This window comes from Lathamus discolor, chromosome 10, assembly GCF_037157495.1.
Source record: "Lathamus discolor isolate bLatDis1 chromosome 10, bLatDis1.hap1, whole genome shotgun sequence".
NCBI classification, from domain to species: domain Eukaryota; kingdom Metazoa; phylum Chordata; class Aves; order Psittaciformes; family Psittacidae; genus Lathamus; species Lathamus discolor.
The window spans coordinates 13,197,012-13,440,804 of NC_088893.1; the positions used below are offsets into that span (position 1 = coordinate 13,197,012).

At 43.9% G+C, this 243,793-nt stretch overlaps 9 protein-coding genes and 2 long non-coding RNA genes across 23 annotated transcripts; 4 read left to right on the plus strand and 7 right to left on the minus strand.

Moving 5' to 3' along the window:
• Nucleotides 1-7,773: 7,773 nt before the first annotated feature.
• Nucleotides 7,774-59,119, plus strand: CLINT1 (clathrin interactor 1). Of its 2 annotated transcripts, none has more exons than XM_065690251.1 (11): nt 7,774-8,010; nt 34,652-34,756; nt 35,418-35,514; nt 37,007-37,115; nt 38,016-38,180; nt 41,560-41,734; nt 46,496-46,733; nt 47,237-47,318; nt 55,669-55,964; nt 56,673-56,877; nt 57,367-59,119. In XM_065690251.1, the coding sequence occupies exons 1-11, from the start codon at nt 7,970-7,972 to the stop codon at nt 57,726-57,728; spliced, it is 1,875 nt and encodes a 624-aa protein (XP_065546323.1). In that variant the 5' UTR covers nt 7,774-7,969; the 3' UTR covers nt 57,729-59,119. The 2 variants fall into 2 exon arrangements, with proteins under 2 accessions (XP_065546323.1, XP_065546324.1); XM_065690252.1 differs by having other exon boundaries at nt 55,669-55,931.
• A 2,422-nt stretch (nt 59,120-61,541) lies between these two features.
• LOC136019736 (uncharacterized) lies at nt 61,542-65,783 on the minus strand. 2 transcript variants are annotated; one of them, XR_010615024.1, is made up of 3 exons: nt 65,482-65,783; nt 62,099-65,311; nt 61,542-61,979 (listed from the first exon to the last, which is right to left on the minus strand). It is a non-coding gene; the product is annotated as an uncharacterized LOC136019736 (long non-coding RNA). The 2 variants fall into 2 exon arrangements; XR_010615023.1 differs by having other exon boundaries at nt 61,542-65,311.
• Nucleotides 65,784-70,747: 4,964 nt separating this feature from the next.
• On the minus strand, nt 70,748-74,924 carry LOC136019760 (uncharacterized). Its single transcript, XR_010615032.1, has 2 exons — nt 74,774-74,924; nt 70,748-73,277 (listed from the first exon to the last, which is right to left on the minus strand). It is a non-coding gene; the product is annotated as an uncharacterized LOC136019760 (long non-coding RNA).
• Nucleotides 74,925-76,262: 1,338 nt separating this feature from the next.
• On the minus strand, nt 76,263-86,597 carry LSM11 (LSM11, U7 small nuclear RNA associated). Of its 2 annotated transcripts, XR_010615031.1 has the most exons (5): nt 86,039-86,597; nt 81,762-81,901; nt 80,913-80,996; nt 78,107-79,507; nt 76,263-76,379 (listed from the first exon to the last, which is right to left on the minus strand). XR_010615031.1 is itself a non-coding variant. In XM_065690298.1 (4 exons), exons 1-4 carry the CDS (start codon nt 86,463-86,465, stop codon nt 79,103-79,105), a joined length of 1,056 nt encoding a protein of 351 aa, XP_065546370.1. In that variant the 5' UTR covers nt 86,466-86,597; the 3' UTR covers nt 76,263-79,102. The 2 variants fall into 2 exon arrangements, 1 of the variants encoding a protein (XP_065546370.1); XM_065690298.1 differs by having other exon boundaries at nt 76,263-79,507.
• Nucleotides 86,598-90,907: 4,310 nt separating this feature from the next.
• On the minus strand, nt 90,908-95,494 carry THG1L (tRNA-histidine guanylyltransferase 1 like). 3 transcript variants are annotated; one of them, XM_065690299.1, is made up of 6 exons: nt 95,255-95,494; nt 94,179-94,355; nt 93,582-93,751; nt 92,809-92,897; nt 92,083-92,190; nt 90,908-91,100 (listed from the first exon to the last, which is right to left on the minus strand). In XM_065690299.1, exons 1-6 carry the CDS (start codon nt 95,449-95,451, stop codon nt 90,939-90,941), a joined length of 903 nt encoding a protein of 300 aa, XP_065546371.1. In that variant the 5' UTR covers nt 95,452-95,494; the 3' UTR covers nt 90,908-90,938. The 3 variants fall into 3 exon arrangements, with proteins under 3 accessions (XP_065546371.1, XP_065546373.1, XP_065546372.1); XM_065690301.1 differs by lacking the exon at nt 95,255-95,494 and having other exon boundaries at nt 93,582-93,656; nt 94,179-94,327; XM_065690300.1 differs by lacking the exon at nt 95,255-95,494 and having other exon boundaries at nt 93,582-93,747; nt 94,179-94,267.
• A 1,269-nt stretch (nt 95,495-96,763) lies between these two features.
• Nucleotides 96,764-104,532, plus strand: SOX30 (SRY-box transcription factor 30). The gene is made up of 5 exons (XM_065690669.1): nt 96,764-96,808; nt 98,010-98,249; nt 99,888-100,078; nt 101,938-102,413; nt 104,160-104,532. The coding sequence occupies exons 2-5, from the start codon at nt 98,012-98,014 to the stop codon at nt 104,530-104,532; spliced, it is 1,278 nt and encodes a 425-aa protein (XP_065546741.1). The 5' UTR covers nt 96,764-96,808; nt 98,010-98,011.
• A 5,382-nt stretch (nt 104,533-109,914) lies between these two features.
• Nucleotides 109,915-142,024, plus strand: ADAM19 (ADAM metallopeptidase domain 19). 3 transcript variants are annotated; one of them, XM_065690597.1, is made up of 23 exons: nt 109,915-110,019; nt 110,236-110,309; nt 113,175-113,245; nt 123,225-123,303; nt 124,166-124,242; nt 125,786-125,978; nt 126,199-126,264; nt 127,634-127,705; nt 128,550-128,716; nt 129,855-129,939; nt 130,178-130,317; nt 131,319-131,496; nt 132,158-132,247; nt 133,488-133,683; nt 133,956-134,064; nt 134,591-134,795; nt 135,313-135,393; nt 135,591-135,699; nt 135,802-135,934; nt 136,162-136,228; nt 136,484-136,678; nt 139,020-139,166; nt 139,591-142,024. In XM_065690597.1, exons 1-23 carry the CDS (start codon nt 109,965-109,967, stop codon nt 139,654-139,656), a joined length of 2,655 nt encoding a protein of 884 aa, XP_065546669.1. In that variant the 5' UTR covers nt 109,915-109,964; the 3' UTR covers nt 139,657-142,024. The 3 variants fall into 3 exon arrangements, with proteins under 3 accessions (XP_065546669.1, XP_065546667.1, XP_065546668.1); XM_065690595.1 differs by lacking the exon at nt 139,591-142,024 and having other exon boundaries at nt 139,020-139,455; XM_065690596.1 differs by lacking the exon at nt 139,591-142,024 and having other exon boundaries at nt 133,488-133,554; nt 139,020-139,455.
• NIPAL4 (NIPA like domain containing 4) lies at nt 141,974-151,880 on the minus strand. Of its 2 annotated transcripts, XM_065690599.1 has the most exons (8): nt 151,676-151,777; nt 149,855-150,094; nt 147,164-147,220; nt 146,027-146,117; nt 144,813-144,973; nt 144,133-144,716; nt 143,659-143,701; nt 141,974-142,912 (listed from the first exon to the last, which is right to left on the minus strand). In XM_065690599.1, exons 1-7 carry the CDS (start codon nt 151,710-151,712, stop codon nt 143,690-143,692), a joined length of 1,182 nt encoding a protein of 393 aa, XP_065546671.1. In that variant the 5' UTR covers nt 151,713-151,777; the 3' UTR covers nt 141,974-142,912; nt 143,659-143,689. The 2 variants fall into 2 exon arrangements, with proteins under 2 accessions (XP_065546671.1, XP_065546670.1); XM_065690598.1 differs by lacking the exons at nt 141,974-142,912; nt 143,659-143,701 and adding an exon at nt 151,793-151,880 and having other exon boundaries at nt 143,739-144,716; nt 151,676-151,762.
• A 5,352-nt stretch (nt 151,881-157,232) lies between these two features.
• CYFIP2 (cytoplasmic FMR1 interacting protein 2) lies at nt 157,233-211,712 on the minus strand. 5 transcript variants are annotated; one of them, XM_065690593.1, is made up of 31 exons: nt 211,602-211,712; nt 204,783-204,923; nt 202,657-202,746; nt 202,500-202,577; nt 199,568-199,669; nt 198,447-198,628; nt 198,059-198,155; nt 197,241-197,369; nt 196,088-196,192; nt 193,029-193,117; nt 190,095-190,212; nt 189,097-189,216; nt 188,365-188,490; nt 187,248-187,414; nt 186,830-186,977; nt 186,368-186,521; nt 185,684-185,840; nt 184,892-184,988; nt 184,278-184,354; nt 183,181-183,289; nt 182,707-182,826; nt 181,823-182,022; nt 181,236-181,323; nt 172,928-173,071; nt 171,310-171,400; nt 170,513-170,643; nt 167,365-167,437; nt 166,757-166,851; nt 162,550-162,788; nt 161,921-162,068; nt 157,233-161,368 (listed from the first exon to the last, which is right to left on the minus strand). In XM_065690593.1, the coding sequence occupies exons 2-31, from the start codon at nt 204,897-204,899 to the stop codon at nt 161,201-161,203; spliced, it is 3,759 nt and encodes a 1,252-aa protein (XP_065546665.1). In that variant the 5' UTR covers nt 204,900-204,923; nt 211,602-211,712; the 3' UTR covers nt 157,233-161,200. The 5 variants fall into 5 exon arrangements, with proteins under 5 accessions (XP_065546665.1, XP_065546662.1, XP_065546664.1 ...); XM_065690590.1 differs by having other exon boundaries at nt 193,029-193,120; XM_065690592.1 differs by lacking the exon at nt 211,602-211,712 and adding an exon at nt 205,330-205,345 and having other exon boundaries at nt 193,029-193,120.
• Nucleotides 178,673-181,203, plus strand: FNDC9 (fibronectin type III domain containing 9). The gene is made up of 2 exons (XM_065690600.1): nt 178,673-178,745; nt 179,736-181,203. Exon 2 carries the CDS (start codon nt 179,743-179,745, stop codon nt 180,394-180,396), a length of 654 nt encoding a protein of 217 aa, XP_065546672.1. The 5' UTR covers nt 178,673-178,745; nt 179,736-179,742; the 3' UTR covers nt 180,397-181,203.
• Nucleotides 211,713-214,449: 2,737 nt separating the features above from the next.
• Nucleotides 214,450-242,803, minus strand: ITK (IL2 inducible T cell kinase). Its single transcript, XM_065690429.1, has 17 exons — nt 242,467-242,803; nt 232,823-232,927; nt 230,861-230,942; nt 229,323-229,451; nt 228,631-228,671; nt 227,711-227,862; nt 227,199-227,264; nt 226,963-227,017; nt 224,602-224,681; nt 223,825-223,961; nt 222,976-223,050; nt 222,102-222,273; nt 221,145-221,361; nt 220,459-220,523; nt 220,250-220,368; nt 217,496-217,653; nt 214,450-216,937 (listed from the first exon to the last, which is right to left on the minus strand). Exons 1-17 carry the CDS (start codon nt 242,635-242,637, stop codon nt 216,866-216,868), a joined length of 1,896 nt encoding a protein of 631 aa, XP_065546501.1. The 5' UTR covers nt 242,638-242,803; the 3' UTR covers nt 214,450-216,865.
• Nucleotides 242,804-243,793: the final 990 nt, after the last annotated feature.

Genomic DNA, 243,793 nt, shown 5'->3' on the forward strand with positions numbered 1-243,793 from the left:
CTGTTTATGTTGTGTGCTTTTTCTTTTTCTTTACACTCTTCCTAATAACAGAACCCTTTATTCAGGTTAGAAGCATTTATACTCTCTTTTTCTGTTCTTGTCTTCTAAACCAGAAAAGAGTTCCCAAGCTGATGAACTCTAATGAACAAGCACCTTGAATCTTAAGGGCTGCTAATACATTCTCTCTCAATTCAGCCCTCAGCCTTTACCCAAAAGTAAGCAGTAAGTTAATGACATAGGGGGGGACAGTAAATAAAAGCCACACCAGTGGGAACAAGAGAGGAATTGAAACTATCGCACATGAAAAAAGCAGGAGAACAACTGGTACAAAATTAACTGGGCCACTGCATTATGGTCTTGTGCAACATACTTGTTTTACTGGGTGGTACGGTGTGTAAGGCAAAATTTAACCTCTGTCTGGCAATTATCCCAGAAGAAGGATGCAGGCAGATGGACATAAGCATCACTTTGTTATCAAAGCTGTCCTCAAGATCAGAGAAAGGGTAGATGGTTGTTTTCACTTACTTTGTTAAGACATAAGAACTGAAGATTCCAAACACAGTAAATTCAATACTGAATGGGCTGCTGACAACCTCATGAAAGAACTCTAGAACTGGAGATGATCAGTCTGTTTAATTGACTGTCTTTTACCTGATGGTTGCCAGTAGAGAATAAACCTGAGAAAAAAATGTAGTAAATGACTGTGGATAAGTTACTCAGTGTTGCAGGACAATGTCCACTTAAAACCCAGTGGATTAAATCTGTTTCTTGTAGACAGCACAAGGAATACATGCTGTTAATTTATGGTATTCTTTTCCATGTGACATTCCTCTCAACTTGACAATAAACCTCATCAGTTTCACCTTTGAGATTGATTTCAGTCTCTCAACTTTCCTTTTAATTCATTAAAACCTCAGTAGCTTTTATGCTGGCGATGGTGCTTGCAGTTTGCTTTTGTAAAATACCAATAGACAACAGCAGCTTTTAAAGCCTTATTTTTAAAGCATTATCTCCTCTCCCACTTTGAGACAGAAAGCCAGTTTCTCTGACTGAAACTGGCTGGATAATTCCAGGCTGGAGAGCCTCAGCCTGCCAGTCTGTCTAAATGTCTCCATCTACTGTGTTTCGATCTACGTCCAACTAAACATTTTGAAAAATGAATTTGAAGACCATCTTGTGAAATGTTGTCATGGCAGTTTTAACTCCCAGCCAGATGAGACTAATTCTTGGCCGTTTGTCCTGGTTTTGAGCAGCAGCAGTCATGACTTTCTTGCCTCCCTATTTTTTGTTTGTTTGCTTGCATCCATGAAAATACATATGTATGACCTTTAAAAGTTGCAGTGATTTCATTAACCATGTTTTATTGGCTTAGCAAAGAGCAGTTGCCCTGGACCGTAGTTTGAAGATTATTTTGATTTGCCATTTCTTTCACCTGCGTAGAGGGCTATTCAGTACTGTCAAGAGGGAAGCATGACTGGAACTCTGTCCTCTCACTGCTCACAGCTGATTGAAAGCCCTGGTAGGCCTTTATCTAATGGGACATGTCTGACATTTGTGATACTAGTTAATATATATGGGAACAGTTAGACCAAAGAGGAACAAAGTTTTCAGTGAGCAATAGAGGAGATCTGTTTTCCTATAGTTTTGTGTCTCATGGTTGGATTCTCCTACATAAGAATGAACAAACTCCCCCAGAAGCAGGGACACTAGTAGCAGTGCTCTCCGAGGGGATTCCTAACTATTCAATTGAACTCCTACTACAGCCTTTCTACTCCTACTACATGCTTTCAGGGGCATTCAAATGGTATCTCTCTCCATATGGCTGTGCATTTTCACAAAACATAACTTCATATCCTCCAGCCTGCCACCCCTGTGTCTTATTTGTTTGAAATGGGCCCAACAGAAATTGCAAGGGGACAGAGAGACACAAATACAGAGACAGCAAGATCTCATATGCTTTGTATCCTTAGGAAACCAGGCAAACAAGACCTTTCTGGCTTGGGATCTGGCACAAAGCTGAGTGACTTGGACTACAGTCAAACTGACAACGTAACAAATGGGAACACTTACGGGCTGCAACCATACCCAAGAATTCTGACCTCACTAGTCTGGCATGTGCTTCTGGTTCAGCCCTGTTCTGCTACCAGTTTTCTAACTCTGGCCACTGTCACAGGAATTTTGGAACTTGAAACACAGACTGCTAACCAAGACAAACCTGTCAGGGGCTGGTGGTTACAAAAAGCAGACAGTGCCCTGTCCTTTTCTCCTCCTTCTGTAGAGTTTAAATGCTAAAGAAAGATGGATTGTTTTTAGTGGACAAAAGAACTTACTGGAACAGCTGCATAATAGCAAACCCAAGCTTTAGATTCTTAGACTATATTGGAGCTGAAACAAAGGATTGAGGAATCTGGAGATCGGTTTCTACAAGAAGAATAAAGATCATGTGTGATTCATCTGAGAGAAGAGAATTCTGAGGATCAGTTCTCAAATACAGATTCCTAAGTTTCCCTTGGAAAGTACCACAGCCACTTAAGGGAGGTGTCTAAGGGCATGGCAGAGATAGCTGTGACATCAGGGCATAATTCAGAGGGGGTTTCCCAATATTTGAAGCAAATACTATGGCTCCAAAGCCTCCCCAAGAAGTGTCAGACAATGCCACATCATCAGCCTGAAGGGAAGCTCAGAACATCTAATACCAGCCTTGGTACTGGAAATCCTCAAACCCCACATTTCCATCCCAATTTGGAGCCATGCACACACTGCCAATTGCTAATGTAGGAGAAATTGAGAAACCAAAAAAACCCCAAGTAGCTCTGTAAAATGTGGAACTAATGCAGACTGCTTCCCTGGAGACATTTGTCTCATAGTTCATTGGTTGATAATTAAGTGGTAGGTAATATTTTGGCAGTGGGAATTCACCCCTTTTTAGACATCAGGGAATCCACAACAAAGAGCAACATTGTGAATGCCCTAGGCACAGGAAAAGCCAGAATTTACTGCCTACTGGACAATAGAGGACCCTGAGAAGAGAGCCTTGACCTTAAATGCTTTCCATTAAAGGTTGAATGCAGCTTGCACTACTTTTTCAGTACCAGTAACAATAAGGTCTCTCATATTCTGTCATTTATTTTCAGGAAACTTGTAAGAATTTTGCATTGATTTATAATTCACTTTGAGAACTAAATACCTCTGCCTCATCCAAGTGAAATGGTTCAAGTATTCCACAAGATTGTGAGGAGACGGAGTAAAATCCACAGTATGCCCATAGTATGAGATCAACCTTCATTTCTTCAGGCTAGAAAAGAAAGCAGAACTAGGGCTGAATGCAGGCTGATGTTAACATTCAACACAACCTTCTTGCAGGGACTTTCTCCAAAACACTGCTAATGTTACCCTGGCAGAAGAAGCTGTCTGAGAGGCAGAGCTGTCCTTGCAGCTTCTGAGAGAAGTCATCACCTTTGCCCAGCACTCCCAGGAGCATGGGCGGTTAGAGTCTCGGCTATAAAGCTTAAAATGGATCATTTTCACTTCTTAAAAAACTTTGAAGAGATTTGCTACCTACATTCCTTTAGCGTGAATCAGACAGGTCGTGGATATGCAAATGATGTTAGTAAATGGGTGTAACACCTCAATGTAAGGGGAAAGAGGGCAGTGTTAGGAGGGACAAAGCCGGAAACAGCATACATCATTGCAGAGGCTCCCTTTCATTCTCCCCACACTTTCCATAGGGTATATTCACTGCCAGTATTCCCTCTTACTTCCTGCCCCTCAAGATGCTGTCCTGATACGAGTGTGATGTGGGGTCAGGTGCCAAGTGGTGGAAGCTTTTAGGCAGTTACACATCCTGGAAGTGACAGGAGGATTTTATCACTTTTACCTGAGGCAGAGTATCTGTGTATCAGTCAGTATCTGTGGCAGAGCAGGAAGCCAGTTTCTGAAACAGCCCACCTAGCACCCTTCTGTTTGTAATATGACATGTTTGTATGGATGAGATGTGCTTCAGAAAGACAAACTTGGATTTGGAGAAGCTGCAATTGTTCAGAAAAACCTGGCATGCAAACCAGCCTACCAACAGACAACATTATTTCAACGTTACTTCTGCCCTATTGACTAACTCTTAGAACAAACAGACTTTACGAAATTCAGACCTCAGCTGTCTAAGAGGGTAAAAAGTGGAGCTTTATGAAATCATGAAAACAAATCCTGCTTTAAATTTTGTCTCAGTCTGTGCCATTGCCTCCCTGCCCCGCCACAATGTGATTTGACGTTCCTTTTTCTTCCCTACATTTTAATTGTAGATTAACCACTGACTGGGACATCTCTCTACTGTGCATTAATATGGTTGATATTAACAACCATATTGCTCTCCAGTCTCCAGGCATTTGGAATGTGCAAGACTTTTTGTGCACCAAATGGCCCATATTAACTTCTGGAATAGCCAGGTGCAAACTCCATTGCAGTGTTCAAATTAGCTCAATTTCTGTAACTGCTTCTCCTGTAATTGATGACTCAAATGATAATAAAGTACAGTTCCTCTGCATGATATATGTTATAACTACAACCTGTTATGTTGAATATTGCATTGCTTTGAAACTGCATTACCCTCTGCCTACACTGATCAGATCTTTCTTTTAAAGGAACTACTTATGAACCAGAAAGTGTCTTCACATCATTCAGAAATTATACATATGCTCATGCACTTTATCAGTGGCTGACAGAATGGGGATGGCAAAATTACTGTCAGTCATGTTGCATTCAATGTCACATAAAGACCTGCTTTTTACTATACCTTAAAATTGACAATAAATGCCAGTCATCTCTCCTTGCCCCATTACTGCATCCAGACATAGTTAGTAATGCTTAAAAGATATGCACCTTCTTAACTGCTTTTAAATTCCAGCTTCATTCTCTTTCTCCTCCTATGCCTCCTTGCTCTTTACTATTCTTCTATTGAAGTGTATGATTACAGTGACTGCTATTTCTTTTTTTTTTCCACACAGAAACAACAATTTGTGAACAACAAACAAACAAATCAACCAAATCCTGAGGGCTTATTGCCCCCTGACTGTTTCAGTTCAAATGTCATCCCTCATGGGAAAACAGGGAGGAATGGGTGGATCTGACTTGGGTGTGTGTACCCTGAGGTGTGTCTAGAGTCTGGACTCTGGAAACTGCCTCTTGCAGTCCATCATGAGGTGGCAGGTCTGTTCCAGCACGCCGAGCTCTGGGAGCTGCTTGCAGCTGCTCAAGGAAACCAGCACTAGCAAGAACATCAATTTCATTGCACCACTGTAGAATCTGGGGAACTTGCAGTTCATCAGGAATTTGATTTTGATCCAATGTGGACTGAAGCCAAATTTAAAAATAACAACATGTCTAGCAAACGAAAGAAGTTGTGTTTCTGCCAGCTCCAATTATAATACTTCATATTATTTCTTCTTTAAACAGAGATTATAAATGTTGTCTTCTGCTCCTGAAGCCTGATGTCCTCAATTTATTTGCAGAGAAAAACAAAGAATGGATATCAAAGAGCAAGAGTCCTCACCCAGCTTGCTTTGATGGTGTTACAATATGAAATTAAGAATCTCCCTCCTTCCAGTCCACAGTGGAAAGAAAAATGTCAATGTGACCCACACTTGTGGGGGCTGCAAAATTGGTGTTGAGTTCAGTTAAACACCAACACCAATAACCACAGATGTTGTGCTGCAGATTAAAGTATTATCTCGGTTTTCAGTAGCGTTCAAAAAGGCAAACTGTGTTCAGAACTCTTATGAAGGGAACTGAGAAAAAAACATAAAACACCACTAGGTTGTTCAGTGTCTTCCCTACTGCACAGTGCTGGTTCTTCCTCTTCAATTTCAAAAGCCATACAGTAGAATTGAAAAGGTATGGCATATTTCTGAATAAGCAGACACCAAGTACAAGGCATTGTGTTAGGCACAGTGAAGAAAACAGTGTAGTGAGAAATCCACAGATTTCTAAATGTGCAACTGACAAGGAAAGGAGCAATAGGGAGTTGTTATATACTAACTCTTGTAATACTCGAACCAGCAATGCTATTAAGCAGATGATTTAAAGCACACAAAAGGAGCCATTTTTTCACACAGTAGTTCTAACACCGAAGTCATTGCCACAAGATGCTGTATAAGCTAACCTAAAGCAGTCAGTTTTATTCATAAAACAAAAGTCTATCCAGTGCTCCTTAGCAGAAAGCTTTAGCACCAGTACTCCAGAACTAAGCCTTTAAGCCACAAAAAAATGAAAATGGGAAAGATGTACCTGGGTATTGATCCATCCACATTCACCAGTTCTTACATTCTTTACACAAATATCTAATACTTCCTACTGTTAATGAGAGGACACTGGATTAGATGATCTGTTCAGGATGTTCTTATATTCGATTTCACTGAGACGTTCAGGAGACTGAAACAATGGAAGTACCTATGTAAAATGATATAATGGGGTGTCAGAAAATGGGCAGGTGATCAGCTGTTTAGCTTTCCTGAATAATTCAGAGAACCACCAGCTTTTAAGAGATGACTGTTACTCAGCCAGCAAGTGCAGTTGCAACCTGTCATTCTCAAGCCTTGTCTTGCTTGCTCTGACTAAACAATTAAAAGGCAAAAAGTTTTACAAATATATGTTGACTTTGAGTAAAAGATTGCAGAAGGAGATTGTCTTTAGCCTGTGTATGTTTATTTATGACACAAGCACACAAGAAATATACACTGAGAATATATTATGGACTAACCAGGTATTCTATTCACATCCTGTCACATGCAAAGAAATAGCCAAAATGCCACTTCTCTTGAGAAGAAATCATGACTCACATCAAAAGCAAGTTGATAGAGAACAAAATGTACGTAATGAAACTGTCAATCCTGATTAGACAATCACTTCACTGACTTCACGGGTTTTATTATACCCAAGGAGCTGTGATTCAGTACCCTGCACAGGCAATATTTAAAGATGGTCTTGCAATGCTTGTTGACAAGTATGTTAAAACAGTTAATGTTCTCCAGAGGCAGCTTTAATGGATGTGATTGTTCCTTGGCTTTTTGTCAATAGACCTGGTCTTTCTCGAGAGGTGGAGGCAAGGTTCTTGCATGTGCTGCCAGAATGGACTGTGCTACCTTAGCACACAGGCTGCACCCTTTCATCCGCTTCCATGGGTAGCATTTCTTGACGAAATCCAGGTCTTGGCTTGCAGGAAGGATCCAGAAATTCCACTCAAAATTCACTGTTGTCCATACACCTTGATCAGGCAGGTGTGTGTAAACAGGCATACAGACAGAATGCTGCTCTTAAATGAGTGCACCTGATAAAAGCAGGGTATAAAACCATATTCCAGTCAGACATGAGCTTTGTTTTGTACTTTAATCAGGTATTTGCATAGCCTTTCCTCCCTCCTGTGCCTGGCTTGCCTGTGGGTCAAGAAGCTCACCATGAGCTAGATGCTGCAGCAGTGTGAGGGTGGATTGGAGCTGGGCTGCACCAGCACCCCAAACTGAGGGCTCAAAGCCCTGGTTCCACCGCTTTGTGATGATGTCTATGGAGCCCTCACGTCACGGCCAGGCCAGGCAGGGCCAAGCGAAACCCATCCCGCTGCTCTCCCACCCTTCAGGGAAGAAGACCGCACTACAACTCCCAGCAGGCATTGCGCGCAGCGGCGGTGCTCTCCCTCGGAGACTAATATTCCCAGCAGCCTCCGCGCCCGCCTCCAGCACGCTTTGCGGGTGGACTTGGCCTCCTCGGCGGGAAGACTACATCTCCCAGCAGGCCCCGCGGCCACGGCATCCTCCATTTCCGGGATCAGCGCCGCGTCCCTCGGTTGGCGGAGGCGGCGGCTGCCCGGAGCGGGCCTGGCTGGGCGGCGCGGAGGCTGTCCGGAGTGTGAGGAGCGGGACCTGCTGGGGCCGGCGGCGGCGGAGGGCGGCGAGGCCGGGGAGGTCTCCAGAGGGTTGGCGCCATGCTGAATATGTGGAAAGTGCGGGAGTTGGTGGACAAGGCGTGAGTACGGCGGGGCGCGGGCGGGCGGGAGGGAGGCGCGGGGGGCCGGGGGCGGCTCGGTCGTGGCCCCTCAGCCGGGCCCGTGCTCCCCCCGCCCCGTTCACAACATGGCCGCTGCCCCTCCCCCTGCTGAGGTGGCCGCTTCACACCCGCTCCGTGCAGAGCTGACCCACGCGCCCCGGCCCTGCTCCCTGGGGGTCTGCCTGGTGTGGCCCCCGGCTCGTCTTCGCTGCGCGGCTTTGGCCGCTCCGACAGGCAGGGGCTGCTTTACAGGCAGTCTGTGGCCTTGCCATTATGGCTGGCAGCTTTCCCGCCTCTCCTGGGCTCATCTGGGCCCTTCCAGCTCTTTGCGAGCTGTGGTTCTTCTCTGGGTACCCCTCGCTTTTCCAGAGTCCCGGGTAGCGTCTGTCTTTTTTGGTACATGAGCCCTTACAACCAGCCTCTACTGGCCATGGCCCCTAGGCCCCTTAGGAACACAAGCCTCTCAAAGAAGGAAGGGAGGAGAGCCACCTGTACAGCAGTACATTTTCAGAGTGCTTCCAAAGTCGCCACATGCTCTCTTAAGCAATTTTCCTTCTCCTTAATGACAGGTCCCTACCCCTATTGCCATTGACACCCCTGGGCCTTCATGGTAGAAGACTGAAATGCCCTATCCCACCCCTTAAGTGTTTAAATAGCTCAGATATTTGCAAGTTTATTTGCTTGACTGAAACCTCCTCCCACCGCAGACTTGGTTGCAGTTTTGGTTATTATGATCACTGTGTTGCAGCTTGAGAATGTGATGTTACTGTTGCATTTCTTGGCCACTCCTTTATTTTTTGGCATGAGAAAAAACTTGATATGGTGGAGAACTTGACAAAGATTGTTTTGTCTCCTTAAATAACAAATCTTTAGGGGCAAACTTGGAGCACTTTTCCACGAATTGTGGCCTACTTAGAGGAATATCTGGCTGAAAGTCTGTTGACTGGTGTATATGAGATGAGATGACGTGTAGTAATAGCCTTAGAAGTCAAAGGGCAAGTCTTTCAAAACTTGAGGTTCCATTTTAAGTGTTCTTTAATTTTGTTTCCCCAAGCAGTTCTTAAACTGACCTGCTTTATATGTAGGCTTAAAAACAGCAAACTGAAGAGTAATGGCAGCTTATTTATGATAATAGATCATTTTGCTTATGGTGCTGTATACCAGACCAAGACTTTTCTAGGCTAAGAATCAGATTACATTTAAAAACCACTGTGAATTAGACTTCTCCTGAGAAGGTTGCTTATTTTTTACTGCTTCTTGCATGCAAAGTCAGCCCTTGCTAAAGCAGTTTTAATAATGTGACAAATGAAGTGCATAGTAGGATAACACAAATAAACCTGTCTTGAGTTCCAGCACCTAAAAGGGCATTTTCAGAGATACCAGATTTTCTAAGCTTTGCTTGTGTACTTTCATTTGTGTGGGATTAATGATCACTATAACATTATAACACTGTCACTGTTTTTTAAAATTTAAAATGTCACTGTTTTTTAAAATTTTTAAAATACTTTTAAGGATATTTCACATGCTACTAAGCCAAACAGTACATCAAAATCTGGTTTGGAAAAAAACCCACATTTTTGTTCCAAAACAGGTGCAAGTGGACATTTCAAATAATAGAAAATGTTTTTTGAATAAACTTTAGTTTCTGAGAGTAGCATTATCCAAATAAAGCAGATTGTGTATTAAAAAAAAAAGGGGGGGATAGGAGGAAAGTGGAGCCTGCAGAGTAAATAGTATTTAGAGACATCAAAATCAATAGTCCCATTGTGTGTGGTGCAGATTTGTCATAATGTCTTCTGTCTTAAGGCCATGACTGACAAAATCCTCCCCAGAAGAGGCTAAGTGATATTATCTGCCTCATAAATAACTGCTGATGCTGTGGCAGGAACATACTGAACTTTAACAAGAAACTCTCTTTCCTTAATAAAGAAACATGATTATATGGGGATTTTGGAAATGTGCAAATAGCTTGAAATTTTGCTAGCTTGGACTTTGCTAGCTTTGTAGTGGTTGTTAGCTCTGCATCTTAGTTCCATATTCAGCTAATACTTATTATCTTAGAATCTGAACTTACTCAGCTGGGGTTTTACCCTTATTTGGGCCTCAGGTGGCTGAGAGCTTGGTTAGGTCAGAGATGTGTCAAGGTGGAGAAGTTCTGTTCAAGAATTATCAGGTTTTTCGGTGTGAAAATCCAGTAAGCAATGATACACAGTAAAACTACTATTAATTTATTTTTCTATGTTTGTGGGTTACTTTAACAGCAGAGAACCCAAGTAAAAATAGTAACCTATTAGAAGTCTTCAGAGTTTTAGAACTTAGTAAGTTAACTGCAAAATACACAGTTTGTGTTTAGTACTGCTGAAGTATTTGGTATTTGTTTTCTGCAGCATGATAGAAATTGAACAATCAAGTTCATTAGCTCAGTTCGGCTTCATAATTCTTTTCACACTAGAATCATAGAATCACCTCTTTGTATCGCAGAATTTTGTAGTAACTCAGAAGTATGTATCTGCATGTTTTACGAGTAAGAAAGTTATATTCTTTTTATACTGATAGGTGGTTCTATTATATGTGAAAGTCGGGAAGACTGTGTGATAGCATTACTAGATTTAGACTGTTTTAAGATGTGACAAGATACTTTGTGTCTTGCTCTCCCTTTTGTTAACCTCCCTGTTCTTAGTTTCTAATACAACTTCCCCCTGCCCCCTTATTTTAAGTGCCTGGAATAGTTACAACTGAACAGTAATGCCTTGTTTCTAACTGGGTGTTGTAAGTTTAAGGCTTAAACCAAATAACCAACAAAGCCTCTCTGTGCCTGGTAAAATTTGCTTGTCCTAAGCTTTATTCTGGCAGTTCATAAATAAATGTTAGACTACTTCTACCATCTATTTTTTTTCCCCAGGTATTGCAGTGTGTATGAGTTCTTTAAGTGTGTGGAATTATGTTGTGTTTCTGGTTAGCTTGTAGTTAAGAAGGTGTATATCTACATTTTCTTACTTCTTCTGGAATAAATTCTGTTTCACAGTATGTTAATAAATTCAGAATTTGGCTTTTTGCCTTTTTTTTTTTTTTTTTCAGGTGTTCGCTTGTATGAGTTCTTTTTCCCCAGTAGTCAAAACTGAATTGGAAAGCAAACAAAAGAATTGGACAATAAATGCAGCCCTCTGTGCTCAACTTGTTTGCTCTATAACAGTAAACTCGGTTTAATTGACAGAGGTTTCTGGTGGCTCAAGTCCAGAGTGGTGCTTGCTGCAGTTAGTGAGTCAGGTGGCACTTCTGAGTCACTCCTGAAGTAATGTAGTAGACTTTTTGTTAAAGTCTGTTTTCCATAGGCTTAGATTAGGTCTGCAGTAGAAATATATAGCTAAGCATTATAAGCAAAAGGTGGCCAATTTTTCTGACCTAAGGAGCTGCATACCAACATGTTAACATGACCAAGTGTAGAGGCATGCAGTGCATACTTCACATAGCTGCTGAGAGTGTGAGCTTCTGGAACGTCTGGCAGGTGGGAAGAGTGGTGTTCATCAGCTGTCCCCCTGCTCTGCTGCACCATGGCTTTTGCAGCTTTATCTGTGGGTGACCTGGTTACTCTGGCCCTGGACATTCTGCAGCTCCCATAGTGGAGTTCAGGTTACCCCATGCCTTCTCTGAAACATCCCTGTAGTTGTGATGAAACTTGAGGGTAAGCGTTGTGTTTGAACTGCTTGTGGCTGCATGAGGCTAAGGACTTGCAGGCTGTCCAGTACTGTGTAGAAGCAGTTTATACTGCCACATGAAATGCTGTATTTGTATTGGTATAGGTGCACCTGAACTTTGATACCAAACCATCAAAAGCCCCAATCAAGTATCTCCCTACTGTGTGATACTAGAACGGACAAAAGGTACTGTAGTCCCTGAGATAGAGTTCTGGAGTCCTGCCTTTGGAAATCTGGAGTATTATGCAACTTGGTAACTTCCTTTTTTAAATCTTACTAGACAGTATATGTTCTGCTTTTTGTTCTCCATGTAATTTCTAGGGAAGTTCTACAAAGAAAACCCCATGGCTTTTTCAAAAGGAAACAAGGGATAAGAAACTCTGTTAAAACAGTTTTTAGCTTGGCAAAAGCAAGAAGGTATTGGTTTGGTCTTGTGGCCAAGTTCAAAAGCCAGGCCATCATATCTCTCTCTAGTTTTGTTGAACTGTCTTTTCTTGAAACAGAATCTGGTGATTTGTATTTTCCTGAACTGTTGCTGTATATTGTTAGCTTAGCACAAGGTAGTTCTGCTTTAAGCAGAAGACAGTATTTGTTCATATATAGTTAGCAAGGCTAGTTGGACTCCTCATAGCCATATTCTCTCTCTTAATATGTCATTGTAACTAGTTTCTGTCACAGACATGTAATACATGCAGGAAGCAGGATGGACCCATTGAGATTCACTGCTGCCTGTGTCACAATGTAATGAGACTTTGCAGCCACTTTCTTTGAAATTTCTTTACCATTCTTAACTTTTGTGGTCTTCTACATGCATGACCAGAATGTGAGCGAGCTCACTTTAAGCGCCTTTCACACATCAAAGGGTGAGAAACAGTCTAAAAAATTTGGTGAAGGTAACAGATCACAGAATCATGGAATAGTTTGGGTTGGAAAGGATCTTAAAGATCATCCAGTTCCAACCCCCTGCCACAGGTAGGGATACCTTCCACCAAACCAGGCTGCTCAAAGCCTCGTCCAAACTGGCCTTGAACACTGCCAGGGATGGGGCGGACACAGGTTTTCCGTGCAACCAATTTCAGCCTCATGGTAAAGAACTTCTTCCTTTACCTAATCTAAACCTACCCTCTTTCAGTTTAAAGCAATTCCTCCTTGTCCTATCATTACTTGCTGTTACAAGAAGTCCCTCTCCAGATTTCTTGTAGGCCCCTTTAGGTACCAGAAGGATCTGTACGTACTGAGGACAGTGTTATCCACATGTTCATTTGAATTAGTTAATGTGGGCGAGATAGCTGTCACTGAGGTTTTGAGCTTCTTGAATGTAAAGAAGTGAGCCTGTGATTTTTTTGCCACTTTTAGGAACATGACAACCACCATCCTTTTTTTTTTCCCCATTCCCCTTCCCCTAGCTGAGTCCTGTTTTGCTAGTACTGCTCTTAGCTACACATTTCTAGTGTCCCAGCAATAATGTATTTGCACTCCCTCATGTTGTAGAGTAGGAGTTGAAGTGTTACAGAGCTATGTTTTCATACAGTTTTCAAGCTTGATGAATCGCTGCAGTATGTAATATTTTAAGCTGTTTTTAAATGCAGAGCAAATTGGCTTGTTTAGAACTGATGGCAGTGCTGGTATGGACACTAAATGCTGGAAGTATTTATAACACTTGAAAATTTACTTGTAGAGTTAAGCACTAGAGTCCTCTGTGATTTCTTCTGATGCTACATCTATGCAACACGGAAGGATTTTTAGTGGAAAAGGAAGGATTAAAGTGGAAAAAGAAGGAAAGTGAAAGAAAATGCTGTACTTGGCTGTGATACAACTAGGTAGGGGAGAAATTCTTTTAGTTAATAAACAGCATGTTTTCTTTAGTACTTCTAATTGTACCATCTGTAAAGAGAGGGATAAATTGTTGGTAAAATAGAGTGAATTAATGCTTTGATTGTCATTGCAATTCCTAGCTGTTGTAGCCTGAAGGAAGCATGGCATGTAAATTAGACTTTGCACTTCAGTTGAGAAATAAGAGTTTTCTGGACTAGCCCCACTTCACAGATGAGGAAAGTTACAAAGATAATTGTATCAAGTAACCCAAGTCACAGTCAGTGATCATAGATAAAACTCTGGATTTGCTGACTTCCAGTCTCATGTTGTCTGCTAACTCATGCTATGCATTATACATATTAATGTGGTAAATGCATACCAGTAATTTACCCTACAATTACATGGCTTAGAGCTAGCTTTCAGTTGCTTATTGCCTGTATTATGCTCACGTTTGGCCAAATATAGGCAGGTTCCTATGTGTGCTCAGCTGGGGGTTTGAAATCTTCTTGCCTAACTACTTTCTTCTTTTAATTTGTAATTGTTCTTGTTTACGGGTGATTTTCTTATGATTCATGGATTTGTCCACCCCAATGATTGAGCTCTTCTTCAATCAAGTGCTGTTTGCAGGCTTAGTAATAGCAGGTATTATGATAAATGATCCATCATATGATAGATCCAGTGAAAGGGTAAATAACTGTCAAACACTAGTCCTTTGCAATCTGACCTTCTCATAAACTCCCTTGCTCCAGTTCCAGGATCATTTAGTTTTCTTTATATTTAAGATTTATTTTCGTGTGCATAAGCAAGATCTTCAGAGCAGTGAACACTTCCATCGTTTTATGTAAGGGACAGTTAACCCTCACTGCATGAGTTATCCTCCTATTGCTGCTTAAGAGATGTCCTGCTGATAACTGCTTTAAGAACAGCATTTTGTATCATTATTACAAGCAAGGTGATGACTATTATCACCAGCCCTATAAGGACTTGTCTTCTGCCTGGTTCCCAGATACTAAGAGAGAAAAGAAATAGTCTTGGGAATGCAAAGGAAGGCTGTATTTGAGCATGTCATTTGGCTCTTCAGCAGTTTGTTGTTGTGTCTGCCAAGCACTTGTCACAGCACTTATTTCTTGGGGTTTTCCTTCTTTCTTTAAAAACTTCCAGAACCATGGTGTTTTTAATAAGGAATAAAAATGGTTGTGCTCTTTGGGCCATGTAATTTAGTATCAGTGGTAAACATCTTTGAAAGTATTATGTGCTGTTATCTCATGCACATAGACATGTTATTCTCCTATTTGAATATTCTACTGGTGGAGCAATTAAAAGCAGGCTAATACTATAAGCTGAAGTATATACTAAGAGTTGGCATAAGGTAGTTGTGGCCAAATATGCAAATTTCATTAACACGCTTCTTCACATGCTGATTTTGTTAGTGGCCTTCCAAATGTGGTGTTGCCATTTTACAGCATATGGAAGCTAACAATAGTTTGTTACACAAGGCTAGGTAAGGTGATGGCCTTACGTATTTTCAGAAAGGCTAGATGATGTGTATTTGTGTGATATACACATGTCCTTGAGGTGTTTTTAAAACATAGTTTTGCATTGCCTTGCCAGAAATAAGACCAGGCTTCTGCTTGGGAAATAAGTGAAGCTGATCAAAAATAGGAGCCTTACCTACATCATTGCAGCTATGGGCAAAAGGATCAGGGTGTTTAACTCAGCTCTGTGCTAATCCCTTTAATGCTTTTTTACTGAACATCTATAAAGTTCTGTAAAGATCTTTGTTTTACAGATGCAAACATCTGTAAAGATCTACAGTGGCACAAATTTCTGTTTAAAGTTGACTGTTTTTACAGATTTTAAATACTTATTTCAATTTTGTTAATTCATAAGGCAAAGCTAATACAGGGCAAGAAAATGAAAAACTGAATTAGTAGCAAATATACCAAGTGAGTAAAGTATTTGGTTTTGCAGTGGGTCTTTTTCCAGCTCCTTATAGTGTGCTGGACCTTATTGATGCAGGGCAAATATGGACCCAGTTACAAAGGTTGCCAGCTGCTGACATCTTTCAGCTTGGAGTATGAGTTTATTTACCTGTTGGGTTTGGAATAAACAGCCGTAGCATAGCTAAAACTTTCTTTTAAGGATGCTCAGTAGGCTGTTTAGAAAGAGCAGTTGTACAGGAGAGCATAACTCTTTCATGACAAAGTGTGTTCTCCCTCTCCAAAAAATAAGAGCTGATTCTAACTGGGATGCACTTTATTTTTTTTCATGTGCAACTGGCTGTTAAGATAAGGTCACGCGAAATTGTTATGAGTTGGGAGTTCACTTCTTTCCAGAACACTGTGTAGGCTTTGGTTCCAGGAGTGTTTTTTCAGTAACAGTGTTAGAAAAAGTATTCATTACTTATTCATTCTTGCATCGTGTGCTGGGTAAGTATGGTGGTTTGGGTTGCTGAGCAGTGAACCAGACAGGGGAACAGATCCAACTGGAAGCTTTCCCTCTTCCTTTGTCTCCCTCCCAAAAGAGAGTCAAGTTAGATTAGTTCCCTAGACTTGTTTGCCATAAAAGTGAGCAAGTGTTTGTGTTGTGCATCTGAGGAAGTGCTATTGAAATGGGAGGGAAGGGGAAAGGAGAGGGACCATTCATTAAAGCAGGTGTAAGTGGAACACATGGCTGAGGCTCCCCTTGTAGTTGCCCTGAAGTCGCAAACACCACCAGCAAGCACTATCACAATTACGAAAACATAACCTAAGCCATGAAGGTTGTAGTTTCACAGTCGGTGTAAGCGTAGGCTGATGGTAAAAGAGGTTTCACAGCCTTCTGTCTGCCACAGACTGCACACTTCTCTCTCCCTTTTGCTGGCAGTAGCATACTTTCTGCTTGATGAGAGAGTCTCTCTCTGACTAACTAGTTGTTTTTGCCAATTTAATCTTCCACTGGATCAATTCCCTGGTATAGTTAACTCCATGGTCACACAAATATTTGTACTGGCATGAAGGAAGGTATTTGGGTAGGAATAAGTGGCTGGGGGCAAAAGAGGAAAAGGTGCGGGTTTAGTGCTTGAAGTACTCCCTTAGCGTGTGGTTCCACAAACAGGTTGAGGAGCTATGATTATTCTTCCACTAAAAGAGAATGTCTCACTTCTATACCTGGCCATTCATGGTCTTTACTTTCCTTATGCTGCTGTTACGTAGTTCAGTATTTGCTTGTGCTATCTTGCTGATAGAGCTTAAAAAAAAAAAAAAATCCCAAGCTTTCAGGATTCATAACTGATTTGGCATCATGCTGCATTACCAGCTACATTACCAGCTGCTTATGGCACCACAAGCACTTGTGTTGATAGGGGAAAGGACAGAAAGATAAGCTGGGACCGTTTTTGATGATAGTACATTTTTACATAACTTTATTTCAAACAAAGTGGTTTGTTAGCTGCAAAACTGCTCTAAAAGATCACAAATTTAAGTTTAAATTTCTTCTACTTTGTATATCACTGCTTCAAACCCTAGAGCTAACCTTTCTATCTTTTTATCACTGTTGTATTGGTGAATAGCATCTGTACTTCTGATTCCACTCTCAGATCCCAGATCTGGGAGAAAGGATATAGATTTGAATATAGTTTTGTGTCTTGTATGGTTCTATTCTGAATGATTGAGGCTGGGAGTGATCTTGGGATCTGACACATCTTTGCATGAGATGCTTTCAATTCAGTTTAAAAATGCAGCTAATTATATTAGAAATACTGCTAGTATGTATTTCAGTTATTACAGTATGGCAAGAGTGGTATTCTGTGTAGAATGTGTTTTTAAATAGATTAAATCTGTTTGGATGTGCTTGAGTTTGCCACTAAAAACAAAACTAATGTGACACCGCCAATATTGTTAGTGTGTATTTATGTGTTTTAAGGAAACTACTTCAAAGCTGTTGTACTCCTCCCTCCTCTCATCCAAATAGTCATATCCTAACCAGATAAATATTGACTGCATGCTTAATAGATACTAATTGTATCCCAAATGAACCAGTTAGTAATATTAGTGTATATTCAGTTTGTTTAATGAGACTGACCTGCATTTTTTTCAATCTGTTGTAATAATAATGAGACCTGTTGGGAGTTAGGGAATACATTTTTTTTTTCTTTTTCTTTCCTCTGCTTCATTCTGAATCATAAATGTTTTTTTTATTGGTTGATCTCCCCATCCTATTGAGCTGTTTAGAAACATCATAATGTACATTACACACTGTTCAGTGCTTCCTCTGAAGACATAACTTTAGTTTTAACTATTCTTCCATATGATCATGCAAAGAGAGGTGGGGGGAAAAAACCCCTCTGTTCAAAGTTGTTTATTGTCTAAATGAGTTAACTTCTGTCACAGTGGTTTATCTCCCTGCTACCAAGCAGGTGATTGCATTTCTTGAGACAGCTTGGGAACTTAGTGCTAATAGGAGTCCTTCCTAATTGGCAGTGTAGTCTCACTCGGCCTTTAAACTGCCACTGCCAGGGTTTTGTTGATTACCTGGTAACTGTAACTTCTGCAGCTGCAGCCATTAGATCATCAGAATCCAGTCATCTTCCCATTACTGTGTAAATAAATAAATAGTTGGTGTATTGAACCATAGTGAATTTGGCTTGTTGTAAACACAGAGTGTAATTTGAAATTAATCATCTTTGTGGCAGGACCTAGAAACTGGGGCTCTGAGGCAAACGAAACAGCTCTTGTTACCTTTCTAGGACAGAAGAGTTACTTGATCTCCTGGATGAACCAGTTTAACAAATGATACCTATGAAAGGAGAGGAAACGTCATTATCCTCCACAAATGAACATGGCTTGGCGTTTTGAAAGTGAATTTGTATGTAATTTGCCACACTCATTCCACAAAAGAACACTTGCATTGAGTAAGAATGCGTGTTTGTGAACTTGTGGGGTTTCAGTTTGCCAAGCTACCCTTTTTATTTCATGTCAGATCCCAATCTGAAACTTCTAATGAGATAATGAATGTTAATGTTATGTTGATAATATAATAATTCATTTATTCTGAATGGTGTGTTCTTACTGCTTGTGCTCATTTTTGGATACTCTGCTGTGAATAGCTGCAAAAGGACACACTGCCATTAGCTAAAGACACTTCATCCAACTGCTTAATACAGTATTAGAAGGATTTCTAGGTTGTGACCTGTCTTCATAGAAAATTGAATAACAAAAGAAAATGGGTATTAAGCTAATTTAGTCTATTTAGGATTATGGTGAGTGCTTTTTATTCTTAGATACACTTGTAGCAGAAAAGAAACATAGTAATTCAGATTGATTAAAGGATGAACAGTCTGAAGTAGGAAAAGATGAGGTTGGTTTTTTTTTTAACCTTTTTTTTTGGGGGGGGGGGAGGGAGGTAATTTTACTTGGGGGGGGGGGGGGGGGGGCAAACAGCAGAGCTGGTTGCCCAGAAACACTGCAGGGGCTCCATCTTTGGTGATGTTCAGAACCTGTCTAGACATGGGCCTGAGCGACCTGCTGTTGCTGAGCCTGTGTGAGCACAGTGCCTGGGCTGGGCGATCACAGGGGCTCCCTCCCAGCCTCAGCCCTTCCCTAGCCCTGACTCAGCTATCTATAATCATAAGAGCCCTTTACTGAAACAAGTATCAGCTAGAATGTATCAAAGAAAGGTGGACTGGGTAGCTACCACAGCCCTGTATTTCCTAACACTCAATTACAGGGGAAAAAACATTATTCCTGCCAGCAGAAACTCCATGAGTGACACAAGGTGCAGCCCTTCTATAGTATTTCATTATTGTTTCATATGCCATGAGCCTCGTCTATGAGTCTTGTATCAGTTGAACTATTTTGATGTGGTTTTGATTATATATGGTGTACTTACCCCCTGTAATAAGATGCTGTAGAAGAAATAGTGGGAAATGGTCGATTGTCAGAACTGACTGTCAGCATAACTTTTATTATGATTACACTAAGTTAACTTGACCAGGAGATGACAACTAATTGTAATGGGAGGAAGGCCTGCAGTTGGTGAAGGGAAAAATAGTTCTTATAGGTCTGTTGTAGGAGATATGTGTATGTTACAAGAGACATCTGTCCTGGGATAAGGCAAATTTTAGAAGACCAAAGACTAAGGTGGAACCTGGAATATTTCAGCAAATTTTGGATGTGTTCTGTGTCCCATTTTAGAACAGTGTGGTTAGTAGGACTATGTAATAGGGCAGGCACAAAATAACACAGGCGCAGCTGAATGGGTGAGGAACATGTTGAAGAAAACTTTTTCAGACCAAATTAACAAGCGAACTGTGTCATCCAGTCCGTCCTTACAAACTGAAAATTCAGGGCTAAAAGTGTGAGGGCAGAGCAAGAGCAGGAAGAGGATTGTATTGCTTCATGTCCTCCCACCCTATGTGGATGTCAGAGGCACTGTGGGCAGGAAATGTGATAGCAGTGGGTGACTTCATGTATCCTTTGTAGGTTAGATATACATTGTGTCAGCATCTTCCACTGTTGACAGTACACATTTAGGTTATCGGTGGTTGGCTCACCAAAGAGCTAGCGTAGAAGACAGAAGTTGGCAAGCCTTGACTTGGTCCTGAGCTGTACAGTGATTCTAGTTCAGGACATCACTTTCAGAGCCATTCTGTAATCGTGAATAAAGCACTTGGATTAAAAATTGTGTTGTGAGCACCAAGAGCATAAATAAAAAACATTTTTAGGTGCATTTTTCATAAAGGTTGCTCTTGAACATAAAAATTAGGAATTTATTTAAAACCTCCAGACTTCCAAGGGCATGCTGAAGAACGGAATCCTTGCAGGTGATGTGGAGATAATGCCAGTGCTATATTGGTGGCTCCTAACAAAACTCTTACTGTTTCTCGAAGACAGTGATGAAAAAGAGACTTTGTTGGTGAAGAGGAGGGTTAAGGAAATAATTCAAAGCAAGTCCATGTGTTTCAATAAGCTGAAAGGTCTGTTTGAAGAAAATGCTAAGTTTAGAGTTACTGGTTATTCTTATGTAAAAACAACAAGACATGAGGCAGTTTAAAAAACAGCTTGTGAAAGGCTTACAACCTAGTTCAAAACAAATTGGAAGCAAGAAGCGAGGGAATACCTCTAGGTCCACTAGACACTGAAGGAGCACTGGCAAAAGGTGAAGGCATAGCTGGAAATCCCGCTGAATTCTTTGCCCCTAGCGGTAAAACGTTGGATGCTCATAGCTTATCCTGCTAAATTATCACTGGCTGCTTGCCTGTACTACTTGTTTTTTATACAACAAAACAGGCACCTTTTGACAGCATGAGAGATTATGATACTGAGCAAACAGGTTTCCCCTTGCACATCCCTACTTATGCTGAAGTGCAAAGTACTTGCTGAGAGGCTGTCAAGTCTTAATTGCACTTTAATTTAAAAGAAGTTGAATTTCTTGTTCCTGTTAGCAAAGTGAGGTGAAAGGAAAGGCTTAGTTTTTGAAGGAAGCTTCCTTCCCAGGAAAAATGAGATATGCTGAGACACTAAAACACAAGTTGAAAGGGCTTTGATTGTGTTCCTCTTAAGGGTGTGTGTAGTGGACTCAAGAAATGAGGGTCTTGCATCCGGACATACTCCATGTAGTCTTAAGTGTCTTCCTTAAATTGTCTGACAGATGTAATGATCTTTTCTGGATTGGATTTCAGTATTGGATATGAAAGGAAACACTGCAGATGCATTACAGCTGTTGAGTGTAGCAGCTATTATAGCACTGCATAGAACAGTAGAACACTGCTTGATGTAGACAAGCAGACTGTAAGGAACCAATTTTGAGAAGAGAAGCCTATCAACTTCTCTGTAGTGACAGCATTATTCATTTTTTGATTTAATTTTAATTATATTTAGTAAATAGGATGCCTGAAATGTGCTGTTGAGGTTGTGTGGGGTTTGTTTGTAAGCAACAGCAGCTATAGAATTAATTCCAGTGTGCTTAGAATAAGATCAGTAAATGATAATGCAGTTCACTTCAGAAAAACAAAGGTGAGGATAGTAGTCTCGAGTATCTTTCTCTCCTACTGAATACCTCCTGCAGAGCAATTCCACTGAAAGACACTTGAATAAATAAAGGAAAATAACTGGTTATGAGCCTGCAATTTGATAAGTTTGTGTAAACTGTTCCTTCGTTTTCATTTCTCCCACTCTGAAAAGTGCAGTGCAGCTTCTGCCTTGGTCTTAAGATATTTTCCAAGGCACAAGGCTGTATTAAAATAGCAGTTGAAGGTTTTCGCGTTTAGTTGCTTTATATGGACCATATTTCTAGATTCTGTTGACGATGAGATAGACACACATCTCAGGCTTTCTTAGGTCATACAAGGTTAATCCTTTGCTGTATCACAGACGAAATGTGAAGCTGTAGACTTATAGCTCTAGTTGAAGGTAAAAGGGAACTGCAAGCCCTTCAAAGCAGGCCTGGATGCCAGGGATAGAGTGTGATTTGTGTTGTAAAAGGTGTGTGTGTGTGTGCATTTGACTTGTACGGTTTATGTGCAGCTTGGGTGCTGCTGTCTGCCTCTGGTTGCATTGAGCCTTAAGGGGCAAGGAGAAGAGCTGGCAGGAACTGGAGCCCTTAGACAGGCTGGAGAGAACAGAGGCAGCACTTTCAGATCTGGTAACCTTATCTGTACCTTGCCTGTGTCTCTGCTGAGGGAAGAGCTTGTAACCAGTGCTTACTGTTGACTTAGGGGAGCTATCTGTACTCAGGTTCATTCCTCTCAAAATGATGGCAGAGGATTGATATTGCAATATGTAGGGGTTCATGGCATGTCACGGTGCCAAACTGATTATATACTAGCAGAGAATGATCAATTTGTGTGTTAAAAGCTTCAGCGCTTGTGTTGTTTAAACTTTAATCAGCCTTGCCTGGTGGAACAGCTAGTGTTTAGAGTAATGCTTAACTTGTAATAAATTTCGAATTTGGGCAGTGTTTTCATGGTACTCAGCTTGCAGTGAAGGGATACCTGAAACTACAAGGATCATTAAACACAGTCCATTAATGTTAGGGGTGTGTGGTTTTTGGCAGTATTAAACTCCATATTATTGTCTGAGCATTCTTCTGACCACGCTAAATACTTTTGTCAGTTGATAAATATTTGAGACAATTCTCTGAGTAAGGAAAGTTTGGATTACTTAGATTTCAGTATTAGTAACACAGAATAGGTCTGCACAATTCATAGCTGTAGTAAGTATCAGGCAGCGCTGCTGCTTTTTGGAGTAAAATCTACTATCTGTAACTATCCAGCTGATATACTTTGAGCATGTATAGCATCAGGAGGTTTCCTTGACCACTTGGTGCATTATTGTAAGCTTACAACCGTTACATGCTCTTCATGCTGTCAGAAAACCCTAGTATGATGTGTTTTGGTGAGTGAACAGTTGCAAAGAGTGCAGAATGTCAGAAGCTTTAGAGTGAGGGGGCTTGTCAAAGGAGTGGTATCTTTTGGGGATAGCATTAAAGAACTAATGACATGCCTCCTGACACTCTGAAAACTAAAGTTTTGTTTTGAAACCAGGTTGTTTTAAGTACAGAGATCATTGATTGTTTGACCTTCTGGAGTTAGAAGATTCATTTTACTGTGAGGTTGATTTTTGGTTTATCCCCCCCCCCCCCCCCCCCCATCTTCCTCCTTCATCCAAGGTCATTCTCAATTTATTTTTTTTTATGGTCAGATACAGGAAGTGTGAGGTACACCAGTGGGTTGAAGTCACACAGATTCAAAGCTACAACTTGCTTCTCTGAAAACTTATCCTTTTATTTCTTGAAAGAAGGGTAAGACCTCGCTGTTCCTGTAAATACTTCTCTCTCAACATTCAAATATTGTGCCCCAGTCCTGAAAGCTGCCTGACTGGGAGTACTTGTGGAGTCTCTTTATATGTTGAAGGTTTCAGTGCACACTTAAAATACTTCAGCTGTGGGCTTGAGTGTGGTATCTTAGTAGGGTGTGTATAGAAAGAGGCAAGTACTGCTAGTAGCTAATTCAGAAGGCAGCTTATGCAACCCATTACGAACACCTGAAATGAGCTTTTTATTTTCAGGGAAATTTACTCTTGAAGTTAAATGAGTGCAACAAAGTACAAAGAAACAGTTGATTGGAGGGTGTAGGCTATGATGAAGAGTGTTTCAGTCTCTCTATCCCAAAATGGATGTTTTTAAGTTTTAGTTTTACATTACAGTTGTCTAGCAGTGTTTATTGGGATTCACTTATTCATGCTGGTATTTTATTCATATAAAAAGCACTCTACAGAAAGTGTGGTTTTAATTAGATTTCTCTAATTCTTTTCTACTTGATTAAACATTTGTTTTCAGTATCAGTCATGTTACCTGATTAGATCACAAGTATGGAAAATTAAGATGCAGCCCTTGACGGAAAGTACATAGTGGTTGTTGCTGAGTCTTGAAGGAGGAAGCACGATCTGACTGCATTCTGTACAGACACATAGTTAAGTCTAGAAAATAGTTTTAAAACTGCTGCATTCTGATTGTTACAGAAGAAAAAATCTAAAGTGTAAGGAGCAGAGAAGCAAAGGTTGAGGGCTGAGCAAAAATAATCATGTGGTTGCAGCATGCACATGGAAATCTCTTCAGTTCCAGTTACAAAAGGCAATCCAAGTTTTGTAGTTCCTCAACTTTTTTGACTGTATGGCTGCCATTGTTTAAACACAACTTATTGAACTTTGAAAGCAATTAAATCCACAGGCATAGGAGCTACGAAGCAGTGGCTTCAGTGTGATATGCCAGATGTAGGCTCACATGAGTGTAAGGAAAGTGAGAACTTGCAAAGGGCAGTAGCAGTGTTGCCTTTTTGTCTGAATCAAAACCAGAGTTGCTGTTGTAGCATGTAACTGTCCCACCAAAGTGCCAAATGTTGCCTGAAAGGCAGATTTTCCCCTACTTGTTTGTGAAATCGGTTTTTATGTTTAAGATTAACCAGATTTGTCACAAGAGTGGTTTAGGTTTAATTGGACTCTTAATATTAACTAAAACTTGAACTAAAAATGTGACATAAAAAACTAATACTGCAAAACAGTGGAAAAATACTATCATGGTGTTCTTACAGTGTGAATTAAAAGGAAGTGTTGGGGGGAGTACATCGTTTGTTCTGGCAAGTCACCTTTAAAAGAAGTTTTTTTGAATGAAGTATAGTAAGCAAAATGACAACACTTACTAAGGCTTTAAAGTGGAACTGTGGAAACGTGTATTTGAAGTAAAGATAGTATAATTGTTGAAGATTAGAGGATGCTAGCTGAAGAATGCTAAAGTGGGTGTTTGGAACCAAAACATCCATAAAGAATGGGGAAACAAAGAAATGGGTCTGGGCTGTAGATGAAGATATGCTTCATATAGTGATGATACAAAACCACAATCAATAGTAGTAATATGGCAAAGTCCTCAGTGAGTTTGAGAAATTATTTACCAGCACATCTTGCTGCTCTACAATTGTTGACAAATTAATATATTTAAACAGCCATGTATCTGTTGGTTTAAATCACAAGGGATTGTTTTATATGAAAGTATTAACAGTTTCATACTGCAGGGAATCTGCAATAGAAGAGATGAAATCAGCCTTAACTCTACTCAGGGGGAGAAGTGTTGGTTCCTTGCACAAATATGCTTTAAAACTGCCGTGTAATTAGTTGTCTCATGTTCCCAACACCTGTAAAAACTACTTCAGCTGTAGCATAGCAATTACAAGAACATGAAGAATATAGCAAGCTGCAAGTGGGTAACTTCTGAGAGAGGGGGGTAAACTTTGAAAGGGAAGACTTCAGTAATGTGCAGTGAGTGGTTTCTGTAAGTGACAGATCTCCCGAATTCTCTAACAGGTTTCAATTTAATTCTTAAAGTCACTGTTCTTTTTGAAAGTGTGTGTGTGTGGTGGACTTTGGGTTATCTTGTTTACTTGGTAGTCTTTTGTGATTAGAAGTTGTAAGGCACAGGAAATAGCTTTATAGTTCCTTCCTCCCACAAGTTCTAATTCATTTGTGGCCATCAGGATGTTTTTCTTGGCTTATCTCTTTCTGTGCAGTTTGCCTTGCACATCTGCCACATAAATTATGAAGCTGTTACTTGAAAAGCTGAAATTGTATTTTAGATCCTACTGTACCGTAATGAAGATGGTATCGTTGGTCAGAAAGAACATAATTGCAACTTGCATAGAAGGTCTGTAATAATAGCCAGTATTCATGTACTAAATTGACTGGTGTCATATTTGTAATGCTTTTGAGGAGTGGCTTAAAAATAAGTAACTTCAAACGGTCAAGTATCAGCTAATGTTGTGCTGTTACCTCTGTAACCTGAGGTATTTCACTAGGCATTTTGGCAGATGGGTACCCATCTGTTTCTTCCCTGAATGTGAACTGCTGGCTTCATATTTGGTATCCATATGTTTCATTTGCAAGGCTCTAAATCTAAGCTTCGTGTTTTGTAACAAAAGTGACATTACTGACAGGAGCAAAATGAAAATGCATTAAGTTTGTTACATGTTTTTTAGTTAGTTTGTCTTCACTAAGCAAGGAGAGAGATGCTGGCTGAGACTGAATATATGAGTTCACTGAGGGCAAGAGCAGTACCATAGTATCACAGAATGGTTTGGGTTGGAAGGGAACTTAAAGCTCATCCAGTTACAACTCTACCTTCCGCTAGACCAGCTTGTTCCAAGCCCTGTCCAGCCTGGCCTTGAACACTGCCAGGGATGGGGCAGCCACACCTTCTCTGGGCAATCTGTGCCAGTGCCTCAGCACACTCATCCTGGTGAGACCATCTTTAGTTTGAAGGCAGTTATTATCTTTTTCTCTGAATATCTGCTAGTAACATTAGGTACGTACATTCCCGCGTGTCCTTTATATTGTTTGGGATGACAAGTGGATAAATTGTCTTTTCTGTCCTCTCTGTGAGATGGTCTGAATGGTGAGCTTTCTAAGGTAGTGACAGACAGTCACAAGGCAGTGAAATCTGGTACTGATATGCATCTTTTGGTTTGACTTTGTCTTAAATCCTTTCAGTTTATTAAAACATAAGTTTGGACCAGTGATCAGCTTTAATCCCTCAGAGCCTGAAGGAAGCAAGGCTAAATAAGTGGTGTTAATATGATGCCCCTTTTTAGGTGGTGTGCTGGCCCTGTGTGGTTTAGGAGGTGGTGCTGTGCGGATCGGGACAGTTTTTCTTTTTTTAGCTCACCAATTCAGATGTTCTGTTTAAAGTGTTTCATGCCCAGATGGATAAGTATTAAATGATTTTTTTTAATTGGCAAAAATGTTTCTGGAAACTAATTAACAATTTAATATATGCCAAGATTCCCACACCTGGAAGTGGGGGAGGCATAGCCTGTGCTCAGGCAAGTTGTGTAGCTTTTTTATTTACCATGTACTCTCGGTAGTTGAAGCTAAGTTCTGTACACAGTTTAAAAATGGGTCATTTAATATTAAAATAACTTTTTAGCATTCTCAGAAAGCTTTCTGTCTATTTTCAGTCCTGCTTTACAGGAACCTTTTAATCTAGAGACTAAAAATAGTTTAGATGCATGACTTATAGAAGTTGAGTGGTGGGGATAAGATGGGTCCTTCCCCTCCAAAGGCTTCATCTTAGATGCATGTGTGTCTGTGGGTTGGGGTCTTTTAGGTAACCATATTGTGAAAAAGTTCCTGGAGTCTGCCTTATCTCTTCTCCAGGTGTTGAATGTTCATTTTGCTCATCTTATTTTGTTGTGTATTTGTCCATTTCTTTTAAAAAAGCAAATATGGATGCAATCTCAAACATCTAAAAGCAAAGCTACATTGTACTTTGGCTTGTTTTCATTTTTTGCCTTAAATTGACAGCCCCTATACTGATTTGGGGGAAATATGAAAAAAAAAAAAATCACTGCTGTTGTGTTTTATTCCTGTGTGTTGTATTATTCCTGAAACATACACCATGGACCAGATGAACGATAGCTAGTGGGTCCCTGTCTGGTGTTATAGTGGGAGACTGCTAGCTTCTCGGCTGAAAGGGAGCAGACAGCCTGACTGGCAGGAGAAAATAAGCTGCTGGAAGACAAAGCCAGCACTTTTAACTGTAGGAGCAAAGCATTAGCTCAGCGTCCAGATGTAAACCTCTGAACAAAGGCAGCAGTAACTTACATTGAAGTTGCCACCATGCTGATAATATACCATCCATATGAGAAAGATAACAGCAGTGCTGTGTGCCTTTCAGTAAAAATTGTAGTGATGTTTAAATGGAGATATGCAAGATGAATAAATTAACCTGATTCACATTCTTCCTTCTTCAGTTAGAGTTAAAGCAAACTTTCCTTATGCTGTAATTTAATGGTTTCTTATCTATTTATTTTTTAGATGCCATTTATATTATGTTCTGTTTGGACAATGCAATCTATTAATTTTAAAATCTAATAACCACAGCATAGAGCTGTGCAAGTGTATTCTTATTGGGCTTTGTCCATGTAGACTTTGGAGACTGTTGCTGTAACAATCTCCTTTACTATGTCACCAAGTGAGGTGACAACAAGATTTTATTCTGAGTCGGTAACATTTGTTCTGTCACGGACCAAATGCAGTGTGCTTTGCTTTGATTCACTGTGAAAGTCATAGGAAACGTGGTGAAGACTTTCTAAAAATAAAGAAGCTGCTAACAAATTACAGAGAGAATGAGGCTAAAGTATTAGTCTGAGGCTGCATATTGAAAGTATAATGCTAAACACTGTTATGTAAAAGATAATTTTATGTTGTGTCTGTTCTATCACCTCAGATAACAAAAGGTTAAAGTACTTGTTTCTTGCAAGACTTCAGTACCACACTGCATAGTGCTGTACAGAAACAGAGCTTCTGTTGTCCTCTGTTCATCCAGGCCCCTCCCCCTCTAATAGACGATTTACTTTTTCTTTTAAAATTATAATTTCTTTAGTGTTGCTGTTTGTTGGGATGGCATCAGTGTTCAAACTGTGCATGCGAGAGGCATACATGTGTGTAACACTTGAGTTTGTTTTTTTTGTCTGTACTTAGTCTTTAAACAGGTATTAGCAGAATGGTGTCTTGTTGGAAACTGTTAATGGTGGTAAAATGTAGAAAGTTTCTTATCTCAGCTTTTAGTATTTTAGTGTTCCCAGTTGTAAAATTAAAAAAAGGAAAACAGAAGGTGCATAATCCAGTGATGTCCTTGGAGTAATAGTTAAAGGCATAATATTATGCACATAGGAGTCCCATGTATACACGATATTGTAATTGGTCTGAAATATACATTGAAAAAAAAATTTTAACTGTGTAACCAGGTTTCTTGTTCCTGCTGCTCAGTCCCTCAGCACAGTGGGCAGCTTCCCAGAGGTTGGAGAAGTGTTTCTAATTAGGCTTACCCTGTCCAACCCAATACCTTTATCATCACTATAAAGAAACTGTTGTAATGCACCCTCTCTGTGACTTCTGGTTATTTTAGTTTTCACAAGATTAGACATGGCATTTCACAAATCTTCTGTGGATCTAATGTCTAGAATTGTACTTGTGTCCTCAGTGACACCACCCACATCAATAGCAACTCTAATCCTAATGGTGCTTTTAATGGAGTGGTCTAACTCTTGCCCCAGGGCATATTCAAGGCTTTCAAGTTTGGCAGAAACATTGACTAAGATCTGTTAGGCTTTCCAATTCCTTAATATATTTTAAAGTAAGTTCTATTCTGGATGGATGGATATTTCTTATTCTTTCATTATCTTTAATGTATTAGTACTTGCTTTTCTCATGGTTCTTATTTTCACTATGTCAGGTTTCCTATGCATGTGGTATTTAAAGGTTTCTCTATGTTTAAGACTGCTGCTATTTGAGCATAAATGTGAAATGCTAAATTTACATGTCATTTGAAGAGCTGAAACTCTGAGATACAGCTCTTTACTCCTTTCCTAATGAATGCTTATCTTAGGAATACTTCCTCCAAAAGAACATTGTTCCCAGAATCTACCAGTGAACTGTAAGCTTCCTTTATGAGTTATGATCTCATGCACTTTGACTGTATTGTCAAGGTGATGAGGGTACAGAACACCACTGACCATGGGGAAAAAGTCTGGAAGATAGAGGAGATGCAGGGGAGCATGAAGTGGAAATACCCAACTGTGTGGCATCCTTTTGAGAATACCATGGACGCTGAACTCTTTTGCTTTTACTAGTGCTATGTGCTGCATCCAGCATTCTAATCAAAGTGTTGAATCAAGTGAATAAAGGCAAAAATAGTTGCACCTTTTTCTTTAGCAGGATTGCTGGTGGTGTATGTAAATCATTATCATTAAATGTTTGAGGGTTAACGTTAGAGTTTGGGGGCAAATCTGTAGAGGAGACATCAGCTGAAAAACCAGTCTACTTCCATTTCTGTTGCTGACTGTGATCAGAGAGCCTCATGTTCCCACATCCATGTTTCCAGAGTGTTCCTGGTTCAAGGGATACAATATAGAGAGATTTAGTGGTGGGTTTTTTCCAGTGTGGAACAAGCAGTATTGATGTGGGATAATTAGTTCAGACACAACAAAGCTACTTGTAATTTTACCAATTGGAAGCTATTACTAGAAGCTGCATAGTTATAGTTGTGTAATATTTTGTAAGTGATGATAATTTCCTAACAGATAATTGAGCTGACTTTGGTTACAGCAGATGAATCTGTAGAGATCCCTGTGGTCTTGAACAATGAGAAATCTTCGCTCCGAAACAAACATTTCAATTCATGATGTTGTGATTATTTAATTTTTTAATAAAATGCTGGGTGGAATTACAATGGGCTTGCTTTCCTGGCAGAAAAGTGATTTTTTTTTTTTTTTTTTTTTTTTTTTTTAGATAATTTTTTTTTCTTAGTCTTAAAGAGAAAAGCTTTCTTTTTTTTTGAATAAATTTTGTGGCTATTTTATGGAAAACACCACTGAAGAAGTGTTGATATGTTACCGAGAGCAGAATGTACCTCATCCTTACTAATGTCCTTCTGAATATTAGTAGCTCAAGTCATGTATTACTATGTAAGGTCAGAAGCCTGAGCAGAGTAGCCAAAATATATGTCAGAGCCTTATACTGGAGCATGTGGAAATAAATAATGAAAGGAATAGAAGTTTTCTGCATATATATTCATCACTCACCAGTGTTTGTTGTACTTGTGTCCATGTTGTGGGTTGCTTTCAATATCTGCTTGTAAGAGAGGTGGAAGACAGAATCCCTCTTAAATTGTGCCTTTTCTGTATGTCATCTGTGAAGTGTTCCTTCAGTCTGTAAGGCTTTATGTTTTTGCAGGCTACCCACAAGCTATCTTTAATTTCCCTGTTTTAAAGAATAGTGCTCAGAGGATAATCTCAGACCTGTAGGATTTTTATTCACTTATGCCTCAAAACTAAAGTGGTTTTCAGACTGTTGCAGCTGTAAAGGTTGAAGTGGCAGATTCTTGGTTAAACTTTTTGCAGTTTCTCTGATCCCCTCAGTTCTGTATCTGTAGGAACAGAACTTCTTGTTTGCTGTCCCTAACTCCAAGTAAACGTGTATTTTTACCTCAAATTATACAACTAAGGTATGTGCAATACTTCCTCTCACCCTGCCCATCCCTCTCCTCTCCTCTCCCCTCCCCCTCTTGCTTATTTTCTGGGGTTGTTTCGGGTTTTGGTTTGGGTTTAGGTTTTTTTAGCACACTAAGATACGGCCCCTGGATCCAGATGACAGCTTTATCTCGTATTTACAAATCTCAACAAGTAACTTCAGAACAACATTTGAAGCTATTTACAATTGGTTGAATTCTTTGAAAAACACAGGCAAAATTGTGGACAGAGTATTTTTGTGGTATTTCATCCGTGGTACATCTGTTGAGTCTCACAATTTTTAAGAGGAAGTGTGTCTTATTACCTGATGCAGTCAGAGATGATCAGAGCTATTACCTGCTATTTCACTAGCAATGTCCATTTATTCATGTGGAGTAATTTAGTCTCAGACTGGAACTACCTGTTCAGCATTGCTATGAATTGTAGATGCAAACATTTAAAGTTGAGTGTTCTCTAGCAGGAAATTCAAAGCGAACATTTTATTCAGTGTCACCGTGCTGCTGTTTGAGAGATGTGACAGTGCCCTCTCTTGGCTCTTCTGAACAGTTTTGGGTTTGTTTTAGAGAAACAAGACTGAAATACTGTACAATAAAGAGTAAAACTCATCTGTTGACATTAGTCTGATTAAGCAGACTTAAAACAAATGTAAGACACAAACAGCAAAGAATGCAACAGTTCGTAATGTTAATGTCAACCCATTTCTGTGCCATGTCTTTGTTTTGGATGAAACTTTCAAAATACACTTGTGTTTAATGTCTGGCCATGTCAAAAGCTTCTGTGGATGCGCTTGTCACAAGATGCCATTAGTGCAGGGTTTCACTTAATGATTTGGGGTAGACCCAGATGTGATCTCGTAGATAGCAGGGTGTTTGAAACACTGTCTCAAAGATCCTTTCTGATAGCCTTGACTGTTGTATGTCAGTTTCTTTGCTGAGCGGACTGTGTCCTTGTGATCCAGCACGATTCCCTGGAAGCTGCCCAGTATAAACTAATCAGAGAGCCCCCCCTGGTGTCTGAAAGTGTCCTCGGATATTAAATTTATATCAATCCCAGGAAGTCTTGGCAATCAAAGTAGTCACTTTTTCCCTTCACATCTGGACGTAAATTATTTTCTTGTTGCAGAGGTCACAGGAATCATGGGTAGGGCATGGAATGAGGGCCATAGAAAACATGGGAAAGGAAGAATAAAACTGTATTTCCACCTTCTTAGAAATGGTTATTTTTAAGTGACCTGGAATAAAGCCAAGCTATACAACAGTTGGTTGTTTCTTTCTTTCCTTGAAGTTTACATTTGTTGCTGAATTAAATGTGGCTTAAAGATACTTTGTTTTGGAACGCTTTGTGCCATTAGGGCTCATCTTGGCACTTACAAAAGAGCTTTCTCCTAGTTGCTAAGGACAATAACTTTACTGCAGGAGTGTTTTAGACACACAGAGCATGCTTCTGTGCTCCTTTCTTTTGGCATTACTTAATTTCCCTTGTTTTCCTTCTGTTTCCCCTTTTCGACCCCAATGCTGCTTCAGCCATGCACTTTGAGCTCTTCCATAATGCTGGATTATTATTTTTTATAGGATAAATTTGCATCTTTCCAAGCATATTTCCATTCTTAAATTCCTCCCTCTAAGAAATTAAGGAAATGTTTCATTTTATGCTTTCCCCTCCCAACTCTCCATCAAGACTCTCAAACAAGCGCTTCAGGAGGGGTTAGAAAAACAAACAGAACCTTTCCATGCAACTCCCTGCCTTTTCCTCAATGGGACAAGGGAACTAGTGTGCATTAAGCTGCAAAGCCCTGAAGCCTGTAGCTTTGGAGTTGTGGGGTTTTTTTTACGTTCTGTGCTTATGGGAAATAAAGATGGTATTAGTTTATGTTTGTATGGCAAAGAAAATGTCAGGAGCAGAAGCTTGAGGTGCATTTAGCAGAAATGAATTTGTGAAATGTTAATTGCTGTTGTTCATAACTACTGCTGTGTTCCTACATGGCTTTTTTTACATAGGTTCTGTTAGCTTGCTGATTATTTATTCAGTTCTGTAGCTTACACTTTTTAGACACCAAGTTGAATAAAATCATACATCGGAATCTGACAGCAGGGTTCTCATGCTGAGAATTCAAGATTAAGTCCAGGAATTTTATTCTGTTTTAACAATTACCTTCTGTGTTCCCTTTCAGACTTAAGGGGATCTTATTCTTGATTCTGCTGTTTATAGCTCTCAGTGACAAGATCTTTGCTATCCTTATGCCAAATAAAATTGAATGGGTATTGCTTGAATGCTGCGTTGTGCCAACTCCTACAGGAACAGAGGGATGACTTATTAAGAATCTTTATTTTCCCCCCCCCCCCACCCTTCTCGACCATCAGGATCAGAGGAGCTTTTTAAGCAGCAAATGCCTTCTCCACATTGCATTATAAGATAACTAGATTGTTCTTGCAGTATAATCTGTTTGACATTATGGGATAGTTTGTGTTGAGAACATTCATCTTACAGGGTTCTTTTAACTTGTATGATGTGCTTTAAACAGTTAAGTGAACTTTTAAACTTTTGTTACAATAGGTGTAAGCATGTTATTTTAAATATACTGCAAAGTATATAGGGAAAGCTGAGGCCTTTACTAGATTACTAGATTTTTTTACTAGATTTCCTTTTAGTAACACTAATGCTTGCATTCCTGAAAATTGCATTGAATGCTATAGTGCTCCATAACTGTAGAGCTGTTTTTCAAGCATTCTCTGTATAAATGATGTTTTGGGCCTGCTCACTCACATTAAAATACAAGGAAAATCATTGTTATCAAATGTATCTGCGTGTTTTTAGGGCCACAAAGGGGCTTGTAGTTAAAGGTTACCAGTTTGAGAGATTTTTTGGAAAACATAATCACATACTATTTTAATATAAGCAATATGGAAAAATTGCTTCCTTTTTGCCAGTGATGTTTTTCCGTGAGCTCTGATGGAGACCGTCTGAGCTCCATATAGTATTTGCATTTCTTTAATGGTGAAGCAGAGTGCACTGCAGCTTTTCTTCTTTTGCTGTTTTCCCTTAATTAAATAAATTCAAGCTAGGAAACAGGCTTTGTAGTGAATCTCATCTCTCTTACTTCAGTCTGGCACTGATATTCTTGAGTTTCTCTTGTAGCACTCATCGTTAACAAAAAAATCTGCTTCTGATTGAGTTATAAAGCCTCTTGCAAATAACTGTACACCATACAAACCTGTAAGCAAATATTTGAGGATGCTATCAGCTTTGACTCTCGTGGTTTGGTCTGGCTTTTAATTTGACCAGAAGCCATTTTTACTGGACCGAATCCAGCTGTAATGTAATCCCTAGTTTCTCATCTGTATTCTTGAAGACTAATAGAATAGTAAAACCTTCTTAAAGACAACTTAAATGTGTTATATAGTGTCCTCAGGGTAACTTCTGCACTAAAGATGTTTTCTTTCCCACCCTGTAGAGGTATCTCATTAAGTGAGATAGGCACTAGTGTCATTATTAAGTTTTCATGTGTTTCTCAGTTTTGATGCTAATCTTCATGTGTGAATTTTTTTTCCCTTTGCAGCACCAATGTGGTTATGAATTATTCAGAAATAGAGTCTAAGGTTCGAGAAGCAACCAATGATGATCCATGGGGACCTTCAGGGCAACTCATGGGAGAGATTGCCAAGTAAGTGATAATTTGGTTCAGTGATGAAGAAAAGAAAGGTGCATTTTATACAGGAATGTGACATTTGCTGCTAAATCAACTCTGTGGTATGCTGCCTGATAATGCTGAAAAGTTGCTGTAAATCAAGTCTTACTTTCTTAATGCTTAATCTTATAATATATTGAAAACTGTCAAAAATGAAGTCAAAGTCTTTTTTAAGATATTGATTTTTATTTATGGAGCCTTATAATTCTTTCAATATATCTGCCTGTTTTAGAATGCTTATTTTCAAACTGCTTTCTTGTGATTTTTCAAAATAGAGGAAAACGTGTCCCATTCTTCCTTGAACTTTTTTTCTGTTAAAAATTAGCTTGGAAGTTGCGTGCTTGACTAGTTGCAGTGGTTATTAGAGAATTATGTTAAACATTACCTTCATTATAAATTAGTGAAGGTTCTTTTACTGCCTCAGATTTTTAGAATTACTTATTTCTTTTGTAGTGCTGGCATGTAAATTACTTCTGTATGAGTAAGAAAGAGGGACAGCTTTTTCCCTTGTAATGTCATCAAATGTGAATGGGCTTAGATCAAGCCTGCCATCTACTGTCAGCCCTGAGTCTTAACAAACCAGGGTGGCAAACCGTGGTGACTAAAATTTCTTTACTCCTTTTGTTTAATTCTTTAGGGCAACGTTTATGTATGAACAGTTTCCAGAACTTATGAACATGCTTTGGACTCGAATGCTGAAAGACAATAAAAAGAACTGGAGGAGAGTTTATAAGGTGTGTATGTGTATGAGCAGGAAATACTCAAGACTATGTGTTGGTCTATAAAGGGCATAATTCTTGTTGCTCGTATAATGTGCTGATGTAGTGTCTTGCTTAGATACTGCTGTATCACTCCACTAGCAACCTGTAATTTCTTTTCCTAACTGTTACTGAAGTCAAAAGATGTCTTTCTAATGCTGTATATAAAAGAAACAAAATTTCTGGGTTTAGAAGTGTGTCTTAAGATGATACCTAATGAACAAAATAAAGCAATTAAATTTTGCTGATATTCAAGTATTGGAGTAGCATTCACATTTTGAATCCACCCAAAGGAGTTGTTACGGTGCTCCATGAGAAGTAGATGAGAAGTTATTGTGCTGTCGGGAAAATATTTTGGAAGGAACTCAAGAATACCTGAAATAAAATGGAAACTAATCTTAATTTCGTTTCAGTTCATAATCTCTGAAAATAGTAGCTTAGCTTTGAATGGACCAGATTTTCTTGCAGATCTTATAGGAGGTTTTTATGTCCTACTTGTGTTCTGGAAAAAAAAAGTGAATCATTTGTATTTTTCCTGTCTTTGCTTAATTAACATTGTAGAGAAACTTTTTGCTTAAGATTATCTCGTGCTGCACTTAAAGTGGTATTCAGTGTTCACTGAATTATGCAAATATAACCTCATATTTTAGATGTGGAGTATTGGACTAGCTTATATTTTTGTTTTCCTTGATGCCAGGATTGTAACAAGACAAAATTAATTCTAAGGCATGGCTTGTGCTTTTCACAGGTGCTTGGTGTTTTGTATTCATAGTAATTGTTTTCCCTGAAGTACGATATAAATTAATATTTAATGCTACCACACATAGCTACTTAATGTTATAAAGACTGCTTGGAATTACTTATCAGGTTTGGATAGGTTGAAATATAATGATAGTTTTAGCTGATAAAGGAGATACTTTGAAGAAAGATAGAAATCCTCAACATAAAATTACAATTAAAGTACTACTTAAACTTTATTTATTTTGTTGCTTGCTTAAAATTGTCCTGAAATGCAGTTTTGTATATCCGTTGTATCCTGCAGAAGGCTTCTTAAATTTCTGTAGGAGTTACTTTTTGGTGTAAACTATTGGAAAATTGTGTACAAAAGAGGCAAAAGAAAGTGCTTCATTTAGCAGGTTAACTTTTTCTCTTACATTGTTACTGCTGTATTTTAAAATCAGCAGTAGCTGATGAAGGTAACTACTTGTCATTTAGTAATGACAAATTAGAGTTTGACAAGTACAGTTTTGATATTCTAAAGAGCAAAAGGTGCATGTGAGGAAAGCGGTTTTTTTTCTTTGTGAACCCATATAATGAGCATTTATTTAAAGGGGGAAGGTCTTATTATTTACTAATTTGGGGAGGGGGTAGGTTTGCTTTTCTATTGCAGCTTTTTTTTTTTTCTTTTCCTTTAAAAAAAGATAGAGCTTTTGTTCATGCAATCATAAGGTGCTTTGTATTTTTATAGTCTTTGCTGCTCCTAGCTTACCTCATAAGGAATGGATCAGAGCGTGTTGTTACAAGTGCCAGAGAACACATTTATGATTTGCGATCCCTGGAAAATTACCACTTTGTAGGTGAGCAATAGAAAAATCTTATAAGCAAATTAAAACAGTAGTTGGAGTTGTCAGTCACCTGAACCAGCTTAGAAGCTTCCCCAGTCTAATTAGAATGTGACTGTTGCCAGTTGTGTGAAGAGTGCAGAATTCAAGACGTGGGACCCTAGAGTATTAATTAGTGAAGACAAGAACTTGCAGAAAAGACTGGCTAATAACAACAGAACCAACACAACATGAGTGTTCGGGTTTATATTAAAATATGCACTAGAGACTGGTCCCCTGTGGTGTCCGTAAAGGAATAGCTTTAATCATATGGGAAGAAAAGGTTAGAGCTCCAAAACACACACATCTGTTTGAAGCTGGGGTTTTTTTTTAACTCCCACCAAATAATATTTACAGTGCAAAGGCAGCAAGGCCAGTGTGTGTTTTGAATGTGAAAAAGGCTGGGAAAGGAGCACATTTAGCTTGTAGTGCATCCCAACTGAAAGCTGTTTTTCAAGAATTCAGTTGAGCAATAAGACTGAGTTTGTGCAGTTAAACTTGCAAAACTGTACTAAAAAGACTGAGGAAGAGGTGTTATATTTGAAAGGGTTAAAATTGTTCCATTGGAGAATATAATTTCTGTTTCAATCTCTTGTTAATCTTTTAAGTGTTTCAGCAGCAGTGAGATGTTTCTAAATACACCATTCAGGGAAAATTCATTTATCTAAGGATGAACATTTGTGCTGAAACAAAATATTTGATCGATCCCTTTTAAAGAAATGAGTGGACCTCAGTAGGCATAAGCTGTTTCTCTGACTGTTGTGTCTGTAATTCAGATTGTTCAGTTTGATATTTGGTATTACTGCCTCTGATTTAATTTTTTCTCCCCCCCCTCCACCTTCCATCCATCGTCTCTGTCCTGCTTTACCTATACAGATGAAAATGGCAAAGACCAGGGTATAAACATACGCCAGAAGGTAAAAGAAATGGTTGAGTTTGCTCAAGATGATGATCGACTTCGGGAAGAGAGAAAGAAAGCAAAGAAGAACAAAGACAAATACATTGGGGTTTCTTCGGACAGTGTTGGAGGGTTCAGATACAGTGAGTACTAGGCTTTCTTGGTCCAGGATTGACCATCTTTTAACTTGGCTTGAATAACACAAATAATGCAAGGAATTTCTAAGATGCTCCTCTAGGTGCTTTTTCTTTATATTTCTTTAACTGTCAGTGTTGCTGTTACAAAAGAATTCTTGCACATTTTCCCCCACATAAAGATTTTTACAGTAATTCATTTAAATTTGTAAGTTAGTTTTTTTTCTTTTTACATTAAAAACTAACTATAAACTTATACAAATGACATTAATGCATCAGCTTAGCCAAAACTTAGCTGTCTCTTTTTTATTCATAGGCAGAGTCTCCTTGTGAAATGAATGCTGCTGTAGAGAAGTAGATAAATAAATGCCCTCGTAAGTAAGGGTTTCTTAGTCAGTCTTAAAAAATGATGATACTTTCCACCCACTACAGCATAAGAATTGCTTCACCTACTCCTTCCTGACAACCTCCTTTTTTATTTGTGTTAGGGCTTTAGGGCAGTAATAGTGTTTGGGTGAAACAATATAAATATTATATGCCCTTAAACTTTTTTGGTTTCCCAAGTAATGCTGTTGGGATACTTGAAAGATATCTGGGTATTAACTGTATGAATTCTGATGTCTGTCAGATCTGACTTCGAATGCATGCACTAAGTACTTTGTAAGTGGTAGAGTTTGTATTTCAGGAATTTACCAATACAGCTGTTAGTGTCTCAGTTTGTGTGTTTAAAATCTAAGTTGCTTTATTTAAAAACATTCATGCACAAAGTGAAAAGTAAAAACCAAGACACCATCCAAATGCTGGTTACAGGTAGCCTGATGTCCACTTGCTTTGGAAACAAATTCACCTGTTTTGCTGAGGTGACCAGTGTGCTTCGTGTGTGCATTGAGTTCTGTTAGACTATTTGGATCTTCAGCATAGTGTGTTTGTAGGATCTTGGCCTTGGAGGATGTAATGCCGTCAGCTTGACTTTGTTTGGAAAGGACACAGTTTTCCCTGAAAGCCTTGGCTAGATAAAGGCACACAACCAGCACTATGTAAGTGTTCAGCTTCCTTCTTGCTCCCCAGTCCCTGCCATAATGTGTAGCAGGGATCTGAGCTTGAAGTGGTTTTTATGCCTGATGTATGCCAGCATGTCGCCCATGATCCAGCTGTTAGTCTTGAGATGTTTAGCTGTATTTTCTTTGCCTTGCATAAATCCTTGGCCACTTTTGTTAAGGGATGGGTCACAGAGTCACAATAGCACATGGCTCTGGTTGCTAGTCAGTAATTTCTATGAGAGAAGGGGTTGATACAAGATCTGAGTAGTAACTGTAGGATTTAAACCTCAGCTGTCTGTCTCTGATGCTGTGTATGTTTTTTACTCTTCACTGTGAGCCTTAAATTTAGATTTGCTCTCTTCTGGTTTTGACAGGTTACTTCTTTTGTTCCTCTGTTCTCCCTTTTCCTCATATGCAGTTGTTGAAAACCTTTATCTCCATGGCAGGATATGTCTAGTTTTATTATATTCTTTTAGGCTTTTGCTACCTGCTTGGAATTCTGGTGATTCTTTTCTAAGAAATACTTGTGAGTCACTGCATTTGTACTTTAAGTATGTGTCCTTCTGTTCTTTCACTGAGCTTATCTTTTGACTAGCTCTGTACAGTCATGGTCTCTCCCTGTGTGCTGGGTAGAACTCTTTGTCCATATGCTCTTTAGTTATCATTCAAGTTTTTTAATTTAGGGGAATATCTCCTTTGTCTTGTATTTAGTTTTAATGGTAAAGGATTTTTAATTATCTCTTCAGTGAGTAAGGTTAAAAAAATAATCTCTGTAGCAGCACAAAACAAACATTTCCCAGGTCAGACTTGTGATCTAGAAGATTCTAGTTGTTTAAATCTAAAATGCTTGTATTTTCAGGGTTTTCCTTAGCTCTTTCTGTCCTGAAAATACCGAGTTCTTGGGGTGTTTTTTAATTTGCTTCAAGATTCCTGTTACACAAGGAAACCTTATACTGGATTTTATGTTAAAACGTTTGAGAGCCTGGCATAAACTGAAATAAGGACATTTTAGTCTCCCGAAACATTTAACAGCAGTATGTTTCTTAGCAATGTCGTCTTCAGTGATAAAGATCTCACTGACTCTCACTTATTTGCAGCAGGTTCTCTACTTTGTAAAAGTTTGCCTATCCTTTATGGATCTAAACACATACCATTGGAGGCTTGCACTCTGCAATCTGCAATCTCACTGCAATCTGCAGTGAGAAAATACATCCTCCTTATGTGATAGTATTGGACAGATATAGCTCAAATTTTGCACCTTGTAGTGCTGGAATTTATTATTTACTTTGATTAAAAGTGACTTAATTGAATGAACATCAAGATTACAATATAATTTGTATGTGACTTGAAATAATGAATTTTTTCACCGTTCTTCTTTTCTGCAACTAAATATTACTCATTTTAAGTAAATATATATTGGGTTGGTTTATATACCTCTATTTTCTGATATAAGATCACAATATAAGTTAGTAATGTGTGCTGTGTTCCTGGTAGTTAAGTCTTTGTTAAAGTTTGTGTTGTGTTTTTTCTTTTAAATTAAAGTTGTCTGAGTGTGTATAAATAAACCCAGGTTAAGTCTTTTAAGCTTTCTTAATGAGATTAATAAGCAAATATACTTATTTCAAATAAAACTTGGTTGGTAAGCTAAGATACCAGTATGGATTTCTTGAATACTTCATTTGGGGGGGGGGGGGGGGCAAAGATTGATTTCTTGGTAACAGTGTTTAGTAAAGATGCTCAGGGTACTCAGTGGCTCCTGAAATGGTGAGTTGCTTTATTGCCTTTTTATCTCTTTAGAAGGTTTTTTCACTCGCAGTGTGGAGAAGAAAGAACAGAAATTTATGTGTTGCACACTTACATCTTTCCATATTTTGGTACTACACTTCTATGTGCTCGTGAATGTCAACGTATAAAAAAACCCATTGATTAACTTCTGAGCACACAACTTGGCCAAGAATGGGATATCATGTATTAAGTGCCTGTTCCAGAACTGGCACGTCCCGTTTCTGATAAGCTGCTTATGCAGCCAGGGTTGACTGTGCTTCTCGTGCTTCTCCAGCAGAGTCCAGCAGTATCCTGATGTGCTGTGCTGTGCAGTGCATTAAGATTGTATCATTGTCATAAACAAAAGTCTTTGAATGTGCATTCCAGCCACTTAATGATTGGCATTACATGCTGTGCCTTGCTATAATAGTGTTGATTCAGCACTGTGGGAGCTTTCAGTTTGCTTTGAAAACTTGTAAGGTTTATGTATGTAGGTCACGGGGGCTTGAGAGTGGTTCCAGAAAGACCACAGGCATTTTTTTTCCTGTTATCTTTAATATGTCTTATCTTAATGCCTTACACAGGTGAAAGATACGATCCTGAGCCCAAGTCAAAATGGGATGAAGAATGGGATAAAAAAACAGCTTTTCCATTCAGTGATAAGTTAGGCGAGCTGAGCGACAAGATTGGAAGCACAATCGATGATACCATCCGCAAGTTCCAAAGGAAGGATAGAGAAGACTCTCCAGAAAGGTGCAGGTACTAAGTTATTTTAACATTAATTTATTCTATGCAATTGCTATTTTAAAGCTCTTCAACATTGCTAATTATTAGTGATAATACTTTCATTCTTGTCTGTATGGAAGCATATTTGGGTTCAGTATCTGCTTTCTGGACTTCATATACAGCTCTTACTGGCCTTGGGGAATAATGCAGCTCTGTCAGTAGTTAACTGCTCTTGGCTGTCTTTCGTTACGGCCCCTAGCTTAGCTGCTGGCAAAGCAGGGGATTTGGCTGAAATTTCCTAAGCTTTTCCTTGTCTCAGTAATTTGGTGATCTTCCTTGCACCAGTGCGCTGGAAGGAATTGGAACTGTTGGAAGCAAGGAACTGGAGGCTGCTACAGTTACTCTGAATGCTGAAGTGCCAAAGAGAAGAGAGATGTAAAACTGCTTAGACCTACCTTGACACAGTCCTTTTTCCCTGAGCTGATGTCAGGAATTGCAAACTGAAGGTGACTTATTTAAAACCATTTAAAAAGTCAGTTTCAGTTGAACCTCCTCAAGAAACTTGTATGTTACATCTGGCCATTAAATTTCTTCAGTAAGGAAGAAAACCGGCCCTGCTTTGCCTGCAGAAAGAGCTGCACATTACAGTTCAACAGGTGCATTGGATTTTACTATCAGGACATCAAATCCGTACTTAACAGAATCTGCAATTGCTGTAGAGAGAGTGCCCAATAATTCCCTTTTGGAAAACAACTTAAAGTCCAAATTTGCACTGAGATTTAATTAATACTTTTTTATAGGAGTATCTTCAGATAGGAATTACACACGCATTTTTATGTATGTGTGTATAAAAATACACATGCACACACAGAGATGTGCATATATTACAAAATTCAAGCCATTTTGCACAGAAACAAATTATAATGGTAGTACTTCTCAGAAAATGTGTGGTGTCCTTGCTAGGGCATTAATAAATCATAAAACTGGTATTCTTTGCACACATCAGGGTTCCCTCTTAGAACATACTATCAATAGACTACAAAGAGAAGGGATCAGAAGAAAAGTAAACAATTTCAATTTTAACAATGGTATATTGCTGTGTTCTTTTCTATACTTACCTTTCAAAAGCAACTTGTCACATGGCATCTGGAAAGCTCACTATCCGTTTTTCATGTAGAGGATGTGCAGTGGCCATTTTTTGTCTTCCTTTGTTTTATTTCTGAATAGCTCTTGGTCTTGTGCTGGGTAAAACTGTCAGGTGCGGTATTTGTCTAGAAATTAATTTAGAGACGTAATAAACTTGGAACTTGAAATAAAAGGAGGAAATTTTTTTGGACATACATGAGCAAAACCAATTGGGTGGTTGCAGGCTACCCTGCTATAAGAAGGAATCCAGCAGTATGGCTTCTCCAACATTGCTTTGGCTACCAGCCTGAAATTTCCTTGTGGCTTCTCTTGGCATGGTGATCAGACAACATGGAAGGTTTTATATCAGTGTTGAAATGAAGGGGTTTCTTTCTACAGAAGGATCTAAGAAGATTGTTAGGTTATAGAATGTCTGTCTATTTATGCTTAAAAATACTGTAAATACAAACCTCATTGATGGTGTATTAACAGAATAGTGTATTTAGATGTTGAAACTGAAAGAAACATGGAATTCTAACTATCATGTGACTTAAGCTCACAACAACATAACCTTCTCTTGTAAATGCATCATGGAATCCATTCATTTGTGTTTTCACACTTCAGCAGTTTTTCTAAAAAAAAAAAAAAAAAAAAAAGGCAAAAGAAGCTTCCAGAAATTTACTAGTTTATCTGTAGCTGCTGCTATATAATAACATTGAATTAAGTTGCCATTTTCCTTGGAAAAGTGTCTAAATGGTGATAGTTGCTCAGGTGGCAAATCTGCTGTTGTATGTTCTATTGTTTCTATCTTAATAGCTTTATAAATCATTATTACTTTAGTATCGTAAAGCCAATAAAGGTCTTGAAACACAAAGAATAAATGACTTGCATATCTTCACAGTGGTTAATGGAATTTGGATGACACAGTCTTTACCTCCAGTATACACATTAGGAGAACTTGGCCAAATTTCTAGATTTGTGACTCTACTTTCAAAGCTTGTAGTTTGCATGGAAGAGAATAAAAAATGCTTGAAGTAACCAAGACCTTAACCTGTGCTATAGCTGGCTTGACAGTAGATTTCAGTGGACGTGCAAGCTCACACAGCTAACTGGAGAGAAGCCTAGTCTGTTTTTTTTCTTGAGAAGAAAAATGTTAGTATTGCTGTGGGGCAATTGGATTCTTTTTTTTCCCAAAATATATCCCCTTGGAAGCAAATACCAGAAACAACACCCATGGGGTAGGAAAAATCTCAGTTTTTCTTTCATAGTGCTTGTTAGTTCTTGGGTGAATAAACCAGTTGCTGCCCTGAGTCAAGCCTTGTGTGCTGGAGTTGTGTTTTCTAAAATACCTGCAGGTATACAGAGGATCTTCTGAAACACTACACTTTTCTTCATGAGAATTCTTAAAACTCTGTCAGTTCTTGTTTCTCCACTATTCAGAAAGGTTGATGCAGGTAATAGAATAGAAAGGAAGCAAAGCTTTTAGTACATCTGAAAAAGGATGCGACAGCCATGTTTAAAGGCAAATTCCATGTAAAGGGTTACAGGGTCAGTAAAGTGTTTTTATTGTTTTAAAGAATGTTAAAAAAACCCAACCCAAAACACAAAATGCACCCCACAAAAACCTTAAGGCAAAGCAAAAAGCATGTATCCAGAGTTTAACTTCTGGAAGTCGCAACCATGTACTTCCTTTTACAGAAGTCTTTAATTATTTGTTGCAACGGTAGCTATAATTTTTGGTTTTAAGTTCACTCTGCAATTCTCAGGTGAAGCACTGCAATTTACTGCTGTGAGCACAGTAAACACATTCAAAGGGAACATTAATCTGTACTTTTTTTCTTTGTTAATGTGACCATGAAAGAAAAATAAAGAATGGCTCTCATGAGACAGTTTGGAAGCAGTACAGGTTGTCATAGAAAATTGAGGATAGCAATATTTGTTCTGCTTTCTGGCATATATATTTAATTTCTTTTCTCAAAAGCTTTTAGACACTTATTTTGCTGTAGATCATCAAAGGCTTACTTTTTTTTTCATTTCTTACATTAGTGAGATTGATCTCTACCACTTCTGTAGCAATAGCCCCATTGATTGGACTTTGATGTTTGTCAATCACTTAACCCTCAGAATGTGTATATGAACTAGGCACACTCTGTAGTGATGACAAGAGATACACTGCAGCAGGTTTGAAGGGGCTGAGCCTTAGCTGTGATTGGCATGGTCTTAGATGTTTTCAACATGCATCTAAAAGGCAACATCTTCCACACTCCTCTGAGGCTTTTAGGATGGATGTACCATGTACACCATGCTAATGTACAGATCAGTCTTCTCTGGAGCTCGTGTTAAAATCCTGATGTCACAAATGAAAATGGGGCTAGTGGTCTCTGTATCTGTGCACATAGTTAGGCTATCTGTAGAAACCAAGAACTGGAACAGCAGGCAACAGTTGTGCGAGTCAGGGTTGAAGTGCCTTGGAAGGATAAGGTTAAGAGATGCCATTTGAGCTCACTTGTCCATGTAAGGCTGGCTCAAGCCAATGCCAGTAGTCACTTGGTTGGCCAGCATCTGTGATATATTTCTTTTACAAATAAAAGATTTAAAAAGGGAGTGAGCATTTATATTCACTGATGTTAATGAATTGAGCCATCCCCAGTGGCGAGTAGGTAATACGCATAGAGGAAATGACACACACAATGTATTCCAAGAAGCCCACTATTGTTAACAGAGAACAAAGGCTACCCTCCAGAGTATACTGCAGTTACTGTCATATTCACACTGACAAAGGGACATTCTTTCTTAAATTTTGCAGGTTTAGTATTCTACTGCATTATTAAAATGTAAAAACCCTTCCACTTTCAACTATATTGCTAAGGGAATTACTATTTCAAAATACGTTTCAATAAATTTAAGCTTTCTCTAAAGCAGTTTTCACTGTTATGCACAAATCTTACCTTGATGGTAACATGACTGTTGGTGGGGGTCAATTGGTTTGCTTGTGAAAGACTTAAAATACAAAAGCAGAAAATGTAACAGATTGAACAAATACCACGCAGTGACATCTAAAAGGTTTTCACCTGAAGTGGTGACACTTTTGTTCTTTTACGTTTTAAGAATGTGTGTTCTGTGATAGAAAATGATCAGTATCACTGCATTGCATAACTCTATAAGCATTCTTTTTCCACAAACATTAAAGAATCTGAAAGGCTGTTTCTCTGGAAGGGAATTCTTGAAATCCAAATGGTAGTACCCGTGTTTGGTTCACTGCTTTTTGTCTCTTGGTGTAAGTACAGAGCAGATCAGCCAACTTAGCTTCTTGTTGCTGAAGTGTTATATAATATGTGGAGGAGTTCCTGTCAGAAGGTAATTAAATGTTCTGGATTTAAACACTGATTTCCTATTATCCTTTGCTGTGGACTGGCAGTCGGTGTTCAACAAAATAACTTGCTTCTCTTCATCCCTTTTGTACAATAGGTGTAATGCTGTGTCATGTTGGTGCATTAGGTAAGGGCAAAGTGTTTCCTTTCTCAAATGTAGGAAGAAGTAATATTTTCATTATGAATCATCGCTACAAGGAACCTACAGTAACCAAAAGTTTTGTGGCTTAATCCAAATGCTTACAAAGTAACTGAGAAGTCAGTCACAAATGGTATTCTGTTGCTTTTGTTTTTCTAGTGACAGTGATGAAGAAAAATCACGACGAGGTAAATCTCCCAAAGCTGAGTTTAAAGATGAAGAGACTGTGACAACAAAACACATTCATATTACACAAGCTACAGAAACTACCATCAGACACAAACGCACAGCAAATCCTTCAAAAACCATTGACTTGGGAGCAGCAGCACATTATACAGGAGATAAAGCAAGCCTAGAACAGAATGTTGACACTCATACTGCACAACCTACAGCAAAGGTGAGACCACAAGAGAGCACAATAAAACATGATTTTGGAAACAGTTTTCTTCTGACCTTTGAGGCGGTTTCTAGTTTTGGGTAGAAGTTTTGTTATACAACCTTCAAAAATGCTTTGTTGGGGCTTTCAAAGGCTGTGGAACAGTTTGATTATAATTAATCGTTTGATTGCTTTAAGATGCAGAATTTTTAAAATCTGGTTATTACCATGGTGTACTCTCTCCAGGAAAGCAAAAAGAAAATCTTGGCCTGAAATGTGAAGGATTATCTGAACCTTCACACTTAACAAATTCTTCAGTTATGATAACAGAAATCTAAGTCACTGGCTTGCCAGTATTTGATTCTAAGCTTAGCCACGTTTCAGTGATTGTTGCCTTCAAAGATAAATCTGCCATCTCTCCAGAAAACAAAAAACAACCCCAAAGCCACAGAAAACTTCTCAGAGTCATGTAAGATGAGTAATGACATCATGAGATGAGATCTGCTGTGTTATTTCTTCTTCAGGCTTCTGTACCCTCTGGCAGCAAGTCATCCAATGACCTGCTTGATCTGTTGTTTGATGGAGCTAGCCAGCCAGTTTCAGCAGGTAGGCATGTCTTGGCTTTATTTTCGTAATGCAGATTTTGAACCAATTCTGAGAATAAGCTTGTTTGATATATTGATAGAGTAGTAGGTAAATTGAGAAATGAATACTCAAAAAATTTAGAGCTGCCTAAAATCTTTCGTGGCAGGGGTAGTGTATGTGCTATTGCATGGGACTAATAAATGTTAGCAGCAGAAAGATTAAGCGCCAGATCAGTCTGTCAGAAACTGTGTTTGTAATACAGTTATTTATAATTAACTCTAAAAGCAAATGCAATCCATTCACATTCAAACATTTCTCCTAGTGCAATTCAAAGGCTAGGCAGCTGGAGATGGATGATCTTCATATAAGCTTTCATCTAAAGTATATGGCAAACTTGTTTCTTTCTCTTATTTTGTCTTGGCACTTGGTTGATCCCAACCCTAATACCAAAAAGGAAATTGCTACCTAAAAGTAAAATTACTCATTGAAAAACATGTCCCTTCACTTAGTAAACATGCAGTTAAATTTTAAGTCCATTAACCTTCACAAGGACTTACGCTCTCAAAATGCAGTTTCTTTTCAGGAGTGTGTTTAAATGTTAGTGTATTGCATGCAGGATTGATAAAGGAGTTCAGGGGTTTGGTGGTTTGCTTTTTAAAACCTATAACTTTAAAGTGCTTTATTGTGCTTACAGGTTCTCCGTATTGACAGATTTGATTGTGGCTAGCATAGCATAGAAAAGGATTTCTGTGCACTTGTGGTCTAGTGGCACAATTGGGAGAAAATTTTTATTTAAAGATAACACTGAAAAGTAAATAAAATCTGAGCATGTGCATTTTTATAGATAGAAATGTTTCATGTTAACTTCATTACAAGTAAGCAACTTGGATCATAGTCACACTGTTTATAGAAGTATGTGTGTATCTTGGGAACGAGAGATACTCAGCCTCACTTTCTGTTTTAAAGATAATGGGCAGTCACAGAGGCTGTGCCAAAAAAATCACAATCCAGAATGGCTGGAGGCCTTGTGTGGCAGGGTAGCCGCGTTCATGTGTATGCAAAGACTACTCTTCTGTCTGAAGTTGTGCTGCTTCTGGGGGTATTGTAGTGGAACTCCTGTGGTGTATCACACTAGGTATTTTTATTATAATGTATTAAAAAAAAAGCCAGTATTATGAGTAGTGTGTGACACAGTTCCTTTCATCACTAGGCTACCAAAATGCTACCTCTGAAAGCATTTAATAGAATATAAAATACATCAGAGCTCCGTTGGTTGGGTGGGAAATTGTCATGGTAATTTAGTATCAGGAATCTGTCTTAATATTTTCTTTCTTATTTCTGGTAGATGTTAAAAACTTTATTCACCTTTTTTTTTTTTTTTAATAGATACATTTTATATATCTGGTCTGAAATATGTGTTAATTCTTAATGGTTAAGAAATAAAAGTCGTTTCGTGCATCTGTGCTTTTATGCACAAATGCCCTCATATTTAAGGAACGACTTACTTTGCATTATTACCTATTTTACCAGCTTCCTATACAAAGGTTTTCATTGTATGCTGGAGTTACTACAGTGCCATGGAATTTTAAGATCCTGGTTCAGAACCACTACCCCAAATCAATACTGAAACTTCTCCTATCCAGTTAATGCAGGAAAATATACTGGAAACTTTTTTGTTTATTTATGTATATATGTTTATGTTTTTATACATATAAATTAAATCACATTAAGAATAGATGTTTCCACTTGAAAGTGAACCTTCCTGTATTTCAAACAGAACTGTGGCAGCTTCCATATTGTAGTGTATTTGAATCTTTCATCAGTTTGGTTCTTTGGTGTAGGAAGCCTTTTTTCTTTTTGCCTTTTTTCTTCTCTTTCCAAAGCAGCATTTGGAAATGGTATTGAGAAAAGGCATATTACCAGCTGGTCCTGCTAAATAACCTCTTTGCTGACCTGGGAAGGCAGATGGAAAGGGTTCATTTGTAGTGACAGATCTCGCATGGGAATCTTTGAGGATAGCTCATGTTGAGAAGATTAGCACTGTCCTTCACGTGCAGGTCACTTGTTACGACCACTGTTCCTTGCAGCACAGGGTGTGGGAACATTCCCAGTGTCAGGCAAGACACAGGGAAAGGGTCAAATGCAGCCTTTGATCTATCCTGTGAAGGAACTGGCAGGGAAGTCATGTGAATTCAGGGAACTGAATCTGCTTATCTATGTATTTTCAGGTGCAGAGATGTGGAAGAAGGTTGGTGAGGCTTGGTGGGGGAGGGTGTTACACATTACTAAAGCAGCACAATTTGTACATGAGAGGGGTGATTGGTTGCCACAAAGGAACAATCTCTTTGAGAAGATGTAGGATGTGTGGTTAGACCTTCTGGAAGTAACATTTTGGTGTTAGGAGATGAGGTTCTTTAATCTTAGCTGGCAATACCTTTCTTTATAGAATTACTGCATTCAGCTTAAGCTCTGTCGCCTGTCTCTGGAAGTCGGCATCATTTGAAAACAGGCAGTAGAGGAGCAGGAAAAGTTGACTTGACTGAAAATGTTAAGGAGTTATTTTGGGATTGAACCTAGTTCATTTTTAAAGTTAAATTAATCCCTAGATAGTTTGTCAGACAGCCCAGGATAACAGGCGCACACGAGAGCGTTGATTTTTTTTTTTTTTTTTTTTTGAGGATGTGGTTGAGAGTATGCCATCTGTGACATTCATTCTGCACAGAAACTCTCAAACCATTAACCTGTTCTGAACTCTGTAAGTACACGTGTTGAAAAAAGAGGAGAGTTGAAAATGTTTATTGCAGTAGGCAGAGTAAACATGATCAGAACAGGTTTTTTGGCTTGATGTTTCACAGGCTTGTGTTAGCCTTTTCAGTCTCAGGTTGCAGTCAGTAGAAAACTTGTATATAAATATATGTAAGATGCTTATTAGATCACTTCAGAATTTGTCTTGAAGAAATTTCTTCACTTTGTGTGAAATATTCTCCCTCTTGAAAAAGTTGTAAAAGGTTTTCAGTAGTGCTGTGTTTCTGAAAATTCAAAGAGACCATCCTTGCATTCCCATCTCATGTCTTATATCATATGCTGCACGCTCAGCAAGAAAAGACATTTCCCCTTGGATATGAACAGTTGCCTTCCTGGCAATGTCTACAGTAAAATAACATTAAAAAGAAATACAAGTACACATGTATTAGAAAGTGAATGGTTCCTTTTATTACTGCTAGCCATTTATTAAAAAGGAGATGGTTCTAGTTTAATTAACCCAGTTGAGAGCAGCAGATGGGGCAGAATGTCTTGCAGCAATAAGACAATTCAGAAATGGCACCAGATGTTGGAAGCTGTCCCTGGTGGTGTTTGAGTGCAGCACAGATGTTCCAGTCCCACCTGGCTAGTTTCTAAGCACTGTAGGCTAAGCAGCTGTGATGTAACCTATATAATGTACGCATAACACTAAAAGCAAAATAATTGAACTGCTGCAGCTTCTTCTAAGGGTGGGACTGCTTGGCAGTGAAATCTTTGAGGACAAACTATTAAGGTCAACTTCTCTTAGCTTTCTCAGGTCAGTGGAATACCTACTTAAAAGCAGTATCAACGATAATTGGATGATTTGGTTTTTGTAAACTGGTTTTTAGTGAGTTTTTTTAATAGAAGCTTTACAGTATGGTTCTCAGATCTTTCTTCTGGTTTTATACCTTGGCTATATTTTTTTAAGTGAAAAATTGTTACTCTGCTGTATTCAGAAGTTAATAATTTATATGCCGCATACAAACGTCTGGTAGGAAAACTTAATGTTCCTGCTGCAGAAAGGAAGCAAACTTATAAAAAAATGAACACAAATGCTAGCTCTGTCCTTGAAATCCCAACTCAAGATCACTGCAGAATCATTCATGCTTTAAGTAACACAAAAACTAAATATAAGGCGACACATAATTTTTCACAGTAAGCATAATAAATTAACTTTTCTACAATAAGAACATTTGATTTGTATGTGTTATGGTTCCAAAGTCATAATTCTACAAACTGCCAAACTAGTAGCATCCCTCACTAGTTAAAAACCTCTAAATCTATTTTTAGAGATAGAAAAAACTTGTGTATTTTAGTTCTTCCCTATGAAAACAAAATGGCAAGATCTGCAAGGCAGTTGGAAATAATCCAGTTTATTGTTGTATAAATATAGTATGGGGATGAACAGGAAAACCAGCACTGACTTAGGGAGCAGAATCAATAAATCCATTGTGCCAAATACAGAACAGCTTTTCTTCATAAATCCCACACGAAGTTGTTGCAATGGATCTTTGCACAATCCTGTAACAGCATTTGGCTTCCTTCTGTTTCTGGGTGGATCAACTGACCCATTTGGGGGATTTGCTGATTTTAGTTCAGCTGCTGCTTCAGCAAGTTTCCCATCGTCGCAAGGTAGGTTTAATTTACAGATTGAATTGTGGTTTAAGGGCAGAAAGAGGCAAAGAGATGCCACATGGTATTGTTGAAAGTCACTTCCCTTTCCAGAGCAAACTGTGTTTATGTAACAAGCGCTATATTGAGTAAGGAAGATACCTACTGTTTGCACAGCATGTGGCACATTGGACCTAAAACATTTCGTTAATTGTATTTCAGAAAATGTTAATACAAGTTACAAATATATCCCTGTTCATCTAATAATATAAGTATGTAATAAGATTTGAAACATACCTCTGAGTCTAATTTTGAAATACACTGAAAGGTGATGTACCTTCTGGAGTGGGAAAGTAGAACCTGAAACGAGCCAAGTGTAGGTCTAAATCCTGGCTGAAGTGCTCACTAAGCAATTAAGAAAGAGCCTAGCACATCCCACTCTGAGCTGTGGGGAAGGAGCTGGATTAATTGGAGTTCCACAGTGATGAATGCTTCAGGAGTATGGTATTTGTGTTTCAAAAATGATTGGAAAATTGTCTGTAGTGATTGGACCATTCACATTATTAATGTTCAGTCTTCACAGTGTTATCTGCAAGATTATTCAACTATTTTATTTGCAATAAAATGCAGCCATTTTCTAATACTGCAATTAAGAGGTTACAAGTCTTTCAGATACAGGTAGGTATTATATAGAAAAAAAAGGTAGCTGGTCTGGTGGGATAAAAAGACTTTGGTGGGATAAAGACTTGCATGAAGTGCTTGACAGTGTGGTTTGCTTGCTTGTGATAACACTGTGACCTGAAAAGTTCTCAGAAGGATTTTGTGCTGTTGTCTGTATAGTTTCCAGTCATATACAGAGGGTCCATTGCTTTGAATTTTGATGGTATGGGCAGGAAAGTAAATTAAAAGGGTAAGTTGAACAAAACCAAAGCTGGGATTATGTTCAATGGAATATAGCAGCCTACTCGTGGTAGACAAATACGAGCCTTCAAAGATGTCCTTAGCTCCCACATGTCATTGTTTAGAGACACACAATTATGTTGGCCATGTGAGATGGCATAACCAGGGGAACCTGAGACAGGCGATTTCCAAAGCTTCTAATGATGTCTGGGTTTCTCTTGGAAACCTTGGTATTTTGAAGGGGAATTTAGTTGAGTTATGCCTCCTGAACGCAATACGCAATACAACCTCACTGATGGCTTTGGAAGTTGCATTACATGCATTTGTGGGACGAAGCTGACCAACACTTCATTTCAGGTTGGCTAAATAAGAATACGATACAGTCTTTTTCCCCTTTAGGAGAAGCCTGTTAAATAAAAGATATCTAGGTCTTAAGTCAGGCATGAAGAAATGAAGAAGTTCCTGCCAATCACAAAAGCAAGATTTTAGTAATGCTTGTTGGAACAGCACTCAGTTTTGCCCTTGCCTGGCTGCATGGCATGCAGTTTAGAGCTGTTGAGTGTCTGTACAGTTGGCTCAGTGCATGCACAGCCATTTTGCCTGCAAACAGACAAGCTATTCCATAGGCATGGCCACCATCTGAAACATGTTTCCCTTAAAATTGGACTGGGAAAAAAAAAATATTACTGGGAAGGCACTTAAAGCAATCCCCTTCCTTTTGGCGGAGTGTCTGTGGGAGCCTGCAGTGCTACCTAAGACAGGACAGTGCTGCAAACAAACATGGGGTAAAGGGAGCTGGCTGGCTGTCTCTTGTGAAGTCAATTTGGGCAGTACTGGTATTTGGCTGGGGGTTCTCAGCCAGGGTTTCGAATTAAGTCCAAAAAGAGAAAAGAATAGCAAAGAAGTTGATCAGCAAATCTCCCCGCGAGTCAGCTTTTAGTCAGAATGCTTATATCTCTTCTGTTGCTTTGCTGTGTTGGGAAAGCTGCACTAGGCATGGATTGGTTAGTACACCTTTAATTTGTTTGGCAGGAAAAAACTGCTCAGATTTTTCTACAGGCTTTCCTAGTCAAAACCAAGTTGTTTTCCAAACACAAAGCTGCCTACTATGCAAATAATTTCTGTGTTAATACAGTCTAAATTGATACAATCCTTTATCTGCATTAACATGATTAATCTATTCCAATCACCATTATGCAAGGGACAAGGAGTCTTGTGAAATGATTAATCATTCCTGAACAGCATAAGCCCCTCTAGAAATCTTTTCCTTCTTGATTAATCATCTTTGAAGTTCTACTGAAGGGGCAAAACCTCATCCCTTTTACCCCCAGTTCCTTTATTGGTGCTCTGTGCACAGGTCTGAACACAGAAGGAGCACACTCAGCATTTACTTATCTATCAGGAATATTTAAAGTAGGTTTTAATTTTTAATATGTAATACTAATTGAAACATTCTAATGTAGCCCCTCTTTGTGAGAGAGATCAAAGCAAATGTTCTAGTAGGGCCCTAAGCTAATGAATATTAGTCCACTTTGTGCACTGAAGTTGTTGGCAATACTCGGATTCTCTGAACAGATTTACTCTCCTACTGTTCTTTAAATTCTAATATATTGGTAAAGATAAAGATAACTAAAGCTTGAAGGTGAATTTTGATGAATATTTACATGGAGTGTAAAAGACTGCTGCAGTTACCTTCTGAGCGGGTAGAATACATTTGTAGAAAATTGCTGTGGATGGCCCATACAGAACTAGCATTGTATAGGTTAGGAAGCAGCAACTGACACTAGTTTCATCTGCCCCTGCTTTCCATTTGAGTCTTCATTCGCTTATAGAAAGAAATTCAAAGGTGATTTAGCTGTTCATTAGAACTCGAAGTTCATTTCATATAGCCATAGTGTTACTTTGAAGTAACATCTGAAGCTGAAGTACTAAAAGCATATCAGTGAGATAGTAAAAAAGCTGACCTGTACAATGGCCCAAACTTGGAACATGGTTCACTGTGTAGCAATGAGAGCTGTGTAAATGGTGTTGCTTTATTTTTAGCATCTCCTGTATGTGGTTTTGTAAGCTTTTCTTCCCATATCACGGTAACCCTTTTCTTGTTAATAGAAAAACCTGTGGTTTTAAGGGAGATAACATCTTCTCCCATTTGTCTCAAGGGGTATGACATGTTCTCAGTTAACTGGTTTCTGTCTCTGGACATCTGTGATCCTGAAATAGGTACCTTTGGAGTTGTCTACAAACAGCTTGTACTGTTAGGCTCTTTGCAGTAAGATACAGAGCGAGCTGTAAATTGCTGTGTTTTGATTTAAATACTTGTCCTGGTATATTGAAATGAAACAAAGCTTAAGTGATGAACTAAGAGTTCAGGAAAGCTTCTGCTGAAAGAATTGCTAGATACAAGATTGCATTTCTGCTTCAAGCCAAGGCATTTAGTCCATGAATCAGATTTAGAAAACTTAATGTGTTTTACATGAGCACTTCATGGGATGGGAAGAAATTATTCCTTATCACTTCAAATAAGAATTTCCTGGCAATCTGCTTTCAAAGTTCTGGGATTTATTCCCTTCAGCATTGTTTTATACAAAGTACTAATTGTATACACCAAAGTTTGAAGTAGTTGTCTTTGCTTTATCATGAAGGAATTTGCTTTATCAAGTGGCTCACTCCTGATAACTGTACTCTCAGGAAATAAATATCATCAAAGTTCTAGGCATTGTTTTGATTAGAGCCTCCAATATACCCCTAAGTTAGCTTTCAGTTGTATTTCAGCTAAAGAAAACTTGTCCCTGCTTGTCTTGCATCCACAGGTGACATGTTATCAAACATCATTCTACTTTCTGTGCATGGGTGTTTCATATTTCCTTTGCTACCTTGTTAAAACTGTTGGAATATTCATGAGAAGGAATGATGTCCAGATGGAGGTTCTACCTGCAGATGTTAATGTGGACGGACACAGATCGACTCTCATTTGTTTCAGTTCATGGAATATGGCATTTGCTCAGTTCCTTTCTTGAAGTCTGTTGCCTGCCTTCTCTCTGTCTTCCTTCCTCTTACACTGTGGCCTTTCCTTCAGGTACAGCAACAAGTGGAAATGGAGACTTTGGTGACTGGAGTGCCTTCAACCAAGCTTCTCCTTGTCCCAGTGCTTCATCTGGAGAGCTCTTCAGCAGCACAGCACAGCAACCAGCTATCGAGCTCTTCGGTAGCCCACAGACAGCTTCAAGCCAGTCTCCAACTGCTTCAAATTCTACTGATCTTTTTGATTTGATGGGCCCCCCTCAGACAACCATGAAGCCTTCTCAGAGTATTAATTTCTGTATGATGACCTCCAATGCTGTAGGTATCAGTTTACCCATGTCAAGGTCACAGGTATGCTGCTATTTGTATGGTTTGCTAATGACCTTCCTCAGTTAATGTTTTCCCTTGTCCTTAATCACAACATTGAAAATTAATCCGTTCCACTCCTGGAACCCATACCTAGTGGCTTGGATGTTGTGGTCATCATTTTGTAAGAAAGTTTTGCCCAAAAAATGTTTGAGCAGCCTCCTAAAAAGAAAAGGTTTCAGATGTTATGGCAAAGCCTGTTTTAAGCTAGTCTTCTCTGAAGGGGTCTTCATTGCTCTATGAAGTGTTGCTGCTTTGTTGGGAAAGACTAGGCTCATATTTTAAACCTTAAAGCCATCTTCCACAGGTGTTACAGGTTTCCAGTCTCAAGTAGGTGGAAGTGAGGACTGGTCTGTTCTCCAAAACACAGAAGTGCCTGCTTCAGTGGGGAGTGTTTCTTGGAAACCATAACTGGTCAATTTGGTGTTAGGAGGAAAAAAAGTCTGAGTTCAGAACTTGACTGCAGATGATCACTGTCGTTCCACATACTGATATGGGAGCTTAATGCTAGCTTAGAAGATATTCTGCTCTGATGGCATAACAGCACATGGAAACACTGCTTTGGAAGAGCTTGATTTCATGGCTAGAAATCTCATTAGCTTTTTATCGTCTTGTTGTTATTACTTGTTGTTTAGTTCTGATTCCTGTTGGTAAGTTATTTCAAGCAGATCCCAACAAACTTTTCTTTCCTAGCCTCTGCAAAGCGTGCACACTATGATGCCGAAGCCTAACACTCTTTATAATGCAAGCACAGAGATGGTCCAGAAGAATGCAAGCAAAACTCTACCCTCAACTTGGTCAGATCCCAGTGTAAATATCAGTTTGGACAATTTAGTACCTGGGATGCAGCCTTCCAAACCCCAGCAGCCATCACTTAATACCATGATGCAGCAACAAAGTAAGTGATTATTGCACTGTTTTGCATGCACACTGAGTCCTGTATTTGTTTAGCAGGTTGTCCTTGAGATGGGGTGTTCTGACAATTACTGTTTTCCTACAGTTAGTCATAATTGTTTCTTAACCCGTTGCAATGGTTCTAAACACACATGGTATTTTCTAAGTTGAGACTGATACGCTAGGAAGCTGTTACCTGTGCATGTTTTTACTATAGAGTTTGCACCATTGCTACATCTTGATTTCAGGCTTCCTGATCTCTAGAATATGCATAATAGTGTGTATTGTTATAAAATGCTACTTAAAACTCTCACAAAAGTTATCCAAGTCTTCACACAGAACGTAGGCAAACAAGTGAAATAGCCACATTTCACATTTTTGGCCATCATAATCTTTCTTCACAGCAGTTACCACATAAGTTACTTAAAATACATGAGCACCTTCAGCATCAGATTCTGGGTAATGATTTTTGCATTTGTTCTCTTCTTTGCAGATACACAACAACCTATGAATGTCATGACTCAAAACTTCGCAGCAGTGAACCTCAGTTCTCCACCGAGCATGACGCCTGTTCGACCCCAGACAAGCCCATTGATGGGAGGGCCCATTCCTGTGGGGATGGGAATGCCCAGTGTGATGTCAGGTACGATGGGAATGACCTCCATGGGACCCACGCCTATGATGAACCAGGGAATGATGGGAATGAACATGAACATGGGAGTGCTAGCTACAGGAATGGGTTTGACAGGCACAATAGGAATGGGAATACCCAATATTGCTATGACCTCTCTGACTCCTGGGACTGTACAACCCAAGCAAGATGCCTTTGCAAATTTTGCCAATTTTAGCAAATAAAGATTGTAAAATAAATCAAATGAAAGAAAATTAAAATACATGGGCAGATGGAATGAAGGATTTTTAGCTGCACAAATATAGCTGGGGAAGGGAAAACACTGATCAATACTGCTTTTTTTTTTTTCCTTTATCAGTTAAAGTGTCTACATAAAGAACCAAAAGCTATTTTCTAAGTGTTCAATAACTAGTGTTCAAATTCTGGAGAGGTGGAAGGTTCTTCTAAGGAATGTGTTAGATGATTTTGGAAACTGATTTCTATTGAGACCATCAAAAACCTTTCCTACGTAGAAGAACCAATTTTAACTTTGAGGCTTGATGGAAGGCTGGAAATGGGGTTTGGGTAAAAATGTTTGAATCTAATTTTATACCTTTCTTTTTTCTTGAAGAGCTTGACTTTCTTTCCCCCTCTCCCTGATCACTTTGTCATAATTGGATCATTCCATTTACTATCACAGAGTCCATAATTGAAGTCACTCAAGTACTATGATCAGTTTTTTATGAGAATATATATTTTTGTCCAAAAATGGCTTACATATGTGATTATGGCTAATTCAAAGGGACCTGGAATGTATATATACTTTTGCTAATATTCCAGCCGCACTGCTATGATACCCAAATTTTTACTGTAAAAATCCTCTCAGCAATTTGGTGATCAAGATTTTTGGGGTCTTAACATGCTTCTAATGTTATAACTGATATCCAGTGCAAGTCTGGGAAAAGCTTTATCCGAGATCTGTTGGAAGGTTTACTTTCAGAAAATGCACTTTCTTGCAGTTCTTTTACAGTGGCACTTGGCATCCTTTGTACCACCAGTATCCTTGTGGAGCCACTGGCTTAAGGTAGCAGCAGCAGTCAAAAGGCAAAAAAATACTTATTTTTTTGCATAATGACAAAACCAGTAAAGGTGAATTACACTTCAATTATGTAATTCTATAAACCCACCTAACCCAACAGCATTGGATCTTGGCTTTTATACAACAATTATTGCACAGATTCTTTTGTGTAAATATGGCATTAGCAGCTGTGGAATCCAATAGAGGAGTAAAATATATATATATTAATAAAGGAAACCTGTAGCAGTCAAAAGATTTTACTGATTTACTGAAAACAAAAGAATGAATTAAGGTTTTGGGGGTTTTTGTTTTTCCTTCTGTAATTCTGCATTTAAGTTCACATGAATCATGATTCTAGAATCTGGAATACAAAGACATCATTATATTCACAAGCCAGGAACATTGTTAAGAATAAGCACTATGCTATAGGTATCAAATTTATTGCCTCCCTTTTCTTATGTTGGATTTCTTTTTTTATTATTAAATTGATAAAACTTTGTTTCCATTGTATTCATAATGTTCTGTTATACATAACATTAAAATGTTCATTAAAATCAATGTTGGGCTGCTTTTCCTTTCATTCCATTTGACGTTTATGAGAGCATTTGGGGAAAAAAAATAATTATAATTTGGGCAAAGTAATTTTTATAAATAATTTAAAATTGTTTAATGACTTCTTATCTGAAGCCTTTCCTATCTGCCTCTACTGTTAGGAATTAAAAATGAAGCAGCCAAGATATCCTGACCTGCTCCAGCCTTGCTAATGCTCCATCTACAACATTTCTAATTAGGCAGAAATTCATGTACTTCAGCTAAGTGGTAATGAAAAGTGATTCATTTGCTGAATAAGAGATGAGAGTGAGTGTAATTAGCTGACTGCAGTTTTTAATCTTTCAACAATTCAATGTGTTTAAATTAGTTTCAAAGAATAGGAGCTTTCAAGTGTTGTTACATCAAAGTAATCAAGGCAAGCTTTAACGGCTGAGTAGGAGAGATCGCTCTGGTTCCTGTTCTGAAACCTTTAAACTTATATGGAATAATCATCTTCAAGACCTCTGATTGTAACAGCTGCGAAGACTCAAACTGGTTCAATATATGCAAAATTGTGGTGGGGATAAAGCTCGTTCCTGAGGAGGTAGATGGGTGACAAGGAAAACTAAACCTGTAGTCAGTGTTGCTGTCTTAGCCGTACTGAAGGGGTAAAGTGCTTCTCAATAGTCTTTAGAAGGTTTTTGGAAGAGTAGGGTGAGTCTGTTAATGATGTTGTCCTTAAGGTAAGTTTAGCTGGTTAAATAGTTGGCTTTGTGTTGAAAGATCACATCCTTGTTTAGGTTGCTCACATCTCTTCAAAGGAGCCAGTGATTTAGCTTCTAATGAAGAGATTAATTATAGAAGCATACTTGTCAGGGGTTGAATAACTCCTCTGGAAAACACTTGCTCAGTTTAGAGTGGATCTTTGTGGTTGTGTCCATTATATCTCAGCCAAGGGTACATAGGCTTATGGAGCAGTTGTAGCACTGAACCGATTCACTGCCCCTACCATAGTTGTTTATCTTATGGATCAATATCCTAATTATAAAGGAGGTTGGTTGGAGTGTGAAAAGAAGGGTTCTTTTTTCTGTTTTTCAGCCAGGAAGGCTGGCTGCAGGTGGATGAGAACTAAGGACATCCTTTGAATCAAACCAAACACCAGAAAAGAAAACCCAGAATGATTCCTTCAGCACGTAGGCCAGCTGCCTCCCCATGCATCTTTAACCTGCATTGACTAGAGCCCGTTGCAGGAAAATTATCTCATTCTTTCTCCCCCCCATTAAAGGACATGGGTCATAGGCAGCAGTGCTTAGCAGAATATGGTTTACAGCTTTAGATAAAGATCAAATATAAAGTGGGTTGTGTTTGCTTAAAACAATAGTAAACTGGTTTAAGATGGCTATAAAATATTTCTATATCTGATATTTCAGGTATAAGAAAAGTAGCATATTGAAAACAGAAGTTACCATTCAAGGTAAAATTACAAATGAGCTACTGTGTGAATAGTGACAGATCTACCATTTATTAGCTGCTGCCTAATACAACTCCTTTCTTCATTTTTATAGCTGGGTCTGGCTGTAACTGCAGTCCAGAAGCCTGCATGTGCTTATGTTATCATGGTTAGTCTCCTAAGTCCATGAGGTTCAGAAGCCCAACTATAAGCCTTGTAACCATTGCCAGCTTAGTTGAATGGTCTTTTCACACAGAGCTGAAAAGCAGCAACTGTCAGGAGAGTTTGGAGCCTGCAGAGAGCAAATAGAGGGAATCAACTGGTCATAAGAGGTAAATTTTACCATCTCTGGCTTCTGCAGCTTGTAAACTGAGTAACAGTTCACTTAAATTAGTTAAATCCTTTGTAGAGGATGTCTTCAACCGAAGAAGAGGAGAAAGGGGCATCATAACCCACCCCCTGTGCGTGTGTTTTATATCATCATTTAAAAAATGCATCTTGCTGTGTACAACAGAGTAATAAATTCCAGCACAGGTGCAAGTTCAGTGCTAACTGGAGCATCCACCATGTTCTACAAAAGAAATTATACTCAAACCAGCTAAACAAGGGTATTTATAGCAGCATCTGTTTCAGCTATAGCTGTCAGGTAGGAACGGCCTGACAGAGCTGACGGGAGGTGGGGGAGGGATTTATCAATGATGTGTTTACATAATGCAGGCAGGCGTTGTATACTCAAGGTGATACCAACTATAACAGGATAACAAATATCTAAAGACACTTTTATTCTCAGAGGCCTTTGCTCCAGGAGTTACTCTACAAAATTGCCTCCATGTTCCTCTGTGCACGACTGTAAATACTTTTATAGCATATGACATTTTATAGGAGCATTGCTTGGTTCAGATTAAAGCTTTTAATGGAGATGTGATTTTTTTTTTTTTTTAAATACCTTTTTCTTCCCCCCAGGTTTTATTCCAGACTGTCACTGACCAAAGAAAAGTCTTTATTTTAAGCAAAATACTTTATCTGCAAGGAAAACTTTTTGGTTAGTAGTCAGAACTGTCAGCACAGGCAACAGTCACTTATTGTACAGCTCCATGTACTTGCTGACAGATTTGACTGACAAAAACTAAAAGTATGAAGGAGAGAATTGGCAACTAAGTACAGAATCATAGAATGGTTTGGGTTGGAAGGGACCTTAAAGCTCATCTGGTTCCAGACCCCATTCCAAGGTCCCTTCCGTCGCAAACCATTGGATGATTTTATGAACAGAAAAAATAGTAAGTTGCAAAGACAACTAGGTGAGCCTGGTTAATGTTGTGAGACTGAAGAGGATGTCCTGTGGAATCCATAAGTCAATCTGTACAGCTTGTTCAATGGTCTGGTTACAGCATGATCTAGCTGGGATGCTGTGGAAGTTTGCTTCTCTGTGTAAATGACCTTTAAAACATGAGATGTGTCTCGCTTTCAGTTTTTATGTGCTTCTGCATCCACTATTCTGATCAGGAAGGAGAAGAGGTAAGAGAAATTTTGCAGCATGTGGAAAATGAAGAAAGTACCTTTGCAGAACTTGATATATCCCTGGATGGCTTCAGCTGGGGGCTCCTTACATGGGGTACTCCAGGTCTCTCCATCTATGTAAGTTCTGCATGTGTACAGCACAGCGAAGGCTCAGCTCCTCTCTGTTTTCAGACATGCCTTTACTCCTCACAAATTTGCAGATCCTATTTTTTTTCTAAGCATGCCATAAGGTACTGGTTCAGTAATTAACTGGTTCTTTAATAGAGCTACAATTACTTTGTTTTACAGTAAGGGGGGAAAAAAAGAATGCATTCCAAGACAGAGCTACTTTCGACATCTGGGAACCTCCTAACAGCTGGCTATCTAATGAATATGCATCTGCTTAAGAGGCTGTAGGCCATTAATAAACCAATAGATATAAAACAGAAACAATCTTTGTCAGCCTCAAATGAGATTGGATGCAATGTGCTGTGAAGTGTCACCGTCACATTGAATCGAGCCGGGGAGGTTAACAGCTCCTAGGTACTCGTGGAGGAGGAGGCTGCTGCAGCCGCTGGACTCCCAAGCACAATCACCGAATCAACTAGGTTGGAAAAGACCTTTAAGATCCTAAAGTCAAACCTCTGAGGGTGGTTTCTGCTGAGTTTTGTCTCCTTATTTCTCCCAGTAGCACTTGTGTTTGAGGCTCTGGTCACCTTTTATTTTCAGGTCCAGCTAGGCTGGTTTGACAGAGGAGGGTGTGGGTTTTCCTACACAAATGATCTGAGCAACACAGGAATCAGTCGTGTATAAATGACTGGGGAGAAGTTACAGGAATGAGATAAAAATGCACCTATTTGACAGAGACCTGGGGCTTTGTAAGGAGACTTGGAACAGCCCTGGAGCCATGTTGTACAACAGCAGTGTTGTAAGGTGAAATAAATAAACACCTAAAACCAATGACATCTCCTTTGACTATGTAAGTATCTCTGACCCCTGAAGGGTTGTACCTGCACTTATTCCAAGGTGTGTAGTAGTATCATACGTTGTTCCAACTTGCAGCAACGTTTGGTATCCTATATTTTATTGTTGTGCACCTTTATTTCCTGTGGCAGCTCCCAGAAAATGTGAACTACATTTAGCATTATTTTAGGCACCTTCATTCCCTCTGCACAGTTCTCTAACCCAGCCCAAGTTAGTCCAGTAGGTTCTTCCTTTCAGGGGATACAGTCTTGCTGAACAGCAGCCTCTTGCAGCAGGGAGCATCATTTTGATGAGAAATATTAATGAGGTAGAATTTTCCAAAGGGAAAAGCTCTGATTTCATCTTAAGCCACACCAATGGCACAAGTTGCTGTCAACTGTTGAGTAACCTGCAACAGGGGTAGCTTTTATTTTCAGTTCTAGGAAAGTGGAGGTGCAGCCTTGTATCATGCCAGGACACTGCCTCAGAGCCAGATTTGGACCATAGGTGTGTTAGACCCCAGCAAACTCCCTGTGAATTGAGATCTGGAATTGTTTTCTTTGTATCTCACTTGTAAAGGGCACTCATACATTTAGCAGAATGATTGCTGTAGCATTATGCTTTTTACCCCCCTGATTTACAGGTTTTAATTATGAAAATGGTAGCAAGGAAGATGCTCTGTAATTACTGTAGATCTTTTCTAGCAACTTTGCAAGAGAAAACTACTGCGCTGTGTATCATCACATTGATGTAATCTAAGCCAGAATCTGTTAAATAGATTGACTTAAATACTACTCTAGGAATTATCTTACCCTTAATTACTAAGTTTTAAACTAGAAAAGTATTCAAAGCCTGTTTCAGCCACGCTGGTGACAAATTTAACTTCTCAAATTTCAGGTTTTACATCAAGGGTTGGTGTAAGCTGGAAGTGTAAAGCTCTGCTCTACAGCCAAGCACTGTTGTGGGTTTTGCAGGGGTATGATTTTCTACCTTTGCAAAGCGATAGCCCATATGGTTGGGCAGGAGCAAGTGCTCACCCATGTTGAGTGGAGCAGGTAGGTCGTGGATTAGGCACCCACCTTCCCTCCCGCAAGAGCTCTGCCTTCAGCCCAGCATTAGCAGGACTAAAATGTTACGGTTTTATCTTTCTTGAGGCAGACAAAAGAGCAGGCAGCAAAGGAGGGCTGTCCTTTCAAACATTTTAACTTTTCAAGGTCATCTGTGGAGCTTTTATCAATAGAAAGCCAAATTCATACAAAAAGCATCTATAATGAACCAAGCATATCTTGAGCCTTATCCCTTCAGCTGAATACGAATTATCTAGGAAGGTGCTTCAGTGGCCACGTTCACAGAGTTCAGCATCCCTGTGACCATTTATAAAGTAAGCAGAGAAGCCACTGCTATTGTGGTTTGGCACCTATCAATTTCTTGTCTTCTTTCTGTAACTGGTTTATTAATTATAGCATCTTAATGATCTATTTAAAATAAATAAACCATTTACACCATTTCAAAGGTATTTTGTGATGTTCAGCTGATATTAAAATAGCACCAGCCTTATGTGCTTTTTCAGCAAGTGACCTAATTAGTTAATAAAGTAATTGAATATTAAAAAGGATGTTGCAAGTGATTAAAATTTAAGAGCCTTCAGAACATTATTAAAGCTATAAATCATACATCACTGTTTTAATTTGCATAGCTACAGAATTACTAATGGTCCCACATGCATAAGCTACTTGGCAATTAGTCTTTTAACAAACTGTTGGTGATACTATGAGGTTACCAAAACCTTTCCCTATTTTTGCTTTGCAAACAAAATCCTGGATGAGAGAACACTAAGGGTTAAATTCCTAAAAGCCAGGAAATTCCATTCTTTCAGGTGTCTCCCTGCCCTTGCCTCTGTTCACCTCTTGTCCCTTCCCTTCAGGGAACCACATCCTTCCAAGTGCTACCAAGGTGTAAAAAGGAGAGGAGGAAGTGTCTGCCTCTACTTGAGCTTCCTAAACTTCCCAAACACAAAGGTGGTTCCTGAAATCACCTTGCCTTTGGTGATTTTCCAGCCCAGTTTGATCCACATCAGTCTCCCTCCCATTTTTGTCCCATATGTATGACTGTCACTTCCCTTCTCCTGGCCTCTGGGTCTGCAGCAGCACTGGGTAGACTGAGCAAAGAGTGAATACTGATGGGAGGCAGTTGTACTTATCTCTGTTCCATGGATGCCACCTTTGGGCAGTGGGAAAGAGCCCAACCAGATGCTTGTCACCTGCTGCTCCTTAGACTGGGGCTTGTAGCTCATGGGAAATCTTAAGTACCTGCAAACTAAAAAGGGTTGGAAAAACACGACAAGGGAGCTGCCTGCTCTGCCTGTGCCACTGGGTGCAGCAAGGGGCAGCTGCCCATGGCCCGTGTTTGAAGCCTGGGCTGGCAGCAGGCAGAAGGTGAAGCAGGACGAGAGATGAGCTGCCCTGGCCTCCCCACTCACCACAAGCAGCCTCTCTGCAGGGATGGGTCTCAGCCTTGGGAATGAGGTCCAGTGGGATACAATCCCATGCACAGGCAGAGAGTGGGTCTGGCTCTTGCGGGACGTGCAGCTTGACGAGAGAGAGACAAGAGTGCTGCAGCCAAAGTGAATGACCTGGTGTGTGAGGGAGCACAACCCTGACACGCAGGGCAGCAAAAGGGCTGGAGCAGCCACAAGCTGGCAAGGAGGAAAACAGGCAAAAGCTGTGGCCAGGGCCAAGCAAGCAGCACACCTGCTGTGTGAGCAGCGCTGCACAGCCCTGGGCTCCCTCAGACCCCTGCCTTGCCTGTGTGCTCCCACTGCAGGGACAGCCAGGGGCACCACGGAGGAAGGTGGCTGAGCTGGCGAGGAGCTCCTCAGGGTCTCCTCTCCCTCTGGGCACTGGGACTCCAGCACCCCAGCCCACCGCAGGAACCAGCACTCACTTGGCTCTTGCTCCCCAGCTCCTCGGGGGGAGGGGAGGGTGTCAGCTGGTACCTTCATCTCGTGAGCATCAAGTCCTCTTCTTCTTAATGGAGCAAAAAAAGACATTACAGAACAGCACCTACATGCAAAGTAAATATGTCGTTTCCACCCAGTCAGCAGAAGCCCTGACGTGGTTTCAGCTATTAAAGTGCACTGGCTGCTACTTTACCAAAAGGAGTTCTTTTTTGTGCTGCAAAAACAATTTTTCAGGAGCTTCCTTTGAAGCCTTTATTGAGGTCAGGGGCTGCAGCCTCTTGCAATCTTCCCTTGTCAGCCTGCAGCAGTTTCTGAAAGCCCTTACCCTGGATACTGTGGCAAACACCAGCTCTTTGTTCGTTAGTTTACACTTGGTAATAGATGTGAGGCTGGGACAGAGGATGGCTTTCTGCAAGCGATGCACACTCTGCTGCACTAACATTTGCCATGTCTTGAATAGTCAAAGACAGCACAAGCCTGTTTTAGGGGTCTGTGTTTTTAATTACAACAGCAAACTGAGGAATGGGGGAATTCAGAGCCTCCTGACCCAACAAGGAACGACAAGCACACAGCTGCTTTTAAAATGAATTCATTAATACTCACTATCTCACCAGTGTAAAACTGTCAGCACATGAGGAGGGTGGGCAAACCCAATGCAAAGCACTGTTGTAAACTAGACTATGTGCAGGCAAACGTTACTACAATGCAAGCAACACCCTGAGCGCCAATGGTGAGCTGGAAGAGATGGGAGCTGATTCCAAGTCACACCAATGGGCTGCTTTTAGGGCAAGTTACATCAAGGACCTGTTTCAGGCTGGCAATGCAGATCATGCCTGATTCCAGCCTCTACAGCCAGAGCACCATTCCACGTGGCACAGTATCGCTATCCTGTTTGCCATCCTTCCTGCTGCTCTATGCCATTGGCATGATAGCATCAGTTTTTCCCCTCAAACTCTCACATCCTTCTACTGATCAGACCATCACAATTGTTCCATTGACCATGCTCTGATGGGTAAAACTTATTGCACCTGAGCCTCATCTCCAAAAAGGGCAGAAAAGGGGCTGTTTCCTTCTCCAAAGCTGGTGCATTGACAGAGAGCTCTAGCACAGAAGCATATACCCAAAGCATATTACTTTAAAGGAGTTATTCCTCAGCATCATGCATAAATTGTACATGATTTCTGCCTGTGAATACATGACAAGATGTGGGTACCCATGGAGCACTGTTTTACAGCCTGGGCCGCATCTGCTAGCGGTCACTATTCCAGCCGTGCTCTGGTACACCCACCATCAAGCAGGTCCTGCTCTCCTCCCACAGCCAACGCTTCCACCAGCCATGGCCATCATCCGTGCTGGATGGCTACAGGACTCCCGCTACTCTAACACGCAGACAGCAGTTACCTGGGAGCCACGCTGCTGCTCCTGCAGTCTGGTCCAGCAATGGTCCCCTCTGCTAGGGGCTGCTTCTCAGCAAGGTCTTCAGACTTGTGTCTGCACAGCCCCTGTGACAGATCCGGTGGTGTTTCACCTGCTGGGAAGACGTATGAGGAGAGACAGATCCAGGCTTGTTCAGCCTTAAGGAAAGGAGGCTCGGGGTGACTCTATCACCATGTTCAGTATGTAAAGGGTGGCTACAAAGAAGGCAACTGCCCTTTTACAGGGGTCACATGAAAAAGACAAAGGGTGATGGGCACAAGTTACTCCTGGGGAGAGTCTGATTGGACACAGGAGAAAAATTTGTCCATGATAATAGCCATTGGAGTAATCTCCCAGGGAAGTGGTGGATTCCCCACCACTGGACCCGTCTGAGATTCGGCTGGGCAGGGTGCTGGGACATTGCTCTCGGCCATGCTTTGCCCGGAAAGGCTGGACCGGATGAGGCCCCAGCTCCCTTCCAGACTGACCTCCTGCGGCTCCCGGAGTCAAACCCCCGCCCGCCCCGCGTTTCCTTTCCTTCTACTGCCACCTCGTGGAAGCGGAGGGAAGGGGCGAGCGCCGGGGCTCAGCGCGGAGCCCCGCACGGCTGAGCTCCCCTCGGGGCCTGCGCATCGTCCCGCTCCCCGGGGAGCAGCCGCAGGGCCTGGCAGAGCCCGGCCGGCATCGCCAGCCCCGCGTTGCCATAACCTGCGGGGACGGTCTTCGAGGGGGCCGTTGGGGTGCTGCGAGGGCTGGAGCAGCTCTGCTGGGGAGCCAGGCTGAGAGAGCTGGGCTGGGGCAGCCTGGAAAAGGCTCCTGAAGGGGAGACCTGAGAGCAGCTGCAGGGCCTAAAGGGGCTGCAGGAAACCTGGAGAGGGGCTTGGGACAAGGGCCTGTAGGGACAGGACAAGGGGAATGGCTTGAACCTGCCCGAGGGGAGACTGAGCTGAGCTCTTAGGCAGAAGCTCTTCCCTGTGAGGGTGCTGAGGCGCTGGTACAGGGTGCCCAGAGAAGCTGTGGCTGCCCCATCCCTGGCAGTGCTCAAGGCCAGGTTTGACACAGGGGCTTGGAGCAAGCTGCTCCAGTGGAAGGGGTCCCTGCCCGTGGCAGGGGTTGGAGCTGGGTGAGCTTTAAGGTCCCTTCCAACCCAACCCAGTCTGGGATTCTGTGATCTGGCCAAGACTCCCAGGTGAGGCAAGAGCAGCCTGAAAGGCTGTCACACGTAGGGGATTCTTTGGACAACTGCTTTTGAGTATTTAGTGCCAATGAAGAGACAAGTTCAGTCCCTTTGCAGTTTCCGCAGTGCAGAACAGGAACACACCTCAGCCCCCACTGTGCCCATCCATCTGCCTGGGGTTTCCTCAGCCAGAGCACTGGGGCCAGGTCCTCTGCTCTTTCAGACTGGCAGCAGCAGAACAGGGTCTGAGGGGTCTGCAGCTGTCCCAGCGGAGGCCAGAGCATCGACACAAAGCTGTAAAACCTTCTGGGCATTGGCACAGGTCATTTTGCACATATAAAGGATCTACCTATTCACTCTCCCAACCCCACCTTCAGAAAGGACCTGCATACACGGCAGTAGGACTCCCTCAAAGCAAGACCTGTGTAGGCCCGGCATGGAGCAAGATGCAGCTGTTATAGAGAGGACACACAGGGCCTTACCTCAGCATCCACCACTTCCCAAGCACAAGGCAGCACAGTGGCAGGGGCACGCAGAACACGTTCCTCACAGCAGCCATCAGGTTGCAAACAATTACCTCTTCCTGTGGAAAGCTGCCCCCTCTGCCCAGGGTGGTGAAGGGAACGGATGCAGTTGTCTTGGAAGAGCTTCACAAACACTGCACTGAGTTCCAGCAGATCCGAGGCAGAGCGGTGCCATCACAGTATCACTGCCATGTGGTGCTCTTCAATTTAGGGCTCTGAACGAATGGACAGTGGATATAATGATTCCAGCAGTGAGGCGCTGGAACAAGTTGTGCAAAGAACTGGTGAATGCTCCACCCCTGGCGGTGTTCAAGGCCAGATAGGACAGAGCCTTGGATGAGATGGTTTAGTGTGAGGTGTCCCTGCTCATGGCAGGGGGGTTGGAACTGGATGATCTTAAGGTCCTTTCCAACCCAAACCATTCTATGATTCCTATTTTAATTATTCAGATACTTGCTCAGTATCACCCAAACTGACCCATAAAACAAACATGGGAATCACCAACGTACTTATCTGGATCATTAAAACTTCATTTTCTTGAACACTGTCATACTCAAGTTGTTGAGGACTGCAAGGCTGTGGAAAACTTGACAATCAAACCTAAACACTGGTATGTATTACGGACAGACTCATAAATGCCAAGATGAGTGACATCTCCCAGGCTCATAAGAAACTGGGGGGCAATAAGCTGCTCTTTGGGCTAATAAATCATTCACAGCAAGGAGATACAACTTCAAGTTGAGAATTGTTGAGAGAATTCAGGCAACATTTGATAATTAACCCCCCCGTCAGCATTGCTAGAAGAGGTGAAACTTCCCACAGACAGGAGGATGTCTCCTCCCCTGGTTTTTCTCTAAGAATTTCAATTCTCCTCTCAAAACAGGGACAGAACAACATCGGGAAGATGAGCAGAAAGCTCTGTAGAATGCCAAGAAAGCACTAAAATCAACTCTGGAATCTGTGACTTTTCCTCCCCACTCCAGCACAATCATCTTCCCTTAATTTCAGCAATATTCTCCTGGGCTATCAGAAGAACATCTGCTTAAACACACTCAGATGTGTCACTTGCATGCAGAAAAACCCACACCAACATCCACACAGTTACCTGCCAGAGCAGAGCTCTTCGCTTTACAAACATGCGGAGCAATATAAGACTACAGCCTGGTGGAGTGGGTGAGTGAGCTCTTCACACCCACCAGCAGCTACCCTGGCCATCAGCCTTCGCCCACAGCAGCACAAGAAGGGCCCAAATGCTTCATCTACTACATCAGCACAGGACACAGAAGCTTCTAATTGACATGGCACAGTGTTTTCACAGACTTTCGCACACTAGAAAAGTTAGTGCTTATATATATATATATATAGAGAGAGAGAGAGAGAGCTTATATATATATATTTTATATATAAATATATATATATATATATATATATATAAAATGAACTAAAACACAATGAGAAAAGCTCAGGAGTGGTTGTTTGGGGTTTTTTTTTGTGGCAGTACAGGACTTGCTTCCCCAACAGCTTGGGAGTACAACTGTTGCAGTTCTATCAACAGCTTTGACTCCAATTTAGGCAGGTGTCTGAGCGCACACCCTTAAACACCTGCATGAATATCAAAGGAAAGCACATGTCCTCTGGACTTGTAAATTAAACGGACACAACTGCAACCCAAAGGAGTAAGAGTTTACTGCCACACTGATTGTAAATCATCTTGTAAGACACCAGGGAAACATCATACACATGGAAGACAGGGCTGACTCCCAGTGTACAGCACTTTAAAATGCAAATGAAAGTCAATGGGTTGCGGACCTCTTCTGTGAGTTCTCTGTCTGATCCTCCTCATTACATTCATCCTCATACTGCCCATCCTGGCTTTAAACCACAGATTTTGCTCTCTTTAAATGGCTCCCAGGCTGCAGTGGGAATTAATCCTTTTAGAAAACATCTGAATTCCAGAGCATGGGTATGTTACCATCTCCAGCAAGCTACATCCATCTCTGATCCAAATGCATCTGCATCATTTACCATGGGAATGAAAAGGTTCCTGGAAGTCAGATTCCCTGCTGGCAAAGCACACGCTGGGCTGGACGCTTGGATGCTGTCTGTGGACCTCCCTGGCTCCTGGAAAACCATCTCCTGATGGCACAGCAGAAGACAACACTCTAAGGTAACAGACCTTGGGAGTTATCAGGCCAATAGTTCTCACATTCAACATGATGTTCACCTCTCCTCTGCACCTCTAAAGGACAGGTATAATGATCTTATTTTATAGGTTAACACACTTTTGAACACACAAGTGACTGGTTTCCCCTGAGTCATGGGACTAGGCAGCAGTGCTAGCATTCAAACCTGGCAGTCTCCACATCCCAGCACCTGTCCTAACTGCTGCAGTAGCAGCTTCATCACTGTGTATTGACAGAACACAGAAAAAAACATGCTTTGAAGCAAACAGTTATAGGGATATATTTATTGCATTGCAGTCTTGGCAATTTCAGATATAAACACATCTGGAAAGCAGAACGCTGCAAATTCAGTGTGTTCATAGCAGCATCAGCTTCCCAAGAAACAAAATATTTAGGAAGACAGAGAAGGAATTACAAACAAGTTACACTCTCATTTATCACCATTTGGCCAAAACATGGTATTGCAGCTGTGAAACAGATATTGAAGTCACCAAATCTGACCTTGAAGACACAAGTAATTTCAAGACTGAAGGGTGTCATTGTACCTGATATCCTGCACGTTTTCAGTGTGCCGAGACTTAAGGCTAACAGTCAAGTGCCTGAAGAGGGCAGATGATGTACGTATCTGCGTTACCTGACATATTATAGTTTTAGTAGCAATACTTAGCACTTGTGTAGCACTCGCCACTTCCCGAATCCCTGTAGGGTAAGGATTGCTCTCAGATGTGTTACAGCTGCGGAGCACGAGGGAAAGGGAAGGAAGTGGCTTGCCAAGGCCTTTCAGTGAGCAAGTGGCAGTAGAGAGATGGGAATTTGTCCCATGTCAGTGTGGTAGGTCACGCTGCTCCTCTGTGATTCATTAAGGAAGTTTTATAGATGACTAATTGGTTACCAAGTCCCAGTCCATGCGACTGCAGTGGATGCATGCCCCGTTTGAAGAGGGGTCAACACAACTGCTCCCCTCTTAATGCCCATTGCAGTTGTAAAGAAACTGAACGCTTCTCTCATTTTCTCACCTCAGAATGATGTGTCACGCTGAAGATACAATGACACAGCTGCACTTTGCTCTGAAGCTGTGGAAATCAGAAGCAATCGCTATAGAAGCAGGAGCAGCTTTCATTTCTTTCCTGAGGGAGAGCACTGATCTTTTGAGAGGAAAAAAGGATGGATATGTTTTTACACAAGCTGATCAAACTACTTTTCATTCTAAATGAATACAAGACTGACTGAAAGTCTCAGGTGTACTAATTTTCTTCAGCTAAGTCATCCAAGTGTGTACTATGAAGCTAGCAGCTAATAAAATAGTTACCCAGGAACATCAGAAGCCATTTTCCTTCCCTGACAGGCCTTCACTTCTACCAGCTAAAAGCAAGAGCACTTACAGTGACATCTAAAAGGACTTGTAAACATCATGAGACAAGCCATCTCTGACACTCCTCCACTAAGGTAGGCCTTTTGCCTGCACCCCCAGGAAGCTGACAAAGATAACTAAGCCTTTCACCATCCCTGCCTCAAAAGGGGAAATTTGCTTACTTGTTTTTTCTCCCACTGGCTTTCCTCTGCAAAGTTTTAGAGGCAGGATGAAACGTGTCAGTGACTAGGGATGGAGTCTGGCAGAGACTTCTGGGATACGGTTGTACTGTGAAACACTCACAGCATAATGGATGCTGCACTCCAGAACTGTCTCTACAACTCCTCCTTCACCTGCAGAGCACAACTGCCCAGTGCTGGCCAAAGCATGACAAGAGGGCACAGGCTGGAAAGCACCCTCACACTCCAAGGAGTTATCACAAAGTAAAGTAATTCCTCTCTCCTCTCCTTTCAGCATGCCATGAAAGCCTAGAGCTGGGGAAATGTACAGAGGTCCATGTTATACTTACAGTAGATTATGCACATTCCTTTCCATCAAGAAAAGTCTCTCTCAAGCACACTGATCCTGCAGTGCCCACCTGGAGGGGGACCCTCACACGTGCCCAGTTGTTCCCAAGTGGCCTCGGTTTTTTATTGCCCAGGATGCTAACGGGTAAAAAATATCAGCAAAAGATGCTCTTCAATAGTGAGGTTTTACTCCACATTTCTACCATTAACAGCTGATGTTTGTCCTGCAGATACATGGACAACTCCTGACAGGAAAAGCTGTGATGTCTTAAAAAGTGTTCTATAAATCAGCACAGAAGACTACATGTAACCTCCTGAAAACGGGTGTCCTTCTAATGACACTCATTTCAAAAAGCACCCTTTGAATACAAAATGCACATTACTGGCTACATGAACAGAACAGGACTTCAAAAACTCATAATAATATTTATCTGAAGGTGAGACAGGCACTGCTGGAAAAACATCTGACAGAGTTAAAGACTCTAAATGGAAACGTGAGTGCATTCTTCTCTTTTGGTCCAAGTATACCCAACCAGGGTATTAGTATTTTTGGTAAACTGAAAAATAAAGCTCAGCTTGGACTCTATCTTCCTTTGCTAGATGTATAGCTCATTAGACAGAAGGATACTGCTTAGATTTTAGGTCTCACCCCTTGGGTTCTTATTGCAAGCGGTCACCCCTCTCTTCCTCTGTCCACCTAAGTCAGATCTCTCCGCTATGTACACCTTGAAAAACATCGTAGAGGGCAGCACAAGAATAAACACAAGAATAAATACAAACCCTCCTGTATTTATCTTCTTATGGGAAAGGACAATGGTGACAAGAAAGCTCTGCATGGAGCTAATGCTTCAGACGTTAGGGCTGTAAACTGTTTCTTCTCTAGAAACGCTCATTATAAAGTCAGACTGCTGATACTCAAGTCTACAAACTGAGCCATGCATCTTTCAGCTTGCGCCTTGTGTGTGCTTAATTCAACTACCATGACACCTGCAAACCAGGAGAATTAGCTCTGAAATTACTTCTTCAGTGAAGAAGTAATTACTCCTTCTAACGAAGGATCACCTTCCTTCACTAGAAGGGAAGTATTTACCACCTCTTCTTCCAGCTGTGGCTTCATACATTTCCATTTGTGCATCTTGATAATATCCAGGGGAGCAGGTATTTTTGGTTTGTAATATCATAACTACACTAAGAATTCCATACATTCTGTTACAACAAAGACTGTCATAGGATTGCTACAGTATAAACTTTAAATTTGTAAGCCAATGTCAGGAAGCAAAAGCATGAACTGAAACAGTTCTGGGATGCAGAAGATGTGCATTTCAGCATTTATGTTTTACACTTCACAACACAGGCAGAAGAAAAAGCATTAATTTTAATCATTAATTTTAAATATTAATTTATTAATCTGCAGTATTTTGCAGTTATACTCTGAGGCAGACACTAGCATAGAAATCAACAGCTTCTAAGGCAAGAGCTTGCCTGGCTGAAGGAATCAGCATTACTGCTACTGTTGCTGCATTGCCTCTGAAAGAGTGTAACACTGTGCCTTCCAACTTTATCCAGATGCAGAGCTTGCAATTTAAGATGGTCATTATAATTCTGACCTGTTTAATCAAAGGCAAGAAATTTACCTGGGGATACACATCTTCAGAAACTGAGTGTTTCCAGTTTACTGTCCCTGCTGTCTTTCCATTTTCTTTCAAGATTCTGGATAAAATCATTGTTTCCGTCCATCCCACTTAGGTCAGTGCTGGTAAGCAATATAAACATTAAGTGTGGACAGCATGTCACCTTCAACAAAAATTAGACATCTTTTTTCTCTGCTGCTTTTTTTCTGGACATTTCTTCACCCACAGTGATTCGCAGGTACGAGCAGGTGACTGCAACAGCAAACTAAGCAAACCTAGCAAGGAAAGTAAGTAAAAATATTAAAAAACCAAAAATCAGTTTACTCCAATCAATCCAAGATATACAATTCTTCTGAACATATAAGTCCAGAAGTCTGCAGAGTATGAAAACCAATAATAGCTAAAGGAGATCTGGATGCAAACCTAGACCAGGTATAATACTTCTTACTATAAAAGGGAAAAAAGAGTCCAGTGGGCAGTCAAGCCTACTCCTGCTGAGAGACCTTGCCCTGCTTCCAAATGATGCAGAAGGGAAAGCTGCATCAGAAACAGCAAATCCAGAAACTGAAAGACAAGAAGCAGATGGAAAACAGTTCTCACTGGCTACTTCAAGTAATCACCTGGTGAGGACATGCCAAATACCTGTCACTAAGCAGAAAACAACCCCAAACAACTTCCAGGCAACTTCTCCACTGGAGAAGTCAGTGGAGAGGTGCAACTAAACCCACACCTTTTACAAGCTCCTTCTCCTTTGACCTTCTCTATTCTACTGCCACAGCCCTGTTTAAGAAGTGTTCAGTAAAAATTAAGTACCTGTGCAAAAGGTTTCCTCAAGAAATTATCCCAGCCAAGATACCCATAACACAGCAGCTCTCAGCCTGATTATCCCTACCAGTTCCCTGCAACTCCACGGCACAGCAAGGTTTTATGCTGTGGTTCCATAAAAACCCCTTTCACACCATCTGCAATCCCTACAATTATATCACCATACAAACAAAATCACTCTTAACATAATCATGAGACTTGGCTCTCTACCAAACCGTGTTGGCAATGGAAAGATACATGATGACACCATGAGATGGACCTGTGGCATCATCTATGACCAGGCTGAACAATGTCCACTGGACAGGTTGCAACCAGGACTGGGATCCTTTCTGAGGTTCTTATACTTGGCCCAAAGCTTTTTCACTCTCACACAGCTTGCTCTTTCTTAAGACAACCTCCTGCTCCTACTCTCCATTCTTTAGCACGATGACTCGAGGTGTGCACAGTCACGTATCCCTGTGACACTGCAGCAAGAGAGGAATTGCTAGAAGCAGACAGCTTTTTGAACCTGGATTTTATGCTGAGTTTGGAAGAGGAAAAACATGGAAATAAATAACCAGAAACAATCAATAAATTAATAAAACCAAAGCTCATTTGCTTCCAAGGGCTGATTTCTTTTTTTCATAAACAGACTTACATGAATGCTTCAGTGAGGTAGAAGACTTCATTTCGGAAGATCACATTCAATTTTATTTAAAGAGCAACTTCAGCTGAAGTATTACACACGCAAGTGCCACACGTACAGGATGGCTTCCTAAGTCACGATCATGATGCTTGAAAGAGACTAAATCACAAATGTTATGCATGAAAGAGAAAATTCATAAACTAGCACTTTGATAATAAACTTAAAAAAGATACAATGTGAGAGAAAGTAGGGAAAAGGAAGACATTTTGGAAGATCTGAAGTTGCCAAAGAGGCTCTATTTAGGAAGCAGCTTGGAAATAGTAAGAGGTGGATGAGGAAGCAGGAAACAACCACCAAATAAGCGATTAAATCTAAATTGGAAGAGAGACTTTTAACTAACTCCACAAATGAGACAACCATGAGAACAGAGGAGGAATAGTTTAATAATGAGGTAGAGCAAAAGAAGTAGACAAACTGGATAGTTCTTAACCAGGTTTGTTGACCGAGGTGATGATTTTGGAAGAAGGTGTCAGTGATGGCATAAAAATCAAGGCACCAACTCAAGTCGAAGCACCAGCACTTTTCATAAAATGTAAAAAGGGAAACTTGTAGATGTGAAGCAACAAACACCTCCAAGGCTTCAGAGAAAAGGTTCTGCTGAAAGGAAACACAAGGTGGTATAAACCAGGGAAACCAAGAGAATTAAGAATATGAGGTAAAGAAGAGCAAGAATTCAATTAGAAGTCATAGTACATAGGCCTGAGTGGAGATCTGACACCCTTTGGTCAAGCATGAAGGAAAGAGGAGAGGTCAAAACCAGTAGCCTTTGGCATGAATGGAAAAGGCAGAGATCAGTCATCCCAAACTGAAAGAAAAACAAACCAGTCAGAAAGCAGAGGGGAAAAAGCAACCCACAGCCAAAACCATAATGAAGACAAGCATTCACTTGCCACAAAAGCTGAGGAGAAGTCAGGAGCAGAAATAAGCCCCTTGTAAGCTTCACATTTCTAATAATTTGTGAGCGTTCTGGTTAGTTGGCAACCACACAGAAAGCCAACCAGGAAAGGTTCAGAAACCCAGGACAACAGGGGGTGAATACAAGAACAGTCTTCCTAAACCAGGATTAGAATGTCCTGAAGAGATAAAATACTGACAAGAGAAGGAGGTAGGGAGAAGAACTGCAGACCACATGAAAACACAACCAAGAACAGCACTAAAGGAGAGCAAACAAGAACCTCCAAGAGAAGAATCTTTTCAGTGCCCAGTCTCAGATCATAGCAGGAAGGGATGACACCAATAAAGTTATATATAACAAGAAACTGTAGATATTCTTTCCTTACACCCCTTGATGAAACCGATTTGCCAACAGTACGTTTTATTCTGAGGCACTTCTGTCCCAGGCTAACTTGGGTTTGCAGCTCAGGGGCCCGTGTCTTCTGAAACGTTGCTATAAAAGTTTCAGGTTCCCCCAGAGGCATCCAGCTGCCTTGTGTGTCCAGAAACTCCTGCTAAACGATTCCTGTAATCCACCCAAACCCCAGACATACCCCTAATGACAAGCAAGCAGCATGTTGCATTTGCAGCAACAGAAATACATGTCACTGAGAGTATATGTCACCCGGTTTGAAGACTTATGACCTCTATATGCAATACAAGCCCTACTATAAAGCAATTTCCCAACTTCATCTTAAACACAAAGCGTAAGGCAGCTGAGATGAATACAGGAGTAGCAGTATGAAATCTACTGTCCTTTCACGACGAAGGGAATAGACTAGATAATGTAACAGCTTCATTTACCCTCAAACTTCTACATGTAGCTCTCTTGGAAAGCAGTTATATGATAAGCTGACTTTGACTTTTATACTTCAAAACATTTGTAAGCGCACCTCCAAAGCTCAGTTTAACTGGAATTAGATGACACATCATTCACATGGACAGGAAAGACCCATGAAGATTTCTCCTCCGTAAGAACTGCTGGAGACACAGCACCTCTAGTTTCAATAGAGGGAACTTGAAAGGCGCTTAGATACAGTACAGTTGTGCTCAGCACAAACACTTAAATCTGAGAAATGACATTTTTGCAAACTTCACTATTACACCAAGCAGCAAATGGGTGAAATACGAAAGTACAATTTGCTATGTGCAACCACAATATTTACAGAGAAACTCCAAATATGGAGGCCCGTGGATCAGCTACATTAGCTGCTTGCTGGTGACACAGGGCTAAAGCACAGCATAGAAATAGAAGCCCAAGCTTTGATATTGTAAAAACAAATTAATGTCCTTCCATTATTCAGAGAAAAAGAGCAGTTTTCAATTGAGAGGCTTTCTATCATACAGGGCATTAGAGAGCTAACTGAAGAAGCAGCTAATAGCCACCAAGTAGCACATCACTCCACCTTTTCATGCTTCCAAAACGACTGCCAGAATTGTCTGGAAAAGAGAACACCCATGTAACAGCAGCAGATAAACTATCAGTTTCATTAGCAACCTTCTTTTGAGATTACTCAGAACATGCAAATAAAAACCTTAAGCTCCTTAAACGTGGGCCACAGTTAGCTCCTGTAGCTGAGTACACCAACATTCTCTTCCAGCCCTCTCTGTTTAGCTTCTTTTTAAGGAGCTGCAGGATCTGTGCCCATCTCACAGAAACAACAGCATTTCTGACCACGTCAGCAACAGAAATCCCCAACAGAGATCTAAGGAGGCTGCTTTGGCATCAAGCTCAGGATGCTCCAGTTAGAAGTATTTCCCCTATCTTGTTATGGCAATGGGAAACCAGTCACAGTACCATCATACTTAACGAGAACGCTACATAGCGGTATGAGCTGCAGTGGCAATTCATGCTATCAAATAAATACACTGACAAAGGCTCAGCCAAGTCAATGTGCTAAATGGACAAGCAGAACATTCTCTCCTCGAATAAAGATCTGGTTTATGTGACGTGTGAACACCTGCTGGTAATCCACTTTGGGCCGCCTTTTCCTCCGTGACTGGCTTCTTGTACGGGTACCACCAGCACTGGCACCCTCTGTGCGGGCAGTCCCACTGCCCACATCAGCTTCACCTCTGGCAGCCAGATGTGAACTGTCACCTGGCATCTTCTTTTCTCCAGCTCTGCCCAAGCGTTTCTGCCTCTCACGCTCATCTTCTGCTCTCCCTCGTCCTGATCCAGCTTTCGACCCCAGCATCTGAGAGTCATTTGTCAGGGCTAGCTCCTCTGAGACAGTCTTTGAGTCGGCTCCCTTCTTTACTGAGGAATCCTGCAGCTTGAGTCTGTTAAACAGCTGTAAAAGAGCATTTGTGTATATGACCACATTCATAAAACAAGAGGTGCTTGTTCAGCATTACTATGTGGTATTTGCATCTACAATCCCAAATCAGAGCTCACAATACAATAATTAGTGAGGAATCTTTATCAGCAATAAAGACTATGTTTTCTTGCCAAAGTCCACCGGTGACATAAGGTGAATGCATCTGCTGCATGCACGAGTGCCTTCATGTGAGCACCAAGGAATTTAATTTGGGAAGCAATACTTATGTATTTGCATTTAACTCTGGTCCAGACCAACAGCCAGCTACCAAGCTGCCCCATGATGGGCCTTTTGTGTTCCCCAAAACAAACTAAATGATGCCAAGCGGGTATTCTGGGACATGAGCAGGCCACAAACAATAGAAAAATAATAAAAGCTAGAGCAGCAGATCCAGAGCACTGTATGAGCTCATTAATCTAAGGACACATGTGCTGAAACTGGAAAAGAAACTGCTTTTACTCTGGCAGCAGGCAAAATTTTATGAAATACAGACAAATGAAGAAGATTCCCGGTTAGCCTGTCCCTTTCCCAGCAACAGGATGGAAAACCAATCCCTGTGAGAGTGGACTGAAGAAACAATGGCAACTTGATTATTTTTAACTCATCTTTAAAAAAGGAGGGGTGGGATGTATCAGAAAACAGACTGAAATGGCAGGAGTTTGAAAGTAAATTCCTCATAATGAAACTGTTTAAGTGTTTTTGTGACACTTCTCTGAGGTGCGAAAGGCCCAGAGCTCTGCCATTCAATAGGCACAGCTCTGATACATCTTTTTTTCCCCTTCATTGTTCAAAATTTCATCTATCATCTCTTCAGTTTTCAACTTCATAAACAGCATTTTTGTAGCTGGATCCTACAGAGTGTCTTGCTTTGGAGCAATGTCCCAAATCTTGGGCTTCACAGTACCTAGACTACAAGTTCGAGTGACCACACAGATGTACTGTTTCATTGGGTGGAGACAAAAGCTGTCACTCCATGAACATGGGTATCAAAGTTATGCACTGCCAAATGTGCACAGGACAAACGTGAACCAGATCAATCATAGATGCAACACAATGCACTGAACAAATCAAAACCCAGAGTGATCTTATAGAATGTCAGCATGTTGCACTACGCAGTGGTAGCAACTGCGATCTGATATTAGCAACTCCAAAGTAGAACTTCTCTAACACTGAACTATTACCAAATAACTTTCAAAAAGGTCAGAAAACTCCTTTGCTGTGATCTGAAAACCAGTTCAAGTCATTGTTGCAGTCATCTGTAATAAAAGGAAGTAAAGTATTGAAATATAAACACAGTTTTCCAATCAATGTTCACCTGTTACTGCTTTGAAAAAGGAGATACTAAAAAGCCAGATGAGAACCGGAGATGGCTACCTACCCTGGTTAGTGAGAGCTGAGGCTCTGCGTAGAACGCTTTGCCCATCACTGGTTTCCTGTACGTCTCATCTACATCTGTGAGGGCCTAGAAGAAGATAAAATAAATAGAAAGGTCAAGATTAAAAGAAAACATTTAAAAGAAGCTTTGGACCAGCTTTGTGTCACAGCACTATGAAATTACGCTCTATCTAAGAGAAAATCCATCCCACGAATAAGCTGTGCTTTGAAGCTGGTTTCTTAATCATCCAAGTTATAGTGAGGTATAAAAGCAGCAGCAAAGCCTGGCATCTGTCCTGCACTACTTGCAAAACCTTTGTGAACCTGCAAAATCCCCCCCTACTCCCCACTTCCAAACTTCTCACAGCTCCATGCTCACAAATATTTAATAGGTGCTTTTCCATCACTGTCTTTAAAATCTTCATGAGGTGGAACACAAGGAAAAGCTTCTGTCACCGACATCCCAATGACATGTTAGTGAAAGAAAACAAAGAAGTGGCTATAAGAAGATTGAGTTTTGAGAGAAAGCTTTGGAAGCTTCTTATATTCCTCATATTCCACCTTCTTGAGTTCTTATACAAAACCTTTGAAGATGTTGGGAACTCTTCAAAGCTCCTCTCTCACATAAAACCTCTCTAAGATGGCTACGCACCTCTCAAATGTACCAATACAACACCAGGCACCACTTTCATCTGTAACCCAGCACTCGGTGCCAGAGCAAATTAGTTTTATGAACCACAATACCACATTAATCCTCTCATGGTGTAGTTTGCTCAAACCTATTGCAAATTTCAAGTTTTCAATATACCAGTTATAAATCAAGGATACAATAATTAAATTGAACAGTAATTACCATATTCCAGAACTTGTCAAATGCAACCAAAAACCCTGTGCAGACTCCACGAAGCCCTTTGAAAGTACGGATATGGACATTGATTCTTACACCATCTCGGACACAGCGATGAAGTTCCCCCAGTGGGCTGCCTTCATGGACTAAACCACAAAAAGAACACCACAGGTTTTCAACAAAATACATACATATACATATATATATATGTCTAAAAATATATGAATATAGGAATATACATAGTATATTCCTACATAGAGTAGGAGTACAGCAGATCTTGGCACAACACTTGTCTTCCCAGCAAAAGAAAAGAGAAGCCCTGTAGCACTGTAATGCACTGCAGTTGTCATTACTAGACCATCTTCTTTTAGCCTCTTCTTACAGTGGGGACAGCAAAGACTTTAGAAAATATGAAGGTTTCGCTTTACATAACCCGCAGCCAAAACAGCCTCATCTGAAAATCTTTCTGCTGCATTTCAGAAACATGCAAAGTAATGCTAATCTTAAACAGAAGTGGTTCAGAGGGAAAAGACCATTCACAGAGGCAGAGTGAGTTATGAAGAAAAGACAATGCCAAGCTAAGGCTACCTCAGCTTAGTCACTTTACTTAATAAACTATTGTATCAGGTGTGTTCCTTTTCTTTACATGACTTCTGAAACAATGACTGACTCAAAGATCTTCAACTACCTAAACTGGATCTGTTTAAATTGATGAAAATGTATTGTTTCAGTTGAACTTTCAGCAGGCAGCAGAACACCCTTCAAAGATGTACAAGTCCTTGGCAAAGAAATCAAATTACTCTAGGCAACAGCCATCAATGAAACCAGCTAACCCAAAGAACACTAATCCCGGACTGGTTTGGGTTGGAAAGACCCTTTAAGCTCATCCAGTTGAGCCCCCTCCCACGGGCAGGGTCACCTTCCACTAGTGTAGGTTGCTCCAAGCCCCATCCAGCCTGGCCTTGAACACTGCCAGGGACAGTGCAGCCACAGCATCTCTACGCAACACGTGCCAGCACCTCATCACCCCCAGTGATTCCCGCCCCCCCCCCCAATATCCAATCTGAATCTCCCCTCTTTCAGTTTAAAGCAATTCCCCCTTGTCCTGGCACTACATGCCCTGTAAGAAGTCCCCCTCCAGATTTCTTGTTGGCCCCTTTTCGGCACAATGGGATTCAGGAAAACGTACAGCTTACCTGCTACACACACGCCTTATCTGCACACTAGAAAATCTTTGCAAGTGTAAGTTACCTAGAGGGGTAGATATTATTTACTCTACAACTTCCACCTACACCATGGCAAAGCCATTCCAGTGCTAAATTACAGCTACTCATTTGCTTGTGCAAACACAGCCCCAGGGTTGCTGTAAAATTCCTTCTGAGAGCCAGGGGAAAACACTGGTCTAAAATCTCACATGGTTCTTCCTATTAATAAAATATCTGAGTCAGGGATGATCTCTTGCCTTGTGCTTTAGGGACTATGCATTCAAGGCTTGATTTGCACGCTAGAAGATACATCCTGTGTGTGTAAAGCGCTGCCATATGACAGCTTATCTGCAGTGTTTGCCTGCATGGTAATTCTTAGCCACAGCAGGGAAAGCTAAAGCACTTGCCTCTGAATTAACCTAATGACATTTATCTTTTGAGATCCACTGTCGTCTTGCCAGCCCTCTCCAGCTGGGTAGCTGGAGAAAATTGCTTTCACACAGAGCATAAGCTGCCTCAGTACCTCCCAGCTCTGCCTATGGGGGCCTTTTCACAAGTCTCTCTGCTTCCTTCAGCCAAACTGATGACGAACTGATGTTCTGGATTTGCAGGAACCACAGGTGCCACCATCACAAAGATGGATGCTTTTAATCAGAGAACACTCTTTCTTTCTAACCAACTCTGACAATCTACAGCATCATATCAGAGTCAGATTTTAAATTTCAATGTTCCCTTTATATAGGAACTTTATCTACAACTTCTTGTGAAAACCCACATCCTGTCTGTATTTCCAGCTATGCCTTTGACTGTCAGCACCCCATTAGGCCTGGTGGAGAACACTGGGGCTGTACCAAACCTAGACAATACACACTCTTCCCACTTGCCCTTGCAGCTTTACCAGGGCAAACCTTCAGCTTCATCTGATCAAAAGGGCAGAGCACAGAATCCAAAAGCCTTTAAACAATCTGACATCCACTTCTTGCAAAACAATAAAACCGGCAATGAAAGGAATTCATTTTTGCTCTTCTGCAAGCATCAAAGCCTCGGGTGACCAGGCTCAGCACACAGCTAGAGTCACCTGTGGCTGCTGATGCTGTTATGTACCAATATGAATAGGTTTTAAATCCACAAGGAAAGATGTACCTAGTTGGTTTTGCACTCAAAATCCAATCCCTATTTGTGTACAGTAAGCACATGCTTAATACCAGGATTCTGAAGAATAGCTAAAAAACTACTGCAAGCCAGAGCGTGAGTACCCCAGAAGGGAGAAAATAAAGATCCAAACTCTGGTGAAGTTCAAGTCCCTGTCCTCAGGGCAAGGCTTTAAGAGGCAAGATTAAAAAACAATACCAAACCCAAGCAATAAGAGCAAAGCAAATGAGGACAGCTGAAATAACCCAGTGCACTACCAAAGGCCTTTCTAACTGCTCTGCATTAACCGCCTGCACATGAGTTCTCTGCCCCTTTGGTAAATGCGAAGTTAATTAGGAATAGCTTCTCCTGAACTGATCCAATACAGGCACTGCTCGAGCAGCTTCCTTCTCACTTTTATGGCTGCATCTGAAATTGTGTCTTGTAACAGGCAAAATGTTAGCCCCATTTTACACTTCTGACCCAGTGAATTTAGGGAACACATCGTACCTTGTCACAGCTACCTGGGAGCACAGGGATGCAGCAAACCACCCATCAGTTACTTTCAGATGCAGCCACCAGTTCGGAACCCAGGCTTCAAATGTGGGCCCATCTGCAGTGCGGACAGACCCCCTTCTTACAGGGAAAGCACGCACTTTTGACTATAAGTTATTCTTAAAGCTCTCCAGACTGCTGAATAGCACTTTTCATGGCAGTTGTGCCAGTCTGCTTCAAAGTCCATGCTGCCCAGCCTTAGATGTGTGGATATTAAATACGTACTCTTAATGGAACCATGTAATTTATTTGCTAGAGCACCACTAAAGTTAATTTTCACAGTTGGGTTGGGTTTTTTTTTCTTTCCCCAATTCCATCACAGTCATCCTGAGGATGCTAAAACAGTATTTAAGGTCAGTTCATTTGGAAATCCTACACCAGCAGAGTCTCTGCATTTGTGCAGAATGCTAAGTTGATGGGACATTAGCATCATGCAGGCCTACAGCAATGAATACATTATGCTTTGATGTCTAAGCAAGGACAAAGGTCTGCTTTGGGCACTGAGGAGTGAACATTCTGGGCTTGGCCTTTTTAGAACAACATCGTTAAGGTGATGCTGGTGATTAGAAGAGATACTTTGATTCGGAAAACACACAATGTGTTTAATAAAGCTACATCTCATTTGATAGCAATGCCATCTGATGCTTGCGTTGGCACACAAATTGCACCCCTTCATGTGCAGGGGCTATCGTCCTGACTGCACCCACAGATTTACAGAAGAAACTTGTATCAGCATCACAGCTGCCTCCGGCCTCCCACCACTGTTCTACCATCATGGTATTAGAAATGCCAGCACTGTATTTATGCCCCTGAGATGTACAGTTAGTAACTAAGATATATATAGCAGCGTGTTACAGACTCATGCTGCGGTTATGATTTAGCCACGAACTGAACGGACTCAAATCTCATTCCTAGTTTAAAAAGTGCACTTTTAAACGCACAGCAGTATCACATCCTATTTTCCTTACAATCAAGAGGATCAACACAATCAACCACACAGCTGAGCAGCACATCACCACAGCGAGTGTCATCTCTGCATAAGCACTTCTGCGAAGTTCAGCGCTCCTCATATCCACAGGATCTCCCCACCCTTCCACCTAACACACACGCACCGTTTTCCACCCGGATTCTATCCCTGCCCCTTCCCCACCACCCGCATCCACCGTCACCCCGCCGCCGCCCCCTCCGGAACACAACCGCCCAACTCCCCAAACTCCATCCCAGCTCCACGCCTCCGGCCACACCCGGGCCCCGCCACATCCCTCAGCTCCTGCAGCGCTCCCCCGCCACCCCCCGGCCGAGACCCGCGCCTTCACACCCTCCGCCTCTGCCTGCGGCCCCCCTCGCCGCCCTTCCCCACCGCGGCGCCCCTCGCTGTCCGCCCGCACTTACGGGGCATCCTGGTGAGGACGTTGCGCGGTGCCCGCCGGCGCCGGGCCGTGCCCCCGCCCTCGGCCGCCTCCTGCTCGTGGCCCGCGTTCACCATGAGGCTGCGGAGGCGCTGGATGCGCTCGGGGTCGGCAGCGGGCGGGCCCCGGCGGGCGGAACGGGAAGCGGGCGGGCCGCGGCGGGAGGGAGCGGAGCGGCGGCCCCGCGGGCGGAGCAGGCCGCGCTGGAAGCTCTCGTACTCGGCGAGGTTGTTGAAGCAGGGCGCGGCGGGGAAGGGCAGCGGCGTGCTGGCCGAGTACAGCGCCAGCAGCGGGTCGAAGCGGCTGGAGCTCACGTCCAGGCGGCTGGGGCTGGGACAGCGCTCGGGCCCGGTCCGGCGGCGCGGGTGCCGCTGCTCCGCGCCGCCCGCGGCAGCCTCGTCCTCCTCCATGCCGGGCCGCGGGCAGGGGCCCGGGGCAGCCCGCCGCCGCTAGGGGGCACTGCCGTGCCGCCCGGAGAGCCCCCCGCGGCCGCGCACACCGAGCACGGTCCGGGCGGCGCGGGGCCGGCAGAGCGGAGCAGGCCGCGGAGCACCGCCCGCGTCCGGGGCGGGCCCGAGGGGCGGAGCCGGCCCCGCCTGCGCCGGCAGGCACGCGTGGTGCGGTGGTGCTGCGGGCGGGGATGGCTCCGGCGGTGGGCCCGGGCGGCACCGCCCTGGGCAAAAGGTGTTTGCAGTGGAGTTTGCGGTTGAGCCCGTGAAAGGGTGTGAAGCACGGAACTGCAAGGCCCCGAGTGTTACTGCTGCAAAGCAGTTTTACTGCGGCGGATTCCATCACCTCCTTCTTAGTAGCTGGTGCAGTGCTGCAATTTTGACTCCAGCCTGAGAACAATGCTGACAGCAACAACTAAAGACACGGGTGTAACGTTTACTCCTATCAAGGGATGTTTTCAGTCTTATGCTCCGCCAGTGAGAAGACACTGGGAAGAAGCAGAAATCAGATACCTGACCCAAACTAGGCAAAGGGGTATTCCATACCACAGGCACATCACACCCAGTATATAAAGTGGAGGGAGGTACGCAGAAGGCCCAGATCACTGCCTGGGTTGGGCTGGGTAGCGGTCAGTGTGTGGCAAGCAATTGTATTGTCTCACCTTGTTATTTCCTTTATCGTTTTTATTATTGGTGGTAGCAACAGTAGTTTTGTGTTATACCTTAGTTAGTGCACTGTTCTTATCTCAGCCTGTGGGAGTTACATTCTTCCAATTCTCCTTGCCATCCCTCCGGGAGCAGGAGGAGGAAGAAAGCGAGGTGGCCAGCAAAGAGCACAGCTGCATGGTTCTGAGTTACTGGCTGGGCTTAAACTATGACAGTCAACCCCTCCTTAGTCAACCTGGTGTGCTCTGGCTCGCCAGGGCTCACCACATTGATGCCTGCCTTAGCGTAGACACCCACTTGGCACAGAGCACTGCAGCCCAGAACTCCTAGGCTCAAGCGATCCAGCAGGCTCAGCCTCCCGAGTAGATGGGACTACAGGTGCGCACCACCACACCCAGCAAGAAGAACTGTCATGGTTTAAGCCCAGCCAGTAGGGTTGAGATAAGAACAGTCCAGTAATTCAGGTATAACACAAAACCACTACTGCTGCCACCAGTAACAATAATGATAAGGGAAATAACACAGGGTGAGAATACAATCACCCACCACCAGTCAACCGATACCCAGCCCAACCTGAACAGCGAACTGGGCCTTCCGGGTAGGTCTGTCCAGTTTATATACTGGGCACGACGGGCTGTACTACGGCATAACCCTTTGGCTAGTTTGCGTCAGGTGTCCTGTCTCTGTTTCTTCCTGGCTTCTCGTGCCCCTCCTCACTGGCAGACAAAAAGACTGAAAAGTCCTTGATCGGAATAAACATTACTTAACTCGCCGATGTCTTCAGTTGGTGCTACCAGCACTGTCCTCAGGCTAAAGCCAAAAACACAGCACCGCACCAGCTACCAAGGAGAAAAATGACTGCTACAGCTGAACCCAGGACAATGATCTTTAAGGCCCCTTCCAACCCTGTCCTGGGTTCAGCAGTAGCAGTTATTTTTCTCCTTCTTGGTAGCTGGTGCAGTGCTTTGACTTTTCAGCCTGGGAACAGTGCTGGTAACAGGGCTAGGGGACTGCAGGGTTGGACGAGGTATCGGTCGGTGCTCGGCTGGGGGGAGTGGGGCGAGTTATTGGTCGGCTGGTGTTGAGGTGTTGTATTCTTTCCTCGTTATTTCCCTTATCATTATTATTATTGGAGGTAGCAGCAGTGATTTGTGTTACACCTTAGTTACCAAACTGTTCTTATCTCAACCCGTGGGAGCTGCATTCTTTTCGATTCTCCTCTCCGTCCCCTGGGGTGTAGGGGTAGGGCAAGAAGAGGGGGAGTGAGTGGACAGGCTGTGTGGCTTATGGCTGACTTTGTTTAAACCACAACAGTTCTTTTTGGTGCCCAACGTGGGGCACGAAGGGTTGAGATAAGGACAGAGATGATCAGATTAATAGTAATCACAATGCTGATTTATTGGCTGTCAAAGTTGTTTCTCTTGCTTTCAGTTTCAGAATGCTGTACATTACTTAGAGCCGGTATTTGCTGTGTTAGTGTTTATCAAGTGTGGGGCTTGGGCTAAGGTTCTTGTTTCACTGTACTTTATGGCAAAGACTTGTAATACGGGCGGGCTCCAGCAGCAGGGAGAGATGGGCATGGCCATGGACTTGCACCTGGCTGTCCCGCTGCTCTTCACCGTCCTGGCCCTTGTCCTCGCCTCTGTCTTTGGGAGGCTGCGGGGAGCTGAGGTGGAGCGGCCCCAGGAGCCGGCAGTGACCGAAGCAGCCTGGGAGAGCAGCCCTGGGGACCAGGCGGTGGCGGGAGCGGGGTCGGAGGCCAGGAAGGAGGTGGCTGCTGAGCAGCGGGAGGAGGCGGCAGAGGAGCCGAGCCCCACGGCGGCAGAGAGCATTCCCCAGAAGCCGCCTGCTGAGCCCCAGGAGGATGCAGGAGTCGATGCAGCATTTCCCAGCAGGGCAGAGCAGGAAGAGCTGCACCCAGGGAAAGAGAAGCTGGTGGTGGGAGAGCCGGCAAGCACAGCAGCTACACCAGCCCCAGGGACAAGTACAGCAGCATCATCGGAGAGTTCTGAAGGGTTTGAATGGCCTTTGGGTACCCTTGGGACCTGCCTGCTGATTGTGATGGGGATCAGCATGTTGGCACATACACAGAGCATGCTCTACCCACAACCATTTTGTCTGATCTCAAAAGTTAAGCAGTCAGGTTTGCTTCTTGTCTAGGGTTAGACAACGATATAGGAGGAGCAGGAGATTTTCCCCAGGGCTGGAGAGTCATGAGTGGCAGGGTGTGTGGGACAGTATGGGCGAGTATCTGGTCCACTGGGCCCCTCCAGTGCTTTGGAAGCATTGGAGATGGAAGGTAGCTGTATGGAGTCCCCAGCAACAAGCTGCAGAAATTGCTGAAGGGGACAGTGAATTATTTTGAGCCTGGTGGGCCCATGACACCTCAGGCCATCAGGGCAGAGATGCAATATATAGATGGACTCATGATTGAGGGGTGGACTTAGCAATGGACACTACTGACTAGGTTATTCACAGGTGTGAACACCACACACAGCCTCTCCTGTTCTGAGAGACTGTTACAAGAGATGGAGCCTGACATCATGGATGAGATGGACTCAGCAGCTTTATAGGGACTGGTCCATGCACTAAGGTAAGAGTGTACTGAGATAAAGAGTGATTGTATATTGTGGGATCAAAGCATGACGTGAATGGTATGGAATAAGGGGTGGATACTGTCCTGGGTTCAGCAGTGGCAGTCATTTTTCTCCTTCTTGGTAGCTGGTGCAGTGCTGTTTTGAATTTTCAGCCTGGGAACAGTGCTGATAATGCCAATGTTTTCAGTTACTGCTCAAATGTTTGGTCTGGCCAAGGACTTTCTGAGCCTCATGCTCAGCCAGGGAGGAGGGGAAGCTGGGAGGAAGCAGAGACAGGACACCTGACCCAAACTGACCAAAGAGGTATTCCATACCACAGCACGTCATGCCCAGGATGTAACGGGGAGTTACCCAGAAGGGCTGGGGACTGCAGGGTTGGAGGGGGTATCGGTCGGTGCTTAGCTGGGGGGAGTGGGGCGAGTTATTGGTCGGCTGGTGCTGAGGTGTTGTATTCTTTCCTCTTGTTATTTCCTTTAGCACTATTATTATTGGTGGTAGCAGCAGTGATTTGTGTTATACCTTAGTTACTAAACTGTTCTTATCTCAACCCATGGGAGCTGCATTCTTTTCAATTCTCCTCTCCGTCCCCCTGGGTGTAGGGGGAGGGCAAGAAGGGGGGGAGGGAGTGGACGGGCTGTGTGGTTTATGGCTGACCACAACAAACCCAAACTGTTCTATGATCCTATTCTGGCCCACTGCAGTTGAAACAACAAAAAATAAGCAAATGCATTATTTTCTCCTCTGAACTGCTCAAATACACAAACCTTTTTATAGTTTGGCAGTTCAGTAAAATACTTCATTTAAATGCTATAGAAATGCAGGGCATTTCTGTACACTTTTTCTACAAATACGCATGTTCAAGAAAGGAACAGTCTTCAATTATGATTCCTTAACATTCAAAATCTACTATGATTTTAGTTTTCCATCCAGGCATATCCTTGTATGTCAGACCACATACAAGTGTCTTTTCAAGGCCACAACAGTGCTAAATGAAAAGAAGCTGTTGTAGAGGGTTACAGGTTAAACTGCCAGCCATAGAATCATAGAATAGTTAGGGTTGGAAAGGACCTTAAGATCACCTAGTTCCAACCCCCCTGCCATCATTCATACTCCTCACTTGCCAACAACCCAAGCAGAGGAAAGGGTAAATGATCAGTTATACTCAGAGACATCAACTATCCTCATCCAGAATCTCAGGGTATTCCTCCCAGAACTGGTCCCCGATAATGTCACAGTGCAGGGGAACAACTTTAGTCCTAGTCCGAGTCACTTCAACTTCCTTTTCTTCTGCTTCCTTCGGCAGTTTGATTTTCTTAGTCGTGACTTCATTAACCTGAAAATACAGTTGACACATTAGCAGACAGGAAAGACACCAGAGGGAATTCACAAATGGACAAGAACCAAAGTTACAAAAAAGGCAACTGTCAACCCTATAGCACACTACATAGCATCTTTTGAAAGAAAGCCTATTCTCAGTTCAACCATGAGCAGCTGAAACTGCATGTCATCATCACATGGCTTGAAGAAATGACCTGCAAAGTCACCTGATTGCAAGTGTTCCTGAATAAAATACAGTATTTAATTTGGAGCTATATAAAGCAAATGGGAAACCATACAAATGTCATTACCAAGGAAAAGTATGCATAAGGAACAAGTGGAATGTATTTCCAGGTGGAAGCCTCTATCCATTCCAATTAGGTCAAACGAACTAATAGTAGGCCAAACAAAGAAACAGTAGGCCAAAAGGTCGGAATTCCTTTGCAGTGGAAATACCTGGGATCTAGGCATGTGAAGGGCCAGACACAGGCCCCAACAATTATCATATCAAAATGACAACAGTTATTAAAATGTAGTTTTTCAGGAAGCAGAATACTTCTTGCATTTTCAAAGCTGGTAACACTAAGAAACCAAGGGTACAATTCATTAAACAAAGTAGATTTGTCTAGCAAAACCAGTCTTGTGTAATTCACAGAATCATTCATGTTGTAAGGAACCTCTAGGGATCATCTAGTCCAGCACCCCTCAGCCACTGATATATGTATTAGCTCAATAGTCATAATTTGTATCTAAGTCACATTTCAAAGACCAGTTTTTATACTACTCTCATAGATACCCATCTCTCAAAAATATCTCCAAAATAATTAGATATCTCACACATCATTATAAGGTAAATATGGTTAGTTAATACATAGACATATGTTAAATACATAGACATATATTTGGGATATAGCTGGCGATCTTACAGTCCAGCTTATCTGCAATAGTGTACCTACTAAAACCATGAGCTTGAAGCAAGTGGTAATACAACTTTTTACCTTTTGCCATACTAAGACAGTTCCTTTTCTGTACATCAGAGGTTCATTGTTGTAGTTGATGTTGAATTCAGAAAAGAGTATTTCATTCTTATCTCCAGCTAAAGTCCCCTGAGAGGAAATGAAAACAGAAAATACTTTCATAAAAAACCCAAACTGAATCTCCAGGGTAGAAAAAGGGTGAACATTGGATGCAAGACTGACATTTAGGCAGGTTTTCACCTTGAAGTCACAGGGTTTAACTACCTCTTCCAACAGAGGAATTATTTCCAACTGCCAAATGAGGATATTAATACAGAGAAGGTTTTGTTGTCTGTTTGGTTACATCTTCCAGACAAACCAATAAAAGGCAACAGACTCCAGGAGAAAATGATCTGCTCAAGTCAGCATGTTGAGGCAAAATCCTACAGAAGGGACTGGGAATCAATACTAGCTGAACCCTGCCATAATACTTCATGCATACATATACTGGATGTTTATATGACATTTCTATGCTTTCTGAACTTGCTAATGAAGGATTAAAATCCTACCAATATTTGGCCAAAAGACAGTGTTTTCTAATCAGATTAGTATCTGTACAATTGAAGGAGTTGTTGAATCTATATCCACAAAATTATTATTATAAGAACAGACAATCCAGCCATGGCTGCTGGGTAGGCAAGTCCAGCTTTACAAATCTTATGATTTTCTCTGTAGCTGGAAAAAACCATCATCTACAGAGAGTCTTACCTGCAGTCTATCCTGTGCTTGCACTGGTGTCAAACCACTTCGCTGTACAAGCATCCAAAACACTGTATTATAAAGGTTATTAATATGGCCTACAGAAAAAGGGAAAAGAGAGAAAGAGTATTTATCTGATCTGAGTGACTACTCAGAAAAAACAGCTTTAGTTTCAGAGCTGTACTCAAGAAACTGCCAAGAATAAAACAGAATTAATAATACTAGTTGCTAGAGATAATATGATCTTTCTGATTAACTCTTAAGGTACTGCATACCATAAGAATGACTAGAAGACACATTTCTTTGTAATGCTGAAATTGGAGAGCAGAGAGTGAAGGGTGTTTCTGTGTAATCTAAGTTGCCTTCATTTGAGCAATAAGGATTAGGTACCAACAAATGCCTAGGAAATAAAGCCAATGGTGTGTTCTGGTGTGGAATATACAGTACTGGTTGAACACCCACATCTCTTCCAAGATTCCCCTGGCTAAATAAAACTTGTAACATAAAAAATAATAAATTCATTCTATTAGTATTTGAAATACTTCTTGTGCTGAACTCACTCCCAGGATGCAACAAATATGGTTGTAACCTGAAGGCTCAAAATTCCAGCTGGTATTTCTGTAACCATACAAAGCCCCAAATGATGCTAATATTGTTGATTTAAAACTACCACCTTACCTGCTGTTCCTTCACTGATACCTATACACACTGGCAATAAAGGCATTTCTATTCAGAGACAAAGACAACTCAACTGCACAAATCTGTTTTCTAGAAACACTTACAATCTGCTTGTCTCCAGCTAAGGTAGTCCTTTAAATTCTGGTTGCTGGGATACAACACAATTCGGGCATCAAATCCTGGTGGGTACAGAAGTTGCTGGTCCTTGAAGTAATCCTTCCAATAGAAAACGTAACTTGAGGCAAACTGGGAGACCACATGAGTCATGAACTTGCTTGCAAACACAAAGCAAAAGGAAAAAGAAAGAAATACATCAATGTGATTTGTATCTGTGATTACCTAGCACTCTGGTGGACAGCAGCATTTCTTAAGTAACGGCCCAACAGATCAGCAACGACTGTCTTTTGAAAAACAGGAAGTACTGAGAATCAAGGAAGTTTGGAATAGGTAACATTTTCTTAAAAGAATGTTTATTCTATCAATGTTTGTTTCCAATGTTTCTATTATCAGTTGTGTTTTTAAATCTCTGTATCACTGAACATATTCTCCTGAAAGGTCATGAGCAAAGCCTTCACATGAAAAACCTGAATTAGATATAGTGTATGCACCCAAACACAGCCCAACTCTTAGCTTTTGTGTGTAGACAAAGGCAAACCTAAAGAATTAGAGGTTTAGAGATGTAGTATCAAAGCAGCTGTTACCTTGCTCTTCTTTTAAACCATTTACTCTTCTTTTTGAAGACAAAACTGTATTCATCACTCTGTCCATAAGCAATAGCAATATCCTCCAGTTCTTCCATCACTGTCCGGGCACACTTGGTCATCAGATGAAGAGCACGGTCATCATTTGGCTTTTTGAACTCATGCTGCTCAGAAAACCTTCAAAGCAAGAAATGGTTGAATAAGAATCCCTTAAGAGGCCACTAAAAATGACAACCCTTTTGTTTTCCTCACATCTGCCTTCTATCAATATTGATTGCCATTATCCTGTCAACACAGAGAATTCACTCCAGGTATGAAAAGCAAGAACATAAAACCTTTTTATACACTCTAGATAACCCATTCTCTTTCCCATCAGTATCTCAGCCTAATTAGTCTTTCACGACTGGGTTCTGTATTTTACTTGTAAAGGATGACAAATACTGTTTTCTATAAACTCACTTTCTCCCAGGGTGCCTTTTATACTCTATCCACTACAGGCAACATTATCATTTACTTCTTAAAACTTGACAGCTTTACCAGAACCCTGTGACCAACCCAGAGACCAAATCCCCAGCAACGGATACATCATCTAGCACTTGAGAACTGCATTCTATTTATCCCAAAAAAAGGTGAACGCCGCACAGACACCGACACCAAACACAAACAAAAATCCCTGTACACCAGTTGCCGGCCTTCCCCCAGCAACTGGTGTTCCCCTCAGACACTGGTATAACCGTTTCCCTACCACGCTGCTGAAGGCATCGTTATGAATCAAACCATGGCCCTCGGAGGCAAAGCACCGGTAGCAACCGGAGAGGCCGAGCTAAGGCCTCTCTCTGGGGGTTAGGGGAAAGGAGGAGCTGTAACCCTGCGGAACCCGCGCAGGGAGTTGCCACGGCTCCTGCATGGCAGCAGCCAGGGTCGCTTCTCTCGGCCCAGCACTCACAGACAGCATCCCAGCGCCTCTAGGGCTTCGCCCCTCCGTACCCCATCCCCGTCCCCCACTCGCTGAGGCGCCGCCAGAGCGCCCACACCGCTAGAAGCGCCCCGGCCATTACCTGCCCGCCCGCCCTCACCTGTGGAAGTTGCGGCCGTCCAGCCGCACCACTACCCAGCAGTTGGGCAGACAGGTATCGTCCGCCTCGAAGTCCCGCACGTACTCGAACTTGCTTTTCGCCATGGGCAGGAGGAGGCGGCAGCGGCCGCGCAAGCTGCACACCCACCCCCGACTCCCGTCCGCGATAGCTGCTGCGGCCCGTCCGCAGCCCAACATGCCCAGAGCGGAAACGGAAGCAACATGAGCACCATCGCTCGGTGGAGCCCCTCTATGCGTCTCGGCGGACCTCTCTATGGTTACAGCTGCGTCCCTGGGTGTGGCCGGCGGCGGAGCCTCCGCCCGCGGTCCTCGTGGCGCGGGCGGGGCGCGCCCATTGGTGAGCGTTGGTGCGGGGGCGCGGCGAGCGTTGGCGTCAACGGCCGCCGGCCCCCAGGGGGCGGCCTTGGGATGGAGAGGGGCGGGCGGCCGCGCCCGCTGCCCCGCAGCGCCCCCATGCGGCCGCCGGCGGCATCTCGCCGCGTCCCGCCGCCGGAGGACAAGGGCAGCCTCGGGGTGCTGTGCATCAAAGTGGAGGAGCCCGAGGCGGAGCCGGGCAGTGCCCAGGGCTACTGCGGCGATGGCATAAAGTCAGGGGCGGGGATCGGGTGCTCCCAAGTTCGGGAAGTGGGCGAACAGGCTTGCGTTGCCATCAAGATAGAAAGGGACCATGAAGTGGGCGACGGTGAATGCCAGAACAAGGTGAAGGTGCTGGAGAAGTGGGGGAATGGGAAGGAGCCCTGGAGAGAAGGTGCTGTCAAAGTGGAGGTGCCTGATGTGGCCCTTGAGGCCTGTGGGGTGAAGGTGGAAAAGGATGATGCTCCGGCTGGATCTCTCTGTGGGCGCACCAATGGTCTGGCTGGATCCCTGTGTGGACCAGTTCCTGCTCCAGCTGGATCCCTGTGTGGACCAGTTCCTGCTCCAGCTGGATCCCTGTATGGGCCAGTTCCTGCTCCAGCTGGATCCCTGTGTGGACCAGTTCCTGCTCCTACTGGATCCCTGTGTAGGCCAGTTCCTGCTCCTACTGGATCCCTGTGTGGGCCAGTTCCTGCTCCTACTGGATCCCTGTGTGGACCAGTTCCTGCTCCTACTGGATCCCTGTGTGGACCAGTTCCTGCTCCTACTGGATCCCTGTGTGGACCAGTTCCTGCTCCTACTGGATCCCTGTGTGGGCCAGTTCCTGCTCCAGCTGGATCTCTGTGTGGGCCAGTTCCTGTTCCTACTGGATCCCTTTGTGGCCCTCTTCATGCTCCCGCTGGAGCCCTTTGTGGTCCTGTTTGTGCCAGCGTTGATGATGGCAAGGTGCAGCTACGTAAAGGTTTTGGGGTCCTCTCTGAAGATGTGAAGATCCCGGTTATGGTTCACCCTTTGCCTCCTGGGACGCGCGTCCAGATTCAAGGCCCTCTGCCATCAGGCCTGCTCCACATGGCTAAAGTGCCGGTGAAAAAAGTGCCACTTAAAATGCAGTCTTTACTGGAGCCTTCTGTAAAGATCGAAACAAAAAATGTTCCCTTCACAGTACTCCCCGCCGATGCAGGTATTATGTTAAGAGAGCTTGCAAGGGTTCTGTAAGTGGCACACAGGTCACCAGATAGGAGAACGTAAGGGGAGAGAACCACCCCTTTGGATAGACTGGAGTTTGTGCAGCTCTCTTCTTCAGCGTGAGATGTAATAAACGTGTGGGAGCACAGAGTAGTGGTTTATTAAACTCACTGCAGTTTTGTCCACTTCCTGACTACATTAAACCCATTGTAACAGTGTTCAGAATTGCACTGAGATGTGATTGCAAGTTTTAAGGTCAGGAGTCTGCTTGATTTTGAAAGCTGTGAAGCATTCATACACTTCACTCAGAGAAGTTGGACATGATAAATGAGGAACATTTGAAATACCTGCATTAGATTTATTTTATTTTTTTTTAAGATAGCTAGGTTTTCAAAATTAATGACTTAAAAGTGAGGTGTGAAAGAATAGAAGGGTTTTGCCCTTTATTGATAATGTAGGAGAGTTCATGTTAAAGCCATTTTCAGAGAGGACATCACTTGCTCAGGGATCAGTTGTGAGGCATCTGGGGGCTCATTATGACACCAAACCAATCTAAATGCAGTCTGTGTTTACAAAGTGCCAAGCTGGGTGTCATGTAACAGTCACTGGGTAATGCAAGTTCCTCAAGCAAAATGAGTCCAAATCAGAGAAAAGAGAGAGGGAAATCAACAGCCAAAACCCAAACTGGGAACAATCTCAGCTGAGAAGCCAGGGACTGCACGGGTGTGGGACTAAGCTGCTGTGTCACCATTAGATCTGGTCCCTGCTTCCCTAGGGTTTTGGATACGTAGTTCTAGTGGAGATGGCAAATTTGCAGTGACATGATCTGTGCTATACAATGTTTAGTTGACAAATTCATAACAAAACAATCTAGCCAAATGAAACCCAAAGCAGGGTGTTTGCAGTCCCATATGCTTCTTTTGGGCTTTTTCTTTCTTTTTGTTTAATACTATTTAACAAAAGCCAGGTAAGTGATTCCTTGGGCAGTGGTTCAGTGGAGGTCAGTGAAGAGCACTCCCTTACCCTTTGTTATTATTCTAGGAATTGCTCTCCAAATGCGCATTGAGCTTCATGTGTTCCAAAGCTCTAGTGATTCTTTTGGCTGGTGCCAAATATCCTCTTGATGCACTATTGAATGTAACCTGTATGCATATATTGTGTGGCAGATGATCCTCTTTCCTTATTCTGTTGCACAGGTATGCCAGACACTCCATTTAGCAAGGACAAAAATGGCCATGTGAAGCGTCCAATGAATGCATTTATGGTATGGGCAAGGATTCATCGGCCTGTCCTAGCAAAAGCTAACCCAGCTGTCAACAATGCAGATATCAGTGTTCAGCTTGGATTGGAGTGGAGCAAACTGACTGAAGAGCAGAAGCAGCCCTATTATGATGAAGCTCATAAAATAAAACAAAGGCACAGAGAGGAATTTCCTGGTAAACAAGTAACAAGTCTTTATTTACCTGAATGCCTCAGAAGTGCAAGATTTTTTGAGAAGTGTATCTCTTTCATTAGAGCGAGTAATAGAAAAAGATGACAAGTTTCAAGCAGGCAGTCCTCATGTCAGCTTTCTAGTGCATGAAAGCCTGTTAATTCTTTACAGCATCCAAAATGATGTTTCACCCTTTATAGCCTCTAATGTTTCTTAGACCACCACAGCTACAGCAGCTTTCCTGAATGTTTTAGTAGTCTAATAGCCAGATAGTGAGTTTATTGTGAGCATGGCCTGCTGCATCATTTCACGTCCTCCAGAAAGAGCTGCCCAGGTGGCCTGTGGTGACACATGCATCCATTCCTTAAAAGCAGGAAAAGGAAATGCCACAGGAAGCCCAAACAGCATTGTATTCTGTGGGATTCTCCAATGTGTAGACTTGAGATTCCCAAATAATGGTGTGGAAGACGTTGTTTCTCAACCTTTCATCAAAAAGGTTAAAAATTTGTACCCTTCACAAATCCCTTTCTCCATAACGCTGCAGTTCAATAAAACAGCAAAAGTACTTTGAACACTCATTTTAAAAGCTGTTGAGATGCCAAGTGTCGTGATCTTTTCTCTCTCTGTTGTCATAATCCTGCTAGTTCATGATTATGGCTAATCTGGGCAGACAAGATCCGACTAATCTGTCACAAACAAGGAAAAGATAAAAGCCGCACTAATTCCCTTTTTCATTGCACCCTTCAAAAGAAAAAAGGGCTTCTTTAAAGTGGCATTAAGGGTTAGACTATGCAAGAACCCAAGCTGCTCAGTGTAAATTCACAATATACATCTCTCATATATACATATATATACATAATATACATCTCATATATATACATAATATACATCATTTAGTGTTTGGTTAATCTTGTAAGGCAAAGCCAAAGGTACTCCTCCAAAATCTATACAGGATTCCTAATGGGTCGCATTTTCCATTGTCTCTTGTAAACTGCAGGTATGTGTGAGACTTAATGGGTTAATGAAACAATCAAGAGAGATCTACATTTTTAATAGAATCACAGAATCAATCACTGAACGGTTTGGGTTGAAAAAGACCTTAGCGATCATCTAGTTCCAACCCCTTGCCACAGGCAGGGACACCTTGCACTAGACCAGGTTGCTCAAACCCTTGTCCAACCTCACCTTGAACATTTCCAGGAATGGGGAATCCACAGCTTCTCTGGGAAACCTGTTCCAGTGCCTCATCACCCTCATAGTGAAGAATTTTTCCCAATGTCTCAGAATACAGTCATAGTTTTCTTTCACACCAAAAGCCCACGATACAGTGTCATGTTCTCCTTAACATGCTTCCCTCAGCAAGGCCATGTCACTCTCCATTGCTCTGCGTTTCTTTGTCTCACAAACATTTACTATTTAGTAACATAAAACCAATGCCCAAATACATCCATTTTATTTCCACCTCTGATAAAATGCCCATTTGCTGGGTCACAGAAACAAATGGAGTATTGCCATTGACTATAGGAGCCACTTTGGGACTCTTTTTACATATTTTAGAATTACAGATCCCATAACTTCATGTAAAGAATGTGACAGTCAAAAAAAAAAATGGGACATCTGTGTCTTTTTTCATCTCTGACAGATTGGGTTTATCAGCCACGACCAAGCAAAAGGAAGCGTTTTCCATTGCCTGTCTCTGCTGTATTTCCCAGCGTTTCTCAGAGTGTCATCACTACAAATCCAGCTGGCATTTGTCCCATCCAGTCACCTGCTTACTCTGTTGTCATCCCCAATGTTAAGAACAGTATTGGATATCCAGTCTGTGAGTTTTCAGTAGTGAATGATTTTAAAAATTCAGGATTTACCTATTGTAATAGAAGTTATGTATATAGTAGTGTAGATGTACTTAAAACAATTTCTTGGTCTTTCTTGACACCCCTGGTTCTATCAGTCCTCTGCACTGCATCTCCATCTCCCCATCTCTACCTACTGTTTCCTCAGCCTTCCAAATCCTTCTGGCTTTTTCACTGCCCACAGATCACTGCTATTGTCTTTGTAGCTCTGGTTCCCTCCCTCTTGGTCGTTTTGGATATCTGTTACTCAACACTTGCTCTCTGTCAAGCTACAGCTGTTTCCTTTTCTTGTTCTGTCTCTACCTCACATACGTCTTACCTCACCAGCTCTAACTGCAGTAGTGCTCAGCCCTGTCCTACCACTTCTAAAAAAGCCCATTAGCTCAGTCCATGGCACCTCCACCCTGGTTTTAATGTTTCTGGGTAGTGAGGGCACCATTGCTCTAGAGCAAATGCTCCACAACTTAGGCTGCTTACAAGAGAGAGCAGAGAGAATTGTCAACAAGGTCATCCAAAAGGATGCTAGTAAGGTGTTAGTGAGGTGTGTGCTGCAATGATAAAGCATTCACTAAATCTGAAAAAGAAAGTTTTCATTGGCACGTTTTCCATGAACAAGTTACTTAGCTATCTAGGCACACCAATTCTGCATGTAGGTGTTACAGACCTGCACATACCCACAGTTTGAGCTCAGCTTTTATACAGACAAAAATAGAATTAGAGAAGGAATATATTGAAAAGTTGCACTTAGCCTGGAAGGATTTTGATAAGACGTCAATATGGGCAGTGAAATAGGGTATAGTATGAGAGCCAACAGTCCTGTGTAATAGCTGACCTGCTTATTTTGTAGTGAAAGAAGTCTGGCTCAGTGTATGAATGGTGGATTTCAGCAACAAATAGCTTAATGGCATTTTTAAGCATACTGACAAGGGCTGCTCTCTTTGCGATGAGACAAGAAAATTAAATGCCTGTTTACACTGTGTGGCAATATTCAGAGATGTAAAAGAGGACACTCAGATTTGTTCAAGTGAAGTTCTGAGTTAATGATGTGATCCATTCTCAAATTCTTCCATAAATTTGACATAATAAAGTACTCATTTTCTTACCCTGGTATATTTTACAATGTTATGCTGTCCTCAGGTGCTACTATATATCATTCCAGAGTTTACTATCCTATTGTGATTGAGATTATTCTCAAATACAAGCTGTAAAGATCTAAATGCATCTAAGTCCTGTTGACTTTGAATTTAGACTCTTACTAGGTAGTGGGCTTTGAAAATAATTATGCAATGTGCTTTGCTATCTTTTGTATAAAGGCAGCTCTGTTGACAGGAGGTGTGATTTGGAAGTGTACATTCAAGTGTACTGCAAAACATTTAAAAGTGAAATTGGCTAGTGGGTACTTTGCCGGTGAAACAAAAAAGAAAACATATTGGAGAGTAGGGTGTTTTAACTGTTGCTTTTGCTTCTCATTGCTGCTTTCGCACCACATAGATTTGTTAAGAATTTGGCTCACTCAAAGGAAGCAAGTAGATCTGGGAGGTTTTCTGAGTTTTTTTCCAGCCCCATTCTCTGACCATATCAGGACATGACACAGACCTCACCAGCCTCATATCCTCAACACTCACTAACCAATTGCTTCTTCTTTCACCCCTGGGTTTCTGTGGAAGGTTGACTGTCTGAGTTCCAAATAGTGTGACAGTGAATTGCAAGGAAGTAACATTAGGACATGTTTTGGGGAAAATGGATCTGGCTCTGGCTGTGGTTTGCTACACTGCTGTTTGTGAAATTTCTTCCTCTGCTCATGTCTGATAAATAACTGTTCTGTCTCCTAAAGGTGAGCCTCCTGCCATCCGTCTGCCAGCTTCTTCCATTCAACCTGCTGGTCCAATTACTCTTTTCCAGACTACTAGTGCAAACACTGCATCAGTGGCTGTTCCAGCTCCAACCCTGCCCCTGCACCCTGTAATTTCACCACAGCACTTTGCTGAACCTGCTAAGACAGAAGCTCTTGATGTGTCATCTGGGCTCAATTGCTCTCTGAAGAGACCTGCACCAATTTTTATTGAGAGTTTCAGTGGAAACCCCAGTAACATAACCAACACTATTGGCAGATTTTCTGTTTCTAATAGTGAGCCCCCCAAGGAGTACCCAGGAGTTTCTATTCTCCCTAGAGGTTTACCTCTTCCCCAGGCTACCCCTTTTCTCCACTCACATGTTTATGACATTGCTCAGCCAGCTGGTCTGTTTGGAGTACCTCCTCGGTTTTTGTTTTACCACTCTTACATTGTACCTGGACCTCACTATTTCCCATCAAGGTAATGAAACCTTTCACTACAATATCAGTAAGAACAAATGCTAAAAGGCTGTCTTTTGACTTAGAGAAAGCAGATGGTGCCTTCAGAAGGAAAGGTGCTCTTACTTTCCTATCCCTCCTGTGTGGTGGGAGGCTGCTCATAATTTATGCCCAGTTCCTGAAGGCTCCATAGAACTATTGCAGTAATTGGCACTGACAGACCTGCGGTAAATAGAAGTATCTGCTTTCCAATTTATGCATCTAAGTGCAGTTGATTTCCACTGAAAAGCATTAGGTAGTGTGCATATATTTAGAAACTGATCAGATAGAATTACAGTAGGTGTGTGAGATGTCTCCTTGTACTATCATTGGGGCTGCCATAACTACCAATATTTCTGAATCCCAGCCTGGTGGGAACTATCTCCAGAATTCTTGTATAAGTAGTAATACCTGGTATTTTTCTTTGAAGTCTCTGGGCAGTCGGTCAGAAATCACCTAATCCGAGAATTTACAAGCTAACACATGTAATACTGTGTGGGTATTTCCTAAACTAAGCATGAGCAGAAGGCACCAATGCCCTCCCAGCAGCAGGTGTGTTGCTCAAACACAAATCGACTGATGGCCTACTGATGCTTATTCTTTGTAAGGCATCATTTTTATTTCAGGACTATGCAATATCAAACATAACAAATTATTACGACAGTTAGACTTTAATTATGTCGGTTTATACACTGCTCATTCCTACTAATAGCAGTATTTTCCTAGAGCAGTAAGTTACCCAGTCAGAAATTAAAGCTGATGACCTATCAAACCTTAAAGACGTTGGCAATACAAGATGCCCTTTAAAGAAACACAGGACACGTATTCCCAAAATTGCTCAGGACGAACTTTGCTTAGCCCTTGGTCTCTGGAATTAGAGAGTTTTGTGAAGCCTCTGAGGGAGAGAGAGGAGTGTTCTTGTACCATAAAAGACTGTTCTGAGTTCACACATTCGCAGGCTTCAGAAGGCTGCCAGCTTTGCTAATACCAGGATCTTTCTAATACAATGATTCATAATTTCACATTCCTATAAATTCATTTCTCGCATACAAGACTCATAATTTATGAGTAGCCCTGACAGTGCAAATGCATGTATGCAGATTTATGCACTAATAATTTAAAGATCAGACTGGAAAGATGTATCATTTCCCCTAAGCCTCAACAGGTATTGTATCAATGTCTTTATAACATCTACACTGTTTATAACTGTACGTTCTCCAGATAGTAACATTGACAACCAGAGGATCCTCTGTCAGTCCTCCTGTTTAATAAGAATGTAGCAGATGCAAGAGTTTGCTTCAAAAAATAAGTAACAGTGTTTTACCCAATCTCTGTCACAGATTTTGGCATACAGAAATAACACGAACTGACTTTTGATGCCTTTTTTTGCTGTTTTGAGCATGCTGGTTAACATACTGCAGGCTGACCAGATTCTGGTTTATCCGTGATGTTATTTCATTCGTAAATACAATGGGGTTTGAGTTTGTTTTCAAAGCAACATCATGCGTGTATCTAGCATGAAGGGGTGCACATACATAGATACGGAATCTGTGCGCAACTCTTGTTATGGGCCTTAGTGTTTAAATTAGGCAAGGTTTTGAAGTGTGTGTGTTCTGAATATTTCAACAGGGGAAGCTGGCTAGCAGAGAACATTAGTGTCATTCTGTCTTTCGCAGCTGAACAGCAGTCTGCCTTTCTGAAAGCCAACTTTCAATCTCTCTAATTGCAGCACATGCCCGTTCAGCCGTCCCCCATTTGGCTGTGCGAATTTCCCCAGCTCAGTGCCTGAATGCTTTGGCTTTTATGAAGACAAGTACCGAAGACAGGAATTGATGTTTCCAGCTCTGGACGGAGCATATCCTTCCAAGGAATACCCAGAAAAAAGTACACGTGAGAGCCAACACGGCTGTGTGCGCCTTGAAGCAGAGTCCTCTCACAGCAAGTGGAATGAGGGGCAGGTTGTAAGTCCCCTACCACAGCTGGATGTTGGAGGACTGGAGGAGCTTTTCTCAGCCACTCCATCTAGTTCCTCCAGCATCCGCATAGTCAATATAACTGATAGTGACGAGGAAGAGGAAATAAAGTTGTTGCAAGAATTGTAATTTTTAAAACATTATAGTCCAGAGTCATATTTTAGAATGGGAAATAAATGTTTTCCTCAACATTGTCTTTTCAGTCAGTGTGGTCAATGGAAAACCCATCTCGCCTGAGCAAGCTGTACAGGTCATTTTGAAGAATCCGATGATCTGTTTGCATTTTGAGGCTTAGGCCCCCTATGTCCATTGGGATTGCATTGTTGATAAAGAGAGGTATAGATGAAATTTCCACATGCTTCCAAACATAACCCTAAGCCAATGTAAAGTAGATATCATCTGGGTTCTTTGCATTTTAAGTTTTCAGTCTCATATAAACCTTTTTATGCTTTTCTGCTTCTGTGGGTTCATAACTCTGTTTTCCAAGTCCAAGATCAAAACCTCTCATTTGAGAGCTACTGCATTTTGTAGGTAAAGAAGGCGTGAGTAAATCCTGTCTGCCCTACATATTGCGACTGTGCTGTGAAGAGCCCTTGGTCCCACTGCATCTGCAGTGCAGATGAATCGTTAAGAGGGAAGTCTTATAAATAGTAGAAAATGCATGTTCTGCCTAAATTATCTTCTCAGTGAAAGCTGATCTGACCTGCAGGAATGCACGTGGGCAAATGGACCAATTCCTACACAAAGTATGTTTCAGGGTATAAAACAGCTGCTTATGGGATTATTCTCTAGATCTAACATTCTCCTTCTCCCATTTTTCTTTTTATAACCTATGGAGCAGGATAGAAGACCTATTTCAGTGCACCAGAACCTAGAATGGCTGCTTAACATGGATAATGCAAATTTACTTCCTTCTATGTGGAGATGTCCAGCAGTGTTTTAAGGGAGGTGCCTCAGAGCTGCATGGCTGTACCCTCCGCTTGTTGTGAACTTGCTGGTACTGGTAGCTCAGAGTAAACTACCCACCTAAACCTGCCTTCTTCTGAACCATTCTTAGCATGCTCTGGCAGCCCCCCATAGGGGAATTCTCTGTTAATAGAAGAGGGTCTTAGCTCCCGTTTCTAGGTCATTTTCAGCCCACTTTTGAACTTATCTCCTAAATGCAGATTCCTGAAGTGCCAAGTATCTTGGATGTTATTTCTCCTCTTGCAGTGTGTGAAGAGAGTCGTAGTCAGGGCCAGTCCCTTGGTGTGTGCCCTCCTGCAAACCTGAATCATGACAGGACAAAGGGTACTTGAGACATGAGAGAGACATATTCTACTCTCTTATAATTCTTTTCTTCTTTCTCTACTGTTTACCATGATCTAAATGAAAAAATCACCTCACACGCTTCCCAGCTTGAAAAACAAATCAAACGCAGATTTTCCAAACAGTTTGTTTTCCGCCTGCTACTGTACAAGTCAAAAGACATTCAAGAGTGCTTCCCAGTGTGTCACTGCCTGTGGCTATCCATTTGCAGACACTTTTCCTCTCCAAAGCTGCTGGAAAGTTTTGTGGATTGCATGGTATTAAAAGCCTTTCTGCTGTTATACCTGTTCCCCTTCTCTTACAAGAATAAATGATTTCAGGATCCTATGGTGTTCAAGTTTGCAGGTGGCATGGAGAGGACTACAGTGCTCTGCATGTACAAATACAGTTAAAAAGACGCAGTGTGTCCGCATGCCTCATCTTCTACCATTAAGTTCATTTGCCTGCAGGAATGAAGCAAAAGCAGCAGCAGTGACCCACCCTTCAAAGAAAGTCCAGAGAGTGCTTTGATATCATTTCACTAGCAGCACACTGGGACAAGCCCTTGCCTAGCACCTGATCATCTTACAGCATTTCACCCTCTTTGGCAGGACAGCTGCTCTAGGGCTCTTCCAAGTATGTCCAACATGGGTGGTGGAAAACCAAAGCTAAACAGAATATTCTTGGTCAGCCAAAGGTGTTCTCTACTGTTAAGACTCTGAGTAAAGAAGTTTGCTGTTAAATCACCAGTTCCCTTCATGGATTCACATCCTTCTTCCTTTGATCATTTCAAGTGATTCGAAGGAGAAAAATAATCTGAAAAATGGAAGATTTTGCATTCCGCTCAATTCAGCCAAAGACAGAAGAGTTCTTTCATCAGTGCAAGTGTCTGTAATACAGAGGTTAGGCAGGACAAAAAGTCCTCTGCTTTCTCCTGCTAAGAATTTGATTCTTGGTAGCATTTTCTCCAGTGTCAGCAAGAGGCTTTTCAGAGCCATTTGTTCAATGAGCTTTCCTATTTCTGAAGAGAGAGTTCCAATGAAATATTACTGAGCTTTTAGTATGATACATGTCCAAGTCATTCTCTGCATAAGTCTGTTTCCTGAACAGGCATTCTCCTCCATAGGTCTTTCTCTTTCCTTCTAGGTGGCTAACTCCTAATTTAATATGGAGGTATTGGGAGAATCATCGTCTTTTGCTGTCCAGCTAACAACAATAGTGTAAAATCATCTTGCAAACTGTTAAGTACAGAAACCCCACTGCAAAAGCATTTCCGTCAGCTTTGCCCTGAGGAAACTGAAACACCTAATTTTCAAGCCCACTGATCAACTGTATGCACAGCCCCTTTATCCTAGGTGCTGCATGGAAGCTGCTGCCCATCCCTTGATCACGGGGGATGTAACTGATAAGGGAACAGAGCACAGACTTCCAGATTTCCAGCTGCAGACTTTTAATCAGGCAGTTGTGATCCTGGAGGAAATGAGTCTGAGCCTGTGTAATTCCAAGATAACTGAAGGCCTGACTTTTCTCTGTGAATCAGGCAAATGCCCCATTGACTTCGGGAAGAACCTTTTGAAGAGATGGGTACAGGCAGGATCTGACTCATCCTGTGCCAGAGCAGGTAGTTACAGCATCCGAGCACTGCTAATAAGGCTAGAAGCCCTTGAATCTTTCCATGCAACAGTGTCTCAGTAATGTAAGTGATGTATCACATATATATATAGATTGAACTATATATAGCAACTGCACAGCCCATGGTTATATTTTTATAGAGGGAGTTTCTGGTGATTATAAATTCAGATATCAATTCTCATATTACCGAGAACCAAAGATAAAAATATCACTCTATAACAAATGCAAATATTGCATGTATTTTGTTTTTATGATACTTGAATGCTGACAACAATCACAAGCAGACAGTCATTGGCCTGAGTATTGTCACAATCTCGAATTAAAGAACCTTTTGTTCCATTTAATGCTTTTTTTGGGCTGATCTTGTTGATGATCTTATAGGGAGCAACCCCTGTGAAGATTATTTGTACTGAGGAGGTTTGTGACAATCTTTCAGTGCAGACAGACGTGTTCCTCATCAAAGTGCTTGTTTTTTTTTCCTTTGGGTAGACAGAAATGGCTACAGACAGGGATGAAAGCAGAATAGCTGAATTTGTGTCTAGATTTGGCTTGCATTTTTAGTTATTTATAATAAAGGCATCAACAATAGTGCCATTGTTTTCTTTTACATTACAGGCAGCTATAAATAAGTGGGGGAGTTCACAGAAAACCAAGTTTTCCTTTCAGGATCCTCCATAAGATTAGAATAGTGCTGAAATCTGGTCCCTGGATTTTTGCTCTGGGAAATAACATGATTTAGTTGTGTGAGGAAAGCTTGTGACCTGTCTGTGTTCAGCTAAAAAGTAATTATAGCCCACTCACCCTGATGAGTCCCTTTATGTGTCCCCAAGATGACCAAGCTTTCCTCTGTAGGGTTATATCAGGAATAAACTGACCTTCACAAGATTGCAAAGGTTCAGCATGTGAAATGCTGTGGGAGAAAAGGGATATATATGAAAGCCATAAACCAAAATGGTATCTTCAAATGGAAACAGTCATATTCCCCTTGGGCAACAGTGGCAGGATTCAGCAAAGACCTTCAGTGAAAGGTGGTTTCAATAGTATAAATCAACCCCTGGACAAGAGACAAAGCCATTACTATTATCTGGCAAACCGTTTTCTAAATGCAGTATGAATTTCCTATTGGCCTGATTTACTGATACACTCTGAAGTGCAGCCGGGTGCAAATGCTCCCCATTTTTAAAGCTGGTTTCCTGGAGGTTCACCTACACAGGCACTTTAAGTAGAGATGAATGGAAAGGGCTGTCTGGATAATGCAGATCAATGGCTGGCTGAAGAGTACAACTAAGAGGTAATGCTTTTTCCTCCCACTCTGGGCTGACCCCATAAAAATCTGTGTCACCCCACCCTTGTTAGTGTGGCTGTAGCTGAGCTGGCTGGAACTTACAGCAGAAATACACTGACATGAGGCTGCTGAAGAGAGGGTTCCAGGAGACCTTATAGCATCCTTCCAGTACCTAAAAGGGCAAACAAGAAATCTGGAGAGGTGTGTAGTGACAGGACAAGGGGGAATGGGTTTAACCTGACAGAGGGGAGACTGAGATGAGATCTTAGGAAGTTCCTCCCTGTGAGGGTGCTGAGGCACTAGCACAGGGTGCCCAAAGAAACTGTGGCTGCCCCATCCCTGGCACTGTTCAAGGTCGGGCTGGATGGGGCTTGGAGCAGCCTGCTCTAGTGGAAGGTGTCCCTGCTGGATGAGCTCTAAGGCCCCTTCCAACACAAACCAGTCTATGAGGGAAAACAATTGCTTTTCACGAGGTCAGCGTATGCAGTCCACTAACTTGGACCCCACTCTCCTTGTGCAACCCTGACCCCAGCAGCCAGGCACTGTGTCTGGTGGTCCTCCCAGTGCTCATCCCCCTGGAAGGCAGAGGACCAGCAAAGAGATTGTGAGTGGACTTCAACCCGTGGCTCAGCCCTGAAGGATGCAGGAGAAGCAGGAATGCTCCTTTGGGATCCTCATGGGAGTGAGTGGATATCCCTGAAAAGCAGCACAGGTAATATGAGCTGTGGATATTCCCAAGTCCTTCCCCAGGTCAGGACCCTCTATCTGACTTACGGGGAAAGAAACAGTGAGCATCATCTTGCTTCTGCTTTTAAAACCCAGCCTGTATCTCCTAAGCTGATCAGGGGCAGTGTATTTCCCAGGAATGGAAGGGTTTAGGATGCTTCTGAAACTATGGGTTTAGCTATGAACGATTTGCCAGGATTACACATAAACATAGCAAATGAATAAACAACTCAAGCCGTAGCACAGCTCCTACAGGATGCTCTTGACAATGATTTGGCTGCTTCCCTCCACTGGGTCTTCCCTCTTCGCTAGCTTTTGAGGCACAATAGATTTCCGTGCTGGCAAAAGAGCTGGGGGGGGGGGGGGGCGAAAAGGGGGAGGTTTTGCAGAGGGACCCCCAGGGAGGTGCTCAGGCTTCCCCCTGCCCCGCGGTGCCGAGGGGACAGCCCAGCCCCACCGCTACTTCACCGGCTGCATCCCCAGGGTGGGGTGAAGGAAGAGGAGGAGGAGACACCCCCATCCATCCCCAGGCAGGGGGCTGCAGGGCCGGAACTGGTGGGAGGAGAAAGCCGCGCCGGGCGGTTTTATATAGCGAGGCGGCGGCGGCGGAGCGTGTCTCCTGCCCGGAGCCATGCGGGGCTGGGGGCTGCTCTGCGGCATCGCCCTCTCGCTGCTGCTGCCGCCCCGTGAGTGCGGGGACTCGGCCCGGGGGTGGGATGAGCTGGTTGTCCCCTACCCTGCCCTAGTGCCCCCAGCTGCATGAGCCCCAGGGGAGGGAGGGAAGGAAGGAGGATGGGGGGTGGTTTGATGGGGGTATCCTCCCGTTTCGCTGTCTCCTCGCCCGCGTTCCCCGCGTCCCGGGGTGCGGGCGGTGCTGAGCGGCTCCTCTCGTGTCTCCCCAGCTGGAGCGGCGGAGCGGCAGCCCGAGGCGGTGGTGCCGCGCTGGGCAGCCCCGCGCAGCCCCGGCACAGGGAAGGTAGGTAGCGCCCGGCGCTGGGCTTACGTTTTGTCTTCAAAGCGGAGTAGCGCTTCGAGGGGGAGGAACGATGTAGCGGTGAGCGCAGCACCTCGCGGGGTGCGTCTGGGGGCTTTTAGGGGTTTGGAGGGGGGGGGTTTGATCTGCGGGGGTGAACCAGAAGGCCCGTCTGCGACGCGGGGAGCGGCTGCAGCCCCTCCACATGATAACACTGACACACAATGTACCCAGGGAAATGGTGGATACCCCAACACTGGTTGCTTTTAAGATGCAGCTGGGCAGGGTGTTGGGGCACCTTTGTCAGGAAAGGTTGGACCGTATGATCCCTGAGGTCGTTTCTGTCCTAGTGTTCTATGATTCTGTGGCTCCATGATTCAAATCTTGGGAAAGGCTGGGCGAGCTGGCTTGTGCATCCTGGGCACTGAGTGTTGGACTGTTCTGGCGACTTGCATTCACTCTGTGCAAATGCTTGTTGTGATCATTTGCTCTTTGCTATGCTTTAAAACCTCCATCGGGTCTATCTGATCTGTATGGCTGTGGAAGGGGAGTGAGGCAATGCCATCAGTGGCATTTAAGGAGCAGCTGAACAGAGGCATTTGCTTTAGGAGATTAATCCCAGCTATAAGGGTGCTTCACTGAGAAAAACCACCCAGCACCTCAGGTGTATTTAGCTGTGTCTTAAACACCATCTGTATCTGTATCTGCTTCCCTTCTGTGGATGGGCGGAGTGGTGTGTCAGTAGTCCAGCCATGCTGAGAACAACTATTGTGCCAGACTGAAACTCAGTGACAAGCCACAGTTCAGTTTTCCCAGCCTTTGTGTTGCCACAATCAAGAAGTTGTAAGTTGCATAATCAAATGAAAGAGGAAAATCCAGATGGTGTTATTTACATCGTGAACCAGACAAGGGAAAGCTGCAGCATTACACTAAAGAAAAATCATGGCATCTCTCTATAAATGGTGTTGTTTTGGGGCTTATGGCCTCAAAGCTTCTAAGACATTTTATTGTGTCATAGTTAAAACCAGAAAAATAAGCTACAGTCACTCTCTCCTGCTCTTACTTCTCTTAAAAATATCCTTGCAGTGCTGCCTGGAAGTTTTGGTTCTCTCTATTATTGATAGTGATACAAATACATCTGGTCAGCATTTCCCCTTATACAAATTTGCTGGGTCTCAGGGGTCACACTTGGCTTGTTTCAGGCAAGTTCCTGTTGGCTCTAAAACCAGTGTTAGCAAAGCTTATGTCCAGCTGGGATGTTTCAGTTACACAGCAACTGATGGGCTCTTGAAGTAGTGGGATTATTGAAGGAGAAGGGAAGGCGTTCTTAGTAATAATGATGTTTGCAGAACCTTTGTGAAGAGACTTTTGTGACCATAGGGAACCTCAGACTCCCCCCAGTTGTGGGGAAGGCAACCTGCATTGCTTATGTGTTAGCTAGGAAAACAACAGATCTACCCTGAGATGTACTGCGCACCTGTGATTCAGTGAACCAGACTCAGCCCCTTAGAATTATGCTGTTGTATACACTAAGTGTATTAACCTGCTTTGCATCATCTGCATGTATCTGTTGCAATATCCTGGAAACCAAAGGGAAGATGAATAAAACCCAGAATACGAGCAGGGGGCTTATGAAAGAAGTTTGTAATTGAGCTTGGAATTGATGAAATAGCGAATGAGTGTATCTCTGGGCTGACAGATCTTTCATCAGAGCATCCTATTCACTCAGCCTTGCTTTATTTTGCTCTCGGTTGATCTGTTCTGTGAAATCCTCCCCAACTAAATGAGGAAATGTTATGAGTTAATCATCTCATCAGTTTTCTTTCAGATGAATAGGGAAGTTGGGATTATTTCTTTTCTGGGGATTTTATTCATCCATTTCCTTTATGAGCACTCAGACTCAGAAATCCCCAGATGACCTTTGCTAGTGGTCCTGTGTTGAGTGAGGTAAAACTGGAGACCTCCAGAGGCCGTTCTAGTTGGTCCTCTAGAAAACATATCCTACACTTTCAGTCTCTTGAATGTTTGGGGTTCCTTTAAGTGTTGGTTTTAGTGTATGCATTTGCCATTGCACTAAGAAACTGGGGTCCTTTCTGGTAGCACAAGTAGTCCTTGGGGAGCTGGCTGTCCTAGGTCCTCATTTGGAGCTGTAGGCAGATTGTAAGCCATGGTTGTGCCTGTGTGCCTCCACACGTTAGAAAGTTGCTGTCAGGGTTTCCGGTACCTTGGCAGCCTGAGACTAGTAGAAAAACAGCTGTGAAATACTGTCTGAACAATGGCTAGAGCCTAAAGACATGTAAGGAACCCTGTTGCATGCTTTCTATTGGCATTTTCTGTGAATAAAGACCAAAATGAAAATCTCTAGATGAAGCATGATTCCTCCTGTCCTGGCATAGGCTTCTAAAAATGTCTATTTCTGTTCTGACATCAAAGGAAGCTTTGGTTAACTGGCTTTGGTATTTGATTTGTAAACCGCTGTGATGTGGTCCTGAGCATAGTGTGCAGAAGAGGGTGTAGCACATCCTTCCCACCCAGTTGCACCTCCAAGCACTCCAGCAGCAGGACTTGTTGCTTGGTCTGAGCCCATTTTTCCTTCTGAAACACCAGGGTCACTAGCTCAGGTGCAACATCCCATCAGTGTGCCTGTACAGCTTCATGGTTGTACCATGGGGATGCAGCAGTGTGCCTGGAGCTGGGAGCCACCATGGCCTGTCCCTTCCATTCCCCAGCACTCCAGGTCTGAAGACAGGAGGAAGACAAGTAGTAGTTTAAGGTCAGCTGCAATTTCCAGGAGGACAGTCTGTGTTCTGGATGTGTTCATAATCATCATGATGTATGAGTAACAGGCACCATCTCCTTTGCACGCAGCATCCCTTCAGAGCTGAAGTTACAGTAAAGGCAGAAGGCCAGGAGCTCATCTTAGAACTGGAGAAAAACGGGTAAGTGTGCTTGTGCCTTGCACTGTGGTCTCACTGAAATAATGATTAAGGATTACAATGAAATCAACAGGAAAACCACCACTGACTTCAACAGGTTTTTGATAAAGACAGGATAAGGAAGTCCTTTTCTGGATTTCAAGGTTATTCCAGGTCTGAGACCTTGCTGATATTAATCAACCAAGCAGCACTACTGTAACAGAGTTTTGTCAGCAAAATCCAGACAGTGACCTGACCCTCAGTGTGTGAACTTATTTTTGCATCATAATTCTTACTACATTAACTAGAAAATGTTGCTGATATGAAGTGCGCTATTTACCAAATGGCTTGATGCTTTAAAGTCAGTGTGTCTCTAACAAGGATTTCATTTGCTGTGATCCAAAGAGGTCCTGCCCTGTTTCCCAGGAGAAACGATCTGACAGTTTCAATTCCATTAGTGCCATTTGTGCTAAATTGGACTGAAAAAAATGCTTTTACATTAACCGAAATGCAACCTCCTCTCAGGCACAATGCAGTAATGCTGTGTGCTATCATAGGGTGTAATGTATATTGAATTCAGCTGCAGCTGCAGGAGGTTAAGGTACATAGAAGGATTCTGGTTTGGAGGCTGCTCCAGAGCCTCTCTGCCCTGTAAGTATGTTAGTTTCCAGTGGTGGAACAGCAGCTGGAAATATAACTGCACAAAGCTTGTCTTTGCTAAGCAGCCCACTTGCACTGTTGGCGTTTCATTTCTTTTTAAGTGGGTCTGGAGATGTTTGTCTACTAGAATCAGTAGGAATAATAACCTTGGAATAATGACCCTGGTTATATTTTAAATTTATTGTATGGGCATTCCAGCCACAGAGCCTGGGGGCTCAGCTTTCCTCCTGAAAGACATCTTCTGACACTTCACTTATTAGTTCTGATGGCAGTGCATAAGCCTAAATGATATTCAGGGTGTTTTGGAGGAAAACCAGATTTTTCTTGGCATTGCTTGCAGTAAAGACTGAAATCTGATGGCTGGTGAAAGCGAGTGCATCCTATGAGGTGTTATCTGTAATAGGCCATATAAGCTACTGGGAGTTTTAGTGCTGTAAAAGCTGGTTCCCAGGCAGTCATGCACCTGTGTAAAGCTAAACAGAAACAGCTATAAATTCTGTGTGTTTTGGCATCTCTCAGCTGGGAAAACAGAGACGAGTCCAGGCACCATGAGCACTGCTAACTCAGTACTTTTAATGCAGGAAAAATAGGTGTTGCTGACAACAGTGGTCAGTTCTGAACAGAACCTGGAAGCAATGTAGCTGGTAATGCTGTGGGGGTCTCCTTCCTGGGGCTGTCAGTGTTCTGCAATCGCTATGCAAAGGTGAATTTATCTCTGGAAAGGGCAAGGATCCTGGCTGAATTAATCCATTTGTGCTCTGAGCATGCTGATGTAACCCCAGGTGCCTTGCCGGAGCAGTGCTGTGCTACTTCCAGCGCACACAAACTCATTGCTGGTGTTAGTAAACAGAATCACAGTAATAGAAGCTTTCTATTGTGTTTATTTCCTGAAATGTGTTTTCATTCATTCAGATGTATACACACACTTCCACTGCAGGATGAATCGCATTACTGGGGCTGATGAAATACAGCAAGTGGCTTGGAGGTTTTTTTGTTCTTATATTCTGTGGAAAATAGAAGCGATTCATAGGCAGCAGTGCTTCACATGGGAATTCTGCCAGGCCTCAGGTCCTTGTTCAAGAAAGATGATGGCACAATCCCCATATGCAAGTCTGAACTTGATTAAATGAGAGGCTCTGGAGAGATGGCACTTTTCAGAGACTTGTGAAGGTGCAGAAGTAGTTTAGAGACACTCAAAAGAGAAGTGATGAAGCAAACAAACACCTGAAGTCCCTGAGAGCCCTGTGGATGCTGTCATTATCAGCATCCCTAGAGCACTTCTAAGTAGAGGTAAACAACTTCTTGTCAAAGCACGCAGCAAGGCACGATCCAGCCTGGCTCCTCCAGTTCCCAGCCTGGGGTTTCTCCACCTCACCTGGCTCACCACTGCTACTGCTTGTCTTACTGGGGATACTGAGGTCCTAGCTGAGGTTTGGGGTACTGAATAGTTGCAGCATCAGAGGCTGCTTCTCTGAAGGGTTTGTTGGGCACCCACACAGTGGGAGAGAAGGTGAAATCCGCAAGTGGGAAGTGTCCCTTCAAAGCTGTCTGAAACCTGGCTGCTCCTGGTTTTGATTTCACACGTAAAGTGAGCTCAAAAGTGGGTATCATGGAACTGCAACTTTAAGGAAGGTTCTTGGGGATTTTTAAAGTCCCAGAGTTTTGGGTCATTTAATTGATCCAGCTTAGAGGAGCCTCTGGAAACCAGCTTTGCACTGAGGTTGGTGATCTCTTCCCCTTGTCCCCTGGCTCAGCTCAGGGGTGTGAACACACCAACCTGGCTCCTGTTTTACTCTCATGTCCACATCCCAGACTCCCACCACTGAAGAAAGCATGAAATGGTTGGCATAAATCAGGTCTGGTTGGGATATGATTTAAACAATGGTTCCCAAAGCTAGAAAGGAGATACTCCAAGCTAGTGATACCATTGTAAGCGATATTCTCAGTGGATTAGGCAGGTTTGTTACACATTCACCGCTCTCCTTATGGAGAGACAAAGCTGATGAATATGAGCTTGCTTTGAGAGCTGGGGGAATAGTCGCAATCTGAATGGCTTTGGGATGGATGCACTTGCTTTGAAAGAAATGTGCAGTTTTCAGTATGTGGAAGAAGTGTTCACGCCAAGTCTGTGATTTCATATTCCATATGAGAAGGACATTGTGTTCATCCACAGAGGCAAGACGCAGAAATGATTGCACATCTTTCCTCAGGACTGTGCACACTTCTGTATTTTGTAATGAGCTCAGCACAGTTCTGAGTGTGGGCTTCATACATTTACAAACACAATTATTGCATTAGCAGCTAACATAATATTGCATTATTTCCTGTTCAGGAGCTTGATAAGAAGGTGGAACCACACTGTAGTTCCGAGCAGAGTTCACAACATTAGTTAGTGTTTCTGAGTAACAGCAAAAGTATATCCCCAAAACAACTCGGGCTTGTTTCAAGTGACTCAAGTACATGTCCCGCAGCTGTGGGATTGGAAAGCTCAAAGCTGCACAAACAACAAATATATGGAGAGATGCCTATAAAGCAGCTTTAAATTTGGCTGGGGCTTAGGAACAGAAGAATCCAAGTTGCAAACCTTGGATGAAAACTGACTTTTTTTAAAAGGCATTTGCATTTGTTAACAGAAAGCAGCTTTGAGCCAAGCAGGGAAGGGGTGCTGGGATACTCTGGATTCGTGTGGCAGCACTTCTTTCTAGTGAAGAGGAGAGCTCATGTTTGCACAGCAGAAACCTGCATTAAATTTGTCTTCTCACCTGAGTATCCACAAGACTTTCCTCCCTCTCCTCTTCCTCTTTGTGTGTCTCATGGGGACAGGAGACTTGGGAAAGGCGCTCTCAGCTGCACGAGGTAGTGAAGGCTCTCCATGGGATGTCCCTGCATGCAGTGAATCCTATGAGCAGTGTGGGGCACAGATGTGTGCTTTGCCTGTGTGTTTTGCCTGCTGCCTGCCCACAGCAGATGTGATGGTGTGGGGCACTTAGTGGCAGAGCCTCAGTGGAGATGAGCAGTGGAGATGGCTGAGGACAAAGGAAGTCCAAAGGTTATCATCTGGTCTGACTTCCAGAGCAATCCAGATAGCTATTTTTAGGCAACCGGATCTGAAAGGGAGCAGCATCATTTGCAATCTCTTTTGGCCCCACCTGGATAGGCAACGAGTGTTCCAGCCCTGCTCGATGCTCTCAGTGATAAGAGACCTGTATGTCACTTGCATTTCACTGTTTCCTGCTTTTGCTCATTTCCAGGGCCTCTTCTACCAACTGAATGAGCAAAAAGGGGAGGTTGCTGCCTGCCTGCGAGCAGGAAGGATATATGAGATTATTCCACTGATGGGCTATACATCATCAGTGTCTAACGGGCTTCCTGCATGGAGAGAGGGTAAGGGTTAGGTAAAGGAGGGAAATTGAGTTTCATCTTGCTCTGCTGTCTCTTGGAGTCATCAGGAAAACAGGGTTAGGACCTGGAAAAACATAGCTGCTTTTCAGCCTCCTGATTCCCTTGGGATATTCGGTGACTTCTCTGTAAGGGGCAGAGAGGAAATGGAGCCCTTTAAATCTTTTGTGCACTGACTCATTATCAGCCAGTTTCCCACTTATTTTATTTCCCTTTTCCTGTCCAGGCAACTTTTTAGTGTTCCCATTGGTAAGCCAAGGGGCTATGTGGCAAATTTTGCTTGGGTTCTGATTTGCTTGGGTTACGTGGGGAATATCAAGGATGATGTGGATGGCAGAAGGGGATGGAGATTCTTTAGCCTGTGATATTTTCCTAGGCTTTATAAACGACTAATTTAGTTCCATCTCAATAGCTGGGAAGCTACTTATCCCTTCCAAACCACTGCTGTTCACACAATAAACATGTTCTCAGTTATATCAGGAAAGACTTGAGGAAAGGAGCTACAGAGCTACAGGGTTTGGATGAAACTCGTCAAGAAAAAAACACTGGATTTAATTGATTGTATAAAGCACCAGGTTTTGGCTGGAGGATTCCAGGCAAGTTGTCGTGGTTAAACCAATCCACACAACTCATCCACTCACCCCCCCCCCCCCCAACCCTCCCCGCTCCCGGAGGGATGGGGAAGAGAATCAAGAGAATGTAACTCCCACGGGTTGAGATAAGAACAGCCCGGTAACTAAGGTATAACACAAATCACTACTGCTGCCACCAATGATAATCCTGATAAGAGAAAATAACAAGAGAATACGATACCACCGCCGAACGAGTTTGACCCCCACAAAGAGAGAGTGTGCCCTTCCGGGTAACTCCCAGTTACCTCCCTGGGCATGATGTGCTGTGGTATGGAATGCCTCTTTGGCTAGCTTGGGTCAGGTGTCCTGTCTCTGCTTCCTCCCGGCCTCTCCTCGTCCCCAGCAAAGCATGAGGCTCACAAAGTCCTTGGCCAGAATAAACATCACTTAACAACAATTAAAACCAATCGGTGTTATCAGCTCTCTGCCCAGGCTGGAAGTCAAAACACAGAGCTTGCACCAGTTACTAAGAAGGAGCAAAACCACTCCTGGTAAACCCAGGACACAGGTGAAAACTGATTTCCCACCAGTGATGGATACAGAAAGCAGGCCTACCTGCTTGTGTTGTCATGGATCATGTATTGATGGTGTTCAGATAGGGTTACTACAGGTTTTGACAACAAATTCTGACTTCAAGAAAACACTTGGTTGACTGGGAGGTAAAGGGTTAAACTCTCCTTCTTACCCTACTTGGATCCTGTTGAGAGGCAATGAAGTGGGACCACAAATTAGAGATGGAAATCTGATATCTAAACTTTCTTGGGAGAATCAATTCCCTCCACCCCCAGGTGCTGGCAGCCTGGCTGGACAGATTTACTGTGATTTGAGGAAAGGGACAGGCAAGGAGATGTAAGTGCTTGCAGCCTTCACTTTTCTTGGTCCCACAACTGAAGAACTGAGAGTCAATGTTTCTCACGAGAGCTTCATGGGCTGTTTGGCTTTTGTTTTTGGGAAGGAAACAAAAAATATGTCTGTCTCTTAGATACTCCTGGGTGTGTTTAAATCAGCGCTGTGTGTGCAGTCAAGCCCCTCTGTAAAATGAGCCCAAACGAAGTTGCTAATGGGATGCATTATAGAAAGTCTTTCTTGCTTCAATTACCAAGAGCCCCAGCATGCCACCAAAGCCCTTTTGTTGCCCATGGGTGACCTCTGGCTGGTAGAACCGAGCATGTTCATGGGAGTCCCCTGTGATGGAAGGCTCTAAGCTTTTCTTAGGCTTGTGCTAGCAAGTGGTATTTCACAGGCTAAACCAAACTGCTTCCATCAGAAAAGAGGGGTGAGGTTCTGCAGAGCAGCCTTCATTGAACATGGTTGTGGGAAGAAGGCCCCAGCTTTCTGCTGTTTGGGGGAGTGTTTTGGTGTGCCCCTCTCCCCTCAGCTGCTTCTCTGCTCCTCTGTGGTGGATGGATGAGCCAAGCTCTTGCACCATTCCAAGTGCCACAGGGGCAGCTACCTATGAAGAAAGCTGGATGTAGCCCCATGCCCTCAGCCTGCTTCTCCCATGCAATACCATCAACTTGTGTGTGAAGTATGTGACCTCCCTGGCATGGCATCTCTATGTGGCAAAACAGAGCCACGCTGCCCTGTAATGTCAGCTCCGCATGGCAGGGCCCTTCCAGGCAGCAGCACAGCAGCATGGGGAGCAGGGTTTGGTTTCAAACAATGATATCATTGACAGGCTGGAGCAGGACCAAGATCATTCCACGTCAGTCATCAGCAGAAACAAGTCTCAAGCCATCTGTACATTATGGCACTGAGCCACTCTTCCTTCGCTTGGCTTCCTTGCTTGTATTTAACCCAGCTCCCCGGGCTTTCTGGGGAACAAATCCTGCCAAAAGCAGGCTAGTCCACCCTGAGCTGCATCTTGGGGAATGACTGATCTTGCCGAAAGCTGGTCACTGTTGGAAAGGTGTGAGGGCCTCTCTAGAACAGCCTGAGCCCTCATGTGTAGCTTACTCTGACCTCAAACAGCCCCATGTGTCTGCAGCTGGGACCGAAGTTTAGCAAAGGAGAGCGCTCCTATCCAAAACAAGCTTTTCCCCTTACTGCATCAGTTCTTCATGCTGATAACTCCTCTAATGAGGGACTCCATGCTGCCTTTTAGGAAGATGATGTGTGCTAGCAATCTGCCAGCTGCCTGACTGCATCTCAGAAGCCTGTAAGTGATGCTATTTTGCATCCAGACTTTTGCAGCTTAATCCTCTCATCACTGAGATGTGTAATGTAACAAAGGAAGAATCAAATGGTACTGTTTTTTCCAGCAAGGAGATGAGCTCTCTGCTCTTCTGGAAACAGTGAAGCAGGCAATCAGTGCTTTTGCAGGGCTGAGCTCCGCTGCAATCAGCTGTTCAGCCTGGCAGTGGTGCTGTCCTGGAATGATGGTAGGTAAGGTTTTGGGGTATGCGTGTCGCACTAACCTCTCCTGTTTAAGAGCAACAAGACTGGCTGATAACTCTGGTGTACTCTGAGCTGGAAAGAAGGCTTCTTTTCTATTTATTTACAGTTTGGTGGAAAGCTTGTTGCTAGCTGAGGAAGTGAGCGGGGCTGAGAATGAATTTTCAGAGGCTCAAAGTAAGATAGAACCTGGAGAGTGTTGCAAGAACAAGATGTTCTGTTGGTTTTCCTCTTTCCTCACTGCCCTGCTCACCACAGACCATGTAATGCAGTGTGAGAGCCCTTCTTAGCACTGCAAGAGTCCCAAAGCTCTCCTGTGTTAAGGCAGGGTAAGGTCTTCAAAGCAGGGCTCTTTCAAGCTCAAAGAAGCTGGACATTTTATATGGAGCCTGCCGGATAATAATGAGCTAGTAGAGGGAGGCTTGAAAGTTGTAACATGGCACTGCTCAGCCACATGCTATTAGTTCAGCAGCTGCATAAGTAACCCTAGAAATTCAGGCAGATCTCTCAGCTCCTTAAGCCACCCTAGAAGGTGCTATAGCCTCAGCCTGCAGGTAGAAAAGGATGTGCACACAGCAAGTGTTATGCGGCATCATCCTGTGCCCTGAAACCTGCTGTGCTGGGCTCTGGTGCTCAGCATGGCCCAGCTCAACACTTGGGCTGGGTGGCAGCACCATGGGGCTGGACAGGAGTCAGAGCACTGAGGAGTTTCATGGTTGAGGCTGGACGAGAGATAAAATAGCTATTCATAGTGAATGCTTTCCAAGAATAAAGAAGCAGGAAGAAAACATAAGCGTGCTTGTTTGGGAATGAAACAAATAGGCTGTGCAAGCCTCAGCTACTGGAAATCCATGGGCTGGTGTCTAATTCTAGCTTTGGTAGCACTGGGTGGGTGCACACTGGTTTACTGTCTCCTCTCAAGATGACAGTCTTACACAGACCAGATACCTGCCAGAGCACGTTGCTCAAGGCAATTTCCTGTGAGTTAATGCAATCTGTTGATTAAACATTTGTTTCTTGCAGCCTCATGCTGAGCAAGCTACCGCAGTCAGGGAGATGAAGGGAGTTGCTTTCTGTGGGATGAGGCTTCTGTGCTTATCTTCAGTTTACAGACCTGAGATAGCTGAATGCAGCGATCTCTCCCTCTGATCACTGACGGGATCTAGTGATGAGAATTAGCACATCAGAAAGAAACAAAATGAGCTTTCCTGGGCGACAGTGAACTTTGAAAGTGAAGATAAAAGCTGTTACATTCCCAACATCGAATGCAACAGTGGCCCACAGTTTTGTCTCACACTAAGCCATTGTACTTGTTCAGGTGTCTGAGCCTTTGGATGCCAGATAGGGAGAGCGCTTTCAGACACCGATAAAAGGTTGGATTTCCTGTTGCTCTGGCCTAATTTAGTTAGATACTACAGGCACCCAATCCCTTATTTAAACAGAAAGGGTAGATTAGACCAGACTGCACACACCAAAACTCAAGGCAGATGGAAAAACATTTGGTTTGCTTCTGATGCAGCTTTTCTCATCCAGCCTAAAGAAATCAAGCAAAGAAAAGAAGAAAATGTTTTACTTCTTGCTTTCTTGCAGGCCATAATTCAAAATATAGTGCATGAAATGCATTGAACAGGGATACAGAAAGACTGCCCAGGATGCATGTAGTATCCCTGTGGCATGGCAAATGGCCTGGTAGCACTGCAGGGTTGCTGCAGAAGCCTGTTTGATAGATGGGACATGTCCTGTGATCCTTCTCCAAATTTCTGGAGTGAGGCCATTGTTTTAAAAAGCTGCTTTAAACCTACATTTTATGGCTGCTGAGATGGACACAGGATATGACCTTCTTGGTTTGGCCCAGATTTTGACTTGCTGTACTTTTTTAGATCACTGTTTAGCAAATGCAGATGTTTAAAAAGAAGGGGAAGGCTGTTTCCTCTGGAACAAAATCAAACCGCTTACTATTCAGTGCACAGGAGCTCCTTTTATAGGCTTTTGGTCTGATCCTGGGCTGAAGACAGGGAGAATATTGTCTATATGAGGTTGACACGAACATATTCAAATTAGGGAATCAGCATTTTCCTAGGACAAAGATGTGAATTGGCTTCTGAGCAGAAGTTGAAATGCAGATGCAGATTGTTCCATTATTGTACTCAGATTTGGTCACTGGTGAGAGTTTGGATTTGAGCTGAGAACTTGCACCAATGCCCAAATGTGTCCTGAACTGGCCTGTGGTGTGCTTGCTATGCTGGACTTAGTGCTTTGACACTAATCCCAGTATATCTGAGACATAACTTGGCAGTAGTAAAGGAAATTCTGCGCAGAAACTTTTATCCATTAAGGGACAATGATGATGCTGGGTTTCTGCCATTTAATTTAATACAATAAGTGGCTTAAAAGAGCACTTAGGAAGATGGGTGCTGTGCCCTTTCAGAAGTGGATGTGCTTCATGCGAAGTGCTCAGGTCCTGCCAGGGCAGAAGATAGATGGATGTGGTGACGTCAGCTATGCTTTCACCTTCTCACCCTCTGCCATCACATCACTCTGCACTCTGAAGCACAGCCTGGGACATCGGTCCTGCAGCAGCTCAGATGGCTCCTGTGCCACCAGGAAGCCATTAGCTGCTGCCTCGCTGGGGACAGCATTAACAAGTGCCTTGCAGGCAGAGTGTGCTGGTCCAGAGCAGAGTGCAGAGATACAGCACTGCTGGTGTCCCACAGATACCAATCTCCTGCCTGCCTTCTCTGTGTTGCACTTGGTTTCATGCTACAGATGGCAAACAGTTCACAGTGGTGGTTCACAGCAACAGGAAAGTTCATACTGACTTCAGGAAGAGCTGCATCTAGCCGATTTTTCTAGCATACCTGGGAAGCATGTGAAGGAAGGTCTTACTGTCTTTTTTCTTTCATCCATTGTGTCTGCAGAAACCTCTTTGCACCAGATTACACTGAGACTCATTACAGCCAGACTGGACAAGCACAGACCATCTCTCTGACCCACGCGGTGAGTGCAGTGACTGCTTTACCTCCTCTGGCTCTCTGTTATGAGAGCCAAGGTCAGCCGCCAGCATTGCTCCCCTCTCTCTGGGTGCTGAGAAACTGTTTATTCCTCCTAATGCTCATCCTCCTGCTTTTAGTTTTGCCACTGGGTACTCCACACTGGGGACATTCCCAGCCTTTGGGAAAACCAGCTCGTGTAAGCTGGCTCCTGTTCAGTATAAAACCCATAAATCACTGATCTCACGCAGGCCTTGGCTGACTCTCCACTGCAGTGGCACAAAGATGTGCATTGGTCACAGTGTAAAAATAAGAGATAAAACCCCCATGAGATCATCTTTACTAATGCTGCCCCGGGGTGAGGGGAAAGGATGTGATGAACACGTTGGCGTTTCTACCCCAAAGCCTCCTTGTCCCTGCCAGAGGCTGCCTTTGTTTTGCCAGGAGCCCCCAGACATGGACTTCCCCGCTGCCCATGGTGTCACCCCCTCTGGGGCTGAAGGCACATCCTCTGGGTCCTGACCCAGGGCCAGCTGCCATTGATAGGCAGCTCCTGTTACACGCAGAAAACCTTGGATCAGCCTAAATGCTGCAGCCATCTGAGTTGCTTCCTTGGGGATTAAAGCTCTCGGTTTTCACTGGCAACAAGGAGCTGTTTGATGCACTTAACACGGGCCATGCATGGCAGCCAAAAGGCCATCCTTCAATGCAGACTCGCAGAGATTTAGTTCTGATAGTCAGCTGCCAAACTGTACAAGGAGAACAATTGCTGGAGTATTGGCAGTACTCGTGTGGGACTCTGATGCCCAAATATAGTGTGTGTCCACCCTGAAACTGCATTTCCAACCCTGCTCCCTTCTGCCTTCCAGGACCACTGCTTTTACCATGGAGTTGTGAGAGGCTGGGAGCACTCCAGTGTCACGCTCAGCACATGCCAAGGGCTGCGGTAAGTGCCTGTGATGATGCTGGAGCTGTGGGAAAGCTTCTGCTCAGCTTCTCATCATTCTGGGTAGGTTAACTTGTTCTCAAAGGCCACCCAACCAAGAATTCTGGGCATAAAAGGGAGCGTGTTGGGAAAACGCAGAAATTTGGGTATCATTAGGAACCATGGCCTCCAGCCAGCTCCTAGACTCCTTCCTGCCTTGTGCTGGCAACATGGACTTGTGCAGTTTAACTCAAGAGTCCACTGGAGCAAAAGACTCAGTGCTGCATTCATTACAGAGACAGGGACAGGACTCACCACATCCCAGCCCAATGCTCTACACTAATGCAGAAACCAACTCCTTCCATTCTCTCACAACAAGTTTTTGTGTGCACTTAGGGGCAAAATCTTCAAGTCTGAACTTCACTCTGGGTTGTGAGACCTGCTCTCTGCTTTCTCCCTGGGTGGTGCTGAGGTTGCGCGTATTCTGCATTTAAACCCTTTGCTTTGGTAGTAATGGAGTCTTTGGCAGGAAAAGATGGTCTGTATCCTCAGCAGGAGTAAGTGAAACAGCTCATTGTGACCAGGGAGCTGCATTCATTTACACCAGCTCAGAGTTTGTTTCCAAACACCACATGGGCTTTATGGTATTAGTGGTCATCCGCTCTCGAGCACTGATTGGAAGCTGTGCTGATGGGACCAGCTCCAGCCGGGAAACGGCCAGGGCCAAAGCAAACTTGAGACATCTTAAGTGACTGTAGCCCAGGCCAAAGAGCCTAGCAAGATAAACAAGACAGTGCAGCCACCTGTGGCTTGCAATGAGTAATCCAAAAGCTAAACTAGTCACAGGTGTGCCTTGCTCCCACCAGACTGCCTTTTCCTAGGCTCTCCCTTCCATCTGTGAAGGGGGGTAGAGATGTCTTTGTGTGCACATACAGTTGGGTTCCTGCATCCCTGCACTGTCAGCTTGTGCTGGCAGCCCCTTGGCATCCTTTTCTAATTGCCAGGAAGGCATGGGAGCTGCGCATGCATAGCTGTTTTCATTCTGAGCCTTCGCAGGGAGGTGTGCTGCCCATCGAGCCATGAATCTAGTGGGCATCAAGCGCAGATGTCCAGCTCTCCTGGCTGTAACATGCTCATTGAGAAAACCAGAGCCATATGGCTATGTGCAAGTCACAGAAAGAACTGTGATTTTTGTCTTCTGTTGACAAAGTCTTTAGATGTTTCAGGTCAGCTCTGTTAAAGATATGTGTCTGCAACTGGTTGAAAAGTTTTCACTGCCCCTCCAAGAAAAAGCTGTACTTAAAATTAGTGCTTCTCAGGTTAACACTGTTGCAGCACATCTCCAAAAGCCCCTCCACTGAATGTCTGAGGCCCACTGAAATATGCAAGCTCAAGGATTCTCCCCTCTGAGCTCAAAATATTCCCATCCTTTTTATTAATGACCTAAATGTCCTGTTAAGGATAAGTGCCTTGCCGGGATCAGACAGGAACTCAGCAGCAGGATTTGTCTGCTGTTGCTATGATAGTAATTAGCTTTCCCTCTTATTGCTTCCCATTTCAACAGCGGACTTATCGTACTGAGCAGCAATTCCAGCTATATCTTAGAGCCAGCTCCTGACAGCCCAAACCAGCACTTCATTTACAGGTTGGATGACTTGAGATTGCAGAGAGGAGCCTGTGGCTACCAGGGCACCGAGGACACAACCAAAGACTGGCTCAGGGACTTCACAACTGGGATGAAACCACCACGCGAGAGGGTGAGCAGGGCTGAGGACAGGAACATGGGCACTGGCTGTAGCTAAACTGAGTTGTGATGCTTGGTTGCTGCAAGTCAATCATATCTGGAGGTCCCTCCATGTGATGGGGCAGGGGGAATGGCCAGTGAAAAATAAACCGGGAAAAACAGCCTGTACATATGTTTTGTGAAGAGCTTCTTTGGGGATACTGGGGAAATAACCTGTGTTATTGCTGCTGTAGGTGAAACGGGAGGCTCTGCAGGCTACAAAGTATGTTGAGCTTCTGCTTGTGGCTGATTATGCAGAGGTAAGAAATGGGATTATGTTTATATCAACTGAGCACTTGGCCCAGAGTGAGCATCCCACCTGCAGCATCTCCTGGGGTGAAGAAGGAAGCTGGAGCTCAGCAGGTTTCCTCTTGCCATCTCAATGGTCCTACCCCCACCAGCAGACAGGGAAAGCTGTGTCTTGGTCTCTTCAGTTCTAGCAGCCATGACACCTCTGCCACCCACAACAGCCCACTGTTGCTTGGGGGAGAGAGGCAGGTTGTGATTTGGATGAAGGATGAGGGCTGGAGATCAGTTTTGACCTCCCAAGGTACCAGTGGTTGGCCCTAGTTATTGATGAGAGAGACTGCCTTCAGCCTAGGGTGACTTGAGGGTTTTCCAAAACAACATGCTTCTAGCTCTGCAGTAGTAGACTTCATCTCTGGAGAAGATAACTATGATTATCCTCTGCCCTGAGCTGGTAGCAGATATATAAATAGATATTTTTAAGGCTCCAGATCATAGAATAGGTCTGGAAGAGACCCAGTGAAGTTAGCAATCCCTGCCCCATCCCCAGCCTGGGCAGCACACCAGACATACTTACTGACAGTGCAAGCTATGCAGTGTTTTGCTGATAATTTAACCTCCAACACAGACAGGAGTCAGGCTGGTCCTGTTCATAATTTACAACTTGAAACTCCAATAGAGAAAGCCACATAGTGCTCTGGGCTATAGTTTATTCGGAACAAGACTAAAGGCAGAACTTACTTGTTTTCTCTATTGGGTAGCAGGATAACAGGGAAACTGTGAGAAAACACATTATACTGCCATATGTTGTTCGTTTGATTAGACAAGCTGGGATGGGCACCCTTGCAGTGTTGTCATTAACTGCCCTTGCTTTACTGTCTGCCTTGCCTAGAAGAAAAGCCCTAGGTTTTGTTGTCTGTTAAACAAAAATCTAAACATTTTGCACCTTTAATTCCTTAAATCAAACAAATTAACTTCTAATTGCCAGGTGGTTTAGACAGGCAAATTCATTTGATGATGCATCTTCACTGATTGTATGAGTGAGATGTGATGAGTGCTGTGGCAGCTTTGACCTCAGACATGAAGTAATGTTACCATATATTTTACCTGGCACATTTGTCAGTTCTTTGTCAGCCACTGGCTCTAGGGGCTCTGATAAGTTTGGGTTGCTCCACTGTGTTACTACCAGTGCTTGAGTAACATCACTGCAGTGGGATGCTAGGGATGAATTCTGAATATACATGTACTCAGATATACAGTGAGGAAAACTTTTGGGCTTCCTTTCGTAGTTACCTTCTTATTCCTAGAGTAATGTGACTTGTTTTAACGCATTTCCACTCTTCTAGTTGCCTTTGTGCTGCCTGACATGTTCATTTTGTTCAGTTTCAGAAGCATCACTTCAACATTGAAGCAACAAGGCTTAAATTAGTGGAGGCTGCTAATTATGTAGATAAGGTGAGATTGGGTGTGCGTGAAATGGGGATAACAAAGCACAAATCTTGAATTACGAGAATTGTGGCAGAGGAATTCTGCCGTACTGTGGGTGAGAATAATGCTTCAGCAGTTTTTCCCAGTGGAGCAGTTTTTCTCTACTGCTTTCCCCAATGACCTGGGGAGTGCAGAGCATCTACCAAACAATTCTGTTGCTGGACATGAGGGATGGGCTGGGGGAATCTCCGTTCCCTACCCTGGAGCCATCATGAGCGTCTCTGTTTTAATACATCTCTATTAACTGTGTTACCTAAATAATGCGTTTTAACAAGGGACTGAGGTATTCCTTCAGACTGTCTTGGCAATTTGGCAACTAGAAATCCTGGCAACTAGAGCTGGAAGGAGCCTTCTGAACTCATCCTTGCAGTGGTACCAAGTGTGGTACTTTTCGGATGTACTTCTTTCACTTTTCCCTTTTCCCCTTAAACTCCTTCCACCCCACTGCCCATGAAGACTTGTCCTGTCAGTACTTGACGCAGGCAGCAGATCATTTCCTTCCCTTTTTCAGGAATTTTGCATGTGTAAAGATAAACATGATGTGAGTCCCCAGTCTTGGTTCCTCTTCTTGTCATTCTTTTAAAAATGAAAGTTTGGCGTCTCTAGTTCAATCAAGTTCAGGTTTGTGAGTGCTGCACGTTTCTCTCCGGAGAGCTGTATCACGACATTACAGTGCATTGCCAGAGGGAGCATCTTCTCTGGATGTGTGTACCTGTAGTAACATTTAGCAGGGTTCATACTCAATATTTAAGCATCTTAAAATAAATCAGTGGTGCTCATTTTGTCATCTCTTTTCCTTCCTATACCTTAGTTTTACAGATCCCTGAATATCCGGATTGCCTTGGTGGGGCTGGAGATCTGGAGTAATTGGAATAAATGTGATGTAAGTGAGAATCCCTACTCCACCTTGAAGTCTTTTCTGGCCTGGAGTAGCAAGGAGCGGGTGCACAGAAAGCACGATAATGCCCAACTAATCACGTAAGCTTATTTCTCCTCAAATAAACTGCTTCTAACAAGTGGTTCGGGTGGTGGGAAGCCAGTACGTAAGGTTGTATCATTCTAATATCCAGAGTGACAGATTTACATAGAGGCTGCTCAGCCAGCATTAAGCTCTGGCGCCCAGAGCACAACCATGTTAGGAAAAGTGGAAGTCCCAGGCTATGCAACAGTCTCCATACACATGCATCAAAGAGCATCAGCTTTACTGTGTGTATGTATCACATGCAGCTGCACATGATCTGTCACAGCTGCATGTAGAGTTTCAAGGAAATCTGTACCATAAGCAAGATCTGTAAAGGGGATCTAAACCCTTTGTGGAAGTCATTCATTCCTAACTCATCCCACTGAGGCACAGCGGACATGGTGTTGGGAGCTAACTGATGGCCTGTGACTCACCCTACTGATCCCATTAGGGCCAGTAGCTATAGCCAGCAATGCAGATGTCATTGGAAGATCTCCTTACCTCTTCCATGGTAATTTATCTGCCAGTAAATAATGGCAAGTCAGGAGAAACCTGCACAACCGAAATGCAGTTTCCCTTGTTTTGTTTGATCGTTTTTTGCTGGTTGGTTTTTTTCCCCCTTTAACATTGCTGTATTTCATCTACCTGGTCACGTCCTGAGCACAATTTTCAGGGCTCCCATTTCAGACCTGCTGGCAGGGATAACGCAGAATTCTGGCTCACCAGGCAGGAGCTGAGCATGGCTGCACCTCAGAGATGTTATCTAGTACTCTGTCAAGTCCCTGAATCCCAAGCTGGCAACTGTTGTGCTTATGGTAAATTAAGTGTTCACAAACAGTTCCCAGTTAAGGATCCAGAAACAGCCTTTTCTGTGCTTGTTGCGAAGCTTGGCGGGAGTACTTTTTGGCACCAGACCTTTACAAAAAATAGGATTGGCTGCTTGTCCCATAAACCCAAATAGTAGTCCAAGAAAAATAGGTCTTAAGGCTCTGTAACTCTGCTGTGGTGTCCTATACTTGAAGATGATATTAAAGAAAATGTATTCACCTCATACTGTGTATATGTTTGAAGCTGTGGACTGCAGGATGCATTTCTCTGCCTTGCCTTCTCAAGGGCCTCAGTGCCAATTGATGGTCTTTTCTGGGTTGATTTTAGGGGTGTGCCCTTCCAAGGTACCACAGTGGGCTTGGCTCCTGTGATGGCCATGTGCTCTGATTTCCAGTCAGGAGGAGTAAACATGGTAAGTAATTGCTAATACAGAATATGGAGTTTCTTTCCAGCATTGAATGCATTGGATAGATGGCTCCTAAGGCTCAGGAAGAGAATATATCCCGGGGAGGCCTTTAGCTCACCTGCTTATAGGCAGGAATACCTTCAATAGATGTTTTCTACATGTAGTAATGAAAAATGCTGCGCACCCCATTGAATCAGGACAAGCACAGGCAAAATGCTCATGTGCTTCTTTGACCCTTGAACAGGATCACTCTGAAAATGCCATTGGTGTTGCTGCTACCATTGCCCATGAGATGGGACACAATTTTGGCATGAATCATGATTCAGCTGGCTGCTGTAATACCCCTGCAGAAGATGGAGGCTGCATCATGGCTTCAGCAACTGGGTGAGTTCATCTTACATGATCTAAGGAAAAAGGATTGATTTAGGAAAGAGCTGATTTTTATTAAAAAGCACAGTGATAGGGCTATATTTCTAAGTCAGAAGACATGGGAACAGATTGACTGCATATTGTAAGAATACTGCTTGGTTTCAATGAGGTACAGAAAGCCTGTGTTTAAAAGAAAACAAATAGCTGGATTTGAGAGAAAGGGGAAGTGAGAGTGACTGGAAACCCACAGGGATCCAGCTTCCATATTTCAGTCACATAAAAATGTCAGACAAACCCATTCACTTAAAGCCACATTTCCCATTCCCTCAAACCTTCCTCCTTGGGGTTTAGCAGGGAATTTTCTCCGTAGATATCTTCTTTTACGTGCATTATTTTCTCCAAATAAGGAAGAACATTTAGGTGAGAAGTGAAAACATTGTGGCATGCAAGTAGGACATGCAACATGAACACACACATTCATGGTCGTATATAGAGTGCATAACTTCTGGCATTGTAGCAACAGAAATGAATAATTCACACAGCAGAAAATATTCACATCCTTTGCAATGAGGCAGTAGATAAGAAAAAAGAAATGTTATTTTTAGTGGTTAGATTCACAAGCAGTTATTCACAGTCTGAATGCTGGATTCTCCGGCTTTTTCGGGCAGTTAGGAATAAGCCACAGCATCAGTACTGAGCAGGTAAAGACAGACATACGTGTTAGCTACCAAAGTCAAATTTAACTCAATGTATTTTGCTTCAATGAGGTTTATTTTTTAAGGCCACTGTTTCTAGACAGTCTTGCAGTGCAATCTCACCATCTCTTCAAATGTGATCCAAATGGATCTGATTTTGAACAGGCACACAAAACCGCAATCTGCTTTAGCACAGTTTTACAGACTTCAGAGGGAGACCTGTGTCCTTTGGCACTTGTCAAGACTTGCATGTGCCCCTTTTTGGTTCTCTAATCATTGCCCACATGTGTCTTGATGTTTCTCTACACTGTCCACATTCAGGCACCCATTCCCCAAGGTGTTCAACCGGTGCAATAGGAAAGAGCTGGAAAAGTATCTGCAATCTGGTGGAGGGATGTGTCTCTCCAATATGCCGGATACCAGAAAAATGTATGGTGGAAAGAAATGTGGAAATGGCTACTTGGAAGAGGGGGAGGAGTGTGACTGTGGAGAGGTGGAGGTAACAATTGCTCAGATCCAAACATTTGGGGTTTAGTGGGACACTATGATTTTATTATGTATTTCACAAGTACAGTTACGTGATATGTAAACGGCTCTTGTTTGTGCAGGAAACGTGCATACCTACCCTGTATGTAAATGTATACACAATGTAAATCACATCTAACTCATAATGTGTAGTACGGTGCATGCCAGAACTCGGGGATGGTATGATCCATGGCTGAACTGAGGTGATGAAAACTTCATTTAGAAAAGAAAAAGTGAACTTAGATGTTGCATCTCCATATGTAAGTTCACTTTACCTACAGCTCCATTCCTGATAATGGTGGAGCTTCTCTTAGCACTACGTCTCACTTTTCCTAGTTCATATTTTGACTAATAAGACAAACGTGAGCTGGAACCTGCAGACCAGATTTGCCATATGTAAGGAGTAAAACCTATAGTATCCAGTCAGTCCAACAGGGAATACAGTTATGCAATACTGTAATTCAGCACATGCTGGATATAATGAACATATTGTAGAAGGAAGGGTCTTACTTTGTGTGCATGTAATTCATCATGTATGAGAACAGATTAGCCTCAGCTTCACACTTCAATGCTCTGGCATGTTCCTGTCTTGAACATCTGCCTTGTGAACTCCACTGCATCTCTCTGTCTTTTAGGAATGCAATAACCCCTGTTGTGATGCCAGAACTTGCTCCCTGAAGTTGGGTGCCGAATGTGCTCATGGCAGCTGCTGTCATCAGTGCAAGGTGGGATCTCAAGAGTTTTCCTGACAGAAAAGAGGGAATAATGGTGGTTGAAGTGTAAGGCTGAAAAATGGAGGGGAAAAGGGAGCAAACACAGCCAAACATAGAGTTCAGCTCCTTACCTGCAAGCAATGGTCTGAATTTTAGGTACAACAGCTACAGTGCAATCAAACTAGTGGGGTCCTTTCTTCTAGATGACTAATTTAATTGAGTCCTGTGATAACTTAAGCTGTGAGTGCTGCTGGAACGAAGTCTCACTGCTTCTCACTTAGGGGTGGGATGAATCTGAATGAATATTTTTCTCCTTTGGCTCTAGAAGAAATCTAGACAGAGCATTTAAAGCAAACACTTCCTCTGGAGGTTAGTCTGAAACTCTGTTTGGTCTGAATCTTCCTTTTCTGTGGTGCAGTTGAATCCCTTTAGCCCAGGTGCTTGATGAAGAAATGCTGGCAGAGATAATTGTATACATATGACCACTATAATTTTAAATCTCAGCTTTCCTTATAGAGGCTGGTTAAAACGTGTTTCTGATTTTGGAGCCAAAGATCTCAAGGTTTGCCAACAAATTAACTCAAAAATGAACATAGGCAAACAATTCTCTGAAGCTCAGTTTTGTGTTTGCACGTTTACCTCTGTGCTCTTACTGACCCATCCTGGGCACGTGGAAAATGATGTTTCAGGAATTCAGCTGGACTCACTTCTTCCACAAGAGACTTGGAAAAACCTCCTGGGTGTGCATGCCCTTTTGTTCTCCATGTCTATGGTGGAAAGGACAAGAATGAACTGGGTAAACTCATAAACAAAGGAGATAGAAGTTACTCATTAGGAAAATGTCTCCAGCAGAAATTACAGCAAACAGGGAAACAAACTTCCTAAAGAGGGAGGGTTTTGAGGATAGATTACACAAACATCTGCCAGAAATGGTTGAGTTAAATCAGATCCTACCCTAGGACAGAGGGAGATGGATCAGTGTCCCCTTGAGATCTGGCATCCTTATTTTGTGTGCATGATCTCATCACTACCTAGGGAAGGGATCCAGCCATTAATCTGATTTTACACAGCTCACCCGCTTAATGAAGTTGCAGAGTCATTTGGATCACTGCTGACCTCAAAAAGCCTAAGATGAAGCAGATAAAGAGACACATGCAGGATTTTCTCTCATCTACAGGGGTACGTTGTGCAAACACGAAACCTCAAACGAGCCAAGCAATAATTCAGTCTTTTTTCCTTTGTATCTTTTCAGCTGACGTCTCCAGGAACTCTCTGCAGGGAAAGAGCAGGACTTTGTGACCTCCCAGAATACTGCACTGGCAAGTCACCATTTTGCCCCTCCAACTCTTACCAAATTGATGGGGCCCCCTGCGATGGAGGAAAGGCCTATTGCTACAGTGGCATGTGCCTCACGTATAAAGACCAGTGCATACAGTTGTGGGGGCCTGGTAAGGACACTGCTTGCAGTAAAATACACTGTCTTTTGAATAGGCAATATTATGTAGCATCCTGCTATCATTACCCTGTGTAAGGCAGTAGTACCTCCCATACCTGTTATCAGTAGCAAAGTTTGGGGAGCCTTTTCTCCTGCCCTGCTTGCTTGGAAGAAGCAGCAGAAATTTTCCAGGTTCAAACCATCCCAGAAATAGAACAACTGAGTGGTTAGCATGGAGTGAGGTGGGCTGGAGGCTCCATAACCATGTGAGTCTCTTCCATGCAGGAGCAAGGCCAGCACCAGATGCCTGCTTTGAGAAGGTTAATGCCGCTGGAGACACCTATGGGAACTGTGGGAAGGACATCTATGGAAACTACAGGAAGTGTGAGATGAGGTGGGAGAGAGGCAGCCAAGAGCTGCTCGTTGGTGATATCTTTATATATTACAAAAATATATGGCAGTAGATGAAACCAAAACATGGCTCAGTTTTACTACCCCACTCTGCCTCCTGGAAACCAGTTGTATCCCTGCTGGACTTAGAGCTCTTAAGAGCTCCCCACACTGAAGCTTTAAGTTTACCATTTCCCCTGCCTTTTGCATTTTGAACCATCTAGCTGATATTTTTTTCAAAGTAACAGAAGAAGGGTTTTCTAATCCATAAGTTAAATGTAGCTTTTAAAGTGAAATGAAAACTTCTTCGTTGTATCTGTGATTTTGTTGAGGCTGGCCTACCCATGGGGATACTGAAATAGTGCCATCAGTAACCAGCACTGTTGCTTGGGGTAGCTCTTGGGAGGTGCTTGATGTTTTGCCATTCAACAATGACTCAACACTGCTGCTTTAATCCACGTGTGGAGCTGATGCCTACAAAACTTTCAGCAAGCCAGAAATAATCACTTTAGCCTTTCCTTTGAAATCAGAGACGCTAAATGTGGGAAGATCCAGTGCCAGAGCTCTGCTTCCAAACCCCTGCAGTCCAACGCAGTGGCCATAGATACAACTATCCTCATGCAGAGGACGGAGCTGAGGTGCCGAGGGACCCATGTGTACAGATCTGACAGTGAAGAAAAGGAGATGCTGGATCCTGGCTTGGTGCTGACAGGAACAAAATGTGGGAGCCATCATGTAGGTAAAAGCCTGTAATGGCTTAGCTGGAAGTCCAGGATATCAAGCCATTCATTTCTTATGTCTAATGTTGCTCTAGATTTATAAGAATTTCTTAGAGGCTTCTGAGAAGCAATGGAAGAATACACACCAAAAGCCATACCTTAAGTCTTTGCCAGATGAAGGCCAGGGCTGGTGTTGAATTTGGGAATTGCTAGTTGGTTGAGGTGGTCTTGCTTAAAGGTGAGACACACTATAAGAAATCAAGACACCTGAAAGTTCCCTCAGAGAACTGCCACATGGGCATGGCCAAGCTGTCAGCTTCTGAGCTCCCATTCCTCTCTCTGATGTGTGTTAGCTGGGACTTAAGGTAGCAATTATACTTGCTTGGGAACCATGTTAACTTCATGGCCTGTTGTCTTTCCCAGGGTATTACTTGTATTGTCTGGGACCCCACAAGTCACAAAACCAGACAAGGCAGTAGTATGGTGCATAACCCAAAGAGCTAACACTGAGTTCTTGGATCCTTTCTCTACAGGTTTGCTTTGAGGGACGCTGCCAGAACACATCCATCATATTTGATTCTGAAAGCTGTAACAAGAAGTGCCATGGTCATGGAGTAGGTGTTGTCTTTTTCATCTCCATTTCAGACTAAAGCAGCGTGGGCTGCCGTTCGTCTGTGTATGGCTGTTCAGCTCAGTTCTGATACCACGCTGAAGTTTGCTCTGGACTTCGGCCTCTTGATTTGGTCTTTTCTGTCAAGTTTGATGCATTTTCTGGTCTGTGAACTAAAGTATTTGAGTCTTCCTGTTCTAGGTCTGCAATAACAACAAGAACTGCCACTGCAACCAGGGGTGGGCCCCCCCATTTTGCAATAAGCAGGGCAGGGGTGGAAGCTTGGACAGTGGTCCCCCCACGCCCGAAGGTGAGTAGGACCAAATCTACTATGATGGCATTTCAGAGGCACTTGAATTAGATGAGGAGCAGAGAGTTTTCCATCTAACAAACTCTACTTTCTTGCCCTCAGGCCTTTCAGCAGTTGCAATAACTCTTGCAATCCTGGCTCCCATTCTCCTTCTCATCATCGTGTTTTTATTTTACTATCTGAAATGCTGGAATAAATTTGCCATCTGTTCTCTAAAGAAGACCCCACAGTTCAGGTAAGTTGTCAGTGCAGTGCCTTGCCTGCCTGCATCACCCCCTTTCAGTGTGAGGAGAGAAGTTGCAAAGGCTGTCAGGAATATAACTACATGGGTTTGTTGGTATAGTCAGTATTTGCTTCTCTATTTTTTTTTTTACTTCAGTTAGAACATAATGGAAAATACAGCAAATAAAAAGGAGAAAATTCACCAAGGAAATAACACTCTTTTCTTTCTGTCATTGTCAGTGACACCTCTGGAAATGGACACGCAAACCCTGCATTCAAGTTGAAAACCCCGCAGGAACAGAGGAAGGTAGGGGGAAGGTGAACTTTCACCTCCCTGGGGAGAGTTGCTGCTCACTAAGATATGGGATGTGGTTCCCTCTCCTGCTGTGATTAGGGAGAGGTTCTATCAAAGGATGGGTAAAACACTTACTAGACATACTGGTGTTGCAGGCAGTGTTTTCCACTATGTGGCTCATAGACATTATGTAGATCCTCAAAAGTGTAGCAGGGAGCAAAAAGGTGGTTTGAAGTGAAAACAGCTAACTCCAAGTCTTCTGCACAGGTGATTGGCTTCCCTCAGATCCCATCAAAACCTCCTCCCCAGCAAGCTCCAGGGCTCCGAATAAACCTGCAGCAGCCACCCGCCTTCTCCACTGGCTACATGTGTGGTGCGGGGCAGCCCAATGCAAAGGATACTGCCCGTCGGACACCCCCAAGCCGACCGGCACCTCCTGCTCCCAGACCCACTGTCTCTCAGGTACGGGGTTGTGCTGCTGTCCTGCAGATGTGGCTTGATGGGAGGTTTGCATTGAGAGTGATGCCTCTCACCCTGGTGGGGGTGTAGGAGTTATTGTGCTCACTAGCACATGCTCTATCTTACCACAGGACAATCACTGGTGGTCTGCCTCACTTTGTAGCGCAGATGACAAGGACCATGCTCAACAATAGGACACACCATTACTCTTAATTCAGGTTCCCTGATACCTCTGACCTGGGCATGCAGTCAGGTACCTTGGATCACAAAGCAGCATTCACTTCACCAAGGTCATCTAAATATTTTTTAGCTGCAAAACAAATAGATAATGTGCCAGGAATGAAAGGACTGTACAGATTTTTCCCTGAGCAAGCCTAGCACAGCTCTTCTTACCATTTGTATGTGTTTTGTCTCCTGGAAACAAGCCCTTCTGGGATTACCAGTCAGTGTTAAGTCTGAGGTTCAGTACTGAGTACAAGATCTCCATGCCTTGGGATGATCCCCCAGGTATATCTTCTATTTGGCCATTCCTGGATTAAAGCCTCTGGAGCCTCAAATAAATTCTGATGTGAAGCATAAATAAGACTTTAAGCATGTTGCATAGGAAACATTAGACTTAACCCAGACTGACCCCATCTTATGTCAGCATCCTGGCCACAAGGTTCTTTTGAGTGTTATAAGGAAAGGGTTTTGATTTACTTCTTTCGCTAGCAATTTTGGTCTAAGCTTAGTACAGATCCCACATTGTTTGTTACAGAAAAGATGGTAAATCATTCAGACTGCCTTAATTTCGTTTTACCCAAATATTTCCCTACTTCTTTTACTAGGTTAGGGCCAGCAAAGAAGCCAAGGGCTCAGTTACAGGATAGCAGGAGGCTGGCTCCCAGGCAGTCTCTGAAGGATAGAGAGGAAAACAAACTCAAAATACTTTAGTGAATGGGATTTGTTTCTAGCTCCATTGTTCCTGTGAACAGCGGCACTTCAGCAGGAAAGAAAACTAAAACAAAAGCAGGAAGCTGGCTGTAGTCAATAAGGAATAGGTATGCTTCACAGCTGGTTGTTGACAAGTTCCCCACAATCTCCACTGTGTTCCCTCCTCAATGCATCATCTCTTTATTTCAGTCAGGTCTTCTAGATGGAATGATTTGCCTAGGATTTCCAAAAGAAACCTTGCCATTTTTGGGTTGGGGAGAGCCACAAGGTGTGGAAGATACAGGAGAAATTATTCATTCCAGTCTTTGTAAGTGTCAGTGTCCTTCCTAGACGTTTGCAGCATCTGCCAGATTTGCTCTCCTGCTATTCCTATAGGAGCAATTTGGACCTCGTGGTTGGTGGCATTTAGCTTGCCTTGTCCTTCCTGGAGTCACAGGGCAAGGTCCTTGGAGAGCAGTGGATCCGCAAGCATCAGCTGATGCAGCCGACAAGCATCGCATTTGTGCATAGTCTAAGGACACTGCATGGGTTTTGGGTCCCCTCCAAGTTGTGAGTGCAGCTGTGCTTATTAAATCAACACCTGGAAGCCAGCGACAGCTCAGAGACTAAGCAACAGCAGGCAGTTGGTTCTCAAGTGGGTAACTTCTCCCCAGGGGCATGCTTTACACTGAAACCCATTAGGCAAATGGAAAATACAATGCTCTGAATATCCTATTAGGGACAGCTGTGCGCACAAACAAAGTCATAACTGATGTAGGTGGGTGCAGGGCTGTGTGTGTTTGTATGGGCACATGTATATATACATGTATATAAGGTTTACAGGTATTGTGTTGGCAATCGTATAGTATGTCTTCAGTGAATGAATAATGTGGCTGATTAAAAGGCTCTGGAATGCTGCTTCCATATTACTTGCAAAGTTCAAGGCTTAAAATTTCTTGATCCTGTAATAGCCCGAATGTGGCATACTTTCAGCCCACAGCTCCATTTAGAAGGCAGAGCAAGGTGGAAACCTTGCTACCCTGTTTGGTTGTCCTCAGTTTGAAAGTAGCTGCCCAGCAGCATAAAGCCATCAGTCTTCATGAAACTTCATAGGTGAAAAACTCCTGCATTTTGAAAACCACTGATCACCTGTGTAATACAGTAAGCCACAGCAGCAGCTACCTGTGGTCCATCCTTTCTTTAGAGAGGGTGAGGTCTTTGCAAGCATGGATTTTTACCTATATCCCTTCAGTCTTTGTCTCAGGCAGGGATGCTACAAGCCAAGTTGCAACTGGGACTCCTGCCTAGTCTGTAAGGTTTCTGCTGGTTTTCCTCATGCATCCATTAGGTGTAACACTGCAACTACTATCTCTGTTTTCAGGCTGGGCATCTGCCCAGGCTAGGAAATCAAAACTATTTCTTTCTTGTGTAGGATATTTCTAGGCCCCGGCCACCACAGAGAGCTTTGCCAGCCGATCCCATCCCAAACAGACCCAGAGCTTGGCCAGGGCACAGCTCTGCCATCTCGCTGCCTCCTGCACACACTAGAACCCCAGGACAACTCCATCCTGTGCCAGAGGTAGGCACTGAGCACAGTGACGGGAAACACAGCAGCGTCCCCTCACCACGAGGGAATAAAAGTATTCTGAAGGGAATAACCTTGCTATTATATTGCAAAACATCTTCATGCACAGCGCTGGGGGTTGGAAATGGAGAGGCTGTTGGGTTGGTTGCTTTTATAGCAGGGCAATAAAGTTTACCTGATCCTTATTGCATTTACTGAGTTAAGCAAAACAGTTGACTCAGTTCTCCACATCCCTGAGCACTTCCTCAGGTAAGACATCTGGGAGAATTTCCTATGTGATGTGTTAGGGTATGAATGCATGTGAATGCAGACAGGCTTCCCCTGGCTGGCTGTAACATCAGCTCCAGGAGGAAAGGGCAGTGTCTGCTCTTTCATCAGTGCTCACTTCTCTCTCTTTTCCTTTTTCCATCTCATCCAGAATACTGGTGTCAGGACAGCTGGAGCAGTGAATATCTTGAAGCCAGGCTCCAGTGGGCACTCGTGAAGCACACTGTTCCTGGCTGGCTCCAACTTTCACAGGCGACTGGATGGCCTTCATCACCCAAAAAACCATTCACGGCCACAGGCAGGGTCTTGGCTCCTCTCCTCCAGCCTCCTCTGTTTCCTATGTGACTCAACAAGCAGCAGTCAGGCTTGGCAGGAGTGCCCCCAGGAACTGCACTGGTACGTGCCAAGCTGAACTCAACCCTCTCTGCTGATAGCCTTTTCCATATAGGAATGACTTATTTCTACGGTATTTAAATATTACTGTGCAATATCCAGTGCCGGCATGGAGCGATTTCACGTGTTTCTAATCAGTTATTTAAGTCTTACCAGGGAGGACAACCTCTGAGTGCAGGTGCTGGCCTTGATGGACTTTCACGTAAGACCCAGCCCTGTTGGCTTCCTCAGCCCATCCACGCAGCTGCAGGAGCATAGGTTGGTGCTATACAGAAAAACCACTGCCTCCTGGGAGAGCAGAAGGCAGCTGTTGAAACTTTCTTTGGCTTATTCTCAGTTTACAGTGGGTGGCAAATGAGGCCACAACAGGGAGCAAACCATGAAAATATTCCCGGTTAAAGTAATTTGTGGGTCACAATGGATTTTGATTAGCTTTAAGAGTGGATTATTTTCCCCATATAACCATCTTCAGCAAGAGCGCTGCAACCTGCCTGTTCTCCAGCACTCGATTGTCTTGCCTCAGTGCTGTACGACAGGAAAGCATCCCCAGTGCATCCCGTGTGCTCTCATCCGTGGCACTGGGACACAGTCAAGGTACGACAGGGAAACTCTGGCAAGAGCAAATAGCCAGAAGGAAGCTCAGCAAAACCCAGCGCTGAAACCTTCTCTCCAACATGCGGTACCATGGATCAGTGACATATTTGCACGTGTCTCCTCAGGCTTCAGCCTGTGCTGAGCAGTAGCTCAGCATGGGCTGGCTGCTACCCATACCAGTGAGAAACCTACCTTCAAATTGCCCAGGTGGTAAACCAACATGAGTATTACTGCAACACATGGTGCTTTTGCAGGGCAGCTCATTTACTCCGGGTTTTTTCTCCAGTATGTGGATGAAGAGAGCTGCCTGTGTGCACTTTAAGCAGCTGATGGTTCTGACCCTGAGGACCCTCCCTTATGACTTCCTTCATTTTTTTATATCCCAACAGTTTGGGCTGTTTTACATTGTTTTTTCCTCAGAATTTTAAAAAGACCTTTAGTTATGCAAGATTTTTTCCTTTTTCGTTTTTTTTTTTTTTTTTTTTTTTGTTCCTTGAAATGATTTCCTTGGAGAACACAGGGAATGCTGGAGCTATGGTTACAACAGTTCTGTTGTGTCTGACTTATTATGGACAAATCCTCAGTGATTGCTGCTGCGCATGTGAGAAACTGTATTGTTGGCATAAAGAAAAGTCTTGTCTGATGGTTCTTTCCCAAAAGTTCTTCCCAAAGATTGAAAAAGACCCAAAATACAACAAAACAGATAAGCCCCAAGCACTCATTAAATGTGCAGTTATATGTAGCAGTTAAACGACTTAAATCATACTAGGTTTTGCAACTTCACTACCTCTTTCTCCACAAGGAAACAGTACATAGGGTCTGTCTTGAATTTCTCATCAATTCTTCCTTGTCTTGACCATTTTGGACCTTTTGTTACCTTCTATATGCCTGGAACAAAAACCATCCTAAAATACTCACAAAATAAGGGATGGCAAGTGAAAAGACATCAGCTTTCTAATCTTTTAATGTCTTTTTCGGTAGTTGGAATATATTACATATAAACAACCTATCATCAAACAACCCCCAGATTTGCTGTTTCTTGGGGCGCAGCTAATGTTGCTATGTAATGGTGTGTTTTACTGCTCACAGGTGGAGCAGTAGGCTGTATGTACCCTGTAGTAGTACAGCTTCAACCACAAGAACTTGACCTTGTACCTGAGCCGTCACTGAAGACAGCAGCAGACTTCTGCTGCAATCTGTGATCTTTACCAAATGGCCACCAAACAAAATCACTGTTTTCATTGTATTTTATGTGATCACAAAGCCCATGGGCACAGAAAGCTCAGAGAACAACTGCATGTGCCCAAATTCTAATGGAAAACCTTACTGCTGGAATGCCATAAAGCCTCCAAAAGGCAGTTTTAAGTACATCCTTTTAAGTTTTCATATATGTGCAAGTTGAGTGAATGAGAACGGGGGAACTGCGGGAGGAGTAAAGATGGTGAAACCTTGGGAGAACACATACCAAAATACATCTCATTTTCTCCTGTGTCCACATATTAATGGTTTACAATAATGTTCTCTATGCAAATACTTGAAGAATGCAATTCATTGTGCCTTTTGCTGGTTTTAATAAATTTGTCAGTTGTCATTAGCAAGTGTGTGTCATTAATCAGTGTGCCATTTCATTACCTCGATTCACACCTTCATTTTACATATGGCATTTTTTCCACAGATGGCAGATAGCAGGAGAGGTGACTTTTATGAAATGCAGCTCACAAGGTAATGCACCCACCTTGGTGAGTCCCGGTTACAGGCTTTTTCTAAGGTTAGATGCACGAAGCATTACACCAATTATGATGTCAAAAAGAACCTCGAGAGAGTTACTTGGATTATTTTCTGCTACCAAACGAGGGCGCTGCTGGTTTATTCTCTGCCCAGACTGCTCTTCCTGCTGTACCCAGCTGTACCTCAGCCTGTTTATCTTTTAGGGCCTCACCAATAAGATCAGACAAATCACGAAAAACTTTCAGATTCACCTGCAAGAGTGGTTTGTTCGGGTTTGGTTTTTTTTTTTGCTGGTTTTTTTTTTTTTCTGTTTTTTTTTTTTTTTTTAGAAAAAGCCTTTATTTTGTTTTCCACATTCCAAAAAAATAGAATTGAAATGTTATTACAACAAGAGACTGCATATTCCCACCCCCTAAACCCATGTTGCATTTGCTCAGTGATGCCCAGGCCCAGGTATAATCAGGTCAGCATCTCAGACAGCATCAGTGGTCCAGGGCTAACCCAGCCAGAGCTGCCTCTGGATCAAGCCAGCCTGGCAAAGCCAGCTCAGACTTTGCTGCTCCCTGTTTGGGATTTACTGCGAGAAAATGGGCTCCAATCTCCATTTGCAGCAGGATGGGAAAAACTTTTAAGTGCAGCAATGCCTTCCTTTTTCACCTTCCAGATTAAAATGTTATGTCTCCCATTTCTTCATCATCACCACTGACAGAAATCCAAGGGGCTTTTGAAGGTGACAAAGAGTCCAGGTAACATCCATGCTGTATTGAGAAAGGTGGAGAGGAGTGAACACGACCACTCTGGAGTAAACTGCATCCCTACAGCTCTGCAGAGCATCATCCACTTACGTCTGTTTGTCTTTTAACATAGAGTTCATACCTCCCTTTAAACAACAAAAATGCTTTTGAGTTTAAATGATAGCAGGAAATGTCATGGGGCTCCAAGAGCTGGGAGGCTCTCCAAGGTCAAGACATTTCCTAAGAAAAAAAGTACTGAAAAGTTACAGCCATTTGCTCTTTCAGCCTGAAAAGATTTTGACAGGCCACAAAGTCTTGCAGACAGTGCCAGTGTTTCTCCTGCCATGGAGTTCACCTTGCCAGAGCTCCCAGCCTGAGCAGGGGCTGTCCCTCGCTAAGTGAGATCTAGATCAGGGCCAGTGGCTTCACCAATCACATCAGCATGGCCTGGGCACCATTGCTGCTAAGGAAAAAGCCCAAATAAACAAATCACTATGTAAAGCTAAGTAACACTAGCTAGTTACTAACCAGTGCTGCAGGGAAACTCCTGCATCGCTCAAAAAACAAAAGCTGAAAAAGATTTCTTTGCCATGGTCCTATAAAATCATTCTATGGGTCCTGTCACTGAGCCTGAGTGAATGCCTGCTCCAAAATTCACCGTGTTTTGCCCATATTCACCAATATTCTTGTCCCATATTTGCAGAGCAAGTAATTAAATAAGGATAAGCAGAGTTTAAATAAATGTGCACCACTCAGTCCTTGTCTCTTACCTGTCAGAGATACTGGTGTGTATTTTGGAGTTCATGCAAGTGCCTAGAAAGAGGGAAAAAAAGACAAAAAAACACTAATCAGTGGTTTAGTCAGGGCCTGGAAATAAACATATCAACGGCCACCCGGAGAAGGAGTGCAAGAGTAAATGTTAGAGTTCCCTGCCAAGAGTAAGAGATGGGGAGGGTCCTCAGAGATCATATTTCAAGAGGATTTTCATTTTCAGTGGCTGCATGTATTAAAGCCCAGTAAGGACTAAACCTGTTCCTTGCTGCCACACCATTACAAAGGTCCAATCCAAAAGCCCAGAGAAAGACTTGGTTTGACTCTACCAAGCTTTGGATAAGACACTGTTGGTTTTATTTTCTGCTTTTCCTTTTTTAAACTGCTCACTAGCATGTGGAATATTGACATCAGCCCATTCACCCAACCTCCAGACCCTCACATATAACACATTAGGTGTAGATCATGAATACTTTGGGTTTATCCTCTGGAGCGATGCTGGAGTTGTCCACCTCTATCAGGATGTTCTTGTCATCTCGGGTGACTGGCGCTTCCTGTCCACTCTGGAGGACCTGTGGTAGATTCCCTAAACTGACATCCATGTCTTTGAAGGCATGGAGTAAAAACACCCCCAAAATGATGGTAAGGAAGCCACAAACTGTCCCAATGATGTCAACAACAGTCATGGTGACCCACTCCTTAAAGAGGATGACGGAAGTTGTGATGACGATGGTGGTGAACAGGACGTAGTAGATGGGAAACACCAAAGATGTATTGAAAATGTCTAGAGACTTATTGAGGTAGTTAATTTGTGTAGTGATGGATGCCACCAGCGTGACGACTAGGATCCACGTCAATGGGTGCTGCAGCACAGGCTGGCCAGCAAAGAAGCCCTTAATGGCAATTCCCAGGCCCTTGACTGAGGACACGGAGAAGGCACCAATAACAGAACAGATGGTGAGGTAGATGAGGATGTTGCTCTGGCCGTAGCGGGGTGCGAAGTAGAAGATCAGGAGGAGGCAGACAGCCAAGAGGATTGCAGCGTAAGCAAGGAAACCTGGAAGAGGAAGAGAAGTAACTCAAAACTGAGCAGTGGACATGGGGAGCAGTGCATGCTGCCCAGCCCCAAGAGAGAACACAACCTCCTGCATACCTGGTTCTTTCAGCTTAGAAGACATTTCATCCAGAGTGGTGACCTCCTCATCCTCTGGGGCATGTATCACCATCACAGTGCTGCCCACGAGGCTCAGCATGCAGCCCAGCTTTCCCAGCATGTTGAGCCGTTCTCCAAGCAAATATGAAGATAGGATGGCACTGCACGGGGCAGAAAAATATCAGCAGGTCCTTTAAAGTCCTTTACAGAAGGAACAGCAGCTAAAATAAGGTAAAGAATGCCTTCATGTGATATAAGAACATAAATTTAGAGTGAATTTGTTGGATCCCAGTGTGTTATTACACAATCACATTGCATCTACTGACAGCTGAACCCGCAGAGACGCAGGTGTGATCTCCAGCTCACAGCTCATGTGTCAGCAAGGTGAGGAAAATGCTGAATGCATTAGCACACCCTCAGGAATATTTTCAAGGTCTACAGATTCACTTAGGAGCTGTTGGCCCTTACTAAGCCTTTAGAGCCCAAGGAAATGACTTCTGAGAAAAACAGAGAGAAAAAAACACAACCAAACAACAAAAGAGTTACATCAGTTGCAACTAAATTGTCAGAACTATTAAGGCCCAGAGAAGCTCTGAATGTACAGGGGGTACGGATATATCTGCAGAAATATATAGTTGTTGTCCATAAAAATTTGGGACAAGACACCAGAACAGCCATAGCTCTCAGTTTGCTTCTGCATTTCACAATAACAGACTTTCTATAGAGCCTTCTGTACCTGGAGTTGTGTATTTTGATATGAATCTCCTTCTTAAAAATAAATAAAATAGGGTTTCAGCCCTTTTAACAACAGACAGAAATACAAATACATAACATTAAAGCACCCTAAAAGCCTAGGACATAAAGGGCAAATGACAGAGTTTAAATACAAGCCTGACATTTTTGACCCTTTTAGATTTTCGTGCTGTTCACTATGAGAACGAAACAAAACAAACAAACAAAACTTCAAATTGGTAAAAGAACTGTAATAAAGAAGAAAATAACACTGACATTTGCAATAATTTTTGTCCCCAAAGGCATGCTACTTAATTCATCACTTTCCAAACGATCCCCCAAAAGGACAACATCTAGATATCACTGGCCGTTTTTTCCTTTAGGCAGAATAAATCAGATTCCTCTCACTTCAAGTCTTTCTATCTTCCAAGACAAACAAATAAACAAAAAGGCAAACTGCAAACTACAGACACATAAATCACCTTATGAGAACGCTCAGAGCCCCCAGAGGCGTCACAATCGTTGCAGGAGCAAAGGCATAGGCAGCAAAGTTGGCAGCTTCCCCTCCACCCACTACACAAACACAAGAAAAATAAATAGCAGTGGGTTACAGCAGGCTTTCTGTGTTTTCTCTTTGGGGCTTGCAAACTAGTAAAACATCAGTTAGAGAGTGGTATTTTTTACACGGGATTCCCTGCTGCTGCTAAATAGGGCCAGATAATGGGTGCAAATCTACTACAGATTAATACAAGGAAAGAAGCATCCCTAAAGCCCAGCACTACATGGAGGAAGGCTGTGGGTGCCAGGGCTTGGCCTTGTCACAGCTGATCCATATGAACTCATTAACACAGGCAGCTGCAGTGTGTCTGGGTGGTTAATGAAGGGTGGGCACTTGCGGGAGCTCCAGTGCTGGGTGGCAGCTCCTCACCTACAAAATGTCTCTCCAGGGGCTTGTGGTGTTGCTCTTTGGCAGAGATGTCCTTGTTCCTGGAGCAGTGAGTAGTGTGTGCTTGCTTATGGGTTATGCTGTGGTGGTTGTGCAGCAGGAGCTGTAAGGGCAGAGCAAGGTGGGGGTACTTGGAGCTGCTGCAGGGGTAAGAGCCAAAAAAGACTGCTCTGAAAGACTCTCTTGTAAAACCTGCTGCTCTCTAAATGGCTGTGATTCCATTTGCAAGATACTGTAATGTACAGTATCAAAAAAGGTTTGAAGGCTGGCTTTAAGAGAAAACAAGCTTTCCTCAAGAATGGAACTGCTACCAACACCTCCTTCTTATCACTCCTGTGCAGCAGCAGTAACCCTTCCCAGAGGCCCCAGGCATGCATGGGAGGTTGTTTGCCCTGTGCCTGGTATGCAGGCAGACCATCCAACTACCTTATTAAAGCCTGGCTTTTCATGCATTTGATCTGGTAAAACTGAGCTATCAAGTCCTACCAGCCCTGTAGGAAGATGGGAGATTCTGTGTGGCTCACTGCTTTACTTGAGTAGCCTCTGCTACGGATGGGGGAACTTGCCAGGAACAATGATTTGAGCCACTAGATGCTGGGCTCATTCCATACCTGATTCACAGGGACAGACACACTGGAAAAGCTGAAAACCCAGGGAAGCAGCTTCTACTTACTGGTTAACAAGCCAGCCCACCAGAGCCAGTCCTTTAGGTAGCCATGGCCTCCATCTCCTGGGGAAGCAAAGCATACAGACATGCAGGAGTCAGCCACTGCGTTCTTCAGAGCAAGAGATGAGAAACAGCCTTTTGTAGAGGTATAAATTGCAAGAGGAAGAATGTGACAAAGAAAGCTTCCTGGAAGGACACAATATGCAGAGATGTTGTCCTATATGGAAATTATGTTGAATCAAGGGATTAGCAGAAGCTGGCACTTAGGGCTGGACAACACAAATACAATAAAAGCAGTGGTTTAATCCTGGGTGGCAGTGGGAATGACACCTATTGCCCCAAAGGTTATGGGCCTGGGAGGCAGCCTGCCCTGCTGCAGCAAGGGGCTCGGGGCTGCCCTTCAGCCCTAGGAGCTGTGGTCATCCTCACCGATGCATCAGGATGCATCGGCCTCTCTATGCATCAATAAACACCCCAGCTGAGCTCCCATAGACTGGTTATGTCTTGTCTGGCATGTTCCACTTGCTTATTCCCTATGCATCATCCTGGAGCAGAGGGATGAAGGATGGCAGGGGCTACTCTGTGCTGGGTACCCTCCACCCCAAAGACTGCTCGCTGGCACACTGCCAGCTGCATCCTGCCTGTGACGAGCCTGTGCTTTGCCTCATGTCGCACTGCCTCACTGTGGAGTTTCACGTATGGACACTAAGGTAAGGCAATGAGTTTTTCCAAGCCTTGTTTTCTAATTCAAGTGAGGGCTATAGCTATGAAGGATGAAGAGAGGAAAAGGTGGCTGGTTGCTCTGTGCAGGCATGTGGTGCCACAGTTTGTGTTGCTGTATGGTTGTGGTGAACACTCCCTGTGTCCTGTACCAGTGGTCAGCTGCTCCATTTGTACACTGCCATGTATCATAGTTGTATCATAGGGCCTCAGCCTGAACTGTCAGAAATCCTAATGTTAACTTCATGTGCATCATTATGTGACTGAGCATTTCTGAAAAATGACTGCTGGCATTGGAACAACTAAATGGAAGAAAATGTGCATATAAATGAAGAATGGACATACTGTGCTGGGAACTAACCCAGCTCTGGTCTTGACCCACGCGTTGTTAGATGTAAGGAGCTTGAGTTTGCTGTAACCTTGATTTTGCTGGGTCAGAGAGAGCCTATGTTCTTGCTAAGTCTGATCTGACTGGTCAGTAACAGCAGTGCTTGACCTGCCTTGGAGAAAAGTGATGTGCTCAGATAGCACGGGTGAAACACTGGGACTGAGAGATAAAAGGACAAGACAGGAAAAGGGGGAATGAAGAGGCAGACATGAATTGTTCGGGACATGTGGAAAAATCTTTTGCTTGAATTCAGCCTCTTGTTTCTCAACAAGTTCAAATGTGATGCTTTGGTGTGCCTTAAAAAAACAGTGATTTATTTGCTGTTGGGGGTTTTTGTTTGGCTGGGTTTGTTTCTCAAGAACTGTTACTGTCAGCTATGGTTTTATGTCATGAATCTCTAATTCTTGGTTAAACATCCTGAAAAATAGGGAGGGGTTTGCCCTTGTTTTACTCACTTGGCTCTGTTGTGAGAGGAGTTCATGGAGGTAAAGAGAGGCATTTTCTACAGTCAAAACAATAGTGGTATTTCATTGTGCAGATATAATGCCAAAAAGCAAACCTTTCTGAGGTTAGCAGTTGCATGTGGCCAGTGTAATGGCAGAGAATGGAGATGGACCTGAGCCTGGCCTACAGCTCAGGTGCTGTTGGTAGCATTGCTGGTTGACTCTGGATTCGACCCGTGCCTCTCTGTCTCCATTTGGGAACAGTGATATTTACTTCCTTTGTAAAATGAATTAAGAATTGTTCCCAGGCCAGAACTGGGCAGCAGTAGTATTTTAATTATCGTTATTTTGTTTTGTAGTTATGCAAGTAGGTCAGTGCCAGGTAGGGCTGAAGCTGCTGCTAGAGTGCATGTTTACAGTGCTGATGGGATGTCAATTCCACAGTGCAATTCTGCTGTAGGCAGTGCTGCTCCACCATTTCCCATCCACATACATGTGCACATAAACACACACCTCTCCCTGAGAGCTTGGTGCTGGAGGAAAGTTATCCACGTTGTTGAGCAACACAGCTTGGAAGTATTCTTCCTGAAGACCACAAGCAGAGTTCACACAGATTGCAGGCATGCAGTCTTGCATTAATGAATGGCTTTTGCTAATGCAATTAAAGCACATGGGGCCTCATCCTTGTCTCAGTAACTTAATGGTAAAGCTGCCTAGTGCGTCAGTAAGGGCAAGAGTGGGATCATGGAGCTGTGCTGTTCTGCTGTTTGGCATGGTGATGACTCGTACCTTTTTGCAAAGGGGCCCATTTCAGAGAGCTTACACACGGATTCATCACACACAGCCCAGCTGTGATGGACATGTATTATTCCTCTTATCACACAGTGCATGTGCCTTGCTATCTGCAGTGCAAGGCAGGGGAATGCTGCTTTTAGCTCAGCCATTCCAGTGCAGGGCTTTGTAAATTAGCTCCTCTGCTCCAGCAGAGTGTTGATATCTAGGTCTTGGAAAAATACATCCACAAAAGGTCTTATTTACATTGCTTATGGAAGCTGATGTGTATCCAGAGGTGTTGCCTTGCTTTATGAGTGCTGGAGTTCTGGGAACAGGTGGCTCTCCCCCTTCTTACCCCCACAAAAGCCATACCTGCCCTGGTGCCTCCCTTCTCCACCAGCCGCAGCAGCCCCTTCTTCTTGAGGATGACACTACTTCCAATGAGGAAGCTGGAGAAGACAGCCAAGCCCAGGCCAATGTAGAATCCATAACTGGTTTCTAGCCGAGTTACCCAGGAGTTATCCGAAGTCCCATTGTCCCAGACAGGGTCAGCATTGCCGATCACTTGGCACACAACCCGGTGGGAAAGGCACGAAAGGGTGAGCAGAGACCCTGTGCAGATAAAAGAGCAAATTATTGATATGACTACCAACAGTCCCTCTATTGTCCTTTGGACTCATTCAGATGTCCCTCTGAGCAGCCACCCATGCTCTCACCCTATGGGCACACATCCACCAGCTCCCAGGACACCTCTTTAACTGCACATGGAAATAGCAAGGTGTTGAGTGATGGATTTATGGTGTTCAAGCAGCTCATTGACACCGAATACGCGTGCCAGTCTAGAAAAGTGGCACAAGTTTCTGAACTGGAATGTGAAAGCCACAGGGATCACTATAATAAAGAAATTTGAATTTCCAAATATTTATGCCAGAGTCTCTGCACCAAACTCCAATGCCATGGGTTTGAGCTATGCCTTATCAACACTCAACCTTGTTAATTCAAAGGCTTTTGTGCTTTCCAGCCAACTAATCCTTGCATCTGCCAGCATGTCAGCTTTGGGTTTGATGTGGAGTGATGCCAGTACTTTGTAACTGTGCATCTGTTCCAGCTCTGTGCTCTGAGCAGTGCCATGGGATCGCTTGTAAAATAACAGGCTTGTCCTGGTTCAGACTTTAATCTCTGTTGTCTCTACTGTCTAAGGGTTTTATTTTACCTGTTTGCAGAGTTCCTGAGTGCCCGGCAAGCCCTGCCAGTGCGGAAGGACTGAAAGCAGGCAGTTTCCTGCTGTTAACACCAGCAGCAGTAACCCCCTGTGTCTCTAGCCAAGGTGTGTTTCTGCGTGTAGGAGGGAAAATTGCAGTTATTCCTACCCTCACACCCCTACCACACCCAGCACATCTTTCTATTGCAATCTTCTCTCTGTGTGTAGTAAAGGCAGTGTGACCAACTGTGGGGAATGGAGCAGCCAGGTGGAGTGTCACGAAAGTCCCTTTGTAGGAAAACACTGTAATCTTCTATCTAAACTCAAAGGAATTACAGAGCAAGTATTTCTGCCGTGTAGTTCAATGGCTGAACTGCTCATGGTCCTGTTGGCAGCCCCAGATTTTCCTGAAGTGACTGGCTAGTGCTCCTATCACTGCACCCTCAGTCTCTGGCATGTGTGGCTGAGGATTTAGATCTGAAACTGGATCCAAACTTTTTCTAATGGAAAAAAATCCAGTGACTTTCTAGATGAGTTTCCAAAGATTCCTTAATAGGGTTCTTTAAGAGAGAGATATCCTTGATTGTGGAAGTATTTCCTGGGAAACAGGGGGACATCTTGCCTCCTCGGTAGGGTAAAAGCCTCCACAACGTGCGACTAGGTACATACATAAGGCGGTCGGATGGGGCTATTGCCAAATGAATCGGGTAATCTTTTAAGGGAGAAAAACTAAAACCCTGGGTCCTCTGCGTCTGCTCTAAGGCTGACAGCGCTTGCTGCTGGCAGCGCAGCTGCGTGTGGCTTGCGCATGAAGTGAGTTTTCCCGGTCCTATACAGACCTCGGGAAAAGAGCCCCAAAGTCCATAAAACCAAAGCAGTGGCAGAGAACAGCCCCGAAGCCAGGGACGGTAATACCGGGGAACCGGGGCTCCCGCTACCGCCCCGGGGCTCGCCCGCTCCCCCCGCGCTGCCCCGGCCCGGGGCGCACCCACCGTTGCTGCAGCTGCTGTTCGCCTCCAGAGGCTCCATCTCCGTGCTCCGGAAGGCTCAGAGCATCGCGGCGGCGCGGGCAGGAGCCGGGGCTGGGCCGGGCCGGGCTGGGCCGGGCCGGGCTGGGCCGGGCCGGGCTGCCCGCTCACCTGCCCGCACACCGGCCCGCCCGGCTCCGCCTCCTCCGAGACGGGACGGGGTTGGCTCGGTGCAGAGGGTGCCGGGCAAGCCCCGCACCCTCCCCTGGGCGGAGACCTCTGGCCCCGCTGCAGGAGGCTGAGCGGGTGGTAGGATGGGATGCGAGCCCAGCTGCAGGGGTTCAGCTGCAGGACGTGGGGTGCACACCGAGTGGCTTGTGTGTGTTGCAGAGCTGTGGAGTTCATACGTGCACGGAGTATGGTGGAACAGGGAAGTAATCATGAGACATTGTTTGGGCATTTTGTTTGAAATTGTTTAAACGTGAGAAAAAACGAGAGGGTAAATCTAGATTAGATACAAGGAAGAAATTCTTCACTATGAGGGTGCTGAGGCGCTGGCACAGGGTGCCCAGAGAAGCTGTGGCTGCCCCATCCCTGGCAGTGTTCAAGGCCAGGTTGGACACAGGGGCTTGGAGCAAGCTGCTCTAGTGGAAGGTGTCCCTGCCCGTTGTCAGAGGGGTTGAAAGTAAATGATCTTTAAGGTTCTTCCAACCCAAACTGTTCTATGATTCTATAAATTAAATCCTATACTCCTGGACAGATCTCCTCTTACCTAAAAGTGACTGTAACTGCAGTTAATATAACAAGGAAACATTTCATAAAGTGTCTTGTTGCTTCAAACTTTGGTATTTATTTTTCTCCACTTAGTACTATGGCTGTGTACAGTAGGTTGTAGGACTGAAGGAGGAAGCTGGGGCCTAAGAAACATGCAGGGGTCTAGGGAAGATGGCTATATCCTGATGGAAGTTTGCTGGTGGGTGCAGGGTTCCCTACACTGGGTACTCACTAGGTAAAGGCATGTTCTCCGCTGAAGGTCTGGCCAAATTTCTCTAATGGACTTTCCTGACCTTTGAGTTGTAATGGGAAAGGCCTGGCTCCAGGCAAAGGTGCATTTGTAAAAGCAGTATCAACAGAAGATGAGTGTGTAATGACAAGGGCACTCTTACGTTGTGCAGTGTTGTGCAAAAGGAGATCAGAGGTGCACAAACCACCAGCAGCAGCAGCTGTGATTTAAGGCTTAGCTGCCTCCATGATGAATCCCAGCCATGTGCTCCTCCATCACTTACGTTCATTTTATACCCTTCTACTTCTGACTGTTCAGTTGGTGGGTCTCACCCATCATGACCGCATGGTTCAGCTGGTACTATAGACTGGGGGCTGTGTCTCCCCCATCAACCTGCCATCCCATGCAGCCGAAGCCTCTCTCGCTAATACTAGTGTGACTATTTGGAGCATGCTGCACGCCGTGTGTTTTGCCTTCATCCCCACCCTCCTCTGCCGAGTCCTCCCTTCCTGTGTTTGTGCCTGGTGTTCCTGTGTATGTAGAAACCTATTGCCAGTACAAAAGCCCTTTCGTTGCAGCAGGAGCCATTAGCCAGATTCAGATGGTAGGTCAGCAGAGATAAGTAAAACCAATAGCTTTTCTTCAGCAAACCCAAATTTATAGGCAGAAAAGGTATCTGTCATAAAGGCGGAATAAAGATGTAAGATCTGCAGGATCTGAACCTGTCTGAAAATCAGGTTTTTCTTTTTTTCTCCCTTTAAAATATACCTGTTACTACGGAAATTGCCCTTAGACCATCAAGCTGCTGTATTGCCAGCACTGCGCGGCTCCTTCACTCAGTGCCTGATCCTATCTCTGTACAACTGTTTTCTCCAGCAAATGTAACGTTCAAGTGTTTTGTGAGTCATTTGACTTTAATGGGGTCTGTTCATCAGCCACAGACCTGTGGGTCACTGGCTGGGAGAGGCTGTGTCAGCCAAATCCTACGTCCTTTCCTTTGTCATAGGGCACTTGATAATCAATCCAGATCGTGTGGTAGCAGGTTTTGATGTAGGAAATGAAATGTGTGCTGATTTATCAGTGATCTGGGAGCCACTTCTGCTGTTATATATTACGCAGGCAAAAGGCACCCTGGGAGAGACAGTGATGACGGCTCAGCTTATTTAGTAAATTTACTGGCTGATGCTGGGTAAGAGCTATTGATGCAATGTGTCACTATGAGGTTGATTGCAGAAAGTGAGCTGATGGCTGAGATGGACAACAGTTTGCTGTGCTCGCAGTGCTGCCTGCCTGTGGCTGGCTGGGTCTGGGGGAATTCGTGTCTTGTGTTCCCTCACAGGCTGCTCTACCTTGTGTTCAGGTGTTGTCCCCTTTGCTGGACTTTCTTCAGCACCTTGAGGTCTTGCTTTCAGCTGGAGAGTCAGTTAAACTGTGTCCAAAATGATGTGGGTGAATGTTGTTGACACCTGTGCAAAATGCAGTTGCCCATTGCGCACAAAGATGTGTTAAGGAGGGAGCAAATTTGTATGAAACAGATCTGGGCTTGAAATAATCCTTTATGTCATGGTGCAACCTGATAAATTACTGCCACAAAAGAGGAGGTGATGCCGTCAAAAGCAAAAGGACTTTGGGCCACAGCTTTACCTTCCCCCGTCAGCTTGATTTCCTAAAGGAGAAGGCTGATGTGACCACATATATGTGTACCCCTTCTTCATCCCCAAATATATTTGACCCCGTGGGCCACTTTTTGTTAGATTTGACAGGGGAGAGATCTCCATGGGAAGCTGTTGATCGGCTCTGGGAAGAGGAGACATGACAGGGAGGAGGTTCCAGCAGCAGGCAACTCTGCAGTGTGAGCATCTCACGCATCAGGGAAGGAAGGCGCCCAGTTGTCACCACTGTGCGAGAAGCTTCAGTCAGATCCTGCCATCGCCCATGGGACACGAGTGTGTCATGGATTTGTTTCTCTCTGGTGCAGGGGTGTGGTATATAAAATCAAGTCCCAGGAGCTGCATTTGGTGGATTTAGCAAGGCTGTGTATGGGGAGTTAAAAACCAGGTAGGATTAGCATGGAATTGCGTGCTATGCTTAGTCAAGGGCAAGTTGAGACTGATAACAATAAACCAGGGATGCAACCAAAGCCTCTTTTTTTATTGCTTCATATCCTCATTTTAATGGGAAGGCTGTAATTAAGGGAATTCAACTCCAAGCTATGACCTCACTGGTTGATACTCGCATCAGATGTTCCCTTAAAAATAGTTCATCAGAAATCAGATTCTTCCCTAGCAGCTCATCTTCTAACAATGCAGCTCTTCCTGAAATACTGGTTTCCAAGCCAAAAACACTTGACTGGGTACAGCAAGGCAGCTTTGCATGCAAATAACCTCTTTGGCAACATCAAAAGGCTTTGTTTCTTCTGCTCTTCTCTGCTCATTTCTTCTGGTCTGGAAAAAATGATGGAAAAATACTGGATACGAATTGTCCTGCTGTACAGATAATGGTGGAAGTATCCAGCTAACAGGCGGTGGAGACTTTTGTCCTTTGATGTCTGCTAGGTATGGTGTCTGTGGAAACTTTCAGGACATGGTTGCAGTATTCTGCTATGGCTGTGTGTAGTTTGAGAACTTAAAGGAGTTGTTTGCTGCTTCAAAGCAGGAGTAAATTCTCTTTCTGACAATGACCTGGTAGTGTAAGGAACAAGGGAATTGCCGGGTGTTCAGAAGATTGCAGCACTGCATGAAAGGATGCTCAAAGCTTGAAAGACTGGACTTTGTTGGGCAGGCAGCTGTTAATTCAGCCTATCCCAAAGTAACCATGTCTGCAGCAGCTGAGGCTGTCATTGTGCACCATAAGAATTTAGACAGCACCACAGTCACACACATGGTGTGTTCCCAGCCCTTGCTGTTCTGCCCTCCTTGTGCCAGTGCACATACCTGTGGGTCTGTGCTGTGGGGCAGCTGACTGATCCAGGGTCATTAGACCATAAAACACACCCCAGTTAGTTTCTCCCAGGGTTGTTGAATATTTTATCCAGATCAGTTCAGTGATAAAAGTCACTGGCTCTATAAACCATCTATGTTGGCTATGTGGTAGGTTGATGATGGATAGGAGGTGGGTGCTCAGTGGGCAGTCGGAGGCCTTAAGGCATGAAAGCAGCGGTGGGTGCCACAAGATGAAGACATATGTAATCAGCAGATTGTTTGTTTGCAGACCTCTTATCTTCTGGGTGTTTGCATCAGAACTCTTAAATCAAGCAAAACTAGGAATGAAAGGCACTTCTGGCTTGCAGAAGGGGGTCACAGAAAGGATTACTTTATTATGCTTTTGAAAGACTAAAGCAATTGCTAATGAACTGTTCTTCACATTGGTGAAGTGCCGTTTAATCTGAAGATGTAAATATATTTAGAAACATTAGGAAGAAGAAAGATGTGGGCCTGTATCTTTGATGCTGGTCCCCAAGGGTTGGTTGTCAAAAATGCAGTCTTGGACCCTGATATTCAAAGCAAATATTGCTACTGGCTCCAGGTGAGACCATGCAGCATGTGGCTCTTCTTACGGTGATGTCTCTGAGACAGCAGCTGAAATCAGTTAAAAAGGAGGAAAAAAAGAAATCTCGATGGAGGAAAGTAAGAAGACCCAACAACCTGCCTGCTATCAGTGGCTGAATCAGGAAGAAATTCCCACTCTCCTCTCTGCCATTCCCCATTGCAGAACCATGTTGAAATCAGTAAACATTGATCAGCTTTCAGCCCTTGGGCAACACAGTCCTCCACAGCAGCATTTTCACACAGAGCTGCAGGCACATCAGGTGTGCTGTGAATTAAAGGACACCAGAAAGATCAACAAAGCTGTGTGGTCATGGTGTAAAGTTCACTTCCCATTTCATGTGAAGAATCATTGCGTTTTTCTTCCTAGGAAGTGTTCCTACAGGGAAACCTTGGGAAGAAGATATGAAAGGGAACATCAAACACAGTATTTTGCCTAGAGCTGATGAAGCGTAAGTGCTCCCAGTTGCATAGATCCACGTCAGTGCCTTCACCCCAATTCCACAGCTCCCAGGACACCTCTTCCCCTCAATTCCCACTGCTCCTTCTCCAGCCAACAAACACGCGTGCTCCTCAGATGCTTTTAACACAAACCTAAGAATTGTTCTAAATGGAAACTTGGAGAAAAATAGCAAGGAGAGTCTCCTGGAATAAAAAGTCCCTTTTTTGAGTTGACATGGCTGTGGTAATGAGAGGAAATGAGCTCCCCAGTTTAGAGTAAGGCCTGTCAAATTCTATTATTTATAATTATGTACTTTTCCATCCCCCAGCCCTCTTACACTAAAATTTTCAAATGAAAATTTGCTGTGGAAGGATGCTTTTATCAAAAATTGTTACCTTTGGGATAGGAAAATGTGTTTGCTTTGGTGTTGGCCACAAACCTTCATGTTTTTTTTCCCCCTGTGGAAAAAGCTCGACCTTTTTATCAACAAAATGCTGCCATTATTCCTCTTGGCTTTTTTTGTGTGTGTCAAGTGCAATTGGAGGCTCTCCCCAAATAACAGTTACCACAACAGTGATGATACCACAAGGGTAAAGTCTGCCCATTTCACGAATGAGCCCAATTTTTATTTCTCTTCATCACAAAAGTCATCCCACATTGGTTGTACACACTGGTGGTTGCTGTGTTACGGGACATATCACCATGTACCAGATGCTTGACTCTTGCAGAAGCATTTCTAATGGAGATGGAAGCTTCTGTTGGCTGAATTTTTAGAACAACAGCAAAAAGTAATAATACAAAACCAAAATATCATCTTCAGCTGCATAGCAAATATGGATCAGAAATTTAACACCTTATCAGCTCACGAGCGTAAATATACCTCACCATAAATAAAATTCATTGTACAAAATAACTCAAGCAGCTTTTCATACAAATATTGGTACATTTGACAACAGGTTTTGAGAATATTTTCTTGGGGTTTAATTTTACATCTTCAATTCTTTTTTTCTTTTGTTCTCAAACACACATAAACCTACTGGACTGGAGTAATGCAGGAGAATTAGTACTAACATGTTGTTCAATGCTAATAAGTGCTGTCAGAGACTAAAAAGAAAATCACTGAGGTGCTGGGCTTGAGCTAGGTTGCTTCCCCTTTCTATTGTATCATTGAAAGTCAAGTGCAGCATCATCCAAGAAAGGCATGTGCACTGCCAATAGTCACATTTTATAATGTCAAAGCTGGAGGGAACATTAAAATAACCTAGTTTGACTTCATTCACCACACAGGCCATCCCTTCTTCCCTCTGTACTTCCTGTACTGAGCCAACAACTTGTCTTTGAAATAGGCTTTCTAAGTCGTGGATGGTAAATCCTGGGGAGTTTGCAGACTACTTAAGAGTAAGAAGTCAAAAATAGGTGAAAAAGCAGTCCCACAGTCAATGGACTTAAAGTACCCAGACAGGGGTCCGTATTTCCCTAGGAAAAGTAAGTTAGGTGTCTGCAGATTGGAAAAGGATGCAAAAGATAGGGTTAGAGCGCATCTGCAAGAAAGACACCCAGACTTGTGAGGAAGTCTGCAAGTGTGGAGAATATGCCCAACCCTATGGCAATCTGTTACTATTTAGCCCTATTGCTATAAATTTGCTTCCTATTTCTATTAACAATTGTGACATTTAAAAAGGATAGTAGGAAAAAAGTCAATTTTTGTGGAGTTCTTTAAAGACCTAAGCCTGGGCCTCTTATACACAGTCAAGGAGGGTTAGCGCACTGAAGCTAAAGACTACTTGCATCCTTTAGATAATAAATGGACAGTAACATCAAATCTCAGAAATGAAGACCATAAGAATTTTCCTAGCTGGTATCTCATTCTACTTGAGCAACAAAGCAAAACATCTGCATACACTCCATGGTAAAAACTACTTTACATTTTGTTCATGCACTTTGGACGTTTTGCTCAAAACATTTAATCCCTTGGAATCTGAAGGGATTTTACATTTTTGCCAGCAAATCTGAAGGCAGCAAATAGATTTCATTTACCTGTTCTTTCAGGTACATGCAACTGTGTTTTGCAGGGTTTCAGAGAATTCTTATGGCAAAACTACTGCAAAAGAATGCAAAGTGGTATTCATATTTAGGTAAAATATCTCATGACTCACTCCAGACCTAAATTGTTGAAAACAGGCATTTAAATTCATCTTACTATATCCTTCTCTGTTTCGGTAGCTGAGACTGGGCCGTGTCGTACAGTTTATCCTTCTGTAGCAACTTCTTGTTCATGCTGGTTTCCGAGAAGACTCCAACATCCCGTAACATGTCAGATGCAGCAGGACATTTTATTTGTGCTGTGCCCAGAGGTGGCTCTGAGAGCCAGACAGGGATTTGTGCGACCTTTTCAGCAACACTTTCATACCAAAATAACAAGCACTTGCTATTTAGGTCAGGAAAAATAGGATCTTGGTTGGATCTCTCTTCCTCGTATCTTGTTTTCCACAAAAAATAAAGTGCTTGATTCTCCTCTTCCTCTTAAAAATATATATTTGTAGATACCCTCACTCCAATAGCGTAGAACTGTTGCAATATGATGGAAAACCAGAACTGACATCCTTACCAGAAGAGTAGAGAGTGAGAGCCCTGCAGTGTTATTGAGTCCCAGATGCTCTTCTGCTGCTCTTCCTCATGATACGGAGGAAACAACTTGCTTTGCTGGGCTGGGTCCTCCCCTGCCACTAAAAGATTTCAGCCAGACTTCTTGAGACTTCACTCTACTTTCAGGTTAGTGGGCTGCACAATTACCTTCCGGCAGTTTAAATGCCTGTCTTGATAATTAAAGGAGACTCCAGGTGTGAAAATGTCCAGCACTTTTCATGTGTAGGGCATTTATTGATTATCAAGGGAGTAGGCGGTGAGCATCTCGAGAACAAATTCATCCTACCCAGCAAGATCTCCTCTTGCTTATTGTAGTTTGCTGGAAGACAAAAATGCTCCAGCTGGGACATTTCTACTAATTAATTCTATGTTCCCTCTGAGAGAATAAACACCCAGGCTCTGCCTTTTTAACACTTGTAACAGCACGTAGCTTACAAGGCATGATGAAATGCACGAAAGGAATATATATTGTCACATCTGTGCTCTGTAACAGCAATTATCTGCTGTGGCTTGGCTAAAGATGAGAAATTAAAACATTGCCAGTGGTGAGGCTAGCACTGTTTCCTCTTGGAGTGTATGGTTTGATCTCCTTTAACTTCAAGCACAAGCTTTTGTATCACTCCAATGACACTACGGAGGGGAAGCAGGGAAGACCATGAGTTACAAAATACTCCTTGAAGTCCCTACTGAATCTGTTCTCAATATCCAGGAATCTTAGATTAGCTGAGTGGGAAAAGGAAACAGGCTCCAGTGTTCCTTCCTTTAAACCTGGAAATTTCTGAGTATTTTTGAATGCTTATCCTATATTTCACCTCTTCTAAACAATCACGATTTCTGAGCAATCGGAAGTTTCCTAAGCCCTGTTGATAGTCACCATCCTCTGAAGCAAGATATTTGGTCACTCTGCCACTAGGAATTTGTCTAAAACAAGGGAAAATAGTATCCTAGAACGTACACAAATTACACACCCCAGCTCTCATCCTTGGCCAAAGATCACATATATTCGAGGTAACGAAACCTCCCTCCTGTCAGGACCAGTGATTATTTCCACCCAAATTAATATGTCCAAGAGCACATTCACATGAATGGAGTCTCTTCTGTAGTATGCAAGAAATCTTATTTAGTCCATGGAAGATGTGTCTTCGGGGAGAACCCTTTGCATTAAAATAAGTGGATGTTCCACAGCAGGGAAAAGCCAGGCTATTTTCTCTTTCCCCAGCTCTCTGAAGTGCTGAGGAGCTATTCTGTAATTACATCATTGCTGTTCTGAAACCCAGGTGCCAAAACTCCCTTTTACAGATGGTAGGAAGGCCAACAACATGGCAGAGAGCATGAAGCTAGCCCCAGCCTGGGGCATGCAGCCATCTGAGACCAGCTCCTCTGTGTCCATCACTTGATTCTCAGGGTGCTGCCACAGGTGACAATCCTGCTTTCATCCCTTCTTCCTCTTACAGAGTGAATCAGGGGCTTGTCTTCAGACCCTCCTGCTCCACATGTCATTTGGGGGTGCTGAATTGCCCCATTGCTTCTGCGGTGGGAGTGGGCTCCAAGTGCTGTGGAAGCATGGAGCTCTTCCACCAGGGTCCCCACATTTGGGGCTGCAATATGGCTTCAGAGTGATGTGTTTGATTGGATGAATCACAGGGAAAAAACTGGACCACTTCATGGAAGAAAAGCACATTTTGCCCACCCACCCCCACCCACCCCCAAGTCTGAAAGCTACAAGTAAAACCGATCACAGGGATGGTACAGAAGAACATGCACTCAAACAGGACGAGATGGGAAGATGCATCCTCGTGTGTGGTAGGCATACTCAGTCTTTGTTGCCAGGTCTCACACCATCTTTACCTCTCTCAGCCATTCTGGGTTCAGTCCTTTCTCCCTTCCCAACCTACGCAGGGTCAGTGTTCACACTAGCAGGTAGTGGCCAGCGACTGGTGGATGGGGGGCTGGAAGCAGCGCACATGCTCCACTGTGGAACTGTCTGTTTCCACAGACTTCATGTACTTGTTCAGAATGGCAAAGATCTCGTTGTTCAGGATCTGATACTTCCTGATCCTGTCAGCCATCTTCTTCAAGGGCTGGAGGGATGGAGAGGGAGAAAAACAGTACATGAAGAGAGTTTCATGTCATCTGACCAGCTAGAAAGTACCAGTAACTGTGCTGCTGCTGGAAACCTCTGCTAAAGCAAAGCTACTGTAACATGTGCTACAGTTCACTTAGCACCTCCCAGGGACCAGTGACTCACTTCATTATAGGGTTTCATGATGCAAGGTAGAGCATTAACAAGGTCAGTGAGTGGTCCTTAAGTTAACCGTTCTAATGTCTAGACTCCCAGCTGTGTATTGATAAAGCCACTGAGATCACAGGATGATTCCTGGAAATGCCAGCTTCTCAGGTCCAGCTTCCTAACCCCAGGAAGAAGGGAAAAGCTCTGGGAGAAAAAAGATTTGATTGTCAAGGCAATTAAAACCTTGGCCTCTCTGCTGAGACTGCAGATGGAAATCTCACAGTGAGTATGTCCAGTATCAATAAGGTTAACACCGACCATGGTTGTAATTTGTGAGTCTGGAGAAAGCAAGATAGAAAAGTGTGCTGGTTCAGGTCCTTTGGGACCTCACTCTTCAACTTACCACGTTTTTGATGATTTCATCCTTCCCGTCCTGCCTCTGCACCTTCAGCAGGTGGTAGCAGAAGTCAAAGAGGTCAAAGCGCCGTTGCTGTCCAAGGAGAACAATGATAGAGCAACCTGCCCAGTTCAGACCATCTCCAAAGCACTGCCTGGAAGGAGGACAGGGTTGATTGGGTGAGGAGAGATGACAGGATAGAATTAGGTGACAGAATTCCCACCACGGCACCAGGAACTTCCCTTGGTGAATTCCTAGGGAAATCAGATTCAGTCCTACTCCTAAACAGGGTAAATACAGCTAGAGAAAATTAACTCAGGAGATCAGCGGAAATATACCACGGCCAGGCTGTGCAGGGTGCATCACAGGTTAAGATGGACGAAGACCTAACCTCTGGCTTGGGTTGCTGGCCCATCAACCCACCTCCTTCTCCGTGTTCCCTTGGGCATGTCCCTTTGCTTTCCTCTTTTCACCAGTTGTTCAGACAGAAACCTCTCTGGACATCTCTTTATGTCCATGCACAACAAAGTCCTTTCACCAAGGACCCGCATTCCCCCTCTACCTCTACACTGGCTGAAGCTATCGCTGCAGCCGAGGGCATCCAGGGGACCTGCTGGCACTTGCTTGACACTCACTCTGCAGTGAACTCGTTGGTGCCCACAGGGATGCAGTACACAAACTGCATGGCGCTCCAGAGCCGGTGAAACTCCACGCACTCATCCACGTGCATGACCCCGTTCGTCGGGGGTGGCCCGCGCCAGATGGGGTCCTGCAGGTAGCTCCTAATTCGCGTGAGGATCACCTCGAACATGGACAGCCCACAGCATAACCGCTCCTTGGTCAGCAGGTCACCTTCCCGAGCAATGGCTATTTGCTGAGGAGGAGGAGAAGGACAACCAAAGAAACAGAAGTGAAGATGCAATACAGACAGACCCTCTCGCTGGATTTAACGCTTCCCAGTCTCCCTGGCTCTTTCAAGGTTAACACGCATCCATGCAAGGTCCAACCTTACCTCTGATGGCTGCTGCCACGGCACTTCCCTCCAGAGAACACTCATCCCTCAAACGGAAGAAGACTTAATATTGTGCTCAGTTATATTTCACCAACCTCAGTATCTTTTGATATAACTCTGTACTTCAGAAAACCGAAGTTGAAGGCAGAGCTCTGACCAGAAATACTGATCCTTAATTCTGCTAGCACGCTGTTCTATCAGTGCTACTTAGTGATGCTGGGTTTAATTTCATGATTTCTGCAGATTATGAAAATAAAACAGGAGAGAACAGGGACATTTTGCTTCCCAGGACATTGCCATCATCTCTTTAACATGCAGATAGCCTATGGCTTTCTTAATTCCCTTTGTAGTTAGGGTTAAATAGCTCTGAGGAAGATGAGAAGCCACCAGAACCTTAATACTGGAAAACCTGTGGTTTATAAGTCAAATACTCTTTTCCACATGTGAAAGCTTTACATGTGTGGAAAATTTCTATGCCATCCCCACTCAGATTTACATGTACAAATGTAGAATGTCTCAATCGGATGGAATTAATTTGGCTTTTACACTAGAGGAGAATTAAAACAGGATTGACTTCAGCCCCATCGTTCCCCCAGAGGGAAAAACAAAGGGGGACTGTCAATAAGCAAGCTGGGCCTCCCCCCAGCACGGGAATACCAAGCCCACTGAGCCCCCTGAGTTGGGATGGAGTGCAAGCTAAGAGGTTGCTCCTCTTAGCTGCCCATTTCTTGCCATTTCCAGCAGTATTACTGACTCCTCTGGGCAGCACTGCCAAAAATGACGCAGGAAATGGAGCTGAGTGCTGTCAGAGTCATGTCAGTGGCTGTGGGAGGCTCTGGCTCTGCCATGCTCACCCCAGCTGATGAGCGGCTGCCATGGAGCCCTGGCCCCACTGTCAGAGCCTTCTACCCCTCTCACCACTCTGAGACGCATGCAGAGCAAGCGTGACATTTACCAACCCCCTGCCTATCCCAGAGGACTTCCTGGAGCTTTAAGTAGTTTTTAAGCATTTGCTCCATTTCCAGCTGTCCCTGTAATGCCTATGAAAACGTCACCCTGATCAGAATCACCATGGGGGCTCAGAGCATCTGGCGCAATGGGCAGGCACGTGTCCTGGCCAGACATTAGGAACATGAATTATGCTGGGTTTACTTAGGTCGACTCTATTCTACGCTAAAGAGACGTGAACATCCTGCATATCCCCTTTCCTGACTATTAGTTTACGCTGGCAGTAACCTGAAGCATTCTTAGTTTGGTGGCTCTTGAAATTAGAAGCATTACAATTCCTGCTTGTCCATTACAAGGACATTCTGGGAACCTCTGACCAATTAATGTTCAACTAATAGCAAATATCAAGGGAAAGCTGTATTGCTGTGCATAGGCCAGGTTGGGCCTGGGATCCCTAGGTGTGTTCAATGCAGGAATGGTATCACCAGTTTCATGGCACACACTTGCACATGTTTGCTTGGCAAATAAAGATTTTATCCAGCTTGTTTTTATAGCTAAAGGCTGTACATTTTCTCTCTCCTCACCTGCTCCAAGCTCTTACGGATACAGATTACATCTGCACACTAGTCTATGATAGCAAAATGGAGACACAGTAGAAGTAAAGCCATTTCAAATACAAATTAGGTGTTAGCATTACTGTTTGCTAAGAAATAGTGATAGAACAGATACTTTTGACAACAAACTGGTCCAGTGATCTCAGTATACTGTTTCTTAAGAAATCATGATCTAGAAATGGATGTATTTGGCTTCCAAAGGATTTAATGCCCCTCAGTTATGCACATTCACAGACATAATTTGGTTCTAAAATTCATCACCATAGGACCAGTCTTCGATACAGAACTATACTACTTGTATCTAACACGGTGAAGGCAGCTGGAGAGCTATTAGTCTTGTGGCCAGATCTGCCTTACAGTCTGGGGTCCCACTGATTCCTCTGATCAGGAGAGGAAGGGAAGGACGCCCTCAGGATAAATTGTCAAAGGATGCCACTGTGCTGGCTCAGTTATTCCCTCTGTCTTCAAAAGGAAAGTCTCCCATTACTTACAGTGAAAAATCAGACTGATCAAGCACTTTAGAAAACCCTTTACTAAATACCCTTATGATCAGCATTAAAAAGGAAACGATTCCTTTCAGGAACCACTTTCACCCCCTGGTTCTTTATTAATCACCTACCAAACAGCTGCTTTTGGAATCCCAATGCAAAACAATTATTTACAAGAAACACTGACAGTTTTCCTGCCACTGCACAAATCCAGTTGTGCAACACCTCATTTACAGCTCATTACCTGGCAAGAATCATACTCAAAGACTGATAGACCCCCAATAACTGCAGCAGCTTCTGGCTCAGCCCCTTCACAGCATGTAATTACATAGGGCCACCTTTATGGAGAGGCATTTAGCAGGCAACTTCTGCTCAGATTCTGGACAATTGCTAAAAGGCACTTAGGAATTCTGCAGGAAAAAATCCTGTATGGCCTGTGTCCAAAACTGCAATTCCAAAATGCATGTCCAAAACTGCATAAGGAGCAAGCTTAAAAGCTATGAAGGCATCTGTAGAAAGGGACCACTGTGTTAATTTACATCTGAGCTCGAAAAAAGACCTGGTACTCAACTGTACCTGTGTGATGGATATGGGAACGGTTTACAGAAAAATTCATTTCTAGCAGGACATGAAATCCCTTTTGTTTTCATCACCATTATAATTGTGGCAGGGATAAGCAACGAGTGGACTCTAATAGCAGATTTTAATGATGATTTTGCATGGAAAGAAGGAGAGAGAGAAAGACCAACACAAAGACACAAAAACACAGAGCTGAATTCTTTTTCTCGAGTGTCTCCTTTAAAAGGAAGTCAATGGGAAGTGAGAGGAGTGTCTACTAAGTAAAACAAAGCCCTCAGTTATCCAGCCAATTTCTTTGTTTCATATAATTTCCAATGAAGCAAAGCTTAAAATGCCCTTGATCTACCAGAAAAACAAGAAAAAACATCAACTTTCTGCCTGCCGTACATCTGTCACCTCATACAATTGAGTGTTTGTTCCATTCCCTCGGTAGTACATTACAGAAAAGGGGTGTTTGAATCATTCAATACTTTGAATGATTTTGATCCCATCAACCCCACTAAGTAGGCAGTGGAAGTTTCGTTACTGATATTCATGGAGCTCAAATTTTGCTCACTATATTGATCTATCTATAGAGATATTTTTAACAGTACTCAATATCTGCTCAAGAGATCTTTTCCAAGCTAAGACCCACCTCAAAAAGACACTTAAATGGAGCCATAATTTTAAGCATGTGCTGAAGCTCTAAGCATGTGCTAGGAGGGAAACCATTCTCAAATGTATTCCTTGACAGGGATGAGCTTAAAAATGGATCACACTGCAGCCCTAAAATGGGATCCCCAAAAGTGATGGCAATGGATTAAGTCAGGGACAGCCCTGTGGAGTTTCTCCTCAAACCATCCCAGCATTTCTTCACCTTTTTAAAATGGAGAAGAGATTTTCAGAGTTATTCTTATTCAGAGCTGGCTTCTTAGCATGCTTGCCTTAAGCTCCCCACCAGCCCTCCACACTGGAGGCAGCAACACAATGTCTCTGGACCCGCTCACCAATTTCCCTTCAAAGTGTCTGCTAGGGCAAGGATTGTGATTCTGTTGTTCAACTGATGTTTTGGGAAAAAAAAAAAAGGAAAAAATGAAAAAAAAAAAAGACAGAAAAAAAGGAAAAAAAAAAAAAAAAAAAGGATCATTTTCCCAAGGCCAAACAGGCCACGTGGGGACTGCTATGAGTTTTCAACAGCCATCCCTTTCAATGAAATCCTTACCTGCGGAGTGCCCAGCCTCTCTATTAAGGGAACCAGGTGAAGTGGGGCATACTTGGCTTCGAGACGCTTCATGCGCACCTCCAAGCGTTCTCCTTCTGTCAAGCGAGCAGCAAACAGTGAAATGAGAGGAGGAAGTGGAGACCCGCAATTTCCGCCGAGTTTGCTCAGAGCTGCCCCCCAGCAACCATCCAATGAGACTTTGGATCAGTGAGCCAAACCGACAGCAAATGAGGGGACCAGTGATGCAGAGAAGGGAGGGATGTGCGATTGCAGTCTCAGCAGCAGCTTTACCAAACATGTCCAAAAGCATGGCCTTGTTACTGATTGCTCCTGTTGAGATGGACATTTCATGCTGTCATTCTCCAAAGAGGCTGTGAAATGGCTTTGAAACCTTAAGGGAACCCCCAAACTAACTAAGGTTTCAGTCTGTAACTAGTCTATGGAAAATGCACCCTTGGCATTTGTTTCCACCTGACTTTTGGCTGTATCCACTGATCTCTTTCGAGGGGGAAGCAGGGCCAGAAGTAATCCTCAACAGAAATGGGAGAGAAACAGCTTCTGGGCAGAGACCTTTGAGTCTGTCCACTGCTTCCCTCTCAGCTTCTTACCTTTGATGTAGACCCTGGGCAAAATATTTTGGAAGGGAGCAGCATGCAGCAAATCACAAACTTCTTCCTGGGACTGAGGCAGGAAGAAAGAAAGATAAAGTAAGTTAAAAAATACCTACAGGGGTTGAGTGTAGGGCTCAGGGGCCTGGGCAACACTACAACAATTCATACTACAGCACCTATTCAAATCCAACCCAGCTCAGTAGTAACTCCAACAGTTTAACCTAAATGAACTAAAAATGGAAGAAATACCTCTCAACTTCAACCAGGAAGTTTCCTTAACTCAAAGAAGCTACTTCCTGCCTGTACAAGGCCAGAGATCTGTATTTATTTTCTGCCCCATTTACTAACAGTGCAAGGAAGAGGGCATAAAGAACACGGAGGTTTTGGTTTCATCTTACCCTGATAGCTTCCTGCTATTTATTTTTACATAGAGTGCCCAGATGGAAATTACCCTTTGACTTAGTCATTTTAGGATGTGTACATGTAAAATACCAATGCATGGCTCTATTGCAAATAGGTATATAATGAGTTGGTCTGAAATTATTTGGTTGGTCATAGACTGTTTTCAGCTAGGGATATCAGACCAGAATCCCAGTGGCATAGTCACCAGGACTAATACAGAGTAATACAGAAGTCCAGAGAGGAATAACATCATGAGATGCCACCTAATAGAATGCATGCCAATGCACTTGAGAAAAAATAATCCCAAACACAGATGCACAAGGAGGAGAAACCTAGAAATAGGCAGGTGGAGACTGAGGAGCGATGGCCGACAATACACTGTATACGAGTCTGCAATGGGAAACAGCAGCAAGGAAACCAAAGCTGTTTAACACAGAGGCATTGCATCACGACAAGGCATTAGTTTGCTCCTACAAAAGTCCAGTTCTAGGACATGCTTCCAGTTCTGTGCTTATTGTAGAGATGTAGACACACCCGAAAGCAGGTCATGACAGCACAGCAAAGATATTTGGGGGCCCAATGGAATGACTCGGCTGGGTCTGTTTGAGATGCACGGGTGGATACCCCACCTTCCAGCCAAGAGGGAGAGGACAGTGTAGCATGGAGCTGCAGGAGGCTGTACTGGCACATGGATGCTGGAATGAGAGCAAGTTTGTGGGAGTGCAGTTTGTGACACAGTGCTGGAGGGACAGGAGCAGACCGGGGTCCCTCTATGGGCAGAGAGATGCTGATGCTAACAGTGTGCCTGTCACCTTGGTTATTTTGTTTGCAAAACACTGTTCGTTCCTAGGCAAATGCTTTTCCACTGCTGTTTCTCTCTGTTAGAGGATTTTCACCATTTGCAGCCTGCATTCACCTGGTATCTATCCTAAAATTAGTAATGTTATAAATACAACTCCTTGCCAAGGCCCATTACCTAGAATTCTGCTTAGAAATTTAGTCCCAAGCAACCCCTCATTCCTCAGATTTAAACAGTAAAAAGGGGGTAGACAGGAGCAGACTGCACATCTTCACTAGAGCAGTCTCTGCCAGCAAATGCCACCAGCCTTAGATCATTCTGACAGCTATGAAGATAACCGCACTGTAAAAGCAATTGCTTCTGCTGCATAAGAGCTCCATTAGAGGGAAAATCTTTTAATGTGATAGCTGTACACATCTGACATCTTCCAGCGACTGAGAACCGGTGCCTGTTGCGTGCAAAATGGCTTCATATTCTTACTCTATTTCTGTGTGGAAAACAGGGGATTAGAGAGGGAGAGACTTTTTGGCTTGCATGGAAAGCGGGCAGATGTGGACTTTGATGGGCAACTTTCCTAAAGGGACCTCAAATTCTCACCATCTTCTTTTCTTTATTTTCTGCCATTCTAAAATGCCAGTGCCCTGCTGATGTACAGCTCCTGGGACTGCAGGAACATCTCTGCACTGAAATGAAGGATTTCTGAAAGAAACCACCATGTGCCCTTAAGTGTCCATTGAAAGATGGGAGGGAAAAGGCAAATGCAGTACATCCAGCATAAAATCCAACACTGAGGACAGCAGAAAGCAGTGACGAAGCCACAAAGGGAACAGAAACTGCCAGGATATAGCTGCCAACTCTGGTCATTCTAGAAAATAAAGCCAAGCTGCTAGGTGATATACATCTCTCTAGTTAATCTTACACAACTATTGCTCACTGAATACCTTCGATACACCCTATCTGGAACTAAAGGTCTCTATATCTGGGGTTACAGTGGCAAAAGCAAGGGCAGAAATACCCGTTTTGAGAACATGCAGAGATTTTCAGTTTTCTCTGTGCTCTATGGTTGGATAAAACGTGGAGTCTTTGAACTTCCTTCTAGTTTTGCTCTGAACAAAACTTTTTGACTTGGCTTGGAAATCCCATCTTAAGCTAGGAAAGTCTTTCTGAAATATTGCTGGAAAAACTGCAAAGACCACCCATGTCAAAACCATTATGACATCAAATACCCATTTTTAATATAAAATTGTGTTATGGAACCCACCTCAGTTGGCTCTAGGCCAAAGTGTGACGTAAATTCATTACAAAGTGAATTTATTGCATGAAAAACTAGAAGCTAAGAAGATGCATGGCACGCAGCCACAGTTTTTGCCCCATACAAGAAAGAGCATCACACAGGGAGCAATATCAAATCAATTCATCTAAGGTTTCAGTAAAGATAAGTCGGAGGAAATTTATCATCAGCTCTTCTGAAATTTCTTTCCTGTTGGATTGCAGTATTCCCTTTCACCACTAGAATCAGGTTTTTTTCATTGCACTGGCACCCCAAAAGATCAAAGGGCTCAAGTCTACTTCTTGCTGTACAAATATGTATGCAAAAAAGTACTGATCCCTGCCACATAGAGCTTACAATCTAGAAATAAGCTCCAGCTGGTTGTATTTCTGAGAAGGACAAACAAGGGGTAGCTTTGGGTCCAGGAATCAAATCTAGATCTTCCAGTATTCAGATTCTCCTCCAGCAGTCCCAGATGTGAGTGATCAAGTGCCAATACACCATCCATGGACATGCCCACAGACCCCAATAACACAGCCTCAGAGAGACCCTGAGCACACAAGAAGCTGGGAAGTAACATTCACCAAACTCTTCTGTTGGAAAACCCACTTCCACACATACTCTTGAGCTGGCAATTTCAAGTATGAGCTGTTGTGCAGGGGGTTTTGCCTTACCAGAGCCTGCTCGATAAGGAGGCAGAAGAGAATGGCATTGCCCACTTCTCTGAGGCTCTGGAACACATCGGTCTTCAGCTCTGCGTACTCAATGATGTCCTTCAGCTGATGGTGGAAAAACTCCAGGATTCCTTAAAAGACAAGGAAGGGCAGTCAGAAAAGTGGGAGCAGAATCACCCTTGATAACTTGGATAAAATGATAACCAGTGCCTTAATCACAAGTTGCAAGCTGTAACTGCTAAATATATTTATGGAGACTGGCACTGGGGAGAACTAGGATGCAGTGTCTTATCCTGCTTTCAGTAACCCTTGGAAAACATGGAGTAATTCATATGAACTCCATGGATTTCCTCATCAGAGGAAAAAGAGATTCAAGACTGTAATGGATGTTTTGGTGCTGGCTCACGTATTCCAGCCAGAGTTTCCCACTCCATCTCGATGGCAGGCTGCAAAAAAATCTGTGTTAACTAAGTAGAGCTTTTGAAAAATATCAGTGAACCCACAATAAGAAAAGCTTACAAAATCCCGGAAACAAAACAGAAGCTATCAGCTGACATTCCCTCATCAGCCATCTGTGTGGTCAAAGGGAGATTTCCAACAGATTTCCTGGAAAAGTTTCCTATACTTACTCCAGTGTCAATAGCAAAGCAGCTAAAAGTGTGTCCCAGCAAGCATGGCTGCATGTTGCACTGGCATGTCAGATGCCAAACCCTGTTTATTTACTAGTGTGTTTCTGAGTCAATGGTGTATCAACACACAGATGCTTGAGCAAGAGCTCGCCCATCTGGAGCACCCACCTGGAGAGCCATATTCATGTCTTGGTAAGCGGCATATCTTGGGCATTACTTCAATCAGAGTCTTCACATACTGCAGTATGGTGCCTTGTAGCTGTCAGAGACAAAGGGAGGTTAAGCTGGAATGATGGCTTCTCCTGGTGCTGGTTTTGAAAGAGACTGGTTGTGGATGGGTTCACATCTAACAGTACAGGATGGAACTTCAGCTGGAGTTCAAGAACTTGCTTATTTTGGATTTCACTCAAATACAAAATTCAGACTGAGTGTATGGAATTAGAGAGCTTTTACAGCTTCCTCCCAAATAATCAATCACAGCTGCATGGACTTTCGACTTCAAAATACAGCCTGCTGTGTTTGCACTGCTTGCAGCTGAAATCCAAACAAGGCTCAGTCTTAGATCCAGCTGGACTTGTGCTCCTAACCCAAAAAAGCATTTCACCAGAGCTGCCATAGGAGTCATTCCCCAGCACAGGAAATGCTCCTTCCACCTGAGGAATGACCACTAGATGCTCAGAATTTAAACAAGAATTTGCAAGTTTCTGCAGATCTGATGTTTTGAACTAATATGGAAAAGAGCAAAGAGCATTTCTTAGTTAAAAGCACTTGCTGTCATTTGGAGTTTACACCTGCATCCTGGAGATACATTATGCAGGATTATGCACTAAACACTATTTAGCCAAACATAAAATCTTTGTACTGAATGCTGTCTGATCTCGCACACAGCATTTTCAACTAAGTGACACAAGTTACACCTTCAGTAACTACGGTCCTTTATGGTAGGGAAACAATATGCACTTGAGGTTTTCAGTGTTTTACATCGCTTTGTGAGACAAGTTCAAAATGTCATCATTGCCATCAAACCAGAATTTGGATATTTGTAATGAATGAACATTGTCTTTCCAGTAAAGCAAGGGTTGTAGCTGAAAAGCATGACATGAAAAACTACGTTTTTGCACACTTCCTCCTCCCTTCTCAATGCTCGGTATTGCTAGCGCCCTTAGGGAGCACATGGGATCATTCCTCTGCGGATATCACATTTTATTTCTCAAAAAGAAAAGAACTGGAAAGCAGATCGGGCTATTGGCAGCCTGGCTTCAGAATACCTGATAGAAATGGACAGTATGGCTTGAATAAGGACTTGTCTATAGCAGGAAATTTCTTATAAAGACTGAAAAAGTTGGTTTCATCGGTTTTGCTGCCTGCTCTTTGCCTTCCTGCAGCTCTCCAGGGTATCACAAGGCAGTGAGATAGCATGCTTTTGTGCTATCACTGAGCACGAGCACAGGTCTTGAAGGTGTCCCAGACTGCAGCACAGGCAGTGCTGAGGGACTGTGAGTGCCACATCCCACCTGATCACTTCCCAATGGCTTTCAGCAAAGCTGCATGGCAGCTCCACCACCCCCAGATGTAGGTGGCTGATCACAGTTAGCACTGGTGGAAACACTCCGTCATCCAACAGCAATCAGTGGGATTCCTCAGCAACAGTGAAAATCAGCGTGAACCAAGGGACTTTAAGGTGCCCAGATATAAACACCCTGAACCCAAACCCAGGCTGACCATCCAACCTAGGCCTGTCAAGACATCGAGGTTTCTCCATTGCCAGGGTTAGATTCATAATTACCAAGCTCTTGACAATCTTCAACAGCTCTTCCATGACCACAGCAATGCCTTGATAGCCAAGAAGCCTGCAGATCGTCTTGAAATGAGGTGGCCCCACGAAGTTGCGGTAGGAGCTGTAGATGTGACTGTAGGCAATGTTGAGAGGCTGAGAAATCAGCACAGTGACACAGGACAGTTAGACAGGAGCCTTTACCAGACGTGAGCAATTCCCTTATCACAGTGTTATGTTCCATCACTTCAATTAGTTTTTAAGGCAAAGAAGGAGAAATAATAAAACCCACAACAATTCCTATTTCTTCTTGTGGCAAAGAGGAGATTACTTTTCTTGCTATGAAGTCAGATATATTCTAATCTCAGCACACTGTCAACATCACATGGTTTCTTATCCTGCTATGTAGTAATGGCACTTTCAATTCCAAGGTAATTTACTCTTTCATACATTCCCAAACAAGGATTTCAGTCACTGGCCCTTTGCTTCTTCAAACCCAAATTCTTCTCTACTAAAATGAAAAGCTTTATATACATGTAACCACGCAGATTATTTTTCCTATGGGCATTTGCTTTAGATGAGGCTCATTAATAACAGTAGGAACTGCAGGATCTGAGCTTAAGGGCAGCTGGAAGAGACACAGCAAAAATCCCTTTTGCATCCTGCAAAGCTCTGTATCAGTCTCTGTACTTAATAGACATTCCCATGGGACTGTGCAAAAGGCAAGAATCTAACCCTGGTCTAGGGAGAACAGTACCCAGGGCTCTCCCCCTGCCAAATTTTTAGTGGCAGAAAACAAAGCTGTTTCCAGGACTGTGCTGTATCAGTGTAATCTTGGAAATGTGGAAATTGCTGCAATGTTTTATCAGTGGAAGATTTCTAGGATCCATTTAGTGTGAGGGAAACAGGAGTAGGGGGAATTAATTCATGTGATCTGCAAAAAAAACATAGGGAAAAATCAGATTTAACTGAAACACTACATGCTCGGCCTGGGCTCTGCAGCAGAAGTGTTGGCACCACGATTCAGCCCATCAGAGAAGGGCTGCAGTTTCCCCCCACGACATCTACAACTGCAGCCTCAGTAAGCAGCAAAACCAGCCCATTCCTGAAAAGATTCTGGCAGTAGTGCCTCTTCCAGCAAAACACAGATAAAGCCTTGGTTCATGCTTACCAGAACTTTCTTAAGCAAGGATAGGAAAACAAATCAAACTGTATCCCAAATGCACCATGCAAGGCTGACTTTGTTTGTGTGAGTGCTGCGTAGTAAAGGCACACTGCACCCTCATGCAGCAGAGAGCTTGCTTCCCTGCAGTTATCGCATAACCCCACTCTGCAGAGATGTGTTTCCCTTCACTGTCAGTAATGGAACAAAGGGAGCAGAGGGACCAATGCATTGAAGAGCTTAGGGTGAAAGGAAGCAAGTGTGAAGTAGTAGAACAGGGCAAAATGTTGTCTCTCCTCCAACACTGCTGCAATACTGAAGCTGAAGGCTTCCCTTGTGCTCCAATTCTGACTCACTTCCTTGAGATTTACTTTAACACTTCATTTGAGCTACTAATGAGTTACAAAGTGAAGTCATTTGCTAAGAAACAGAAAAGTATTTTGCTCTCAGATACAGAATCTGAGCAGACTGATGTACTGATTGTGCTTTCATAGTCTGGCCAGATGCTTTAATCAATTAATTAATTGTCCCTCATTTTGTTACAGCCCCAGTGCTCAGGTCCAGCAGCTTATTGCCTACTATAACAGATAGGCACACTGCTATGTGAGAAAATGAGCGATAGTTTATGTTTTGAAAAGTGTGTCTATTTAAACACCAGGTAATGCCCAGCCTGGAACATTTTCCAAATGGCCAGCACAATCATTCCATAGGGAAGCCAATAACCTGCCAGGGTCCCAGCCCAGCTGTGCTGCATGTTGTTCTGTTGCTGTGGCTTTTGTACTGACTCATTCCAGCCCAAGGTGCCCCCAGAAAGAGTTGTGCTGCAGGGGTGATGGCTTCTCGCACCTTCCTTCCTTGCCTCCGTGTAGAGTCCTTTACCCTGTTGCTCCCCCACGGTTAGCACACCAGTGGCTTGAATTAAATATCCCTATTTCAGCGCACCCATGAATCCACACTCATTTCTGGAAGCCTCTTTTGTACTCTGTGGCTAGGAGACAGGTCTTCTGTCTGCACATGCACCATGGTCCCCTGAGATGGGCTACCACTGGCACCCAGCTGTGGAAGAACTGGTCAGATTTCCCCCATAATGGGGCTGACATTTCACTGTATGGACAGCAGGCAGCCGGTGCTGCCGCTCTGCCACCCACATCACCTCTTAGCAGGATAATGGGGCTGGAGAGCAACTTTCAAGTAGGCTTTTCCTTCAAGTGAGGGTCTTGACAATAAGCCTGACTGGGAGAACACACATTTTAGGATGTGTATTGGCTGCAGACAGGCAGGATTCATCCCTCCCTCTCTGCAAGATGAGGTTGGCTCACTGAGCTCTCTGCAGAGCTACATAGTGCATTAGCAACAGGCTCAAGTCTAATAATAATACTCTGCCAGCAATTAAAAATACAGCTCCATTTAAGGGTGAGATACACAGCTTGGGATAGAGACTGTGGGATGTAAAAAATGACACCAGTGGGTATTTTAAGACAAAACAGCTGAAGGTACAAGCTGGCTGCACAGCACAGCTCGCTCCCCCGCACTGGGCGACTGCTTCCACTCTTTCAGAGAGCCAGAGCAAAGCACCCATCTTGCTGTGTCTTGGGAGCAGCAGCTGCCAAAGACGCTGTGAAGCTTTGCCCCACCTTTGATTTGGGGCCAAATGGGCAGGTTTGGGGTCTGGGAGTGCATGCAGGCTGAGTCCCACAGAGCCTGGATGTCCCACTCCAGGTCTCAGGACAGCCATCAGTACTGGGAAGCTCGTGGGGAAGGCCCCCATGTTGCTTTGGGAACTCAGGAGGTTATAGCAGGGATGCTGTGGAGCAGATTCAGCAGCATATGAAGCAAAACAAAACCTAGTTGTCATTTCCATGTCTTTGAGACTGTTGTTAGCCATTACTCGGACCTGTCTGAGCTCACCTAAGGGAAGGCAGGGAGAGGTTTATCCAATGAAATAGATCAGAGAGAGAGATCAAAGACAGATAATACTGCCTATGCCAGAACTCCCTTGGAATAATGAAAAGCTAATGAAAAAGGAATATACTTAGAGACAAAAAAGGACTTACACATAGCCCAAGACGAGTCCAGGCTCTCAGCCAAACTAACTTCAGTGTGACAGCTGAGACGTGTCTTAGAGTGAAAAACAGTTCTGGCCAGAATTGTCAGAGGAGGTTCTCTAAGACAAACAGCCTGAATGACCTGGTTCCTTCCCCTGCCACAAGTAACCTCCAATCTCCCTATAAAGCTTTGACCATATTCAGCTGTATCCACTGGTTGCTAACACTTCCATGCAAACAAAAATACATATTCCCCAGCTGGGGTGGACATGTACAATGCAGCAGACATTTATATACTGTATTGAGGCTGTCTGTGTATATTCTGTGTCTCAGCTTAATGCCTTGCTATCCCAGCTCCTGATTTCCATGATCTGTATGCACTATTAATTACAAGCCAATGGCCACAGCAGTCCAGGTAGCACAACCCATGCAGTCTGCTGGACGGCATCAGCAGCCCCCGCTGCCAACTGCAGCAACCACAGCTTCTGAACACCTTCGGGCTGTTGCTGCAGAAAATAGAGCAGCTCCATCCCATTCACACACTGTAACTATTTTTACAAGCGCCGGCAGCATGTACTGTCCTTCAGGTTACATCTGCCTGCATCTTGCTAAAAAAGGGGAGGCAAATTCAACCAGGGAAAGGGAAACAGGGATTTCCAGTGACCCTGGGTCTGGCAGTGCCAAGAAAAACCTAAGCACTCATGAAAATACATAAATGAAGCCAAATCTAAAGCACTTACAGAGCTAAGAAGTGCTAACGAGCAGTAAGTAGTGGGTTGCTCATAATTTTGTAGCTTCTTTGTCAGACACTTGGCAACCTGCTGTGTTTTGTAAGTGCCTGAATGACAGAAAATGGCTCAGTTTTGCTGGCTACTGGAGAGCACTTAGGGTTTGCATCCTATGGTGAGGAGCGAGGGGTCCTAGGCAGGGCCACAGCCAGGTCCACCTTCAGATATGGGGAACACCAGTGCTGGAGCAGCCCTGGAACTGGCACTGTTTTGGCATCTCCTCATCCTAGGAAATCAGAATTATGAGCTCATCACAAGTGTAAGCGGGTGTGAGTTTGATTCCTGGAGGTAGTAGCAACACCAGTAGGAGCTTTGCTGCATTTTCCTTTAGAAGCGGTATTGATCACAGCATGCAGAAAGTGGGACCCTTTGCTGGCCTAATCCAGCTATTTCCACTTTCTCCAGTTTCCTCTCTTCCTGCTAACACATCTTATTTGTGAACAACAAGAATTTAATTTCCCAGCCACTCTGAACACTGATAAACTCAGCAACCCAAACACGGTAAGAAGGCAGCTCTCTTGTGTAACCCACCTTTCTGAAGCACAGATTTGTATCTTCAGCTCTCTCCCTGCAGGCAGGGATGTACTTTACTCACAGCAAGGCACCAGCTAAGAGCTCTTTATCCCCCTGCTCTTGTAAGCAGGGCAGAGCCATGTAAAAGGCAGGAAGCCACCTGGGAGCACTTTCATTTCCATCCCTGCCCATAATTATTTTCACCTCTAATCCCAGTTTTCAGCTCGCTGGCAGCCACAGCTCACTCACAGGGATGGAAGGGAATACTGATCTTGGAAAACAAACCCAAAACATGCAGAACTGCCAAACAGAAATCAAAAGCAGGGGTCATGTGTCTTCCCCAGGCTTGTAATTGCCTCTCCTGATGCAGTTTGCATCATCATCTAATCACTGTTGATATTCAGAAGATCTTTGAAACATTGCACCTTTCCAGGAATAACAAAGAATGAGTAACTCCAGACCCAGAACCAACATTTCTTCTGGGAAAGTTCCTCTCTCAAGCACATTTCAGCTTCAGAGAGCAGTGAGTCACCTGTTCAAAGTCTCTCCTTACCAGACCCAGTGCCACGTCTGTCCCCTCCTGGCCACAGACTTGAGCTGCTCCCCTGACTGGCGCTGGCTTTGCCTCTCCCTCCTGCTCTCTCACCAGACTGACAGGGGACACCCCTGAGCTGTCTGTAATGCAGGGGCATTCAAAGAAGAGCCTGTCTTAATCGATTGGGAGTTCAGCACGAGGTTGAAGTCTTTCAAAACCCAGTTCCTGCTCTCATCACACAGCTTAGAAAATGTTAAAAAGTTGATGGACATCGCCGCAGCATCAGGGTTGAAAATCTGCTGCTCGCTGGCTTTGGCTTAAACCAGTAGTTTAAATGTGCAAGAAATCACAGAATTAAAGACAAAACCCCTCAGTGCTAAACTATCAATGTGTACTGCAGGCCAGGATCCAACATTTCATACCATACGCCAATGTGTCTCTAATGCAGACCCTGCTGGGGACCAGTGATGGTCTTGTTGGGGAATGCAGACAGAGGAAAAACAGAAAGCACCGAACAAGCCAGCAAACAAAACTACCTGGCTTGTTTGGGAGACATACTTCTCCCAGGCAGAAGCTTTTAGGGATAACGTTCCCAAATCACTTGAAGATCCCTGCCCATCCTTCCGTATTGGTTGCTATGGTGAGGGATGACGGAGCCCCAGACGGGTATAATATGAAGCAGAGCACAGGGAAGGGATTTCGCAGAGGCAGGAGGGAGGAGAGCAGTTGGGAAGAGGGGAAGGCACCGCCTGCTTGTGGCCACGCTGCTCCCCAGCACTGACAGGAGGTAAGTGGCTGCCCCAGCCCTGGGAGGGCTCCGCGATGGGTGCACATCCTGCACTGCTCTTCATGTAACAATGGCTGAAACGGTCATCGAGATAAGCTGATTCGTGAATGAATTAGAGGAAAGTTAAGTTATAGTGAGAGAGGGAGGAAGAGGGAAAAAAGAAACGGGTTCTATTGCATGCAGCTCTGCTTGGAGCACTGGGATGGTTGGGAGAGAATGCTGCAGCGAGCTCAGAGAGCACTTTAGCGATCTAAAGGAGTGATGTACTGAAGTGATTCGTGGCTGTTGCTAGACAGTAGTTTGTTAGTGGTCAGTGTCTTCTATCTGGGGGAGAGCTTTGTACTTATTATTCTTGTATTTGTATTTCCCTAAAGGCATTTATTTTATATTATGCCAATCTTCAGATTCCACATTTACAATCCTGATATTATATTGTGAGATGCTGCAGGAATAGAAAGAGTTTATGCTCCATTAAGCAACAAGTAAGGTACAGAAAATGCAGCAAAAACTTAAACCAGTGAATTAATCACATGCAGCTTTTCAAATGGCATTTAGGTGTAAAATCAAAGTATCTGTTGGCAGCTTCACAAGCAAGCTGGAGATAGCTTAATGATCAGTTTATGTTAATCACACTTGCAGTCTTTTCTATCCCATGGGAAACAAAAAAGCTAAGTAAGCTTCCTATACAGACAGCTAGTCAGAAAGAAGAGATTTAAAAAACCCAAAATCTAACTAAAGCATAAAGTATGCCTATGTCCCAGTTGTTATTTTGGTTTTGAAACAGGGTGATACAGTAGTCCAGGTACCAGCAGGATTCATCTTTTCTAATTTTAGCCATCTAAGACCTAGCAGCTAATCTAAGCTAGCCAGGCACAGTCCTGAGTCCAATCTAAGGGCCAGTGAAACAGGGGAAAGATTTCACTGATGTCAGTGGCCCTTGAGCCTTTATACAAATGAGGAAACTCAGCCTCTCCCTGCATCTGGTTTCAGGAGCACCATGAACATTGAAGTGCACAACATCACTTACACCAGCGCCACCGTCTCCTGGGCCATGAACAACCCCTGTCCAGAGAACTATTACCACGTCATGTACCGCCCCAACTGGAACAGCATCTTTGCTGGCTATTTACGCCAGAACTTCCACCGTGAGGAGCGAGTTCCTCACCCCCTCAGCTCCCTCGTCCTCCACCGACTCACACCATCCACCATCTATGTTCTCTGCATCACATGCAAGAACTCTTACCCCTCCGGCAACCACTGCACCACCTTTCACACTCTGGACAAAACCCCTCTGATTTTTGGTGGCTCTAAGCATGAATCTACCACCTCCATATGGATGGTGAGCAGCCTGCTGCTCCTCTGCTTCATTGCTCTCCTGGCCTACGGCTGCCTGCAGTTCTGGTCTGCACGGTGCCACCGGGCTGTGAGGCTGAAGCATCCCAATGCTAGCTCTGAAGAAGGGAGCAGCTCACTGGAGGGGCCACTGGATGATGGACTGAGAGAGGAGTTTCTGGAAGTCCCCATGACCACTGTGCTAATGAGGGGCTCCAGCTTCATAAGGGAAAGCCCATACAGCTCCCCCCACAGCTTTTTTTCCTATAAAACCAGTGATGATAAAAGAGCCATCTTGCCACAGCATGGCCTTCAATGAGAGCAAAATAAAGGGAGATCCTGCTTGGAGAGCCCTGCTTGGTTCACATTTCTCTTTCCCAGCTCTTGCCAACAGGACTGTCCGTGTGCCCATGGGGACTTTTTGTCCCACGGTAGAACATGAGGCAGGACATTGATCGCAAGGAGAAGGATTTTTGTCAAGTGACAAAAATATTCTCAGTTGCTGAGTCTTTGTACAAAGAAACCAAGTCAGGTCTCTGGGAAGGGCCAGGCTCAGCTGACTGCAGTGTCATTACCTAATCTGCATCAGTGCTGTAGATTCACTTCAGTCATCAATCAACGTGCACAACAAATAAACTCCACTCAAGTAGATTCACACTTGAGTCATCCTCCCCTAGCATCACACCCCAAGCCCTCAGAACACCTGTATAAACAGTCATTGCAGCCGGACAAAAGAGGTATTGTCAGTATCAAGTAGTCTCTTTTGCACACACAAGTATTTTAGTAATTCTCATTGTGAACTCACAAATGGGATTCCTGAAGTGGTACCTTTCTTGGGGAGAAGCATTGCTTTGGAGCTCCACCTTGCTCTCCTCTATCTGCATTTGGGTGGATGCGACTTGGTCTCAGCGCCAACACCAAGCACAGAGCAGTGTCAGCATTCCCTAACATGGGCATATTATGGAGAAGAATATGGGAAAACAATAGCAAAAGCACACTGAATCTGCTTCTTGCATGGCTTTTTGGTTTCACACGGCAATGTGACCCTGCAAATTTGCACCCACCATTCTGTTAATGAAGCAGTTCTTGCATTTCTTTCTTCCTAAATAAATACTTCCAACATCCACGCCTTCTGGCTGTTGTGGCTCATTTACTGACCTTGGATCCATAGAGGTAATATGGCTGAACATTGGCTGGCTTGTCCCGCTGGGGTTCCTGTGTGAATGGAATTGCTGTCCTCACAAACCTACAGTGGGCACGGGAGACAGGGAGGAAAGTGGCCAGAGCCTGGTTAGTTGTGTTGAGTGCAGATATGGCATGGCCCAGGATGAACTGCAGTTGCAGGCTAATTAGAAATTCATCACAGGCACTGGAATGCAAACTCTGGCCTTGATCTCTTAGTGGAGTAAAACATCAATTTAACCTGAGGTTTATTCTCATTTGGGGCAGGCAGGAAACCCATGTATGAGCAGCTACCACAGCTCTGCTGCTCAGTAACCCAATCCTCCAAACCAAACTCGCTCTGTTGCTTGCACTCACTGTCTTAACTAACACTTGAATATGTTACTAACATTTTCAAGGCCAAGGGGAGCTAGTGGGCTTTAACTTAATTTTAAGTGTAACTGTTTCATCCCATAGGGAACGCAAACCTCACTGCAACGCATGTGAATTTAATGTGGCAGGTTTGACACTTTGAAAGAAGAGCAGCGTTTCCAGTGCCCCCTTGTCTTGCTTTTCATCCTCACCTGTTGGTGGATCCATTGTAACAGTAGTTGGGTAGAAAGTCAAAGTTGAGCTCCCAGAAGACATGGAGGGTGATGCGCCCATAGGGTGCGGACACATTGTGGTTGGCCTCCCGGAACATGGCATCAAAGCTGTCCAAAGTCATGTGCTTGCACAGCAACCTGTGAGTCAGGCGATTTATTTCCAAGAGCCACTCCAGCTCCTGCAGCACATAAAGCAGCAGCAAATGCAACGTATTACCAAGATGACAATAGAAACAGCTCATTGCATTGCCAGGGGAATGATTTTATACCCACACCCACACAGAACTTTTCAGGTGAGGATGTAGCAAATGCTAAAGGCATCAGTTTAACCCAGTGGCCAAGGCAAATTGCACTTCCTTCCACTCAAGAGGGTGCTGGTCTGGTATCTCTAAAACCTGCAGGAAGCAAAACGAGTTTGTTCCCCACTGAGCGCTGCCTGGCTTTCACATCAGAATCCTCCAAAGGTGAAAACTAGTAATTTTACACTGCTTGACTCTGATGCTCCTGTAACACATCAGACAGCAAGTCCTGTACATGCACAAGTGATGCCTCAGCCACCTTCACCCAACAGGGGAATCAAAGCCAGGATTTCCTTCTCCCAGATTACAGAACTCTCTTATGTGAGCTCTGCAAAATCTAACTGCTGACTGTCATCTTCCGATTTACGCAGACACTTAATGGTCCAGTAATAATGCAATTAAAGTTGCCTAAGTAGAAATAGTAGAGACTCGGCAGCATAAAGGAAAATACATGGCTGGCTGAAACCTGCTGTAGGTGGGTCTTGGAGCAGAAGTCAGTTAACTGTATCCATAGCACTGTACCATTCTCTCTATTCATACTCACAGTCAGTTAACAGTTCTTACCACTATGGATGTCAGGTCCTCACTCTCAAAGCGGCTAATGGCCTGGTCTAATGATTTGTACATCGCTGCTGAGATACGCTGGGTAATGAGCCTGTTCAGGTCAATTGATCTACCTAGCAACTGGAAAAAAGGACAAAAGACATTTGCATGTTATATACAGATGGGGAAAAGGTACTTTAGTTTTTTTGTAACAGACACAAATCAAAACCAAACATCTGCTTAAATGTGAAAGTGGTGATGCAAATGCCTCAGTTAAGCTTATCATTACTTAAGGAGGAAGGAGGGAAATGTGGAGCATAACTTCTTTTCCCCTCAGGCCCCGTGCCCCGAGCATGGTGTGTCAGAAACAGGTTGGTTCAACCCTTCTCATTCCAGCACCAACCTCAGTTGAGCCCAGCACTAGGATGGTAGCCACCAACAAAAGGCTAATAGATCAAAAGCTGTAAGTACTGTAGTCTACTGCTTGCACTGTACCTGGACATGCCTCTGCTTGAGCAGTGTTTCGTAGCGGTTGGATGGTGGGTAGGGAATAATCACCCCATAATTCTTACATTCGGCCCGGAAACGTTTGTCCAATAAAACACTGAAAAAAAGGAAGCAGTGTCAGGAAAAAAGAAACACACACTATCAGCTTCCCTCTGGATCTTTTCCAGAGTTGTTTTAGTCTTTCTTTTCACCTTGCTCTGAATGCCAAGAAATTTCCACATATTATTAACTACTTAAACCACTAAATCACAGAGCAGCAGTTGTTATCTGGGGAACGCCATAGTGTTGTCCATCTTTCTTTGCTTTTATGGTTACAACATTCAGCAAGATAAAAGACTGTGCTGAAAGGTATCACTAGTGCCAGGTACTGGGGTTGTCCCACAGGTGTGCTCCCTCCTTGAAGATCTGCTGCAGGAGCATTTGGTTGATGATGGTGACTGCTCTCCTTCCATAAGGCCAAACCTGATCTAGAGACAAAACTCCTTGCAGAGTTACACTGGAGACTTCACCTTTGGGGACATGAGACGAGGACTCTCACTAGAGTTCATCCATGTTCTTTAAATTGGTAAGAAGGAAATGTCACAAAGGGCCTAGCTCCCTGTAAGGGAGCAAGTGACTCTGCAGAAGTTCCACAGCCAGCTGGTCTGATGTGTGATCTAAGATACTGAGTTACCCTTCTCACTTTTACAAGTTCTTCTGCTTTACTAAGCTGAGGACAAGTGCATGTTCCTACTTCCTACAGATGGGAGGCTTTCACTCATCTGCCTTGTACACAAACAGAAGTTAAGCAAGGACATGTTTTCAATAGGCTTGGTTTGCTTTTCTGCCGCTCTCACAAACTGTACTCAGAAAGCTACTTAGGATAACAATTACTATTTTTCACTTTTAACCATGTCTTCTTGCCACCATTAATTCATTTCCATATCTACTCTGGTCTGACGTGGACAGCCAGCTCTGTGGGACAGGGATGATCTGTTTTGTTGTGTGTACCTGCAGCAGTTATTCCCTGAGGGAAATCTTTTGGTTAACAGCAATTTGGATACAGTGATTATCATCAGTCGTCATCAGCAGTAAGGTTCTCCTACCTGCCAGCCATTGCTTTATAATAGGCAAAGATCTGATCTGCCAGCTTATACACAAATTGATCAAAGCATAAATTCACCTGGGGGAGAAAAAACAAGACTTTGTGAGGTTGTACCAGCACAGAGCAGCTCCTTCCTACGCATGCAAGATCAATACAGCTCAACACAGAGCTCTAATTTAATATATACATGTATGTCACGCTATCTAAAAACTGCACTGCGGTTCTCACATACTGAAGTTAAACAGAAAATTGCAGTTACATTCCTCTCTTATAGTTTCTGCATATTCTAACAGGGCCTGCTCCCCCATCATCGATCATCTCTGATTTCTCATTTTCCCCTGATGTCTCATAACATCAGACAGATTCTTCCATGGTCCCAGTGTTTGACAGCCTTTGGCTTCCATGGTTCCCCATGGGTACAGCGAAGCTGAAGCTCTCAATCAGCAAAGTCTGTAAGATCTAGGTAAATTCTGATCTTTTGAAAACTTCTCAGTCTGATGGGGTACTTTTTTTGAGGTGCCTATGATGAATTCACTGAACTGCTGGGGGGATGTGAAACAGGGCAATGCGACCCCAGTGAGCTATTTCTATATAGTAAAGACGAAGAGAACTTACTTCAGCTTCAATTTCATCATATAGGAACTGCTTTTTGAACTTGGTCAAGGCATAGTATGCGCTGTCATTATAGAGATCCAAGGGGTACAGTACATACCTGAGGGCAAGAAGACAGATCATGTCTTAAACTGACTCTGGAGCATATCAGCATAAAATGCAACCGGTGTATGCACCCTGCTCATTGCAAAAAGTGGCTTTTCTCTGGCTTCACTTCTATCGTTTCCACTCCCTCTAGCCCCTCAGATACTCCCTCTTGCTCTTCACGTCCCTCTGGAAGCAGCTACAACAGATCTGGATTTGAGCTAACTGTGACTTGTTCAATCAAACACTTGCCCTTAAGAAAGCTTTCACCCTGCCCTCACTCTACAGAATTCTCTGACAGTGTTCATAAAATGGAAAACAAAGTTTTCCTAATGAGGAGGACATTATGAACATAATTACACTTGCATAACAGCAATGCCTCTCAGTACTTATCACATATATGAATAAAAATAGTGTTCAGGTGCCTTAGCCAGGGCCCACATCCCTTTGGTTGCACATGCTGTCTGATCGCTGCATGCAGATGACGGTACCATATCCAAATACGGTTTATGATGCCTAAGTAAGAGCCAGTACCAGTGTGCATCTGCTAACAAGGTACTCATATAGTACCTATCCATGCGGCGGCCAGTCAGGAAACATCTGGTTTCCCTCCCACAGCACAAATACTGTTCATTACCAGCCTACCCTTTTGAAAACAAAATCCCAAGCCCCAGCACATGCACAGCCCCAACACAGCCCATCAGCTCTTACTCCATCATGGAGGGTTCTTTGGTTTCCAGAATATGGTCCGTGAGGATCCAGGGCATGGACATTTCAATGGGGAACTGGATGCGGCGGCCCATGGTCAGCTCCAGGAAGAATTCCCGGAACCAGAGCTGGGACAGGTCACAGCACTGCTGCAGTGCTTCTGAAATGCAGAGGAGATCCCCCCGGCGGGAGGGCACCCACGTTATTCCCATGGGGATGGCAGTGAGGGGAGAGCACACGAGGCAGCTCCTGCAGCCTCATACTGGACTGGGTTTGGGTATGGAATATTTTCATAAAATATCTGTTTTTAAACCCAGAACATGTCCATGCTGCCTGAGCACTCTGTAATGAAGCAAGGATCATTCCTTTTGCTCTAGAACTCCAACGAGAACATGTCATGGCCTGCAGTTACTCTGGAAGATTTCTGCTGTTCCCAGAAGTTTGTCTGGGGCAGAAAGAAAACTCCAGCCCTAGAAAATAAACTGCCACCTATTCCTGTTTCATATTGCTAACCCATTCGTGTTCACATAATGATTATTGCCTAAAACACACCTGAATCAGGCAGAAGTTGGACATTTGGATAAAATCAAGGAAAATCTTCTGCGTATTCAATAAGGAGCAAAACTGATCTATGCTTTTCTGAGCATGCAAGAGTTGGATTCAAGCCTCCCCCTGCCATAACCTCACCGCTGATGTTGAGAAGGTGGGTGAAGAAGAAGGACTGCTTGTGGAACTCCTCAATGGCCAAGACTATCGGCCCATCCAAGCTGCTCCTCAGAGTCTTCTTTGAGCCACTCTTGTCTGCTATAAGGGACTCCAGCATGGTCCGCACCATGTAAAGCTGTGGAAGAAACAGTCGACATGCAGTTATCACCCTGCAGTGAGACACCACCGCATACAGCTGTAGTGCTCTGCAATAAAAATTAATACCTCTTCCATGAGCTACTCTCCTTCAGAACTAGAAATAATCACACCCTCAAAAAAGGAGGCTTTGGGAACTGTACAGCAAATTAGGCATCAAAGCAACATTTAACACACAACAGTGTGATGATTTTGTGGAACAGGCCACGGAAACAGCTGCTAATCCACAGCGTGGGAGACTCCTGTAAGACCCTTAACCCCTTACACAGGAGACGGATGTTTACATACCTGTGTACTTGAAGGTCCTACTGCTCGTCTTGGGACTTTAATATCAAATCCACCTTTAGGATCCTTCTCACCTCTCAGGCAAGGATCATTTGGAGGCTCTCGACCTCCCTCCCAGTCACAGATCGTCTTCCGAATTGCCTGAAGGACACTGGAATAGGTGGGAGAGTGAAAGTAGTGCTTAAGCTTGATTCAGCTGCAAGATGAAAATATGAACTGGTGTGCACTTAGAGAGGAAAACTGTCTGAGGTGGGGACATACACTGTTGTCACTGGGGGAATGAGAAGTTACCTTAGAAAGAGCTACTGGCCAAGGTACATGGCTGGTTGTATACCCTGAGGTGTATGCAGGGCCACATGCTTATAGTATCACATAAATAAATACATGGGCTTTGTGTTGCATTCAAGAAGGACAGACTGACCTGATCAGAACGTTCTTCTTCTTCCTGACTGCCTGCCTGAGTGGCTCTCGCAGGGTCACCTGGGCAAAGTCCTGCAGGGCTGCATAGATAGTGTTGCGGATGGCTTGGTTAAACACACTCTCCATTCGGCCCATCAGCACTTGCAGACCTTTGATCATGGCAATTACCTGAAGCAGAAATTAAAAATGGATGTATTTGCTATTTTTCCATTGTAGGAAGAGGCCCATAAATCCAACATTAAGAGGATGTGGGACTGAACTAATTCTACTCAAGTAATTTAGGTCCAGTAATTAGGTGGCTGGGGTTTTTGACTGCTTAACTGCTTTACAGATCACAACAAGCTGAGGAGAGCATTTACATCACTAGTTTCTCGCAAATGGTCCTTGTCCCTTGGCAGGCTGTTTCCACCCCTGATCTCTTGACATCTTTAATAGCACATAATCTCAGGAAGCTGCACATACTCCGTATGTGGATGCACTGTGTGGCTTCCATAGACCAGCATCTGCAGCAGTGCACAGTGCTCCTTGTACAAGAGTACAGAGACAATTCCCAGGAGGGAGTGAGCCACAAGAATTAAGGTGCTATTCAAACCACCGAAGGAAAGATGAAGGTGTAGGGGCTTCCACAGCCAGGTTCACTTGTGCTTGCACAGTGTCTGAATGTAGCTCCAGATCTTGCTCCAGACCACACTGCTCTGCACGGCTGCTGCATTGGTTTTGCACGGCAAGGTTTTAGTAGTGGGGGAAACACTACAGAAGTGGCTTCTGTGACAAGCTGCTAGAAGCTTCCCTCTGAGATGGACCCGCCACTGGCCAAGGCCTAGCCCATCAGCGACGGTGGGAGTACCTTTGGGATAATGTATTTAAGAAGAGGAAAAAGAAACCTCCACGCTTGCACCTGAGAGGAATGAGAATATGCGAGAGAAACTCAGATTCCCCTGCAGTCCGTAGTTCTGGGCAAACTAAGGGCCACAGGGATGTCAGAACCCTTACTCCCATGGGGATGAGGAACTGGCCGAGTACTGTGAAATGCCCTTCCCTCCTTTTCCCTTGGCCTAAGGAAGATAGACAGGAAACCAGCCCTGGCTGGTTCTTACTCTTCTGTAGTTGGCACCAACCTCCACAAAGGCAAACTTCTCTTCACTTGTGTAGTTATACCGTGTGGCTCTCTCATACTCTTCTGCTGTTCCTGGGCAATCCTTGTTACAGAATTTATCTGTGGGATGAACCAGCTTCCAAGAGTACTAAAAGATGGAAAAGACACTGTCAACAATGAGTAAGAAGCCAGGCTGGAAAGACTGAAGAGGGCCCTATGCCAGGAAAACACTCCCTAGACATTACTACAGTTGTTTGACATTTGTGTGGGCTTTATTATCACAGTACTGAATACTGGTTTAGTTTATCTGGGAGGTTACCAGTCATATTGGACTTTTGACATCCATGGACTTGTGTTGAAATGTGGTTTAAACTTTGCAAGTTAAGAATTTCCATCATCATCTGAATTGCAGTTTTAGTTGCTCAAGGCCCAGAGTCATCCCAGTCAGCTTTTACTACTTAACCAAGGTGTTCAGGTTAGGACAACAGTCACACAGTCCCCTCTAACATTGGACACCCCAATACCTGCAAAAAGTGGTCAGGTCCAGGGTGAGATGATCAAGCTGTCTTTCTCCATTTGGTACAGAGGGTGTTCAGGGTCATTAGCTGCCTGATCTTAGCATGTCTGTTAATGGCTTAAAGCTAGGTGGCATGAAAGCAAGATCACCTTTCACAGGCTTTGTTACACGCCATGTTCATGCTCACCTGGGAAGAGGAGGATGTTACACGCTCAGCGCTTCCATGACTGCACTCACCACTTCCATGACGTGGGCACTCCACTTGGACAGCAGCTGCAGGCCCCGTAAAGCGAGATCAAAGAGCTCCCTGTACTCTTCATCTGATTTCTGGCTGTCCAGTCCTGAGCCAGTGACCACCTGGAGAAGATCACATCACGTCAGGGCTCAGCAACCTGCTGCAGAGGCTTCACTGAGCCAAACAGCAGCCACAGATTGCTCTTCAAATCCCAGCTAAAACGAATTCCCCATGACCTTAAACAATCAAGATAAAACTGAGCAGTGCATATATTGTCCCTCAGGAAAAGGAGTATAACTTGGCAAGGCTCTTTTTACCCAGGCAGTCAATTTCCTACAGAAAAATGAGTCTGACCTGTCACCTCAGAGCAAATAACTGACTGTTTTCATTCCACTTTCCCATTCCTTTTTGATAACCTAATACTACTGAAATCCTTGAGAGTCCTTTCCTGATTTAAAGACAAACCAAGCATTTACAAATGCCAAAAAGAAAAGGATTGAGAATGCCAACAATTCATTAAACTAACCCTGGTGAATGAGGATCATACATCTGCAAAAACCAGTCACAGGTTTTGTGCATCAGAGAGGGTGCAGGCATTCAGTAGTGACAAAAACTGAGATGCTCTCGTGAACTTCCCTTGAAGCCCTGACCAAAAGCTCTGTGTAACAGAAAAGACCCACTTGCAAGTCATGGCTGTTCTGCCACCTGGCTCTTCATAAACACTTAGCTGTGAAATCTTTTCTGCTTCTTATTTTAACAAAGCTGTGGCCAAAGATCAGAAGCTGTTGCAGTAGATCTTCTGGTGCATAGGACTTTGGACCTGCTGGGGCCTTTCATAACCTGCTTTTTAATGGCTGGATTGAGAAGTGGTTTGTTCCATCTGTGTCCTTCTTCCCTCCCCACTGTATGTCATTGGCAAACCATACTCCTGCTACTCTTGTTCTCTACCAGCCCCACCTATCTAATGAGCCTGACAATGGCAATTCCTTGCTGAGCTTACCTCGCTGTTGCTGTAGCGAGCGAGCTCTGAGATGAAGCGGATGTGGTCATCTCGTATCTGGACCATCTGCTCACAGATGTTGTACTGGGGACTGATGCTGCTTTGAGTGCACGTCCACCTAGGCAAAAAAAGCAAGGGTTCAAGGACAGGACATGGGCTCCACTCAGACACCCCCAGGGACAAAGCCTTGTGCTCAACTTCCCTCTTCAATGCGCTCAAGATATGCCATCTTCAGGGCAAATGTCAGCCTGTGTCATCTCTCCTGTTCCCTGGTGTGTGGAGTCTTCAAGACGTGGTCTCACATAGCATGATGGGGATGCTTGCCTCACCTTTCAGCCTGAACATCTCTGCTCTATCCACCCTGAAGGCTGCTCTCCAATGCTGGGCTCACCTACCCCATGGGCAGAGATGGCTATTTCCCAGGCCATTGTTGGACAAGCTTTCAGGGAAGGATGAACTGCAAAGACCCAGCATCATTTGCATCCTTTCTGCTAAACCTAAGGATAATCATCTCCTTAGAGTTCATCCCTCCAGGTCTGAAGCAGCTGGCTCATGCTGCCTTCTCCTGCAGGAAAGAATCTGTAAGAGGCCAGAAAGGGAACAGCCCTCTCACTTTGCTTTTGGTCTGATTCACACTGCCAGCTCAGTGAACAATGTGGAGTATAAATGACGAGCAGAATATGATTAAATGAATGAGATTTTAATTTGCATTGAACAGTGTAATGATGTCCTAAAAGGAGGCAGCACTCCCCTTCCAAAGGCACAGTCATATGAAGAAATGGTGTAAATCAGGTCTATTTAATTAAAGATCTAATTTTCCCCTGTTCTGCATTAGTCACAGACATGGAACCAGAATGGCTCCACCAAAACGCTTAGTGCAAGCAAACACCTCTCAGTGAGACCTCATGTGTTATTCTGTGATCACAACGTAAAACTTCAGATCTTGCTTCCCCCCCCCACTAAAAAAAATAGTTGCCCATCTTATGATGGATATAGTCATCTTCTCCAATCTAGACGGGCAGTACAAAAGGAAGGTGAGAAAACTGCCTCTGATATGAACATAGACATAGACACAGTTAACTGTGAGACACTTGTCGCCAATATTTGTGGTGGTAGAAGGTCCTGGAAGTGCTGGCCCATGTCATCCCTCATGAAATCCATCCTCCCACAGTCCCATTGCTTCACTCTTACCCGTTTCAATGTCCTGTGCTCCCCACCGGACAATCGGCAGGTTAGCAGGAATGGCCAGGGCAGCACCAGCCCTCCCTGCCACACACAACCTAGTCCATAGTGCAGAGACAAAGTGCCATGCAGGAAAAACACCACTTAATTCCACTTTCATGGAGACACGGAGGGAAAGAAAGTGACAAAAAACAATATTAGTGAGAAACGGGGACTATATGGAACCACCTTGGCAGAGTTAGTGTTGGGAGTCCCATGCAATTTGCTGGGAAAGCAAGTGAGTGAGGAAGAAACATTGGTTAGTAAGGTACAGCACACAGACCTGGTAAGACAGATTTCAAGACAGACATTAAAACTGTGCACAGGTAAACAGCCCGCGAGCTACCCTGGTTTGGAGATGAGAAAATGAACGCAGCTGACACACATTCCATTGAAATGTGCTTTCTGAATGATCCAGGATAAAAAGGTGCAAAGTTTTAGGCAATTTTTCCCTTTTAAATTGAGTTTCCACAAATACTTTTTAAATTTGAATTTTGTAGAACTTTAGGGTTTGGGTTTTTTTTTCAATTTCAATTGAAAACCTTTTGCTCAGGAAGTTCCGTCACACTGTTGCCAAGCTTTTCATGAACGATTAATGGCACTTTTCAACCAGCCTTTGGGAGGGCAGGGGGGGGCTGTTCCTGGGCAGAAAAGCCAGACCCTCTGGGGTGGAAAGGTTTGAGCAAAGGGGAGCAGCGAGATGAGCCTGCAGGTTAGTTCCTGTACTGCTGAGACAGCTCAGCTAGGCTGCTTCTTGCAGGCACTGGAGAAATACGACTTTCATGCAGTATGGTCCCATAGGTGAAAGACCACTCACTGGTGGAAGCCAGGCTGCCACCAGCCATCACAGCCAGACACAGCTCAGGTGGGCTTTGCTTACGTGTGGTTGCAAACACCATTGCAAGGATATCCAAACCTAACACCAATTCTTCTAGCAATAACTGATGCAAAACTACAAAGTCAAGTGGGGCCGCATGCCTGGTACGATGGGACACAACATCTGCAAATCCATCTGAGGAGAGAAGCAGACTGCCTGCAAACCCAGGCTGGGAAGCAGTGCTTTACAACACCACACCACTTCTGAGCTCTCCCATACAGACTCAATTTCTGCCCTTCTCCCACAATATTAATTGATTTCCAGTGTATCTGAGCCTATGGCTCAACCCACTGCCAATCTTCATGAAACCTGCCTGAGCTACAGGAGACACCCTGTCTGCTGCAAAGGGATCCACTGCTGTGTTCATGCTCTGGAGGATTTTGTCCCTGGGCTCAAAAATGTGGATTAAAATCTCTCCAGAGCAAGGACACGCTGCTCGCACTCACACACCTCGCAAGCACTCAGCCCTGACCCATGCGCCAGCCGCCTTTCCTTCCTCCTTCCTTCTGCCTCACTGCTGGCCACCAAGCATCCTCCCAGCCCTTGCCAGCGGGAACAGAGGTACAGGCATGCCCACTGCCCTGCCTGCACATGGGGGTACGGTTACATGGAGCTTTAGAGCTGGCTGCACACGCGCTGAGGGGCTGGTGAGGACATCTGCCCATGCAGGGACAGGGAGGTACACACGTGCACACGGAGCTGGCACACCAAGACTCACACCTCACAGGGACACACACGGGTACCAGTGCACAGACCTCACTCACATCAGACAGTTGCAGCTCCCATGGCTTTCGGGACACACACAGAAGCCAAGAGACATTATGGCAGGCACTCACTTGGATTTGTTCTCCTCATAGTGAGCACTGGTCTTAATGTATCTGGCCAGTTCTATCTGCATATCGCCGAATAAAGGAACCACCTGCAGCTGCTGGAAAAGAAAACAAAAGATGGTTGAAACACAGCAGAGAGTGCCCGTGGCCCCAGCGCAACACAAGGGACTGTGAGACGGCATCCTGCATCTCTGGAGCTACGGGAAGTGTCAGGCTGTTTAAAGCAAGGTGCAAACCTAGACCTGGGGTCATTTCACACCTAGGAAGTGACTGAAAACGATCACACAGCTTTTTGTGTGAGCAAAATCACCCCTGTGAGTGCTCTGGAGCCCTGGACTCACAGACAGTTGGCTGGCTATGGCCAGAATGGTTCAGTGCTGTAACCAGCCTTAGGAAAAGGTCTTTTACAACAAAAAGAGAGAAGCATATTGCTGAGCAGGTCTTATTGCCTCCCATCATAATCCTCCAAGAGAGCAGAGGGATGAAAAGCCACCATGCTGGTATTCTGTCAACACATTGCATGGCTCCCTTCAGAGAGAAGCTGCAGGCTGCTTTGCTGCCTGGACTCCCAGGGATACAGCATCTTTCCCCAGGGAGTTAGATGTGTCTTAAAATTTCTCCACAAAGAGAAAGACACAGGTGATATAACATGGTTTTGCTCAATCTTTACATCTCAGGAGGATATGGATGCAAAATAAACTCCAAGTGCACTGAATATACCCCAAGCTCAAACAGGTCCCTGCCCCACTAAGCTTTCATCTGCAAACAAAACTGAACCAAGAGCTACTGACTTTTCTTCAATAAAATATAAAGCTTCAACTTCATGCAGCTACAAAAGCCTTGCCCCAAAATGCAGGGAAGATGGTGGCAAATTCCCTGTCCCATCATCACATACTTCTCAGGCTGACTTCTATGGAGGATGTGTAATGCTGTCATCAGGGACTCCCAGTGGCGCTTCCATAAAAGGTTTAAATGAAGGGGTAGTTCATTTTCACTACTCAAATTCCTGGTCAATCCACTAGAAATTTAATCAGAAGGCAATAAGCAGATGTAGTAAGAGGAGTATTTGGCCTTTTCTTATTGAGTTCTGATAGTCTGGAGTGGTATTTAACTGCTTAGGTGAGACCGCAGCAGATATTGGAGAAGTGCAAATGGAAAAAAAGTTGGAGAGAAGAAAGTTATTCCATGCAGTGGAAAACATTTTACCTGATTCACTGATGGCTCACAGCACTTTGCATCTGTTTGAATGCACCAAGATGACCACACTCTATAGATTACACTGAGGGCTTGCTTTAAACTAAGAAGATTCAGTTGAATTAGCAAAGCTGAACCAGGGAAAAGTTGGAAGACAATGAGTGATGACATGATAAGTCACCTCTGCAGAGCTGCAGTCCTCAGTAGTCTCTGCAGTGCCTGGAAAGAATTCACCCACCTCATCATCACCCTGTCCATGAGGTTATGGCATCTGTCCATAGTTTCCTATGCAGACATTTCAGCCCTGCTCTCAGAGCTGTCTTCAGGAGATGATGCAAATTGGGGTAAATAGGTCCCCAGCTCGCTCTGCATGAGGATGCACCAACCTTTAATGAAACCAGCTCTCTGGGCTTGCCCATTCCCTCCCCTTGCACAGACCCAGGGCATCATCAATAAACTGCAACTCAGAGCAATAAGCAGAGAGGCATCCTCTACCCTGTCACAACCAACCTGTTCTTTCAGGCTCCTGGGTAGAGAGGCAGGGAGAACCCACTCTGCTGAGAGTGATGGGGAAGAAGCGCTCTGTCCCTCCCAAAAATCATCATAATCTCATTTTTCCTGATGTGGAACAAATGTTGGTAACAAAAACTGATCTTCTCATCTCAGGAGAAAGATTAATACAGTGGAGGGAAAAGGAATCTGGAAGGCTCAAGCTCAGTAGGTCTATAAGCAAAGCAGTTGTTTCATCTGGGAAGTTATTCTGCGATCCTTCTGCTATAACTGTTATTCTTTGCTGCCAACACCTTTGTCCCTTGCCAGATTCCACCATGCCTCCTAGGGCTGACCTGCGCCAGACCTGAAATGCCCCCTAGACCCTCCTGGAAAGGAGGCATCATTTCCCTCTGTGAATGATACAGGTGGTGCTGTGCAGGGTCCATCTGCCAGCGGCGATCAGTGGCTCACAGACACCAGATGCCGGGGAGAAGCAACAGGGTTATCCAAAACTTTTCTCATGCTGAGTAGCCCCAGGATGCAGCCTGGCCTCCAGCTGTGGACCAGCCCGTGGCTGGACTCAGCTGCACATGTGCATGGGAGGTTGCATGGCTGCTTCCCAGTGCATCCAGTTCTCTTTTCCCAAAATCCAGACACCAGATAAAAGAGGTTCATCAAACCACCAGGTGAGCCCTTTGAAGAATTCACTGAGCACCTCCACATCCCAGCCAATGCAAGCTTTCAAAGTTTTTTCTGTCCTATAGGGAGCACAGTTTACACATGCAGTAAGACTGCCAGATCACACACTGACTGGCCAGCTGCGTCCTCTCTCCCTCAGCTCAGCAGCTTGCTGAGAGAAAGGGCAGTGCAACCATCACCTGCACAGACCTCAGCAAACCAGCCAGGTGGCTGAAAGCATGGAGCTCCTCAAGAGCCTGCAAACCTGCCTCAGATACGTGCAAAGAGACAGAAGCAACGTCTGGCTCACCCTTCCCTTGTCCACAAAACATAGTCCATGCAGTATCCCCACCCTTTGCCCCTCAGCAGGAAGCAGGTAGAGTCACTGTGGCAGGGCTGCCTAGTGAGGGTGTGTAGCATCCTCAGCTCCCAACAGCTCCCATGGGAGTAGAGCCAGCCCCAGGCACTGCTCACCCATCCACAACCTTGCTGGCACTGAGGGCCAGCATCACTTGTCTCACCCATGCTTCTGTGCTGTGCCCACAGCAATCCTAATCCTCATCCTTTGGCCAAGATAATTTCTTGACCCTTTAGGATTTTGGGACCTGTAATGATTCCTGTGGTTTGTGCAATGGCACAGGTACAGGTCGCTAATTCATGGTCTGCAATAAACTCCAGCCTCACCCAGACAGGTCACTGACCTTGAAGAATTTGTCTATTTTGCTAAGGTTGATCCTCTTCTTGGCATCCAACTTGTAAATGTTGCTGACGTTCCCATCCATGAGATACAGGCCAAACCCCATCACCTGCAGAAGACAGGAAGGTTTCATTACAGTGAAGTCAAAGACAGCTCTCCACCACTTAACATGAGGAAAGACCACTTCAAGCTCCTGTACCACCTGAGACTGTATAGAACATGCACATATCTGCAAGGATGTACATGGTAGATGGAGGACACACAATGAGTTGCTTCTGTTTTCTGTGTAAAACCACACATTAACTTTGGCAATTTGTTCCTTCTCTCTCCCACGTAACAACAACCCAAAAGCAAACCTTTACTCCTGGAGAAGAATTGAAAACTTCAAATATTCCCTTGGATTGATTTTTTTTTTCCCCTTTAATTCAGTACAAATCGGTACAGATATTCAAACTATCCACATTATCCTTTAAAGAACCTTAGCTGACTCATGCCATGGTAATGAAGTTCTTATGGTAACAGTGACTGCAATCAATCACTGTAGTAACTGGCTGACAGTAAGGATAAATATACAAAACATGTACTTAGTCCCAGGCAGGCAGAGCAACCTTGGGAAAGACTGGGGGAACAGGCAGAGATGGAGATAGAGAAGAGCATAGGAAAGGGAGAGAGGAGGAATACTTCTATGTGGGAATATGGGAGAAGGCCAGAAAGGACAGTAAAGAAATGATGGGAGATGGTCCAAATTAGAGCAGGAACAGAGGCAGCTCATGGCACTGCCCAAAAGAGGTGTCATATCAGGCACTGGGGTGAGACATCTCCAACCCATGGCCACATCCAGTCTGTTCAGCCACAAAGAAGTGAATATGGGAGGATTGAGGTACGGCAGCAGAAGACACAGAGTAACAGTGATCAGAAGGGAAACAGGAAGAGGACAAAGGCAGCTTTGCTGCTGAATGCAGATGCTCTTTCTATCTCATAACAACTTGTGTGTCCAAAGGATATAGGCTCTGCAGAGAAGGGATGTGCGTAAACCCAAAGGAGCAAAACATAAAAAGAAAAATAAGGGAAACATTGCCCTGGAGGGAATTTCATTTTACTAAAACAAAAGCGAGACTAGACAAGCACCCAGCCTCATAAGAATGGCCAAACCTCACCTTTAAGAGCATGTGTTTCTCACTGGGAGTGAGATACATCTTGTTTTCATAGTAATCCACACAGATGTTGACAATATCAGCTAGCAGTTCCTCATAGCCGGGGATGACCTCTAGTTGCTGGTGCAGACACTGAAACATCAACAGGGGCCACATTATCCACATGGACAGAGGAACAGCAGAAACCAGGGGAGAAACATATTTGAAGGGTTAAGAGTGGAATGATAAAAGGTTTCTTCAAACCTCGCCTGTGTGTTTTAATTCAGTTACCAGTAGAAGATTAACCTCACAGTACCACCTATACAGAACAACCTGACTTCTGCAGGACAGCTCCCCCCTTCAGACTGATCACGACAGCCGAACAGCAGACAGTAAGATGTAAAGGAAGATGCCTCAGAGCAGACTTTCTGACTCTTTCTTGTCTTTGTGCAGTACCTAATTAGCAGAAGCTATAGAGCCAGTGGAGTGTGGAGGGCCAAGGGGGTTGATCTGCAGTTCCCATGCAGTCGCAGACGCAGACTGGATGGATTTCCTGAGGAAAATGGGATAAAGTTCTGGCAGAAACTTCCCCTTCAAGAGCTCTTCTTACATCTTTTAGATCATCTCTGTCTTGTCATAGAGACCTTCAAAACCACTCAGGATGAACTATGAGAAGGAGATACTGCCAGAGTTACACAGCCTGACCAGAAGACCACGAGAGTCAGTGGCAACGACCCAACAGCTATGGTCAAATTCTGATCTCAAGTGCTGCCAGCCATGGCACAATCACTGCCTCTCTCTGCTCACAGAAAGGTTAAGTGGTTCAGAGAAAAGGGACCTGCCTGAGTGATGCGGTTGTGGTTTGCCAGGAACATGGAGAGGTTCTGGGACTCCTGGATGGACTGGGGGTCTGCCATCTTCCGCAGGAACTGGGCAGCTCTGGAAGGGAGAAATCCAAGGTCACCGAGGATCACTCACCCAGTATGAGACTCACCATCCATCTTCCCTGTTTGACCTGCAGCTGCAATGCAGAAGCCTCAGACTCCCCTACAGTACAGCTCTGCTTTCCTTTTTTTACCAAGAGGGAACTGAAACACTGCAGGGCTCAGAGATTTGCCTAAACTCACAAAGGGAGCCTACAACAGCACAGGAACCCAACCTCCAGCCGTGTCCACCTGCCCTCATTGTGGGTAGACCAGGCACACTGCTGTGCTCACTCCAGCTTCTCACCTCTTGTAGGCAGAATGGTCATTTTTGACGCTGCACTTCATGTTCTTCAGCTCATCCAGGACAGCAAACATGTTAATGAACTTGCCCAATGTGAGGAGATAGGCCTCGGAGACAAAGTCCTTCCTCCGCTCAGCGTGGCACAGGCGCTTCACCTCGCTGCAGAACCGCTCGATAGCCTTGCGCTGGAAGGAAGCAGGACAGGGTCATCACAGCTTTTCCATGGTCATCGCATCACCATTGGGACCCCTTTCACCCACCCACCACCTCCTTCCTTTAACAAAAGCATTTTTCTGCTGGTGATGGAGGCTCCACCGTGAACCAAAGCTGCGTAACAAATCACTGCAGACAAACATCTGCAGTGCTGGAGGGGAGAAGGTGGCTGGAACCCTCTATTTGTGCCTGCCTTGAGCGTGGCGTGTCCTGCAAAATCAGGCTCCAGGTTTTTAGGAGGGGCATAAAGGATATATAACCTAAAACCAGTGGTGAAACCCAGCTGCAGCCAGCTATAAACACCAGGAGGTGATGGGGAAAGGTCCCCAGAGCCCACAGCAGCTCAGTGCTTGCCACATGGGCATTGCTCTGTTGGGATCTAAGCAGTATTTTGTCAAGCGAATCAAGTGTAGAAACTGCTTAATTTAAGCTCTGGTGCTCTTTGGCTGCCCCCCGAGTTCAGGCGGCTGTGAGCACATCCCTGTTCCTGCTGGCAGAGCAGGAGGGTGTCCAGCTGCATGGCTGCACCCCACCACCCCAGGCACCAGCTGCGCCACCAGCCCTTGGCTCTTCCTGCCTTTGCTTCAGAGGGAGGAGCAGAAGCGAGAGCTGTGCTGGTGCTGATGGAGAAATAGCTCTTCACATCCAACAGCCAGCAGACAGGAAAAACAGGAGCCTGTGCCACCCGTTAGCTCCACATAGTGGGGACTCTGGGCCTCCATGAACTGCAGGGGATGAGGTGTGCTCATTCCCAGCTCGTATACAGGATTCTGAGGTTGAGTATGGGGCATACAGATTTTCCTTCGAAGAGGTCTCAGGTATCTGTTGGTGGCTGCAAGGAAGAGACTTAGGGGCTTGGGGACTCTCCAAGCTGGCCTGGCAGGCAAGTGCCTATCTACTTGACCACTTACTTGAAAATACATGAACTTCATCAGCTTGGTGACTTCTGGCTCCAGGACTTCCACTGTCTTCTCATAAATCTCCACTCGGTTTGGCTGTTCGTTGCACTTCACCTGCATTGCAAAGACAAATCATCCTTGTCAGCACCAGTTTCTAACACAGCCGTGGACTGCAGCAACCGCCATCTTCTTTCAGAGTGAATCCTGTCCCCATCTGAGGACAATGGAGGACCTGATGAGGAGCTTTTTCCTGAGGCAAGTTGTCATCCATCTCATTTCCAACAGTCAGGTGACAGCAGAAGAGGGTACTTCTCAGATGTGAAATTCTCTCCATGCATTATAAACAGACTCTCAGAAATAAGTCTTCTAAATGCACTTGTCTGGGGTAGAACACATGCAATATGGAGTCTGGACATGTTACACAATGTGGGGATGTTATAATGTTATCTGAGACACTGCATTGTAAAGACCCATGGACACACGAGGCACCATGCTATGGCTCTGCTATAGCCTTGCTGGGATAACTTTGCTTCTGTTGCTGACCAACAACTTGGGTGTGTATGTGGCTACCAGCAATGAAGTGAGTCACATTCACTGGCATCCTAGGAAGCTAAATTTAAGTTACCCAGTTGCCATCCATCTGATTTCCAAGCAGTTACTTGGAGTCACTGCCAAACTTTCAGGGAAAACCCCAGCTGCCCCGGGCAATGCATGCTGCTGTCCTCTGGTTTTGTTTCCAGTTGTTGCTGACACAAGGCTGTGAAGGGGTTGACAGCTCTGATGCAAATTTAGTACCCCAGCAGCTGATGCACAGAGTGTGAGGGGACAACTCAGCTGGCTTTACATGTGGGAAGATGTGAAAGTAGCTTTGCCCTCCCTGTAGGGAGGAATGTAATGTCCCTACTCTGGTGTTTCATACTGCAGTCAGGCAATACTGATGGCCACAAGGATGCAGCTCACAGCAGGGAGGTGTACATTTAGGTGTAGGCTTTGCTCTTCGCCTCAAAACCCAGTCTCTGATGTGGCACAGGGAGGTACACGATCGAGCAGCCAAGCTTTGGGGCTGGGGACAGGACCCCTGGCTGCAGCCATGTGCCCCATGGCAAAGTGCAGGGGTCACTGCAAGATCAAATCTGGTGACTCTGTAAATGAACCCTATACCATGGTATTGTCTGCTCCTCTGTCACATGTGGCATTGTCTGCAGCCCAGTGGAGAGAATGGGGCAGGGAGCAGGGACCCCACAAGCTGTGCATAGAGAGGCACAAACATCATAGGGGTGACCAGGATGGGAGGACACTAAAACAGGTTATCTGTGGCACTCTTGCCATCAGCTCAGCCACAACCCACCTTCTGTTATCACAGCCAGAGAGGCAGCAACAGCACAACATCAAATATAAATGGGAGAGAAGCAAATATCCAATCAGCAGCAGAAATCTCCCCATGGCTGGGTCTCATGAGACCATCAGCAGAGTATAACCCGAGGGGAGCTGAGGTTTGACCTTTCCCGGGGAATCACAAACACAGGCATTGCCAGCCATGTGGAAATATTTGTTCGTGGCTCCATGGAAGCGCTGCAAACCCTTTTATCTGCAGGGTTAATGGAAGTGCACTGCACCCACCCAAGTGCACCATCAGTTGGTGTTATTGCAGTGATCCAGCACGTGTTCACACTGCGGAAGACAAGCTCCGAGCTGGAGTCTGAATCACCATGTGGGCAACCTTACTCATGTCTGTAGGTGTTTGCAGGATGAAGCCACCAAAATTCAGGTTGGAGAGAGAAGGACTAGAAAACAGTTGAAGCAGAACTAGCAGCAGAGATGGAGAATGATCAAAACTGGGGGAGATCAGGATTCTCTGGTGTATCAGCAGCAAAAAAGGGCATTTGGGGAAATGCTTCTGGCATATCAAGGTGCTTCTTCATATGTCTTCACATAACACCTACAATTCTGGGACTCGCATGGGAGCAGAGAGCATCCCCCCAGTTTGGGATGCTGAAACCTGCCCCAGCTGCCTAATCTGCTCTGTGCAAGTCAGGGAGAGCCTGAGTCTGCCACATATCGAGAGGATCTGCTGTTTTCAACCCAGGCTGCCTGGGCTCCCTTCTCCACACAACACAAGAGTCCCACTCGGTACTGCGGCTATTTTTAACCGAAGCTGAAGTTCCTGATACCACACAATGGAATCAGGAGAGTGTGATATAAACCAGATCTGATGAGTCTACTCTCAACCTCCAAAACCTACCTGCCTTTTTCTGAAGTAAACTCCATTGCCCCACACCATGAGAGAGAAAAATATTCAAGCGGTGCATTGGGAAGGAAATAACCACACTGCTGTAATTAAACCAAAGCCTACCCATTCTCCAGACAGAGAAGTGGATAAAGACCCAAGTGACAAAATACAGCATTATCCTCAGCTCTGGATCAGAGCTTTGCTCAGCTGAGTCCTGTTGGCAGCTGTAGGACAAACAAGCTGGTACTGTGGGGATGAAATAACTTCAGATGTGGTTGCTTTGGGGAGCAGGGGAGGGGTTCATGAAACCAGGAAATGCATATAAAGGCAGCTGGGTTGTGGTGAGTGTGACTGAGCTGAGGTGCTGTTAGGGGGTCAGGGATAGAGCCTCATCTATGCATGATATTGCTCTCCAAAATCATACGTCTATGCAGAGTTGCTTTGCAACTCTGAGGTCGTAGAGCAGATATCCTTTGCTAGAACAGCAGCACAGATCTGCTCCTTAAATGGTTACCAGCTCCTGAGGTTGGTGGTTGAGACTCTGGTGGCGACAAGACTATTTGAAGAGTCAGCGGTCTCTCATTGCAGCATCTGTGTTTGCTTCAATCTTCTCTGCTCTTTTGTTCTCTGTCTCCAGCCCAAACTAACCCACACTAAGGAGAAAACCAGTGAAGTGCTCTGAGAATATTCCTGTCTGGGAAAGGGCTTGAGTACCTGGGGGATGGCTCGTGAGCAGCTCCTCCATGTGTAAAGCATCACAGCATACTCATGGCCTTCTTCCAGCATTTCATTCTGAAAGACAAGAGAGGTGTTGCTGGGGCAGGGCACACACCAAAGGCTCAGCATAAGTGGGGCAGCACTCGGGACTCACCATGCTGGAGTGCACCGTCGCCTGCTCGATGTACCTGGCAATGCCGGTCACAAAGGCATTTCTGTCTTCAAAGTTTGTGTCAAAGTTAGCCTGTGGGTGGAATGGAGGGAGGCAGGTTAACGTACAGCTGGTGGTTTGCTCACCTGATATAGTCCAACATGGGATGTGCTGGCAAAAAGCATCAGTAGGGCTTCTGGGGCATGGGAGCAGCTTATGGGCAATTTGAGGTGCTGCACCTCTATGTCTGAAGTAGATTCATACAGGCAGCCTGAGAAGCTTCTGAATCACACATGTTCATTAGAGGAAATCCTGCAGATTCTATGTGTGAAAATGTGGCAATCAAAACTGACAAACCCTTGTAAAATTAAGCCAGACTTAGATGGGGATCAGCTACAGGGAATTGCAGCCACACCAGAGAGCAAACCTACAGCAATTGTTCTAAGGATTTTAGCTGTGTAACTCATTAATTTCCATTTGTGTCCTGGCTGCTAGGGAAACACCACATCCTGTCAGCAGGAATGGTAAAGAATAAACACACAGAAAGGGCAGGGAGTGGGAAGTCTGGAAAACATAAATATGAACGTCAGCACTCATCCAGGTGCTGTTATCAGTGCTAGCACTGCTCTGGCAAGCAGATGCTTTGGGACAAACAGCTGATTTGGAAGCTGGGCTACTACTTGGGTCAGGCCAGGGGAGCAAGAAAGTGCAGAGCAAGGCAGGGTATGAACAAACACCTCCTCATCTCCTCTGCGCCAAGTGCCCATTCACATGCTCTGTGCTCAGGTATCTTCCTCTGTGAGGGCTGGCTGGTGCTGTCTGCTGGAGGGCAGAGTCCCAAGCACTCAGAGCTGCTCCTTTCAATGGCATTAGCATTGCAGTGACCACACTCACCTCGATAACTGATTTCCTCAGTGGGAAAACCAGGAGCACAGACCCACGGCCACAGGGCTACTCTTCTTAGTGCCTCCAGGACACCATGTATGACCAATGTGACAACAACAAAAGCTGAGGCTGCCTATGCATTTCTGGTTAGCAAGAGAGAGGGCTACACACAAACCAAGTGTGATGAGGAAACAGGCTTGGCCAACACCGTGAGATCCAGTTTAAAGGAGGTTTTTAGCCAGAGCTGTGCGCACACACTCACGGCCCTGAAAGGAGGCTGTGCCATAAGGCCTGATCCTGAGCCCCTCACAAGACACAAGCCAGCACAGACTAAATATTTATTTGAGAGAAGAGATAAGCAAAAAATATCAAGATTTTCCAGGGAGAGATGAAATTTGAACTGCCCAGAACTGCCTCTGGGTCTGATAGCCCCTAGAGATACTAATGCTACTGAACGAGCCCGCATCTGACCTGCTGAAAGAGATACTGTAATTTCAGACCCCTGTGTGCACAGCACTGCAATCACTGTGCGGGTGTATTTATACACTGCCATGGGCAAGTCCATGAATTCCGGAGTAGCAGGATGGAGAAAGTAACCCCATATTATGTTTAACCCTGGGTGTGTGCTATAGGGCAGGGTGTGGTAGACAAGCAGCCAAGGCATCCTGCTGTGGATCTGAAAGCAGGAGGCTGAGCCTTGCCCTGGGCCCACGCCAAGCTTTGCTTGGTCAGTGCAGCTGCAGCTAAATCTGTGGTTGTTGAAGGCACAGAAGTGATTCTAGTGACTGCCCTCCCTTGCATGCCACCGGCTCCCCAGACCAGCAGCTCCAGCTGTGTAACGGCAAAGGCCAGCCAAAGGCAGGCAGAACATTGACTCTGACCTTAGATGTGTGCACTGCCATAAAAAGGAAGTACAGAACTATGTGCACAATAAAACATCGCTGAGAACTTTCTGCTGTTATCACAAATCTTACCTCCTGCTTCCTACCCATTCAAGCACTCTGGTCGTCATTTTTAACTTCCCTATGTCTTGCTCAGCCTAATGATCCCTTTCACCAGTCCCTAGTGCTTTCCTTTTAAAGGCTTTGGGAACAGCTTTGTGGCTAGATCTGTTCTGAATATTTCCTTAAACACACTGAACCCAGGATGTTTTCAGCTAGTTCTCACAGCACCATGTGCCCCTGTGCTTTGTGTGAGCTAAAGAACAACTCTCCCTGCCCTGCCACATCCGGAGGTGAAGGTACCTGGTACATGATGGAGGATGGAGGTGGTTCGATGCACGGCTGCTGGTCCGGCAGAGGCAGCTCCTCCAGTAAGTCCACGTTGGACAAGGCATCCTCTAGCGTGACGTGAGTGGTCATGGTTCCGGATGTTCAGTTTCCACACTAAATGCAAAGGAAAATAGAGGGTGATACAGACACAGCAGCCAGAAGACCGAGAGGAAAAGTGCCAAAGGACAAAACCAGAACCACGACTGGTTGGCACTGCAAGGAAACATGATCCCAGTTTATCTCATTTTCCTTTTCTTGTGTATTTAACCTACATCTCTATGCCATCTCTCCTTCTAAGATTCAACAGCAGAGTAGAAATGCAGAATAAGAGGAACAACTACCCACCCATGCCCTTCTCTGCTAGCTCTATGCAAAACTGTTTGAGACACAGAACTGCTGGGTGCTGCCGTGCAGCTCTAGCAGCCCCAAGTGAAAGCATGTGCTCCAGAATGCAAAGTGGTGTCAAAAATACCTCTTGAAGCAGCACAATTAGAGAAGTCTGACCAATGCTGACACTCACATGCTCTCCTTCTCATACACATGAACGGCGCTGGAAACTGTAAACAACAAACTGCATTCTCAAAGGTGAACTGGAAAGGATGGAGTGCTGCACAGGCTGGCTGCGGCACTGCAAGCAGCAGAAAAATAAGTTGTTGTTGTTAAAGAGCATTTCCTTGCTTTTAGTTCACAGGCAGTGTCCCCTGCCCAGTCCTGGGCTGCCAACAGTGCCGTTTGCACACAAAATAAAAAGCAAGGGGAAATGTTTCTGACAGCTCACTGGCACTTACCCCAGGCAGGCTACCTAATGAGAACCAAACCTCTATGTCCTTATTGCCTCTGCCATTCACCTTCACTGGAAGTGCAAAAGCATGGAGAGACGGCTGCTGTCACCCAGGCCGAGCGCTTGTATAACCAGTCACAGGGCTTCCCCAGTTAATACCTAATCCATGTGCAATAGCTGTGGCTGACCTAAAGCTTAGGTCTCCTAGAAAAACACCCCCTGCATTTACATGCTTGCAGAGGGAAAATGCTTTAAATATTGTCATGTCACTCAATTAATAGATCACCCTTTCTTTCCCCCACTCAGCCTGTCTAGTTTCAAATGTGAGCCATCAGTTTTATCACTATAATCTGCAATCTGCAAGACAGTGGAGCTCTCTGCTATTGAAGTCCCCATCAAGATACTCACACGTTTCAATAAAGCACCCTGCAACCCGCACTTCGGCTCAGACAAGCAGACTGAGCTCTTTGCCTGTCTTGTTACAGAACACATTTTCCAATCCTTTAATCATCTCTTTGGCTTTTCTCTAAGCTTGATCCCATTTTGAAGCTTTTTTGCTGAAGTGCAGACACCGTAGCAGGACACAAGGCTCCAGTGGCGTCTGCACGAGGACCAGATACAACAGCAATGTAACCTCCCTCCTTGCATACAATCACACCAGTTCCTTTGGTCACAACAGCATCTCTGTAGGTGCTCATATTCAGCCCATTATCTGCTATAAATCCCTTAGGTCCTCTTTCTTCTTTTAGTTGAGTCATTGTTTCCAAGAATATAAGTTTGCTTCTCATTTCCAGGACTGGGAGCATGGAAGGACAATGGCTTCAGGACATCCATAGATAGACACACATTCAGCCAGCAAGGACCACAGCCAAGGGGGATGCACACTGTGTGCAGTCCCAGCGCAGCTTCATATTGGGTGACGAGAGGGATGAGTTTACTGTTGTGCCTCTTGTCATCATTTCTGCCTGCATGCATGGGCTGCAAGAACACGTATGAGCCTGGTAAAACCCATTCCACCTCCACAAATGCCTCCCCAAGGTATGAGGCAGCTGAGAAACAGGTTTGGTTTTACCTGCAGCTGAAGCACCATGAAATAAGTGCCTGGAAAAAATAAATCTCAAGCAGCCTTTTCTCTACACGCCCAAATTTTTGTTTCTTTCTTCACCCCTCTTTGTTAAAATGGTTTCCTGTTACAAATTGTAGCAACCGTCAAAACCAGACGTTATATCCTGGCACCCTGTAGGCAGGAGCAGCTTCCTCCCTGCCTGCAAGCACCATGCGCTGCTCTGCACCAGGCTGGCAGCTCAACTGGCCCAGCTCCACGGACCTCCTCTGCTGCCCACTGCTCTCCACCACCATCCTCTGTTGCCTTAAGACTCACCTCCGGGTTCCTAAAACAACACCCCTGGTACTCACAATGTGCCATCACATACTTCAGGCTTGGGAAGACAAAACCCTTCCATTTTACAGCTTTGAGGCTGTGGCTGGTCATTTGGGATCATTTCTTATTTTTCTGTATATCGAATTCTAAGGCCACTTGCACAAGGTGTTTGCTGTAATCGAAAATGCTTCTCCAATAGCCCAGTAACCCTGTAAGACTCAAAGAGCTCAGCACTCAAGGGACAAAATTATTGCTGCTGTTTGGGACATACAGTCCCACATATGGTGTCAGGGTCCTCCTATGCTGCACAGTGCACAAACCTGCAAGACTAAGCCAGTCCCTGCCCTAAAGATCTCGCACTTAGGGGAAGAGAGGCAGCATGTAGAAATACATGAACAGGAAAGGAAGTGTCCAACTATGGCAAGTGATCGGTGCAATCTGCCAGCAGCCCACCCTGAGCTTTGCCATGGCTGAGCAAAGTGCAGGAATCAGGACATGTATGGAAAAATTACACAGACTTTGAGGGTTTAATGGAGGAGTCTTGATGGGGATTCCTGAATTCCATTCTACACTTTCTTAAGTCCAACAGTTAAACCAACAGAGGCTACAGGGAGGAATGTGGACTGCCAGGACCTTCCCTACTCATGCATATAGCATAGTGCAACAGACAGCAACCTCACAGCTGGAGCATGTGGTGGAGGGGATACTGGTCCAGGGCCAACAGACCTTGATCATCACCCCAAACCATTCACAGAGGAGCAGCCTCGAGTGATCCCCAAGGTGCCAAGGCTCCTCTGCTGCTCCTTGGGATGGCTGTAGGGGTTGTGGGAGCCCTGCTTTTGGTTGGGGTCCACTGCCAGTTGTGAGCATCTAGGAGTTTGATGGGGTGTGCACTGGTACAAAGGCTCTGAAGGCATCAGAAGTTGCTTGGCATGGTTCATGGGGTGCTTCATGGTATCTCCCCACCACAGGTGCTGCCTGAGAGAGCTGAAAGGGTAAGTCCTGCTGCCTCACCTTCCTGCAGAAAGGTTTCTAACACAAACATACTGGGGCTGCCCCAGCAAATACAGCTTCATCCTTTCGGTCCGGCAATGAGGAGGGCAGTGACCAAGCAGTTCCAGCCCAGGGAAGATGGGGATCCCTGGGGACACTCATTAGAAAGTCCTCATTAAGCCTTAACCACCATCCACCACCTGGGCCTCAGGGCAGAGGTGGCTGTGCTGGGAAGAGGAGAGTCAGCCCATCTTAAAGATCTTTTCCAACCTCATGGATCATATGATTCTGTGGTGGTGGTTTGCCAGCAGCACTTCAGTGCACGCGGTCATGAGGCCAGGGGCTGCACCACCCATGAGCAGCCTGCCCAGGAACGGGGCTTTTCTGCTGCTATGGCACATGCACACAGAAAGCACATCCTGCCTGAGCGGACTCAAACACAGCCATTTGGGCTACTCTGAGCTGTCTCACGAAACTACTGTTCTCTCCATATCCTGCCACTGGTCAGAGGGGCCAAAGCCTCTCTGGTCCTACATCTTTTGGCAAAACTGAACACGAATATAGCAGAAGGCAACCCCACTCCAAGGGAATCCTGGAAAAAGATGCACCACCAGGCTGATTTTGCTAATGAGAGCTAGTGCTCAAGTGCAGCACTGCCCACACTTTCTGCCCAGCTGTTGCAGAAACTTCCACTCTCCCTCCCATGTTTCCATCCCTTCTTGTCGTCTCTTAGACCTTCTAAAGCCAAATGGTCACACAAAGGCACTGGGGCTTCTAAGCACTACAAGGAACGGGCCATGTGGAATCCACACACAGAGCATGGCCCCACCACCCCAAGACTGAAATTAAGAGTTCTCGACACAGTGACTCTGTTGTGGCAGCAGCCTGGAGGGCAGATTTAACAGATGTTGTAGGAATGCTTTGAGAAAGACTGAGGGTGGACATCCCAGATGTCTGAACTTGCAGGGCAGGTCCTACCTTCCCCATCAAAATGCTTGCCCAGAAGTATTGGTGCAACATCATCCTCTCTGCAGCTAGAGGAACAAAGACGATGTTATTGTTAGAGCAGCTTGAGGGAACAAAGAAAGACTTTTAAAAGCAGGGTAATGATGAATATGTTGCATGCATGTGTGCTCAGCTTCGAAGCTGAGAGCTCTGGGGAAGTGGCCCAGGCTCTTTCGGCTTTCAGCTTGCCTGCTCTTACAACCGACATCAACACTGGAGCTGCAGCAGCTACCAAGAGCAGGAAAGGAGGCAAGGAAAAATGGGAATTGCCCAGGAGATTGGCAGTAAGACACGGTCCTAGCCCTGCAAGCCTGGGGTGAGACAAGCAGCAAAATTACTTTTGCTGTGGAGATGGCAGTGTAGAGAAGGAAGACAAACTTCTGCTGGTCACTTCCTGAGGATCTTGGATTGTTCTCCAGTGCCTGGGTAACCTGGGAATGTCACTTAATTTGTTTTTGCCCTATGATCATGTTTCTCCCTCTTACTCCAAAGTAGCATCTAACTAGTGGTCAGGAAGCATCCTGGCCCAAGGAGTACCCCAGCAGACTGATGTCTTGGGTGCATAAAAGCAGATTCTTTCTGGTACCCATTGTCTCACAACAAGAAGAGAATAACTGCTCCTGGCCACTAACATGTTTTAAGTCAAGAAGAACAACTTCAGGGTGCAAAAGTTTAGTTTGACCCTTGCCTAAAATGCATGGGATTAAAGTCGCCTGAGTTTTAGGATGCATTTCATCAACCCCTTCTCTCACGCTTTAAGAATTACTTGTAATTTCAACAACCACCACAGTCAGGAGGTTCTCTGCAGGAGCAAATAAACACAGCCAAGGATGAGGGAGGCTGGCAGAGCTGGGCTCCTGCCCTACACAGACACAGATGTTAATAACCATGAAATTACCCTTCACATTAAAAAAGGAAGGCAAACTGCACGACTCCTGGAGCCACTCTTCTGTATCTCCACTCTACATCTTCTGTCATTCCACTAGGGCCGAGTTCCAAGCATTTATGCCGCCTGTCTCTCAGCAACACAATTATTTTGGAATTTATTCTATTTAGAATAAATTCTGGTTGTTTCTTTTTCTTTTTTCTTCTGGTGCCAAAGAAGGAAGGTCAGGAAGGAGGCACATACACAGAGCTGCATTGCCAATACAGCTGAGAAATTTAGAGCAAGTTTACAAGCAAGCCCACTGCTGCCAGTGACAGCGCTTCTTGGGAACTCAAATCATCCAGGACAGCATTGTAAATTATTTATCTTCCAGAACCAATCTTCCTATTTTTCATGCAAAGATGATGACTGTTTGTTAATAAAATTACCATCGTGAAATGAGCATTGCTCAAGAGACCCGGGTCAGAAAATGGAAGATTTTTCCATATTCCTCAGGCTTCATTAATAACAATTAACTGTACAGAGAAAAGGAGAAAAGAATTGTCCTTTGCAGGGAATTACCCTAGAATTATATGGCTGTGACAGACACCAAAATACCGGGCTAGTCACCCCCCAGTGACTAACCCCAGACAACTGTCATCATGCAAAACACGAGGGCGCGCTTCCTTTCGGTGTCAGCGCAGGGCAGGAGGGATACGGGCGGGTTTAGCGACTCGGCCGAATTCTTCGAGATCTTTGTGATCCAACCCCCCTTCGGCCAGGAACCCCCCATGGAAAGCGGCAGATGGCGAAGGGGACAAGCTCTGCTGCTGGCAGCGTCCTCTGACAGCGCACACAACCGTCACCCTTCCCCCTTCTCCAAAACAACCCTGAGCACGCAGGCAGGTTTTAGTGTGTGCCTCTTGTTCTTCTCCTTATTCCAACCCGCAGAGATTCCCTACAGAACGCACCCATGCCTCCCTCCCCAGGTGGGATGCGGCTGGCACGGCGCATTCTCAGCGTCCTCGATGGGAAGTTCTATACAAAGCCGCGCTGCCCGGGCCGCGCCTCGCTCCTACCGGCCTCACGCACTGGGAGCTGCAGGCTTTGGAACGGGAAGGTTTCACCGCCTCCAACCGAAGCCAAAGCACGACCCTGAGTGCGCAGCTCCAGCCCCTCGCTCCCGGCCGTGGCTCAGACCCCGTCGCTTCCTCCTTCCCCATCCTCCCCCGGGGACACCATTTTTCCACACCACGGATGATGCGGGCGCTGGCCGTAGCCCCCGCCGGGACCACCTTTAGCCTGCTCCATCCCTCCATCGCTCTATCTCCCTGCGCCAGGCATTGCCGCGACTCCGCGCTGCCGCTGCCGCCCGCGGAGGGGCCTGCGGGGCCCGCCAGCACCGGGGCTTGGCACCTTCCCCCCGGCCTGGGTGCGCGGAGCCGGGATGCGGAGAAGAGGAGGGGGCCTTGCGCTATTTCCATGCACCCCCCGCCCGCGGCTTTGCAGCGGCGGCGGGGAAGCTGAGCGCTGCAGGTAGCTCTGAGCATTGTGGGATACATCCCCGCACATCCCGGCCCGCACGGGCCTCCCGCACCTGCCCCGCCGCTGCCCCGCGCTGAGCCCACCCGGCGCGGCCGCAGGGTACCGGGAGCGGCGGCGGGCGCAGCCCCCGCGCAGCCCAGGACGGGGAGGGGGAGCGGGTGAATGGGAGCGGGTAAGGCCGCGCAGCCCCCGCGCAGCCCCCGCGCAGCCCCCGCCGCTCACCTGGCGCTCCGCGGGTGCGATGCTCCGCGCCGCGGGATGCTCCGCGCCGCCCGCACAAAGAGCAGGAAATGGCTGCAGCAAGTGCACTTCCGCGGCTCTCCGCCGGCCCCTCCGCACGGCGGCGGGGGGAGCCCCGGCCCCCGCCGCGGGAAGGCGGCTCCTCCCCCGAGCAGCGCCGGGGCTGCGCGGCAGGGCTGGGGGGCCGCGTCCTCCCCTCCGCTGTTGCTGGCGGGGGGCGGCAGTGCGGCCTCGGTGGGGAGAGGCAAGGCCGGGACCCCCCCGGTGTGCGGAGGAGGATGGGGCTGGGGTCGGCTGCCGCAGCCCCTCCACTCCCGGTTTGATGCTGGGCGAGCGCATTTGGGTCCCTGAGATGGCAGGAGCCGTCTGGGGTTCCCCATCGCCGGCTGCTGAGATTGCAGGGTCTCAGGTGTCCAGCCTGCCTTCCCCACATCATCCTTCGGCTGCGCCTACCATTTTAACGAAAAGCTCCCGTTACAGAGGAAGCCTTGGGTCGCCCAGCATGTTAGGGACCAAAAGCAGAAGGCAATCAATGCCTTTGCTCAGAACGCTATAAGCCTTTTCTGAGTCAGCACTGCATCCGAAAGATCTTCCTTTTGGCATTTTTGGCATCTGGCATTTCTTCAGGGACAAGCTTCCAGTCCTTCTGCTCGTGCTTCTTTTTAAAGCTCCAATACAGCTCTTCAGATCTACTGTGAAATCCAAGCGGGATTACAGTTTTCAGGGGAACATTGCCTCGTGGTGATTGATAGAAGCCCTGTGTGGGGCCTTCATTAATTTTTCTGCAGCCCTCAGCTTCTGTTACGGCTGTTTGTTTGCTGAAAGACATTGGTGGGTACACAAAGACTGTTGAGGGTCTAGATAGAGGTCTGGATATATTTCTTTGGTGGCTCTGGCAGTGACCTTTACCTGAGCATCAGCCTATGATGCTGACCATTCCTGATTCCTTAGAAACCATTGCCCTTCTGTCTGTGCTAGCGTGGGTCTGAGCTTGCTCCCCATGGGTGTATGCTGGCTCTGCAGGGAAGCTTGGGCACCAGATTGATACCACACCTCTGCTACTGTAAGCTGAATGGATACCATGGGCTGAAGGCACCAGGGTGTGCAAACTACAAAAGCAGCCTTAGGAGCTATCTTTGTTTTTATAGACAGGACCACACCTGAAAAAACTGTATTGATAGCATGTATGGGAGTAGACCCTTCTCCTTTCCTTGCATAGCGTTTCTTCTATCTCACCTTTGACTGGAACATTTTACAGCCATCATTCCTCTTTTTACTATTTATTACTAGTCAGAAAAATTCAGTAAGTGAGCACTGTTAGTGCAGATCCAAAAGATTTAACAGCTGATACTGCTCTGAGGCCGTGGGTGAAACAAGGTCAGGCCAAGAAAAGTGTGGCAGTAAAACCTGCTGTGGACTATTTTTTTGCACAGTTTAATCTGCCCCCATTATTGACCATGCTCAGGGTGATGGGAATTCTTTGAATGCTGTGATATTAATTTTCTACTCCGTGTTGTCTTAGATTGTACAATAATAGAATGAGCTGCTTTGTGTTTGTTGTGCAACTCTCTGCAGGCTGGGAAGAATGGCAGCCAGGGGCAGGCCCCATGCAGCTACAGATGCAGGAGTGTGTGCATCAGTGTTTATGTGGGGAGGGGTAACATGATGGTGGGGTGGGGTGAACTGAAGAATACACACAAATCTGAAGTGACTGCCAAGTGAGATTTAGCAGAGCCATTCACCTGAGTTGTGCTGTCCTGATGAGTGCAGTGTTCAGAGAGGACAAAGCCAAACATCACATAGAAGCATGTTCATTAAAAAATGTTTTGTGAAATTCTAGATTTTTTTCAGGCCTAATTTTAAGGGTTTTATCTTTAAAACTGGCCCTGAAAAATTATGTTCTTGTAATTATCCTTGCAACAACCCTCACTTCCCTGGAGTGACCAGCACATGCCCAGGAAAGAGCTTTCCATGGCTAACACTGCCCTGGCCTCCACTGAGAAGTATCATCTGCTCTTTCTGGATGAGGTTACTGACTGCGTTTTCCTAGCTGGAAGACCAGCCTGGCTGTGCTAGTGCCCAGCCATCACAGCAGCAGGTCGGGGACATTTGGCTGTGCTCAAATGTGCAACACGGGCAGAGCCACACACCCATCACCCAAGCTGTCTGAAATACAGGCAAGCAAAGAGGGTTGAGCTGGTGAAGTGGGAATGGTTTAAATATTCATCACACTGCAGATATTTCCAAGTAGGCTGTGAAGGGGTATTCAGAGGAGAGTTATTCACTTCACAGCAGGAGATTGACATTCACACCTCTACTTTGTGGGGAATATATCTAGTTAAGCCACATGAAGGGCACAGGTCTAAACTTGCCATAGGAAGGGCTATGGTGGGAGAAGACTATGTTACAGTGTATTAATATCATGCACTTACCATTCTACAACATGATGGTAACTGCATGATATCTTGCTGTTCTTTTGAGATTGGTGAAATCCCCTGTAACTAATTGTGGGAAACACCCTATCCCCATTTTGTGCAGATTCAGAGAACTGCAAGGCACCACAATGGATGTTTAGACTTAACAATCTATAAAAATCTAATTTACTAGCTGTGCCATATATTAAATTACCCAATTTGCAGAGATTCTGGATACTTCCTACCCACATAAACCCTACTGCATAAACTCTGTTCCGGGAAACAGAGATATTTCAGAAAGCCAGAAGAAGCCTGTCTGCTTCTTGGTGGGGAGGATTTGGAGGAGAGCAAGCTGGGTGATCATAAAGTGCATGAGGATGGATTTTGCATTTTTGCTGTTATAGTGGAAGCCACAGTTGGGACTTAGCAATTTTATTGTTTGTAAAAATACATATTGTGTGCATAGAACTACTGCAGAAGGAAACTGAACATAAAACATCACAGTATTGTTTTGTGCAACACACTAACTAATAAATATTACACTTATTTCATCCAGATATAATCTCAGAAACATTACCCAGTGGCCCAATATTGCTGCTACTTAATAGCAACCTCCTCCAGCTTGACAGACCCCTGGTTCCTCTAAGGATGGAGGCGGGCAGTAAGCCAGAAGCTTAACTTTGTGAGCCTGCAGATACCTCTGCACAAGGTGCCTGTGCACAGGGAGGAATCATTTCAGAGTGGTTGTACAGATTGTCTAAGTGCAATTGAGAGGGGGAGAAAATAGGGTTATGGTCAGCTGTCCTCAAATTTAGCTGTAGATGGGCAGTTTAACATGGGTAAGGCTACTGAAAACTTCACTGGATGAATGCCATATCACCAGAATGGGACAACAGGCTGACTCTGACAAAAGGATGAGAGGGACAAACTTAGCTTAAACCCACTGAAGACAAAAATTCAGAGTCTGCTTCTAGGTGCACATATTCCACAGACTGGTTCAGACTACCAAGAGGCAGCAATCCTGATTTGAAGGTAGAACTCTGATCCTGCATTTAGGATTGACAACCTCTGGTCTGAATGTTAGCATTCTTCTTGCCTGGAGAGTTGTTCATGGTATTTGTAGCAGTAAACCAAAGACAATAACGTGGAACCAAAGCAAAGTGGGAAGATGTATATGGCAGGGACTAATGCTTTGTTCATATCCATATACCTCAAAAGATATTCTGGCTTCTTAAAGCTACCCTAAGACCATAGGTCTGAAAAATACCAAAAATGAAGCCTCCTATGAAGAAATATTTTGACACAGGATATGTGAGGTCATGGGATTACATTATTTCCTTGTTACATTTTTGTTGGCAAATATTTGAACCTGACTTCTGTAATGACAGGAGAGATTGCTGCTGGGAGTTTGCACCGCAGAGTTTTTGTAAACTGCCGTCACACAAGGTTTACTCATGTTCTTACCTGCACAAAGAGAAGCATCAAAAGTACATACTGCATATATGAACAGCTGTGAGACCTCTTGACTTTTCTAGTTATTGTTAATGCTTAGCAGAGAATCTTGATCTTATTTACAAATTCTGGACACCAGCACCCACACTTTTGGTTTTCAGCTCAGTTATGTCAAATCACTGCCCCTGTCTTGTGCTGAAAAAATGGTTTAACTGAAATATCAGGGGATGGATATTATGTGTACCTCCTTCTGCTGTCACCACATAATGTGGAACTCCTCATGGAGTAAGTGCCCAGACAGTCGATTCACATGACCTTTTCTTTGATCAGTCTCTGTTCACAGAAGAGATGGAGAAGTCTTTCCTTGTGATGATTCAGTTACTCTTTGAAGTATGAGAAAACTCTTCTTATCACTGGTGCATTGAGCACATACTCTGCATGTTTTCTCCTCATGGCTACCCTTCCGAGCCCTCCGGCTCCTTGCTTCCCAACACACCAGTTCAGGAGTAGGTTCCTAGACCTTTAACAGATAATCAGATCCTGGGATCCTGTCTTGTCATGGATGGGAAACACATAGCACTCTGCACTGCTCAGTCCTCCACACTCTGTTCAAACAACTACATGGACATCATATATTTGTCTCCTGATGTAGAAAGACTGAAGAAAGTCTGATTTTCCATTCTCTATACGCTGCAATTTGAGAGAATTTCAAGACTTTTCGACATGTTGATTTTCTCCTCGTTCCTTACAACTCACAAGAACACACAGACACCTCTTCAGTTTAACAGGTACCAGAATCCTGTTCCTGGTATGCCACAGTTTCAGAGAAGATAATGAAAGGAAGAACAAAACCACCTTGAAATATCAGCATCAGAAATGCAGACACTAAATCCAGCCTGTTCCCGTGTGTCCCAGGCTTATTCCTGTTCAGAGCTTTCAGGTCCAGCCCACTCTGAATTAGAGAGCCATGGAAATGTCTAAATGTTCCTCCCCAGTTAAAGACAGGATTTTTCTCCCCAGGGAAGACCTTCATTTGGGAGTTCACAGAACTGGAATAGCAATGTCAGATCTCTTAGTTTTGAGGTTTTATCTTCAAGAGAAAAACACTTGCTGGGTTGTGTAGTTCAGGACTCTACCCAATTGCTGCTTCTGCTTGTAAGATGCAAACCACATTCTTGGCCAAACCAAAGCCTGTGACTGTCTAGGTTCTGGAAGACCTGGGGATATCTTGTCTGTCTGGAAGTACCAGCCTCTGCCCTCTCCTTCTCCCCAGGCAAGTATCTATGGTGAGAGGATTCCTGTTAATGCTTTGTGTAGGGAAAATCCAGTCATCTGCCCTCTCAGGACTGTTTTAGCTTCAGTTAGCAGCCAGTGCCATGGTTACAGATCATACTCAGAGATTTCACTCAGCTGATACAGCAGAATAGAAAAGGATGGCCGGTCATCTTTCCTCTGAACAGGGGAGAGAAGAGAGAGGGAGAACGTTAATGTCAGTGAGAGAGGGAGAACATTAATGTCAGCTTGAGAGGAATGGCAAGATTAGGAGGGAAAACGGGAAATTGAGTATTAACAGAAGTACAAGCTATTGTGGTAGAGAAAATGCTATCAGAAGAGTGAGCTTCCTTCTCTGCAGTGCTTCGTTGCTACCAGCAGTGAGTTTGCCCAGTGGACACTAAGTACCTTGTAACAGCTGGCTGTCATTTTTACCATCACTATTAAAACTCAGCCCCACAGATCTGCAGCTTCCTTAGGAAGAAAACTGTTGAATTAACTTGAGTTAGGAGCCTTACATAGACTTCTCAGTGAAGTGAACACACTCTACAGAAACAGCAGCTTAAATAAAAGGCAAAGAGCCTAGAGTCTGCTTGCCAGTGCAGATGAAAGCTACAGAGTGTTTCACCTCCAGGATTTTATCTTGTGTTAGTACATGAAGTGTATACTTCTTCTAAAAGCCATGGGGAAGACAGCTTTTGTCTTTGGGAACTGGGGCTCTCCCATTACAGTACTAACCATCCTCCAGCAGTGGCTCATGACCTCGTAGATTGCTTTGGAGGCCAGCTTGGGTTTGTAGAGCCGAAATCCTGCATTGATTTCTTCCACCACTTCTCCATTGGTGCGATTCTCATAGGGGATTTTACCTTCACTGAAGACCTCCCACATCAGCACTCCTAAAGCAGACAAATGAGAAAAATCACAAAGCAGCAAGTAAAATCCTTCCACTCGCTGTTCTCTGTAGCTCAGCCCTGTTGTCCTTTCTTTGGAAAAGTAAGTTGTACTTCTCTGCATCTGACTTCATGATAATCTAGCATGACAGGGTCTTTTCCCATGAATCAGATGAAGTCTATGTTATGTGTCAGAAAGAAAAGCAGGGTTGTATATCTTCTCCCAAACTGTTAAAAGGAGGGAATAGTTGTGTGTGTACTCCATCCAGATGTGTAATCTGTGAAAGAGAACCTGCTTTTTGTCATTGATTCAGTTTATCTATTTTTGCTTCCAGTTAATCACACACAAGAGGCATGTCACTGATGTTCCTGACAGCAGTGTGTCCTACACCAGAATCTGCTTGCATTTTGGTGAGACTCAGGAGCAAGCAAGCAGTATGAACGGCTCCATTAGTCCATTACTCCGTGAGCTGACTCCATTAGTTAGCTCAGCCTCAGCAGTGGGAACTCCTCACCTACAAAAGGTCCCATATGGTTTGATTCCCTGGAATGAATTCACAGGGAATGACAGGAATTTCAAAGGATTGTGGCATTCCTAAACAGTCAGATATTTTTCTATGATTACTGTTCGGAGCAGTACAGAAACTCATGTTTCTCCTGTGTGAAGGACAAAAGATAGGCAAAGACAAAAAGACTGTGGAATACTTTGCAGCTGGCCACCAGATCAGAGAGGCCCTGCAAATAGAGTGACTACATGGCATCTCTGTTATCGTTAGGTTTAATTTCTTTGCTCATCTAATATGACTGACTTGGTAAACTGTGTTCACATTGTATTAGAAAAGGGAGACAGACAGATAGACTGATCTGAAATAACGTTGTCAGTCAACATTGCTAAATAATGCCTGCTTTCCAGCTTTGAGTTCTTCAAAAGAAGATGCACAGAGATTACAGCTCCTCACCAATGGTACTGGCTCTACTGAAGAATAAGCAAAGCAGTTGTACTCCCCCTGCGTGCAGGTTCCTGCACTGGGATTTCTCACACGCATTTTGTTCTCCTGGGCACAGCAGGATTTCAGCCTGGCAGAAGAGATGAATGGGCTGCAGAGTAGTGGAGCAGAAAGCTGCTCAGAGTCATGAGACCGTGACATGACAGAGGAATCCTCTTATGCAAACCCCACTGCATAACAAGTCTGACAGATGTACAACACTGCTGGCTACACCTTTCACAAAGGACTGACCAACACAAGCATGGCTCACCAGTATTTCATTCAGCCCTGAAACTGGAGTGAGCCAACTTCACCTGTCTTGGCTTGACTCTAAATCTAACTGAGCACCCTTTTTGGAAGAATCTGGCTCTCAGTGTATGGGTTAGCTTCCGATCTGTGAAGAAAAAGAACATTCTTACCTAAGTAGCATCTCTCTGCATGTCACTGCCACTTTGCTCTGAGGTGTCAGGGATAGTTCTACTGGCAAATGTTACCCCTTGTTATTATGTGGTGAGTGCTGACAGCCTCCTCCACATGCCAGGGGACACGGAAAGAGGAATGGTGCTCTCTGAAGCATCTTGGGTTGCGTTAATGAAGGTGGTTGTGTGGGCCTGAGGACCCAGCTCCCACTGGGCTGCTCATAACTGGAATGCACAACTTCAACCACAGCAGAAGACAGCAAGGCGAGAGGGAAGCACTGAAGTCACAAGCACAGACTAGCAAAGGTTATAATCCTGCATTATTTACTGCTAGGCCTGGAGCTGAGTGGCACCCCATTGACTGTGTGCTGTGCACAGCACACTGGACCGATTCATTCTGCAGTACCACAATTTGCATGCTAGCTGGAGAGAGGCCAGACACATCAGTGTGCCAGATCAACAGGCCAGGGGATAGCCTTTGTTATCTCCAGTGCCAGTGGCCTTGGGGAAAAAAAATATACAACAGTTTTCTTATCTCTGAGGGTCCAGAAGGGAGCCCAAAGAACAGATACAAATCATAAAACAATGCATTAGGGAGCAGGAAATGAGGTGAGAAAATGTGAGCAGCGAAATAATATTGTCAGATTGGCGTAAAGCAAATGGAGTCAGCAAAGGAAAATTGGAAAGGCAGAGGGTTTGAGTGAAGTATGAGTGCCCAGGACTGACATGCAGAGAGTTGGAGTGCCTAAATAGCTTTCCTTTCCTTGTAAAATCTTGTCAGTGACTCTCTAACCTTTTCTTGGACACTTCTGCTATTACCAGCATGAAACGGAGCTCATTATTTAGCATTACATAGCATTGCACAGGTACAATACATCAATGTGGCAGTATTTGCAGTGTTCCAAATTACATACATAGTTTATGATTCCTTCCTTCCACCCTTCCTCCCTCCTTCCCTCCCTCCTTCCCTTCCTTTCTTCCTTGTTCCTTCCTTCCTTCCTTCCTTGCTCTTTCCTTCCTTCCTTCCTTCCTCTTTCTTAAATGATTGAGGTGTGCTTTCCTAAGCCACTATTCAGGCAAAACACCCTGGGAGCCCAGAGGATACAGTGTTGAGGAGAGTTTACTTGAGGACTGAGCCCCATGGTTTTCTGAGCTGGTGTTTGTTAACTTTTTTCCATTCTGACAAGAGGTTCTTACCAAATGACCAAACGTCAGATTTGGTGCTATAGTTGCTGTAGGAGAAAACCTCTGGAGCAGACCACTTGACTGGGAACTTGGTCCCCGTGGAGCTGGTATACTGATCATCAAGGACAATCCTGGAAAAGGAAAAGGAGGCAGCACGCTGAGTAACTCCCCTTATCCAATGACAGCCCTGCAGGGAGCATGCGCAGCCTTGGTGGCATTACCTCGACATCCCAAAATCAGATACTTTGACCACGTGGGATTCTCCCACCAGGCAGTTCCTAGCAGCCTGCAGGGAAAGAAGGTGCAAAGACAGCAGGTCAGAGCTGAAAGACTCACAACCACTCAGATGCTTTCATCCTGGTAGGACAGATAGTGCTTAAAGAAAGGAGAATCGAAGTTTCCACCTTCTTTGATACAATGAAGGTGAAAACTTGAGGGGTTTATGCTTTGTGTACATTTTATGGCCAGCATGTTCCTGTCGCCACAAAAGCATCAGTCTGACTTGTGGGCCTTTGTTGCCCAGAAGGGGCAGAGAAAGATCCTAAAATATCCACAACTACTCACAGTTCTTGATCCCCTAACAAAACAGCAGCAGTGGCTGATATGGCTTAATTGAACACCACATAATTAAAAGCATTTTATCAGCAATGCATGTTTAGAACAAGCCTTTCTGGCATTTTCACTCATTTTTTCTCTCCCAAACACAGTTAAGGGAAATGCTTAATCAGCGCTTCAGGGGATGGGATTTTTCCTACAGTATTGATGCTTCTTCAGGAATAAGGGGAGATACTGCATCTCCTATCAACAGATAGGCAGGAGGAGTGCGAAAGCTGAAATTGAGGAAGGCAGAAAGCACAGGAAAACATTCAGCTGGAGCAGAGGAAAAGTCTATGTGGGACCAACATACGAGGTCTCTGTGGATGACAGAGTTTTGTTCCAGATAAGCCATTCCTTCACACACATCTTGGCACATCCCCAGGAGGGTTTCCTTTGAGAAACTGCCCCTCTGGCTCCTGAGGTAGTCGGACAAGCAGCCGTTCTCCATAAACTCAAACACCAGGCATATGGGGGCGTTGTCAAAGCACACACCATAAAGTTGGACTAGCTTGGGGTGAGACAGTTTCCTGTGGGATAGGGAGGGAAGGTGGAAAAGAAGCTGAAACAGGGTCAGTGCCTTCTATGCTTACAGTAAGAGTGTTGTATTTGGCAGCCTATGTCACCCTGCTGCGACCCTCTCTGCAAAGGCCAACTACTAAGTAGAAAGAAGAAAATGTGTAGACAAAGTCTAATGTCAAATAGCACTAAGTATCATCCCCTTTTGATGGTACCTTTTGATGGTAATAGTCAACAAAAACTTTCCTGCATGGAAAATCATCTAATCAAACAAAACCAAAATCAATTTCCATGTTTTTGAAGAGAGGGAACAAAGTCAATAAACCCAAAAAGAAACACTTTCAGTTGTGCAAAGCAAAACCTGAAATTTGCAGCTAAGGTTTTCAGTCAAATTTCCCAGAAATTTTAAGAGATTTCTCCATCTAATTATTTTTGACAAAAACCACTTTGTTCTCCAAAACACATCATCAATTATTTTTGCCTTCCAGAACAGCAGAAATCTAGAAGACCATGCTGGATATTCGTAGATTTAGAAGGAAAGTAATTCACCTACGCTTTGAATTGCCTTTCTTTGTAATCAGCAGAGCTTGCTGGTCTCTCTCTCTACTATATGTATGTATACTATATATTATGTACACTACATAATCCAAGTTTAATTTCCCCATTCATATTCCTGAACATTATCACAACACTTTGGTTCAGTCTTATGAATCCTTCAGGGTCTGATCTTCGTGGTGAATCTACTACTTACGTCAAGACCTTAGCTTCCTCAATGAAGTCCTCCTCGGACATTGCTCCGTCACGAATGGTCTTGATGGCTACTTTCGTCCTCTCCATCAAGTAGCCAAGGTAGACCACGCCAAACTGACCACTGCCAATTTCCTGTACACGGGTGAGCTCAGAGGGGTTAATGATGAATTTTCCTGTTGGTTGTAAGGGACAAAGAGTAAGGATCTAGCAGTAAAATGTTAAACAAAAAGCTTTTATGGGTTAAACATTGAGACAGGACTTGAAGTGAGACTTTCTGGCTCTCCCTCAAATTGTCTGTCTGACCTTTGGTAACTCATTTGATTAGTCTGTGCTGCAGGTCATGTTTAAGTATAGGAATAGAAACATCCCTCTTTTTCCCCCCATTTGTCTTGTCAATCCAGTTCTTCAAGGAGAATTGTTTCTACCATGCATATATGCACTACTGAGCATAACATGGTTTTAAATTTCTTTTATGTTTCAAAGTTACAATAAAGATGATACCAGCAAACTTCTTGTAGACAGCGATGTGCAAATGGAGGCATCTTTCAGGAGGCGCTCAGATTTCATCAAGTTATGCTATGCTCCTACTTCCATCACTTTTGTTCAAGCATTCATTTCAGTATTTAATGTTAATTTCATTGAGACCCTGGGTTTCTCATCACCTCCCTCAAGGCACTGCACAATCAGTTCATTCAGTTGTCAATGGTAATAACAAAGATGATAATCTAGTGAATAGTGCAGTGTAAATGTCTGAGGAAAGCTATTTATTGTGGTGATCATCACATGAATATTCATCAATATCCAAGGGGATATTCAGGACCACCCAGCTAACCAGTGAGGAGACTGATTCCCATATAGTCATGAGAGTACCATACCATAGCTCAGCCCTGCAGTGACTGGGGCCTTTTTCCTCCAAGAAGAGACTGCATACCGCAAGCGAGTGACAAGACCTGGATAACAGAGGAAAAGGTGGATTCCAGTTGTTGTCAGTCATGGGAAGTGTGGCTGTCACTACCCAGAAGGCAGCCTGGATACTGGAAGCAGATATATTGTACTGAGTTCTCAGCTCCACTTGAGGGCAGCTAAACCTCTATTCAGACTATGATTTCCTGCCTGCTAGAAGGAAGCCAATTCTGAGCAGTTTCAGCTAATTTCCCATTTTCACTCTGTCAGCAAATGTGAGCTGAGAGTTTCTATTAATTCTGATGAAATTCAAAATGATACCTTTTATTTGTAGGGTATTTTTGAAGCCCAAGATTTCTCTTGGTACTCCTGGGCTGTAGGGATGGGGGTCTTTGGTAACTTCCATGCCTGGCTATGGATCATGGCCATGCCCCTAAATTTGTGTCAAATCAAGGCCCAGGGATGTATCGCCTCCTGGGCAAGAAGGGTCTGCAGTGTAATTCAGATAGCTTGCTCTGACAGTGGTGACACATCCCCATTGGCTCCCAGGAATGAAAGAGCTCTCTATAGTATGTCACTATAACATTTGTGTTGGTCATAGTCAGCTTTAGAAGGATAACCAGAATGAAGATGTAATGCTGGAAGCTGGCCTGAGATGATCATTCTCCCACCATGAGTGCCAGGATAAGTGGAAGAAAAAGTGATGCATTTAAGATTTCATTGTAAGGACAGAGGGCTTGGGAGCCTTCCTTCAGTGAAAAGACTTACCTGGCTGCATGGTAAAACAACAGCTCCCCTGCTCAGCATCAGCCTTTACTTACCTCCTGCATTGTGCTGGTGATAGTTGATGAGTTCAGGTATGCAGTCAAACACATGCTTTTCTGCCAAGTAATATCGCTTGGGAAAGTCAGTTGTCTCATTGATGTGATAATGCTTTATAACAGGATTGTTATCCGTGCTGAAAAAGAGGAGGTTTTCTTTGAGGAAAACTAGGCTGCAGCAAAAAGACAGGAATCTGAGTACAAATGGAAGAGGAGCAAGTGAGAAAAGGGTAGAACTTTCCCTACGCACAATGAATGGGTGGGGAGCAAGGAGTGAGTTGCCATTGCTAACAAAAGCTGTGTGCTTGCATGTTCTCCCTCTCACTCACAGATGGTCTTATCTCTAGAGAGGCTGAGATTTCCTGATAAGGCAGGTTGAGTACAGTTTCTCTACCTCTTCTTTCTGAAGCAAAACTTTCTGCCCCATCACTGAAACCCTTTCACTAGTGTTGTATTACCCACCTCTGATGAGTCCAGGATATACTCCATGTTGATGCTACCAACACTTAATCTGGGTAGACAATGCCATTAAAATTACAACCCCAGTGATGTTTAAGACACTATTTTTAGGCATATATTTAGATGGAGGGAGAAGTGGAGCCTTTAATACACTTTGCGAATGGCAGCTATCTTTTCTGCCTTTTTTGGAAGTGTTTTCCTCTATAATTTTCGTGAGCCTTCTGTTCTCTCTTTATAATGCCAAAACAGAGATTACACTCTCACAGAAGCCATTTCATTGATGTAATTGATGCGAAAAGCTGCTGAGCTCAGCTGTACCTTAAAGCTTTGGTGAAAACAGAGACTGTGTACATGCCAGGCTGCCTTGAATCTCTCACCATGAAAGCACCTTCCCTACCCTGCAACAGGAGCAAAGGAGAGAAAACTGGTTAGAGACAAAATGGGAATGAAAGAGAAGTGGTCTGGGGACAAAGCTCTGCTCATTTCAGCCCTCCTCATTACTCTGTCATGAGGATGTGCTAAACATGTAGGAGAAGTGGGGCCATCAGCCAGCTGACAAAGCTTGGTCTGTTCCATGCACAGCTCTGATGGCTGCCCATGTCTGCAGGTACATGAAGCTGGTCTCTGACGGGTGCTCTGTATTTTTAGCTCAGCTTCCTGAGGAAATGAGGTATGTGCACTTGTGCTGTGTAGATGTGGGTGTACACGAGCGTGTGCCTCTGTCCCCTCAAGCCTCTCTAGAAATTTTGAACCCATTGGCTCCTTTCAATCTGACAGAACACTAGTGATAATAATTTCACACAAATCCAACGCGATGAGCAGCCAAGTGGAAAGACAAGCCTCTTTGAGTGCTCTCCATTGAGAGAGCAGCTACAGAAAAAGAGTACGATTTATGCAACACCAGAAAATCCATATGGGAATGTATGAAGGATAATTTGTCAATGTGCCACAAATGGGAAAAGCTTGGACAAGATCCTGCCTTTCATAGGTCCCCCAGTCATCCTGTATCTAAACAGAACTGTGTAGGAAAGCAGGGTTCCTCTACTCTGGCACTCACAGAACAATTTTCCTTTTTAATTGTTTTCTACTCATCTGAATGCTAAAGTGTATCATAGGTCACGATCCTGAAGGGCCAGGCACTAATGGATCAGATGGCAGAGGCAGAGGAGAAAATTTAACATAACAGTTTGGATGCAATATGCTGTGCTGATCTACACATTCGTAACAAAAACCACATTTTTCCTCTGTTTGCAGATAAAGATGCTTTTCATCTGGCATCCCAAGTGCCTGATTATTTCTTCTCCTCCTTTGCTCTACATGGTAGATTTCCTTCAGTTTATGTGTCATCTATCCACCCACAACACCTGATGCAAACCTAATCCACCAAGTGCCCCCTGCCTTGTCCTATTTCCCACCTGATTCAGCTCCAGGTGAACACAAAGGCTGAGACTGCTACTGCATCCCCTGCATGTGAGCTGCTGACTTTCAGTGCTCAGCTCTGACCAGATGGGATCAGCCCACTGAGCTATACACTTTCCAAGGTTATCTCTTTAATGCACGTCTGTGCAACATCTACCATCTGACCAGATGGGATCAGCCCACTGAGCTATACACTTTCCAGGGTTATCTCTTTAATGCACGCCTGTGCAACTTCTACCATACCTGCACTATTTAATATCTAGCACAGAGAAACTCTAAAAAGCATCTTTATCATGCACAGTGAGGGCTTTAGGACTCATCTCCCTGGCAGTGTGGGGTTGCTTGCACAGAGAGGCAAGTTAGTTACTTGAAGCTCTTTTCTTGTCCTTCTCTCTCACTTGGCAGGAAATCTGGCCAAAGATCACTTGTGAGCTTGGCCATATTTTGGGGGGGAAGCTGTGGGTGCTGCAAGGTTTTGAGCCAGAAGCCTCTGCAGCCACATGGGGGTAGCTGCCACAGAGAAGTTGTGCTGGTAGGACCAGAAGGAAAAATAAGATCACTAAACCATGTGTGGACAGATCCCGCAGGAGTTATAAGAACTAAAACAATATTTTAAACCACACAAAAATGCTTTTATTTGCATAAAATGCTATCATTGCAAGAAACAACACTTTATTTGGGTGTCCTGTTAGTATAAGAGGTGATTTTAAAACTAAGGGTATGTTTGTGTGGAAAATTTGAACAAGAAGTTTATTCTTTCTATTTTCAGTACAGTCTTCACTGGAAAACTGTCTCAGCTGAGAAATGAAAGATGCTCACATGCACACACACACATACAGAGAACCAAAAAAGCCCAAACCCATACTTCTGGCTTTCACCCAAAACACTTCAGCATGAGATTGGTTATATTTCAGAGAACCACTGCATCCACAGGCCTCCTGCAGAGGCAGAAAAGATGAGTTAAAATCACAGTTTTCAGTCGATGCAGTGTTCAGAAAGAGTGTTTTCCACCAGCCCCAGTTATTTAACCAAAGAAAGATGGCACGGCTCTCTGCCCACACTCAGCTACCATGGAGGTAAGGGGGAGGCTGCTGGTGATCCTTTATCTTGCATCGCACACTAAGAATAGCCAAGGACAACACCACAGCAGGAACCCAGGGTCCAGCTCTCTCTTACACAAAGCAACCCTCACAGGCTTCTCCTCATTTGTCATTAATTAATTATTATTGCCCATCCACCCTGCATGTAGCACTGCTTTACCTCATCCTTGAGGAGCGTTTCTGCTTTGCTTCTGCTGATGTTCTTATTGTACCATCTGAAAACATCAAAAGACTCCCAGTCAGCGTTGCAAGGCTAGTCAAGTTTCTGCTGAAAAGCATCTGAATTCAGTGCCCCCAGCATGAGCGGTGACACATTATGTGGGGTAGCAATGTTTGAGGCTTGTAGAACAAATCCAGGGCACTTGGAGACACGAGACAAACACAGGCACAACTTACTCATATATTTGCAGATTCTCGGGTGATTTTTCCACCAGGTAGCTACTTGGCACATAGCCTTCATGCCTGTTGAAATACGACATGGCGTGAGCGTGCCAGACACACAGGATTTTCTCTGCATCTGGAGGAGTCAGCCCTGACAGGTTTGCCTGCTCTTTGCATGATTGTTTTGTATTTAGTAAGGTTACTGGAGAAGGAAACAACTGATTGGACCCCTAAACTTGCAAAGTTTCACATTTATCACTATTTTCCCCCCACATTATGACAGCAAATATCAGCCTGAGCTGAGGGCTGTTTATTTTAATTAACATTCAAATCCTTTTCTTAAGCTGCCGGAATTCAAGCAGCATCAAAGGGAAGAAAATTACTATAAATAACCTTCTATCACTTTTTCCCTGTATAACAGAGGATAACTTTCACAAAAGTTATACAAGAGGCCAGCATATATGTTAATGGGAGAACAAACTGGATTTAGAATGGATTTGTAAATTGGCTGTTGAAAAGGGACTTACCCATTCTTATCTTGAATCAGCCACCAATGTTCCTCAGAGCTGTCAATCACATAATATTCCTCATTACATTGTAATGTCAGCTCCTGCGGATTCTGGGCTTCATAGTCATATATGGCCATGACTAAGGTTTCCTTCGGGTCTAGCAACAATTTCTGCACAAATTAGGCAAAAGGCTCATCATATTCATAGTCATAAAAAACAATAGCATATTCTCTAAAATGATATGTCCCTGGCAGCATTGGTTTTCTCTGGGCTCAAAAGCCCTAAAGCTGGGAAAGCACCCCAGGCTGTCTCATGGGGTATGGTGCCAAGATGAGAATTTTTAGCACATTTAAACAATTAATTTAATATAGAAATTTCACTTGCGCAGAAAATAGGTATCTACTTCTTCTTAGGGCAGGATTACCTCTGTCTGATCTGTTATTCAGAGATTCCTCTTAAAACCCTTTGGTGATAAAATCTCCATGGCCTCCCTAGAGGGGGACTGTCCCATGCTCTGCTGCCCTCCAGCCCTTTTCTCATGCCCTGCTTCTCCCTTTTCTCCCTTCTTATTAAATAAGCTGATGACATTTTGTCCCATCAACAAGAAAATTACTTCTCTATTCCCCTTCACAGCAGCTTTTCTCATATCCCTCCTACTTCCCCAATTTCCCTGTCTATAGATTGAAAACAAAAAAACAATTGAAGCTCCAGTCACCATTGGAAAGTTATCTGTGAAACCAGGCTGACTTTGTAGAAGTGAACCTCTGGCTCATGGAAAAATATGGAAAAGGCGAGAGAAAAGCCCAGGGAATGTTATCACAGGTGATATTCCACATCACCGCACTACAGTGAACTTTAATGAGGGTATATTGACCACTGCTGGTTAAGCACACAGGACAGGACACCAAGAACAGCGTCATGTGCCTCTCTGCACTCACCCAGTTATCTTCAGGAGTGGGAGGAAGAGGCTTCTTCGAGGCTGGAAAGCAATCAAGAAAGATAATTGGAAGTAAATCTGGACAAAACCAGGGGAGAAAATGTCAAGGTAATGAATTGATAATGATGATACAAACCCAGTGAGTAGCGAGTCTTGGCCTTTTAGAGTAAGACAGTCTGCACCCACACAGCGACTCAGCCACACAGCATGGGTTTGAAACTGGGGTACAGGTTACTTAAGGAATCCCCCAGGTGCAGGGTTACAGTGTCTTGGGTTAAGAATGATTGACTGCTTATATGTTTTTTCAGGAGACAAAGTGAAGATTACGCTTAGCCATTGAAGCCACAGAGGAAGTGTTGTTAGGACAAAATAGGACGCACAGGGTTGAATGCGTGCATATCAAGAAAGCTCTTATTATGGGTTTTTGACGGATCATAGCTGATCAAATTCTTAGTTCTCTATCTGATTCCAAAGACAGCCCCAAGCATCACACAGAGGAAAATATTAATTCTAAACAAAGAATGCTATATACAGTTAAATATAAGCCATAATATACCAAGAAGCCAGCAACATGCCTTCTGATGGAAATGTAATATGATATTCTTTGATGTTTTGTACGAGACAGATTCAACCCTTTACTTTTGCTAGGAATAAATATTTTCAAAGTAGGGATGGTCTTAACAAATCCCATACCATTTTTGGTAGGATCATATTCCACACAGCCAACTGCCATCTTCTCAGTCTGAGCACAGCATATCCACTTGCCATCTATCCAAAAATCTGGATGACACTTTGAAACCAGACTGTTGTTGTTTATGATTTCTGGAAAATGTTGGGGGAAGGAAAAAGAAATAAAAAGAGGGGGAAAATTAATTTATTTGCATTCATGTCAGCTCTGAAAGACATCTAGAACTGAATGGAAATAATCTGCACTCAAAAGAAGCTTCTTGTGGTCAAACCAAGCTTTTAGTTATTATTATATATCAGCCTCTTCCACTGATGTTTTCTTTTTCCCAAAAAGATTGAATTTCACCATTGATGTGGAGGAATAGCCTTCCTGCTGCTGATGGAGCCTATACCTCTCTACTGCGGGAGACCAGAATCCTATCAAAGTGTCTCTCTCTTTAAACTGATAAACACCAAAACCACAGAAGGAAGGTCTTCTAAAAGGAAATAAAACCTGGAAGTCCATATACTGATGGTTCCCATGAGAGACTGTATCTTTACAGTATTTGTGGATGTAGGGCACAGGCACTTGCTGCTTTGGCCTGGTGTCAGAAGGTCAAGCAGCTGAATAAGCTGGCATTCATCAGCACTAACCATTTTTTGCACATGTAAATACTAGGCTTGAATATCTGTATGAGTGATCAGAGGTCCTTCTTGAAGCTCAGGCTCCCCATCTGTAATAATAATTTTCCTAAAAAGAACAAAACATTTCTGCTGTCCTGTCTCAAGAGACTATTGAAATTGCTCAAGGGAAGGGACAATCTCTGAATGTTGAACAAGATGTGATAAAGTAGAAGCTTGGAGTGAGTGCTGTCCAGAAGGGGAATAAACAGTTGCAAGAATAAGTGCATGAACTTAATAATATCTGCATGAGACACAATGTTTTCAGAGTGAACAATACAGCAGCTTGTGTTACAAAGCAGGAAAAAACTATGACAGAAGCTTGGTGCAGTTTTCATGTAACCAAGTAACACTTCCCTTATGTCAAGTATTCGGCTTCGTTTCTGCCTGCAGTGGTTAGTTATGGTACCTTCTGTTCAGCATCATTACAGCAGAGCACAGCACAATTCACAAGGTGAACAGGAAATGAAAGCTACATGCAAAAATGTTACTTAATAATCATGATTCTCTAAGAAGGTTGTCATCTAAACAAAACATCTATTAGTAAGAGCTGAAAAATCTGCTATGCAAAAAAGATTAATTTCTAAAAACAAAATAGACACAGAAAAAACCTCTTCTCTTCCTGAATATGAAACCTCAAATTACAGTAACATATTAACAGCTTATCCTTGAAAGAAGCAAATAAAGCATTCCATGGCCAAATTTTCTACTGCTGCTGCAAACACAAACAATTTGATGTTATAACCTCATTCCCCAATATCACTTTGCATGCTTAAATCTAAGACATTGACCATTCTTGCATATTTTCTCTGCATTATAGTCTGTAAAAAACCTGGTCTGGGATAAGTAACTTCAACATTAGGTGAGCACAGGGGTTTTATTACCTTCTTTCAGTGTAAAGACCCATCTCTGCCGGCTCTCACGATTAGGTGCAAACACATACAGTATGTAGTTATCGTGGACGATCTGGAGAGGGGAGTGAAGAAGAGAGCAAACCATTAGAAGCAATCCCACATATGCTGGGCACGATGGAGCCGCTGAAAGCAACAGGGAGCAGCCCTCACACCAACAAGTTAAACACAAAATGATGACATGCAAAAGTGGAGTAACAGAGTCTGTGCAAAAGCGTTTCTTAACCTCATTGACTTGATTATTTAATATGGAGCAGAAATTACGACCAAGAAAGAATTCTAGACAAGCAGTGATTGCATCATTTCTGTGCTGTTAAGAAATGTCTGTGAAATTAGTGGAGATGTAGCAATTTCAATCTGCAGAGGGTTTAGCATGTTACTCACTGGCTGCAGTTTATCCTAAAGCATCTCTGGGGAAATGGCTTCTGCTTCTTAGCAGTTTCTTGTTAAGATACCTTCACTTAAGATCTAAAAGCCAAATTTAGTCTTTTTTTTTTTGTATAAATATAGATCTCATGCAACTCCCTGGAGATACTTGGATTACTGTTACTCCCCAAAGTTTTTAATAGCTTTCAGTAGGATTATAGATGGGAAATAAGAAGCTGGAGCAGATGAACAATGAGCAATCAAGATGCTGTTTTCATTAACTTGGCCTTAACGACAAATAAATAAAGGAAGAGAAACACAGAATGTTTCTGAAATTTCAGGCCAGGAGTAAAATCATCACAAGAACTGAGATGACTCATACACTGAATTGGATGAATAAAATTTGATTTAATGCATGATCCATAGTTCTCTTCCAATATTTATCTCAACAGTTTAATTCCAAATGGGACCTGATCTCTTTGATGCACAGATGTTTTGACCACTGTCTTTGAACAGAGGTTTCTGAAAGAGAGCAGCTGGTTTTAAAAGTTTTTCCAGGGGTATAGGTGAGGCAAAGGTGATTATTGTTTAAAGAACAGGAAACATTTGCTGTCTCTTGGCCTGGTGCCCTTGCAGGCACACACAGACAGCTGTGTGACCCAGTTTTCATGCTACATACAGATAAATTATAACCTCTTTTACAAAAAACAGAAATAGGGGAGGAATAATTCCCACTTGTTTAAAGCCACTCCTCTTGATATTATTTATGATGTCTTGACAATGTAAGGCAGAGTTTGGAACATGCAGTAAGCAGCTCCCAAAAAGACGTAGCCATGAACATGCACAACTGCACAGAATCACTCATTTCATGCCTCTCTGCAAGGGGCTCACTTGCCAGATGAGCCCAACAAACCTAAAGAGGCACTGGTGGTTCCACAGAAGATTTACAGATGGGTGCAGCCGAGATATATTTTTTTTAAACCCAGACAATATAATTTTACAAAATACCACAAAACTGACTTGTGGGACAAAATTTAGATGTGCTACAAGCAGTAGCAATTACCGCAACCTCAGTGGAGCACTGTCCATCATGACTGGTCCACTATTACCAGCCCACCAGTACTGGTCTCTTTGTTCTCATCTTGGAGCAGCCTCCCTAGCACATCGCATTCACCAGTTTCTGACGCAAAGGCCACTGAATGTATTTAGTTTCAGCACCACACATGTAAATCAGCCAAAACCCTGAGAGGATTCTGTGTGTGAAACATGGTCTTTCTCCGAACAGGAGTTAGTGGCATAGCTGAATACTGTGTTAAACACCGGATAAGATTAGAAGATCTAATGATCCTTTCCAGTTTAAAACCAATTAGTGTAAGAGTTTATAGGCCCTGTTATAAAATGCAGTCTGTGATTCCCCAGGTCATTTCAAACCTTGATCTGCTTTTTCTTCCTGTGTTGTTATTCACCCTGGTGTTGGGCTCATTAACAACTGCGCTGTGAGGGAGGATTTTACTGAAATACTAAATAAGGTGGTATCTCTCTATCAGTACAGTCACCAGACAGACTCACCTGGAAAGGGTATTTATACTGACAGGGAATGATGATGTCACTTTTCACGATTTCCACACATTTAATCCTGGAAAGCTCCACAGAACCCTTCAAAGTCTTTTTCTTCTAAAAGACAGGGAAAAACAGTTGGTTAATGATAATGATTGTGGATAAAGTGAATGATTAGACAAGACTGTCCTGTCCATGAGGGATTTAATTTTAATGGTGGAGTAATAAATTAACTGATTATATAAGGCATTTAAAAGTATGAAGAATCATTCTCATATATGGCACCTCCACATGGACTGCACATACACACACATATATGAACATACACACATATATGAACACACACACACATTTCAACGCAGCACACGGGTTCTTAGTGAACCAGTCAAAACCTTTGATTGAAATTCAAGGTGGCTTTTTTCTTCCAACAAAATGAAATGCCCTTTTAACCAAAAGGAACTATTTCAATGAAATGTTTACCAACACTCCTGTTTCATCCTGAAAAGCTACAAAGCATTGAATATTTTATTAAAAAAATGTCTGGGCACTGAGAATTTCAAACCTTTACATTTTAGCTCAAATGTAGCATTTTTACTGCATCTGTGTTCCAAGAAACAAAACACCTCCCTGGTTTTGTTCTGTCAGCTAAGCAAAAATAACAGGAAATTTTGAAGTAAATAATAGCCTCAAATATTTGCCAACAAAACTATTTTTTCTGGCAGCCTCTGCTGCATTATTATTCATCATATACCAGATGCCTAGATAATGCTATGGGCAGTTAGAAAAGGGTAAGAAAAGAACAGACATCCAAGTATCCCAGCTACCTCGGTGTACCCTATTTCCTACTGAGTCCTTACCCCATAGCTCCTTGGTGTATGACACTCAGCTTTTGCAAGAGAGGGGTGAGGTGGATGCTCAAATGGCAGGCGGGAGCTGAGCTGAAGCTTGGTGTCTGATGCATGCTTCTGAAGGATTCACTACAAATATGTTTGCTCTTTAGATGCAAACTGGTTTCCTGTTTTGCTTTGTTTTCAGTAAGGATTAAACACTCGCTGTCTCCCAGCTCAGCTTTGTGACAGTGTGACGGAAATCGGTGAGATTTATGAACCCCAAAACACTGCAAAAGCTTCTGTTTTTTCAGGAGAGAGCATGAACTTCAGTGACTGAGTTGTACCTGTCACAGGTTATCACTGAGAGACACAGCAAGACTTTGGCAACCTTCTCGCTCTCCCTCAGACCTACAATGCAACCCTTTGCGTCCTTCACCCTCCAGCTCCCTCTTGCCCCTTCTTCCCTATGTCACTGTGACCCTGCAGCTCTGTCCCACTGGCGGCAGCTGTCCCCACTCCTGTGCTGACCCTCACTGCTGCTCTGTTGCTACCTTTCATCATTAAATTTAACCTAAAACAGTGAAGAAGCTGATGCCACTGGAGATGGGGTGAGGTTTGCCATAGTATACTGTCAACAGCCTCAAACCTGAGAGGCCCCAAAGCTCCTCAAACCTCATTCTTGCACAACTGGCTGGGTATTTTGCCTTCGTATAATTGAACTTGAGGAAAGAGAAGGGAAATTATTGCAGTGTGGTCTCACATTGCTCTTGCTGGATTTTGCTGGTGTATTTGGTTTTGTATTTGTATTTGCTTACAGTTTAACCAGTGCCTCTGGATTCACTGCCAGGACTGTCTCCTGTAGACAACATCTTTGCATGTAGGTCTTCAGGGTGAACTGGGATCTTTTTATGTCAATAAACCCAAGGATGTAAAGCACCCCTAAATGTAAATACCAATTAAGTGTCAAGAGTATTGCCAAGCCTTAGAAGGCCTTACTGCACTCCATTTTCACCATCTATTTTCTTTTATTCTCATCTATTCCTGTCTTTCTTTCACAGAGGAAGCCAGACTTGGCTTCCTCTGTCTCTTTGCCACAACCTCCTCTATCATTTGTTCTGCCTTTGGGACTTCTACCCTTTCGATGAGACCCAAAACCATTTATTTTCTATAACAGCCTTCAATTTTGGTAGCATTGAACTATCCTTCATCTTATTCCTTTGAAGTCCCAGGGCTTAACCACATACAGTCCTCCTGTGAGGCTTTAGGAAGCCAGTCACACACTCTGTTCTTTCACTGCAGATTGTTGTTATCTTTCCAGACTCTGCTGAAAGATAGGGTCCAGCCTTCTCAAGGAGCATTATGCAGTCATCCTGCAGCTCTCATCACCTACTGTGCTCCTTTTAATCACATCATTCAGAAATGGAAGCTCCTCATATCCTCACAACCTCACATTGCAGTGCAATGTCAGGGTACATCTCACAGCCAGTGCATTGCCCAGTAGATACTCAGCAGATGGGACTTTGTTGACAAAAAGCAATTACAGCCCTGTAGCAGCATGAACTGGAAATACCACTCACACACCAGGCACTTGCCAGAAACTGGGTTGGAAACTAAACATATCCCTGCTTTTGTGATGCTTGACTGCACTTTCATCCAACAAAACCAACTGGGCCATTTGGAAGGGAGTGGAGAGGAAAAGCCTCTTAAAAATGGTCTCCAAAAAACCTCAGAGACTTGTTCCTAAAGGGGAGAGACAGAACATGCTGACTAATCTCTGTTTGTTGTTTTCAGTCTGACTGGAGTATAATTACATAGATGTTTTAGCTGGTCGGTCAGAAAGAGCATCAGTGGTCTTACTGTGTAATGTGTGTGTAAAGAAAAGCAAAGCATGCTGCTGTCAGTGTGCTGCGGATCAGTCCATCCTGTTTTGTTTCGTTTGGTGCATTATTTGCAATGTGACAATTCTGGGAAGGTGAGCTGACACTTCTGAACAGAACCAGGTTCGTCACAAGCCCAACACATTACAGTCTTCATCTTTGCTATTTCACCTCCTCCTGCCAAACAGCTCCAGCAGCTCTTTCACTGATTAATCCTTTAGTTTGTGTCTACTGCATAAACTACGTAATCCCAATGGTCCCTATTGGCATTAGATACTTGGACAATTGACTATGGGACAATTGACAGCCTTAACCTGTGATTCTGAAGGCATCTCATGGTGCTTGCTCAGGGAATAAGCTACCTGGCATCTACCACATGCAGGGATTTGGAGCCCATAGTGAAAGGTCAGAGAGCTGTCAGCAGCTGCTGCAGCTGGCAGATCTGAGCTGTGAGAACACTTTCTGACCATGGCTCTGCACCGTCAGGCTTTGTGAATGTCTAAGATCTTGTAAGATATGGGCTCTGCAGTCTGAGGAATTTGCTACTTTCTGGCTAACACTTTGCTGTTGCTATTTGTGAAACCCATTCATCAAATGCTCTGCCCCAAGCACTTCGGCTGAAGGTCTTTTGGTGGATGCTTAAAGGTTTTGCTGAACCCCACTTATTTACCTACGAGCCCTGGCAAGAAAAGTAGGCGCCAGTGATGGAATCAGAGGCAAGGGAGGGAAGCCAAATGCTAGAGAGAGGTAAGGCAGAGGTGGGCAGAACCTTATCTCAAAGAGCACAGGAAGAGAGAGCAGGCAGCATTTGCTGGCACAGAAAGGCAGCATGCCATGTTTCATAAAGCTCCCTTAGTCCAATAGTTGTATTAAGAACTTGTTTCTTTTGTGTTGGTGAGGGGAAAACCAAGCAATTAAGTGTCATATGGCCCCTTGTCATCAGTCACTACCAAGGGCTCTCTACACTGCAGCTAGGCTTTCCTTGCCCTGCATCACTGGGTGTTTGTGTTCACATCTCCATCTCCTAGTACTTCATCCCCATTGCCTGTGTGGCCCTTCCTTTGCAATGCTGGCTGAAGCAGGAGGTCAGGGGAAAGCTAATTTATAGCTGTGGAGGAGCAAGGTAGGAAATTCCAGTCCTCTGTAAACTCAACTGCTAAAACGCTTCCATCAATCAGAGCGTTTAATGACCTTCTCTGTAGTGTCAGGGTATTTTTGTAAGGATCTGAGCTAAACTTCATTCCCTGCTTTCACTTACTGTCTTGCTAGAAGGAACCATACTTAACTGGTGATTAAGTGGATGTCAGTCTTTGCTTTGGCACTAGGCATGACCTGCTTGTCCTGTGTCACATGTGCTCCAGCTGCGCTCAGTGTGCCCCTGCACAGGGCCAGAGCCTGATTTGGGGATTTCTGTGGGCCTGAGGAGGTGAAACCAAAGCAGGGTTTTTATCACTATATACAGTCCCCCAGGAGCAAACAGGAAAAAAAATAAAAGCAAAACCGCAAAAGCCTTGACTTTTGCATTCCCCTGGAATGAAGTGCATGTCGCTGTGAAAAGAGGCTTGCATGCACGTTAAAGTATTTTCAAAGCAATGAGACTGTGTGCTTGTGGCATAATCTTTGTCCTTGGTTTTCAAGCAGGGGCTTGTCAATGCTCTAGCCGACTTGTCCATGTGTAGGTGACAGTCCTGCTCCGAACGTTGATCTAACGCTGACCCCATGCACAAAGGCAGACTAAATGAACTTAAGAAGTACCCGCCAACCAGTATTACCATGGTTATGTGATCTCACAATAAAACAAGGCTCATTGTGGCAAACAATATGAACTTAATCCTATCACAGCTCCAATATAAAATCTGAATTATTAAAAAATCCATTTTGTATTTACAGAGGTGTACTAAAGGATTCATTTAATATTATGCATAGGTTTGTACCTTGTCCGCATCTTAGTTAAGGTTGTGTTGATTTTAGTACATAAAAATTCGTTGAAACAAGTGTGATGTAGACAGATGCCAAAACCTGACTTCTTTGTGTACTGTATGTGATTAATATGTATATATTAACAATACACATGTATGCAGTACGTGTATTATTGATAAATTAGTTGGAGATGTGTGTCAGAAGACAGATGATATTGCAAATTCTGGCAAGCAAGCAGAACTTGTTAATAAATACACGACAAGTTATGAAGAACAATGTATCTACTCACGTGTGTTTATTTGGAAGGTAGTCTTTAAAACTGTAATTAAATCAATTTTGTATGAGGATTAGAGCTTCATGACTGTAAGGTATTCAGAATGCACAAGGCAATGAGGAATGGTATGATTTGTCACCCTAATTTAGAGGAACATCAAAATAGAGGGCTCTGGAAGAAAAGTCTTAGTCTGTTTATGTTAGAGTCTTGGGGGGAAAAAAGTCTTTCTGTGGCAGCATGGACAAGTTGGATTCCATGTAGAATAATGGAGGTAAAATGGACAGCTGGACTGCAACAAAGTGCTGCTTTTGTTACTGGTGGTAGCTGGACTGTTGCAAGTTACCCAACATGTGGATAACTCAACAAAAGCAGCTGAAGCATTTTTAGGATGCTGATAGAAGGCTTTTCAGCCACGTTTATTCCTTTGTTCTCCTGGAACAAGAAATTGAAAGCAAATTTCAAGGCACACTGAAGTGCCATCTTTATATCTGAATATCAAAGATCCGAATGAAAGAGCCCAAGACAAGGCTGACTCATGCTATTTGACCTCCTGAGCATCTGACCAGTGTAGGAAGAATAGGGCTGATGTAAATTGAAAGTGAACTCAGTCCTTTTCTGTGTGCGCTTTTCATTGCTGCCTCTAAAAGCTGGAGTCGTTTTAGCCCATGAGCGCATGAAGATATAAATTTAAAGTATTTATGTGCCTGAACTTCCCAGGTGTTGGGTGCAACCTTTCCAGCCCTGAAATAATTCTCAGAATGCCTGTATAGGGCAAGATGCTTATTTTTGAAGAAGGAAAGTTAGTGTAGGAACATGGAGCACTTCTCCACACCTGATACAGACAGACCCAGGCACTCTTTGCAGGTCTGAGCCATGCCAAGGTAGCAGCTCTGATGCAGGGATCATGTAATGGTCAAGGTACCACATTAGTGTGGTGCTAGCCCAGAAGACAGCAGTCTATTCACTAGGTGTGCCATGAGCCTCAGACATCTGTGCCCCTTTTAGACTACAGCCAGCCTGAAATACAGGGAGAGATGCTCATTTTTGGCTGTCCTCATCCGGCAGGAATGTGACATGCTGAAGAACCTCTGCTTAGTGTTGGAAATACTAAAATGACCTCTCTTCACTGTTCTGTCTGCTAACCCTTACTAAGGGTCATAAGGATTTACTAAGCATCATAAGCCGTTAAGCAAATGGGATATACGTAACTCACCAGTTTAAGTGTTTTGCTACGTGAGGACATTTGAAACTCTGTCCTAGGTACCTCTCCAGAGGGATTAATTTGTCTGCTTCTTCTGCAGTGCTGCAACAGTACTGGGATCCTGAGAGTATCACATAATGTTGGCATTATCTGTTAGCCTTGTAAGGATCAAACTCATTGAAATAGTTAAGTGATTATTCCTATAAGCTCATTTACTCACATGTAAAGTAGCTATAAAATCAGACCTTAGAAATGAAGAATTTTTGCTCATGGAATTGGTTTGCACGTTCTAATAAAGGCCCTTCTGATGTGTTTTAGTAGAGACGGGGGCTGAATACATGTGCCTCTTATCAGGGCTTTGCTTTATGTTAAGACAGCCCTGCATTGTGCACTGCGTAATGAATTCCAGAAAACACAGCTTCTTATTGTTGTCAGTTATTAGGGGCTCATTCTCCTAATGAGATATGTAAATATCTTTCATTAACATTAATGGCAATGGTGTGCTTGGCCCCTGAGGAGAACAGTACTTTCTGTCTAGCTGTGGCCATTACAACAAAAATGCCATTCCAGTTATTGCAAAGATTTGCTTCTCTGATGTCAGTTGTCTTGACAGCTTCTGGTATCATTTACAGAATTATCCCTGTACCCTTCTGACCTGTTTAATTTCTTGTTTTGGACTGCTGCAATAAACTCTTAAACATCTTTTTTGTACCTACAGTGCCAAAATGCAGAGAAAGGGACTGGGTGCTAAACCCTTTTAAATACAGCAAAACGTGTAATCCTGGGCTTAACAAATAAGTGTATGCTTTACTTTAAGCCACCTGATTGAAATCAGTGGGACTTATCTAACTGTTAAGCAGTTCATTATTGTTTTACCTGACTCTATGCGCAGGCTGTTATTACTGACTAACCAGGGACTGGAGAGGGAGGTGCTGTACAGTACTGAACTCTGAGTACAGTAAGATAGCAGACAGGTTGGAAAGGGATTCTTAAAGAACTCTTACAGCAAACATCCACAGAGATTCCCCTTAAAAATTACATAATTTAAAAGCTCAGACCATTGCTGGCCCCATCTCCATGGAGCAGTACACATGCCTGAGGATACTCCCCATCACTGCAGCCAGCTGGCAGAGAACAGCAATGTCTCTATTGCTCTGCCCTAAATCTTCAGAGCAGAACCACATGCAAACTTCTTGCTGGCAATGGTGACAGCCCATACTAGCCCCTGCTGGCCCCACAAATTTCTGGAGAGTCCCCATGGAGCAGAGCCAAACCAGTGCCAGAGAATGAGCACTACAGATCATTGATTTCAATGCCTGTGCACACTCCTCAGGGTTCATTCTGTTCTCAGCACAAAGCAAGATGGTACTTGCATGGGCTGCCCTAAGCTTCCCTCTCCAGAACACCAATGCCTTGACCACAGGGAGGTCTCACCAGGATGGTCTAATTTTGGGGAAGATTAAGGAATGGGCTAAGGATCGGTTCTGGGAGTATTTCACAGGACAAACTCTTTTCTCTCAATTTCATACGAAGTTCTTCTGTTCATGTAACAACCTGATTTTGATAGTTTGTGTCAGAAAAAAATTGGCTTTTCAAGCAAAATCAGCCCTGTAATTACAGATACACCCACAATCCCTCAAATGTGTATATGGGCCTAAAGTAGCACCTGTGTTTGCATATACATGTCTACACATATATAATATGTACATGTTTAAAATACATAATATATAACGTGAAGTAGGTAAGATACCAAATCCTCATCTCACCTAATTGACCTATTAATTGGAAGATTAGGGGAGAAAATTTCCAGAGACACTCACATAGCCTATGAAATCTATGTCTCACTGAAAGTCACCAAGTCACATTTTCCAAGCTATTTCAGTGTCTCAAGATGCTGACAGACACCTACTGTGACTCCGCAAACATGTCTATGCAAAGCATACATTGAGTTCATCTCAAGTCCACCAAGACTCAGAAAGAGACAAGGAAAATTAGTTGTGAATACTTCTCTGAACACCTACAGCAGAATCAATTCGATGCTTTTGAAAATTTAACCCAGAATAAGTGAAATAGTTATAATGGAATTTAAAATCTTTAATGACATTTGAAAGATAGTTCGGAGAGCAAAGACAGTCTCAAACCAAATATACAGTGTGCAGCGACAGCTATTATCCTATTTAAATACAGAGTTAAGAAAAACACAGTCTACAAAATAAAAGCAAGAAAAACAATTTGTTGGGCATATTAGAGAGAAATAACCTGCAAGTAAAAATGTCTATTAACCATTAAAGTTATTATCCAATCTCAACTAGGCTATGATAAAATACCAAGGCACATAGCTATACATTATGCTATGAAGATCACTTTTCTCATTGGGTTCAGTTTTAATTTAATTTTCTGCAATTGAGCAAGATTAGATGGTCCGAAGTTTCCAGTGCTGCATAGCAAGGCAGCACAATCCCCAGTTCTGCTCTTCATACAGTAACAGTGCCTAAACATAATGGATTAACAGCATGTTCAGCAACTGCTGGAAAACAAGCAATATTATTTACAACCATAATGAGGCTCAGTAAATATCCAGCTAAATAGAAGAAGGAAATAATTCTCATTTCACTAGAATACTTAGCACAATGGGGTGCTCAGACTGACTTCCAATTTTCTTCATATTTAGTAAACCAGGGAAACACAAGCTTAGGGAAACAAAGCCTAGTCTGGGCTCGGGTCTTGTCATCGCATCCCTTCTGAAGCTAACTCTGAAGATGAACCATGGACCAGGTTCCTTCAGGGACTCTTCATCAGGGACTGTAGTGGCAGGACAAGGGGTAATGGGTTAAAACTTAAACAGGGGAAGTTTAGATTGGATATAAGGAGGAAATTCTTTCCTGTTAGAGTGGTGAGGCACTGGAATAGGTTGCCCAGGGAGGTTGTGAGTGCTCCATCCCTGGTGGTGTTCAAGGCTAGGCTGGATGAAGCCTTGGGTGAGATGGTTTAGTGTGAGGTGTCCCTGCCCATGGCGGGGGGGTTGGAACTAGATGATCTTGAGGTCCTTTCCAACCCTAACTATTCTATGATTCTATGATGTTACACATGGCAGCTGAATTTCTGTTAAAAAGCAAGACTGTCTCCTACCAGCCATCAATCAGTCTGCTGCCCTGAAGGAAAGAATGATAGTGAAGATCTGTGGATGACTTTTTTAGCAGATGTAATTAGGGTACATTTGTCATCTTTGCAATCGCCACTCCAGGTCACCGCTGTACCCCTGTGAACTGCCAGGCACAGGCTCACACAGCTATTACACACTCCAGTTACAACAGCCTGTGCTAAATTCCTGCTACAAAACTAGATCCCTGCTATAAAACAGCGAAGTAGTCTTATTCCTCTGTGCACACCAAATGCTCAGTGATCACCTCTGGTTTGACCATTTTGCAATTTTCAGTGAATGGTGCTGTAGTAAGGACCAGAAAAGTTAACAAAATTTAACAAAGATTATGCTTGCCTCCATTAGCATCCTTCCCTTCATTATTCTGTTATAAAAGAGAAAATGGCTGACGTACCCCATGGCGATGTTCATAGTAAGCCAGCTTGGATTTGGTCAAGACAAAGAAGCGCACTTTAAAGTTGGAAGGTGAAGTCCTCCTCTTCTGCTGGGATTTTTTGATCAGCAGTTCCTCTAAGAGCACACAGTTATTCATGGCTGAGCCAAGAATGGTTGTCTCCCAGGACATGGGGTGCTGGTCCTATGTGCTAAGTGCCTGTCCAAGAAAGAGACACAAGAAGGAAGACAGTTAAGTAAAAAAAAAAAGGTATTCAAAAGGCAGCGTAGGTGCTTTGAGCTTTATCTCCCCATCTACAGCAAAGCTTCCTTTCTGTCAACCCGTAACCACATCCTCTCTGAAGTAATAAAATGAACAGCACATGCTGAAATACACGCTAAGGTAAATGTTGTGGAAAAAATAACACTTGAGGGACATTCAGTAGATGTGAGTCAATGATTACGGATTAATTAAAGGGGTGTGGCATGATGAAGCATCGGTCTTCTGCTCTCCCATACAGTTAGCAATGCACGCACTGAACATGGATGTACAGGATGAGTGTCTCTATTGGCCTCCTAAAAGTAGGTCATGCATCCATATTGCTTTTTCAAAGGACTGGTGCCTTCCCATTTTGAGTATTTAACAGTTGACTGTGTGTCTCAGAGATTTCATACAACTTATTTTGAGGAAGTTTCTCACATACCACGAAAGTTCCTAGTATGTTAGCAAAGAAAATTATATCCAGCATACACTTGCATAAAGAATGATAAATAATTGTAGTTGTTAGATATTTAAACTCAAAACAAATGGTTGCAGTAGCTGATAACTAATCAGTTATCACTGGTTACTACTTATTGATTACTGACTGCTTCACCTGCAGCCTAATTAGACTGTGGCTGGATGCTCCAGGAGGCACAGGAACAACATGCCTCTGCAGATGCAATCAAGACCAGTGTAATCAACAGTGAGGTGAGCACAAACATCAAACCAAGCACAACTGGATTTCTCAGACTTCAGGGCACCATTCAGAGCAGTCCACACCAGGCTAAATATAGAATTATATAAAAAAATAACATGTACTAATGGAGTCAGCACAACAGCACTGTTAAATTTTAAAACAAATGCAATTAATTTTCTCTGCTCTTTCATTTTTAATATTTTGTGATTTTTTTTTTAATTAGTGATGTATAATTGTATTGGTGATGCTATTGAGGTCTGGAGGAATGTGAGGAAACTGCAGTAAGTATTTTCATTAGTTTGGTATTTCTGAAAACAGTTCCAGTATAAATCATTCATCAGTGCTGACTTTTGGCTTTAGTTTAACATAGCATTAGGGTAAAAGGAGGTA

Coding starts and splice junctions, on each gene's coding strand:
- CLINT1 (XM_065690251.1), top strand. CDS start 7,970: ATGCTGAATATGTGGAAAGTGCGGGAGTTGGTGGACAAGGC. Junction 8,011..34,651: donor CGGGAGTTGGTGGACAAGGC/GTGAGTACGGCG, acceptor TTCCCTTTGCAG/CACCAATGTGGTTATGAATT. Junction 37,116..38,015: donor GGAAAATTACCACTTTGTAG/GTGAGCAATAGA, acceptor TTACCTATACAG/ATGAAAATGGCAAAGACCAG.
- LSM11 (XM_065690298.1), bottom strand. CDS start 86,465: ATGGAGGAGGACGAGGCTGCCGCGGGCGGCGCGGAGCAGCGGCACCCG. Junction 81,902..86,038: donor CGTCCTCACCAGGATGCCCC/GTAAGTGCGGGC, acceptor TTTGTGGTTTAG/TCCATGAAGGCAGCCCACTG. Junction 80,997..81,761: donor TTGACAAGTTCTGGAATATG/GTAATTACTGTT, acceptor ATCTTCTTCTAG/GCCCTCACAGATGTAGATGA.
- THG1L (XM_065690299.1), bottom strand. CDS start 95,451: ATGTTGGGCTGCGGACGGGCCGCAGCAGCTATCGCGGACGGGAGTCGG. Junction 92,191..92,808: donor AAGCACAGGATAGACTGCAG/GTAAGACTCTCT, acceptor ATTTCCTCTCAG/GGGACTTTAGCTGGAGATAA. Junction 91,101..92,082: donor CTGTCTTAGTATGGCAAAAG/GTAAAAAGTTGT, acceptor CTGTATTTTCAG/GTTAATGAAGTCACGACTAA.
- SOX30 (XM_065690669.1), top strand. CDS start 98,012: ATGCCAGACACTCCATTTAGCAAGGACAAAAATGGCCATGTGAAGCGT. Junction 98,250..99,887: donor GCACAGAGAGGAATTTCCTG/GTAAACAAGTAA, acceptor CATCTCTGACAG/ATTGGGTTTATCAGCCACGA. Junction 100,079..101,937: donor ATCCAGTCTGTGAGTTTTCA/GTAGTGAATGAT, acceptor CCTAAAGGTGAG/CCTCCTGCCATCCGTCTGCC.
- ADAM19 (XM_065690595.1), top strand. CDS start 109,965: ATGCGGGGCTGGGGGCTGCTCTGCGGCATCGCCCTCTCGCTGCTGCTG. Junction 113,246..123,224: donor TTAGAACTGGAGAAAAACGG/GTAAGTGTGCTT, acceptor TTGTGTCTGCAG/AAACCTCTTTGCACCAGATT. Junction 128,717..129,854: donor GATAATGCCCAACTAATCAC/GTAAGCTTATTT, acceptor GGTTGATTTTAG/GGGTGTGCCCTTCCAAGGTA.
- NIPAL4 (XM_065690598.1), bottom strand. CDS start 151,712: ATGGAGCCTCTGGAGGCGAACAGCAGCTGCAGCAACG. Junction 150,095..151,675: donor GAACAGCAGCTGCAGCAACG/GTGGGTGCGCCC, acceptor TTATCTGCACAG/GGTCTCTGCTCACCCTTTCG. Junction 146,118..147,163: donor GTGGGCTGGCTTGTTAACCA/GTAAGTAGAAGC, acceptor GTGTTTGTGTAG/TGGGTGGAGGGGAAGCTGCC.
- FNDC9 (XM_065690600.1), top strand. CDS start 179,743: ATGAACATTGAAGTGCACAACATCACTTACACCAGCGCCACCGTCTCC.
- CYFIP2 (XM_065690590.1), bottom strand. CDS start 204,899: ATGACCACTCACGTCACGCTAGAGGATGCCTTGTCCAACGTGGACTTA. Junction 184,355..184,891: donor ATGATGAAATTGAAGCTGAA/GTAAGTTCTCTT, acceptor TTTCTCCCCCAG/GTGAATTTATGCTTTGATCA. Junction 182,827..183,180: donor TCAAGCAGAGGCATGTCCAG/GTACAGTGCAAG, acceptor CCTTTTTTCCAG/TTGCTAGGTAGATCAATTGA.
- ITK (XM_065690429.1), bottom strand. CDS start 242,637: ATGTCCTGGGAGACAACCATTCTTGGCTCAGCCATGAATAACTGTGTG. Junction 222,274..222,975: donor CACTGCAGGGCTGAGCTATG/GTATGGTACTCT, acceptor TACAACCAACAG/GAAAATTCATCATTAACCCC. Junction 220,524..221,144: donor CTGTCATCCACAGAGACCTC/GTATGTTGGTCC, acceptor CTTTCCCTGCAG/GCTGCTAGGAACTGCCTGGT.